Source organism: Anomaloglossus baeobatrachus, chromosome 3, assembly GCF_048569485.1.
Source record: "Anomaloglossus baeobatrachus isolate aAnoBae1 chromosome 3, aAnoBae1.hap1, whole genome shotgun sequence".
Classification (NCBI taxonomy): domain Eukaryota; kingdom Metazoa; phylum Chordata; class Amphibia; order Anura; family Aromobatidae; genus Anomaloglossus; species Anomaloglossus baeobatrachus.
Window position 1 is genome coordinate 10,233,982 of NC_134355.1, and position 278,010 is coordinate 10,511,991.

Genomic DNA, 278,010 nt, shown 5'->3' on the forward strand with positions numbered 1-278,010 from the left:
TCAGAAATATTACGAGAAACGTGAGGAATCATATAATGAGGGCAATGTATCAGTCACTAATGCCACAGACCAGGAGAGGGGATGGGGTGGGGAGATAGTCAGTGACAAACAGGGATTAACCGGGAGGATTTAGAAACCAAAGCAAGTGAAGAACTAGGAGTAATAGTGCAAAAAACCAAAACAAAAACTCCTAAAATCAATTTTTATTTTATCATAATGTTAAAAATGCTCCAAACCAGAGCGCAGTAACTCTTATATAATCAAGTACACTGGTCAAGTGTGGTGGAAGAAAGGGCAAAAAGAGGTATAAGCCAAGGTGATAGGGGTAGTTCTAATTTACTCAACACTCAAGGTAGAGTTATAGATAACATAACTTCAATAATATAGTTTTGTAAATTGAATGCCCTGTTATTCTAAGGGGTGTAGAGAGAGGGATATTCTAGCCCTCCCTTTTATCTACCTACCAGCGGAGGTGCACCATAAGTTATTGGGTACCCCCCGCTCCTCGTCGGCTTTCACTATTCTGTCCCTTTAACCCGCAAGTCGCAGGAACAACCACCACCAAGAATAAAAGTGCAAATAGTCAGAAGGTCATTATCAATATGGTTACCTGGATTGGCAACCCTGATACTGCTTATCCTTTATGAATAAAGGAGAAAAAGTGATGCTTATTGATGTATTAGCAACACACTTGGAAAATCCATACTAAATATTTACTATTAGCAACACACTTGGAAAATCCATACAACTTATTAACTAGGGCTTGGTCACCATAGACATGATAGCCAACCTACAGCTGTACATATAAATGTTCCTGTACAGCTATACAAGTGCAAATTGGTAATAATATACCGATGATATAAGTGATAATGTCGCGGGCGGGGAGGAGGGTGTCAGCACACCGCGCTCACCCCTTCTGCTCGGGTCCGGCAGCTGCTCAGTGGTGGCTCGAGCGGTGGGCCGGATCCCGGGGTTTCTCGAGCGACACTCCTCGCCCGTGAGTGAAAGGGGGGTTTTGTGGTTGGATATGGGGATTGTTATAGTTCGTGACGCCACCCACGGTTGTGGTGATTTCACCACCGCTGCTCAATATGGGGATCCCGCGGATGGTGATGCGGAGCAGCCAGGTGTTGTGTCGCCCCTCCGTGGGTAGGGGTTGGTGATCCCGGGGCCCAGTGGGGTACAGGGGCGCAGGGGCAGCGCTGTGCCTTGCGGCACTGAGGTACTCACTCAGCCAGTAAACACGACACAGTTCTCGGTAAACAAACGGCTGGTTGGACGGGTCCCTCGGACGGTTCACGGTGCTGCGGTTCCCTGCAGTTAGCGGTGACGGTCTCTTCCCTGCACCTTTGAAATGTCTGTTTGGTAGCGGTGGATTCCCACCGGTTACCCGCTCCCCGACTGCAATCTGTGCCGGAGGAGCTCCACACTTTGCCCGCAGGCGCCGGCCCTGGGAAACTGGTGCCTTGGCGGTGGCGGTGTTTCCCCGTTGTGGTTGGACCTTTGCCGTCAATCAGGACTTGCTTGTTGGGGGATCTACGTCCCCTTCACTAACGGATTTAGCAATTTACAGCGACTCCAAGCCTTGCTGGGATCCGAAAGCCCCTGCTCTGGTGCTGACTGCCCTTTGTATACTGCTCCAGACCCCCGGATACACACAGCCTCCGTGGCCCTTCCAGCAACCTCCAGACAGTCCCACTGCAGATCTTCACCACTGTCTGCTGACCTTGCTGACTCCGTCTGGGCACACAGCCACAGACTAACTTCAGGCTTTCTTTCTTTACTGCTTTCTTCCTTCACTTTCACTTAGCTGTTTACTCTAATCCTGTCTAGACTACTCCTTCACTCTTGCCCTGCCTGGGCTCCACTCCTTCCACTTCCTCCTCCTGGACTCATCTGCCTGGTTTCTTCCTGCCTCCAGAGCTGTGAGCTCCTCGATGGGCGGAGCCAACCGCCTGGCCCACCCCCTGGTGTGCATCATCAGACTCCTGGAGGAAGGCAACAAGGATTTGTGGGTTAGCTGGTGTACCTACAGGGAATGTGGGGTGCGTGTGTGTTGTTATCTGTGTCCCCTGGCTTGCCCAGGGCGACACATTCCCCCTTAGCAAAACGCAGACCGTCCTCGGGCTGCCCGTCCAACACCGGTTTTATTTTCCTTTTGTTTTTCTGTAAAGGTAAAACGGTATAACATTATAAACGGTAAATTATGTACATTTTTAATTCAACATCATCCCAAGACGGGAGGCACATTTACTTAAACGTTGCAACGGTATACGGTCACGGTTTCCGCTCTCTCCCACCCAAGCAACCTGGCCCTGATGCTGCCCCTAAAACCCAGGCAGCACCCCTTGACCCACAGTCCAGCACAAGTCACCCGAGCGGGATCTGTCCTTGCCCTCCAGAGGGTGGCCACCGGTTCCTTTGGTGGCTGGGCCCTGGCCTGCTCTGCTCAGGGCCCTCCCTCCAACCTGCCTCTCCGGAGGCGGCATTGCGGAAACGGTAACGGTACCCAACATATTTACAAGCCACTTAACGTTTGTGGTGCCCTGCAAGTTCACGGGCTTGTCCATGGATAGTTCCCATGCAAAACTTAAACGGTCCCCACGGGGACAACGGTGCCGGCTCCAGCCGGTTCAATCACTAAGCAAATCTGGTTACTGTTCGGTAATTATCATTTTCTTATCATTTTCAACTTTTAAACAAACAACAAACACTCTTTCAGTGGTGGTCCCAACGGGGACGGTGCAACGGGCATCCGCTGCCCTACTCCGGTCCTTTTGCTGCTTCATCCGAGGGAGGGGATGCAGAGCTCACCTTGCTCTCCGGGCTGCCCTTCAGCTTTACATCCAGGGCAAACCACCCCCTCTCTCCGCAGTGCCGGGTGTAACGCACCATGTCCCCCGGTATAAGATTGCGGCCAGGATGCTCCTCGGGCAGATGGGCATTCGCGTCCCGCCGGGCCACAAACACCTCGGCCTCCAGGCCCGGTTCGTATATGAATCCGTAGCCCCGGCGGACATCAAACCGCCTCACCTGCCCCTCGTAGAACGGGCCCCGGACACGGAAGATCGCTTGCCGCAGGTTTTCCTTTTCCCGAATGGCTCGGGCCACCAGCTCGGCTTTTCTTCTCTCCCTCTCCGCGATCTCCAGGCCCAGCTTTGTCGGCTCCCTGTCCCAGTATGGCGCTGCTGCCAGCTCCGGCGCACGGGTTGAGCCCCGCGGGACATCCAGCACGTTACCCACTGTCAGGAAGGTGGGTAGCGTATCCCGCGGTGTCATGGCCTTGGGCGCTGCCTTGCAGCAACAACCCGGCGCCACCTCAGCCGAGGTGTGGGGGATGGGCACAGGGGCTTTCCGCAGTTGGGCCTTCGGCTCGGAGCGAGTCGTCGGCTCCGGCTCGGAAAACTGCTCGGGGACTGTCTCTGGCACAATCTTCGGGGCCTTCCAAGGTAATGCCTCCGGTTTGTTACGGGCTCCGGCTACAGGTCGGTCCGCTGGGGCGGACGGGCTGGGTATCGCTACCGGTTGCGGTGGTAGCGGGCCTAGTGGCGGGGTCACGGCCTCCGAGACGGGTGGCGAGGGAGGCAACGGGGGGAGAGGGCTTGGACCGGGCCCCACAGCCGCGATGACCGGCGCTGCAAGGGCATCGGGACGTGGGTCACTCACCCTCCCTTTCTCCGCCTCCCCCTCGCGTCTCCGCACGGTGGCTACAACGTCCGCCATGTCGGCCTCCCACTCCTCCATGAGGAGCTGCACCTTCACCTGCAGCCGTTGATAGAGCTGCGCGGTCCGGATCTCCACCCACGCCGCGGTTCCAGGCGCGGGGGGTACGGTGTCGCGGGACGGCATCCACATGGTGTCTTCACTGTTTGCTTCCAGGAACGGTATTCTTGCAAGGTCCTGGCGTCCCTGCTTTTATAGCCGCAGCTACATGCGTTCAGCCGCCATCGCGTCCCCCTTAGCTCTTTCCGGCCCCTCCTCTCTCGGGGCGGAGTTTTGGCCTTCGCGCCTCTACTGCTCGAGAAGACGCTCGAGCGGGAACTTTTCGCGCCAAAGATGGCGGCTTCTGAAATTTTTCTGCCGGATACCTCCGGCGGTAACAAGGCGCACCTCTACCTGACGGCAGAGCGGTAGGATCCTGTTCGTGACGCCAAGTTGTCGCGGGCGGGGAGGAGGGTGTCAGCACACCGCGCTCACCCCTTCTGCTCGGGTCCGGCAGCTGCTCAGTGGTGGCTCGAGCGGTGGGCCGGATCCCGGGGTTTCTCGAGCGACACTCCTCGCCCGTGAGTGAAAGGGGGGTTTTGTGGTTGGATATGGGGATTGTTATAGTTCGTGACGCCACCCACGGTTGTGGTGATTTCACCACCGCTGCTCAATATGGGGATCCCGCGGATGGTGATGCGGAGCAGCCAGGTGTTGTGTCGCCCCTCCGTGGGTAGGGGTTGGTGATCCCGGGGCCCAGTGGGGTGCAGGGGCGCAGGGGCAGCGCTGTGCCTTGCGGCACTGAGGTACTCACTCAGCCAGTAAACACGACACAGTTCTCGGTAAACAAACGGCTGGTTGGACGGGTCCCTCGGACGGTTCACGGTGCTGCGGTTCCCTGCAGTTAGCGGTGACGGTCTCTTCCCTGCACCTTTGAAATGTCTGTTTGGTAGCGGTGGATTCCCACCGGTTACCCGCTCCCCGACTGCAATCTGTGCCAGAGGAGCTCTACACTTTGCCCGCAGGCGCCGGCCCTGGGAAACTGGTGCCTTGGCGGTGGCGGTGTTTCCCCGTTGTGGTTGGACCTTTGCCGTCAATCAGGACTTGCTTGTTGGGGGATCTACGTCCCCTTCACTAACGGATTTAGCAATTTACAGCGACTCCAAGCCTTGCTGGGATCCGAAAGCCCCTGCTCTGGTGCTGACTGCCCTTTGTATACTGCTCCAGACCCCCGGATACACACAGCCTCCGTGGCCCTTCCAGCAACCTCCAGACAGTCCCACTGCAGATCTTCACCGCTGTCTGCTGACCTTGCTGACTCCGTCTGGGCACACAGCCACAGACTAACTTCAGGCTTTCTTTCTTTACTGCTTCCTTCCTTCACTTTCACTTAGCTGTTTACTCTAACCCTGTCTAGACTACTCCTTCACTCTTGCCCTGCCTGGGCTCCACTCCTTCCACTTCCTCCTCCTGGACTCATCTGCCTGGTTTCTTCCTGCCTCCAGAGCTGTGAGCTCCTCGATGGGCGGAGCCAACCGCCTGGCCCACCCCCTGGTGTGCATCATCAGACTCCTGGAGGAAGGCAACAAGGATTTTTGGGTTAGCTGGTGTACCTACAGGGAATGTGGGGTGCGTGTGTGTTGTTATCTGTGTCCCCTGGCTTGCCCAGGGCGACACAATAACAAGATAATAGCATGTAATCCCAACAGGGAACTTATCTGTTAGAATCACTGATAAATCCCAATCCCGACGCGTTTCCCCCCTATTTATATCTTTAGGGGTTCATCACGGGAAGAAAGAAGGATTTCATCATATCCACATCATCAGTATCATAAACTTTCTTTCTAAAGAGAAAAAGAGATATCGGTTTCCCAAGTAAGGACATTATATAACGTCCAGAAAATTCGCATACATTCTCTACAGTATACACTGTACAAAACCGGTTTGTCTAATGTCATACCTAAGTTAATTTAGCTTTCCTCATGGTATCAGGCCGACATCAGTAGCCTTTAGTAGTGGGCAAAAACGTCAGGCATGCATTACCCGCTAGTGCTCCAGGTATAATGACCCCAAGAAAGGAGCACCGGGCAGAGAGGCAGCGTACCCTTCCTCGCTGGCATCTTTTAATGTCTAAAAGCCGGTTACATGCTTTAACCCCACTTCCTGTATCGTGGCGTAGCGCCGGAAGTGTAAGACATGTGGTGAGACCGCCTCCATACCTGCGTGACCAATAGGAAGTGCGGCTGAAGTGGTCATGTGACAACAGAGACGTCACAGACATCACTCCCACGCCCCCACACGAACAAACGGGGATGGTGTCCAAAGTAGTGAGGTGTTAGACCCAGACGTCACTTCCGCACCTGCGCCGCAGAATGTTAGTGACGTGATCACCGCATCTGCGCGGTAGAATCCCACTCACCGCTCCATGTTGTCAAATGGAAACAGCGACGCACCTATGCGCCTGCGCGGTGAAGCGTCAGCGTCATGGTTGACAATATTGTGGCGACGTCACCAGGCAGCTGCGCAGAAGGAGTATATGGAGAGATCTCGGATTCCCAGCCCATTGCACTTAAATGTAACAGATAAGGACATTATCTCGTCCCAGAGTGTATGCCATCTTACGGACAGCTATTACTCCTCCCCAAAGGTGGCCAGAAAAACCATATCTGCCAAAACCCATTAATTAGGAGATGAAGGAAGCTTATAGACGTATGAGTAATAAGTACTAGCAAAGGTCGGGATCCATGTATATCAGCCCAGGGTCCCGAAAATAGGGAAAGTGTTTAGTGTAGAGAATGCATATTGACTATATCAAAGCACAAAGGGGTATCATCATCAGAGCAAATACTCCAATAATGCAATAAAGAAAATCTAGCTAAAAAAAATGAATTAATACCCCTCAGGAATAGCAGGGGCTAAAAGGCAACAAACGAACAACAAAGAGAACACAAAACCAAAAAACGGAACTAAGGGGTAGATAAGGAAGAGAAAGGAGGGAGCTGATAGGTGATGTATTGTGGGTAACTATCTTAAATGAAGCTAATATAGCTCAAAACCTCATTGAGGCCCTTGGGGTTAACTGTATCAAGGAGGAAAGTCCAACGGGCTTCCCTCTGAAGTATTCTGTTGTCCCAATTTCCCTTCCTGGTTGGCATCGGAACAACTTCAATCCCTTGAAATCGTATGCTCTTAGGGTCTCCCTGGTGACAGTTATTCACGTGTCTAGCTATAGGTGTGTCGCGTTTGTGGGCAATATCGCCCAAATGCTCCCCAATGCGAACACGCAATTGGCGTCTTGTCTTACCTATATAGCTTAATGGACACGTGCATGTACATCTGTACACTAACCCTTCCGTACCACAGTTGATAAAATCCCTGATGTAAAAGACTCTTCCTGATTCTAGATTGGTAAATGTTTTGCTTTGATCTATATATGCGCAAAATTTACAAGACCCACATCTAAATGTACCACACGGTTTCCTCTCAAGCCATGTGCCAGGTGGTTTTTCTGGTACAAAATGGCTATGTACCAGGTAATCTTTAATCGTCTTACCCCTCCTGTATGTAACGCTGGGATAGGGAGTGATAAAGTCACTCAAATCTGGGTCGGATCTTAAGATTCCCCAGTGCTTCCTCAGGATGTGCATGATCTTTGCTGCACAGTTGTTCCTAAGGCTCCCAGATTTTTGCTGGAAATCAGATAGGGACTCAGGAGGAATTGCTCGTCCCTATCTGATTTCCAGCAAAAATCTGGGAGCCTTAGCAACAACTTCAGGGAGAGAGGCTACCCGGAATATGTGATCAAATCAGCATTTGAGTCTGCTCATGATCAAAGAAGGACTACTCTACTAGCTAGTAAACCCAAGCGTGAGCAGGAACAAATTACCAGACTCATTGGGTCATATGATGAGCAGAATGAAAAGATCATGCACATCCTGAGGAAGCACTGGGGAATCTTAAGATCCGACCCAGATTTGAGTGACTTTATCACTCCCTATCCCAGCGTTACATACAGGAGGGGTAAGACGATTAAAGATTACCTGGTACATAGCCATTTTGTACCAGAAAAACCACCTGGCACATGGCTTGAGAGGAAACCGTGTGGTACATTTAGATGTGGGTCTTGTAAATTTTGCGCATATATAGATCAAAGCAAAACATTTACCAATCTAGAATCAGGAAGAGTCTTTTACATCAGGGATTTTATCAACTGTGGTACGGAAGGGTTAGTGTACAGATGTACATGCACGTGTCCATTAAGCTATATAGGTAAGACAAGATGCCAATTGCGTGTTCGCATTGGGGAGCATTTGGGCGATATTGCCCACAAACGCGACACACCTATAGCTAGACACGTGAATAACTGTCACCAGGGAGACCCTAAGAGCATACGATTTCAAGGGATTGAAGTTGTTCCGATGCCAACCAGGAAGGGGAATTGGGACAACAGAATACTTCAGAGGGAAGCCAGTTGGACTTTCCTCCTTGATACAGTTAACCCCAAGGGCCTCAATGAGGTTTTGAGCTATATTAGCTTCATTTAAGATAGTTACCCACAATACATCACCTATCAGCTCCCTCCTTTCTCTTCCTTATCTACCCCTTAGTTCCGTTTTTTGGTTTTGTGTTCTCTTTGTTGTTCGTTTGTTGCCTTTTAGCCCCTGCTATTCCTGAGGGGTATTAATTCATTTTTTTTAGCTAGATTTTCTTTATTGCATTATTGGAGTATTTGCTCTGATGATGATACCCCTTTGTGCTTTGATATAGTCAATATGCATTCTCTACACTAAACACTTTCCCTATTTTCGGGACCCTGGGCTGATATACATGGATCCCGACCTTTGCTAGTACTTATTACTCATACGTCTATAAGCTTCCTTCATCTCCTAATTAATGGGTTTTGGCAGATATGGTTTTTCTGGCCACCTTTGGGGAGGAGTAATAGCTGTCCGTAAGATGGCATACACTCTGGGACGAGATAATGTCCTTATCTGTTACATTTAAGTGCAATGGGCTGGGAATCCGAGATCTCTCCATATACTCCTTCTGCGCAGCTGCCTGGTGACGTCGCCACAATATTGTCAACCATGACGCTGACGCTTCACCGCGCAGGCGCATAGGTGCGTCGCTGTTTCCATTTGACAACATGGAGCGGTGAGTGGGATTCTACCGCGCAGATGCGGTGATCACGTCACTAACATTCTGCGGCGCAGGTGCGGAAGTGACGTCTGGGTCTAACACCTCACTACTTTGGACACCATCCCCGTTTGTTCGTGTGGGGGCGTGGGAGTGATGTCTGTGACGTCTCTGTTGTCACATGACCCCTTCAGCCGCACTTCCTATTGGTCACGCAGGTATGGAGGCGGTCTCACCACATGTCTTACACTTCCGGCGCTACGCCACGATACAGGAAGTGGGGTTAAAGCATGTAACCGGCTTTTAGACATTAAAAGATGCCAGCGAGGAAGGGTACGCTGCCTCTCTGCCCGGTGCTCCTTTCTTGGGGTCATTATACCTGGAGCACTAGCGGGTAATGCATGCCTGACGTTTTTGCCCACTACTAAAGGCTACTGATGTCGGCCTGATACCATGAGGAAAGCTAAATTAACTTAGGTATGACATTAGACAAACCGGTTTTGTACAGTGTATACTGTAGAGAATGTATGCGAATTTTCTGGACGTTATATAATGTCCTTACTTGGGAAACCGATATCTCTTTTTCTCTTTAGAAAGAAAGTTTATGATACTGATGATGTGGATATGATGAAATCCTTCTTTCTTCCCGTGATGAACCCCTAAAGATATAAATAGGGGGGAAACGCGTCGGGATTGGGATTTATCAGTGATTCTAAAGCTGGTGTCACACATAACGACGACGACAACGACGTCGCTGCTACGTCACCATTTTCTGTGACGTTGCAGCGACGTCCCGTCGCTGTCGCTGTGTGTGACATCCAGCAACGAGCTGGCCCCTGCTGTGAGGTCGCCGGTCGTTGCTGAATGTCCAGCTTCATTTTTTGGTCGTCACTCTCCCGCTGTGACACACACATCGCTGTGTGTGACAGCGAGAGAGCGACGAAATGAAGCGATCAGGAGCCGGCACTGGCAGCTGCGGTAAGCTGTAACCAGCGTAAACATCGGGTAACCAAGGGAAGACCTTTCCCTGGTTACCCGATGTTTACGCTGGTTACCAGCCTCCGCTCTTGCTGCCAGCGCCGGCTCCTGCACTGTGACATGTGGCTGCAGTACGCATCGGGTAATTAACCCGATGCATACTGTAGCAAGGAGAGCAAGGAGCCAGCGCTAAGCGCGGCTCCCTGCTCTCTGAACTGTGACATGTAGATGCAGCACACATCGGGTTAATTAACCCGATGTGTGCTGCAGGAGAGCAAGGAGCCAGCGCTAAGCGCGGCTCCCTGCTCTCTGCACATGTAGCACAGCGACCTTATGATCGCTGCTTCTGCTGTGTTTGACAGCTAAGCAGCGATCATAACAGCGACTTACAAGGTCGCTGTTACGTCACCGAAAATGGTGACGTAACAGCGACGTCGTTGTCGCTGTCGTTTAGTGTGACACCAGCTTAACAGATAAGTTCCCTGTTGGGATTACATGCTATTATCTTGTTATCACTTATATCATCGGTATATTATTACCAATTTGCACTTGTATAGCTGTACAGGAACATTTATATGTACAGCTGTAGGTTGGCTATCATGTCTATGGTGACCAAGCCCTAGTTAATAAGTTGTATGGATTTTCCAAGTGTGTTGCTAATAGTAAATATTTAGTATGGATTTTCCAAGTGTGTTGCTAATACATCAATAAGCATCACTTTTTCTCCTTTATTCATAAAGGATAAGCAGTATCAGGGTTGCCAATCCAGGTAACCATATTGATAATGACCTTCTGACTATTTGCACCTTTAGGCTATGTGCGCACTAGAAATGTGAAGTTTCTCAAGAAAATTTCTTGAGAAACTTCTGCCAGTGAAAGATTTCCGGACCTGCGGAAAAAATCCGCACCAAATCCGCATGCGTTTTTGCCGCGGATTTGCCGCGGATTTGCCGCGGATTTACCGCGGATTTACCGCAGGTTTGTCCCTGCAATAAATAATAAAGATAATCGATAGACAGATAATGGATAGAGGGAAAGATGGATAGATGAATAGATAGATAGATGAATAGATAGATAGATAGAGGGATGAATAGATAGATAAATAGAGGGATAGATAGAAAGAGGAATAGATAGATAGATAGAGGGATAGATAGATAGATGAATAGATAGATAGAGGGATAGATAGAGGGATAGATAGATAGATAGATAGATAGATAGATAGATAGATAGATAGATAGATAGATAGATAGATAGATGAGAAAAACCTATATAATGTTCCACCTCCCTGCATTTTCTAAGCTGGCACCCTTTAGTGACTTTCATGTGGCACTTAGGCTGCTTTCACACCTCCGGTTTTTGCTATGCGGCACAATCCGGCACTTTGCATGAAAATCGCAACCGGTTTTTTTTGCTGCCGGTTGCGATTTTCCTGCATAGACTTTAATTAGTGCCGCATTGTGCCGCATGGCCTTGCGTTCCGTCCGGTTTTTGCCGCATGCGGCAGATGTAGCCGATGTGGCGGCCGGATGGAACGTTGCCTGGCACGTTTTTTCGTGCGGCAAAAAAAACCGCATCGCGCCGCATTCGGCCGATGCGGCGCATTTTTCAATGCATGCCTATGGCGGCCGGATGCGGCGCGATGCGGCAATAACCACATCCGGCCGCCGCATGCGGTTTTTGCCACTGCGCATGCTCAGTAGCATGCCGCAAGCGGCAAAAACCGGACTGGCCGCACAGGAAAAACTTATGCAAAGGATGCGGTGTTTTCACCGCATCCGTTGCATAGCTTGCACAGCCGGATTGAGCCGCAGAGCTCAAGCCGGATGTGTGAAAGTAGCCTAAAGGGTGCTTAGCCTTGTATTTAGCCATAAAATAAATAAATAATTAAAAAAAAATGACGTGAGGTCCCCCCATTTTTTGTAGCCAGCTAGGGTAAAGCAGACGGCTGCAGCCTGCAGACCACCGCTGGCAGCTTCACCTTGGCTGATAATCCAAAACAGTGGGCACCCCACGCTGTTATTTTAAATTATATAAATAATTTAAAACAAAAAACGTGCGGTCCCCCCTATATTGGATCACCAGCCAAGGTAAAGCGGACAGCTGGGGTCTGATATTCTCAGACTAGGGAGGTCCACTGTTATTGGACACTCCCCAGCCTAAAAATAGCAGGCCGCAGCCGCCCCAGAAGTGGCGCATCCATTAGACGTGCCAATCCTGGCGCTTTGCCCCAGCTCATCCCGCGCCCTGGTGCGTTGGCAAACGGGGTAATATATGGGGTTGATGCCAGATGTGTAATGTCACCTGGCACCAAGCCCTGGGGTTAGTGAGGTCAGGCGTCTATCAGATACCCGACATCACCAACCCAGTCAGTAATAATTAAAAAATAGACAACAAAAAAAGTTTTATTTGAAACAACACTCCCCAAAACATTCCCTCTTTAACCAATTTATTGAAAAGAGCACAATCAATTCCACGTCCGGCGTAATCCAATAAGGGGGGGGGGGCACGGCGATCCATACCATAGTCACTGTCCCAGTCAATGAAAAACAGAATGTTCCCCATTGGCTGGGAGAGCAATGAAGTGACCTGAGCTAACATCAATAGGTCAGCTCAGGTCACTGCAGGGGATGACGAGCGCTGCCATCAGGAGCATAGATGAGATCATTACCTTCTGTGATCATCTCCTGTACTGCTGACGTCAGCGCTGTCACTGACTTATCGCGAGAGCCCGTGACGTCACCGCTAGTGACAGTCTCGGGCCGCTCGCGAGACAGGCATAGACAGCGGTGACGTCAGGAGGCAGGAGATCGTCACAGCAGGTAATGATCTCACCTCCTGACAGCAGCGATCGTCATCCCCGCGGCTCCCAGCACTGCAGGATGTCAGTGTCTGCCTGCGCTGCCGCGTGACAGGCTGCTGACACTGCGGGCAGACACTGACACCCTGCAGTGCAGGCAGCCGCGAGGCCGGAGCAGGACACACACTGCACGGGCACCTGGAGGTCGCACGGAAGTGCTTCTGTGCGGCGTCCAGGGAGTGTGACGTGTGTTTCCTCTGCTCCTCTTCCTGGCATAATGACATCGCTTCCTGCAAAACCGCAGGCAGCGATGGGCATTACCGCAGGTAAATCGCGGCTATTCCGGTGGTATACCGCACATCATTGCTACCTGCGGAATACCCCCGGAATACCGCAGGTACCTGCGGAAATTAATGGACATGCACATTTTCTCAAGAAAGTTTCTCGAGAAAATTTTCTCAAGAAATTTTCTTGAGAAAAATCCGCACAGTGCGCACAACTATTTTTTTTTCTCATTGAATTTCATGGGAAATGTCTGCACAAAGATTGCAGACATTTCTCAAGAAATTTCCGGGGCAAATCCGCGGGTAAATCCGCGGGAAAAACGGTCTAGTGCGCACATAGCCTTATTCTTGGTGGTGGTTGTTCCTGCGACTTGCGGGTTAAAGGGACAGAATAGTGAAAGCCGACGAGGAGCGGGGGGTACCCAATAACTTATGGTGCACCTCCGCTGGTAGGTAGATAAAAGGGAGGGCTAGAATATCCCTCTCTCTACACCCCTTAGAATAACAGGGCATTCAATTTACAAAACTATATTATTGAAGTTATGTTATCTATAACTCTACCTTGAGTGTTGAGTAAATTAGAACTACCCCTATCACCTTGGCTTATACCTCTTTTTTCCCTTTCTTCCACCACACTTGACCAGTGTACTTGATTATATAAGAGTTACTGCGCTCTGGTTTGGAGCATTTTTAACATTATGATAAAATAAAAATTGATTTTAGGAGTTTTTGTTTTGGTTTTTTGTATTAACCGGGAGGAGGCAGCAATCAGGGGGAGGCAGCGATCAGAGGAAGAAGCAGCACTCAATCAGGAGGAGGCAGCGATCAATCAGGAGGAGGTAGTGATCAGAGGAAGCAGTGATCAGAGAAAGCAGTGATCAATCAGGAGGAGGCAGTAATCAGGGGAGGCAGCGATCAGAAGGAGGCAGCGATCAGAGGAAGCAGTGATCAATCAGGAGGAAGCAGCGATCAGGTGGAGGCATTGATTAGGGGGAAGCAGCGATCAATCAGGAGGAGGCAGTGATCAGGGAATGGCAATTATTGGGGGAGGCAGCGATCATGGGGAAGCAATGATCAGGGTGAGGCAGCAAGCATGTGTGATGCCCTGGCAAAACCAGGTAGTCACATAGTATAGGCCCCCGCATAACACCTTCTCACATAGGGTTACATACAGCCGACCAGAAACCCTAGCCACCCCCCTTAGGGTGGGACAGACACACCAGTCGGCCGGACCAGGCGGATGAGAAATGCCCACCGAGGGGTCTGGAGAACCTGAGGCGGGAAAAGAGTCAGTTAAGAGTTGAGAGTCTAAAGTTGAAGCTCAAGTGGAGAGGAGTGGAACAGTTGAGAGGAGTGAAAGTTCAAGTAAAAGCCAGAAAAGAAAGGCGTCGGGTTTGGAGCCTCGTCGTGCTGGCTAGGTGGCAGACGGTGGTCCGTATCTAGCAGGAGACGGGAAGACGGCTGCTGGAGATCCGAGGTGGACCGGAACAGGGTTGGAGCCCGCCAGTACCGACACCGGAGAACTGACCCGGAAACCGTGCACAGAGGGGGTACTTGGACCCTGAAGCCAGGACCAGCACCAACAGCCTAGCTAATTAACCAATTGAGGGCAGCATTATACAGTCATGGCCAAAAGTTTTGAGAATGACACCAAAATTATATTTTCACATGATCTGTTCCCTCTGGTTGTTAATTGTGTTTGTCTGATGTTTACATCACATACAGAAATATAATTGCAATCATATTATGAGACCAGAAGGTTCTATTGACAGTTAGAATGAGTTAATGCAGCTAGTGAATATTTGCAGTGTTGCCCCTTCTTCTTCAGGACCTCTGCAATTCTCCCTGGCAGCTCTCAATCATCTTCTGGAGCAAATCCTGACTGATCGCGGTCCATTCTTGCATAAACAATGCTTGCATTTTGCCAGAATTTGTTGGTTTTTGTTTGTCCACCCGTCTCTTGAATATTTGCCCACAAGTTCTCAATGGGATTAAGATCTGGGGAGTTTCCAGGCCATGGACCCAAAATCTCTATGTTTTGTTCCATGAGCCATTTAGTGATCCCCTTTGCTTTTTATGGCAAGGTGCTCCATCATGCTGGAAAAGGCATTGATGGGCGCCAAACTGCTCTTGGACGGTTGGGAGAAGTTGCTCTTGGAGGACATTCTGGTACATTCTTTATTCATGGCTGTGTTTTTAGGCAAGACTGTGAGTGGTGCGATTCCCTTGGCTGAGAAGCAACCCCACACATGAATGGTTTCCGGATGCTTAACAGTTGGCAGAGACAAGACTGGTGCTAGCGCTCACCTCTTCTTCTCCTAATAAACTGTTTTCCAGATGTCCCAAACAATCGAAAAGGGGATTCATCTGAGAAATGACTTTCCCCCAGTCCTCAGCAGTCCACTCCCTGTACCTTTTGCAGAATATCAGTCAGTCCCTGATGTTTTTTCTGGAGAGAAGTGGCTTCTTTGCTGCCCTCCTTGAAACCAGGCCTTGCTCCAGCAGTCTCCGCCTCACAGTGCGTGCAGAAGCACTCACATCAGCCGCTGCCATTGCTGCGCTAGCTCGCCACTGCTGGTAGTCCCATCCCGCAGCTGAAACAGTTTTAAGATACGGTCCTGGCGTTTGCTGGTCCTTCTTGGGCGCCCTGGAGCCTTTTGGCAACAATGGAAGCTCTCTCCTTGAAGTTCTTGATGATGCGATAGATTGTTGACTGAGGTGCAATCTTTGTAGCTGCGATACTTTTCCCTGTTAGGCCATTGTTGTGCAGAGCAATGATGGCTGCACGTGTTTCTTTAGAGATAACCATGGTTAACTGAAGAGAAACAATGATACCAAGCACCAGCCTCCTTTTACAGTGTCCAGTGGTGTCATTCTTTCTTAATCATGACTGATTGATAGTGTTGAGCGGACCCGGATCCGCAAAATCCGGATCCGCACGGTTTGAGAGCCCGATCCGAGTCCGACCAGTTCACTCTCTCCCTCCCTCCCTCTCCCTCCCTCTCTCTCGTCCCGGCTCCCCATTGATTTACATGGACGCGGATATCAGATCCGGACTTCTGCGGCAACCCGATCCGGATCCACCGGACCCGGATTATAACCGATCCGCTCAACTCTACTGATTGATCGCCAGCCCTGTCCTCATCAACACCCACACCTGTGTTAATGGAACAATCACTAAAACAATGTTATCTGCTCCTTTTAAGGCAGGAATGCAATGATGTTGAAATGTGTTTTGGGGGTTAAAGTTCATTTTCTTAGCCAATATTGACTTTGCAAGTAATTGCTGTTAAGCTGATCACTCTTTATGACATTCTGGAGTATATGCAAATTGCCATTAGAAAAACTTAGCAGTAGACTTTGTAAAAATTAATATTTGTAGCATTCTCAAAACTTTTGGCCATGACTGTAGGTCCTGTCCCAACCAAAGTCCCAAAAGCAGACAACCACCCACCGAGAGGGATAAGGTCACCACCAGGGACCATAGATCCCACGGGTCAGCGTCAGCAGGCAAGGCTCCCAACAAAAAGGACCGGGAGCAGGGACTCCCGTGTTTCACACCGGGAAGTCCAACACACAAAACACAGAGTGCAGAGGAAAGTGATACGGATCATCAGCCCGGGTGTGGGACCAGATGCACCCGACTGTGGCAGCCGGCCACCATCACCTTGGTGAGTAATCTAGCATCCCCCGGTCCGACTGGGCGCGCCGGCCCCTGCAGTCACCATCCCCGGCATAGAGACACTGGGCCCCGGGGCATCCATCCCTACCCACTGGGGCATCAGCGGGGGAACGAGGAGAAGTGAGCCGCCCCTCTACTGACACTGGGCTCCCCTGACTCACAGGCCGGCCCCCTGACGGTCGCATTGTCGGCCACTACACAGCGACAGTACACATAGGGGTCCGGCAGCCGCTCTGCAGAGCCGGCTGCCGGGCCCCTATGTGTAGTGCCGCTGTGTAGTGGCCGACAATGCGACCGTCAGGGGGCCGGCCTGTGAGTCAGGGGAGCTCAGTGTCAGTAGAGGGGCCCCTGACCTGGAGAGGCCACCAGCCGTGTCTGAGCTGCAGGAGAGCTCCTGACCTGCACAGCAGACGGAATCTCCATCCTGCAGGACCTGCGATGATGTCACGCCCATGTGACTGTGTGTGAGGAGACACAGGAGGCCGGCAGAAAGCAAGATACTGAAGCCTGAAGGAGATAATAGACACATGATGACTGGTAATAAGAAAAGAGGGGACATGAGGGGAAAGGCCGGGGCTGCAGGGTGAGTGGCATGTGAGGGCTGCAGACTGTGACAGAGGGATGTGAAGGGGTGCAGATTGTTTGAGAGGGGTAAGTTGGGGTACAGGCAGGGTGAGATATGTGGGCAGGGTGTGTGAGATATGGGGGTGTAGTGTGTGTGATCTGGGGGGTGCAGGCTGTATGGGGAGCAGGGTGTGTGAGATATGGGGGTGTAGTGTGTGTGTGTGACGGGGTGTACATCAGAGCAAAGGATGGACGAGGCCGAGGGACGATCCAACAGGTTTATTCACAAGAACACTGGAACAGCACACGATAAGTCCACGTAAAACAGATTCGGGGGCCCTTCCCGACAATCCTCGGACCGGATAACAAAGCAATCGTCCTTACAGTAGTCCAAAGAGTTCCACACAATCCCACGGGCCGCCACACAGGCCTAGCTCCGTCCGTGTCCACAGCCACACAGGCTGGAGCTCCTGCTCTCTTCAAGTTTCAGCTCACTCTGACTGAATCTCCCAGGTAAGCAGAGTTTACACTAGTTGGACTCTAGGCCCACCTCCCCCTACTCCCAGGGATGGAAGTGCCTCAAGAGGATACAACCTTGCATTTTAGGGGGTGATTACCTACAACAATAGAAATGTACACAGAAGTAGTTCAAATAAGACAATGAACCCAGCTTGAAATAGGAATCTGTACAGCAAGATACACCTCCCCCATAGCCCACCATCACAACCTGTCCCCCCTTTTTAATAAGTGAGTATGCCACGAGGTCTACACAGACCTCTGGCCATCTCACTTACGTCCATGTTGCTCAGCTGTGAATAGTCTATGGTTCTTCTGGCTGGGACAGTCCATCAGCATTCTGGTGTTGGCTTCCACACTTGTATTGGATGGAAAAGGTGTAGGTAATCCCCTGTAGAGCGATAGGGTTGGAAGGACAAGGTTCCTTTTGTGTATTCCCTCACTCAAACTCTGCTTTCTGCACCCACAAATCGGCATTGTATATCTCCCACATCATTGCCTAGGAGAATGTCTGCAGGAAGACCACCCATCACCCCAACCACACATCGCCTGACCCCAAAACCAAAGTTCAGATCCACAGTGGCTGTGGGAATAGTCCTCCATTGTCCACCAGCCAGTTCAATAACAATCCCAGGTCCTCTATGGATTGCCTCAGGCCGAACCACTCGGGGATCAGCCAGTGTGAGGAAAGCACCCGAGTCACAAAATCCAACAAGTCTCTGTCCATCCAGCACAACCTCCTGCAAGTGCTTACCTCGATGAGCAGAAGTCGTCATAACTGCGGGTCGCACCCCGTAAACTCCTGGTGGTGCAACATGGGGGGCTGAGTCACTAGGCCAGTCCTCACATAACGGTGCCACATCTTCCTCCATGGCACTGGGCTGTAAATAATTAACAATCCGATTGGGTGCAGGATCAGTCCTCATTTGAACAGCTGGGCAGGAGACTTGCCGATGCCCTGGCTGTCCACATTGATAGCATCTGAGCTGGGTCTCCCTCCATCCAAGGCGTCCTCTTGGGTAAGGGGTAGGGGAACTTGGAGGCCGGCTCCCACCTGAAGGTGCTGTAGGGGTTTGAGGATGATTCCTCCATGGCCTGGCTGGGCATGAGGCCTGCAAATGCCCGGGATGCCTACAAACATAACACCTGCGCTCTGTTACTTCCTCTCCCCGGCGTATTCCAGAAAGTGCAGTAGAAGCAACTGGAGGCACATTAACACGGGTATCAACATGTGGTGGCTTAGAGGAACGGGGAACAATGGGGACAGAATAACTGGGGGCATCCGGTGTTGTGGAGCTGTTAGGCGTCTCTCCATCCTCCAACAGAACCCTCCACTGAGGCTTGATGGTGAGCACCTCATCAGCGAGAGCAGCAGCTTGTTCCACAGTTGACGGCTTTCTCTCACGCACCCATTCTCTGATTTCCGCTGGGCACCTGGCATAGAACTGCTCTTTTAGGATGACCTGCAGGAAGGTCCCCCAAGATAAGGCCTCCTCTGCCTCCAGCCAGCGATTACATATTTGTTTGAGTCTATGAGCATATATCTTAAAAGACACTTCCCCATCACAGGCTAAAGCACGGAACTGAGTCCTGTAAGTGTCTGGGGTCACAGCATAATGTTCTAGAATAGTCTGTTTAATATCCGCATACTCACAGTTCCACCGAGGGTCCATAGCTCTATAGGCTTCAGCAGCTCCCCCCTCTAGGAGCCCAACCAGATGCCGGAAACGCTCCCTGTCCGGGACTTCCATTAATCGACACTGATGCTCAAAGTCCTGGAAGAAGCCCTCAATGTCGCCTGCAGCCTCATTAAACGGCTTAAAGTCTTTGCGGGACACCCTGGGAAGTTCCCTCATGGTGGGTGCTGGGGTTACAGTCTGTCTGGAGCCTCTAGCTGCTTCCACAGCGAGCTGCTTATCCAGCAATGCCATCTCCTCCATCCTGCGCTCCTTCTCTTTAGCTCCACGCATGGCCTCCCTCTTATCTTCTATGGTGGCCTCATCTCCAAGCAGTGCCATTTCCTCCTCATACCACACAATCCATTGACTTTTTTGGGTATTTACCTCAAGCTCCCGTCTTTTCTCCCCTTGCTGTGGAAATCCTTCCTCGGTGCCATCTTGCAGGCAAGCGTTTTCCAATGCCTCAATTAGTTGCTCCTTAGAGAGTCCTTTGTAACCGACTCCTAATTCACGGGCCATTGTTTGTAGGCTCACCACAGTCCAGTTCTTGTACTCTGAGGTTCTGATTCCAGATGTTAATGGGCCGTTGTCCTCCATTCTTTCTGCTCTGATCCCAGCGCTGCCAACCAGTTTGTGACGGGGTGTACATCAGAGCAAAGGATGGACGAGGCCGAGGGACGATCCAACAGGTTTATTCACAAGAACACTGGAACAGCACACGATAAGTCCACGTAAAACAGATTCGGGGGCCCTTCCCGACAATCCTCGGACCGGATAACAAAGCAATCGTCCTTACAGTAGTCCAAAGAGTTCCACACAATCCCACGGGCCGCCACACAGGCCTAGCTCCGTCCGTGTCCACAGCCACCCAGGCTGGGGCTCCTGCTCTCTTCAAGGTTCAGCTCACTCTGACTGAATCTCCCAGGTAAGCAGAGTTTACACTAGTTGGACTCTAGGCCCACCTCCCCCTACTCCCAGGGATGGAAGTGCCTCAAGAGGATACAACCTTGCATTTTAGGGGGTGATTACCTACAACAATAGAAATGTACACAGAAGTAGTTCAAATAAGACAATGAACCCAGCTTGAAATAGGAATCTGTACAGCAAGATACACCTCCCCCATAGCCCACCATCACAGTGTGATATGGGGGTGCAGGCTGTATGGGGAGCAGGGTGTGTGAGATATGGGGGTGTAGTGTGTGTGATATGGGGGTGCAGGCTGTATGGGGAGCAGGGTGTGTGAGATATGGGGGTGTAGTGTGTGTGATCTGGGGGGTGCAGGCTGTATGGGGAGCAGGGTGTGTGAGATATGGGGGTGTAGTGTGTGTGATATGGGGGTGCAGGCTGTATGGGGAGCAGGGTGTGTGAGATATGGGGGTGTAGTGTGTGTGATATGGGGGTGCAGGCTGTATGAGGAGCAGGGTGTATGAGATATGGGGGTGTAGTGTGTGATATGGGGGTGCAGGCTTATGGGGAGCAGGGTGTGTGACATATGGGGGTGTAGTGTGTGTGATATGGGGGTGCAGGCTGTATGGGGAGCAGGGTGTGTGAGATATGGGGGCAGGGGAGTAACTACCGCTGTCGCAGGGGTCGGAAGGAGAAGAGAGGTACTTGTTTTTTTATTTTGCTTGCTGCATGACACATGGAGGCCTGGGGGTGCAGGCTGCATGATACATGGAGGTCTATGGGACTACATAATAAACATGAAGGACACCTTATACATGGACTAGGGGTGCATTATACATGGAGGAGTATGGGGCTGCATAATACAATATGATGATTTATGGCGCTACATTATAATACATATAGGACTATGCGGGCTACGTTTTAATATATGGATGAATATGGAGGCTACTTTATACATGGACTATGGGTGTGCGTTATAAAACTGGAGGCCTATGTGGTGCAGTATAATATATGGAGGATTATGTGGTGTAGTATAATATATGGAGGACTATGTGGTGCAGTATAATATATGGAGGACTATGGGGTGCAGTATAATATATGGAGGACTATGGGGTGCAGTATAATATATGGAGGACTATGGGGTGCAGTATAATATATGGAGGACTATGGGGTGCAGTATAATATATGGAGGACTATGGGGTGCAGTATAATATATGGAGGACTATGGGGTGCAGTATAATATATGGAGGACTATGGGGTGCAGTATAATATATGGAGGACTATGGGGTGCAGTATAATATATGGAGGACTATGGGGGTCAGTATAATATATGGAGGACTATGGGGTGCAGTATAATATATGGAGGACTATGGGGTGCAGTATAATATATGGAGGACTATGGGGTGCAGTATAATATATGGAGGACTATGGGGTGCAGTATAATATATGGAGGACTATGGGGTGCAGTATAATATATGGAAGACTATGGGATGCAGTATAATATATGGAGGACTATGGGGTGCAGTATAATATATGGAGGACTATGGGGTGCAGTATAATATATGGAGGACTATGGGGTGCAGTATAATATATGGAGGACTATGGGGTGCAGTATAATATATGGAGGACTATGGGGGTCAGTATAATATATGGAGGACTATGGGGTGCAGTATAATATATGGAGGACTATGGGGTGCAGTATAATATATGGAGGACTATGGGGTGCACTTTAATATATGGAGGACTATGGGGTGCATTATAATATATGGAGGATTATGGGGTGTAGTATAATATATGGAGGACTATGGGATGCAGTATAATATATGGAGGACTATGGGGTGCAGTATAATATATGGAGGACTATGGGGTGCACTTTAATATATGGAGGACTATGTGGTGCAGTATAATATATGGAGGACTATGGGGTGAATTATAATACATGGAGAACTTTGGGGAAATGCATTGTAATACATGGAGAACTATGGGGGTGCATTCTAATATATCAAGGGTTATGTGGGACCCTTTATATTATACGGAAGGCAATGTGGGGGCCATTATAGTATTTGGAGATCTATATACAAGGGGGGACAAAGATACAACTATGGGATGGAAATGTTTTGTCCTGAGGGAAAAAGGCTCTTTCCCTCAGCACCCAGCTTTCCCATGCTCTGCTGTACATCTCTCAGCACCCAGCTTTCCCATGCTCTGCTGTACATCTCTCAGCACCCAGCTTTCCCATGCTCTGCTGTACATCTCTCAGCACCCAGCTTTCCCATGCTCTGCTGTACATCTCTCAGCACCCAGCTTTCCCATGCTCTGCTGTACATCTTCTCTCAGCACCCAGCTTCCCCATGCTCTGATATGGGAAAGCTGGGTGCTGAGGGAAAGATGTATAGCAGAGCATGGGGAAGCTGGGTGCTGAGGACAAGATGGATATCAGAACATGGGAAAGCAGGGTACTGCTAGAGGGATTTCAGATCATGGGAAACCTGGGTGCTGAGGGTAAGAGCCAAGTGTCAGCGTCATTATCCTGTACCCCAAGTGTCAGTGTCATTACTCCGTACCCTAAGTGTCGGTGTACGTGGAGGGGGGGCCCCGGTCCAAATTTTGCACCAGGGCCCATCAAACTCTAGTTACGTCACTGAGTATTAATCACTGTATTCTACATGAGGGTGCCTATTGCTATCTGGCTCTGCACTGTGCTATATACAGGCTGTGCTATATACAAGCTGTATGCTACATGAGGGTGCCTAATGCTATCTGGCTCTGCACTGTGCTGTCTGGGTCTGCACTGTACTATATAGGTCTGTGTACTACATGAGGATACCTAATGCTATCTGGCTCTGCACTGTGCTATATAGGTGCTGTGTACTATATGAGGGTGCCTAATGCTATCTGGCTCTGCACTGTGCTGTCTGACTCTGCAATGTACTATATAGGGGCTCTGCACTAGATGAGGGTGCTTAATGCTATCTGGCTCTGCACTGTGGTATTTAGGGGCTGTATACTACATGAGGGTGCCCAATGCTATATGTGTCTGCATTGTGCTATATGTGGGCTGTATACTACATGAGGGTGCCTATTGCTATCTGGGTCTGCATTGTGCTATATGGGGGCTGCTTAATGTTATATGGGGGCTGCATAGTGCATATGGGGGCTACATAATACTATATGGAGGACAATGGGGGCTTCATAACACAATATGGGGGCTGCAAACTACTATACCCCCAGAGTTGTATGTCCCCTCCACCCAGGTGCTGTATACCCCCTCAGAGCTGTATGTTCCCTCCACCCAGGTGCTGTATACCCCCTCAGAGCTGTATGACCCCCCCCACCCCAGAGCTGTATACCCCCAGAGCTGCATGTCACCCCCCACCTCACAGCTGTTTGTCCCCCCACCTCAGTCACTGCCCTCCTCTAGAGCTGTATGCCCCCCATTGCTGTATACTCCTTTCCTCAGTAATATATATTCCCCCAGTAATGTGTATGTCCCCAGCCTCTCTTGTGATGTATATACAGCAGTGTTAGTGTGCTCTATGTGCGCCCATGTCTGTTAGACAAGCCGGGAGGTGAGTGAGGCTGTTGCCGGCTTCCCAATATTAGAAATATATATACAGGATAAATATATAAAAATAATGTGTGTGTGTGTGTGTGTGTGTGTGTGCGCATGTATGATGTGTATCTATGCATGTCAGTGTATATGACTGTGTCTAGATTTATGTCTATTTATGTGTTTTTGTGAATTTCTCTTTTACATAAGTATGCGTACATATGCCTGTATGTATCTGTGCATGTCTATGTGTGGATGGGGCCCACTGAGACTCTTTCGCCCAGGGCCCACAAAAACCTGGAGCCGGCCCTGGAGACAGCCATCAGGGGGAGGTCACGAGCAGGGGGAGGCAGCGATCAGGGGAGGCAAATATCCGGGGGAGACAGCCAACAGGGGTAGACAACGAGCAGGGGGAGACAGCAATCAGTGGGAGGCAGCAATCAGCGGGAGGCAGCAATCAGCGGGAGGCAGCAATCAGCGGGAGGCAGCAATCAGGGGGAGGCAGCAATCAGGGGGAGGCAGTAATCAATCAGGGGGAGGCAGCAATCAGGGGGAGGCAGTAATCAGGGGGAGGCAGCAATCAGGGGGAGGCAAATATAGACAGCCATCAGAGGGAGACACCCATCAGAGGAGGCAGTGAGTAGGAAGAGGCAGCGATTGGGGGAGACAGCCATCAGGGGAGGGAGCAATGAGGGAGACGCAGCAATGAGGGAGAGACAGCGATGAGGTTGAGGTAGTGATCAGGAGGAGACAGCAATTGGAGAAAAAAAAAGAAATCCGGCTCTTTAATATTTGAGGTGTTATTTATTTTTCCATATTGGTGCATTATACAACATGCAGTGAAACATGAGTAGCGCAATCTCCACGCGTTTCAGTGGCAGTAGGAATTTTAGTCTTGCTATCTATCCAGGGAGAGACAGCCATCAAAGGGAGACAGCTATCAGGGGCAGGCAGCGATCGGGGGAGGCAGCGATCAGGGGAAGGCAGCGATCAGGGGAGACAGCTATCAGGGGCAGGCAGTGATCAAAGGGAGACAGCTATCAGGGGCAGGCAGCGATCGGGGGAGGCAGCGATCAGGGGACGGCAGCAATCAAAGAGAGACAGTTATTAGGAGCAGGCAGTGATCAAAGGGAGACAGTTATCAGGGGAAGGCAGCAATTAAAGGGAGACAGCTATCAGGGTCAGGCAGCGATCAGGGGGAGGCAACAATCGGGGGAGGCAGCTATCAGAAGGAAGCAATGATCAGGGAGAAGCAGTGATCAGGGGGAGACAGCGATCGGGGGAGGCAGCGATCAGGAGAGGCAGCGATCAGGGGTAGGCAGCAATCGGGGGAAGCAGCGATCAGGGGTAGGCAGCAATCGGGGGAAGCAGCGATCAGGTGCCACTGAAGTGCTTGAATTTCACCTCATGCACTATAGTAATTATTCCACTGATTTACATCATTCAAGTCAATAATTTTGTTAATGATTCTTAATTTTTTTCCATTTGACAAACAATTTTACTTACCATATAGAGGAGCCTCTACGGAGGCAAAGTATCCCCCATCTTTAGTGAATTTGGTGATGTTTTTCTCTACTTTATCTCCAGACCCTTTGCTCCACGCGTGCTGTGGTATGGCAGGTACATTGACGACATCCTCTTCAGACTTTGTACAATATTTAAACAATAATTCATATAATTTGTCAATTACTTCAAATTATCATATGACACATTTAGCTTCTAGATTTGCAATTTAAAGGAACATCAGCACAATAAGCTCTTTTAATAATACCAATAGTATAGAACACAAGAACAAGTGTTTTATTTCCTGTAACCCGGAGAATGTTGAATATCTTATTGAATGCAGAAGTTGTGAAAAATTGTGTGTAAAATGCACCACACGGAGATTAAAAGTCCGTATTTCTGGACACTTAACGGCTATTACTAGTATAACTGTCCCAATAAATCCATATCACATGCAGCTAGGCATTATTACCTGTCATCAAATAAGTTTTTCTTCATTGTGGGTATATGGTATAGAAAGGGTTAAAAACATCTAATCGTGGAAGTGATCACAAGAGACGCTTTCTGGATCTATCACCCGGGAACCTGCAGTGCGCGGGGTCTCTATATGTGTAAGGAGGTCATGTGCCATTATTGTTCTTTTTATATATCTGTAGTTATATACATTATGTATCTGTGTTCCACTATTTTGCTAAATAATGAATATTCTTAATGATTCTTTCTTACCTCTGTCTTGTATGTAAAATGTCAGGTTGTTGAATCCGATGATTTCCTGATCACATCCGTTACAATCAATTGGGGCCTTAACTTGGACTCGCGTCTGTAGCGCCCCTGAGACCATCGGGGTGCTACAGGGTTCTGCATTCCCACCAGGATGCACGGCCTACCCCCTTACGTACCCAGAACACCAGTGCCGGTAACACCAAAAACCCAGGTAATCCCAGTTTCCCCCAACAATCCCTAGCTAGAGTGGGACCAATGGATGGCCGCCTAGAGGTGGAGCCATACCAGTCCTCTAGTTGACCAGGTGGGAGGGGCGGACAGTGGAGAGTAGTCAGTGAAAGTATGACACAGTGAAAGTGAAAGGTGACTGAGCAACGTCCTGACTTGGGTTGACGGTGACCTGGTACTCAGGAGAAGTGGTTGCCGGTGGAGTACGGTGGAGTACTCCCGGAACTACGCACCGACGGGGTACAGGACCCTAGGACAGGAAAGAGCTTCAAGCCGACCTGATAACACTTGCACAGCGAGGGGACCATCAAGGACCTCGCTGACCCTAAAGAATCCGAAGACTCAGTAGCAAAGGGAGAATCGGGGACAGGACCAGAGACTCCAACCCCACAGGGTTCACACTACTGTCACTACCGAAGTGGACAAACAACAGAACGGTGACCCCCAGTGTTCTATACCACGGGGACCCACTTACCAGAGACAGGTGCAGGGGAAGAAGGTACCAGAGAACCAAACTGGCACTGGGACAAAGGGGACCTGGAGGCAAAACCGGCCTTGGGCAACCAGCTAACATCTCAGCAGTGAGTAAACCGGTTGCACTGAATACCTGTCTGGACTCCTTCTTCCGATGCCCACTGCACCATACACTCGCTGGGGTAATACCCTACTTGCGGAGGGACTACCATTCTAGCTGCAAATACCACCAGCCCCAGTAGAGACATTCTGCAGTGGCGGCCCCTACACTTAGCCGCAACACCGCAAGTGGCGTCATGTATAAACTTTATCAAATAATCCCCTGTAAATATCCCTATTACAAAAAGGGCCCAGGGCACGGAACCGGGTAACGGCCACCACCGTGACATCCCCAATAGAGACTCTGCCGGGAACAGAGTACCCCATATCCCTGGGTGCAACACCAGTACACCAGGAGACGTGGAGGGGGCCGTAGGAGGACAACAACTCAGCAGCAGGACTGCTACCTCCACCTCTGTGCAAGGAGGAACAGGAGGAGCACTGCCGGAGCCCTGCAAAGTGACCTCCAGCAGCCACAAATGTGCATGTGTCTGCACAAACGGTTAGAAACCGACTCCATGAGGATGGCATGAGGGGCCGATGTCCACAGATGGGGGTTGTGCTCTCTGCCCAACACCGCTTGGCATTTGCCACAAAACACCAGGATTGGCAAATTCGCCACTAGCCCCTGTGCTCTTCACAAATGAGAGCAGGTTCACCCTCAGCAATGTGACAGACGTGACAGAGTCTGGAGACGCCATGGAGAACGTTCTGCTGCCAGCAATATCCTTCACCATGACCGGTTTGGCAGTGGGTCAGTAATGGTGTGGGGTGGCATTTCTTTGGGGGGCCGCATAGCCCTCCATGTGCTCGCCAGAGGTAGCCTGACTGCCATTAGGTACCGAGATGAGATCCTCATACCCCTTGTGAGACCATATGCTGGTGCGGTTGGCCCTGGGTTCCTCCTAATGCAGGACAATGCCAGACCTCATGTGGTTGTAGTGTGTCAGCAGTTCCTGCAAGATGAAGGCATTGAAGATATGGACTGGATCCCCGGTCCCCAGACCCGAATCCAATCCAGCACATCTGGGACATCGTGACGTTGGTGGATTCTCTAGTCCAGGTCTGGGAGGAGATATCTCAGGAGACCATCCGCAACCTCATCAGGAGCATGCCCAGGCATTGTAGGGAGGTCATACAGGCACGTGGAGGCCACACACAATACTGAACCTCATTTTGACTTGTTTCCACTTTCATTTTCATTGATGATTTTTGTGTGATTTTGTTCATTAAACCTGTGCATCTTGCGCAGGCCCTGGCAGCCGTCACGCAGGACAAGGGACGGAGCAGCCACCACTGAGTTTCAGGGAGAGTGAGTGTGCCAGACCGTACAGGGACAACGATGTTGGAATTACACTGTGATTAAAGAGCAGCAGTCAGGTCATAAAGATGCTGTGATGAGAGGGCAGCAGACAGGTCAGGTAGAGACCGTGATCAGTGGCCATCAGTCAGGTCAGGGAGAAACTGATCAGTGGGCAGCAGTCAGGTCAGGGAGAGGCTGTGATCAGTGGGCAGCAGTCAGGTCAGGGAGAGGCCGTGATCAGCGGGCAGCAGTCGGGAACTGAGAGGCTGTGATAAGAGGGCAGCAGTCAAGTCAGGGAGAGGCTATGATCAGAGAGCAGCAGTCAGGTCAGAAGGAGGCTGTAATTAGAGGGCATTAGTCAGGTCAGGGAGAGGCTATGAACAGAGAGCAGCAGTCAGGTCAGAAAGAGGCTGCAATCAGGAAGCATTAGTCAGGTCAGGGAGTGGCTTTGATCAGAGAGCAGCAGTCAGGTCAGAAAGAAGCCATGATCAGAGGTCAGCAGTCAGGTCAGGGAGAGGCCGTGATCAGAGGTCAGCAGTCAGGTCAGGGAGAGGCCGTGATCAGAGGGCAGCAGTCAGGTCAGGGAGAGGCCGTGATCAGAGGGCAGCAGTCAGGTCGAGGCAGTGCTAAAGGTAGTTGATGGTCAGAGAGAGGCACAGGTTTGCACTGGGATTGAAGTTGCTTATCCTCCATTATCAGCCCTTGTACTTTCCATGTACAGCAGAGATGAGGTGTTGCTGCTCACCAGTGAATTATTCACAGATCCCACCTGCCGGGTATGAATTATACATGGCCGCACTGTTCTTTCATGGTTCTCCTCATGTTTGTGAAGTTTTCTGATAAATGTTACATTGTCGGTAATTACAGAGCGGCAACTCCCTGATGATGAGAGTTCTGTTATCAGGAGAGGAATGGAAGCCGCGTGACACAAAGATACAAAGCGGCAACTTTCTATCAATTCTTCTGTGCAAAATGTTTTGTTTCCTTGTGATAAAGAATCACGTGACCCCGTCCACCCCACAAGGAGCCCTGGAAGTGCCCGGAACCCAAAAACGAAAGGTCTCCATATATGTTACATGGAAATCAGCCGAATCGGCCGACGATCTGATGAGTATGAGGCCTCCAGACTGATGATGACGAAGATGTCAGTGTATGCATGCATTTCCAGGAGGAAGGAAAGAGGAACAGATAAACACAGAAGGAACGATGCTGCCGAATCCTTCATATTGTATTCGGTGACTGCAGACATTTACCATTATTATGTATCCAGGGAGATTGTATACTCCAGTCACCTCCAAAGCTGCTGCAGTGAAAATTCACCGACGGTCAGGGACGAGATAGGTGCTATCGTCGTGTGAGCTAACAATCAGATGTGTGAATGCAGCTCTGGATGTGACTGGAGTAACACTGTAGCGGTGAAATGTTCTGTGAAGATGAGATAATGTGGGAGCCCACGTCCCCCCAGGAGCAGCACGGGACGCACACCACGTCACCGGATCCTGAAGATAATGAATCCACCGACTATTCAATCATAATAGATTCATTCCATAAAAATCCAAGACGCCGCTAACATCAGCAAGGACAAGATAATAGATATCATCAGAGCCAGGGAGGAAAGGAGAGGTTACCCCGGCCAGTACCGGAAGTGGCAACATGCATCCGCTGCATAAAACCTTATTCTGAGTTACACACTTTATTATACTCCAGAGCTGCACTCACTATTCTGCTGCTGCAGTCACTGTGCACATACATTACTGATCCTGAGTTACCTCCTGTATTATACTCCAGAGCTGCACTCACTATTCTGCTGGTGCAGTCACTGTGTATATACATTACTGATCCTGAGTTACCTCCTGTATTATACTCCAGAGCTGCACTCACTATTCTGCTGGTGCAGTGATGGTCTACATACACTACATATGGCAGAATACGTGCTGTACGCCCTGCGGTTTGCAGACTGTCCCCGTTCTCTCCTGTGACTCGTCTCCTCGGTCCGGGGTCGTCCTCTGTGATTACTCATTATATGAATACGGTATGTCGGTGGTCTCCCCTCGTGGCCGCCGTGATGGAGGAATAATGGCCTCGCAGCTGCAGCGTCTCCCCGATATCCGCTGATAATGGGACGTTTCTCTGCATCTGATCTGTGTAATTCTCGTTGTGCTCCAGATTTCTCCGAGCGGCAGAAGATCCCGGGAACCGATTTCCATTCTATATTCTGTAGTCAGGACTCAGCGCCGGTCACAATTCTGCTCCCCGCGGTAACTCCATCTGCCGTACACGTCTCCTCCAGAAATGAATGTTGTGCGCTGCAGACCCCGACATGCGATTATATCCTGAGCTATAGACCCGGCCCAGAGAGCGGCCGAAACACGAATAATGCTCAATGTGGAAGAAAGTCCGTCATCCAGAGCATATACTGAGCCACACTTACATCATGTCTTATCCTCCAGAGCTGCGGTCACTATTATGCTGTTACATCATGTCTTATCCTTCAGAGCTGCGGTCACTATTATGCTGTTATATCGTGTCTCATCCTCCAGTCACCCCCAGAGCTACACTCACTATTCTGCTGTTACATCATGTCTTATCCTCCAGAGCTGCGGTCACTATTCTGCTGTTATATCGTGTCTCATCCTCCAGTCACCCCCAGAGCTACACTCACTATTCTGCTGTTACATCATGTCTTATCCTCCAGTCACCTCCAGAGCTGCAGTCACTATTCTGCTGCTTTCCTGTTAGCTTTCACCCTTTCTTCTGCCCCCCCCCCCCCATTTCTCCTTTCTTCCTCCCCGCCCTCCTGTCCTCCGTTCTCCCTGCAGTGTTAGATAGCCTGTTTCCTATAATTAGCGTCTGCCCCGGTGTATTAAGGGGTTAATCATGTGCGGCCCCATGAGCAGTGCCAGGCAGGCGGCCCTCTCCGGGCGGGCAAGGTGCACCTGGCGCTGCTTTCTCATCAGTTGGAGGTTCTGGTCTTGGATTTAATTAGTTTTGCCAAGTGGAAATTCAGTTATAAAACCTGGAAACCGTCCACAGCGCAGCGACCCAACTAATCTACAGGGAAACGTAAGTGAGAGGAGCGAGGACGGGGGACACAGACACGAAAAAGGGCAACGCGGATGACAAATGAATGTGCTGGGAGAGGAGTATGCACACATTGGATTGGGACCGGTATATGATGAGCACAGTGCTCGGACCGTGACCGGTATACAGTGTGCACAGAGTCTGGACTGTGACCGTATACAGTGTGCACAGAGTCTGGACCGTGACCAGTATACAGTGTGCACAGAGTCTGGACCGTGACCGGTATACAGTGTGCACAGAGCCCAGACCGTGACCAGTATACAGTGTGCACAGAGTCTGGACTGTGACCGGTATACAATGTGCACAGAGTCTGGACCGTGACCAGTATACAGTGTGCACAGAGTCTGGACTGTGACCGTATACAGTGTGCACAGTACCCGGGCTATGACCGGTATACAGTGTGCACAGAGCTTACAGTGTGACCGGTATACAGTGTGCACAGAGTCTGGACTGTGACCGTATACAGTGTGCACAGTACCCGGGCTATGACCGGTGTAAAGTGAACATAGAACCGGGACTGGTAAAGAACACACGTAGAGACTGTACTGTGACGAATATACAGTCCTCACAGTGCTCGGACTGTGACCAGTATACGGCGCAGATTCCAGAAAGGTGAATATATTGTAAGGGGGTGACCGGTAGAAGGTATTCATACTCTGTACTCTAAAACATTTGGAAGATCACAGCGCCCTCTGCTGGTAAACCAGAACAGATCGGAACCAGATCATAAGGAGTGTGTTTCCTCAAAGGAAGGAGTAGCAGGGAGCACCGGGTCAGCTGAGCAATAGGTGGGGAAAGGACGTACACACCACAGAGGGGTCCGTGTCGTCTGCAGCGGCATCTGGAAGTGAGGGGAGACCACAGAAGAGCACAGTCATTTGAGGAACCTGAATACCGAATTCCACCAGCAGAGGAACCCGAAAACCGAATGCCATCATCCAAGGAACCTGTATTCCGAATTCCATCACCAGAGGAACAGGAAGAACGAACACCAAATTCCGTTATCAGTGTCATTAGTCCTTAGGCCCATAATAAAAAAATAGTAAAAAAAAAATACATGAATCCTGAAAAACCCTTTTAACAGAATGCAGAGGTTAATGTAAGAGGCGCAGCGTCAGTCTCCTGCCATGAAGCAGTGGCCGTCCCTATTAACTGCTAAAAAACAAGCAAACCCAAATACCTGGCCTAAACACAGCTGGACGTCAGCATTATTGGAGTGATTTACTCAGTCTCAAACTCAGCTAGGAATATGGGCCACTTATAGAAAAAAAATAATAATTTGGGGGGGGCCGCATTCTTTGCAGTTCAAAGTGACATTTGTAGTAACACCAATTGTTTTCTATACACCTTTGGATCATTTTTTTCTTGTCTCCATCTTGTAGTAATGTGCCCATTCTGTAGTAATGTGTCCATCTTGTTCCCCATCCTGCAGTAATCTGCCCCATCCTTGTCCCCATCCTGTAGTAATGTGCCCATCTTGTTCTCCATCCTGTAGTAATGTGCCCATCTTGTTCTCCATCCTGTAGTAATGTGCCCATCCTTGTCCCCATCCTGTACTAATGTGCCCATCTTGTTCCCCATCCTGGTCTGCATCCTGTAGTAATGTGCCCATCCTTGTCCCCATCCTGTACTAATGTGCCCATCCTTGTCCCCATCCTGTACTAATGTGCCCATCCTTGTCCCCATCCTGTACTAATGTGCCCATCCTTGTCCCCATGCTGTAGTAATGTGCCCATCTTGTTCCCCATCCTGTAGTAATGTGCCCATCTTGTTCCCCATCCTGCAGTAATGTGCCCATCCTTGTCCCCATCCTGTACTAATGTGCCCATCCTTGTCCCCTCTTTTCTGCTTCTTTTCACTTGGCCCCCTTGATGATCATGGCCGGTGCAGGACCTGCCGCAGTCAGCCCTTTTTCTTTCAGTTGAATGAATTGCCAGCACCGCGCAGAGAAACTCCCTGCACAGCTTTTCCAATGGTAGCCACCATCCAAACTAAGGCCGGCAGCTGACATCATGCACTGACTGCTGGCCTCTGATTGGCCGACGGCTGCTGTTGTTCTATCTGTGCATAGAGCTTCTCTGCAAGGTGCCGGCAATTCATTCAACTGAAAAAAAAGTGCTGACTGTGGCGGCCCCCGGCACTGGCTGCGATCATCAAGGGGGCCACATGCCTGCGGGCTGCAAGAAGCAGCCTGAGGGGGCCGCGTGTTTGAGACTCCTGCTGTAGAGCATTATCTTTCAATACTGTTTTCTGTATTTTTCCAAATATAATCACTGGTTTGATGTTGCAATTTTAATGTAGAAAACCCCTTATTCTAGATCCGTCCATGTCTTTTGTTACAGACACGTATATGCCCTGTATGTAAACTATAGGCTGGTTCAGAGGGTCAAGGATATGCCCTGTATGTAAACTATAGGCTGGTTCAGAGGGTCAAGGATATGCCCTGTATGTAAACTATAGGCTGGTTCAGAGGGTCTTGTTTTAGTTCTGTTATAAACCGGTGGTTGATATATTTCTCTTCTGATTGTGCCACATTGGGCCGAAAAAGGTTGTCTGAGACATTTATTGGATTTGCCACTGACTCTAACTTGCAGAATCCGAACTATTTGTGCTTTACCATCAGAATTCCACTGTTTTCACTATCTCTGTAGTAAGCTGACTTCTGCTCCAATATCTCTGTAGTAAGCTCAGTTCTGTTCCTGTATCTCTGTAGTAAGCTGAGTTCTGCTCCCCTATCTATGTAGTAAGCTCAGTTCTGTTCCTGTATCTATGTAGTAAGCTGAGTTCTGCTCCCTTATCTACGTAGTAAGCTCAGTTCTGTTCCTGTATCTATGTAGTAAGCTGAGTTCTGCTCCCTTATCTATGTAGTAAGCTCAGTTCTGTTCCTGTATCTATGTAGTAAGCTGAGTTCTGCTCCCTTATCTATGTAGTAAGCTCAGTTCTGTTCCTGTATCTATGTAGTAAGCTGAGTTCTGCTCCCTTATCTATGTAGTATGCTCAGTTCTGTTCCTGTATCTATGCAGTAAGCTCAGTTCTGTTCCTGTATCTATGTAGTAAGCTCAGTTCTGTTCCTGTATCTATGCAGTAAGCTCAGTTCTGTTCCTGTATCTATGTAGTAAGCTCAGTTCTGTTCCTGTATCTATGTAGTAAGCTCAGTTTTGTTACTGTATCTCTGTACTAAGCTGAGTTCTGCTCCCCTATCTATGTAGTAAGCTCAGCTCTGTTCCTGTGTCTATGTAGTAATCTGAGTTCTGCTCCCCTATGTAGTAAGCTCAGTTCTGTTACTGTATCTATGTAGTAAGCTCAGTTCTGTTCCTGTATCTATGTTGTAAGCTGAGTTCTGCTCCCCTATCTATGTAGTAAGCTCAGTTCTGTTTCTGTATCTATGTAGTAGGCACATTTCTGTTCCTGTATCTATGTAGTAGGCTCAATTCTGCTCCCCTATCTATGTAGTAAGCTCAGTTCTGTTCCTATATCTATGTAGTAAGTTTAGTTCTGTTCTCATAATTATGTAGTAAGCTCAGTTCTGTTCCTGTATCTTTGTAGTGAGCTTAGTTCTGGTCCTGTATTTATGTAATAAGCTTGTTTTTGTTCTATGTAACTATGTATAAAGCTCAGTTCTGTTCCTCTATCTATATAGTAAGACTGTACCTGTTACTATACTTTGTAATTAGCTTGGTTCTGTTCCCTTTTCTATGTAGTACACTTGGTTCTATTTCTTTATATATGTATTAAAGGGAACCAATCACCAGGATTTTCCTATATAAGCTAAAAGCAGTGCTATACTGGCTCTATCAGGCTGAGTCTATACATACCTGTAGTTGTCAGCTCAGATGTTTAGGTTTTGAAATCCAAAAAAGTAAAGTTTATAAAATGAGCTGCTTGTTGAGTGACAGCAGCTGAGGATCAGATAATATCTGGGGGGGTGTTCATAGTTATCCCCTCCCCCTGTTAGAATTAGCATAACTAGTATACAAACAATTCACTTTGTCTCTTGCAGGACCTGTGTGAGGTCATACCCATGTGATCAGAAGGGGCGGGACCTCAGCCAACAAAGCTGGATACCAGGTCACATGGGTATGACCTCACACAGGTCCTGCAAGAGACAAAGTGAATCGTTTGTATAATACTAATGCTAATTCTAACAGGGGGAGGGGCTAACTATGAATATATTATATTCCAGTGCAACTGTCACTCAACAAGCAGCTCATTTTATAAACTTTACTTTCTTGTGCTTCAAAACCTAAACATCCGAGCTGCCCACTACAGGTATGTAAAGAATCAGCCTGATAGCGCCAGTATAGCACTGTATGTATAGAATCACCCTGATAGTGCCAGTATAGCACTGTATGTATAGAATCAGCCTGATAGCGCCAGTATAGCACTGTATGTATAGAATCAGCCTGATAGTGCCAGTATAGCACTGTATGTATAGAATCAGCCTGATAGTGCCAGTATAGTACTGTATGTATAGAATCAGCCTGATAGTGCCAGTATAGCACTATATGTATAGAATCAGCCTGATAGCGCCAGTATAGCACTGTATGTATAGAATCAGCCTGATAGTGCCAGTATAGCACTGTATGTATAGAATCAGCCTGATAGTGCCAGTATAGCACTATATGTATAGAATCAGCCTGATAGCGCCAGTATAGCACTGTATGTATAGAATCAGCCTGATAGTGCCAGTATAGCACTATATGTATAGAATCAGCCTGATAGTGCCAGTATAGCACTGTATGTATAGAATCAGCCTGATAGTGCCAGTATAGCACTGCATGTATAGAATCAGCCTTATAGTGCCAGTATAGCACTGTATGTATAGAATCAGCCTGATAGTGCCAGTATAGCACTGTATGTATAGAATCAGCCTGATAGCGCCAGTACAGCACTGTATGTATAGAATCAGCCTGATAGCGCCAGTATAGTACTGTATGTATAGAATCAGCCTGATAGTGCCAGTATAGCACTGTATGTATAGAATCAGCCTGATAGTGCCAGTATATCACTGAATATATAAAATCAGCCTGATAGTGCCAGTGTAGCACTGTATGTATAGAATCAGCCTGATAGCGCCAGTATAGCACTGTATGTATAGAATCAGCCTGATAGTGCCAGTATAGCACTGTATGTATAGAATCAGCATGATAGCACCAGTATAGCACTGTATGTATAGAATCAGCCTGATAGCGCCAGTATAGCACTGTATGTATAGAATCAGCCTGATAGCACTAGTATAGCACTGTATGTATAGAATCAGCCTGATAGTGCCAGTGTAGCACTGTATGTATAGAATCAGCCTGATAGTGCCAGTATAGCACTGTATGTATAGAATCTGCCTGATAGTGCCAGTATAGCACTGTATGTATAGGATCAGCCTGATAGCGCCAGTACAGCACTGTATGTATAGAATCAGCCTGATAGCGCCAGTATAGTAATGTATGTATAGAATCAGCCTGATAGTGCCAGTATAGCACTGTATGTATAGAATCAGCCTGATAGTGCCAGTATAGCACTGCATGTATAGAATCAGCCTGATAGCACTAGTATAGCACTGTATGTATAGAATTAGCCTGATAGTGCCAGTATAGCACTGTATGTATAGAATCAGCCTGATAGTGCCAGTATATCACTGAATATATAAAATCAGCCTGATAGTGCCAGTGTAGCACTGTATGTATAGAATCAGCCTGATAGCGCCAGTATAGCACTGTATGTATAGAATCAGCCTGATAGTGCCAGTATAGCACTGTATGTATAGAATCAGCATGATAGCACCAGTATAGCACTGTATGTATAGAATCAGCCTGATAGCGCCAGTATAGCACTGTATGTATAGAATCAGCCTGATAGCACTAGTATAGCACTGTATGTATAGAATCAGCCTGATAGTGCCAGTGTAGCACTGTATGTATAGAATCAGCCTGATAGTGCCAGTATAGCACTGTATGTATAGAATCTGCCTGATAGCACTAGTATAGCACTGTATGTATAGAATTAGCCTGATAGTGCCAGTATAGCACTGTATGTATAGAATCAGCCTGATAGTGCCAGTATATCACTGAATATATAAAATCAGCCTGATAGTGCCAGTATAGCACTGTATGTATAGAATCAGCCTGATAGTGCCAGTATAGCACTGTATGTATAGAATCAGCCTGATAGTGCCAGTATAGCACTGTATGTATAGAATCAGCCTGATAGCGCCAGTATAGCACTGCATGTATAGAATCAGCCTGATTGTGCCAGTATAGCACTGTATGTATAGAATCAGCCTGATAGCGCCAGTATAGCACTGTATGTATAGAATCAGCATGATAGTGCCAGTATAGCACTGTATGTATAGACTCAGCCTGATAGCGCCAGTATAAGCACTGTATGTATAGAATCAGCCTGATAGTGCCAGTATAGCACTATATGTATAGAATCAGCCTGATAGTGCCAGTACAGCACTGTATGTATAGAATCAGCCTGATAGTGCCAGTATAGCACTGTATGTATAGAATCAGCCTGATAGTGCCAGTATAGCACTGTATGTATAGACTCAGCCTGATAGCGCCAGTATAGCACTGTATGTATAGAATCAGCCTGATAGTGCCAGTATAGCGCTGTATGTATAGAATCAGCCTGATAGTGCCAGTATAGCACTGTATGAAGAGAATCAGACTGATAGTGCCAGTATAGCACTGTATATATAGAATCAGCCTGATAGTGCCAGTATAGCACTGTATGTATAGACTCAGCCTGATAGTGCCAGTATAGCACTGTATATATAGAATCAGCCTGATAGCGCCAGTATAGCACTGTATGGATAGAATCAGCCTGATACTGCCAGTATAGCACTGTATGGATAGTATCAGCCTGATAGCGCCAGTATAGCACTGTATGTATAGAATCAGCCTGATACTGCCAGTATAGCACTGTATGTATAGACTCAGCCTGATAGTGCCAGTATAAGCACTGTATGTATAGACTCAGCCTGATAGTGCCAGTATAGCACTGTATGTATAGACTCAGCCTGATACCGCCAGTATAGCACTGTATGTATAGAATCAGCCTGATAGCGCCAGTATAGCACTGTATGTATAGAATCAGCCTGATAGCGCCAGTATAGCTCTGTATGTAAAGAATCAGCCTGATAGTGCCAGTATAGCACTGTATGTATAGACTCAGCCTGATAGCGCCAGTATAGCACTGTATGTATAGAATCAGCCTGATAGCGCCAGTATAGCACTGTATGTATAGAATCAGCCTGATAGTGCCAGTATAGCTCTGTATGTATAGAATCAGCCTGATAGTGCCAGTATAGCACTGTATGTATAGACTCAGCCTGATAGCGCCAGTATAGCACTGTATATGGCTTCATGGTGTACTATCCTCCATCCTGGATCCCTTCATGGTATAATGTCCCCCATCCTGGCCCCTTAATGGTATAATGTCCCCCATCCTGGGCCCCTTCATGGTGTACTATCCTCCATCCTGGGCCCCTTCATGGTCTACTATCTTCCATCCTGGATCCCTTCATTGTATAATGTCCCCCATCCTGGGCCCCTTAATGGTATAATGTCCCCCATCCTGGGCCCCTTCATGGTGTACTATCCTCCATCCTGGGCCCCTTCATAGTATAATGTCCCTCATCCTGGAGCCCTTCATGGTATAATGTCCCCCATCTTGGGTTCCTTCATGGTATAATGTCCCCCATCCTGGGCCCCTTCATGGTGTACTATCCTCCATCCTGGGCCCCTTCATGGTATAATGTCCCCCCATCCTGGGCCCCTTCATGGTGTACTATCTTCCATCCTGGGCCCCTTCATGGTCTACTATCCTCCATCCTGGGCCCCTTCATGGTCTACTATCCCCCATCCTGGGCCCCTTCATGGTATAATATCCCCCATCCTGGGCCCCTTCATGGTATAATGTCCCCCATCCTGGGCCCCTTCATGGTGTACTATCTTCCATCCTGGGCCCCTTCATGGTCTACTATCCTCCATCCTGGGCCCCTTCATGGTATAATATCCCCCATCCTGGACCCCTTCATGGTATAATATCCCCCATCCTGGGCCCCTTCATGGTATAATGTCCTCCATCCTGGGCCCCTTCATGGTATAATGTCCCCCATCCTGGGCCCCTTCATGGTGTACTATCCTCCATCCTGGGACCCTTCATGGTATAATGTCCCCCATCCTGAGCCCCTTCATGGTGTACTATCCTCCATCCTGGGCCCCTTCATGGTGTACTATCCTCCATCCTGGGCCCCTTCATGGTGTCATATCCTCCATCCTGGGCCCGTTCATGGTATAATGTCCCCCATCCTGGGCCCCTTCATGGTGTACTATCTTCCATCCTGGGCCCCTTCATGGTCTACTATCCTCCATCCTGGGCCCCTTCATGGTATAATATCCCCCATCCTGGGCCCCTTCATGGTATAATATCCCCCATCCTGGGCCCCTTCATGGTATAATGTCCTCCATCCTGGGCCCCTTCATGGTATAATGTCCCCCATCCTGGGCCCCTTCATGGTGTACTATCCTCCATCCTGGGACCCTTCATGGCCTAATGTCCCCCATCCTGGGCCCCTTCATGGTGTACTATCCTCCATCCTGGGCCCCTTCATGGTGTACTATCCTCCATCCTGGGCCCCTTCATGGTGTCATATCCTCCATCCTGGGCCCGTTCATGGTATAATGTCCCCCATCCTGGGCCCCTTCATGGTGTACTATCTTCCATCCTGGGCCCCTTCATGGTCTACTATCCTCCATCCTGGGCCCCTTCATGGTATAATATCCCCCATCCTGGGCCCCTTCATGGTATAATATCCCCCATCCTGGGCCCCTTCATGGTATAATGTCCTCCATCCTGGGCCCCTTCATGGTATAATGTCCCCCATCCTGGGCCCCTTCATGGTGTACTATCCTCCATCCTGGGACCCTTCATGGTATAATGTCCCCCATCCTGAGCCCCTTCATGGTGTACTATCCTCCATCCTGGGCCCCTTCATGGTGTACTATCCTCCATCCTGGGCCCCTTCATGGTGTCATATCCCCCATTCTGGTCCCCTTCATGGTATAAGGTCCTCCATCCTGGGCCCCTTCATGGTATAATGTCCCCCATCCTGGGCCCCTTCATGGTGTACTATCCTCCATCCTGGGACCCTTCATGGTATAATGTCCCCCATCCTGAGCCCCTTCATGGTGTACTATCCTCCATCCTGGGCCCCTTCATGGTGTACTATCCTCCATCCTGGGCCCCTTCATGGTGTCATATCCCCCATTCTGGTCCCCTTCATGGTATAAGGTCCTCCATCCTGGGCCCCTTCATGGTATAATGTCCCCCATCCTGGGCCCCTTCATGGTGTACTATCCTCCATCCTGGGACCCTTCATGGTATAATGTCCCCCATCCTGAGCCCCTTCATGGTGTACTATCCTCCATCCTGGGCCCCTTCATGGTGTACTATCCTCCATCCTGGGCCCCTTCATGGTGTCATATCCCCCATTCTGGTCCCCTTCATGGTATAAGGTCCCCCATCCTGGTCCCCTTCATGGTATAATTTCCAGGTGCATGCATCCTCAGACGCACATGCAGCTGAAATAGGTGCCAGTGCCGGCCGGCCCCCTCCGCCTCTGGGCCCCGGTATAGATGCACCGGCTGCCCCTGCAATATGTCCGTCCCTGCAGAGTCCAGTGGGTTTTATATACTGGAGGAGGTTAACGTCTCTGTGATTGAAGCTGCTTTGGAGCTGGCTGTGGCCCCGTCCTGTTGGGCCCCTGCACAGGTTGCTGGCTGTGATCCCGCCGTGTCCTGCTGCAGTTGCGGCACTTTGGCAGGGTCCACCGCTCTGGCTGGAGCAGGACTGCAGAGTCTGGCAGATTTCAGGGGGTCAGCCGGAGAGGGCACCGCCAGCACTCATATATTATGGACGGAAAACCCTCTGAAATCACATCACCCTCTGGAAGTAATAAAGCGCCCGAACCCGACAATATTAAACCTCTGATTAATAGTTTTCTCCTTTTCTTGAGATTTGCCAAAAATGCATTAAAAATGCAAAGAAAAAAGTCTAATAGAGACATGTCCTTCACTTCTTGGGATTCATTACCCCCTGGTGGACGATGCTGGTCACTGCAGGCATGTGTGGAGCAGCTCAGCTCTGGGGATGAGGGTCTGGGGGGTCCACAATGCAGACATCACTGTATACTGCACTATATAACATTGTATTCTGGAAATGAGGGTCTGGGGGTCCACAATGCAGACATCACTGTATACTGCACTATATAACACTGTATTCTGGAAATGAGGGTCTGGGGGGTCCACAATGCAGACATCACTGTATACTGCACTATATAACACTGTATTCTGGAAATGAGGGTCTGGGGGTCCACAATGCAGACATCACTGTATACTGCACTATATAACACTGTATTCTGGAAATGAGGGTCTGGGGGGTCCACAATGCAGACATCACTGTATACTGCACTATATAACAGTGTATTCTGGAAATGAGGGTCTGGGGGGTCCACAATGCAGACATCACTGTATACTGCACTATATAACACTGTATTCTGGAAATGAGGGTCTGGGGGTCCACAATGCAGACATCACTGTATACTGCACTATATAACACTGTATTCTGGAAATGAGGGTCTGGGGGTCCACAATGCAGACATCACTGTATACTGCACTATATAACAGTGTATTCTGGAAATGAGGGTCTGGGGGGTCCACAATGCAGACATCACTGTATACTGCACTATATAACACTGTATTCTGGAAATGAGGGTCTGGGGGTCCACAATGCAGACATCACTGTATACTGCACTATATAACACTGTATTCTGGAAATGAGGGTCTGGGGGGTCCACAATGCAGACATCACTGTATACTGCACTATATAACAGTGTATTCTGGAAATGAGGGTCTGGGGGGTCCACAATGCAGACATCACTGTATACTGCACTATATAACAGTGTATTCTGGAAATGAGGGTCTGGGGGTCCACAATGCAGACATCACTGTATACTGCACTATATACACTGTATTCTGGAAATGAGGGTCTGGGGGGTCCACAATGCAGACATCACTGTATACTGCACTATATAACAGTGTATTCTGGAAATGAGGGTCTGGGGGGTCCACAATGCAGACATCACTGTATACTGCACTATATAACACTGTATTCTGGAAATGAGGGTCTGGGGGTCCACAATGCAGACATCACTGTATACTGCACTATATACACTGTATTCTGGAAATGAGGGTCTGGGGGGTCCACAATGCAGACATCACTGTATACTGCACTATATAACACTGTATTCTGGGGCAGGAGGGTCTGGGGGTCCACAATGCAGACATTACTGTATACTGCACTATATAACACTGTATTCTGGGGCAGGAGGGTCTGGGGGGTCCACAATGCAGACATCACTGTATACTGCACTATATAACAGTGTATTCTGGAAATGAGGGTCTGGGGGTCCACAATGCAGACATCACTGTATACTGCACTATATAACACTGTATTCTGGGACAGGAGGGTCTGGGGGTCCACAATGCAGACATCACTGTATACTGCACTATATAACACTGTATTCTGGAAATGAGGGTCTGGGGGGTCCACAATGCAGACATCACTGTATACTGCACTATATAACAGTGTATTCTGGAAATGAGGGTCTGGGGGTCCACAATGCAGACATCACTGTATACTGCACTATATAACACTGTATTCTGGGACAGGAGGGTCTGGGGGTCCACAATGCAGACATCACTGTATACTGCACTATATAACACTGTATTCTGGGGCAGGAGGGTTTGTTACAACGTTTAAATATTGACATTCTAAACTAACCAGTCAATGGTGGACTCCCTGCGCTGATACATTGTAACACGTCAGCTGTGTCAGTTATCAGCTTTTAGCCTCTATATAAAAACAACAATGTTCCATTTACTGACAGCAAGCAGAGATCCTTCCCTGTGGGGGGGGACGGGGGGACCTGGGATTACAGGGAGCAGGTATTTTCCGGGTTCTGAGGTTCCATCATCGTCCTAATAAAAATACTGATCGTTCACAGGTTACAATAGATGATGGATTCCCTGGAATGTTTCCAGCTAAATTCACTATTGACAGAAGCGTTGCTGCAGAGCTGAAATCACACACCCCAGAGGGCCTTCTACAGTAAAGATCTAACAACAAGCTGCAGACTGCTAAGCCATGCTGAAACTTGTAGTCCTTACAGTTTGCAGATGTAGAGTAAGTCACAGCAGGAAAAGACACAATAAACTCTACGCATTGCTGCCCACAGAGGACCCCAAATCCGGCCCCAAGAACAACATCTCCTAGAGGCAGTAACAAAAACATCCCTGTAATACCCATGATGTCCTACAAAGGTGTGAGGGCGCTATCTGCCCGACTGCAGGATCTATCTTGTGTTCCCCTAAATAGGACGCGTCCGTTATACATGATGCTGCAGGAGGGACAGCAGCCAAAGCCGCCTGTGGAGGCTCAGGGGTTAACAACAAAATTCCTGCTAGCTCAGAACAGTCAAATAACTAATGACTTCATGTCTAGAAGTCTGTGACACTGAAAAGTCAAACAATAAAAAAATGTAATTGTATTTCAAATTTCTGATTCTATTTTTGTATCAGATCAAATTAATCTTCTGATTCTACAATATAATTACATAGGAACATAAGCAACGTAGGCCGCAAAAAAAGGAAAGTATGTGATAAATCCTACCGCTAGCCACCACTAGAGGGAGCTCCCTGTATACAGAGATACATGATAAGATACTGTCTGCAGCCACCACTAGGGGGAGCTCCCTGTATACAGAGATACATGATAATATCCTGTCTGCAGCCACCACTAGGGGGAGCTCCCTGTATACAGAGATACATGATAAGATACTGTCTGCAGCCACCACTAGGGGGAGCTCCCTGTATACAGAGATACATGATAATATCCTGTCTGCAGTCACCACTAGGGGGAGCTCCCTGTATACAGAGATACATGATAAGATCCTGTCTGCAGTCACCACTAGGGGGAGCTCCCTGTATACAGAGATGCATGATAAGATCCTGTCTGCAGCCACCACTAGGAGGAGCTCCCTGTATACAGAGATACATGATAAGATCCTGTCTGCAGTCACCACTGGGGGGAGCCCTGTATACAGAGATACATGATAAGATCCTGTCTGCAGTCACCACTAGGGGGAGCTCCCTGTATACAGAGATACATAAGATTCTGTCTGCAGCCACCACTAGGGGGAGCTCCCTGTATACAGAGATACATGATAAGATTCTGTCTGCAGTCACCACTAGGGGGACCTCCCTGTATACAGAGATACATGATAAGATACTGTCTGCAGCCACCACTAGGGGGAGCTCCCTGTATACAGAGATACATGATAATATCCTGTCTGCAGTCACCACTAGGGGGAGCTCCCTGTATACAGAGATACATGATAAGACCCTGTCTGCAGTCACCACTAGGGGGAGCTCCCTGTATACAGAGATACATGATAAGATACTGTCTGCAGCCACCACTAGGGGGAGCTCCCTGTATACAGAGATACATAAGATCCTGTCTGCAGCCACCACTAGGGGGAGCTCCCTGTATACAGAGATACATGATAAGATCCTGTCTGCAGTCACCACTAGGGGGAGCTCCCTGTATACAGAGATACATGATAAGGTCCTGTCTGCAGCCACCACTAGAGGGAGCTCCCTGTATACAGAGATAAATGATAAGATCCTGTCTGCAGTCACCACTAGGGGGAGCTCCCTGTATACAGAGATACATGATAAGACCCTGTCTGCAGTCACCACTAGGGGGAGCTCCCTGTATACAGAGATACATGATAAGATCCTGTCTGCAGCCACCACTAGAGGGAGCTCCCTGTATACAGAGATACATGATAAGATCCTGTCTGCAGTCACCACTAGGGGGAGCTCCCTGTATACAGAGATACATGATAAGATCCTGTCTGCAGTCACCACTAGGGGGAGCTCCCTGTATACAGAGATACATGGTAAGATTCTGTGTGCAGCCACCACTAGGGGGAGCTCCCTGTATACAGAGATACATGATAAGATCCTGTCTGCAGCCACCACTAGGGGGAGCTCCCTGTATACAGAGATACATGATAAGACCCTGTCTGCAGCCTCCACTAGGGGGAGCTCCCTGTATACAGAGATACATGATAAGATCCTGTCTGCAGCCACCACTAGGGGGAGCTCCCTGTATACAGAGATACATAAGATCCTGTCTGCAGCCACCACTAGAGGGAGCTCCCTGTATACAGAGATACATGATAAGATCCTGTCTGCAGTCACCACTAGGGGGAGCTCCCTGTATACAGAGATACATGATAAGACCCTGTCTGCAGCCACCACTAGGGGGAGCTCCCTGTATACAGAGATACATGATAAGACCCTGTCTGCAGCCACCACTAGGGGGAGCTCCCTGTATACAGAGATACATGATAAGATCCTGTCTGCAGCCACCACTAGGGGGAGCTCCCTGTATACAGAGATACATGATAAGATCCGGTCTGCAGCCACCACTAGGGGGAGCTCCCTGTATACAGAGATACATGATAAGATCCTGTCTGCAGCCACCACTAGGGGGAGCTCCCTGTATATAGAGATACATGATAACATCCTGACTGCAGCCACCACTAGGGGGAGCTCCCTGTATACAGAGATACATGATCAGATCCTGTCTGCAGCCACCACTAGGGGGAGCTCCCTGTATACAGAGATACATGATAAGACCCTGTCTGCAGCCTCCACTAGGGGGAGCTCCATGTATACAGAGATACATGATAAGGTCCTGTCTGCAGCCACCACTAGGGGGAGCTCCCTGTATACAGAGATACATGATAAGATCCTGTCTGCAGTCACCACTAGGGGGAGCTCCCTGTATATAGAGATACATGATAAGATCCTGACTGCAGCCACCACTAGGGGGAGCTCCCTGTATACAGAGATACATGGAAAGATCCTGTCTGCAGCCACCACTAGGGGGAGCTCCATGTATGCAGAGATACATGATAACATCCTGACTGCAGCCACCACTAGGGGGAGCTCCCTGTATACAGAGATACATGATAAGATCCTGTCTGTAGTCACCACTAGGGGGAGCTCCCTGTATACAGAGATACATGGAAAGATCCTGTCTGCAGCCACCACTAGGGGGAGCTCCCTGTATACAGAGATACATGATAAGATCCTGTCTGCAGTCACCACTAGGGGGAGCTCCCTGTATATAGAGATACATGATAACATCCTTACTGCAGCCACCACTAGGGGGAGCTCCCTGTATACAGAGATACATGATCAGATCCTGTCTGCAGCCACCACTAGGGGGAGTTCCATGTATGCAGAGATACATGATAACATCCTGACTGCAGCCACCACTAGGGGGAGCTCCCTGTATACAGAGATACATGATAAGATCCTGTCTGCAGCCACCACTAGGGGGAGCTCCCTGTATACAGACATACATGATAAGACCCTGTCTGCAGCCTCCACTAGGGGGAGCTCCATGTATACAGAGATACATGATAAGGTCCTGTCTGCAGCCACCACTAGGGGGAGCTCCCTGTATACAGAGATACATGATAAGATCCTGTCTGCAGTCACCACTAGGGGGAGCTCCCTGTATATAGAGATACATGATAACATCCTGACTGCAGCCACCACTAGGGGGAGCTCCCTGTATACAGAGATACATGATAAGGTCCTGTCTGCAGCCACCACTAGGGGGAGCTCCATGTATGCTGAGATACATGATAACACCCTGACTGCAGCCACCACTAGAGGGAGCTCCCTGTATACAGAGATACATGATAAGATCCTGTCTGTAGCCACCACTAGGGGGAGCTCCCTGTATACAGAGATACATGATAAGATCCTGTCTGCAGCCACCACTAGGGGGAGCTCCCTGTATACAGAGATACATGATAAGGTCCTGTCTGCAGCCACCACTAGGGGGAGCTCCCTGTATACAGAGATACATGATAAGATCCTGTCTGCAGCCACCACTAGGGGGAGCTCCCTGTATACAGAGACACATGATAAGATTCTGTATGCAGTCACCACTAGGGGGAGCTCCATGTATGCAGAGATACATGATAAGACCCTGTCTGCAGCCTCCACTAGGGGGAGCTCCCTGTATACAGAGATACATGATAAGATCCTGTCTGCAGCCACCACTAGGGGGAGCTCCCTGTATACAGAGATACATGATAAGATCCTGTCTGCAGCCACCACTAGGGGGAGCTCCCTGTATACAGAGATACATGATAAGATCCTGTCTGCAGCCACCACTAGGGGGAGCTCCCTGTATACAGAGATACATGATAAGATTCTGTCTGCAGCCACCACTAGGGGGAGCTCCCTGTATACAGAGATACTATCACGCTCCCGATACCTCGGCAGCGCTCCTTACCTACTAAGCCGGTTTCACCGTCCTTGCACCGCTCCGTTCCCACTGATCCGGTCTCACCGTCCCTGCACCACTTTGTACCCACTGATCCAGCCTCGCCAGCGCACCACCGCTCCTTGCTCACTAGTCCAGTCCATGCATCCACCGGTCACGCCTGCCGCTCCCGCTCATGCTCCCCTGAGTCCTGTTCCAGGTCTCAGGAGTCTGACTCTGACTAATGTTCTGTATAGGACCGGGCCGCGCCCGCTCACCTGGTCTTATAGCCCCAGCGCTGCTGCAGCAGGAAATGACCTGGGCCGGTGCTGAGTATATAGGACTGGCCTCTCCATGTGGGCGGGGCCTGATCATCGCTTGTGTTTCTTTGCTTTGTCTTGTGATCTAGGTGCTCAGGTCCTTTTGTTCCTGTTTCCTGTATTAGTGCCTTAAAGTCCGCTGTGACCCTAGTGACCTGGTCCTGTCTTTGCTTCCTGATACCTGCACCCGTTCCTGTACTGTCCTATGGGACTCCATGACCCTGGTGACCTGGTTCTTCCCGTTCCTGCCACACTAGTGCTCCAGCTACCGTGTACCCTGCCCTCCAGGTGGGGTGCTCGGTCCAGTGGATCCACCTCCTGGGCCTACCAGTCCTCCCTGGCCCTCACAGTATGATCAGGCCATGGATTCTGCTGAAGCACAGAAATCAGAGCTGTCTGAGCTGCGCCAGGAGCCGGCGCAACAGCGCGAACCCCTGAACCAGATGCTGAAGTTCCTGGCGTCCGTAGACCACCGGTTATATGCGCTGCAGACCGCCGCCTCGTCTCAGTCCACGCAACAACCGGTCTCCAGGTCCGAACCAGTTGTCTCCACGGCCTCGCAACTTTGCCTTGCTGCTCCACCTCGCTACGCAGGGGATCCCAAGTCCTGCCGAGGCTTCCTGAACCAGTGCTCCCTGCACTTCCAGTTGCTCCCACACTTGTTCGCCTCAGACCAGGCCAAGGTGGCGTTCCTGATGTCACACCTGGAAGGTGAAGCCCCGGCCTGGATTAACCCCCCCTGTGGGAGAACGAGGACCCGATGACCACCGATATCCAGGCGTTCCTACGAGCCTTCCGGGGCACCTTCGACGAACCCGGACGAACTACCGCAGTGACCTCTACGCTCCTCCGGCTACGCCAAGGGACCCAAACAGTCGGCCAGTATGCCATACAGTTCCGTACGCTCGCTTCGGAGCTGGGCTGGAACAATGAGGCCTTGACGGCGGCCTTTTGGGAGGGTCTCTCTGGTCGTATTAAAGACTAACTCGCCGGCCGTGACGTTCCACGCACCTTGGACGCATTGATTTCCCTGCCCACCCGGATTGACCTCCGTTTTCTGGAGCGTGCCCAAAAGGTAGTCCGGGAGAAGCGACCACCTCGACACGTCTTGCCCCCGCAGAAACCTACCGCACCCTCGTCCCTGCCTTTCTGCTAATCGTCACCAGAACCCATGCAAGTGGACCGTCTGACCCAAGCCACGCAACGCCGTTCAGAACGGCTCGCCCGGGGCCTGTGCTTCTATTGTGGAGACGGGTCACATATGCTTCGAACATGCCCTGATAAACCTGGTAGACCCCAGGTCCAAGGGATGGTGGGAACCGCCACCCTTGCCACCGAAATCCCTTCAGTCCCAGTTAAACAGACGGTTCAGGTGAAGACAGAGGGGACCCTGTTTTCGGCAGAGGCCCACATAGATTCCGGGGCAGCAGGCAACTTTATCCACCAGGCCACAGTAGACAAATACCAGGTCCCTGTCACTCCGCTGAAGAAGCCTCTCTGGTTCGCCTCCGTAGACGGCAAACCGCTCTACGAGCCTGTCCGGTATACCACCGAGCCCGTGAACCTCCAGGTTGGCACTTCGCATACAGAGACCATCACCTTCTATGTGATCCCGAGGATGGCTCCTCTTGGGCCTGCCCTGGCTTAAACTCCATGACCCTGCTATTAGTTGGCGCTCTGGCGCGATTACCCGCTGGAGTCCCTTGTGCCATGAAACCTGCTTGCAGCCTGTTCCTCAGCCCCTGTCACCTGAACGATTGGAACCACCGACCCCAGAAGAAGAGACGACGCTACATCGTCCCCAGCCTCTGAGACCTTGATTCGACCGCCTTCTGGAGATGAGACTTTGATTCCAACGCCTTCTGGAGTTGGAACTTTGATTCCACCGGCTGCCCAGGATGAGACATTGTCCTGTACCCGGTCCGAGACGCCCGATCCGGTCGTCCATGATTCCAGTCCTGCTTCTGACTGTCCTTCCCTTTCCGTTGCTTCCGTTGCCACTGCTGGAAAATCTTCGGTTAAGCGTGTTGTGGTCCAAAAGGGTGCATGGGGTCAACAGTCCCTCCTTCCCTTTTGCGCTGAGTTACGGTCCGTGGGCTCAGTCCAGGGTGCCCCAGAGGTCCTTTGCTCGGAGGGGGAGGGCTTGAAGGGGGGAGTACTGTCACGCTCCCGATGCCTTTGCAGCGCTCCTTACCTACTGAGCCAGTTTCACCATCCAGGCACCGCTCCGTACCCACTGATCCAGTCGCACCTACATTGCACCGCTCCGTGCTCACTGACCCAGTCTCACCATCGCACCACCGCTCCTTGCTCACTAGTCCAGTCCATGCATCCACCGGTCACGCCTGCCACTCCCGCTCTTGCTCCCCTGAGTCCTGTTCCAGGTCTCAGGAGTCTGACTCTGACTGATGCCTCTGTATAGGACCGGGCCACGCCCACTCACCTGGTCTTATAGCCCCAGCACTGCTGCAACAGGAAATTACCTGGGCCGGTGCTGGGTATATAGGACCGGCCTTTCCATGTGGACGGGGCCTGATCATCGCTTGTGTTTCTTTGCTTTGTCTTGTGAGCGAGGTGCTCAGGTCTTTTTGTTCCTGTTTCCTGTATTACTGCCATAAAGTCCGCTGAGACCCTAGTGACCTGGTCCTGTCTTTGCTTCCTGATACCTGCACCTGGTCCTGTACTGTCCTATGGGACTCCATGACCCTGGTGACCTGGTTCTTCCCATTCCTGCCACGCTAGTGCTCCCGCAACCGTGTACCCTGCCATCCAGGTGAGGTGCTCAGTCCAGTGGATCCACCTCCTGGGCCTACCAGTGCTCCCCGGCCCTCACAGATACATCATAAGATCCTGTCTGCAGCCACCACTAGGGGGAGCTCCCTGTATACAGAGATACATGATAAGATCCTGTCTGCAGCCACCACTAGGGGGAGCTCCCTGTATACAGAGATACATGATAAGATCCTGTCTGCAGCCACCACTAGGGGGAGCTCCCTGTATACAGAGATACATGATAAGATCCTGTCTGCAGTCACCACTAGGGGTAGCTCCCTGTATACAGAGATACATAAGATCCTGTCTGCAGGCACCACTAGGGGAGCTCCCTGTATACAGAGATACATAAGATCCTGTCTGCAGGCACCACTAGGGGAGCTCCCTGTATACAGAGATACATAAGATCCTGTCTGCAGTCACCACTAGGGGGAGCTCCCTGTATACAGAGATACATGGTAAGATCCTGTCTGCAGTCACCACTAGGGGGAGCTCCCTGTATACAGAGATACATGGTAAGATCCTGTCTGCAGCCACCAATAGGGGGAGCTCCCTGTATACAGAGATACATAAGACCCTGTCTGCAGCCACCACTAGGGGGAGCTCCCTGTATACAGAGATACATAATAAGATCCTGTCTGCAGTCACCACTAGGGGTAGCTCCCTGTATACAGAGATACATGATAAGATCCTGTCTGCAGTCACCACTAGGGGGAGCTCCCTGTATACAGAGATACATAATAAGATCCTGTCTGCAGCCACCACTAGGGGGAGCTCCCTGTATACAGAGATACATAATAAGATCCTGTCTGCAGCCACCACTAGGGGGAGCTCCCTGTATACAGAGATACATGATAACATCCTGTCTGCAGTCACCACTAGGGGGAGCTCCCTGTATACAGAGATACATGATAAGATCTTGTCTGCAGCCACCACTAGGGGGAGTTCCCTGTATACAGAGATACATGGTAAGATCCTGTCTGCAGCCACCACTAGAGGGAGCTGCCTGTATACAGAGATACATGATAAGATCCTATCTGCAGCCACCACTAGGGGGAGCTCCCTGTATACAGAGATACATGATAAGATTCTGTCTGCAGCCACCACTAGGGGGAGCTCCCTGTATACAGAGATACATGATAAGATTCTGTCTGCAGCCACCACTAGGGGGAGCTCCCTGTATACAGAGATACATGATAAGATTCTGTCTGCAGCCACCACTAGGGGGAGCTCCCTGTATACAGAGATACATGATAAGATCCTGTCTGCAGTCACCACTAGGGGGAGCTCCCTGTATCCAGAGAAACATGATAAGATCCTGTCTGCAGCCACCACTAGGAGGAGCTCCCTGTATACAGAGATACATAATAAGATCCTGTCTGCAGCCACCACTAGAGGGAGCTCCCTGTATTCAGAGATACATAATATCCTATCTGCAGTCACCACTAGGGGGAGCTCCCTGCATACAGAGATACATGATAAGACCCTGTCTGCAGCCACAACTAGGAGGAGCTCCCTGTATACAGAGATACTTAAGATCCTGAGGCAGTCACCACTAGGGGGAGCTCCCTGTATACAGAGATACATGATAAGATTCTGTCTGCAGTCACCACTAGGGGGAGCTCCCTGTATACAGAGATACATGATAAGATCCTGAGGCAGCCACCACTAGTGGGAGCTCCCTGTATACAGAGATACATGATAAGATTCTGTCTGCAGTCACCACTAGGGGGAGCTCCCTGTATACAGAGATACATGATAAGATCCTGAGGCAGCCACCACTAGGGGGAGCTCCCTGTATACAGAGATACATGATAAGACCCTGTCTGCAGCCACCACTAGGGGGAGCTCCCTGTATACAGAGATACATGATAACATCCTGTCTGCAGCCACCACTAGGGGGAGCTCCCTGTATACAGAGATACATGATAAGATCCTGTCTGCAGCCTCCACTAGGAGGAGCTCCCTGTATACAGAGATACATAAGATCCTGAGGCAGTCAACACTAGGGGGAGCTCCCTGTATACAGAGATACATGATAAGATCCTGTCTGCAGCCACCAGTAGGGGGAGCTAACTGTATACAGACATACATAAGATCCTGTCTGCAGGCACCACTAGGGGAGCTCCCTGTATACAGAGATACATGATAAGATCCTGTCTGCAGTCACCACTAGGGGGAGCTCCCTGTATACAGAGATACATGGTAAGATCCTGTCTGCAGCCACCAATAGGGGGAGCTCCCTGTATACAGAGATACATGATAAGACCCTGTCTGCAGCCACCACTAGGGGGAGCTCCCTGTATACAGAGATACATGATAAGATCCTGTCTGCAGTCACCACTAGGGGGAGCTCCCTGTATACAGAGATACATGACAAAATTCTGTCTGCAGCCACCACTAGGGGTAGCTCCCTGTATACAGAGATACATGATAAGATCCTGTCTGCAGCCAACACTAAAGGGAGCTCCCTGTATACAGACATACATGATAAGATCCTGTCTGCAGTCACCACTAGGGGGAGCTCCCTGTATACAGAGATACATGATAAGATCCTGTCTGCAGTCACCACTAGGGGGAGATCCATGTATACAGAGATACATGATAAGATCCTGTCTGCAGTCACCACTAGGGGGAGCTCCCTGTATACAGAAATACATGATAAGATTCTGTATGCAGTCACCACTAGGGGGAGCTCCCTGTGTACAGAGATACATGATAAGATCCTGAGGCAGCCACCACTAGGGGGAGCTCCCTTTATACAGAGATACATGATAAGACCCTGTCTGCAGCCACCACTAGGGGGAGCTCCCTGTATACAGAGATACATTTTAAGATCCTGTCTGCAGCCACCACTAGGGGGAGCTCCCTGTATACAGAGATACATGATAAGACCCTGTCTGCAGCCACAACTAGGAGGAGCTCCCTGTATACAGAGATACATAAGATCCTGAGGCAGTCACCACTAGGGGGAGCTCACTGTATACAGAGATACATGATAAGATTCTGTCTGCAGTCACCACTAGGGGGAGCTCCCTGTATACAGAGATACAAGATAAGATCCTGAGGCAGCCACCACTAGGGGGAGCTCCCTGTATACAGAGATACATGATAAGATTCTGTCTGCAGTCACCACTAGGGGGAGCTCCCTGTATACAGAGATACATGATAAGATTCTGTCTGCAGTCACCACTAGGGGGAGCTCCCTGTATACAGAGATACATGATAAGATCCTGAGGCAGCCACCACTAGGGGGAGATCCCTGTCTACAGAGATACATGATAAGACCCTGTCTGCAGCCACCACTAGGGGGAGCTCCCTGTATACAGAGATACATGATAAGATCCTGCCTGCAGCCACCACTAGGGGGAGCTCCCTGTATACAGAGATACATGATAAGATCCTGTCTGCAGCCTCCACTAGGAGGAGCTCCCTGTATACAGAGATACATAAGATCCTGAGGCAGTCAACACTAGGGGGAGCTCCCTGTATACAGAGATACATAAGATCCTGTCTGCAGGCACCACTAGGGGAGCTCCCTGTATACAGAGATACATGATAAGATCCTGTCTGCAGCCAACACTAAAGGGAGCTCCCTGTATACAGACATACATGATAAGATCCTGTCTGCAGTCACCACTAGGGGGAGCTCCCTGTATACAGAGATACATGATAAGATCCTGTCTGCAGTCACCACTAGGGGGAGCTCCATGTATACAGAGATACATGATAAGATCCTGTCTGCAGTCACCACTAGGGGGAGCTCCCTGTATACAGAAATACATGATAAGATTCTGTCTGCAGTCACCACTAGGGGGAGCTCCCTGTATACAGCGATACATGATAAGATCCTGAGGCAGCCACCACTAGGGGGAGCTCCCTGTATACAGAGATACATGATAAGACCCTGTCTGCAGCCACCACTAGGGGGAGCTCCCTGTATACAGAGATACATTTTAAGATCCTGTCTGCAGCCACCACTAGGGGGAGCTCCCTGTATACAGAGATACATGATAAGACCCTGTCTGCAGCCACAACTAGGAGGAGCTCCCTGTATAGAGAGATACATAAGATCCTGAGGCAGTCACCACTAGGGGGAGCTCACTGTATACAGAGATACATGATAAGATTCTGTCTGCAGTCACCACTAGGGGGAGCTCCCTGTATACAGAGATACATGGTAAGATCCTGTCTGCAGCCACCACTAGGGGGAGCTCACTGTATACAGAGATACATGATAAGAGCCTGTCTGCAGTCACCACTAGGGGGAGCTCCCTGTATACAGAGATACATGGAAAGATCCTGTCTGCAGCTACCACTAGGGGGAGCTCCCTGTATACAGAGATACATGATAAGATCCTATCTGCAGTCACCACTAAGGGGAGCTCCCTGTATACAGTGTGAGACTGTGACCGGGGTTATCTATGACGGCCGGTATGTCTCGCCCCGGTTGTGCTCACTCCATGATAGAAAGTAAATCCACTCCAGGGTTAATGCTGTTTCCCTACAGGCTGAAGGAAGGGTTAAATGGAAACAGGAACGAGGGCAGGTGTGCCGGGTGTGAGGGAGTGAACAGAACTCCCTGAGTTCTCTGCTGGAGAGGCACATGTATATTGTTGTGGACTTTTGTTTGGACATTAAACCGTGTGCTGTGAACCTTAATGCCTGGATCCCGTGTCTTCTGCTGCGCAGCCGACCACGCTACCTCACATATGGTGGAGAAAAAACAAAAAGCCAGCACCAAATGTGCACTTCAGCACTAAACATTCCAAACTGTACTTATTATAAAAATTTTGAGATTTTTGGCAAAAAATTGCAATTTCTTGAGCTGCTTCGCCACGTCACGGCAAATCTCATTTGAGGCAGTCCTACACTAAAATATTTTTATAAAATGTGCCATACGGCCTCACATATGAATAGTAGAACTGCTCTTAGCAGCACTCACCTGGTCTATTTCAATCCCGTACCCATGACTGAGTCATGGCTGTGGGCGGGACAGGTCCAAGCAAATGCTGCATGAAGTAAATAGCCTGTGGACAAAGCCTGATGACTTAATGTGAACAGTCACCAACCGCCAAAATCTAGACAGATGGAATACATCCCAAATTGGGGTGCATAGCAAGGTGGAGGTCAACCACCGACCAATTCAATGAAGAAAAAACAAAAAGTCAGCACCAAATGTGCACTTCAGCACTAAACATTCCAAACTGTACTTATTATAAAAATTTTGAGATTTTTGGCAAAAAATTGCAATTTCTTGAGCTGCCTCGCCACGTCACGGCAAATCTCATTTGAGGCAGTCCTACACTAAAATATTTTTATAAAATGTGCCATACGGCCTCACATATGAATAGTAGAACTGCTCTCAGCAGCACTCACCTGGTCTATTTCAATCCCGTACCCATGACTGAGTCATGGCTGTGGGCGGGACAGGTCCAAGCAAATGCTGCATGAAGTAAATAGCCTGTGGACAAAGCCTGAATTGGTCGGTGGTTGACCTCCACCTTGCTATGCACCCCAATTTGGGATGTATTCCATCTGTCTGGATTTTGGCGGTTGGTGACTGTTCACATTGAGTCATCAGGCTTTGTCCACAGGCTATTTACTTCATGCAGCATTTGCTTGGGCCTGTCCCGCCCACAGCCATGACTCAGTCATGGGTACGGGATTGAAATAGACCAGGTGAGTGCTGCTGAGAGCAGTTCTACTATTCATATGTGAGGCCGTATGGCACATTTTATAAAAATATTTTAGTGTAGGACTGCTTCAAATGAGATTTGCCGTGACGTGGCGAAGCAGCTCAAGAAATTGCAATTTTTTGCCAAAAATCTCAAAAAAATTTTTTTATAATAAGTACAGTTTGGAATGTTTAGTGCTGTAGTGCACATTTGGTGCTGGCTTTTTGTTTTTTCTTCATTGAATTGGTCGGTGGTTGACCTCCACCTTGCTATGCACCCCAATTTGGGATGTATTCCATCTGTCTGGATTTTGGCGGTTGGTGACTGTTCACATTAAGTCATCAGGCTTTGTCCACAGGCTATTTACTTCATGCAGCATTTGCTTGGGCCTGTCCCGCCCACAGCCATGACTCAGTCATGGGTACGGGATTGAAATAGACCAGGTGAGTGCTGCTGAGAGCAGTTCTACTATTCATATGTGAGGCCGTATGGCACATTTTATAAAAATATTTTAGTGTAGGACTGCCTCAAATGAGATTTGCCGTGACGTGGCGAGGCAGCTCAAGAAATTGCAATTTTTTGCCAAAAATCTCAAAATTTTTTTTTTATAATAAGTACAGTTTGGAATGTTTAGTGCTGTAGTGCACATTTGGTGCTGGCTTTTTGTTTTTTCTTCATTGAATTGGTCGGTGGTTGACCTCCACCTTGCTATGCACCCCAATTTGGGATGTATTCCATCTGTCTGGATTTTGGCGGTTGGTGACTGTTCACATTAAGTCATCAGGCTTTGTCCACAGGCTATTTACTTCATGCAGCATTTGCTTGGGCCTGTCCCGCCCACAGCCATGACTCAGTCATGGGTACGGGATTGAAATAGACCAGGTGAGTGCTGCTAAGAGCAGTTCTACTATTCATATGTGAGGCCGTATGGCACATTTTATAAAAATATTTTAGTGTAGGACTGCTTCAAATGAGATTTGCCGTGACGTGGCGAAGCAGCTCAAGAAATTGCAATTTTTTGCCAAAAATCTCAAAAAAATTTTTTTATAATAAGTACAGTTTGGAATTTTTAGTGCTGTAGTGCACATTTGGTGCTGGCTTTTTGTTTTTTCTTCATTGAATTGGTCGGTGGTTGACCTCCACCTTGCTATGCACCCCAATTTGGGATGTATTCCATCTGTCTGGATTTTGGCGGTTGGTGACTGTTCACATTAAGTCATCAGGCTTTGTCCACAGGCTATTTACTTCATGCAGCATTTGCTTGGGCCTGTCCCGCCCACAGCCATGACTCAGTCATGGGTACGGGATTTAAATAGACCAGGTGAGTGCTGCTAAGAGCAGTTCTACTATTCATATGTGAGGCCGTATGGCACATTTTATAAAAATATTTTAGTGTAGGACTGCTTCAAATGAGATTTGCCGTGACGTGGCGAAGCAGCTCAAGAAATTGCAATTTTTTGCCAAAAATCTCAAAAAATTTTTTTTATAATAAGTACAGTTTGGAATGTTTAGTGCTGTAGTGCACATTTGGTGCTGGCTTTTTGTTTTTTCTTCATTGAATTGGTCGGTGGTTGACCTCCACCTTGCTTTGCACCCCAATTTGGGATGTATTCCATCTGTCTGGATTTTGGCGGTTGGTGACTGTTCACATTAAGTCATCAGGCTTTGTCCACAGGCTATTTACTTCATGCAGCATTTGCTTGGGCCTGTCCCGCCCACAGCCATGACTCAGTCATGGGTACGGGATTGAAATAGACCAGGTGAGTGCTGCTAAGAGCAGTTCTACTATTCATATGTGAGGCCGTATGGCACATTTTATAAAAATATTTTAGTGTAGGACTGCCTCAAATGAGATTTGCCGTGACGTGGCGAAGCAGCTCAAGAAATTGCAATTTTTTGCCAAAAATCTCAAAAAATTTTTTTTATAATAAGTACAGTTTGGAATGTTTAGTGCTGTAGTGCACATTTGGTGCTGGCTTTTTGTTTTTTCTTCATTGAATTGGTCGGTGGTTGACCTCCACCTTGCTATGCACCCCAATTTGGGATGTATTCCATCTGTCTGGATTTTGGCGGTTGGTGACTGTTCACATTAAGTCATCAGGCTTTGTCCACAGGCTATTTACTTCATGCAGCATTTGCTTGGGCCTGTCCCGCCCACAGCCATGACTCAGTCATGGGTACGGGATTGAAATAGCCCAGGTGAGTGCTGCTAAGAGCAGTTCTACTATTCATATGTGAGGCCGTATGGCACATTTTATAAAAATATTTTAGTGTAGGACTGCTTCAAATGAGATTTGCCGTGACGTGGCGAAGCAGCTCAAGAAATTGCAATTTTTTGCCAAAAATCTCAAAAAATTTTTTTTATAATAAGTACAGTTTGGAATGTTTAGTGCTGTAGTGCACATTTGGTGCTGGCTTTTTGTTTTTTCTTCATTGAATTGGTCGGTGGTTGACCTCCACCTTGCTATGCACCCCAATTTGGGATGTATTCCATCTGTCTGGATTTTGGCGGTTGGTGACTGTTCACATTAAGTCATCAGGCTTTGTCCACAGGCTATTTACTTCATGCAGCATTTGCTTGGGCCTGTCCTGCCCACAGCCATGACTCAGTCATGGGTACGGGATTGAAATAGACCAGGTGAGTGCTGCTAAGAGCAGTTCTACTATTCATATGTGAGGCCGTATGGCACATTTTATAAAAATATTTTAGTGTAGGACTGCTTCAAATGAGATTTGCCGTGACGTGGCGAAGCAGCTCAAGAAATTGCAATTTTTTGCCAAAAATCTCAAAAATTTTTTTTTATAATAAGTACAGTTTGGAATGTTTAGTGCTGTAGTGCACATTTGGTGCTGGCTTTTTGTTTTTTCTTCATTGAATTGGTCGGTGGTTGACCTCCACCTTGCTATGCACCCCAATTTGGGATGTATTCCATCTGTCTGGATTTTGGCGGTTGGTGACTGTTCACATTAAGTCATCAGGCTTTGTCCACAGGCTATTTACTTCATGCAGCATTTGCTTGGGCCTGTCCCGCCCACAGCCATGACTCAGTCATGGGTACGGGATTGAAATAGACCAGGTGAGTGCTGCTAAGAGCAGTTCTACTATTCATATGTGAGGCCGTATGGCACATTTTATAAAAATATTTTAGTGTAGGACTGCTTCAAATGAGATTTGCCGTGACGTGGCGAAGCAGCTCAAGAAATTGCAATTTTTTGCCAAAAATCTCAAAAAATTTTTTTTATAATAAGTACAGTTTGGAATGTTTAGTGCTGTAGTGCACATTTGGTGCTGGCTTTTTGTTTTTTCTTCATTGAATTGGTCGGTGGTTGACCTCCACCTTGCTATGCACCCCAATTTGGGATGTATTCCATCTGTCTGGATTTTGGCGGTTGGTGACTGTTCACATTAAGTCATCAGGCTTTGTCCACAGGCTATTTACTTCATGCAGCATTTGCTTGGGCCTGTCCCGCCCACAGCCATGACTCAGTCATGGGTACGGGATTGAAATAGACCAGGTGAGTGCTGCTAATAGCAGTTCTACTATTCATATGTGAGGCCGTATGGCACATTTTATAAAAATATTTTAGTGTAGGACTGCTTCAAATGAGATTTGCCGTGACGTGGCGAAGCAGCTCAAGAAATTGCAATTTTTTGCCAAAAATCTCAAAAATTTTTTTTTATAATAAGTACAGTTTGGAATGTTTAGTGCTGTAGTGCACATTTGGTGCTGGCTTTTTGTTTTTTCTCACATATGGTGGAGAATCGGCGGGCATAACAGCCGGTGAGGTGTAGCATCCATCCCTGGTGACCCAGTAGCACATGTCCTGGATTCGAGCGGCTATACTACAGCCCAAACCCGGTGACGCCATGGAGGACATACTAAAGCAGCTGGCTCAGGCTAATGCACAGCAACAACAGGCTAATGCACAGCAACAACAGGCTAATGCACAGCAACAACAGGCTAATGCACAGCAACAACAGGCTAATGCACAGCTACAAGAGGCTAATGCACAGCAGCAACAGACCAATGCACACCTGCTCCGGGCGTTGGAACGTCAGCAGCAATCCTTGCAATTGCAGGAAAAAAGGCACCAAGAACAGCTGGTTCAGGCCAATACACGTCAGCAGCAATCCTTGCAATTGCAGGAAAAAAGGCACCAAGAACAGATGGTTCTCTTGGCCAAGTCGATCCGTGCCGGACCGGCAGCAACAACCCCGGGACCGGGTGACGACGGCAGCGTCCGGAAAGCTGTGAGACAAGCGTTGCAAAAGATGACCCCGGGGGATGATGTGGAAGCGTTCCTGGCGGTGTTTGAGCGGGTGGCCGAGCGGGAAAAGCTGCCGACCCCCCAGTGGGCTGAGGTATTGTCGCCCTATCTGACGGGGGAACCCCAAAAAGCGTACCTGGACCTCTGTACCGAGGACGCCATTGACTTTGTGACCCTGAAAGCCGAAATACTGGCTCGGTTGGGGGTGAATACCTATGTACGGGCTCAGCGGGTAAATCAGTGGTTCTATGAGGAAGCCAAACCCGTACACTCCCAGGCCTATGACTTGTTGCATCTTGTAAAAAAGTGGTTGCAGCCTGACACTCTGAGCCCGGCGCAAATGGTGGAAAGGGTAGTAGTGGATCGTTTTGTGCGCACTTTACCCGTCACCGTTCAACGGTGGGTAGGACAGGGTGACCCGAGTACCCTGGACCAATTAGTGTCCCTGGTAGAGCGGCATGTGGCTACGCAGGACTTGATACGGGACACTGAGACTTTGCGTACCGCCCGTCGGTCCGGCCCCTCCAAGCCTAGGGCCAAGGACCCACCGCTGACAACGGTGCAGGAGTCCCCTACCGTCCCGTCTGAGGCCGTGCCCGCCGTCCCTGAGGTCCGGAAGGTTCTGTACCCTAAACGACAACCCGTCAAGGGGGTTTCCGTCCCCATTAGATGTTGGCGGTGCCAGCGGGTGGGACATATGGAAGCCCAGTGTCCACTCACCACGGAGCCCATGGATTGTGGGGTTACCCGGCGGGGTTCAATGTATGCTCAGGCGGTGTGTACCGCTGACCTGGTCTCCCCAGAGACGGAGCCCCACTTGTGCCAAATACAGGTGAATGGATGTCCGGTTACAGGATTGTTGGATTCCGGAAGCTTAGTGACCCTTGTGCGATCCACCTTGAGGGCTAAAGTAAAGGCCACAGGACGTACCGTAGGGGTGGTTTGCATACATGGGGACCGCCGAGACTATCCCACGGGGATTGTCACCATCACAGCACCTTGCGGTCAGGTGCAACATGAGGTGGGACTTCTTAACACTCTTCCTTATGACGTGATCCTAGGAAGGGATCTGCCCTATTTTTGGACTTTATGGAGGGGACCTCCTAAGTCCCCTCAGATATTGGTCAGTCCGGGACCTGAGCCCTACAATCCTGAATCCAGGACGCCTGCCGTAGGGGTCACCATGATAGGGACAGAGTGTGAACCCGATAGGTCACCCCTAGAGGTATTGGCAGGAGAGGCTGAGATGGTCGAGCCCATCCCGGAGTTGGAGGCGTCCTCGGATACGTTTGGGACAGCCCAACTCCAGGACCCTACGTTAATACATGCCCGGAGTCGGGTGACAGTAGTTGACGGGGTGGCACAGTTGCCCGGTGCCCAGGTAAGGTACCCCCATTTCGCTCTTAAGCAAGATTTACTCTACCGGGTAGATGAAATACGGGGCGTGGGGGAAGAACAGTTGGTGGTGCCCCAGCCGTATCGCCGGCGGGTCCTCGACTTGGCTCATAAACACCTGATGAGTGGCCACCTAGGGGTCAAGAAAACGCAGGAGCAAATATTGCAAAGGTTCTATTGGCCCGGGGTCTTTGGGGAGGTAAAACGGTTCTGCGAAACCTGCCCGGAGTGTCAGCTTACCGCACCCCTGACCCATTTTCGCAGTCCGTTGGTACCGTTACCCATTATAAAAGTCCCTTTTGAACGGATAGGGATGGATCTGGTGGGGCCCCTCGTAAAGTCCGCTCGAGGGCACCAACACATCCTAGTGATCGTTGACTATGCCACCCGGTATCCCGAGGCGATACCTCTCAGACATACTGCAGCAAAGCTTATAGCTCGGGAGTTGTTTGCTGTGTTCTGCCGGGTGGGGTTGCCCAAGGAGATCCTTACGGATCAGGGGACCCCATTCATGTCTAAAGTGACCAAAGAGCTATGCCGGCTACTCCAGATCAAGCAGTTGCGTACGTCTGTGTATCATCCTCAAACGGACGGTTTAGTCGAGCGTTTCAATAAAACCCTGAAAACCATGCTCAAAAGGGTAATTTCAAAAGACGGGAAAGACTGGGATATGATGCTTCCCTATTTGATGTTTGCCATACGAGAGGTGCCACAGGCATCCACGGGGTTTTCGCCTTTTGAGTTGTTATACGGGCGACATCCCCGGGGATTGTTGGACCTGGCAAAGGAAACATGGGAGCAAGAGCCCACCCCCCATAAAAGTGTGATTGAACACATTTTGGGTATGCAGAACTGCATAAGCGCGGTCATGCCAATTGTGAAGGAGCATTTACAGGAGGCTCAGGCCGCGCAAAGCGGCCGCTACAATAGACAAGCCACCGTGCGGACCTTTAAACCCGGGGATCGGGTGTTGGTATTAATCCCCACGGCGGAGAGTAAATTCCTGGCTCAGTGGCAAGGCCCCTACGAGATAAAGGAAAGAGTCGGGGTGGTTAACTATAAAGTATTGCAGCCCGGTAGGCGGAAACCTGAACAAATATACCATGTCAACCTATTAAAACCCTGGCAGGAACGGGAAAGCCTGATGGCTGTTTATTCCCCATCTCCCTCCTCTTCGGGTCGTTCACATCCGGCTCCAGCAACCTCCGGAGAGGACGAACCGGAAGTAAGGATTGGAGAAGCCCTCACCAAGACTCAGAGGCGAGAGGCCAGACGGTTGGTTCAGCAGAACCCCGATGTCTTCTCCGAGCTACCCGGTAGGACCAGTCTGATACGACATGATATTGTCACCGAGCCTCACCTGAAGGTACGCCTGAAGTCATACCGGGTACCGGAGGCTCGACGACAAGCCATATCGGAGGAAGTAAAGACAATGTTACGCCTGGGGGTCATCGAAAAATCCCAGAGTGAATGGGCTAGTCCGATTGTCCTAATACCAAAACCCGATGGCTCCTTAAGGTTCTGCAATGACTTTAGGAGATTGAACGAAATATCCAAGTTCGATCTCTACCCCATGCCCCGGGTGGATGAGCTGATTGATAGGCTGGGACAGGCGCGATATTTTACCACGCTCGACCTGACCAAGGGGTACTGGCAGGTGCCACTGACGGAGTCCGCCAAGGAGAAAACCGCTTTTGTTACGCCAGAGGGTCTCTTCCACTATGTTGTCTTGCCTTTTGGGTTACATGGCGCTCCGGCCACGTTCCAGAGGTTGATGGACTTAGTGCTGGAACCCCACCAGGCGTATGCATCAGCGTACCTGGATGACATCATTATTTACAGCTCCGATTGGCAGACCCACTTGGAACAGGTACAAGCGGTGGTGGACGCGCTTCGAACAGCCGGATTGACAGCCAATCCCAAGAAATGTGCGTTGGGACTCACGGAAGCCCGCTACTTGGGCTACGTGATAGGCCAAGGAGTGATTAAGCCCCAAATTAACAAGGTTGAGGCGATCCAGAAGTGGCCTAGACCCCTGACCACGAAGCAGGTTAGGGCCTTCCTGGGTATCGTGGGGTACTACAGGAGGTTTGTAAAGGATTTTGCGGGACTATCAGCCCCATTGACGGACCTTCTCAAAGGCAAGAAGTCCGTCATGGTGCGCTGGACTCCGCAGGCCGAGGACTCCTTCCGGGCCCTGAAGGGGGTCCTGTGCGGACAGCCCGTTCTTGTACACCCTGATTTCCGGAAGGAGTTCATAGTGCAGACTGACGCCTCGGAGGTCGGCCTGGGGGCAGTGCTGTCTCAGGTGGTTCAGGGGGAGGCGATTAAGTGGGCCTTGGAGTCCCTACGCTATTACCTGCTGGGACGTCAGTTTCGCTTGGTGACGGATCACTCTCCACTGGTCTGGATGAGGTCCGCCAAGGAACGGAATGCCCGGGTTACCCGGTGGTTCCTTTCTCTGCAGAACTTCCGGTTTACGGTTGAACACCGGGCCGGTAGGTTGCAGGGCAACGCCGATGCCTTGTCCCGCGGCCCGTGTTTGATGGCGGGAGTTCAACCCCACACGCTTGAACTGAGGGGGGGGGTATGTGAGACTGTGACCGGGGTTGTCTATGACGGCCGGTATGTCTCGCCCCGGTTGTGCTCACTCCATGATAGAAAGTAAATCCACTCCAGGGTTAATGCTGTTTCCCTACAGGCTGAAGGAAGGGTTAAATGGAAACAGGAACGAGGGCAGGTGTGCCGGGTGTGAGGGAGTGAACAGAACTCCCTGAGCTCTCTGCCGGAGAGGCACATGTGTACTGTGTGGACTTTTGTTTGGACATTAAACCGTGTGCTGTGAACCTTAATGCCTGGATCCCGTGTCTTCTGCTGCGCAGCCGACCACGCTACCTCACAACAGAGATACATGATAAGATTCTGTCTGCAGCCACCAATAGGGGGAGCTCCCTGTATACAGAGGTACATGATAAGATTCTGTCTGCAGTCACCACTAGGGGGAGCTCCCTGTATACAGAGATACATGATAAGATCCTGTCTGCAGTCACCACTAGGGGGAGCTCCCTGTATACAGAGATACATGATAAGATCCTGTCTGCAGCCAGCACTAGAGGGAGCTCCCTGTATACAGAGATACATAAGATCCTGTCTGCAGCCACCACTAGGGGGAGCTCCCTGTATACAGAGATACATGATAAGATCCTGTCTGCAGTCAGCACTAGAGGGAGCTCCCTGTATACAGAGATACATGATAAGATCCTGTCTGTAGCCACCACTAGGGGGATCTCCCTGTATATAGAGATACATGATAAGATCCTGTCTGCAGCCACCACTAGGGGGAGCTCCCTGTATACAGGGATACATGATAAGATCCTGTCTGCAGCCACCACTAGGGGGAGCTCCCTGTATACAGAGATACATGATAAGATCATGTCTGCAGTCAGCACTAGAGGGAGCTCCCTGTATACAGAGATACATGATAAGATCCTGTCTGCAGTCAGCACTAGGGGGAGCTCCCTGTATACAGAGATACATGATAAGATCCTGTCTGCAGCCACCACTAGGGGGAGCTCCCTGTATACAGAGATACATGATAAGATCCTGTCTGCAGCCACCACTAGAAGGAGCTGCCTGTATACAGAGATACATGATAAGATCCTGTCTGCAGCCACCACTAGAGGGAGCTCCCTGTATACAGAGATACATGATAAGATTCTGTCTGCAGCCACCACTAGGGGAAGCTCCCTGTATACAGAGATGCATGATAAGATCCTGTCTGCAGCCACCACTAGGGGGAGCTCCCTGTATACAGAGATACATGATAAGATCCTGTCTGCAGCCAACACTAGGGGGAGCTCCCTGTATACAGAGATACATGATAAGATCCTGTCTGCAGCTACCACTAGGGGGAGCTCCCTGTATACAGAGATACATGATAAGATCCTGTCTGCAGTCACCACTAGGGGAAGCTGCCTGTATACAGAGATACATGATAAGATTCTGTCTGCAGCCACCACTAGGGGGAGCTCCCTGTATACAGAGATACATGATAAGATCCTGTCTGCAGCCACCACTGGGGGGAGCTCCCTGTATACAGAGATACATGATAAGATCTTGTATGCAGTCACCACTAGGGGAAGCACCCTGTATACAGAGATACATGATAATATCCTGTCTGCAGACACCACTAGGGGGAGCTCCCTGTATACAGAGATACATGATAAGATTCTGTCTGCAGCCACCACTAGGGGGAGCTCCCTGTATACAGAGATACATGATAAGATCCTGTCTGCAGCTACCACTAGGGGGAGCTCCCTGTATACAGAGATACATGATAAGATCCTATCTGCAGTCACCACTAAGGGGAACTCCCTGTATACAGAGATACATGATAAGATCCTGTCTGCAGCCACCACTAGAAGGAGCTGCCTGTATACAGAGATACATGATAAGATCCTGTCTGCAGCCACCACTAGGGGGAGCTCCCTGTATACAGAGATACATGATAAGATCCTGTCTGCAGCCACCACTAGGGGGAGCTCCCTGTATACAGAGATACATGATAAGATCCTGTCTGCAGTCACCACTAGGGGGAGCTCCCTGTATACAGAGATACATAAGATCCTGTCTGCAGCCACCACTAGGGGGAGCTCCCTGTATACAGAGATACATGATAAGATCCTGTCTGCAGCCACCACTAGAGGGAGCTCCCTGTATACAGAGATACATGATAAGATCCTGTCTGCAGCCACCACTAGGGGGAGCTCCCTGTATACAGAGATACATGATAAGATCCTGTCTGCAGCCACCACTAGAGGGAGCTCCCTGTATACAGAGATACATGATAAGATCCTGTCTGCAGCCACCACTAGGGGGAGCTCCCTGTATACAGAGATACATGATAAGATCCTGTCTGCAGCCACCACTAGGGGGAGCTCCCTGTATACAGAGATACATGATAAGATCCTGTGTGCAGCCACCACTAGGGGGAGCTCCCTGTATACAGAGATACATGATAGGATCCTGTCTGCAGCCACCACTAGGGGGAGCTCCCTGTATACAGAGATACATGATAAGATCCTGTCTGCAGCCACCACTAGGGGGAGCTCCCTGTATACAGAGATACATGATAAGATCCTATCTGCAGTCACCACTAGGGGGAGCTCCCTGTATACAGAGATACATGATAAGATCCTGTCTACAGCCACCACTTGGGGGAGCTCCCGGTATACAGAGATACATGATAAGATCCTATCTGCAGTCACCACTAGGGGGAGCTCCCTGTATACAGAGATACATGATAAGATCCTGTCTGCAGCCACCACTAGGGGGAGCTCCCTGTATACAGAGATACATGGTAAGATTCTGTCTGCGGCCACCAGCAGTAGTTATATTCTTGAACATAGGGGCAGTATTATAGTAGTTATATTCTTGTATATAGGGGCAGTATTATAGTAGTTATATTCTTGTACCTAGGGGCAGTATTATAGTAGTTATATTTTTGTATATAGGGGCAGTATTATAGTAGTTATATTCTTGTACATAAGGGCAGTATTATAGTAGTTATATTCTTGTATATAGGGGCAGTATTATAGTAGTTATATTCTTGTACATAGGGGGCAGTATTATAGTAGTTATATTTTTGTATATAGGGGCAGTATTATAGTAGTTATATTCTTGTACATAGGGGCAGTATTATAGTAGTTATATTCTTGTACATAGAGGCAGTATTATAGTAGTTATATTCTTGTATATAGGAGCAGTATTATAATAGTTATATTCTTGTACATAGGGGCAGTATTATAGTAGTTATATTCTTGTATATAGGGGGCAGTATTATAGTAGTTATATTCTTGTACATAGGAGCAGTATTATAGTAGTTATATTCTTGTACATAGAGGCAGTATTATAGTAGTTATATTCTTGTATATAGGAGCAGTATTATAATAGGCATATTCTTGTACATAGGGGCAGTATTATAGTAGTTATATTTTTGTATATAGGGGCAGTATTATAGTAGTTATATTCTTGTATATAGGGGCAGTATTATAGTAGTTATATTCTTGTACATAGAGGCAGTATTATAGTAGTTATATTCTTGTATATAGGAGCAGTATTATAATAGGTATATTCTTGTACATAGGGGCAGTATTATAGTAGTTATATTCTTGTATATAGGAGGAGTATTATAATAGTTATATTCTTGTATATAGGGGCAGTATTATAGTAGTTATATTCTTGTACCTAGGGGCAGTATTATAGTAGTTATATTCTTGTATATAGGGGCAGTATTATAGTAGTTATATTCCTGTACATAGGGGAAGTATTATAGTAGTTATATTCTTGTATATAGGAGCAGTATTATAGTAGTTATATTCTTGTACCTAGGGGCAGTATTTTAGTAGTTATATTCTTGTATATAGGGGCAGTATTATAGTGGTTATATTCTTGTACATAGGGGCAGTATTATAGTAGTTATATTCTTGTACATAGGGGGCAGTATTATAGTAGTTATATTCTTGTATATAGGAGCAGTATTATAATAGTTATATTCTTTTATATAGGGGGCAGTATTATAGTACTTATATTCTTGTACCTAGGGGCAGTATTATAGTAGTTATACTTTTGTACATAGGGGCAGTATTATAGTAGATATATTCTTGTACATAGGGGGCAGTATTATAGTAGTTATATTCTTGTATATAGGAGCAGTATTATAATAGTTATATTCTTGTACATAGGGGCAGTATTATAGTAGTTATATTCTTGTACATGGGGGCAGTATTATAGTAGTTATATTCTTGTACATAGGAGCAGTATTATAGTAGTTATATTCTTGTACATAGGGGCAGTATTATAGTAGTTATATTCTTGTACATAGGGGCAGTATTATAGTAGTTATATTCTTGTACATAGGGGCAGTATTATAGTAGTTATATTCTTGTACATAGGAGCAGTATTATAGTAGTTATATTCTTGTACATAGGGACAGTTTTATAGTAGTTATATTCTTGTACATGGGGGCAGTATTATAGTAGTTATTTTCTTGTACATAGGGGCAGTATTATAGTAGTTATATTCTTGTACATAGGGGGCAGTATTATAGTAGTTATATTCTTGTACATAGGAGCAGTATTATAATAGTTATATTCTTGTACATAGGGGCAGTATTATAGTAGTTATATTCTTGTAAATAGGGAGCAGTATTATAGTAGTTATATTCTTGTATATAGGAGCAGTATTATAGTAGTTATATTCTTGTACATAGGGGGCAGTATTATAGTAGTTATATTCTTGGACATAGGGGCAGTATTATAGTAGTTATAGTCTTGTACATAGGGAGCAGTATTAAAGTAGTTATATTCTTGTACATAGGAGCAGTATTATAATAGTTATATTCTTGTACATAGGGGCAGTATTATAGTAGTTATATTCTTGTATATAGCAGGCAGTATTATAGTAGTTATATTCTTGTATATATGGGGCAGAATTATAGTAGTTATATTCTTGTACCTAGGGGCAGTATTATAGTAGTTATATTCTTATATTTAGGAGCAGTATTATAGTAGTTATATTCTTGTATATAGGGGCAGTATTATAATAGTTATATTCTTGTACATAGGGGCAGTATTATAGTAGTTATATTCTTGTATATATGAGACAGTATTATAGTAGTTATATTCTTGTATATAAGATACAGTATTATAGTAGTTATATTCTTGTATATAGGGGACAGTATTATAGTAGTTATATTCTTGTACATAGGGGCAGTATTATAGTAGTTATATTCTTGCACATAGGAGCAGTATTATAGTAGTTATATTCTTGTACATAGGAGCAGTATTATAGTAGTTATATTCTTGCACATAGGAGCAGTATTATCGTAGTTATATTCTTGTACATAGGGGCAGTATTATAGTAGTTATAATCTTGTACATAGGAGCAGTATTATAGTAGTTATATTCTTGTACATAGGGGCAGTATTATAGTAGTTATATTCTTGTACATGGGGGCAGTATTATAGTAGTTATATTCTTGTACATAGGGGCAGTATTATAGTAGTTATATTCTTGTACATAGGAGCAATATTATAGTAGTTATATTCTTGTACATAGGGGCAGTATTATAGTAGTTATATTCTTGTACATAGGGGCAGTATTATAGTAGTTATATTCTTGTATATATGGGGCAGTATTATAGTAGTTATATTCTTGTACATAGGGGCAGTATTATAGTAGTTATATTCTTATATTTAGGAGCAGTATTATAGTAGTTATATTCTTGTATATAGGGGCAGTATTATAATAGTTATTTTCGTGTATATAAGAGACAGTATTATAGTAGTTATATTCTTGTACATAGGGGGCAGTATTATAGTAGTTATATTCTTGTACATAGGGGGCAGTATTATAGTAGTTATATTCTTGTATATAAGATACCGTATTATAGTAGTTATATTCTTGTACATAGGGGGCAGTATTATAGTAGTTATATTCTTGTACATAGGGGGCAGTATTATAGTAGTTATATTCTTGTATATAAGATACAGTATTATAGTAGTTATATTCTTGTATATAGGGGGCAGTATTATAGTAGTTATATTCTTGTACATAGGGGCAGTATTATAGTAGTTATATTCTTGTATATAGGGGCAGTATTATAGTAGTTATATTCTTGCACATAGGAGCAGTATTATAGTAGTTATATTCTTGTCCATAGGAGCAGTATTATAGTAGTTATATTCTTGTACATATAGGCAGTATTATAGTAGTTATATTCTTGCACATAGGAGCAGTATTATAGTAGTTATATTCTTGTACATAGGGGCAGTATTATAGTAGTTATATTCTTTTACATAGGAGCAGTATTATAGTAGTTATATTCTTGTACATAGGGGCAGTATTATAGAAGTTATATTCTTGTACATGGGGGCAGTATTATAGTAGTTATATTCTTGTACATAGGAGCAGTATTATAGTAGTTATATTCTTGTACATAGGGGCAGTATTATAGTAGTTATATTCTTGTACATAGGGGCAGTATTATAGTAGTTATATTCTTGTACATAGGGGCAGTATTATAGTAGTTATATTCTTGTACATAGGAGCAGTATTATAGTAGTTATATTCTTGTACATAGGGACAGTTTTATAGTAGTTATATTCTTGTACATGGGGGCAGTATTATAGTAGTTATTTTCTTGTACATAGGGGCAGTATTATAGTAGTTATATTCTTGTACATAGGGGGCAGTATTATAGTAGTTATATTCTTGTACATAGGAGCAGTATTATAGTAGTTATATTCTTGTACATAGGGGCAGTATTATAGTAGTTATATTCTTGTACATAGGGGCAGTATTATAGTAGTTATATTCTTGTACATAGGGGCAGTATTATAGTAGTTATATTCTTGTACATAGGGGCAGTATTATAGTAGTTATATTCTTGTATATAGGTACTAGAGGTGGGGAGACAAAAAGGCGCAATAGGGTCTTATGCGGTATACCAGGGGTAATAAGAAGGAAATGGGTACACTCACCTGATGGGGTTGTGCCAGTCACAACTCCTTGAAGCGCATGTGAGTGTCCGCGTGGTTCAAGCAGCGGCCCCTTGGATAAAAATATACATTTTACGTGGTAAAAATATACATACAGGGAGAAAACGGGTATATGCCGCGCTTAAAAACCACTGAGGCAGAACTGATATAAAAATTTCTTTTTTATTATTTTTTTTTTTATATTTTTTTATTAATTTTTTTTTATTACAGCATTCCATTTTGGAATGCTGTAATAAAAAAGAAATTTTTATATCAGTTCTGCCTCAGTGTTTTTTAAGCGCGGCATATACCCGTTTTCTCCCTGTATGTATATTTTTATCTTGTATATAGGGGCAGTATTATAGTAGTTACATTTTTATACATAGGGGCAGTATTATAGTAGTTATATTTTTTGTATATAGGGGCAGTATTATAGTAGTTATATTCCTGTATACAGGGGGCAGTATTATAGTAGTTATATTTTTATACATTGGGGCAGTATTATAGTAGTTATATTTTTTGTATATAGGGGCAGTATTATAGTAGTTATATTCCTGTATACAGGGGGCAGTATTATAGTAGTTATATTTTTATACATTGGGGCAGTATTATAGTAGTTATATTCCTGTATACAGGGGGCAGTATTATAGTAGTTATGTTTTTATACATAGGGGCAGTATTATAGTAGTTATATTCTTGTATATAGGGGCAGTATTATAGTAGTTATATTCTTGTACCTAGGGGCAGTATTATAGTAGTTATATTTTTGTATATAGGGGCAGTATTATAGTAGTTATATTCTTGTATATAGGGGCAGTATTATAGTAGTTATATTCTTGTATATAGGGGCAGTATTATAGTAGTTATATTCTTGTATATAGGGGCAGTATTATAGTGGTTATATTCTTGTACATAGGGGCAGTATTATAGTAGTTATATTCTTGTACATAGGGGGCAGTATTATAGTAGTTATATTCTTGTATATAGGAGCAGTATTATAATAGTTATATTCTTTTATATAGGGGGCAGTATTATAGTACTTATATTCTTGTACCTAGGGGCAGTATTATAGTAGTTATACTTTTGTACATAGGGGCAGTATTATAGTAGATATATTCTTGTACATAGGGGGCAGTATTATAGTAGTTATATTCTTGTATATAGGAGCAGTATTATAATAGTTATATTCTTGTACATAGGGGCAGTATTATAGTAGTTATATTCTTGTACATGGGGGCAGTATTATAGTAGTTATATTCTTGTACATAGGAGCAGTATTATAGTAGTTATATTCTTGTACATAGGGGCAGTATTATAGTAGTTATATTCTTGTACATAGGGGCAGTATTATAGTAGTTATATTCTTGTACATAGGGGCAGTATTATAGTAGTTATATTCTTGTACATAGGAGCAGTATTATAGTAGTTATATTCTTGTACATAGGGACAGTTTTATAGTAGTTATATTCTTGTACATGGGGGCAGTATTATAGTAGTTATTTTCTTGTACATAGGGGCAGTATTATAGTAGTTATATTCTTGTACATAGGGGGCAGTATTATAGTAGTTATATTCTTGTACATAGGAGCAGTATTATAATAGTTATATTCTTGTACATAGGGGCAGTATTATAGTAGTTATATTCTTGTAAATAGGGAGCAGTATTATAGTAGTTATATTCTTGTATATAGGAGCAGTATTATAGTAGTTATATTCTTGTACATAGGGGGCAGTATTATAGTAGTTATATTCTTGGACATAGGGGCAGTATTATAGTAGTTATAGTCTTGTACATAGGGAGCAGTATTATAGTAGTTATATTCTTGTACATAGGAGCAGTATTATAATAGTTATATTCTTGTACATAGGGGCAGTATTATAGTAGTTATATTCTTGTATATAGCAGGCAGTATTATAGTAGTTATATTCTTGTATATATGGGGCAGAATTATAGTAGTTATATTCTTGTACCTAGGGGCAGTATTATAGTAGTTATATTCTTATATTTAGGAGCAGTATTATAGTAGTTATATTCTTGTATATAGGGGCAGTATTATAATAGTTATATTCTTGTACATAGGGGCAGTATTATAGTAGTTATATTCTTGTATATATGAGACAGTATTATAGTAGTTATATTCTTGTATATAAGATACAGTATTATAGTAGTTATATTCTTGTATATAGGGGACAGTATTATAGTAGTTATATTCTTGTACATAGGGGCAGTATTATAGTAGTTATATTCTTGCACATAGGAGCAGTATTATAGTAGTTATATTCTTGTACATAGGAGCAGTATTATAGTAGTTATATTCTTGCACATAGGAGCAGTATTATCGTAGTTATATTCTTGTACATAGGGGCAGTATTATAGTAGTTATAATCTTGTACATAGGAGCAGTATTATAGTAGTTATATTCTTGTACATAGGGGCAGTATTATAGTAGTTATATTCTTGTACATGGGGGCAGTATTATAGTAGTTATATTCTTGTACATAGGGGCAGTATTATAGTAGTTATATTCTTGTACATAGGAGCAATATTATAGTAGTTATATTCTTGTACATAGGGGCAGTATTATAGTAGTTATATTCTTGTACATAGGGGCAGTATTATAGTAGTTATATTCTTGTATATATGGGGCAGTATTATAGTAGTTATATTCTTGTACATAGGGGCAGTATTATAGTAGTTATATTCTTATATTTAGGAGCAGTATTATAGTAGTTATATTCTTGTATATAGGGGCAGTATTATAATAGTTATTTTCGTGTATATAAGAGACAGTATTATAGTAGTTATATTCTTGTACATAGGGGGCAGTATTATAGTAGTTATATTCTTGTACATAGGGGGCAGTATTATAGTAGTTATATTCTTGTATATAAGATACCGTATTATAGTAGTTATATTCTTGTACATAGGGGGCAGTATTATAGTAGTTATATTCTTGTACATAGGGGGCAGTATTATAGTAGTTATATTCTTGTATATAAGATACAGTATTATAGTAGTTATATTCTTGTATATAGGGGGCAGTATTATAGTAGTTATATTCTTGTACATAGGGGCAGTATTATAGTAGTTATATTCTTGTATATAGGGGCAGTATTATAGTAGTTATATTCTTGCACATAGGAGCAGTATTATAGTAGTTATATTCTTGTCCATAGGAGCAGTATTATAGTAGTTATATTCTTGTACATATAGGCAGTATTATAGTAGTTATATTCTTGCACATAGGAGCAGTATTATAGTAGTTATATTCTTGTACATAGGGGCAGTATTATAGTAGTTATATTCTTTTACATAGGAGCAGTATTATAGTAGTTATATTCTTGTACATAGGGGCAGTATTATAGAAGTTATATTCTTGTACATGGGGGCAGTATTATAGTAGTTATATTCTTGTACATAGGAGCAGTATTATAGTAGTTATATTCTTGTACATAGGGGCAGTATTATAGTAGTTATATTCTTGTACATAGGGGCAGTATTATAGTAGTTATATTCTTGTACATAGGGGCAGTATTATAGTAGTTATATTCTTGTACATAGGAGCAGTATTATAGTAGTTATATTCTTGTACATAGGGACAGTTTTATAGTAGTTATATTCTTGTACATGGGGGCAGTATTATAGTAGTTATTTTCTTGTACATAGGGGCAGTATTATAGTAGTTATATTCTTGTACATAGGGGGCAGTATTATAGTAGTTATATTCTTGTACATAGGAACAGTATTATAGTAGTTATATTCTTGTACATAGGGGCAGTATTATAGTAGTTATATTCTTGTACATAGGGGCAGTATTATAGTAGTTATATTCTTGTACATAGGGGCAGTATTATAGTAGTTATATTCTTGTACATAGGGGCAGTATTATAGTAGTTATATTCTTGTATATAGGTACTAGAGGTGGGGAGACAAAAAGGCGCAATAGGGTCTTATGCGGTATACCAGGGGTAATAAGAAGGAAATGGGTACACTCACCTGATGGGGTTGTGCCAGTCACAACTCCTTGAAGCGCATGTGAGTGTCCGCGTGGTTCAAGCAGCGGCCCCTTGGATAAAAATATACATTTTACGTGGTAAAAATATACATACAGGGAGAAAACGGGTATATGCCGCGCTTAAAAACCACTGAGGCAGAACTGATATAAAAATTTCTTTTTTATTATTTTTTTTTTTATATTTTTTTATTAATTTTTTTTTATTACAGCATTCCATTTTGGAATGCTGTAATAAAAAAGAAATTTTTATATCAGTTCTGCCTCAGTGTTTTTTAAGCGCGGCATATACCCGTTTTCTCCCTGTATGTATATTTTTATCTTGTATATAGGGGCAGTATTATAGTAGTTACATTTTTATACATAGGGGCAGTATTATAGTAGTTATATTTTTTGTATATAGGGGCAGTATTATAGTAGTTATATTCCTGTATACAGGGGGCAGTATTATAGTAGTTATATTTTTATACATTGGGGCAGTATTATAGTAGTTATATTTTTTGTATATAGGGGCAGTATTATAGTAGTTATATTCCTGTATACAGGGGGCAGTATTATAGTAGTTATATTTTTATACATTGGGGCAGTATTATAGTAGTTATATTCCTGTATACAGGGGGCAGTATTATAGTAGTTATGTTTTTATACATAGGGGCAGTATTATAGTAGTTATATTCTTGTACATAGGGGCAGTATTATATTAGTTATATTCTTGTACATAGGGGCAGTATTATATTAGTTATATTCTTGTACATAGGGGCAGTATTATAGTAGTTATATTCTTGTACATAGGGGCAGTATTATATTAGTTATATTCTTGTACATAGGGGCAGTATTATAGTGGTTATATTCTTGTACATAGGGGCAGTATTATATTAGTTATATTCTTGTATATAGGGGCAGTATTATAGTGGTTATATTCTTGTACATAGGGGCAGTATTATAGTAGTTATATTCTTGTACATAGGGGGCAGTATTATAGTAGTTATATTCTTGTATATAGGAGCAGTATTATAATAGTTATATTCTTTTATATAGGGGCAGTATTATAGTACTTATATTCTTGTACCTAGGGGCAGTTTTATAGTAGTTATACTTTTGTACATAGGGGCAGTATTATAGTAGATATATTCTTGTACATAGGGGGCAGTATTATAGTAGTTATATTCTTGTATATAGGAGCAGTATTATAATAGTTATATTCTTGTACATAGGGGCAGTATTATAGTAGTTATATTCTTGTACATAGGGAGCAGTATTATAGTAGTTATATTCTTGTACATAGGGAGCAATATTATAGTAGTTATATTCTTGTACATAGGGAGCAGTATTATAGTAGTTATATTCTTGTATATAGGAGCAGTATTATAATAGTTATATTCTTGTACATAGGGGCAGTATTATAGTAGTTATATTCTTGTACATAGGGAGCAGTATTATAGTAGTTATATTCTTGTATATAGGAGCAGTATTATAGTAGTTATATTCTTGTACATAGGGGGCAGTATTATAGTAGTTATATTCTTGGACATAGGGGCAGTATTATAGTAGTTATAGTCTTGTACATAGGGAGCAGTATTATAGTAGTTATATTCTTGTACATAGGAGCAGTATTATAATAGTTATATTCTTGTACATAGGGGCAGTATTATAGTAGTTATATTCTTGTATATAGCAGGCAGTATTATAGTAGTTATATTCTTGTATATATGGGGCAGAATTATAGTAGTTATATTCTTGTACCTAGGGGCAGTATTATAGTAGTTATATTCTTATATTTAGGAGCAGTATTATAGTAGTTATATTCTTGTATATAGGGGCAGTATTATAATAGTTATATTCTTGTACATAGGGGCAGTATTATAGTAGTTATATTCTTGTATATATGAGACAGTATTATAGTAGTTATATTCTTGTATATAAGATACAGTATTATAGTAGTTATATTCTTGTATATAGGGGACAGTATTATAGTAGTTATATTCTTGTACATAGGGGCAGTATTATAGTAGTTATATTCTTGCACATAGGAGCAGTATTATAGTAGTTATATTCTTGTACATAGGAGCAGTATTATAGTAGTTATATTCTTGCACATAGGAGCAGTATTATCGTAGTTATATTCTTGTACATAGGGGCAGTATTATAGTAGTTATAATCTTGTACATAGGAGCAGTATTATAGTAGTTATATTCTTGTACATAGGGGCAGTATTATAGTAGTTATATTCTTGTACATGGGGGCAGTATTATAGTAGTTATATTCTTGTACATAGGGGCAGTATTATAGTAGTTATATTCTTGTACATAGGAGCAATATTATAGTAGTTATATTCTTGTACATAGGGGCAGTATTATAGTAGTTATATTCTTGTACATAGGGGCAGTATTATAGTAGTTATATTCTTGTATATATGGGGCAGTATTATAGTAGTTATATTCTTGTACATAGGGGCAGTATTATAGTAGTTATATTCTTATATTTAGGAGCAGTATTATCGTAGTTATATTCTTGTATATAGGGGCAGTATTATAATAGTTATTTTCGTGTATATAAGAGACAGTATTATAGTAGTTATATTCTTGTACATAGGGGGCAGTATTATAGTAGTTATATTCTTGTACATAGGGGGCAGTATTATAGTAGTTATATTCTTGTATATAAGATACAGTATTATAGTAGTTATATTCTTGTACATAGGGGGCAGTATTATAGTAGTTATATTCTTGTACATAGGGGGCAGTATTATAGTAGTTATATTCTTGTATATAAGATACAGTATTCTAGTAGTTATATTCTTGTATATAGGGGGCAGTATTATAGTAGTTATATTCTTGTACATAGGGGCAGTATTATAGTAGTTATATTCTTGTATATAGGGGCAGTATTATAGTAGTTATATTCTTGCACATAGGAGCAGTATTATAGTAGTTATATTCTTGTCCATAGGAGCAGTATTATAGTAGTTATATTCTTGTACATATAGGCAGTATTATAGTAGTTATATTCTTGCACATAGGAGCAGTATTATAGTAGTTATATTCTTGTACATAGGGGCAGTATTATAGTAGTTATATTCTTGTACATAGGAGCAGTATTATAGTAGTTATATTCTTGTACATAGGGGCAGTATTATAGAAGTTATATTCTTGTACATGGGGGGCAGTATTATAGTAGTTATATTCTTGTTCATAGGAGCAGTATTATAGTAGTTATATTCTTGTACATAGGGGCAGTATTATAGTAGTTATATTCTTGTACATAGGGGCAGTATTATAGTAGTTATATTCTTGTACATAGGGGCAGTATTATAGTAGTTATATTCTTGTACATAGGAGCAGTATTATAGTAGTTATATTCTTGTACATAGGGACAGTTTTATAGTAGTTATATTCTTGTACATGGGGGCAGTATTATAGTAGTTATTTTCTTGTACATAGGGGCAGTATTATAGTAGTTATATTCTTGTACATAGGGGGCAGTATTATAGTAGTTATATTCTTGTACATAGGAGCAGTATTATAGTAGTTATATTCTTGTACATAGGGGCAGTATTATAGTAGTTATATTCTTGTACATAGGGGCAGTATTATAGTAGTTATATTCTTGTACATAGGGGCAGTATTATAGTAGTTATATTCTTGTACATAGGGGCAGTATTATAGTAGTTATATTCTTGTATATAGGTACTAGAGGTGGGGAGACAAAAAGGCGCAATAGGGTCTTATGCGGTATACCAGGGGTAATAAGAAGGAAATGGGTACACTCACCTGATGGGGTTGTGCCAGTCACAACTCCTTGAAGCGCATGTGAGTGTCCGCGTGGTTCAAGCAGCGGCCCCTTGGATAAAAATATACATTTTACGTGGTAAAAATATACATACAGGGAGAAAACGGGTATATGCCGCGCTTAAAAACCACTGAGGCAGAACTGATATAAAAATTTCTTTTTTATTATTTTTTTTTTTATATTTTTTTATTAATTTTTTTTTATTACAGCATTCCATTTTGGAATGCTGTAATAAAAAAGAAATTTTTATATCAGTTCTGCCTCAGTGTTTTTTAAGCGCGGCATATACCCGTTTTCTCCCTGTATGTATATTTTTATCTTGTATATAGGGGCAGTATTATAGTAGTTATATTCCTGTATACAGGGGGCAGTATTATAGTAGTTACATTTTTATACATAGGGGCAGTATTATAGTAGTTATATTCCTGTATACAGGGGGCAGTATTATAGTAGTTATATTTTTATACATTGGGGCAGTATTATAGTAGTTATATTCCTGTATACAGGGGGCAGTATTATAGTAGTTATGTTTTTATACATAGGGGCAGTATTATAGTAGTTATATTCTTGTACATAGGGGCAGTATTATATTAGTTATATTCTTGTACATAGGGGCAGTATTATATTAGTTATATTCTTGTACATAGGGGCAGTATTATAGTAGTTATATTCCTGTACATAGGGGGCAGTATTATAGTAGTTATATTCCTGTATACAGGGGGCAGTATTATAATAGTTATATTTTTATACATAAGGGCAGTATTATAGTAGTTATATTCCTGTATACAGGGGGCAGTATTATAGTAGTTATGTTTTTATACATAGGGGCAGTATTATAGTAGTTATATTCCTGTACATAGGGGGCAGTATTATAGTAGTTATATTCCTGTATACAGGGGGCAGTATTATAGTAGTTATATTCCTGTACATAGGGGGCAGTATTATAGTAGTTATATTCCTGTATACAGGGGGCAGTATTATAGTAGTTATATTCTTGTACATAGGAGCAGTATTATAGTAGTTATATTTTTATACATAGGGGTAGTATTATATTAGTTATATTCTTGTACATAGGGGCAGTATTATAGTAGTTATATTCCTGTATACAGGGGGCAGTATTATAGTAGTTACATTTTTATACATAGGGGCAGTATTATAGTAGTTATATTCCTGTATACAGGGGGCAGTATTATAGTAGTTATGTTTTTATACATAGGGGCAGTATTATTCTCGTTCATTGGGAAGTGTTTAGCAGCATTCTCTTCTCTATGTGATGTTGGTCACATTCATTACACTATAAAGTGATTTGTGTGACTGATCGTGCTGCCCCCGGGGGGACGTGCCGTTACATGTACACTATGTTCACATTTTCCTGCATTTCACTATCGTTTATTTTCTTTACACTTTATGTTTTCTCAAGAAGGGAAAATAATTCTCGTCAGGAAATATTGGGATGTGAAGTGCAGAAGCGACAGAACGGCTGAATGCGCAATTATTATTGTTTATTAAAGCACTCGTCTCTGGGCGGATTTCACATCACAATAAGAGTAAATAAGTGTAAAGATGGATCCATGATAAGAAGCAGCTCAGAGCCACAGAAGGAGCCATTAAGGCTTGGCCCGGACCCGCACTCACCCGGACCGCACTCACCCGGACCGCAGGATACCGCTCGCCTCCTCTCACTGATTCGGGTAGACGGTCTTGTGGCGCCCTGGACAAGCCAGGTCGTCACAGGAACTACACCAACACACCCCACACCCCGGCTAGGCACACCAAAGCCAAACACAAACCCTTGTTGCCTTCCTCCAGGGGCTGATGTCCACACCAGGGGGTGGGCCAGGCGGTTGGTCCCGCCCACCGAGGAGTTCACAGTCCTGGAGGCGGGAAAAGGAGTCAGGTTAGTTGGAGGAGTGAAGTGAAGTGGTAGCAGAGGAGAGGAGACTGACCGTGTCCGGGTGTGTGGCGGTACAGCAAGGTTGGCAGACAGTGGTGACCGTCTGCAGGAGAGGCCGATTAGAGTGAGCCGTAAGGACCGTGGACGGGCGGTGGCCCGGCGGTACCGGATCGGTACGCAAAGAGAAGCCAGCACCATCCGGCAGGGCTTACGGACCCCGACCAGGCTTGGAGTTGCCGTAAAGTTGGTCAAATCCATTAGCGAAGGGAACCTCCTGGGTTTCCCAGCAGTCAAGACCCGATTGAAGGCGACAGCTCAAACCGTAGAGGGAAACACAGTCACCACCAAGGCTACAGTTCCCAGGGCCAGAGCCTGCGGGCAAAAGGGGCTCCTTCAGCACCCATCCAAGCTGGGGAGCGGGTTACCGGTGGGAACCCATTGGAACCGTACACACTACACAGGTGCAGGGAAAGGCAGTCACCATCAACCTGCCGGGAGGAGAAACATCGCAGCCGTCTGTGGGACCCGTCCATCCAGCCGTTTGTTTTACCGGAGACTTTGCATTCATCATTGGCTGAGTGAGTACCACCGTGCCGTGCGGCACTGCGCTGCCCCCGCGACCCTGCACCTCACCAGGCCCCATAACCCGCCTCCTGTTCCTCCCTCACCGGGCCCCGGGACAACCAACCACGGAGGGGAGAACTAACAACAAAGTTGCTCCCTGTCACCGCTCGTCGGATCCCCGTCCAGAGCAGCGGTGGTGTCACCAATCTCACCACAACCGTGGGTGGCGTCACGGACAATATCCCTAAACCCAAACCACCCCCTTTCACTCACGGGCGAGGAACGCCACTTGAGTCCCCGGGATCCGGCCCACCGCTCGAGCCACCACCGAGCAGCAGCAGCAGTAGCCGGACCCGAGCAGTGGGTGAGCGCAGCATCCCCTCCTCCGCCCGCGACAACTTGGCGTCACGAACAGGATCTTACCGCTCTGCCGTCTGGTAGAGGTGCGCCTTGTGACCGCCGGAGGTGTCCAGCCGAAAATTTTGAGAGGCCGCCATTTTGGGCACGAAAAATCCCCGCTCGAGCGTCTCCTCGAGCAGTGGAGGCGCGAAAGCCGAAACCCCGCCTCTGTAGAGGAGGAGCCGGAAAAAGACTAAGGGGGACGGATGGCGTCTGGCCGCATGTAGCTCGTGGCTATAAAAGCAGGGACGCCAGGACCCTGCGGCCATCTTTTTGTTGGTTCCTGGAAGAGGCCGCCGCAGCGATGTATCAGCCGTCCCGCAGCACCGTAGCCCCCACACCTGGAACCGCGGCGTGGGTGGAGGTCCAGACCGCCCAGCTCCAACAGCGGCTGCAGATTTGGATGCAACTCCTCTTGGAGGAGTGGGAGGCCGACATGGCGGAGGTGGTGGCGGCCATACGGAGACGCGAGGTGGAGGGAGTCTTGGAGGAGAGGGTAAGTGACCCACGCCCTTGTACCCCTAGTGGGTCGGTCATCGCGGCCGAGGGGCCCGGTCTACACCCGCTCGCCCTGCTACCTTCCCCGCTACCCGTGTTGGCTGCTGCTGCCCCGCCACGAGGCCCGCTACCCCCCCACGGGTAGCGATACCCCGCCCATCCGCCCAGGCGGACCGATCTGCAGCCGAGGCTCGTGACCGTGCAGCACCGCTTCCTTGGAAGACGCCGAAGGTCGAACCCGTTGCTGAGGCTGTACCGGAGGCACCGCTGATCGTGCCTGACCCCGCATCGGCCCCGGTAGCCCGTCTCATGCAGGAGGAGGCGGAGGTCCATCGGGAGAGGACCCCTGTGTCCATTCCCCACACCTCGGCTGAGGTTGCGCCGGGTTGCCGCTGCAAGACAGCACCCCAGGCCAAGTCACCGCGGGACCTTCCACCCAGATTGCCAGTGGTGGGCAGTGTCTAGAAGGTCTCGCGGGGCCCGACCCGTGCGCAGGGGCTCGCAGCGGTCCCGTATTGGGACAGGGAACCAACACCGCTGGGCCTGGAGATTGCCGAGAGGGAGAGAAGGAAGGCAGAGCTGGTGGCCCGCACGATTCGGGAGAAAGAAAGCCTCCGCCAAGCGACCTTCCGTGTCCGGGGCCCGCTCTATGAAAGGCAAGTGAGGAGGTTTGACGTCCGTCGGGGTTATGGTTTTATCTATCAGCTGGGCCTGGAGGCCGAAGTTTTTGTGGCCCGACGGGACGTCAATGCCCATTTGCCAGAGGATCACCCGGGCCGCAACCTGATGGCGGGAGACTTGGTGCAGTACACCAGGCACTGCGGGGAGAGAGGGTGGTTCGCGTTGGATGCGAAGCTGAGGGGCAGTCAAGAAGCCCGAGTATCTACCGAGCCCCCTCCCCTAGCCGACACCGAGGAGTCAGAGTGATGGCAGCGGAGCCCCGTTGCAAGTTGTCCCCGTTGGGACCACCAGCACCGCTAAGAGTTTTTGAATGATAAGTGAAAATGATCAACCGAAGAAGTTCACCTGATTAACTAACCTGATTGAACCGGTCGTTGCTGGCAACTGTTGTCCCCGTGGGGACTGTATGCAAACCAATGCGTAGAAACTGCTACGGACAAGCCCGAGAACTGGCAGGGCAACGACGAACTAGTGGTATGTAAATAAAAATGTGTTTTAAGGCTTTAACCGTTACTGCCTCCGGAGAGGCTGATTTGGAGGATGGGCCTGGAGGAAAGTGATGGCCCAGGCCCACCACTACCGTAACCGGTGGCGAACTTCCGGGGGTTCAGGGGTTCCCCATGGACGTGGGTCCCCTGAAAGGGACGGAACCCGCTCGGGCAACTTGGAGCTGGACTGGGGTCAAGGGGTGCTGCCCATTTGCTTAGGGGCAGCATCAGGGCCAGGTTGCTTCAGTGGGTGAAGAGCGGAAGCCATACCATTAATAAAAACAACCGTTAGTAACGTTTAAGAATGTGCCTCCCGATGTGGGAAGATTGAAAAAAAATGCTTATGTTTTTACATGTTTTACCGTTTTATCTTTTACAGTTAAAATAAAACCGGTGATGGACGGGCAGCCCGCGGACGGTCTGCATTTTACTAAGGGGGAATGTGGCGCCCTGGACAAGCCAGGTCGTCACAGGAACTACACCAACACACCCCACACCCCGGTTAGGCACACTGAAGCCAAACACAAAACCCTTTTTGCCTTCCTCCAGGGGCTGATGTCCACACCAGGGGGTGGGCCAGGCGGTTGGTCCCGCCCACCGAGGAGTTCACAGTTCTTGAGGCGGGAAAAGGAGTCAGGTTAGTTGGAGGAGTAAAGTGAAGTGGTAGAGGAGCAGTCTGACAGCGTCCGGGTGTGTGGCCCGGACGGTACAGCAAGGTTGGCAGACGGTGGTGACCGTCTGCAGGAGAGGCCGATTAAAGTGAGCCGTAAGGACCGTGGACGGGCGGTGGCCCGGCGGTACCAGACCGGTGAACAAAGAGAAGCCAGCACCATCCGGCAGGGCTTACGGACCCCGACCAGGCTTGGAGTTGCCGTAAAGTTGGTCAAATCCGTTAGCGAAAGGAACCTCCGGGGTTTCCCAGCAGTCAAGACCCGATTGAAGGCGACAGCTCAAACCGTAGAGGGAAACACAGTCACCACCAAGGCTACAGTTCCCAGGGCCAGAGCCTGCGGGCAAAAGGGGCTCCTTCAGCACATATCCAAGCTGGGGAGTGGGTTACCGGTGGGAACCCATTGGAACCGTACACACTACACAGGTGCAGGGAAAGGCAGTCACCATCAACCTGCCGGGAGGAGAAGCGCCGCAGCCCTCTGTGGGACCCGTCCATCCAGCCGTTTGTTTTACCGGAGACTTTGCATTCATCATTGGCTGAGTGAGTACCACCGTGTCGTGCGGCATAGCGCTGCCCCCGCGACCCTGCACTTCATCAGGCCCCGTAGCCCACCTGCCATCCATCCCTACCCCTCACCGGGCCCCAGGACAACCAACCCCCCTACCCACGGAGGGGAGAACCAACATCCAAGCTGCTCCCTGTCACCGCTCCCGGGATCCCCGTCCAGAGCAGCGGTGGTGTCACAACCTCACCACAACCGTGGGTGGCGTCACGGACAATATCCCTAAACCCAAACCACCCCCTTTCACTCACGAGCGAGGAACGCCGCTCGAGTCCCCGGGATCCGGCCCACCGCTCGAGCCACCACCGAGCAGCAGTAGCTGGACCCCAGCAGTGGGTGAGCGCAGCGTCCCCTCCTCCGCCCGCGACAGTCTCATGTCCTTCCATTACTTCTGTGGACTTCAATGATCTCTATGCTCCTCTTTTATGCTCCTCCACTGCTCTTTCCTCTTTTTCCTGCTCATTGCTCCTCTCTTCTCCACTGCTCTCTTCTCCTCTCTACTCATCTGCTCTTTTCTGCTCTATGATCCTCCACTGCTCTCTGCTCTTCTTTTCTGCTCACATTCTCTCTTCTCTGCTTCTCCACTGCTCTCTGCTCCTCTTTCCTGCTCTCTGCTCCTCTTTTCTGCTCTCTGCTCCTCCACTGCTCTCTGCTCTTCTGTTCTTCTCACTGATCCTCTCTTCTCTGCTCCTCTTTTCTGCTCTCTGCTGGTCCACTGATCTCTGCTCCTCTTTCCTGATCTCTGCTCCTCTTTTTTCTGCTCCTCCACTGCTCTCTGCCCCTCTTTCCTACTCTCTGCTCCTCTCTTCTCTGCTCCTGTCTTCTCTGCTCCTCCACTGCTCTCTGCTCGTCTTTTCTTTTCTCTGCACCTCTTTCGTGATCTCTGCTCCTCTTTCATACTCTCTGCTCCTTTCTTCTCTGCTCCTCCACTGCTCTCTGCTATTCTTTCCTACTCTCTGCTCCTTTCTTCTCTGCTCCTCCACTGCTCTCTGCTCCTCTTTCCTGATCTCAGCCCCTTTCCTACTCTCTGCTCTTCTCTTCTCTGCTGTTCTTCTCACTGATCCTCTCTTCTCTGCTCCTCCACTGCTCTCTGCTGTTCTTTTCTGCTCTCTGCACCTCTTTCCTGATCTCTGCTCCTCTTTCCTACTCTCTGCATCTCTCTTCTCTGCCCCTCCACTGCTCTCTGCTCTTCTTTTCTTCTCACTGATCCTCTCTTCTCTGCTCCTCCACTGCTCTCTGCTGTTCTTTTCTGCTCTCTGCACCTATTTCCTGATCTCTGCTCCTCTTTCCTACTCTCTGCATCTCTCTTTTCTGCCCCTCCACTGCTCTCTGCTCTTCTTTTCTTCTCACTGATCCTCTCTTCTCTGCTCCTCCACTGCTCTCTGCTCCTCTTTCCTGATCTCAGCCCCTTTCCTACTCTCTGCTCTTCTCTTCTCTGCTGTTCTTCTCACTGATCCTCTCTTCTCTGCTCCTCCACTGCTCTCTGCTGTTCTTTTCTGCTCTCTGCACCTCTTTCCTGATCTCTGCTCCTCTTTCCTACTCTCTGCATCTCTCTTCTCTGCCCCTCCACTGCTCTCTGCTCTTCTTTTCTTCTCACTGATCCTCTCTTCTCTGCTCCTCCACTGCTCTCTGCTGTTCTTTTCTGCTCTCTGCACCTATTTCCTGATCTCTGCTCCTCTTTCCTACTCTCTGCATCTCTCTTCTCTGTCCCTCCACTGCTCTCTGCTCTTCTTTTCTTCTCACTGATCCTCTCTTCTCTGCTCCTCTACTGCTCTCTGCACCTCTTTCCTGATCTCTGCTCCTCTTTCCTACTCTTTGCTTCTCTAGTCTCTGCTCCTCCACTGCTCTCTGATCCTTTTTCCTGATCTCTGCCCCTCTTTCCTACTCTTTGCTCCTCTCTTCTCTGCTCTTCTTTTCTTCTCACTGATCCTCTCATCTCTGCTCTTCTTTTCTTCTCACTGATCCTCTCTTCTCTGCTCGTCTCTTCTCTGCTCCTCCACTGCTCTCTGCTCCTCTTTTCTGCTCTCTGCCCCTTTCCTCTCTGCTCCTCTCTTCTCTGTTCTTCTTTTCTTCTCACTGATCCTCTCTTCTCTGCTCTTCTTTTCTTCTCACTGATCCTCTCTTCTCTGCTCCTCTCTTCTCTGCTCCTCCACTGCTCTCTGCTCCTCTTTTCTGCTCTCTGCACCTTTCCTCTCTGCTCCTCTCTTCTCTGCTCCTCCACTGCTCTCTGCTCCTCTCTTCTGCTTCTCCACTGCTCTCTGCTCCTCTCTTCTCTGCTCCTCTTTTCTCTGCTCCTCCACTGCTCTCTGCTCCTCTTTTCTGCTCTCTGCACCTTTCCTCTCTGCTTATGACTCGCCCACCCCAGGGCTATGGGACACCCGGTGTCGGGCCGGACTAGTCCAGTGGTAATCAGTGGTGGCTGGGCCCGGCTCCGTGGCCCTGGTGGGTGTCAGTAGAATATGTGGCTTGATGAATAAAGTTTGTGTTCGTGACGCCACCTGTGGTCTGCAGCTATTAAGCCGCTGCTTCTGTGTGAGGCCTCCGGGGTGATGTTATAGCAGCAATGGTGGTACTGCTCCCCACAGGTGGAGCAGAGCCCCGGGGACACTGTTAGTGCTCGTGGAAGTCTATGGGGTTGTGTGGCTAACACGGTGCAGGGCCGACAGGCAATGAAAGAACCAGGCACAAACAACAGTCTCTTTACCTTTTCCTCTTTTACTTTGGGAACAGTCCAGTCCTGGGAGACCGTTACAGGTGGTGATGGGGATCCGGTCGGCCTGGAAGTACTTGGGGTGATCTTTCTGGCCAGCTGAGTATGAGGCCTACTCCTGTGCTTTTCTTTGTTATGATAGGACCCTGCTTCTCTGAATCCAGCAATGGCCCTCTTTGCTGCTGGGACGATGGTACGTCCCTTTCCCTCTGTAGCAGGCTGCGCAGGCCCTCTCTGGTGCTTCTCTGCTGGAGTCCACACCGGGCCCTGATGCTGCAGCTGTACCTTCGGGATGTTTATGGGCCAGGTGCTTGCAGCTCTTCTGCCCTTCGGATTCGGCTACCAGGGAGTATTTTAAGCCCTGGTGGCCACAGACTCCGATGTCAGAGTCTCTTCGCTGCTTCCCTGGGCCAAGCTACTCTAGCTCTAGGCCCCAGATCCACAGGACAGCACACTCTGTGTCTGCTCACTATCACTTCTCTCTACAGACTGACTGCTACTTCCTCCCTCAGGTCAGACTTGAGGAAGGCTCCCTGGAATTCCAGGTTCAGAGCTCCCCCTGCTGGCCGGAGGGAGAACTGCGTTGGATGTTAAACTTGCTGGCCAATGGACCTCCCCATTACCTCCAGGCTCAGCATTAACCCTTTGGGAGGGCAATGCTGTTGTGGCGACCAGGTCCTGGGGCGCCACACTCCCCCTTAGTTAAATTCAGTACTCCCGGACTGTAGAAAACAAAACAAGACATACATGTTACAACCTTAAACGACTATAAGAGTCCAGTGTGGCTCCCTGCCGGGTGTCCATTACACTGCTCCATGGGGGACCCGCCGCGATAAAACCCCCAACGTAGGCTCTGGGCGTGCGTCAGAGCATTGATGACCCCACTCTATGCACGCCGGACGGGTTTTTCTTCAGGGGTGCTGAGCACACTGGTGCTAACTATGTACAGCTAGGTGTTGGCCACCCATAGTCCAGTGGCCCAATTGTCTATTTTCTCAATCAAAAAAGAAAAACATTTTATACACAACATTACAGACATTTCACATAACTATTTACATTCTAATAAGTACTCTTTCTTTTTACTCTCTATACCTTGGAGGGGGCTGTCCCCGAGTGCTGCGTTGGGACCTGCGTAGCTCTGGTGTCTGCCCCTGACTACTTGATGTGTCTTCTACCTCAGCACTACACGTAGGCCTAACCCTGATAGGTAAGCGTGATGATTGCCTATGTGGTCTAAGAGTCGCCAAGGGTATGACAGGTTCACCACTGACAGGGGGTTGATTCTCCTGTTCCACTGCTGGCGTGTCACCTCGTGTTGGAGCGGACGGTTCTTTAGGTGGATCTGGAACCTCTTCTGTTTCTGGCTCGACCAACTGCGGGAACATCAACACTGGTACCACTATGGCATTGTTTATTCGGGTCCAAGTTTTGGGGAATTTTCCAAGGATTGTTTGGATCATCTCTTCCTCTTTTTCTGGACTTTGGGGACTTTCTTGTACTTCTACTTCTTTTTGGATTCTGCACCGTTCGGGGCATGCTTTCAAGCGGTCTCGAGAAACTGCTTGATAGGTCTTGCCTTCATCTTTGCTTATGAGGCATACCTTACTATTGTCAAAGTTGGAGGGGATAATGGTGTAGGGTTCATTCTCCCACTGATCATCTAATTTATGCGCCCTCCGCTTTTTCTTGAGGACCTGTTCTCCAGGTGCTAAGGGAGTTGCTGGAGCTGTTTGATTGTAATGCTGCTCTTGTCTCGTTCTTGCTTGAGACAGGCTCCTTTCTACGCATTCCTGGACCTTACGGTACCGCTGTTGTCGCTCTGTATCCCAATCTTCTATCTCCTGAACCGCTTCAGGTGACACAGTCCCCATCTCAAAGTCTACAGGTAACTTGCCAGGTCTTGCTCGCATCAGGTAAGCAGGGCTGCAGTTGGTCGAATTTACTGGGATATGGTTGTACAGGTCTACCAGATCTGGTAACTTCTCTGGCCATTGGTTTCTTTCTTCCAGAGGTAGAGTCTTGAGCATATCAATAACCACATGGTTCATCTTCTCGCACAATCCATTGGTTTGGGGGTGGTACGGTGTGGTTCTGATTTTCTTACAACCGTACATGTTACAGAACTCTTGGAACACTTCTGCCTCGAATGCAGGACCTTGATCAGTCAATACCCTTTCAGGGTAACCGTGAGGTCGACAAAAGTAGGCCTGAAACGCTCTCGCTGCTGTTCTTGCTGTCTGGTCCTTCACGGGCACTACTACCAGGAAACGAGAGTAATGGTCCACAATGGTGAGGGCGTACACATAGCCTGACCGGCTTGGTGTTAACTTCACGTGGTCCAGGGCCACCAACTCCAGGGGCTGCTTCATGACAATTGGCTGTAGGGGAGACCTCTGGCTGGCATCATCCTTCCGCCTCAGGTTACACGGACCACAGTCTCGGCACCACTTCTCGACTGTCTTTCTCATGTGCACCCAGTAGAACCGATCACGGAGTAGGGTCTCCAACTTCTTCCACCCGAAGTGTCCCGCTTTATCATGGTAAGCTGCTAGGAACATTGGAGCATCCCTCTGTGGGACCACTATCTGCCAGACGAGTTCATTCGTTCGCCAGTTGACATATCTCTTGCAGAGCTTGCCTTGGTAGGTGAACAGTCGTCCCCTCTCCTTCCACAGCTGCTGGGCTTCTTCTGGAGCATCTGGGCCAAGATGGGTCTCAGCTTTTGCTAGCTTTTCTTTGACCAATCGCACGGCCGGGTCACCGTTCTGTGTCTCTTCCCAATTATGGTGGAGTAATGGGTTGACCGAGACCTCGTGCTGGCTCGAGCGCTTCACTCCTACAGCATGCTCACACTGGGAAACACCTTGGTGATGGAAAGCCGGTAACTCTATCTCTTCGAGTTCATCCAGGTCTTCTCCAGACTCGGGTAAGTGAGGCATTCTGGACAGCGCATCAGCATTGTTATTCTTCTTGCCAGCCCGGTACTTGATGGTAAAGTCAAAGTTAGACAGCCGGGCCATCCATCGCTGTTCCAACGCACCTAACTTGGCTGTTGCCAGATGTGTCAACGGATTGTTGTCCGTGAAGATGGTGAACTTGGCCGATGCCAGATAGTGCTTGAAGCGTTCAGTCACTGCCCAAAAAATAGCGAGGAACTCCAGCTTGAAGGAACTGTAGTTTTCTGGGTTCCTTTCTGTGGGACGAAGCTTCCTACTGGTGTACGCTATCACCTTCTCTCTGCCTCCCTGCACCTGGGACAGAACTGCTCCCAGTCCCACGTTGCTGGCATCTGTATACAGTACAAACGGCTGGCTGTAGTCAGGGTAGGCCAGAATTTCTTCTCCCGTGAGAGCCCCTTTCAGCCGGACAAAGATGTTTCTATTGGCTGCTCCATTCAAATGGAGGGCTCTGCTTCTTAGCCTGCTTTGGCTGGCCCACCAGGAGATCTTGAAGGGGCGCTGCTATCTTTGTGAAACCATCAATGAACCTTCGGTAGTAGCCCACCAGCCCAAGGAACTGCCTCACCTCCTTTACCGTGGTGGGTCTTGGCCAGTCCTTGATTACGGTGACTTTCTCCGGATCAGGTGCCACACCTTCTGCGCTGACCACATGACCCAGGTACTGTACCTTTGGCTTCAAGAGGTGACATTTGGACGGCTTTATCTTCAGGCCATATTTCGACAAGGACTCAAACACTTCTGCTAAGTGCCTCAGGTGGTCTTCATAAGTCTTGGAGTAGACTATGACGTCATCCAGGTACAACAGCACGGTTTCAAAGTTGTGGTGGCCCAAGCAGCACTCCATCAACCTTTGGAATGTCCCTGGGGCGTTGCAGAGCCCGAATGGCATACAGTTGAACTCGCAGAGGCCCATTGGTGTCGTGAATGCAGTCTTCTCCTTGTCCGCCTCTGCCACGGGAACCTGCCAGTACCCACTGGTGAGATCCAAGGTGGAGAAATAGTTAGCTGACTTTAAGGCTGTTAGCGACTCCTCTATTCTGGGTAGTGGATAGGCATCTTTATGTGTAATGCGGTTAATTTGCCTGTAATCTACGCACATTCTCATTGTACCATCTTTTTTCTTTACGAGCACTAGTGGAGCTGCCCAGGGGCTACAACTATCTCTGATAACCCCAGCCTCCTTCATTTCCCGTAACATTTCTTTGGCACGCTGATACTGTGCGGGGGGCACAGGGCGGTATCTCTCTTTAATGGGATGATGATCACCCGTGGGGATTTGATGTTTAACCCCTTTCACCTGCCCAAAATCTAGGGGGTGTTTGCTGAAGACCCGCTCTTACTCCTGTACCACCCGGTAAACCCCATGCTTTTGGTGTGAGGGGGTGGAGTCGGTGCCCACATGTAATTTTTGGCACCAGTCTTCCAGCTGCCCCTTGGAGCCATTGTCTTCCGCCTGGTCGGACGGGATCAAGGGTTCCACTGCTTTAATGGTATTGTTGCTGACAGTGTACAGTTTTGCTACAGTGGCATACCGGGGCAATTTGGCTTCCTCCTCCCCACAATTCAGGACACGGACGGGCACTCTCCCCTTGCGGACGTCTGCTACCCCTCTGGCTATCAGGACTCCAGGCCTACTGTCTGAATACACCGGTTCTACCAAGGCATGGTAATCCTGACCCTTGAGGCCTATTGCTGCCCGACACCATATCAACATTTCACTTCTTGGGGGTATTACAATGGGGAGGGGGTCACTTACCCTCACACTGCCAATTTCTCCTCCGGCCAGCTCTACCTGCTGCCTCCTCATCAGGGCTCTGATCTCCCTCTGTAGGGCACGCTGCTGCCCGGAGCTGGCACCTTCAGACGCCTGCTGCAACAAAATTATTACTTCGGCAATACAATTTTCCATCACATTTGTACCAATGGTTAGCAGTGGGTCAGATTCTTTGCGATCAATATCTACAATTACCCTGACATGGCAATTCTACCCGCCCCACTTTAATGGTTACTTCTTTGTACCCAATTTGAGGTAAGGGCTGACCATTACTGGCCACAATTGTTAAATCATCATCTGGGCCATGGTCAATGTCTGAATCAGCCCAATATCTTTTGTACAGTTTGTAGGGGATGGTTGTTACATGGGACCCCGTATCCAGGAGGGCATTCAAAGGGATCCCATCCAGCACAATGGGAAGGACCGGTCGTCCTCCCACATACTTGCTGCGGCTGGGGGTCGAGCCGGGCTTCCTTACACCTGGGGGTTGGCTCCTGGCCCCAGGCTCGGCCCATTTAACCCCTTCACGACCATGGACGGAAAGATCCGTCCTTGTGCCCTGGGCCTTAACGACCAAGGACGGATCTTTCCGTCATGGCGGAATCGCGGCACCGGAGCCTCCGGTGACTGCAATATGTTAACAAAAACCGCAGATTCGGGGAGGAGGGGACCTGTTCCTGACCTTAGGAGGGGTGGTGCCTCCTCGCCGGACCTACGGAGGCTGTGATTGGCTGACGAACGCCGCTCAACCAATCACAGCCACTGTAATGTTCCAGCCATTTAAAATGACTGAAACATTGAAATCCAGCCCTGGCCAGTGCAGCTGTAGCACTGGCCATTGGCTGGAGCTGGGTGACCTCACTGGATCACCCTCCCCCAGCTCCAATGCTCTGATTGGAGAGATCGGCCTTGTGACCGATTTCTCCAATCACAGTGGACCTGTTGCCGGTGACCGCCCCCGTCATCGTCCCTGCAGCACGCCAGCACACACAGTGAGTGTAGTGTACACAGTGCAATGGCAGGGCGACAAGCTCCGGTCCCATGCTGTTATGAGACCGGAGCATGGGACCCGGAAGTTGCCGCGCTGCCATTGCACTGTACGAAAAGCGTCCCGATCCGCCGCCGCTGCCGCTGCCCTCCGCTATCTGCCACCTGTCTCCCCAATCTCCTGCCCGCACCCTCACCCCCACACCTCCCGATCCGCTGCCGCCCTCCATCTGCCACAGTGCCACCGCTCCCCCCAATCTGCTGCCCGGCCCCTCACCTCCGTGCAGCAGTTCGGAGGGAGCGGTGGCACTGTGGCAGATGGAGGAGGACTGGGATCGTGCACCCTGTCCTCCTCCATCTGTCATAGTGCCACCGCTCCCTCCGATCTGCTGCCCGGCCCCTCCCCCTCGTGATCGGTGCTCGCCCCCTCCCCTCCGTGATGTGCTGCTCGCCCCCTCCCCTCCCCTCCGTGATGTGCTGCTCGCCCCCTCCCCTCCGTGATGTGCTGCTCGCCCCCTCCCCTCCCCTCCGTGATGTGCTGCTCGCCCCCTCCCCTCCCCTCCGTGATGTGCTGCTCACCCCCTCCCCTCCCCTCCGTGATGTGCTGCTCACCCCCTCCCCTCCCCTCCGTGATGTGCTGCTCGCCCCCTCCCCTCCGTGATGTGCTGCTCGCCCCCTCCCCTCCGTGATGTGCTGCTCGCCTTCTCCCCTCCGTGATGTGCTGCTCGCCTTCTCCCCTCCGTGATGTGCTGCTCGCCCCCTCCCCTCCGTGATGTGCTGCTCGCCCCCTCCCCTCCGTGATGTGCTGCACGCTCCCCCCACCTCTCACCCCCGTGGTCAGCTACCCGCCCCCTCCCCTGTCACCGCCGTGATGTGCGCTCCCTCCCCTGTCACCGCCGTGATGTGCGCTCCCTCCCCTGTCACCGCCGTGATGTGCGCTCCCTCCCCTGTCACCGCCGTGATGTGTGCTCCCTCCCCTGTCACCGCCGTGATGTGCGCTCCCTCCCCTGTCACCGCCGTGATGTGCGCTCCCTCCCCTGTCACCGCCGTGATCTGCGCTCCCTCCCCTGTCACCGCCGTGATCTGTGCTCCCTCCCCTGTCACCCCCGTGATCTGCTGTCCACTCTCCCTCCACCTCTCACCCCCGTGATCTGTGCTCTGCTCACCTGTCTCCCCCGTGATCTGCGCTCTCTCACCTCTCACCCCCGTGATCTGTGCTCCCTCACCTGTCACCCCGTGATCTGTGGTCCCTCACCTGTCACCCCCGTGATCTGCTGTCCGCTCTCCCTCACCTCTCACCCCCGTGATCTGTGCTCTGCTCACCTGTCTCCTCTGTGATCTGTGCTCTGCTCACCTGTCTCCTCCGTGATCTGCGCTGCGCTCCCTCCCCCACTTCTCACCCTCCCCGATCTGCTGCCTCCTTCATCTCCTGTGATCCAGCTGCCTAGATCCATCCTGTAGGGTAACTATCCCCAATCTCACCTCCCACTCCCCTTCCCACCCTTCCCCCCCACCCGCCCCCTCCCCCCATCCTCTGCCGCTCCTGCATCCACTGCGCCCTCTCCCATCCGCCCCCACCCTATCCCAGCCGCCGTCTCACAATCACAGATGCTCCCTTTATATGCCGCTGCCCCCCCCATCTGCTGCCGCCCCATCTGCCGCCCCCCCATCTTCCGCTGTTTTTTTTTTTCTATGCCATGGGGGTCTAGTTTCCAAAATGGGGTCACATGTGGGGGAGTTCCACTGTTTCGGCACCTCAGGGGGTCTCCAAACAGCATGGAATACGCTAATTATCCCAGACAATTTTGCGTTTGAAACGTCAAATGACACTCCTTGCCTTCCGAGCCCTGCTGTGCGCCCAAACATTTGAGTTCCACCACATATGAGGTATCTGCGTACTCAGGAGAAATTGCACAATACATTTTATGGTGCAATTTTTCCTGATACCCTTGTGAAAAAAAAAGCTACCTGGTTGAAGTAACAATTTTGTGGTAAAAAAAAATTTTTTTATTTTCACAGCTCAACTCTATTAACTTTTGTGAAGCCCCCAGAGGCTCAAAGTGCTCAATAAACATCTAGATAAATTCCATGAGGGGTCTAGTTTCCAAAATGGGGTCACATGTGGGGGAGCTCCACTGTTTCGGCACCTCAGGGGCTCTCCAAACGCAACATGGTGAGGCTAACGATTCCAGCTAATTTTCTGTTCAAAAAAGTCAAATGGCGCTCCTTCCCTTCCGAGTCCTGCCGTGCGCCCAAACAGTGGTTTTTCGCCACATATGAGGTATCTGCGTGTTCAGTAGAAATTGCCCAACAAATTTTGGGGGTTCATTTAATCCTGCTACCCTTGTTCATATGCAATATTTGAGGCTCAATTAACATTTTTGTTGCAAAAAGTAAAATGTTCATTTTTTCCTTCCACATTGCTTTAGTTACTGTGAAGCACCTGAAGGGTTAATAACCTTCTTGAATGTGGTTTTGAGTAGCCTGAGGGGTGCCGTTTTTGGAATGGTGTCACTTTTGGGTGTTCTGTGTCATGTAGACCTTTCAAAATTGCTTCAAATGTGATGTGGTCCCTAAAAAAAGTGGCTTTGTAAATTTTGTTGTAAAAATGAGAAATTGCTCATAAACTTTGAACCCCTATAACTTCCTTAAATTTTTATTTTTTTTTCCCAAAATTGTTCTGATGTAAAATAGACATGTGGGAAATGTTATTTATTAATTATTTTGTGTCATATGTCTCGTTGGTTTTAGAGCATAAAAATTCAAAGTTTGAAAATTACAAAATTTTCAAAATTTTCGCGAAATTTCCGTTTTTTTCACAAAGAAATGCAAAAAATATCGGCCTAAATTTACCACTAACATGAAGCCCAATATGTCACGAAAAAACAGTCTCAGAATCACCGGGATCCGCTGAAGCGTTCCAGAGTTATAACCTTATAAAGGGACACTGGTCAGAATTGCAAAAAATGGCCTGGTTTTTAGGGTCAAAATAGGCTTGGGGCTGAAGGGGTTAAAGGACAGCGTCGTGCAATGTGGCCCGCCTGGCTGCAGCGGCGGCAGATCGGTTGTCCCGTTGAATCGTACCGGTCTGTGTCTTTGCCTCGGGTCGGCGGAATCCTCCTCTGTCGCATCCATGGGACGTCATCTGGGCTGGAGGCCAACTCGATTCTTGCAGGCGATGGGGTCACTTGTAGAGACTGCACGGTCTTGGCAAGGGCAGCTACAGTCTTGGTCAGCTCCTGGACCTGCTGTCTGAGCTCTGCAGCGGGATCCTTATCCAGGGACTGCGCCTCAGCCCCTGCAGTGGCTCGTGTTGCAGGCACCACCCCGGGGTACGTGATAGCAAGAGGCCGGAGGGATACTGGGTCATTCGGTGTAGATTCTCTCAGTACCTGGATGGCCTGGTCCTTAAACTTTGCAAAGTCCAGAGCAGGGTTCTGCAGGACCATGATACGCAGCTGGGTCCTGTGGGCATCTGACAGGAGCCCCTCTATGAACTGCTCAGTTAGGAGTTTGTCTTCTTCACGTACACTCTCTGGGTCCACCTGTTTAATTGCTCTCAGGGCCTCCTGCAAGTTTAAGGCATAGTCCCTTATGCTGTCTGTGGCCCGTTGCTTGCACCCAAAGAATCTCATCTTTATCTCTGCTGCGGTGCGGGTGTCAAAAGTACTCTTTAGCTTGGCCAGTATCTGGGTTACTGTCCCTTTATCTGTATCAGGCCAGGACTTCGCTTCACGCTGGGCCGCGCCGGCTAGCTGTCCCATTACTATGCCCACCTTCTGGCTCTCAGTCAGCGGATACACCCGGAACAAGCTGTGCAGGCTTTCTCTGAAGTCACTCAAGGTATGGGACTCCCCGGAGTACTGCGGCAGCCATTCTGCTCCCGGTATGTACGGCATTGTGATCGGCATTACCGGCGCTACAGCGGGGGCTGGGGCGACGGCGACTGGGATTGCTTCGGCTGGTGCCGCGGCGTCTCGGGCTATGGCAGCCACCTGCCCTCCCTCCGAGTCGGACATCTTCCTCCCCCTTAGTGAACCTTACCAGGCTCCGTTCACTTTTCAAATTCCCTTCTGGGTCGCGCGGGGTTAACAGCGCTCTGCTCTGATGACGCGCTCCCTTCGCGCTCTTTGTCAGGCACGCCCCCTTCTTCCTGCGCTTGGCGAGGCTAATGGCGGCCGCAGTTTGCAAACAGTAACACAGTCTTTTAAGCACAGTTTCTGCAGGCGCACAGTACCCGGTGGGACCGGGCACGAAATCCTGTTCGTGACGCCAAAGTTGACTCGCCCACCCCAGGGCTATGGGACACCCGGTGCCGGGCCGGATTAGTCCAGTGGTGGTCAGTGGTGGCTGGGCCCGGCTCCGTGGCCCTGGTGGGTGTCAGTAGAATATGTGGCTTGATGAATAAAGTTTGTGTTCGAGACGCCACCTGTGGTCTGCGGCTATTAAGCCGCCGCTGCTGTGTGAAGCCTCCGGGGTGATGATATGGCAGCAATGGTGGTACTGCTCCCCACAGGTGGAGCGGAGCCCCGGGAACAATGTTAGTGCTCGTGAAAGTCTATGGTGTTGTGTGGCTAACACGGTGCAGGGCCGACAGGCGATGAAAGAACCAGGCACAAACAACAGTCTCTTTACCTTTTCCTCTTTTACTTTGGGAACAGTCCAGTCCTGGGAGACCGTTACAGGTGGTGATGGGGATCCGGTCGGCCTGGAAGTACTTGGGGTGATCTTTCTGGCCAACTGAGTATGAGGCCTACTCCTGTGCTTTTCTTTGTTATGATAGGACCCTGCTTCTCTGAATCCAGCAATGGCCCTCTTTGCTGCTGGGACCGGTGGTACGTCCCTTTCCCTCTGTGGTAGGCTGCACAGGCCCTCTCTGGTGCTTCTCTGCTGGACTCCACACCGGGCCCTGATGCTGCAGCTGTGCCTTCGGGATGTTTATGGGCCAGGTGCTTGCAGCTCTCCTGCCCTTCGGATTCGGCTACCAGGGAGTATTTTAAGCCCTGGTGGCCACAGACTCCGATGTCCGAGTCTCTTCGCTGCCTCTCAGCTACTCCTGCTTCCCTGGGCCAAGCTACTCTAGCTCTAGGCCCCAGATCCACAGGACAGCACACTCTGCGTCTGCTCACTATCACTTCTCTCTACAGACTGACTGCTACTTCCTCCCTCAGTATAATATCTTGTTTTACCTATACTCAATGTATTTCAGTGTACTGTTGATTGTATTATAGCAATTGATATACTTATGCACTTTAGTCGTGTTGTCTCTGTGGGCCATGTCATGCATATTTTCCAGCTTGGTTTGAACTGACACACCTCCCTGATCAGCTCTGTATATGTTTTTAAACACATCTCTGTACTTTGTGTTGCACTTTCTTATGTCCCTGCAAAACTTTTTATAAAATTGTATCTGAATAAATTTCCATAGATTTCTATAAAGAAAACATTATTTGGTATTTAATCTGAGTAGGATCCTATGGTTGGTGATTATGGAGCTTCTTTGTAGGCTGTTCTGATATTCATGGTGAACCTCCATGTTGTATACTATATGATTATTATGGACCTAGTTATTCAATTTGCTTTTTTGTATGTCTTTTTTGGGAATACAGGTCTGATTATGGATTACCGAGGACGGGACGCAAATTGGGCGGCACAGGTCACTGATGTGTTCGGCAGTGGCGGTAATCACACCAATCCCTCACCTCCAATGCAGTACCGTGAGCTTCAAGTAAAATTAAAAAATCTATTGTTCAAACGCACTAAAACTTGGTGGAACAAGGCTTCGTTAGAACAGTACCTTGGGAGAGATATTGTCCCAAGAGGACTACGCATTCAAACATTTCCAGCATTTGTTGTCGAAGACGACATATTTAAGGGCAGATGGGAAGAAGCTTGTAAATTGTGCTCCCGCACAATGCTCGAGCTACTTATCGGTTTTGATAAAAAAAGATTGGCTGAGCTTGAGATTGAGATTGAGAAAGTCAATGTTGAATTAAAACAAAAAATCTCAGAGACAAACCTAGCGGAGTTCGATAAGGAACTTGCGAAGGAATTTGAGCAGTGGGAGACTGACATTAAGCAGAAAAAGGCACAAAAATTTAAACGCGATATTGATGATTATCAAAATGGGAACGTATTTAAATGGCATCAGCATAGAAATTTTAGATCAGGTTCTATCGTGCATTCTAAATCTCAGTCTAACACGGACTCTGCTTCCTCCGGTGAGGGCTCATCATACTCTCGGGGACCCCCTAGTGGTCGTAATCGGAATAACTTTCTTGGCAATAGGATGGAAACTCGTAATTACACCAGAAGGAAGCAACGCCAAGATAGGAATAAATCTTCTGACCAGGCTGATGCCTTGCAGGTAATAAATCTTACTGACAAAGTATTGACTGAGGACCAACTCTCTGTTCTTGAATTAGGTCTTTCATTTTCACCTGTTGCGGATTTTGATGTTTTTACTGCTATAAAGGATTTACATCTGTTTAGCCGTAAACTTATGTTTAAAAAATATTTCTTGAAAAAAGATTTGGGATCTTACCCGGATCTATCAGTTGAGGATATGGAAGCAGTGAGAGCATTGGAATCATTATTGGCTGAACAGGAGGATGCGACCAGTTCCTCCTTCCCTGCAACCATTAAAAAGAGATCCACTACATTTCCACCTTTGTCGGCCTGCCCGGTGATTGAGCTATTTACAAAATTGGTGACCCAAGAATTTAGGCGCTTACCACGTAAGCGCACACATGACAATCTAAGCCACAAACAACGGATGGCATTAAAAGAGCTCAAAAATATGGATGATGTTGTAATTAAGCAGGCCGACAAAGGGGGAAACGTGGTTCTCTGGTCCAAGGAGCAGTATGAAAAGGAGGCATTCCGCCAACTGAATGATGCCTCCTGCTATACGAAACTTGATGGGAATCCATTAAGGAAGTATCAGGGTGAGCTGTATGATCTGCTATCTCTTGCCCTTGAGAGGGGCATTATACCCAAATCTGTTTTTGAAGGCCTCCTAATTGAACACCCGGTCATTTCAACAATATACTTTTTGCCGAAAGTGCACAAGAATATTGATTGCCCACCTGGCAGGCCAATTGTGTCCGGCAATAATAGCCTATGTGAACCTGCTTGCAGGTTCCTGGACTATTATTTACAACCCCTTGTTATTACCCTCCCGTCTTATATTCGGGATTCCACGGAGTTCCTGAATCGCCTGGAGGGCATCACATTCGAGTCTGACATCATCATGGTCACTGCTGACGTTGAGTCACTTTATACCTCTATAGCCCATGAGGATGGCATCGCTGCGGTTGACTTCTTTTTACGGTCTACTGAGCTGGATGCGCAGCTGATTGATCTCCTCCTGCTTTTACTTAGGTTTATTTTATCCCATAATTTCTTTTTATTTAAGGACCGTTTCTATCTCCAGGAGAGAGGAGTTGCGATGGGGGCGTCTTGTGCGCCCTCATACGCAAACCTCTTTCTTGGACTATGGGAACGGTCCATATCTTTTCCAGCATCTGAGATGGGCGCAGTTCACATGTGGCTGCGTTTCATCGACGATATATTTTTTTGATTTGGCAGGGGGAGATCAATCAGCTGGATATCTTTATGCAGTGTCTCAATGATAATATGAATAACATCAGATTGACTTATGTCTCCAGTAGTGAACGGATCGAATATTTGGATGTACGAATATTGAAGGGGACGGACGGAACATTGTGCACGGATATTTTTCGTAAAACCACGGCTGTAAATTCACTTTTGAGCGCCAGGTCTTCACATCCGAAAAAGGTGATTGATTCCATTCCTACTGGGCAATTTCTGCGTGCCCGACGGGTGTGTTCTGATAATGTTTTATTTGAGCAACAATCTGAGGATTTAAAAAGAAGATTTAGGGCACGGCATTATAGAGAAAAATCTATACAGGAGGGTTATACCAGAGCGAGGGATACCCCACGTGATGTTCTACTTAAAACCCATCCTAAAAAGAATGATGACATCGTTCGCTTCATCACCCCCTATCATGGGCAATGGAGGGAGATGTTCTCCATTGTCAAGAAATACTGGTCAGTGCTTCTCACTGACAATGACCTGTCCCTTATACTTACCTCTGGACCTGCAGTGACGCCAAAAAGATCTAAAACACTAAAAGATCAAGTTGTGAAAAGCCTCTACATCCCAGCAGCTAGAAACATCTTTGGGGCAAATAGGGGTCCTAGATGGGGGTCACGCTCTTGTGGGGACTGTGGGGCTTGCCCACAGATGGATCGAACAAGTGAATTTTGGGATTCTTCTAGAGAGAACACCTATAGAATTGTACACTCCATAAATTGTCGATCCACCGGGATTATCTATTGGGCAATATGTCCCTGCGGCCTCATTTATGTGGGCCTGACCACCAGAGAGTTCCGGACACGCGTCTTGGAACATATTCGCGATATTAAGAGTGCGGCTAAGGCCACTAAACCGGAGGAAATTCAGCTTTTAAAGAATATCCCTAAACATTTTAGGGAGTGTCATGATTGTAACTGGCGGTTACTCAGATTCAGAGGCATTGACAAAGTTTATCTTGGTGCAAGAGGGGGTGACCTTAGGAATGCCATATTTAAGAAAGAGGCTAAATGGATTATAACTCTTGATACAGTAAAACCGCGGGGGCTGAATGATATGATCAGCTATAAGCCCTTCCTGTTTTGAACATGTTGCTCACGTTCTGCAAATGTGTAGTGGAGGGATTGGTTTGTGTTTGTGCGCCAATTGCCGTTTTATGTTCTGACATTCTTTTCTCTTTTTTATTCTTTTTTATTTTATATTTTATTCCCCCTTTTTTTCATCAATTCATACCCTTTAGAGATGGCTGCTTGTACCTGTGTATACTGGGGCTGCTATAACAAGAGGATACATCTGGATTGCTTGCATCATCAAGATCCGGAATGATTGCATCTTAGAAGATTTATGGATATTATTACATGGATATCGCCTAACCTTTCATATGCTTATTCTTGCAATTACTTCCTGTGCTCTACTCTCATTTGCCCTCTTGTTTGCCCTCATGCAATATGGCGGTTATGGACCCCATCCTGTGCGCGCACGGGGCTCTGATCACTCCTCCTCTCTGTGCCTGGTGATCTGATGGTTGTCGGGTTGTGCGCATGCGCACACCCGCTTCCTGAACGCCGGACACAGTGGAGGATGGGCATCGGATCTCCGGGGCGCGCCACGATAGGATGGTAAGATATGTTCACCCCAGATATAAGCAGCCCTGGATGTCACCCCTGCACCTCCCGATGAAGCGATAAGCGAAACGCGTTGAGGTGCAGGGGGGTGTGCCAGGCTGAATACAGCAGCGTCCCTGGTGGGTCATAGTACCTTGATATACTTTGGAACTCTGCTGGTTTTTTCTGCTGTAAGGACGGGTTTCTTTGCATTTGCACACATTGAACAATGGCACATAACTCACAGGATAGTCCTGTCATCCTAATCAATTGAGTTTTGTTCCATGCCCATTGGACAGCATGCATGGTGCTTCTTACACCCTGCATGGCTCTCCATGCATACATATGATATGACATGTCATTTGAGTTTTATAAAATGTACTTCAGTGTACTTATGATTGTATTTCATGGTATTGATGTATTAATGCATGGGAGCTATGTATGGTGACTCCCACAATCTTGCATGGGTCTCTGAATACACAGTGCACATTTTTGATATAATATCTTGTTTTACCTATACTCAATGTATTTCAGTGTACTGTTGATTGTATTATAGCAATTGATATACTTATGCACTTTAGTCGTGCTGTCTCTGTGGGCCATGTCATGCATATTTTCCAGCTTGGTCTGAACTGACACACCTCCCTGATCAGCTCTGTATATGTTTTTAAACACATCTCTGTACTTTGTGTTGCACTTTCTTATGTCCCTGCAAAACTTTTTATAAAATTGTATCTGAATAAATTTCCATAGATTTCTATAAAGAAAACATTATTTGGTATTTAATCTGAGTAGGATCCTATGGTTGGTGATTATGGAGCTTCTTTGTAGGCTGTTCTGATATTCATGGTGAACCTCCATGTTGTATACTATATGATTATTATGGACCTAGTTATTCAATTTGCTTTTTTGTACTTCCTCCCTCAGGTCAGACTTGAGGAAGGCTCCCTGGAATTCCAGGTTCAGAGCTCCCCCTGCTGGCCGGAGGGAGAACTGCGTTGGATGTTAAACTTGCTGGCCAATGGACCTCCCCATTACCTCCAGGCTCAGCATTAACCCTTTGGGAGGGCAATACTGTTGTGGCGACCAGGTCCTGGGGCGCCACACTTATCCACTGTTTTCTGCTCCTCTCCTGCTTTCTGCTCCTCTCCTCTCCTCTGCTCCTCTCTCCTCTGCTCCTCCACTGCTCTCTGCTCCTCTTTTCTGCTCTCTGCACCTTTCCTCTCTGCTTATCCACTGTTTTCTGCTCCTCTCCTCACTGACCCTCTCCTCTCCTCTTTGCTCTGCTCTGTTGTTACTTGTGGCTTTTGTTTTACTAAATTGAACACAGAATTTTTAATTTGTGATGAAGTGTGTGAGAACACGAGGGGAGGACAAATATTGCAGAACATAATTGTGCTATTATCTGTGACTTCAGACTCTGCAGCTGGAGGCTTTTAGGCACATGGCGACGACGCAGCCTGAAAATAAAATAAAAGGCAAATCAATTAGAAATCACTCAAAAGAAGAGTAAATTCTATGTGTCATTCTGAGCGATGAGTGGATGGTGGGGGGTGTGTGGGGCGGGGTGTGGGGGGGGGTCCCGACTCCCGCTTCTCCATATTCTACATTACTCTGCTGATAGGTTAGAATTCAAATTCCATTTCTTGTATATGAAGCATCTGTATGACCGGAGGGGGGCAAATAGATGAATAGACGGAGATGAGCGATAATAACTGTTCTCCCGATATAATAACTCTGCACTATGAGATAAGAACTGTGCGCCATCAGATAATAACTCCACACTGAAGGATAATAGCCGCGCTGTGAGATAATATCTCTGCACAGAGTGATAACAGTGCGCTATGATATAATATCTCAGTGTACAGTTATCTCATAGCGCAGTTATAATGACTCTGTGCTGTAAGATAACTGTGTGCCGAGAGATGTGGATAACGGTGCACCTGATATAATAACTCTGTGCTGTGAGACGATAACTCTGTGCTGTGAAATAATAACTCTGTGCTGTGAGATGATAACTCTGTGCCATGAGATAACTGTGCTGTGAGATAACTCTGTGCTGGCAGATGATAACTTTGTGCTGTGATATGATAATTCTGTGCTGTGAGATAACTCTGTGCCATGAGATAATAACTATGCAGTGAAAGATAATAGCCTATGAGAAAATATCTGTACATGGAGATGATAACTCTGTGCAGGGAGATAACTATGTGACGTGAGATAATAACTCTGTGCCATGAGATGATAACTCTGTGCTGTGAGATAACTCTGTACAGTGAGATAACTCTGTACAGTGAGATAACTCGGTACAGTGAGATAACTCTGTGCTGTGAGATAACTCGGTACAGTGAGATAACTCGGTACAGTGAGATAACTCGGTACAGTGAGATAACTCTGTGCCATGAGATAATAACTCTGCAGTGAAAGATAATAGCCTATGAGAAAATATCTGTACACGGAGATGATAAGTCTCCGCTATGTAGCAATTAGTTTTCATAAAATGACGTAGTCCAGAAATACAAAGTTAGTAATATCGGTCTGGACATGAAATTAAAGGGTCTGATGTGTCGGATGTTGGTGATATTGATGCAGTGGACAGGGGTGTAACAATCGCGGTCGCAGGGATCACGACTGGGCCCAGGGGTGCAGGGGGCCCGCCGACTCCAGCACCTGTTTCTGCTGCATGTGCGTCCATGGGCACACATCCAGCTGAAATACATCGCAGCACAGAGACCTGTCAGGTCCCTGCACTAAGATGTGCCGGCCGCCAATTAAGGCTATGATATATTCACTGCTCCCCACATACCGGTAATTCAGGGCATGGGGAGCAGTGAATATTCCGACACAACTGACAGCGCAAGAGGAGGACATCGGGGGAGCGGCGGGAAGGTGAGTATAATCGTTTAGGGTTTTGTTACTGTGTGCTGGGGATCATAGTTATCAGGATGGTGCAATATACCAGGGTTGTGCTATATACAAGGATGCGGCCAGGATGGGGGACGTATATCAGGATGGGGTTATATACCAGGATGGAAACATGATGGGGACATATATATATATATATATCTCAAGATGGAGACATGATGAAGCTATATACCAGGATGGGCACATGATTGGGACAAATATCAGGATGGGGCTATATACCAGGATGTGGCCAGGATGGGGACATATATACTAGGATGGACCTATATACCAGGATAGGGACATGATGTGGCCATATCTACCAGGTTGGAGACATAATGAAGCTATACACCAGGATGGAGACATGATTGGGGCATATATCAGGATGGGGCTATGTATCAGGATGGGGACATGTTGGGACATACTGTATACCAGGATGGGGACATATACTAGGATGGAGCTATATACCAGGATGGAGACATGATGAGGCCATATATACCAGGATGGGTGCATGATGAAGCTATATATACCAGGATGGGGATATGATGGGGCCATATATACCAGAATAGGGCCATATATACCATGATGGGGCCATATATACCAGGATGAGTCCATATATACCAGAAAGGAGCCATATATACAGTTAGGTCCAGAAATCTTTGGCCAGTGGCACAATTTTGGCGAGTTGGGCTCTGCATGCCACCACATTGGATTTGAAATGAAACCTCTACAACAGAATTCAAGTGCAGATTGTAACGTTTAATTTGAAGGTTTGAACAAAAATATCTGATAGAAATTGTAGGAATTGTCACATTTCTTTACAAACACTCCACATTTTAGGAGGTCAAAAGTAATTGGACAAATAAACCAAACTCAAACAAAATATTTTTATTTTCAATATTTTGTTGCGAATCCTTTGGAGGCAATCACTGCCTTAAGTCTGGAACCCATGGACATCACCAAACGCTGGGTTTCCTCCTTCTTAATGCTTTGCCAGGCCTTTACAGCCGCAGCTTTCAGGTCTTGCTTGTTTGTGGGTCTTTCCGTCTTAAGTCTGGATTTGAGCAAGTGAAATGCATGCTCAATTGGGTTAAGATCTGGGGATTGACTTGGCCATTGCAGAATGTTCCACTTTTTTGCACTCATGAACTCCTGGGTAGCTTTGGCTGTATGCTTGGGGTCATTGTCCATCTGTACTATGAAGCGCCGTCCGATCAACTTTGCGGCATTTGGCTGAATCTGGGCTGAAAGTATATCCCGGTACACTTCAGAATTCATCCGGCTACTCTTGTCTGCTGTTATGTCATCAATAAACACAAGTGACCCAGTGCCATTGAAAGCCATGCATGCCCATGCCATCACGTTGCCTCCACCATGTTTTACAGAGGATGTGGTGTGCCTTGGATCATGTGCCGTTCCCTTTCTTCTCCAAACTTTTTTCTTCCCATCATTCTGGTACAGGTTGATCTTGGTCTCATCTGTCCATAGAATACTTTTCCAGAACTGAGCTGGCTTCATGAGGTGTTTTTCAGCAAATGTAACTCTGGCCTGTCTATTTTTGGAATTGATGAATGGTTTGCATCTAGATGTGAACCCTTTGTATTTACTTTCATGGAGTCTTCTCTTTACTGGTGACTTAGAGACAGATACACCTACTTCACTGAGAGTGTTCTGGACTTCAGTTGATGTTGTGAACGGGTTCTTCTTCACCAAAGAAAGTATGCGGCGATCATCCACCACTGTTGTCATCCGTGGACGCCCAGGCCTTTTTTAGTTCCCAAGCTCACCAGTCAATTCCTTTTTTCTCAGAATGTACCCGACTGTTGATTTTGCTACTCCAAGCATGTCTGCTATCTCTCTGATGGATTTTTTCTTTTTTTTTCAGCCTCAGGATGTTCTGCTTCACCTCAATTGAGAGTTCCTTAGACCGCATGTTGTCTGGTCACAGCAACAGCTTCCAAATGCAAAACCACACACCTGTAATCAACCCCAGACCTTTTAACTACTTCATTGATTACAGGTTAACGAGGGAGACGCCTTCAGAGTTAATTGTAGCCCTTAGAGTCCCTTGTCCAATTACTTTTGGTCCCTTGAAAAAGAGGAGGCTATGCATTACAGAGCTATGATTCCTAAACCCTTTCTCCGATTTGGATGTGAAAACTCTCATATTGCAGCTGGGAGTGTGCACTTTCAGCCCATATTATATATAGAATTGTATTTCTGAACATGTTTTTGTAAACAGCTAAAATAACAAAACTTGTGTCACTGTCCAAATATTTCTGGACCTAACTGTACCAGGATTGGGACATGATGGGGCCATATATACCAGGATGGGGACATGATGGGGCCATATATACCAGGATGGGGACATGATGGGGACATACATACAAGGATGGGCCATGATGGGGACATATATACCAGTATATAGTCATGATTGGCTCATACACCAGGATGGGAGATATATTTACCAGGAAGTGGTCCAGGATGGTGAAAGACTAGTACAGGACAGGGGGGTCATTACTACACAATTAAGGGGATGGGGGGGCAACTTGTATGTCCTTAAAGGATTTTGAATGCTACTGTATTTGGTAATTGGATACAAGAGACCCTCAGCTGTGACGTGTTAGGTCAGCATGGCTTTCCAGCGCCTTGTCCCCTGCAACCTCACGGCCGTGCTCTGCTACGTTTCTATCCTGCTGTGTTGTTCTGCACACTCAGCTCTGCACACTCAGCTCCGCACACTCAGCTCCGCACACTCAGCTCTGCACACTCAGCTCCGCACACTCAGCTCCGCACAGTCAGCTCCGCACAGTCAGCTCCGCACACTCAGCTCCGCACAGTCAGCTCCGCACACTCAGCTCCGCACACTCAGCTCCTCACACTCAGCTCTGCACACTCAGCTCCGCACACTCAGCTCTGCACACTCAGCTCCGCACACTCAGCTCCGCACACTCAGCTCTGCACACTCAGCTCCTCACACTCAGCTCTGCACACTCAGCTCCGCACAGTCAGCTCTGCACACTCAGCTCTGCACACTCAGCTCTGCACACTCAGCTCTGCACACTCCGCTCTGCACACTCAGCTCTGCACACTCAGCTCTGCGCAGCTGGCAAACATCCGGCCGCGCTCTGCATCTGCGCCATTTGTCTGTGCGGCGCTGACAGCTGGGGATGATACACAGACAAGGTGTCTGCACTCAGAAAACGAGGAAAGTGCGGAATGAGCCGGCGCGTAAACTGGCGTAAATTATCCTAACGCGCTCACCGACGGGTTTTTTTATTGTTTACCATTAAATTTAAGATCAAATGCGCCATTAAATTTAATAGAGTCGAGCGAGTAAAATCCGCACGGAATTATCAACGCAATTTAGTTTTGTGATCCTCATAATGACAAAATCTCAAAAAGTATGGACAAATGTTTAACCGTTCACATGCTGGAGGGATCTAAGATGTGAGCAGCAAAGTGTATGAGATCCGCAAACCCAGAGGTTGTCAGCCCCGCCCCTTTCAGAGGTTGTCAGCCCCACCCCTTTACTGACAACAAGACTGTATACATGTTTGGGAGGTTGTCAGCCCCGCCCCTGGTGATGACATCACTGATATGACCCGTGATCAGAGACCATACCTCTTATATACTGCCCCGCCCCTGGTGATGACATCACTGATATAATTACATGTGATCAGACATGAGGCCACACCCCTTATATACAGCACTTGCTCCTCCTCTAACACTGCTGACAACCGGTCTGTATACAGGTGTGAGAGGTTGTCAGTGCCATAACGTGGGGGCAGCAGGTGGGGGGTTTCTCCTGGCAGCAAATTCTAAATCTGCAAATAGATTTCACTCGCTGCATGGAGGAGACTTGAGGAATCTCATCCACTTTGCTGCCATCAGGAAACCCTTCAAGTTTTGTGACAAATCTGCAACGTGTGCACACAGCCTAAGTTTATAGTAAACTAAGTTTTTCCATACATTTTCTAACCCTAACAAGGACCAGAACCAAGACCAAAACAAGGACCAGAGCCAGGACCAAGACCAAGACCAGGGTCAGGACCAGGGCCAGGACCAAGACCAAGGCCAGGACCAGAGCCAGGACCAAGACCAAGACCAGGGTCAGGACCAGAGCCAGGACCAAGACCAAGATCAGAGTCAGGACCAGAGCCAGGACCAAGACCAGGGTCAGGACCAGAGCCAGGACCAAGACCAAGACCAGGGCCAGGACCAGAACCAGGACCAAGAACAGGACCAAGACCAGGACAAGTGCAAGGACCAGGGCCAGGACTAGAGCCAGGACCAGGGCTAAGGTTAGGGCTGGAGGAAAATAAATCCTTAAAAGTAACAAGTAACAATTGTTTACATTTTATCTTTGATTCTAGAAAAAAGCAGAAAATAACTAGATGCCAAAGAGCAAACTCCACTGCCCGTACTACACTGTCCATCCGGATTAATACAATGGAGGTGCTGGATTGAAGGGTCCAGTTCTGGACTGGATGCAGGTGATGGTCCCTGGGTTATGGGGCGCACATTTCCCGCCCTGCTCTGGTCGCTGACAGTTCTGGACCGGGTGCAAGTGATGATCCCCGGGTTATGGGGCGCACATTTCCCGTCCTGCTCTGGTCACTGACAGTTCTGGACCGGGTGGAGGTGATGGTGCCCGGGTTATGGGATGCACATTTCCCGCCTTGCTCTGGTTGCTGACAGCTCTGGACCGGGTACAGGTGATGCTCCCCGGGTTATGGGGCGCACATTTCCCGTCCTGCTCTGGTTGCTGACAGCTCTGGACTGGGTGCAGGTGATGCTCCCCGGGTTATGGGGCGCACATTTCCCGTCCTGCTCTGGTTGCTGACAGCTCTGGACTGGGTGCAGGTGATTGTCCCCGGGTTATGGGGTGCACATTTCCTGTCCTGCTCCGGTTGCTGACAGCTCTGGACCGGGTGGGAGTGATGGTCCCCGGGTTATGGGGCACACATTTCCCGCCCTGCTCTGGTCGCTGACAGGTCTGGACCGGGTGGGAGTGATGGTCCCCAGGTTATGGGGCACACATTTCCCGTTCTGCTCTGGTTGCTGACAACTCTGGACCGGGTGCAGGTGATGGTGCCCGGGTTATGGGGCGCACATTTCTGTAACATTGATGTACACTGAAGCAACATTTTTCTTCTCGTTCGGTTTTCTCTGCGGTTCCGCGACCCCCCGTTTTTGCTCCTCTTTCCCCATAATCCTCTCTGTTCCCGGAGGCTGCGGAGCTCGAGTCCTTGCATCTAAATGAAGCGAATGTTTCCTTATTTCTTCATTACGAGTCGCCGTACGGCTGCGCGGGGTCCCCGGTCTCCGATGAATAATTTCCTTGTTTCCGGTGGTTAATATTCGCGGCTGTCACTGACCCTTCTTGTCAGGAAATCATACACGAGCCGCAAACACTTTCAACTCCGAAGAAAAGCCGTCATGGGAATATCCGGAGCCGGCTGACGGCTGCCGCGCTCGAGTCGCCCCGGGGCAGGCGCTGCGCCATTCTGTGTAATTACTTAACATAAGGTAATCATTTTTCCAGTAGGACCCATGGGTGCACAGAAATTGTCCGCAACCGCCAAGCACAGCGAGGGCCGGGGACGTCAGAGGAGAAATGTGTCCTATCTGCTCCCGGGAAAGCTGGGTGACAACCTGCACACTATAGTTGTATGTAAATGTTTGGGCACCCCTGGTCTAAATTATTGGGAACAGTTAAGCAAGATGAAGATGAAATGATGCCTCTCTCTCCCTATATAGTAAAGTATTGGCACCCCTGCAATTCTGCAGATAATACTCAGTTTCTTCCTGGAAATGATTGCAATCACAAATTCTTTGGTAGTATTATCTTCATTTAATTTGTCTTCAATGAAAAAAAATAAAAATAAATTGTCATGAAGCCAAATTGGATATAATTCCACACCAAACACAAAAAAGGCGGTGGACAAAAGTATTGGCGCTGTGTGAATAATCCTGTGCTGCTTCTGTAATTTGTGTAATAACAGCGCCTGTAACTTACCTGTGGCACCTAACAGGTGTTGGCAATAATAAATCACACTTGCAGCCGGTGACATGGATTAAAGTTGCCTCCGCCTCTGTCCTGTGTCCTTGTGTGCACCACATTGAGCATGGAGAAAAGAAAGAAGACCAAAGAACTGTCTGAGGACGTGAGAATCCAAATTGTGAGGAAGCATGAGCAATCTCAAGGCTACAAGTCCATCTCCAAAGACCTGAAGTTCCAGTGTCTATGGTGCGCAGTGTCATCAAGAAGTGTAAAGCCCATGGCACTGTGGTAACCTCCCTAGATGTGGACGGAAAAGAAAAACTGACGAGAGATTTCAACGCAAGATTGTGCGGATGGTGGATAAAGAACCTCGACTAACATCCAAACAAGTTCAAGCTGCCCTGCAGTCCGAGGGTACAACAGTGTCACCCCGTACTATCCGTTGGCGTCTGAATGAAAAGGGACTGTATGGTAGGATGCCCAGGAAGACCCCACTTCTTACCCCGAGACATAAATAAGCCAGGCTGGAGTTTGCCAAAACCTACCTGAAAAAGCCTAAAACGTTTTGGAAGAATGTTCTCTGGTCGGATGAGACAAAAGTAGAGCTTTTTGAGAAAAGCCATCAACATAGAGTTTACAGGAAAAAAAAAGAGGCATTCAAAGAAAAGAACACGGTCCCTACAGTCAAACATGGCGGAGGTTCCCTGATGTTTTGGGGTTGCTTTGCTGCCTCTGGCACAGGACTGTTTGACCGTGTGCATGGCATTATGAAGTCTGAACACTACCAACAAATTGTGCAGCATAATGTAGGGCCCAGTGTGAGAAAGCTGGGTCTCCCTCAGAGATCATGGGTCTTCCAGCAGGACAATGACCCAAAACACACTTCAAAAAGCACTAGAAAATGGTTTGAGAGAAAGCACTGGAGACTACTAAAGTGGCCAGCAATGAGTCCAGACCTGAACCCCAAAGAAGACCTGTGGAGAGATCTCACAATGGCAGTTTGGAGAAGGCCCCTTCAAATCTCAGGGACCTGGAGCAGTTTACAAAGAAGAATGGTCTAAAATTCCAGCAGAGCATTGTAAGAAACTCATTGATGGAACCGGAAGCGGTTGTGCACAGTTATTTTGGCTAAAGGTTGTGCAACCAAGTATTAGGCTAAGGGTGCCAATACTTTTGTCTGGCCCATTTTTGGAGTTTTGTGTGAAATGATCAATGATTTGATTTTTGTTTCATTCTCTTTTGTGTTTTTTCATTGCAAAATAAATGAAGATAATAATTCCAAAGAATTTGTGACTGCAATCATTTTCAGGAAGAAACAGTATTCTCTGACAGAATTGCAGGGGTGTCAATACTTTTGGCCAGCACTGTTATATATATATAATTATATATTGTTCATTCTTTACATTTTAAAATTTACAAAAAGGGAGATTGGACAGATGCAAACGTCTGTGCACTGTGAGGGTTAGTACCTAGTAGAACCCCCTTTGGTAAGTGTCACAGTTTGTAAACACTTTTTGTGGCAGCCAAGAATCTTAATTCGTTTGAGGGATTTGCCTCCATTCTTCCTTGGAGACATCTTCCAGTTCTGTGAGATTCCTGGCTCGTTTTGCATGCTTTTCTCTTCCTTGAAGATATCTCCAGTTCAGGAAGATTCCTGGCTCATCTTGTGGGCACTGTTCTTCCTTGGAGATGGCTTCCAGTTCTGTGAGATTCCTGGCTCGTCTTGCATGCACTGCTCTTCCTTGGAGACATCTTCGAGTTCTGTGAGATTCCTGGCTCGTATTGCATGCATTTCTCTTCCAGTTCTGTGAGATTCCTGGCTCGTCTTGCATGCTCTGCTCTTCCTTGGAGACGTCTTCCAGTTCTGTGGGATTCCTGGTTGTCTTGCATGCACTGCTCTTCCTTGGAGACATCTTCCAGTTCTGTGAGATTCCTGGCTTGTCTTGGATGCACTGCTCTTCCTTGGAGTCATCTTCCTGTTCTGTGAGATTCCTGGCTCGTCTTCCAGTTCTGTGAGATTCCTGGCTTGTCTTCCAGTTCTGTGAGATTCCTGGCTCGTCTTCCATGCTCTTCTCTTCCTTGGAGACGTCTTCCAGTTCTGTTATATTTCTGGCTCGTCTTGCATGCTCTGCTCTTCCTTGGAGACATCTTCCAGTTCTGTGAGATTCCTGGCTTGTCTTGCATGCACTGCTCTTCCTTGGAGTCATCTTCCTGTTCTGTGAGATTCCTGGCTCGTCTTCCAGCTCTGTGAGATTCCTGGTTGTCTTGCATGCTCTGCTCTTCCTTGGAGACATCTTCCAGTTCGGTGGGATTCCTGCCTCTTCTTGCATGCACTGCTCTTCCTTGGAAACATCTTCCAGTTCGGTGAGATTCCTGGCTCGTCTTGCATGCACTGCTCTTCCTTGCAGATGTCTTCCAGTTCTGTGAGATTCCTGGTTGTCTTGCATGCTCTGCTTTTACTTGGAGACATCTTCCAGTTCTGTGAGATTCCTGGTTGTCTTGCATGCTCTGCTTTTACTTGGAGACATCTTCCAGTTCGGTGGGATTCCTGCCTCTTCTTGCATGCTCTGCTCTTCCTTGGAGACATCTTCCACTTCTGTGAGATTCCTGCCTCGTCTTGCATGCACTGCTCTTCCTTGGAGACATCTTCCAGTTCTGTGCGATTCCTGGTTGTCTTGCATGCTCTGCTCTTCCTTGGAGACATCTTCCAGTTCGGTGGGATTCCTGCCTCTTCTTGCACACACTGCTCTTCCTTGGAGACATCTTTAGACCCCTAGGCACTCATGAACATCTCCCTGGCAGGCAATCACAGTGAGCCCCTCCGTTCTGTGCAATGATCTGAGGAGTGTACATGATGGATGACGAGAGGAAGTAGCTAACTTCTCCTCTCGATCCATACACATCCCAATAGGAGAATGATGACGCATGTAGCGGTTTTATTACCGGTCTTCTCCTCCCGCACAGTGGAGCCAGTTTTCCTTCACTCCACAGCGCAGGTTTTATGTGATCGCTCCCCGGGGGCAGATCCGGCAGAACGCAGCGTCCTCCTCACCGCTGTAAATCTACATAATTAATCAGCCGTCATCAGAGCACAAAACCGTCCTGGAAGAAAAGCTGCACCCAGCAGAGCGACCAAGTGTAGACAGGAGGAGACGCCTGACACCGGGCCCTGGACAGCGCCACGTGGGCACCCAGCTTTTCCAGACCCTGAATGACATCCTGTAATCCATAGCGCTGCAGTCATGGGGCAGGTTGCGGTGACAACCGCGGTGCGATCTGCCATGGTGGCCATATTGGTTGTCACCCAGCTTTCCCAGAACCAGACAGCCGTACGGATTTGTACCCCGTTTCTTTCTCGTCCTGGCGCTCGCTTCCTCCCAATTTTCCGCGTCAGGTTTTACCATATGATGACGTCTCCGTTTAATGAGACGTTTGAAGTTTCCATCTTTGCCGTTTCTCAATTTCTATTAAGGAGTCTTTGATGTTCTGAGCGTCCGACTCCTCCAAAAATGGATTCCGCGTGTCGCACAACAGCGCGGATTATAAAGTGCCGCTTATAATCTCCGGTGCCGACACACCGAACCGCAAAAACATCTCCTGCAAAAATGCTCCTCTTTAAAATGAAAAATTCGTTAATAACAAAAGAATTTATTTTTTTAACGAAAGATAATTAAAAAAACAGCGCGAGGCTGCACGTACCGGGTGTGAACCGCGCTCACAGCCCAAAACGCGTGAGACAGGAAGATAGAATATAATGAAGTTTCCTAAATACATGTTAATGCTGTGTTTTTAAAGAAGTTTTCATTTTAAAGAAGAACATTTTTGGAGGATCTGGATACAAAGTCCAATCATCCAGCAGCACCGACACTGCTGACAACAAGACTGTGCGTGACAGAGGTAACACTGGCTGTACGCACACACTGTCTGTACACACATGCTGCACACATTTTCTGTATACACACTGTTTCTGTACACACACAGTCTGTATACACACACTGCACACAGTCTCTGTACACACACACACACACACTGTACACAGACACTGTACACACACACTGCACACACATATTGCACACATTTTCTGTATAGACACTACACACTAAGTACACACACTGCACACACTTTCTGTATACACACACTGCACACACTTTCTGTACACACATTGTCTCTATACACACACTGTACACACATATTGCACATATTTTCTGTATACACACTACACACTGTACGTACACACAATGCACACACTGTCTGCGCACAGACACACTGTACACACACTGCGCGCGCACACACACACTGTACACACATTGTCTCTATACACACACTGTACACATTTTCTATACACACACTGTACACACATATTGCACACATTTTCTGTATACGTACACACACTGTCTGCGCGCACACTGTACACACACACTGCACACCTTTTCTGTATACGTACACACACACACACTGTACGTACACACGGTCTGCGCGCACACTGTACACACACACACACACACACACTGCGCGCGCACACTGTACACATATTGCACACATTTTCTGTACACACATATTGCACACATTTTCTGTACACACATATTGCACACATTTTCTGTATACGTACACACACACACTGCACACACGGTCTGCGCGCACACTGTCTGTATACTTCCCGCTGACAGTTGTGGCGTGGTAATACATATTAATCTCGTTCTCTCAGTCGCTCGCTGTATAAATAGATTTGTATAAATGTGGAATCGGAAAATATGGAAATTGCATTTAGTTTATGAATAAATATTTATCTCGGCGACGTGAAGTGACACGCCGATTACACTTCATTATGCAGATAGGACAGGAGCGATTGTCACACGGTGAGATGTCACAGCGTCAGGCGGCGGCTCCTCAGGTTCCGTCGCTCCGGTGTTACTTGGTGTCCAATCCACAGTGTCACGACCGCAGAGATGTCAGGAGTTCAGGGCCGATGTGATCTCAACACGTAAGAGTCGAGATCGAACTGATGAGATCGGGACACGCGAGACCCGGGATTGGACGGATGTGATCGGGAGACGCCAGAGCTGGGACTGCATGAGTGTAATCGGGACACGCGAGACCCAGGACAAGACGAGTGTGATCGAGACACGTGAGAGTCGGGATAGGACGGGTGGGATCGAGACACGTGAGAGTCGGGATAGGACGGGTGGGATCGGGACACGTGAGAGTCGGGATAGGACGGGTGGGATCGGGACACGTGAGATTCGGGATAGGACGGGTGGGATCGAGACACGTGAGAGTCGGGATAGGACGGGTGGGATCGGGACACGTGAGAGTCGGGATAGGACGGGTGGGATCGGGACACGTGAGAGTCGGGATAGGACGGGTGGGATCGGGACACGTGAGAGTCGGGATAGGACGGGTGGGATCGGGACACACGAGAGTCGGGATAGGACGGGTGGGATCGGGACACACGAGAGTCGGGATAGGACGGGTGGGATCGGGACACACGAGAGTCGGGATAGGACGGGTGGGATCGGGACACACGAGAGTCGGGATAGGACGGGTGGGATCGGGACACACGAGAGTCGGGATAGGACGGGTGGGATCGGGACACACGAGAGTCGGGATAGGACGGGTGGGATCGGGACACACGAGAGTCGGGATAGGACGGGTGGGATCGGGACACACGAGAGTCGGGATAGGACGGGTGGGATCGGGACACACGAGAGTCGGGATAGGACGGGTGGGATCGGGACACACGAGAGTCGGGATAGGACGGGTGGGATCGGGACACACGAGAGTCGGGATAGGACGGGTGGGATCGGGACACACGAGAGTCGGGATAGGACGGGTGGGATCGGGACACACGAGAGTCGGGATAGGACGGGTGGGATCGGGACACACGAGAGTCGGGATAGGACGGGTGGGATCGGGACACACGAGAGTCGGGATAGGACGGGTGGGATCGGGACACACGAGAGTCGGGATAGGACGGGTGGGATCGGGACACACGAGAGTCGGGATAGGACGGGTGGGATCGGGACACACGAGAGTCGGGATAGGACGGGTGGGATCGGGACACACGAGAGTCGGGATAGGACGGGTGGGATCGGGACACACGAGAGTCGGGATAGGACGGGTGGGATCGGGACACACGAGAGTCGGGATAGGACGGGTGGGATCGGGACACACGAGAGTCGGGATAGGACGGGTGGGATCGGGACACACGAGAGTCGGGATAGGACGGGTGGGATCGGGACACGTGAGAGTCGGGATAGGACGGGTGGGATCGGGACACACGAGAGTCGGGATTGGACGGGTGTGATCGGGACACACGAGAGTCGGGATTGGACGGGTGTGATCGGGACACACGAGAGCCGGGATTGGACGGGTGTGATCGGGACACACAAGAGCCGGGATTGGACGGGTGTGATCGGGACACACGAGAGCCGGGATTGGACGGGTGTGATCGGGACACACGAGAGCCGGGATTGGACGGGTGTGATCGGGACACACGAGAGCCGGGATTGGACGGGTGTGATCGGGACACATGAGAGCCGGGATTGGACGGGTGCAATCGGGACACTTGAAAGCCGGGACTGGGAAGGTGTGATCGGGAGACACGAGACCCAGGACCGGTGTGCTCGGGACATGCGAGATATGGGACCAGACAGGTGTGATCGGGACACGCGAGAGCCAGCATTGGACAGGTGTGATCGGGATGCGAGAGAGCCAGAACCAGACGTATATGATCGAGACACGCGAGAGCCAGGATTGGACAGGTGTGATCGGAACACGCGAGAGCCAGGATTGGACAGGTGTGATCGGGATGCTAGAGAGCCAGGATTGGACAGGTGTGATCAGGATGCGAGAGAGCCAGGATTGGACAGGTGTGATCAGGATGCGAGAGAGCTAGAACCAGACGAGTGTGATCGGGACGTGCGAGAGCCAGGATTGGACAGGTGTGATCGGGATGCGCGAGAGCCAGGATTGGACAGGTGTGATCGGGACGCGCGAGAGCCAGAACCAGGCGAGTGTGATCGGGACGTGTGAGAGCCAGGATTGGACAGGTGTGATCGGAACGCGCGAGAGCCAGGATTGGACAGGTGTGATCGGAACGCGCGAGAGCCAGGATTGGACAGGTGTGATATGGACACGCGAGAGCCAGAACCAGGCGAGTGTGATCGGGGCACGCGAGACCCGGGACCGGACGGGTGGGATCGGGACACAAGAGCAGGGATTGGATGGGTGGGATTGGGACACAGGAGAGCCAGGACCAGAAGCGGCTCCAAAACAAAATTCAGGGGTCAGTATATCAATTATAGTCTTCCTCTGTAAATTCCACTCAAAAACTGATGTAGAATACTGAGGTGTGAATGAGGCCTAATGTATAGATATCACAGGGCGGAGCCTCATCACACATTGTATCATCTCCACTAACGTCAGACACCGGATGATGGATGAATCACAGACGATGGAGACGACCCAGGACACATGGGACGAGGGATGACAGCGGTACCAATCCCATAAGATGCCATATACTGCCTGTTACAAGACACGGGATGATGCAGGACACATGCGTGATGATGCAGGACACATGCGTAATGATGCAGGACACATGCGTGATTATGTAGAAATCCCATAAGATGCCGTATAACGCCTTGTAGAAGGCTCAGCATGCTGCGGGGAGGACACCGCTCACTCCTGGCTTATAATTGATGTCGGGGCTGAGGAGCTGGGACCGGGGTCGGCTCGTTGTCAGAACAATTGATTGCAGCAGGGAGGTGAATGACTGTTCTCACCCATCATCCCTGGTGGAGCAATCACTCAGGGTACAAGAGGTGGTGCAGCCTCAGCTGTCAGTCACATCCGGCAGCCCCTGTGCAGCCGTCCGCAGCGTGATGAAGGGCAGAGTCTCTCCTTATAGGTGGTGTCTGGGGCCGGAGCAGGATCAGACCTGGCTGATGGAGGTGTGAAATGGCCCCAGAAAGAGGATGTGGGTGGGGGGCACTTGCACTTCTTTGTCCCTTGAGTGTCCTCCGCTCCCAACGATTGTTTAGTTGGCACATTTTTGGAATGACGGTCATTTGGCTGTGAGCAGGAAACACGGAAAGCGGCAATATGGGACAGAGGGGTCTCCCTAATCTCCCCGAGGCCACTACACACGTTTGCCTACAGTACATCGGGCTGTGGAAAAGGCTGGGAACCCTTAACTTTTAAAGAGGTCACAGACATGATCGACTCTTTAGGGATCTCCACTGTGGATAATCTGCAGCTACTCACCACCATTGGAGATGCTCAGCCAGAGGTTCCTGGTTCATGAACAGAACTATAAGCACATAAAACAGGCGCAAAAAAAGGAGAGAAGACGAGTGAAGAGAACGAAGAGAGAAGAGCAGAGAAGAACGAGGAAGACATGCAACGACAACGACAGAAGCAGAGGACCAAAGAAGGAGAAAAAAAAAGTAAGAGAGTAGATCAGGGGAGGACGAGGAGGGAGGGGAGGACGAGGAGAAAGGGGAGGACGAGGAGAAAGGGGAGGACGAAGAGGGAGGGGAGGACGAAGAGGGAGGGGAGGACGAAGAGGGAGGGGAGGACGAAGAGGGAGGGGAGGACGAAGAGGGAGGGGAGGACGAAGAGGGAGGGGAGGACGAAGAGGGAGGGGAGGACGAAGAGGACGAAGAGGACGAAGAGGACGAAGAGGACGAAGAGGACGAAGAAGAGGACGAAGGGGAGGACGAAGAAGAGGACGAAGGGGAGGACGAAGAAGAGGACGAAGGGGAGGACGAAGAAGAGGACGAAGAAGAGGACGAAGAAGAGGACGAAGAAGAGGACGAAGAAGAGGACGAAGAAGAGGACGAAGAAGAGGACGAAGAAGAGGACGAAGAAGAGGACGAAGAAGAGGACGAAGAAGAGGACGAAGAAGAGGACGAAGAAGAGGACGAAGAAGAGGACGAAGAAGAGGACGAAGAAGAGGACGAAGAAGAGGACGAAGAAGAGGACGAAGAAGAGGACGAAGAAGAGGACGAAGAAGAGGACGAAGAAGAGGACGAAGAAGAGGACGAAGAAGAGGACGAAGAAGAGGACGAAGAAGAGGACGAAGAAGAGGACGAAGAAGAGGACGAAGAAGAGGACGAAGAAGAGGACGAAGAAGAGGACGAGGAAGAGGACGAGGAAGAGGAAGGGAGGAAGAGGAAGGGAGGAAGAAGAGGAAGGGAGGAAGAAGAGGAAGGGAGGAAGGAGAGGAAGAAGAGAGGAAGAAGAGGACGGGAGGAAGAAGAGGACGAGGAGGAAGGGAGGAAGAAGAGGACGAAGAGGAAGGGGAGGACGAAGAGGAAGGGGAGGACGAAGAGGAAGGGGAGGACGAAGAGGAAGGGGAGGACGAAGAGGAAGGGGAGGACGAAGAGGAAGGGGAGGACGAAGAGGAAGGGGAGGACGAAGAGGAAGGGGAGGACGAAGAGGAAGGGGAGGACGAAGAGGAAGGGGAGGACGAAGAGGAAGGGGAGGACGAAGAGGAAGGGGAGGACGAAGAGGAAGGGGAGGACGAAGAGGAAGGGGAGGACGAAGAGGAAGGGGAGGACGAAGAGGAAGGGGAGGACGAAGAGGAAGGGGAGGACGAAGAGGAAGGGGAGGACGAAGAGGAAGGGGAGGACGAAGAGGAAGGGGAGGACGAAGAGGAAGGGGAGGACGAAGAGGAAGGGGAGGACGAAGAGGAAGGGGAGGACGAAGAGGACGAGAGGAAGAAGAGGAAGGGAGGACGAAGAGGAAGGGGAGGACGAAGAGGAAGGGGAGGACGAAGAGGAAGGGGAGGACGAAGAGGAAGGGGAGGACGAAGAGGAAGGGGAGGACGAAGAGGAAGGGGAGGACGAAGAGGAAGGGGAGGACGAAGAGGAAGGGGAGGACGAAGAGGAAGGGGAGGACGAAGAGGACGGGAGGAAGAAGAGGAAGGGAGGAAGAAGAGGGAGGGAGGAAGAAGAGGAAGGGAGGAAGAAGAGGAAGGGAGGAAGAAGAGGAAGGGAGGAAGAAGAGGAAGGGAGGAAGAAGAGGGAGGGAGGAAGAAGAGGAAGGGAGGAAGAAGAGGAAGGGAGGAAGAAGAGGAAGGGAGGAATAAGAGGGGAAGAAGAGGACGAGGAGGAAGGGAGGAAGAAGAGGACGAGGAGGAAGGGAGGAAGAAGAGGACGAGGAGGACGAAGAGGAAGAAGAGGACGAAGAGGAAGGGAGGAAGAAGAGGAAGAAGAGGACGAAGAGGAAGGGGAGGACGAAGAAGAGGACGAAGAAGAGGACGAAGAAGAGGACGAAGAAGAGGAAGAAGAAGAGGAAGAAGAGGAAGAAGAGGAAGAAGAGGAAGGGAGGAAGAAGAGGACGGGAGGAAGAAGAGGACGAGGAGGAAGGGAGGAAGAAGAGGACGAAGAGGAAGGGAGGAAGAAGAGGACGAAGAGGAAGGGAGGAAGAAGAGGACGAAGAGGAAGGGGAGGACGAAGAGGAAGGGGAGGACGAAGAGGAAGGGGAGGACGAAGAGGAAGGGGAGGACGAAGAGGAAGGGGGAGGACGAAGAGGAAGGGGAGGACGAAGAGGAAGGGGAGGACGAAGAGGAAGGGGAGGACGAAGAGGAAGGGGAGGACGAAGAGGACGGGAGGAAGAAGAGGAAGGGAGGAAGAAGAGGAAGGGAGGAAGAAGAGGAAGGGAGGAAGAAGAGGGAGGGAGGAAGAAGAGGAAGGGAGGAAGAAGAGGGGAAGAAGAGGACGAGGAGGAAGGGAGGAAGAAGAGGACGAAGAGGAAGGGGAGGACGAAGAGGAAGGGGAGGACGAAGAGGAAGGGGAGGACGAAGAGGAAGGGGAGGACGAAGAGGAAGGGGAGGACGAAGAGGAAGGGGAGGACGAAGAGGAAGGGGAGGACGAAGAGGAAGGGGAGGACGAAGAGGAAGGGGAGGACGAAGAGGAAGGGGAGGACGAAGAGGAAGGGGAGGACGAAGAGGAAGGGGAGGACGAAGAGGAAGGGGAGGACGAAGAGGAAGGGGAGGACGAAGAGGAAGGGGAGGACGAAGAGGAAGGGGAGGACGAAGAGGAAGGGGAGGACGAAGAGGAAGGGGAGGACGAAGAGGAAGGGGAGGACGAAGAGGAAGGGGAGGACGAAGAGGAAGGGGAGGACGAAGAGGAAGGGGAGGACGAAGAGGACGGGGAGGACGAAGAGGACGGGGAGGACGAAGAGGACGGGGAGGACGAAGAGGACGGGGAGGACGAAGAGGACGGGGAGGACGAAGAGGACGGGGAGGACGAAGAGGACGGGGAGGACGAAGAGGACGGGAGGAAGAAGAGGAAGGGAGGAAGAAGAGGAAGGGAGGAAGAGGAGGAAGGGAGGAAGAAGAGGGGAAGAAGAGGAAGGGAGGAAGAAGAGGGGAAGAAGAGGAAGGGAGGAAGAAGAGGGGAAGAAGAGGAAGGGAGGAAGAGGAGGAAGGGAGGAAGAGGAGGAAGGGAGGAAGAAGAGGGGAAGAAGAGGAAGGGAGGAAGAAGAGGGGAAGAAGAGGAAGGGAGGAAGAAGAGGTGGGGGGAGACCTGTAAGTAGGAAAGCAGAAACGGAGGACCAAAAAAGAGGGAAAAAAAAGCAGATCAGGGTTGAAAGGGGGGAACAAGAGGTGAAAGGGGGGAACAAGAGGTAAAAGAGGGGAAAAGAGGTGAAAGGAGGGAACAAGAGGAGGAAGGGGAAGAAGAGGAGGAAGAGGGAAGAAGAGGAGGCAGAGGGAAGAATAGGGAAGAAAAGGAGGAAGAGGGAAGAAGAGGAAGAAGAGGGAAGAAGAGGAGGAAGAGGGAAGAAGAGGAGGAAGAGGAGGAAGAGGGAAGAAGAGGAGGAAGAGGGAAGAAAAGGAGGAAGAGGGAAAAAGAGGAGGAAGAGTGGGTGGGGAACACATGCAAGGACGAAAGCAGAAATGGAAGACCAAAAAGAGAAAAGGAGAAATGAGGCAAAGTGGATAAAAAAAAAAAAAAAAAAAAGAAGAACAGACCAAAGTAGGAAGGGGGGAGGGGTGAAGAGGAGGAAGAGGGAAGAAGAGTAGGAAGAGTGAAGGAGAGAAGGAAGAGGAAAGAAGAGGAGGAAGTGACACTAAAGCTGAAAAACCATTAATATCTCAAGTGAGGAAGAGGGAAGAAAAGGAAAGACATGAGGCTGAAGGAAGAAGGGTGAGGATGTAACAGACTCCGCATTTCCCGTGTATGCACCTTCCGCCATTGCAGGTCGTCTCCTGTTGCGGCGTCTATGGACTGCCCTCGGGCGGCCGGCTCAGGGGCTGAATTCTGCCGGATGGTTTCGGGGAAGCCCCCACCACACTGATGAGCGGTCCCCGGCCCCCCGTGCACAAGGACCAGGAGAGGCGACGTATAAAGTCTTCTTTATGTAACACCAGATGCACAATATAACTTACATCATTTACAACCGCAATATAACACAAAGAAAAACATCTGCTATACAAAGCTAACAATATGCAAAGATAACCCGACACGGGCCCCTAACAGACGCCCGGGGCCCTGTGCATGAACCACAATATAAACATTTGCTTTTGTGCCTTCCCACAATCAGCTGCTCTGGTGCACTCTGAACATCGCTCATCCTGAGCCTCCTGGTTCATGGACAGATTGCCAGGCTCGTTCTGTCCTTTCCCACATGGATTTGCTCTGTACCGTTCTCCTTTTTTTGGGAAGGAACCGTCAGTTTGTTCATCGTTCGGGTGCAGCGCACCTCTATTATTCCAGGCCTACCCTGTTTTGCTGAAGATTTGCTCATCCTGAGCCTCCTGGTTCATAAACAACATGTCACTGCTGGTTGTCGGGGGAAGGTGTCAGGATATTTCTGCTTATACCTTGCCGCCGCTCAGGAGTCTGGGAAAGTGGGATGATCGGCTATGCATTGGCCACGTGTGTTAGTGGTTTTCAGCTGTAGTGTCTCGGTGCGCGCCGGGCCGGCTCTGCTGTGCAGCAATGTAAGGTTTAGTGCAATAATCAGTCGTCTTTCTCCCGTCTGTCGACCTGCCATCTGTTCCGGTGCAGCCTTTGTATCCAGGACGGCGGTGGCGCACACCACTGCAGAGCCCCCGATCGCAGTGTCCGGCAGCGCACACCACTGCAGAGTCCCCGATCGCAGTGTCCGGCAGCGCACACCACTGCAGAGCCCCCGATCGCAGTGTCCGGCAGCGCACACCACTGCAGAGCCCCCGATCGCAGTGTCCGGCAGCGCACACCACTGCAGAGCCCCCGATCGCAGTGTCCGGCAGCGCACACCACTGCAGAGCGCCGGTCGCGGACGTGTGTCCCCCCATTTGTGCGCAGGTTTATCTCTTTCCGCCGGCTGCATTAGGCGCTCGCGGCGGTTATTTTTATCGCTGTCCTCGCGGTGGGAGGTTTGTGTTCGGAGGCCTCGGCGTGTGACAGGCTGGTAAACCAATCTGTCCGATAACTGGCGAGGGGCGAGAGGAGCCGCTCCGGAGTCTGACACCCAGGAAAAAAATAAATAAAAAATCAATAAGGAGGAAAACCCGACTTCAAGAGGCCAGGAGCTAATACAGCTCTCAATTAGCGGCGGTCCGCGGTGGCGGCAGCGCTGCAATCTGGTCAATTACGGGGCTGACGTCCCTACGGACACAGTGTGATGGGGGGACGGGCGCTAATAAGGGTCTTGATGAAGATTGAACAGCAATTTTCTCTCCCGGGAGCCGTACGGATTCATCGGAGGTCGGCGGTGTCCTGGGGAATACAGATTGAGGCTTCCGACAAGGCTACAAACAAGATGCCGCCATATGTCCGGCTGCCGGGGGCTCAGGGCGCCTGGCTGCGGCCGCTCAGGTCGGCCCCTGTGTGGAGCGAGCTGGCGCCGGGCGCCCGCAGCGTTATCGATACCGTCTGCTCGCTGGATGATGAGTCCTCCTCGCTGCTCTCCTCCTTGTGGCTGATGGTCGGCGCCGGACACTCAAAGTGAACGCAGTGGAAAACCTGGAATCAGAAATAAAGGGGTTAAATGGGCGAGTCTGATCCTGGGAAAGCTGGGTGTCAACAAACAGGGGCTATAACAAAGACCCCAGAAGTGGTCACCCCAATCCACCGCCGCAGTGTAAGTGACAGCCGCTCTCACCGCACCGCTACGCCAGAGCGCCGGCATTTACCACCATCCACAGAGTGAATGAGGGAATACAACACTCCTAAAACCCCGGACTACCCCTTTAAGAGGAAAGGGTTAAAGGACTTTATCCCACCTATTAGCGCTGCTGCGTTCTGCTATAAGGAACGGACGATCCGATCCATACACAGCTGCGGATCAGAGCCGGATCACAGCCGGATCACAGCCGGATCAGAGCCGGATCACAGCCATATCAGAGCCGGATCAGAGCCGGATCAGAGCCGGATCAGAGCCGGATCAGAGCCGGATCAGAGCCGGATCAGAGCCGGATCAGAGCCGGATCAGAGCCGGATCAGAGCCGGATCAGAGCCGGATCAGAGCCGGATCAGAGCCGGATCAGAGCCGGATCAGAGCCGGATCAGAGCCGGATCAGCGCCGGATCAGCGCCGGATCAGCGCCGGATCAGCGCCGGATCAGCGCCGGATCAGCGCCGGATCAGCGCCGGATCAGCGCCGGATCAGCGCCGGATCAGCGCCGGATCAGCGCCGGATCAGCGCCGGATCAGCGCCGGATCAGCGCCGGATCAGCGCCGGATCAGCGCCGGATCAGCGCCGGATCAGCGCCGGATCAGCGCCGGATCAGCGCCGGATCAGCGCCGGATCAGCGCCGGATCAGCGCCGGATCAGCGCCGGATCAGCGCCGGATCAGCGCCGGATCAGCGCCGGATCAGCGCCGGATCAGCGCCGGATCAGCGCCGGATCAGCGCCGGATCAGCGCCGGATCAGCGCCGGATCAGCGCCGGATCAGCGCCGGATCAGCGCCGGATCAGCGCCGGATCAGCGCCGGATCAGCGCCGGATCAGCGCCGGATCAGCGCCGGATCAGCGCCGGATCAGCGCCGGATCAGCGCCGGATCAGCGCCGGATCAGCGCCGGATCAGCGCCGGATCAGCGCCGGATCAGCGCCGGATCAGCGCCGGATCAGCGCCGGATCAGAGCCGGATCAGAGCCGGATCAGAGCCGGATCAGAGCCGGATCAGAGCCGGATCAGAGCCGGATCAGAGCCGGATCAGAGCCGGATCAGAGCCGGATCAGAGCCGGATCAGAGCCGGATCAGAGCCGGATCAGAGCCGGATCAGAGCCGGATCAGAGCCGGATCAGAGCCGGATCAGAGCCGGATCAGAGCCGGATCAGAGCCGGATCAGAGCCGGATCAGAGCCGGATCAGAGCCGGATCAGAGCCGGATCAGAGCCGGATCAGAGCCGGATCAGAGCCGGATCAGAGCCGGATCAGAGCCGGATCAGAGCCGGATCAGAGCCGGATCAGAGCCGGATCAGAGCCGGATCAGAGCCGGATCAGAGCCGGATCAGAGCCGGATCAGAGCCGGATCAGAGCCGGATCAGAGCCGGATCAGAGCCGGATCAGAGCCGGATCAGAGCCGGATCAGAGCCGGATCAGAGCCGGATCAGAGCCGGATCAGAGCCGGATCAGAGCCGGATCAGAGCCGGATCAGAGCCGGATCAGAGCCGGATCAGAGCCGGATCAGAGCCGGATCAGAGCCGGATCAGAGCCGGATCAGAGCCGGATCAGAGCCGGATCAGAGCCGGATCAGAGCCGGATCAGAGCCGGATCAGAGCCGGATCAGAGCCGGATCAAAGCCGGATCAGAGCCGGATCAGAGCCGGATCAGCGCCATATCAGAGCCGGATCAGAGCCGGATCAGAGCCGGATCAGAGCCGGATCAGCGCCGGATCAGCGCCGGATCAGGGGTAATAAATGGTCTGAAAATGTGTTTTTCCTGCGGCTTTAATAAAAGTAGAAAGATCAGGAAAATCATCAAACCCACAAATGATCAGTGCTTGATATATTCACGTTACCGTTCCTTTAAATGCACCATCGTCGTGCGGAGCAGTGACCGGTAATTACTCCGCGCGGCACATCTGGATATTATCATACAGATTGTGGTCATTATGGCGGCCAATCTGCGAGCACTTGGGAGAATAATCACACGGATGGCGGTGTAAATGAGCGGCCATATCTCCAATATTAGGGCGCCGTGTGCTGTGACCGCCGCCAACGTGACGGTATTATCAGTGCTGCATCTCAGGAACGTGAGAAACCCCGCAATCAGTAGTGACAGCGAGGCGGGGGTCCGTACACAGCATGCACCCTGCACACCGCCGGACAAGAGCCGCCGTACACCGCCGGAAAAGAGCCGCCGCACACCGCCGGACAAGAGCCACCGCACAAGAGCCGCCGCACACCCTGCACACCGCCGGACAAGAGCCGCCGCACACCCTGCACACCGCCGGACAAGAGCCGCCACACACCCTGCACACCGCCGGACAAGAGCCGCCGCACACCCTGCACACACCGCCGGACAAGAGCCGCCACACACCCTGCACACCGCCAGACAAGAGCCGCCGCACACCCTGCACACCGCCGGACAAGAGCCGCCACACACCCTGCACACCGCCAGACAAGAGCCGCCGCACACCCTGCACACCGCCGGACAAGAGCCGCCGCACACCCTGCACACCGCCGGACAAGAGCCGCCGCACACCCTGCACACACCGCCGGACAAGAGCCGCCACACACCCTGCACACCGCCAGACAAGAGCCGCCGCACACCCTGCACACACCGCCGGACAAGAGCCGCCGCACACCCTGCACACCGCCAGACAAGAGCCGCCGCACACCCTGCACACCGCCGGACAAGAGCCGCCACACACCCTGCACACCGCCAGACAAGAGCCGCCGCACACCCTGCACACCGCCGGACAAGAGCCGCCGCACACCCTGCACACCGCCGGACAAGAGCCGCCGCACACCCTGCACACACCGCCGGACAAGAGCCGCCGCAAACCGCCGGACAAGAGCTGCCGCACACCCTGCGCATCACATGACAAAAGCCACCGCACACCGCCGGACAAGAGCCGCCACACAAGAGCCGCCGCACACCCTGCACACCACCGGACAAGAGCCGCCGCACACCCTGCACACACCGCCGGACAAGAGCCGCCGCACACCCTGCACACCGCCAGACAAGAGCCGCCGCACACCCTGCACACCGCCGGACAAGAGCCGCCACACACCCTGCACACCGCCAGACAAGAGCCGCCGCACACCCTGCACACCGCCGGACAAGAGCCGCCGCACACCCTGCACACACCGCCAGACAAGAGCCGCCGCACACCCTGCACACACCGCCGGACAAGAGCCGCCACACACCCTGCACACACCGCCGGACAAGAGCCGCTGCACACCCTGCACACCGCCAGACAAGAGCAGCCGCACACCCTGCACACCGCCGGACAAGAGCCGCCACACACCCTGCACACCGCCAGACAAGAGCCGCCGCACACCCTGCACACCGCCGGACAAGAGCCGCCGCACACCCTGCACACCGCCAGACAAGAGCCGCCACACACCCTGCACACACCGCCAGACAAGAGCCGCCGCACACCCTGCACACACCGCCGGACAAGAGCCGCCACACACCCTGCACACCGCCAGACAAGAGCCGCCACACACCCTGCACACCGCCGGACAAGAGCCGCCGCACACCCTGCACACACCGCCGGACAAGAGCCGCCGCAAACCGCCGGACAAAAGCCACTGCACACCACCGGACAAGAGCGGCCACACAGTGTGCACACCACCAGAGGACTGTGGCTCCCGTGTTACTCCACTCACATCTAGAGCTGCAGGACAATCCTAGCGCCCCTGTGGGTGAAGCGGCTGAGCTCCGCTGTGAGGCATTTTGGGGGTTGTAGTGTTTACACCCGCCATGAACAACTTCCCTAATGCAATAGAGCAGAAAGTGCTGGAATATAGGAGCTCTGATACCGCAGTGCAGGACGCATGCATGCAGCTCTGGATGTGACTGCAGCACCACACAAGATATAAGTGCAGCTCTGGATGTGACTGCATACACTAGCCATTATTCTCCTCAGCGTTTACGTCGGGGTCTGAGGGTCTCACCTCGTTTGCAGTGTTGTGGGTCCCTACGATCCTGATGAAACATGTCGGCTGGCGATCAAATGTTACGTTCTGCCAAGACCTGGAAGACAAAGCGGCAGTATTATAGCAGTTATATTCTTGTATATAGGAGCAGTATTATATCAGTTATATTCTTGTACATAGGGGCAGTATTATAGTAGTTATATTCTTGTATATAGAGGGCAGTATTATAGTAGTTATATTCTTGTACATAGGGGCAGTATTATAGTAGTTATATTCTTGTATATAGGAGCAGTATTATAGCAGTTATATTCTTGTATATAGGAGCAGTATTATATCAGTTATATTCTTGTACATAGGAGCAGTATTATAGTAGTTATATTCTTGTACATAGAGGGCAGTATTATAGTAGTTATATTCTTGTACATAGGGGCAGTATTATAGTAGTTATATTCTTGTCCATAGGGGCAGTATTCTAGTAGTTATATTCTTGTACATAGGGGCAGTATTATAGTAGTTATATTCTTGTACATAGGGGCAGTATTATAGTAGTTATATTCTTGTACATAGGGGACAGTATTATAGTAGTTATATTCTTGTATATAGGGGCAGTATTATAGTAGTTATATTCTTGTACGTAGGGGCAGTATTATAGTAGTTATATTCTTGTACGTAGGGGCAGTATTATAGTAGTTATATTCTTGTACATAGGGGCAGTATTATAGTAGTTATATTCTTGTACATAGGGGGCAGTATTATAGTAGTTATATTCTTGTACGTAGGGGCAGTATTATAGTAGTTATATTCTTGTACATAGGGGCAGTATTATAGTAGTTATATTCTTGTACATAGGGGCAGTATTATAGTAGTTATATTCTTGTACATAGGGGACAGTATTATAGTAGTTATATTCTTGTATATAGGGGCAGTATTATAGTAGTTATATTCTTGTACATAGGGGCAGTATTATAGTAGTTATATTCTTGTACATAGGGGCAGTATTATAGTAGTTATATTCTTGTATATAGGGGCAGTATTATAGTAGTTATATTCTTGTACATAGGGGACAGTGTTATAGTAGTTATATTCTTGTATATAGGGGCAGTATTATAGTAGTTATATTCTTGTACATAGGGGCAGTATTATAGTAGTTATATTCTTGCCCATAGGAGCAGTATTCTAGTAGTTATATTCTTGTATATAGGAGCAGTATTATAGTAGTTATATTCTTGTACATAGGGGCAGTATTATAGTAGTTATATTCTTGTATATAGGAGCAGTATTATAGTAGTTATATTCTTGTACATAGGGGACAGTATTATAGCAGTTATATTCTTGTACATAGGGGACAGTGTTATAGTAGTTATATTCTTGTATATAGGGGCAGTATTATAGTAGTTATATTCTTGTACATAGGGGCAGTATTATATCAGTTATATTCTTGTACATAGGGGGCAGTATTATAGTAGTTATATTCTTGTACATAGGGGCAGTGTTATAGTAGTTATATTCTTGTACATAGGGGCAGTATTATAGTAGTTATATTCTTGTACATAGGGGCAGTATTATAGTAGTTATATTCTTGTATATAGGGAGCAGTATTATAGTAGTTATATTCTTGTACATAGGGGCAGTATTATAGTAGTTATATTCTTGTATATAGGGGCAGTATTATACGGTAGTAGTTATATTCTTGTACATAGGGGCAGTATTATAGTAGTTATATTCTTGTATATAGGGAGCAGTATTATAGTCGTTATATTCTTGTACATAGGGAGCAGTATTATAGTAGTTATATTCTTGTACATAGGGGCAGTATTATAGTAGTTATATTCTTGTACTTAGGGGCAGTATTATAGTAGTTATATTCTTGTACATAGGGGCAGTATTATAGTAGTTATATTCTTGTACATAGGGGCAGTATTATAGTAGTCATTTTGCACATAGGGGCAGTATTATAGTAGTGATATTCTTGTACATAGGGGCATTATTATAGTAGTTATATTCTTGTACATAGGGGCATTATTATAGTAGTTATATTCTTGCACATAGTGGCAGTATTATAGTAGTGATATTCTTGTACATAGGGGCATTATTATAGTAGTTATATTCTTGTACATAGGGGCATTATTATAGTAGTTATATTCTTGTACATAGGGGCAGTATTATAGTACTTATATTCTTGCACATAGTGGCAGTATTATAGTAGTCATTTTGCACATAGGGGCAGTATGTATAATGATCACGTAGTAGTGAGATGTTACTGTAGGTCTGGATACGCCGGTTCTATAATTTACGGTGTAATTGAGAATCAGCAGAAGAAGACGCTTATAATTCGCGATTTCCCTGTAAGATGCCGGTTTAGTCTCAGGTAAACCAATTCCCTGGAGGAAAAATATTCCATTAAATGTGATAATTCTTGAGTGAGAGAACAGAGACCGACTGCCAAGTGCCGGCTGGTAACCGCGACCAAAGAAAGTGCGTCCTCATTACGGCACAATACCTGGGAGCGGAGCGGATGCGGAGACTGTCAGGAAATCTGCGCAGCACTCGAGGATATTTGTGTTAGGAGAGAGAACAATAGTAATGGAGATTGACTATAAGACGCCGGCGGCGGCGGGTGAGAGGGGGCGCGCTGTGCAATAGACGCTCGCTGCTCCTCTATACCAGCCACAAAAAAGATTCACAGACAATGAGCCGCGAGCAGACACCAATATGCAAACAATCCGCCATCCAATGTACAGCGGAGAACACAGGCGCAATATCCCGAGCGCCATTGTACTGTCACCCGCGACACATCCACAGCTCCGAGCTGACACTCACAAAGACGAAAGAACACAAAACACTGTCACCAAAGAGACGCCACGCACAAAGGGCCCGCTCCCCCGACAATGGAGGACACACCGAGCCGCACAAAACCGCTATACCACTGCATTATCTACCAGCTTATTACTAACAGCACTGAGCACAGGAGCGACCCGGAGAGGAGCAGAGCGGGAGAAATAGCGGATATATAGTGTACATAGGGGCAGTATTATAGCATTATATCCTGTATATAGGGGCAGTATTATAGCAGTAATATTCTTGTACATAGGGGCAGTATTATAGGATTATGTCCTGTATAAAGGGGCAGTATTATAGTAGTTATATTCTTGTACATAGAAGGCAGTATTATAGTAGTTATATTCTTGTACATAGGGGGCAGTATTATAGCAGTTATATTCTTGTATAAAGGGGCAGTATTATAGTAGTTATATTCTTGTACATAGGAGCAGTATTATAATAGTTATATTCTTGTATATAGGGGCAGTATTATAGTAGTTATATTCTTGTACATAGGGGCAGTATTATAGGATTATATCCTGTATAAAGGGGCAGTATTATAGTAGTTATATTCTTGTACATAGGGGGCAGTATTATAGCAGTTATATTCTTGTATATAGGGGCAGTATTATAGTAGTTATATTCTTGTACATAGGGGCAGTATTATAGCAGTTATATTCTTGTACATAGGGGGCAGTATTATAGGATTATATCCTGTATAAAGGGGCAGTATTATAGTAGTTATATTCTTGTATATAGGGGCAGTATTATAGTAGTTTTATTCTTGTACATAGGGGGCAGTATTATAGGATTATATCCTGTATAAAGGGGCAGTATTATAGTAGTTATATTCTTGTACATAGGGGGCAGTATTATAGTAGTTATATTCTTGTACATAGGGAGCAGTATTATAGTAGTTATATTCTTGTACATAGGGGCAGTATTATAGCAGTTATATTCTTGTACATAGGGGGCAGTATTATAGCAGTTATATTCTTGTATATAGGGGCAGTATTATAGTAGTTATATTCTTGTACATAGGAGCAGTATTATAGTAGTTATATTCTTGTACATAGGAGCAGTATTATAGTAGTTATATTCTTGTACATAGGACAGTATTATAGTAGTTATATTCTTGTACATAGGGGCAGTATTATAGTAGTTATATTCTTGTACATAGGGGCAGTATTATAGTAGTTATATTCTTGTAAATAGGGGCAGTATTATAGTAGTTATATTCTTGTACATAGGGGCAGTATTCTAGTAGTTATATTCTTGTAAATAGGGGAAGTATTATAGTAGTTATATTCTTTTAAATAGGGGAAGTATTATAGTAGTTATATTCTTGTACATAGGAGGCAGTATTATAGTAGTTATATTCTTGTACTTAGGAAGCAGTATTATAGTAGTTATATTCTTGTACATAAGGGTAGTATTGTAGTAGTTATATTCTTGTACATAGGGGCAGTATTATAGTAGTTATATTCTTGTATATAGGGGCAGTATTATAGTAGTTATATTCTTGTACATAGGGGCAGTATTATAGTAGTTATATTCTTGTATATAGGAGCAGTATTATAGTAGTTATATTCTTGTACATAGGGGGCAGTATTATAGTAGATTTTGTCTGTATGCACATGTATATGACAGGTGAGCTCCTGTTAGTGGGAATCCGCCATATTCTCTTTATCTGCAGTGGAACAATGCATTTCATTATTCCTGTTCTATTCTTGTACATAGGGGCAGTATTATAGTAGTTATATTCCTGTACATAGGGGCAGTATTATAGTAGTTATATTCTTGTACATAGGAGCAGTATTATAGTAGTTATATTCTTGTACATAGGAGCAGTATTATAGTAGTTATATACTTGTACATAGGGGCAGTATTATAGTAGTTATATTCTTGTACATAGGGGCAGTATTATAGTAGTTATATTCTTGTACATAGGGGCAGTATTATAGTAGTTATATACTTGTACATAGAGGCAGTATTATAGTAGTTATATTCTTGTACATAGGGGCAGTATTATAGTAGTTATATTCTTGTACATAAGGGCAGTATTATAGTAGTTATATTCTTGTACATAGAGGCAGTATTATAGTAGTTATATTCTTGTACATAGAGGCAGTATTATAGTAGTGATATTCTTGTACATAGAGGCAGTATTATAGTAGTTATATTCTTGTACATAGAGGCAGTATTATAGTAGTTATATTCTTGTACATAGGGGCAGTGTTATAGTGGTTATATTCTTGTATATAGGGGCAGTATTATAGTAGTTATATTCTTGTACATAGGGGGCAGTATTATAGTAGTTATATTCTTGTATATAGGGGCAGTATTATAGCAGTTATATTCTTGTACATAGGGGCAGTATTATAGTAGTTATATTCTTGTACATAGGGGGCAGTATTATAGTAGATTTTGTCTGTATACACATGTATAGGACAGGTGAACTCCTGTTAGTGGGAATCCGCCATATTCTCTTTATCTGCAGTGGAACAATGCATTTCATTATTCCCTGTGATTAGTTTTCTTTGTGCGTTGCGTCGTCTCCTGTCGTCGTCTGTGGCTCGGTATGTGGATTGTTGGTTGCGGTGATGTCGGTGACCTTTTGTCTGTAGCGCTTTATATGTTGTCAGTAATCAGCGCTGCCATATGGCACAAGGATCGGCTCAGTCTCCCGTCCGTCCTCGGTCAGATGTGGCCGCCTTCCTTCCCTGGATCTGCTATATACACTTTCTCCATGCTTGCGGTCAGTGAATCGTCTTCATATCCGGAGGCTGATCACCGCTGCTTCTCTCCGCACTTCTCAGAGCTGCTGCTTTGTTACAGTTGAATGTCGTCTCTGTGATCCTATATGTGGTAATGTGTCTCGGTATGTGGCGGATATGAAATGCTGCGGTATTTCCAGCACCATTTTTTGGTGGTGGAGCTGTGTACCTCCAGCGCTCGTCTCGCACACTCGCTCTGGCACCATTTTTCGGCGGTGGAGCAGCATACCTCCAACGCGCGTCTCGCACACTCGCTCTGGTACCATTTTTTTGGTGGTGGAGCTGTGTACCTGTAGCGCTCGTCTCACACACTCGCTCTGGCACCATTTGTTTGGTGGTGGAGCTGCGTACCTCCAGCACTTGTCTCGCACACTCGCTCTGGCACCATTCTTAGGCAGTGGAGCTGCGTATCTCCAGCGCGGGTCTCGCACACTCGCTCGGGCACCATTTTTCGGCGGTGGAGCAGCATACCTCCAACGCGCGTCTCGCACACTCGCTCTGGCACCATTTTTTTGGTGGTGGAGCTGTGTACCTGTAGCGCTCGTCTCGCACACTCGCTCTGGCACCATTTTTTTGGTGGTGGAGCTGCGTACCTCCAGCACTTGTCTCGCACACTCGCTCTGGCACCATTCTTAGGCAGTGGAGCTGCGTATCTCCAGCGCGGGTCTCGCACACTCGCTCGGGCACCATTTTTTGGTGGTGGAGCTGCGTACCTCTAGCGCTCGTCTCACACACTCGCTCGGGCACCATTTTTCGGCTGTGGAGCTGGGTACCTCCGGCGCTTGTCTCGCACACTCGCTCGGGTACCATTTTTCGGCTGTGGAGCTGGGTACCTCCGGCGCTCGTCTCGCACACTCGCTCGGGCACCATTTTTCGGCTGTGGAGCTGGGTACCTCCAGCGCTCATCTCGCACACTCGCTCGGGCACCATTTTTCGGCGTTCGGGCTGCATACCTGTTATTTGCTACGAGGGAAAGGTTATCCATGGAGCGGTCGGGTGTAATTACCGGACGCCTCACGCTATTTGCAGCTCAGACACTTGGTTTTTATAAGAGACATTAGTGCGATACGGGGGCACCGGCGCCAAAGAGAAAAATACACATCAGTGTTTGCCCTTTAAGAAGAAGAAAAGGAAAAGACGTCTTTACTGTCATCACAGGTGAAGGCGAAGAATAAATCTCCGCTCGGCATTTATAGGGATGACAGTGACATTGGCGCGGCCGCTAATTGGCCTCTATTAAGGCATTGGAGAGTCGGTAATGAACGTGGTGACGGCTTCTGCGGCTGACGCAGGACAGGACGGGCTGTCCGGGAGAGACGTGTTCACACTGGAGCCGGTTACAGCTCAGGAAGACAGCGAGAGGAATAACACGTCTCTGCGTCCACCCGCGGCCTGACGAGCGGCTCTACCCTGTCATGGCGGCGTCATCACATCCGGTGTAACCTTTACCTGCCGCAGCAGGAATCAGACTCTGTCTGATAAGAGCCGAGCGGAGCCGGGCACCCGGGAGAGGAACATGACACCTGAGATCGCCGGAGGGGCGAAAACGCCAAATGTGGCCCCCGACAGCGCCATGGCCAACAGCAAAGCAACCGTGCCAAGATTATCATCAACCTACATGGAGGCGATGAGGGGATATTACTGTACTGCCGGGGGCGGTCACCAAAACCCCGATCCTGCCGACGGGACGCATCCCAGACACGGAGCCCCGCCTATCAGCTGCGTGTACCCCTTTAATTGTTAGCGGTAACTAAAAGCACAGCACTGACACCTGCAGTCTACTGGGGGAACTGCACCCACAAAACAACAATAATAATTATAATAATATTTAAGAAATAACAAACGTAACAGGAATAATACTGAAAAAATATCAACAATCATAATCAATGAAATAATAATAAAGATAATAAGAATAATAAATAATAGTAATAATAATAACAACAATAACAATAGACCTACACGACTTTGTTGTCGCCATACAAAGAAAACTGAAAAATAAAACTGAAGAGTAAATCGGCACCTCAGGGTAACGGTCCGGGGACGCACCTCAGGGTAACGATCCGGGGACGCGCCTCAGGGTAACGGTCCGGGGACGCGCCTCAGGGTAACGATCCGGGGACGCGCCTCAGGGTAACGATCCGGGGACGCGCCTCAGGGTAACGATCCGGGGACGCGCCTCAGGGTAACGGTCCGGGGACGCGCCTCAGGGTAATGATCCGGGGACGCGCCTCAGGGTAAAGATCCGGGGACGCGCCTCAGGGTAACGATCCGGGGACGCGCCTCAGGGTAACGATCCGGGGACGTGCCTCAGGGTAACGGTCCGGGGACGCGCCTCAGGGTAACGATCCGGGGACGCGCCTCAGGGTAACGATCCGGGGACGTGCCTCAGGGTAACGGTCCGGGGACGCGCCTCAGGGTAACGGTCCGGGGACGCGCCTCAGGGTAACGATCCGGGGACGCGCCTCAGGGTAACGGTCCGGGGACGCGCCTCAGGGTAACGGTCCGGGGACGCGCCTCAGGGTAACGGTCCGGGGACGCGCCTCAGGGTAACGATCCGGGGACGCGCCTCAGGGTAACGATCCGGGGACGCGCCTCAGGGTAACGATCCGGGGACGCGCCTCAGGGTAACGATCCGGGGACGCGCCTCAGGGTAACGATCCGGGGACGCGCCTCAGGGTAACGATCCGGGGACGCGCCTCAGGGTAACGATCCGGGGACGCGCCTCAGGGTAACGATCCGGGGACGCGCCTCAGGGTAACGATCCGGGGACGCGCCTCAGGGTAACGATCCGGGGACGCGCCTCAGGGTAACGATCCGGGGACGCGCCTCAGGGTAACGATCCGGGGACGCGCCTCAGGGTAACGATCCGGGGACGCGCCTCAGGGTAACGATCCGGGGACGCGCCTCAAGGTAAGGATCCGGGGACGCGCCTCAGGGTAACGGTCCGGGGACGCGCCTCAGGGTAACGATCCGGGGACGCGCCTCAGGGTAACGATCCGGGGACGCGACTCAGGGTAACGATCCGGGGACGCGACTCAGGGTAACGATCCGGGGACGTGCCTCAGGGTATTGATCCGGGAAAGTGCCTCAGGGTAATGATCCGTGGACGAGCCTCAGGGTAATGATCCGGGGATGCGCCTCAGGGTAATGATCTGGGGACGTACCTCAGGGTAATGATCTGGGAAAGTGCCTCAGGGTAATGATCCGGGGACGTGACTCAGGGTAACGATCCGGGGACGTGCCTCAGGGTATTGATCCGGGAAAGTGCCTCAGGGTAATGATCCGGAGATGCGCCTCAGGGTAATGATCTGGGGACGTGCCTCAGGGTAATGATCTGGGAAAGTGCCTCAGGGTAATGATCCGGGGACGTGCCTCAGGGTAATGATCTGGGGACGTACCTCAGGGTAATGATCTGGGAAAGTGCCTCAGGGTAATGATCTGGGGACGTGCCTCAGGGTAATGATCCGGGGACGCGCCTCAGGGTAATGATCTGGGGACGTACCTCAGGGTAATGATCTGGGAAAGTGCCTCAGGGTAATGATCCGGGGACGTGCCTCAGGGTAATGATCCGGGGACGTGCCTCAGGGTAATGATCTGGGGACGTGCCTCAGGGTAATGATCTGGGGACGTGCCTCAGGGTAATGATCCGGTGATGCGCCTCAGGGTAATGATCCGGGGACGCGCCTCAGGGTAATGATCCGGGGACGCGCCTCAGGGTAACGATCCGGGGACGCGCCTCAGGGTAATCATCCGGGGATGCGCCTCAGGGTAATCATCCGGGGACGCGCCTCAGGGTAATCATCCGGGGATGCGCCTCAGGGTAATGATCAGGGGACGCGCCTCAGGGTAATGATCTGGGGACGTGCCTCAGGGTAATGATCTTGGGACGTGCTTCAGGGTAATGATCTGGGGACGTACCTCAGGGTAATGATCTGGGGACGTGCCTCAGGGTAATGATCTTGGGACGTGCTTCAGGGTAATGATCTGGGGACGTGCCTCAGGGTAATGATCTGGGGATGCGCCTCAGGGTAATGATCCGGGGATGCGCCTCAGGGTAATGATCCGGGGACGTGCCTCAGGGTAATGATCCGGGGATGCGCCTCAGGGTAATGATCTGGGGACGTGCCTCAGGGTAATGATCCGGGGACGTGCCTCAGGGTAATGATCTGGGGACGTGCCTCAGGGTAATTGATCTGGGGACGTGCCTCAGGGTAATGATCCGGGGACACGCCTCAGGGTAATGATCTGGGAAAGTGCCTCAGGGTAATTGATCTGGGGACGTGCCTCAGGGTAATGATCCGGGGACGTGCCTCAGGGTAATGATCTGGGGACGTACCTCAGGGTAATTGATCTGGGGACGTACCTCAGGGTAATTGATCTGGGGACGTGCCTCAGGGTAATGATCCGGGGACGTACCTCAGGGTAATTGATCTGGGGACGTGCCTCAGGGTAATGATCCGGGGACGTGCCTCAGGGTAATGATCTGGGGACGTGCCTCAGGGTAATGATCTGGGGACGTGCCTCAGGGTAACGATCCGAGGACGTGCCTCAGGGTAACGATCTGGTAAAGTGCCTCAGGGTAATTGATCTGGGGACGTGCCTCAGGGTAACGATCTGGTAAAGTGCCTCAGGGTAATTGATCTGGGGACGTGCCTCAGGGTAATGATCTGGGAAAGTGCCTCAGGGTAATTGATCTGGGGACGTACCTCAGGGTAATGATCCGGGGACGTGCCTCAGGGTAATGATCTGGGGACGTGCCTCAGGGTAATGATCCGGGAAAGTGCCTCAGGGTAATGATCTGGGGACGTACCTCAGGGTAATGATCTGGGGACGTGCCTCAGGGTAATGATCCGGGGACGCGCCTCAGGGTAATGATCTGGGGACGTGCCTCAGGGTAATGATCCGGGGACGCGCCTCAGGGTAATGATCCGGGGACGCGCCTCAGGGTAATGATCTGGGGACGCGCCTCAGGGTAATGATCCGGATGGCACTTACCTGCAGGGCACCTTGGTGCGATCGGCCACCATCGTCCATTGCTGCTGGTTTTTGGACACCTCGATGTAGTAGCTGTAACTTCGGTCATCACAATCCCACAGTAATAACCTAAGAAATAAAGATGGCGCCGATTAGTCAGTCGCTGAAGTGGACGCAGGTTTTTCTGCAGATTCATGTGCACCACCGACAACTGGAAACCAGTGATGCCGCTGACAACCACCGACAACTGGAAACCAGTGATGCAGCTGACAACCACCGACAACTGGAAACCAGTGATGCCGCTGACAACCACCGACAACTGGAAACCAGTGATGCAGCTGACAACCATCGACAACTGGAAACCAGTGATGCAGCTGACAACCACCGACAACTGGAAACCAGTGATGCAGCTGACAACCACCGACATCTGGAAACCAGTGATGCAGCTGACAACCACCGACAACTGGAAACCAGTGATGCAGCTGACAACCACCGACAACTGGAAACCAGTGATGCAGCTGACAACCACCGACAACTGGAAACCAGTGATGCAGCTGACAACCACCGACATCTGGAAACCAGTGATGCATCTGACAACCACCGACATCTGGAAACCAGTGATGCAGCTGACAACCACCGACAACTGGAAACCAGTGATGCAGCTGACAACCACCGACAACTGGAAACCAGTGATGCAGATGACAACCACCGACATCTGGAAACCAGTGATGCAGCTGACAACCACCGACATCTGGAAACCAGTGATGCAGCTGACAACCACCGACATCTGGAAACCAGTGATGCAGCTGACAACCACCGACAACTGGAAACCAGTGATGCAGATGACAACCACCGACAACTGGAAACCAGTGATGCAGATGACAACCACCGACAACTGGAAACCAGTGATGCAGCTGACAACCACCGACATCTGGAAACCAGTGATGCAGCTGACAACCACCGACATCTGGAAACCAGTGATGCAGCTGACAACCACCGACATCTGGAAACCAGTGATGCAGCTGACAACCACCGACATCTGGAAACCAGTGATGCAGCTGACAACCACCGACATCTGGAAACCAGTGATGCAGCTGACAACCACCGACAACTGGAAACCAGTGATGCAGCTGACAACCACCGACATCTGGAAACCAGTGATGCAGCTGACAACCACCTGTAGCAGCGGCACCCGTCACATCCGGCACGGCCCACTATCAGCAGCACTTCCTAAAGTAACATCCGACAACCCCTGCAAATAACCCCAAACCATAGCTACTTCTGTAACATTGTCACCCGGCCGGGTCACTCCATTATTATCCGGCTCGATGCTGTATGTGCTCCGGCAGACAGATCCCGTCTGTGCACATATGTAGGATCAGTGACCCCCGCAGAGCTGGTGATGATCCCTCTCCTCTGATATCTCCTGGCTGCTGTACTCCTGTCCCCGTCGGTCCCGTTTGTGCACACATGTAGGGTCGGTGACCCCCGCGGAGCTAGTGATGATCCCTCTCCTCTGATATCTCCCGCCTGCTGTACTCCTGTCCCCGTCAGTCCCGTCTGTGCACGTATGTAGGGTCGGTGACCCCCGCGGAGCTGGTGATGATCCCTCTCCTCTGATATCTCCTGCCTGCTGTACTCCTGTCCCCATCGGTCCCGTCTGTGCACGTATGTAGGGTCGGTGACCCCCGCGGAGCTGGTGATGATCCCTCTCCTCTGATATCTCCTGCCTGCTGTACTCCTGTCCCCGTCGGTCCCGTCTGTGCACGTATGTAGGGTCGGTGACCCCCGTGGATCTGGTGATGATCCCTCTCCTCTGATATCTCCTGCCTGCTGTACTCCTGTCCCCATCGGTCCCGTTTGTGCACACATGTAGGGTCGGTGACCCCCGTGGAGCTGGTGATGATCCCTCTCCTCTGATATCTCCTGGCTGCTGTACTCCTGTCCCCGTCGGTCCCGTTTGTGCACACATGTAGGGTCGGTGACCCCCGCGGAGCTGGTGATGACCCCCCTCCTCTGATATCTCCCGCCTGCTGTACTCCTGTCCCCGTCGGTCCCATCATTCTCATCTATCCGCGGTTTCCTGACTCTTTCCATAGTCTGTGCCGGTACCAAGGCGTAAAGACGAGGACGGGATAATATGTAAATGACGCTGCAGCTAATGATTCTCGCTGATGAGATTCCTTTGATCACTGGATCGACCGTACGGCGCCAGACTCGGGTCTTTAAAGAGAAAGCTGGGGGAAGAGCAGCAGCAGATGCACAATGCGCCGGTCGCAGCTTCCCGCCGTCTGATTAGAAGGACACCGCTCGTCGCACGCACTGACGAGATCGCTGCCAAGTAGCATTAAAGCCGCTTTGTGAGCGTTCAGTCCGCGCTCTGATCTCACATTAAAGGCAGCAGCTTGTCACCACAGCACGGGGCCGCAGCAGCAGCGCAGCCGCCATATGTGTCTGCACTATTAATGTGTGACCTCCCGGGGCCACCGGAAGCAATGTAACAACACATGAAGGAAGATTTACAGCCACAAAGTGCCGCAATCCACCGCTGTGTAAATAAACCGCGCCCGAGTTACCGCTGGTGATAGTGGAAACGGTGAGTGACGGGGAAAGTGTCACTGAGGGGTTATCACCACAGAAGGTCCACGATGTGAGGAAATAGCGCAAACATGTGCAAATACCAGAATCACAGCGTACAGAGAAAAGTGGGCGGCATAAATGGCGGTGGCAGGATGAATGGGGGTAGGCGAGGCGGAGGTAGGCGGGATGGTTATGAGTGGGATGACGGTGGGCAGGATAGTGGTGGGCAGGATGGAGACTGGTGAAATGGTGGTGGGCAGGATAGTGGTGGGTGGGATCGTGGTAGACAAACGGTAGTGGCCAGGATAGTGGCGGGTGGGATGGATGGTGGGTGGGATCGTGGTAGACAGGATGGTAGTGGGCGGGATCGTGGTGGGCAGGATCCTTGTGGGTGGGATCCCAGGATCCTAGTGGGCAGGACAGTAGTGAGCAGGTATGGTCTTTATGTGTCATTATAGAGCAGCACTGAGGGGAGCACCTGAGAAATCAGCTCTGGGAGCAAGATAAAACACTAAAGCTGAAGCCACAGAATGGAGGACAGTATGCAGCAGTGCTGAGCAGCGACTGTGAATATGTGGCGAGATAAAACACCTACTAGAAAGCAGCAAAGTGGAGGCTAGAACATAGCAGGACTGAGCAGTGTAGCTGTGAATCCAGCACTAAGGTGAGAGACTACTGGAAAGTTACAGCATGGTGGACAGTAAACAGCAGGATTGAGCAGTGTAGCTGTGAATCCAGCACTAAGGTGAGAGACTACTGGAAAGTTACAGCATGGTGGACAGTAAACAGCAGGATTGAGCAGTGTAGCTGTGAATCCAGCACTAAGGTGAGAGACTACTGGAAAGTTACAGCATGGTGGACATTAAACAGCAGGACTGAGCAGTGTAGCTGTGAATCCAGCTCCGAACGCGATAAACACTGAATAGAGAGATGCAGCATGCTCTGCCTCGTTGCACGTCTCACCCCGATCCTGCCTGCTACTCTCACTTCTTACTCCGGAGACTTCAATAGGCAGCTAGAATTTACTCTCTGTCATCTGAGCGAAGAAGAGGTGGCTCATAAGTGGAGAAAGAAGCAGATTTCTCTGATAAGACAGATTACAAAGATTCTTATATTCACTTTTACTTTTGAGTGTAAAGTTTGCAGGAATCCCATCGAGATCACATTGAGATGCAATAGACAGGTATAGGCTGTTGCATGCAGCAGGGTCCTCCTGAATTGACACCGTTCAATGCTTTTAATTCTTTATTTACAGACATTTTTATATAAAAATCATTTATACAATAGGATTTCAATAAAAATGCTCAATTTGTGCTCTACAGCCTCATTGTCCCATAGTATAAAGGACAGCTCAGAAGACTGCTCAGGAGCAGAGCGGTAAGAGTCCCGGAGCAGAGAGGTAAGAGTCCCGGAGCAGAGAGGTAAGAGTCCCGGAGCAGAGAGGTAAGAGTCCCGGAGCAGAGAGGTAAGAGTCCCGGAGCAGAGAGGTAAGAGTCCCGGAGCAGAGAGGTAAGAGTCACGGAGCGGAGAGGTAAGAGTCACGGAGCGGAGAGGTAAGAGTCACGGAGCGGAGAGGTAAGAGTCACGGAGCGGAGAGGTAAGAGTCACGGAGCGGAGAGGTAAGAGTCACGGAGCAGAGAGGTAAGAGTCACGGAGCAGAGAGGTAAGAGTCACGGAGCAGAGAGGTAAGAGTCACGGAGCAGAGAGGTAAGAGTCACGGAGCAGAGAGGTAAGAGTCACGAAGCAGAGAGGTAAGAGTCACGGAGCGGAGAGGTAAGAGTCACGGAGCAGAGAGGTAAGAGTCACGGAGCAGAGAGGTAAGAGTCACGGAGCAGAGAGGTAAGAGTCACGGAGCAGAGAGGTAAGAGTCACGGAGCGGAGAGGTAAGAGTCACGGAGCGGAGAGGTAAGAGTCACGGAGCGGAGAGGTAAGAGTCACGGAGCAGAGAGGTAAGAGTCACGGAGCAGAGAGGTAAGAGTCACGGAGCAGAGAGGTAAGAGTCACGGAGCAGAGAGGTAAGAGTCACGGAGCAGAGAGGTAAGAGTCACGGAGCAGAGAGGTAAGAGTCACGGAGCAGAGAGGTAAGAGTGACGGAGCAGAGAGGTAAGAGTCACGGAGCAGAGAGGTAAGAGTCACGGAGCGGAGATGAAAGAGTCACGGAGCGGAGAGGTAAAAGTCACGGAGCGGAGAGGTAAGAGTCACGGAGCGGAGAGGTAAGAGTCACGGAGCGGAGAGGTAAGAGTCACGGAGCAGAGAGGTAAGAGTCACGGAGCGGAGAGGTAAGAGTCACAGAGCAGAGAGGTAAGAGTCACGGAGCAGAGAGGTAAGAGTCACGGAGCAGAGAGGTAAGAGTCACGGAGCAGAGAGGTAAGAGTCACGGAGCAGAGAGGTAAGAGTCACGGAGCAGAGAGGTAAGAGTCACGGAGAAGAGAGGTAAGAGTCACGGAGCAGAGAGGTAAGAGTCACGGAGCAGAGAGGTAAGAGTTACGGAGCAGAGAGGTAAGAGTCACGGAGAAGAGAGGTAAGAGTCACGGAGCAGAGAGGTAAGAGTCACGGAGCAGAGAGTGACATGGCGTCAGATCATGGGTCAGCGATGAATAGAGGAGGTAGAGCGGAGGTCAGACGAGCGCCCCGAGTTCAGAACCGCGGTCTTGTCTGCGGCCGAGCCCGTCACCGTTCTCTCCAGTGAACAGATGCAGAGGACATCCCTCCATTGTGCAAAATTGCCTCCCTCCATTCCCATCCTTCATTCCTGTGATGGCACAATGGACGCCGGGGCCGACCGGCTGCATCAATAAACCCCGGCTACAAGTGTAGAGTGCACAATGTTTCCGAGCTAGGGGCGTTTGCAATATTGAAAACGATTTTTTCTCCCCGAGCACCGGAGCGCAGCACTCGCCACCGATCAGCACTCGTCCGGTGCAGGATGGCGTACTGTCCATAGAGTTTAGTGTAAAACTTTGTGTGATCGTAGGAGGCGAGATGTGAAGGTCTGCGGGGAGCGACATGTTTAACCGCCGAGTGAATTTATTCTGCGTAAGCTTCGTCCCGGCCAAGATTCTGCCAGTTATCTCCATGAATATTCAGAAAGTCACATTAGACAGAAGGGCCAAGTGCTGCGGTGCGATCTCTAATCCTTCACAATATATTCCGCACAAGCCAAAGTCTGGAGGGAATTGATGAGGATGGACGAAACGTCACTCATAAATAAACCGGCAGATATATATATACAGTGTGTGCGGGGCCCAGTGCCTCCATATAACAGTGATATAGGAAGCGGTCACAGAACCACCCACGGCACTGAAGGTACTGAGCAAAAGTGTCCCAGTAATTACTGCCAATCAGTAATAAGAAGGATTCTCACAGCTCCACCAATAAGACGAAAGCTCCGCCCTTTGGAATACGAGATGTTGTCATTTTTACACCCACATTACTTTAGGTACTGGGTATGGATGCAGAATAGTCAAAGGCTCAACCGTATAACCAATAATGAGTAACAAGAGGCTGTCACCGCCCCACCTATATTACTAAAGTTACTTAGTAGAAGTTAAAGTGTAATGTAAGCCTTAACCTTGTAATTACATTTATTACTGCGTAATATGACAGGCTCTCACTGCCCAATAATGTACTAGTGTCAATAAGTAATGGTAAGTTATGACACCCACCCATGTTACTAAAGTTACTAGTATCAATAAGTAATGGTAAGTTGTCACATCCACCCATGTTACTAAAGTTACTAGTATCAATAAGTAATGGTAACTTGTCACACCCATCCATGTTACTGTTACTAGTGTCAATAAGTAATAAGTTATGACACCCACCCATGTTACTAAAGTTACTCGTGTCAATAAATAATGGTAAGTTGTTACACCCACCCACGTTACTTAAGTTACTAGTTTAAATAAGTAATAGTAAGCTCTAACACTGACCCATGTTACTAAAATTACTACTGTCAATAAGTAATGGTAAGTTATGACACCCACCCATGTTACTAAAGTTACTCGTGTCAATAAATAATGGTAAGTTGTTACACCCACCCACGTTACTTAAGTTACTAGTTTAAATAAGTAATAGTAAGCTCTAACACTGACCCATGTTACTAAAATTACTACTGTCAATAAGTAATGGTAAGTTATGACACCCACCCATGTTACTAAAGTTACTAGTGTCAATAAAGTAATGGTAAGCTGTCACACCCACCCATGTTACTAAAGTAACTACTTTCAATAAGTAATGGTAAGTTATGACACCCACCCATGTTATTAAAGTTACTAATGTCAATAAGTAATGGTAAATTGTCACACCCACCCATGTTACTAAAGTTACTAGTGCCAATAAGTAATGGTACGTTATGACACCCACTCATGTTACTAAAGTTACTAGTGTCAATAAGTAATGGTAAGCTTTCACACCCACCCATGTTACTAAAGTTACTTAGCAGAGGAATAAGACCTGTTTTCTTTCCATCCATGTAATTAATATTAGCAAAGTCTTAAATTTAATACTAAGTAATATGCCCCAACAATGTACTAGTGTCAATAAGTAATGGTAAGTTGTCACACCCACCCATGTTCCTAAAGTTACTTAGTAGAGATGGAAGAGCTGTCAAAAGTCCATCCTATGTAATTAGAATGATTAGTAGTGATTTGACATGTAATTAAGTCACACATTACTAACGATGATGAATAGAGACAAAGAGCCGACAACCCCAAGTTATGAGTTTTGCTTTGAAGTTATTAATTCCAATATATCTAAAGAGCAATAAATATTGATAAGAGGTTGTCACAGTCCCAGATATATTTCTAATGTTACTCAGCAAAGATGCAAGACTTGCCATCCATGTTATTAGGATCCTACTACCTGCAATGTGACAGATTATTACAATCCCATCTACAATAAATTCAAAAGTCACTGATCAGAGATGAGATGAGACCGTTGTTATGTAATTAGTCAATAGTGAACAGGATGAGAGGTTGTCAAAGTCCACCTCAGGATACTAAAGTAACTAAGCAGAAATGAGATGAGACCGTTCACTGTTGACTAATTACATAAGAACGGTCTCATCTCATTTCTGCTTAGTTACTTTAGTATTCTGAGGTGGACCTTGACGACCTCTCATCCTGTTCACTAATTACATAAGAAAGGCTCATCTCATCTGTACTCAGTAACTTTAGTATCCTGAGGTGGACTTTGACAACCTCTCATCCTGTTCACTGTTCACTAATTACATAAGAACAGGATGAGAGGTTGTCAAAGTCCACCTCAGGATACTAAAGTTACTGAGTACAGATGAGATGAGCCTTTCTTATGTAATGTCACAACTCCATCTATAATAAAGTAAAAAAAATCTGAAAATGTGCCCCGTCTGACAATCTGGCATTATTCAGCACGGATCTATTACTGATAGCGAAAAGCGTATAAGATAAATTACTGTATAAAAATAAAATACAACAGAAAATAACACAAACAATAGCAAAGTGAGATAAATCATAGTTGTTTTCTCTTGTTGTCGGCCGCGGTCTCCAGAGACATCACTTCATACAATCCTCTCATTTACACGTCTCCGGGGCGGGGGGGGGTCTGTACAATTATGTAACAAGCCGGGAGGTGCTGAAGCAGAACCTTTCCATATGCATCAGGATGTAGCAGAGCCGAGCGCCCCCGCACACCCTCATGTTTACACCGTGACACCACACCGGCTCTGGCCGCGCTAATGAGACCACCAATTAATGTCAATTACAGCGACAGCGGCCACTGAGCACAGGAGCCTATAGGGGGAGCGAGGATGAGGAGGAAGAGAGGAAGAGAAGGACGAGGAAAAAGAGCAAGAGAGGAAGAGAAGGACGAGGAAAAAGAGCAAGAGAGGAAGAGGACGACGACGAGGAGGAGGACGACGAGGAGGAGGATGAGGAGGAGGACGAGGAGGAGGACGAGGAGGAGGACGAGGACGAGGAGGAGGACGAGGACGAGGAGGAGGAGGAGGACGAGGACGACGAGGAGGAGGACGAGGAAGAGGACGAGGAGGAGGACGACGAGGAGGACGACGAGGAGGAGGACGACGAGGACGAGGAGGAGGAAGAGGGGGAGGAGGAAGAGGAGGAGGAGGAGGAGGAGGAGGAAGAGGAGGAGGAGGAAGAGGAGGAGGAGGAAGAGGAGGAGGAGGAAGAGGAGGAGGAGGAGGAAGAGGAAGAGGAGGAGGATGAGGACGAGGAGGAGGAAGAGGACGAGGGCAAGGAAGAGGAGCAGGAGGAGGAAGAGGAGAAAGAGGACGAGGAGAAGGAGGAAGAGGAGGAGGAGGAAGAGGAGGAGGAGGAAGAGGAGGAGGAGGAAGAGGAGGAGGAGGAGGAGGAAGAGGAGGAGGAAGAGGAGGAGGAGGAGGAAGAGGAGGAGGAGGAAGAGGAGGAGGAGGAGGAGGAGGAGGAGGAGGAGGAAGAGGAGGAGGAGGAGGAGGAAGAGGAGGAGGAAGAGGAGGAGGAGGAGGAGGAAGAGGAGGAGGAAGAGGAGGAGGAGGAGGAAGAGGAGGAGGAGGAGGAGGAAGAGGAGGAGGAGGAAGAGGAGGAGGAGGAGGAAGAGGAGGAGGAGGAAGAGGAGGAGGAGGAAGAGGAGGAGGAGGAAGAGGAGGAGGAGGAAGAGGAGGAGGAGGAAGAGGAGGAGGAGGAAGAGGAGGAGGAAGAGGAGGAAGAGGAGGAGGAGGAAGAGGAGGAGGAGGAAGAGGAGGAGGAGGAGGAGGAGGAGGAAGAGGAGGAGGAGGAGGAAGAGGAGGAGGAGGAGGAGGAGGAGGAGGAGGAGGAAGAGGAGGAGGAGGAAGAGGAAGAGGAGGACGATGAGGATGACGACGATGAGGATGACGACGAGGAGGACGAGGAGCAAGAAGAACAGGAAGAAGAACAGGAAGAAGAAGAGGACGAGGAGGAGGAGGAAGAGGAGGAGGAAGAGGAGGAGGACGAGGAGGAGGACGAGGAGGAGGACGAGGAGGAGGACGAGGAGGAGGACGAGGAGGAGGACGAGGAGGAGGACGAGGAAGACGAGGAGGAGGAGGAAGAAGAAGAGGATGAGGAGGAGGAGGAGGAAGAGGAGGAGGACGAGGAGGAGGACGAGGAAGAGGACGAGGAAGAGGAGGAGGAGGAGGAAGAAGAAGAGGATGAGGAGGAAGAGGAGGAGGAATAGGAGGACGAGGAGGAAGAAGAAGAGTAAGAAGAAGAGGACGAGGAGGAGGAAGAGGACGAGGAGGACAAGGAGAGAGCGGAGGACGACAAGGAAGGGGAGGAAAAGGAGGGGGAGGAAAAGGAGGAAGAGGAGGGGGAAGAGGAGGGGAAAGAGGAGGGGAAAGAGGAGGGGGAAAGAGGAGGGGGGAAGAGGAGGGGGGAAGAGGAGGGGGGAAGAGGAGGGGGGAAGAGGAGGGGGGAAGAGGAGGGGGGAAGAGGAGGGGGGAAGAGGAGGGGGGAAGAGGAGGGGGGAAGAGGAGGGGGGAAGAGGAGGGGGGAAGAGGAGGGGGGAAGAGGAGGGGGGGGAAGAGGAGGGGGGGAAGAGGAGGGGGGGAAGAGGGGGGGGAAGAGGAGGGGGGAAGAGGAGGGGGGGAAGAGGAGGGGGGAAGAGGAGGGGGGAAGAGGAGGGGGGAAGAGGAGGGGGGAAGAGGAGGGGGGAAGAGGAGGGGGGAAGAGGAGGGGGGAAGAGGAGGGGGGAAGAGGAGGGGGGAAGAGGAGGGTGGAAGAGGAGGGTGGAAGAGGAGGGTGGAAGAGGAGGATGGAAGAGGAGGGGGGAAGAGGAGGGGGGAAGAGGAGGGGGGAGAGGAGGGGGGAGAAAGGAGAGGAAGGGGAGGACGAGGAGGACGGGGAGGACAGGGAGGAAGAGCAAGAGAGGAAGCAACAAGGCAAAACACCGGGGGGAGAAGAGTCAGTGACTGAATGTTGTGCTGATCCCAGGATACAACATGCAGTCCTATGTAACACCACAGTGATATCTCTGAGTACAGATAATGTAGTAGATGTCACCTGCAGTCCTATGTAACACCACAGATAACACAGTGATATCTCTGAGTACAGATAATGTAGTAATGTCACCTGCAGTCCTATGTAACACCACAGATAACACAGTGATATCTGAGTACAGATAATGGAGTAGATGTCACCTGCAGTCCTATGTAACACCACAGATAACACAGTGGTATCTCTGAGTACAGATAATGTAGTAGATGTCACCTGCAGTCCTATGTAACACCACAGATAACACAGTGATATCTGAGTACAGATAATGTAGTAGATGTCACCTGCAGTCCTATGTAACACCACAGATAACAGCGATATCTGAGTACAGATAATGTAGTAGATGTCACCTGCAGTCCTATGTAACACCACAGATGACAGTGATAATTCTCGGATTACATATAATGTAGTGGATGTCACCTGCAGTCCTATGTAACGCCTGACTACAGAGGTTAGTGACCCCCTCGGCAGCTCTGGATGCCTGGCTGTGCCGGGTCCGGGTTTCGTTCTCCGCCATTATCTGCTGGAGCGTTCCACAACACTGAGCTATAAAGTACGAGTGATATAAATCCCGCTATTTCCATTCATTATAGTGGCACGTTTTATCCCCGGGATTGGCGGAGTCGGAGCAGCGTTTTATGCGGCCACTTATCCCGGGGAGCAGCGTTCTGTAAGTGCTTGCTGTCCGCCGGCCGCGGATAATGGACACGTCCTGCACTAAATCTCCGGTAAAAGGAGATTTCAGGAGCGTCGGACCTTCTGCGGCAGATGTGCGCGGCCCAGAGTCACGTGACCGGCGGCCGCCATCATTACAGGCCGGCGATTATAGAGGTTATTACATTATTATTACGGTATACCCGGGACGGGCGGTTACCTAATATCTGGTAATTATAACACACCGGCCGGTGATTATACAGTGGCCGCACATTCCACCATTACCGCACAATTAACCCCTTCCTGACACAGATCATTTGCATTTTTGCGCTTTTCTATGTTCCTCTCCTATTTCCAGTCGTTTCTGGCGCACTTGCGGCGATTGTGATTTCGATTTTTTTTCCCTGTAACTCATTCACCTCAATGGTTAATTTTTTATCTTACAGGTTTCATTTTTATTTTGTTTTTAGTTTATTATTATTGGGGAACAAAGAGTGAATTTTTTATTTTTCATATTTTTAAAACGTTTTTTCTTCTTTTTAATAACATTTTTCAGTCCTGATGAAGCCGCGATTGTCTGATCCTTTGTCCTCGTGGGGGGCGATGGGCACAAGGATTGTTATTGGGACCAAAAACATATCGCCACCAGCAGTGACTGACAGCAGCATTTAACAGGTTAATCAGCAGTGGCTGGCGCTCACTGTGGTCGCGGCTGTGTACACAGCTCCACGCACCCGCAACGGACATGATGGACATAAACACCAGACGTCAGGAGGAGGTTATCCCACCGCCAGCGCCGGATATCACACCGCACAGCAGAATTCACATACACCGTGTGCAGAATTATTAGGCAACTTGTATTTTAGAGGATTTTTTTTATTATTGATCAACAACTATGTTCTCAATCAGCCCAAAAGACTCAAATATCAGCGCTTAATATTTTTGGCAGTTGGAGGGGTTAATATTTTGGCAGTTGGAGGGGTTAATATTTTGGCAGTTGGAGGGGTTAATATTTTGGCAATTGGAGGGGTTTTAGATTTGGCTTCTTAGGAGGATCTGTTTGTGCAGGTGACTATTACTGTGCAGAATTATTAGGCAACTTAATAAAAACCAAATCTATTCCCATCTCACTTGTTTATTGTCACCAGGAAACCAATATAACTGCACAACATTTAGAAATAAACATTCCTGACTGCAAAAACAATACCCAAAAAATGAGTGCCCAATATAGCCCCTTTCTCTCTGATGACCCTCAGCAGCCTCCATCCATAGATTCTGTCATTGCTTGATCTGTTTACGCTCAACATTGCATGCAGCAGCCACCGCAGCCTCCAGACACCGCAGCCTCCAGACACCGCAGCCTCCAGACACCGCAGCCTCCAGACACCGCAGCCTCCAGACACCGCAGCCTCCAGACACCGCAGCCTCCAGACACCGCAGCCTCCAGACACCGCAGCCTCCAGACACCGCAGCCTCCAGACACCGCAGCCTCCAGACACTGCTCCCAGAGGTGGACTGTTTCCCTCCCTGTAGATCTCACATTTTATGAGGAACCACAGGTTCTCTATGGGGTTCAGATCAGGGGAACAAGGGGGCCATGTCATTATTTTTCATCTTTTAGACCTCTACTTGGCCAGCCATGCTGTGGAGTGGTTGGATGCATGTGATGGAGCATTGTCCTGCATGAGAATCATGTTTTTCTTGAACGATAGTGACTTCTTCCTGTACCACTGCTCGAAGAAGTTATCTTCCAGAAACTGGCAGTAGGTCTGGGAGTTGGGCTTCCTCCATCGTCAACCCGAAAAGGTCCCACAAGTTGATCTTTGCTGATCCCAGCCCATACCAGTGCCCACCTCCACCTTGCTGGCGTCTGAGTCGGAGCTCTCTGCCCTTTACTGATCCAGCCTCTGGCCCATCCATCTGCCCATCAAGAGTCACTCTCATTTCATCAGTCCATAAAACCTGTGAAAATTCAGTCTTCAGATATTTCTTGGCCCAGTCTTGAGGTTTTATCTTATGTTTCCTGTTCAGAGGTGGTGGTTTTTTCAGCCTTCCTTACCTTGGCCTGTCCCTGAGTATGGCACACCTTGTGCTTTTTGATACTCCAGTAACGTTGCAGCTCTGAAATATGGCCAAACTGGTGCAAATGGCATCTTGGCAGCTTCACGCTTGATTTTCTTCAATTCATGGGCAGTTATTTTGCGCCTTTTTTGCCCAGCACGCTTCTTGCGACCCTGTTGGCTATTTGCCATGAAACGCTTGATTATTCGGTGATCACGCTGCAAAAGTTTGGCAATTTCAAGACGCTGCATCCCTCTGCAAGACATCTCACAATTGTGGACTTTTCAGAGCCTGTCACATCTGTCTTCTGACCCATTTTGCCAAAGTAAAGGAAGTTGCCTAATAATTGCGCACCCCTTATATAGGGTGTTGATGTCATTACACCGCACCCCTCCTCATTACAGAGAGGCACATCACCGGATTTACCGCATTGGTAGTTGGCTCTCAGCCTATACAGCTTGGAGTAGGACGACTTGTATAAAAGTATCATGTGATCAATATACTCATCTGCCTAATAATTCTGCACACAGTGTACGTTCCATAGTTGCTATGGTGGCTGGTGAGATGTTCTGCAGCTGTGACTATAGCAGCAGACTTCAGTGAGATGCTCTGCAGTTCTGTAGTTATAGAAGCAGACAGTGGTGAGATGTTCTGCAGCCCTGTGACTATAGCAGCAGTGAGATGCTCTGCAGCCCTGTGACTATAGCAGCAGTGAGATGCTCTGCAGCTCTGTGACTATAGCAGCAGTGAGATGCTCTGCAGTCCATTAGCTATAGCAGCAGTGAAATGCTCTGCAGTCCTGTGACTATACCAACAGAGCCAGTGAGATGCGCTGCAGCCCTGTGACTATAGCAGCAGACGGCAGTGAGATGCTCTGCAGTCCATTAGCTATAGCAGCAGTGAAATGCTTTGCAGCCCTGTGACTATCGCAGCAGATATGGGTGTGATGTTCTGCAGACATTACCTGATAGAGCCGATCATGTAGGGCTGTGCCAGCTGCACGACGATGGCTCCGCTCCCCAGCTGGTGGCAGGTGTACCCCGAGTCCCAGTCGTAATTCTTGGTGTCTCCGTTCAGCAGAGCGTTGCGGCTGCGGCTCACGCCCTCGATGACGCTGGCACATTCTGCGATGGTGGCGACGTTCTCTGCGGGAACTGGAAGACACAGAAGCAGTAATGCATTATACAGGGCCGGTCCGCAGCGCCCCCCTGTGGTCAGTGATACACCTGCAGGCTACATTGTAACAGTTTATGCTCATCTCCATGACGACCACTGTCCACATCTGTAACATTCCGTCCATAGGTCAGACAGGGCTGTGAGGCCAGTGACCGCTCAACTCCGCCCACAGCACCAGGAAGTAATGCATCATGGGACATCTCCTACAGGTGTCGGGGGATGGGGGGGGGAGGTCATCAATCTAATATATAAAGCTGAATGTGTGTATGTGTGTAAGGGTGTGTGCGTGCGTGCGTGCGTATGTATGTGTATGTCTGGGATTGGCATTCGCACCGTCGCAGCTACAGCCACAAAATTTTGCACACTCACACTTTTAACCCCGCGCTTTACAGTTATTCACCAAAAAACCTGCCTCCATGAAAGCGAATGGAGCTGGGAGCCACAGTGCAGCCAGAACTTCAGAAGAATACGCAGCCACGCCCTTATATGGAATGTTGGCGTGTCACAATGCAGCCAAGGAAAGAGACAGACACAGAAAGGGTAAGAAACAGACAGACATAGACAGGGTAAGAAACAGACAGACATAGACAGGGTAAGAGACAGACAAAAAGAGACAGACAAAGAGACAGACTGAAAGGGAAAGAGAGAGACAGGTTAAGAGGATAGACACAGACAGGTAAAGAGGCAGACAAAGAGACAGACACACAGACACAGGGGAAACAGACTGACAGGGAAAGAGAGGGAAAGAGACAGAGAAAGAGAGGGAAAGAGACAGACAGGGAAAGTGACAGAGATAGACAGACAAGGGAAAGAGATAGATAGACAGGCAGGGAAAGAGATTGAGACAGATGGAGAAAGAAACAGAGACAGTCAGAGACAGACAGGGAAAGAGACAGAGAAAGATAGAGAGAGAGACAGAGAGATATATACAGAGGGGAGACAGACAGAGAATGGGAGAGAAACAGAGAGACAGTGACTATCCCGGGCGTTAATACATTCTATTTATACATTCTATCCCGGGAATGTTAATACATTCTATTTTGTTACAGCAGTTATTAACCCGGGCGAAGCCGCGTAGTACAGCTAGTGTGTATATATAAAGCTGAATGTGTGTATGTGTGTGTGTATGTCCGTATGTATGTATGTGTGTGTGTATGTATGTATGTATGTATGTGTGTGTGTATGTCCGGGATTGCCAACCGCACCGTCGCAGCTACAGCCACAAAATTTCGCACATTCACACTTCTGGACCCCGAGAGCGTCATAGGCTATGTTTGAGGGGAAATTGTAACCCCGCGCTTTAACAGTTAATCACCAAAAAACCTGCCTCCATTAAGCGAATGGAGCTGGGAGTCACAGTGCAGCCAGAACTTCAGAAGAATGTGCAGCCACGCCCTTATATGGAATGTTGGCGTGTCACAATGCAGCCAGGGAAAGAGACAGACACAGACAGGGATAAGAGACAGACAGACATAGACAGGGGTAAGAGACAGACAAAAAAGAGACAGACAAAGAGACAGACTGAAAGGAAAGAGAGGAGACAGGTTAAGAGATAGACACAGACAGGTAAAGAGGCAGACAAAGAGACAGACACACAGACACAGGGAAACAGACTGACAGGGAAAGAGAGGGAAAGAGACAGAGAAAGAGAGGGAAAGAGACAGACAGGGGAATGTGACAGAGATAGACAGACAAGGAAAGAGATAGATAGACAGGCAGGGAAGAGATTGAGACAGATGGAGAGAAGAACAGAGACAGTCAGAGACAGACAGGGAAAGAGACAGAGAAAGATAGAGAGAGAGACAGAGAGATATATACAGAGGGGAGACAGACAGAGAATGGGGAGAGAAACAGAGAGACAGTGACTATCCCGGGCGTTAATACATTCTATTTATACATTCTATCCCGGGAATGTTAATACATTCTATTTTGTTAACAGCAGTTATTAGACCCGGGCGAAGCCGCGTAGTACAGCTAGTGTGTATATATAAAGCTGAATGTGTGTATGTGTGTGTGTATGTCCGTATGTATGTATGTGTGTGTGTATGTATGTATGTATGTGTGTGTGTATGTCCGGGATTGCCAACCGCACCGTCGCAGCTACAGCCACAAAATTTTGCACATTCACACTTCTGGACCCCGAGAGGCGTCATAGGCTATGTTTTGAGGGGAAATTTTAACCCCGCGCTTTACAGTTAATCACCAAAAAACCTGCCTCCATTAAAGCGAATGGAGCTGGGAGCCACAGTGCAGCCAGAACTTCAGAAGAATGCGCAGCCACGCCCTTATATGGAATGTTGGCGTGTCACAATGCAGCCAGGGGAAAGAGACAGACACAGACAGGGTAAGAGACAGACACAAAGAGACAGACTGACAGGGAAAGAGACAGAGGGAAAGAGACAGACAGGGAAAGAGAGAGGGAAAGAGACAGACAGGGAAAGAGACAGACAGGGAAAGAGACAGACAGGAAAGAGACAGACAGGGAAAGAGACAGACAGGGAAAGAGACAGACAGGGAAAGAGACAGACAGGGAAAGAGACAGACAGGGAAAGAGACAGACAGGGAAAGAGACAGACAGGGAAAGAGACAGACAGGGAAAGAGACAGACAGGGAAAGAGACAGACAGGGAAAGAGACAGACAGGGAAAGAGACAGACAGGGAAAGAGACAGACAGGGAAAGAGACAGAGATAGATAGACAGACAGGGGAAAGAGATGAGACAGACGGAGACAGAGACAGTCAGAGACAGACAGGGAAAGAAACAGCCAGACAAAGATAAAGAGAGAGACAGATAGATATATACAAAGGGGGAGACAGACAGAGAATGGGAGAGAAATAGAGAGACAGTTACTATCCCGGGCAGCGGCGGGTGCTGGACCCTGAGAGCGTCATAGGCTATGAGACAGACACAGACAAAGAGACAGAGACAGACACAGGGAAACAGACAGACAGGGAAAGGGAGGGAAGGAGACAGGGTAAGAGACAGACAAAGAGACAGACACAGGGAAAGTGACAGAGGGAAAAAGGGGAAAGAGAGACAGGGAAAGAGAGGGAAAGAGACAGACAGGGAAAGAGAGGGAACGAGACAGGTCTCTTTTCCCGTCTGTCTCTCTGTCTGTCACTACCCGTCTCTTTCTGTCTTTCCCTGTCTGGCTCTTTCCTGTTCTGTTTGTCTAATATATATATATATCACATATTGCTCAAATGAAAATGGCCCCAGCTGCTAGTGATCTATATAGGGGGAGGGGCATTATTGGATGATTCTGGAGGAATAACTGCCTCTGCAGATCACACGACAGCCTACAACAGAATCAAAGTGCTCCATTCGAACCACCACACTTTACACTGCAGCTGTGTTCCTATTGTCTGATCAGAGGTGGAGATTGATGCTGTCTGTCCCCCTTGCTTTACACCACAGCTCTGCTCCATTTCAGCAGACTGATGAGCAGTGACCTCCAGCTTTGTGCTTTCCACGGAGGCTGCCCCTCGTCTGTGCTCCAATGTCACCCCCCCCAAATATCCGTATAACACAGGCCATAGGAGTATATGGGAGACCCCCGTTATGTCTTACCTATCAGCCCCCGCTCAAGAATGAAGGTCTTGTGGGTGAACATGCACTCGAAGGCCACCAGATGGAAGACTTTATTGACGGTGTTGTGGGTGCCCACGATCCGGACGTATCTGAAAGACATGGGGGGGACAACATCAGAGGGGGTCCGACAACGGGTGCCAGAATTAACCCCTTACACCCCATTGTGACCTCCCCATCTGCTGAGATGCAGCGAGACTGAAAGGGTTAAATGACAGTAAACCTCGCAACTCTGAACGGAGATCATTAAAATCAGGCAAATTGATGAATTCAGCAGCTGCAGAGCAGAACTCTCCCAGCAGCCCCTGCTTGTTCAGTGTCTGCTCTGGTGATCTCACACTTCGGTCTATGTGAGAAACACTAAGTGCCCCCTGTATTACCGGAGCTGAGCGCAGCAGCAGTCCGCGGTACACAATGAGTGAGGGGTCACCTTGGCGCCCTGCGATGGAGGCCGCGCATCACTCTGCTGTCCCGGCTCTGCTCCACCTGCGCACGTCTCCTCTAATAAACCCCAGACCAAGCTTTAAATTAATCCGGGACACAGAGACAAGACGAAAGAGAGCAACTGACCGGACTGCGCCTCAATATGTGACACCGCAGAGGAAGGTGACCCCCGAGGACGGAGCTCGCGAACCGAAGTGCAGATGGAAAAGTGACAGGAGGAGGCACCGCTCCCCACAGCCTCTCTCCTCTCCTCTCCCTCCATCCTCCACCTCTCTCCTCTCCCTCCATCCTCCACCTCTCTCCTTCCTCTCCCTCCATCCCTCCACCTCTCTCCTGCCTCTCCCTCCTTCCTCCACCTCTCTCCTGTCCTTCTCCCTCCATCCTCCATCTCTCTCCTGTCCCTCTCCCTCCATCCTCCACCTCTCTCCTCTCCTCTCCCTCCATCCTCCACCTCTCTCCTGTCCTCTCCCTCCATCCTCCACCTCTCTCCTCTCCTCTCCCTCCATCCTCACCTCTCTCCTCTCCTCTCACTCCATCCTCCACCTCTCCTCTCACTCCATCCTCCACCTCTCCTCTCACTCCATTCCTCCACCTCTCTCCTCTCACTCCATCCTCCACCTCTCTCTCCTCTCCCTCCATCCTCCACCTCTCTCCTTCCTCTCCCTCCATCCTCCACCTCTCCTCTCCCTCCATCCTCCACCTCTCCTCTCACTCCATCCTCCACCTCTCTCCTCTCCCTCCATCCTCCACCTCTCTCCTTCCTCTCCCTCCATCCTCCACCTCTCCTCTCACTCCATCCTCCACCTCTCTCCTCTCCCTCCATCCTCCACCTCTCTCCTGTCCTCTCCCTCCATCCTCCACCTCTCTCCTGTCCTCTCCCTCCATCCTCCACCTCTCTCCTGTCCTCTCCCTCCATCCTCCATCTCTCTCCTGTCCTCTCCCTCCATCCTCCACCTCTCTCCTCTCCTCTCCCTCCATCCTCCACCTCTCCTCTCACTCCATCCTCCACCTCTCTCCTGTCCTCTCCCTCCATCCTCCACCTCTCCTCTCCCTCCTCCACCTCTCCTCTCCTCTCCTCTCCCTCCTCCACCTCTCCTCTCCTCTCCCTCCTCCACCTCTCTCCTCTCCCTCCATCCTCCACCTCTCCCTCCTCCACCTCTCCCCTCTCCCTCCATCCTCCACCTCTCCCCTCTCCCTCCTCCACCTCTCCCTTCTCCTCTCCATCCTCCACCTCTCCCCTCTCCTCTCCATCCTCCACCTCTCCCTCCATCCTCCACCTCCCCCTCCATCCTCACCTCCCCCTCCATCCTCCCCCTCCCCCTCCATCCTCCACCTCCCCCTCCATCCTCCACCTCCCCCTCCATCCTCCACCTCCCCCTCCATCCTCCACCTCCCCCTCCATCCTCCACCTCCCCCTCCATCCTCCACCTCCCCCTCCATCCTCCACCTCCCCCTCCATCCTCCACCTCTCCCTCCATCCTCCACCTCTCCCTCCATCCTCCACCTCTCCCTCCATCCTCCACCTCTCCCTCCATCCTCCACCTCTCCCTCCATCCTCCACCTCTCCCTCCATCCTCCACCTCTCCCTCCATCCTCCACCTCTCCCTCCATCCTCCACCTCTCCCTCCATCCTCCACTTCTCCCCTCTCCTCTCCCTCCATCCTCCACCTCTCCTCTCCCTCCATCCTCCACCTCTCCCCTCTCCTCTCCCTCCATCCTCCACCTCTCTCCCTCCATCCTCCACCTCTCTCCCTCCATCCTCCACCTCTCTCCCTCCATCCTCCACCTCTCTCCTCTCCCTCCATCCTCCACCTCTCTCCTCTCCCTCCATCCTCCACCTCTCTCTCCTCGCCCTCCATTCTACTGTTAATCACCCCCCCCCTGCTCTCTCCTCCAAACCACCACCCTGCCCTTTTCTATCTGTGAGGAGGTGGGGGGGATACGGACCCCGGCACCTCGTTTGCATTATGTCTTCATTCCAACAGGTCGTTGTTTTCTATCAGGTGGTGGGGGGGGGGTGTACGGACCCCAGCACCTCGTGTATACTAGGTTTTCTTTCCCGCGGGTTGTCGTTTTCTATCAGACGATGGGGGAGGGGGGGTGTACGGACCCCAGCACCTAGTCTTCTTTCCCGTGGGTCGTTGTTTTCTATCATGGGAGGGAGGGGGAGGGGGGTGCACGGACCCCAGCACCTCGTCTGCACCACGTCTTCTTTCCCGTGGGTCGTTGTTTTCCATCATGGGAGAGAGGGGGGGGGGGTGTACGGACCCCAGTACCTCGTCTGCACCACGTCTTCTTTCCCGTGGGCCGTTGCTTTCTATCAGGTGGGGGGGAGGAGGGGGGGGTGCGGACCCCAGCACCTCGTCTGCACCACGTCTTCTTTCCCGTGGGTCGTTGTTTTCTATCATGGGAGGGAGGGGGGTGTACGGACCCCAGCACCTCGTCTGCACCACGTCTTCTTTCCCGTGGGCCGTTGCTTTCTATCAGGTGGGGGGGAGGAGGGGGGTGTGCGGACCCCAGCACCTCGTCTGCACCACGTCTTCTTTCCCGTGGGTCGTTGTTTTCTATCATGGGAGGGAGGGGGGTGTACGGACCCCAGCACCTCGTCTGCACCACGTCTTCTTTCCCGTGGGTCGTTGTTTTCTATCATGGGAGGGAGGGGGGGGGGTGTACGGACCCCAGCACCTCGTCTGCACCACGTCTTCTTTCCCGCGGGTCGTTGTTTTCTATCATGGGAGGGAGGGGGGGGGGTGTACGGACCCCAGCACCTCGTCTGCACCACGTCTTCTTTCCCGTGGGTCGTTGTTTTCTATCATGGGAGGGGGGGGGGTGTACGGACCCCAGCACCTCGTCTGCACCACGTCTTCTTTCCCGTGGGTCGTTGTTTTCTATCATGGGAGGGAGGGGGAGGGGGGTGTACAGACCCCAGCACCTCGTCTGCACCACGTCTTCTTTCCCGTGGGTCGTTGCTTTCTATCATGGGAGGGAGGGGGGTGTACGGACCCCAGCACCTCGTCTGCACCACGTCTTCTTTCCCGTGGGTCGTTGTTCTCTATCATGGGAGGGAGGGGGAGGGGGGTGTACAGACCCCAGCACCTCGTCTGCACCACGTCTTCTTTCCCGTGGGTCGTTGTTCTCTATCATGGGAGGGAGGGGGAGGGGGGTGTACAGACCCCAGCACCTCGTCTGCACCACGTCTTCTTTCCCGTGGGTCGTTGTTCTCTATCATGGGAGGGAGGGGGAGGGGGGTGTACAGACCCCAGCACCTCGTCTGCACCACGTCTTCTTTCCCGTGGGTCGTTGCTTTCTATCATGGGAGGGAGGGGGGTGTACGGACCCCAGCACCTCGTCTGCACCACGTCTTCTTTCCCGTGGGTCGTTGTTTTCTATCATGGGAGGGGGGGGGGGTGTACGGACCCCAGCACCTCGTCTGCACCACGTCTTCTTTCCCGTGGGTCGTTGTTTTCTATCATGGGAGGGAGGGGGAGGGGGGTGTACAGACCCCAGCACCTCGTCTGCACCACGTCTTCTTTCCCGTGGGTGGTTGTGTAGCATTTCCGTGGCGTTATCGTGGGTCTTTCGCAGGATTATATTGGGCGCAGAACATGTCGCCCCCAGAAGACGCCTGATGTCAATGTTATAAATTAAAAATCCCCATAAAAAGTGGCTGAAACTCAAGATGTGGAAAAAACAAAAAACCTCAGCACAGACACTAGGATCTGTGCGAGCCCCGTCCGGACCTCGCCTCCCTGGTGCCGGTGATTTACAGAGTCCGCCGTCGGCCGCCCGCTGGCAGCGGTTCCTGAGGCCGTGGATATATCTCATCCGGTGCGGACCTTCACCTGCGCTATACATCACTGCGCCGGAAACCTTGAACGAGCGACCGGACGGCAGCGAGAGGAAAAACCAGCAAGAAAAACGGATCCATCATGACTGACCGGGGCGAGAAGAGCCGCGCCAGACACGACACCGGCCCGAGGATCAAATGTGACCCCAGGAAGCCTCAGATCAGGAATCTGTCCAGCATAGCCTTCATTATATCTGCTCCTGGGAAAGCTGGGTGATACCCCACGTCACCTCTGCACCCAGCTTTCCCAGAAGACGAGGACAGCTCAAGGACTTGTGGCTTGTGAGGATTTCTCAGGACTTGTCGGAGCAGCTCCAGACGGCGCCGGTGACAGAGAATTACAGGTGAAAATGAGCAGTAATACGGCGGAGCGTCTGTCTGCGCTGCCATTATAATAAATGAATATTCCGCCGCTCCCCGAAAAATAATATTCACAGATTTCACCGAGGAAAACGACAGAACACCGGGGAAGTGTCCTAATGGCTGCGCCGGAGCGACAGCGCCCCCAAGTGGCGTCAGCGGGCAGGACGGGTGTCGCCATCAATAATGCAGCGCAGGGAATGCAGCCGCGGCCTGTGTTTTAGCACTTCACCAGGCTGCGGTGTCACATTTATTATTGAGCAGTGCAGAATGTTCCCGTAAAATCCCCCTCCCCCCATATACAGACCCCGGGCCAGGGCCCCCCTGTATACAGACCCCGGGCCAGCGCCCCCCCTGTATACAGACCCCGGGCCAGCGCCCCCCCTGTATACAGACCCCGGGCCAGCGTCCCCCGTATACAGACCCCGGGCCGGCGCCCCCTGTATACAGACCCTGGGCCAGCGCCCCCTGTATACAGACCCCGGGCCAGCGCCCCGCCCCATATACAGACCCTGGGCAGGAGCCCCCCGTATACAGACCCCGGGCAGGAGCCCCCCGTATACAGACCCCGGGCAGGAGCCCCCCGTATACAGACCATGAGCAGGAGCCCCCCGTATACAGACCCCGGGGCAGCACCCCCTGTGCAGAGACCCCGGGCCAGTATACCCTGTATACAGACCCTGGGTCAACCCCCTGTATAAAGACCTTGAGCCAACGCCCCCTGTATACAAACGCCAGGCCAGCACCCCATAAATATAGATCCCAGACACCCCTAAACACTCACTCATGTAGACCCCAGACCAGAATCCCTATATACAGACCACAGACCAGAATCCCTATATACAGACCCCAAAATGTAGATACAAAATATAGACTACAGACCAGACTCCCCAAATAACGGCTCCAAACCATCCCCTCTAAATACAGAGTCTATTATAAGTCCACAAAGCAGAGACCACGCTGCAGTTTCATTTAGTTTGTCACAGTGGTGGTAAAAAGAGGTCTGCTGTGACTCCTGGGGTAAGAGGAGGTCTGCTGTGACTCCTGGGGTAAGAGGAGGTCTGCTGTGACTCCTGGGGTAAGAGGAGGTCTGCTGTGACTACTGGGGTAAGAGGAGGGCTGCCGTAACTGCTGGGGTAAGAGGGGGTCTGCCGTGACTACTGGGGTAAGAGGAGGTCTGCTGTGACTCCTGGGGTAAGTGGGGGTCTGCTGTGACTCCTGGGGTAAGAGGAGGGCTGCTGTGACTACTGGGGTAAGAGGGGGTCTGCCGTGACTACTGGGGTAAGAGGAGGTCTGCTGTGACTCCTGGGGTAAGAGGGGGTCTGCTGTGCCTCCTGGGGTAAGAGGGGGTCTGCTGTGACTCCTGGGGAAGATCATGAAGACTGATTATTTGGGCATGAACCCTGTGATTCAGTGTCTGGTTCTGGATTTAGCGGTGATTGGGTCATATAAAAATGTAAGAAACGTCCGATCAGAGTTTGAAAGCTGAAATCCTGGAGCCGTTCCCGGTTCCTGATGTCTCCAGTGATTATGGCCGTGCTGCCCCCTCCTCCATTACCGTAGCCGCGGTGTCTCGGCACACAGCGCTGCTCCTTAGTGCTACTACAATCTGCGGATAATGCCCCCCTCCTCCATTAGAGTGACTGCGGCGGGGGTCCCTCCCCCGGCCCCCGCAGAATAATCACTGTAATCACAAGGACACGGTCCCGGGAAACTAATCAGTTGTGGGATAAATAAGGTGTGACGGTGAGACGGTCTGCGGCGGCTTCATCTCCGGCGCGGTGTGCGTCCGAGCCCATTACACTTCATCCCGCGCGTCGCATCCTTCCAAGTGATAGAGAAACTACAGGACACGAGATGACAGAACCGCCGGCCATCCGCTGCACAAAGGATTCACGCCGGATAATGACAGCTTCAAGGGCCGGCGCCGACCAATGGCGAGCGCTGCCACGTGCTGCCACGTAATGGCAACGGATGTGTCCTTCACTGAAGACGCGACCAGCTGCGAATCCCCAAACTCTGCGCCCGGCGGGGGGCGCACACCTCAAAGGCAAAGGAATCCGCTCAGTATTCCTGACACTGACAGCTCCAAGCACAGCACAAGCTGCAGCGCACACCACCTGTAGTATATAGTGCGCCGCCTATAGTACATAGTGCGCCGCCTGTAGTATATAGTGCGCCGCCTGTAGTACATAGTGCGCCGCCTGTAGTACATAGTGCGCCGCCTGTAGTACATAGTGCGCCACCTGTAGTATATAGTGTGACGCCTGTAGCATATTGCCTTAGTGCGCCGCCTGTAGTATATTGCCTTAGTGCGCCGACTGTAGTATATAGTGCGCCACCTGTAGTATATAGTGTGACGCCTGTAGCATATTGCCTTAGTGCGCCGCCTGTAGTATATTGCCTTAGTGCGCCGACTGTAGTATATAGTGCGCCACCTGTAGTATATAGTGTGACGCCTGTAGCATATTGCCTTAGTGCGCCGCCTGTAGTATATTGCCTTAGTGCGCCGACTGTAGTATATAGTGCGCCACCTGTAGTATATAGTGTGACGCCTGTAGCATATTGCCTTAGTGCGCCGCCTGTAGTATATTGCCTTAGTGCGCCGACTGTAGTATATAGTGCGCCACCTGTAGTATATAGTGTGACGCCTGTAGCATATTGCCTTAGTGCGCCGCCTGTAGTATATTGCCTTAGTGCGCCGACTGTAGTATATAGTGCGCCACCTGTAGTATATAGTGTGACGCCTGTAGCATATTGCCTTAGTGCGCCGCCTGTAGTATATTGCCTTAGTGCGCCGACTGTAGTATATAGTGCGCCGCCTGTAGTATATTACCTTAGTGCGCCGCCTGTAGTGCGCCGAATATACTGCACCGCCTATAGTGCACCCAATATACTGCACCGCATGTAGTGCACTGAATATACTGCAACGCCTATACTGCACCGAATATACTGCACCACCTATAGTGCAGCCAATATACTGCACCGCATGTAGTGCACTGAATATACTGCAACGCCTATACTGCACCGAATATACTGCACCGAATATACTGCACCGCCTATAGTGCACCCAATATACTGCACCGCCTATAGTGCACCCAATATACTGCACCGCCTATAGTGCACCCAATATACTGCATCGCCTATAGTGCGCTGCCTGTAGTGCACGAAATATACTGCACCACCTGTAGTGCACCGAATGTACTGCACTGCCTGTAGTGCGCTGAATATACTGCACCGCTTATAGTGCGCCGAATATAGTGCGCCGAATATACTGCACCGTCTATAGTGCGCCTATAGTGCGCTGCCTGTAGTGCACCAAATATACTGCACCGCCTGTAGTGCACCGAATGTACTGCACCACCTGTAGTATATAGTGCATCAAATATAGTGTGACAAATATAGGGTGCCACTTGTAGTGCATCACCTGTAGTATGTTGCCTATAGTGCGCCGCCTATAGTGCACCAAATGTAGTGCGCCGCCTGAAATGCACCGAATATAGTGTGTCGCATGTAGTGCATCGCCTATAGTATATTGCCTATAGTGCACCACCTATAGTGCACCAAATGTAGTGCACTGCCTGTACAGTACACCGAATGTAGCATGCTGCCTGCAGTGCAAAGGCTGTAGGGCACAATTTTTAGTTTATTGACTGTAGTGCACCATTTTTTGCGCAATGATTGTAGTGCACCACCAGTACATTACTGATCCTGTACTGATCCTGAGATACCTCCTGCCTTATACTCCAGAGCTGCCCTCACTATTCTGCTGGTGCAGTCACTGTGCACATACATTACTGATCCTGAGATACCTCCTGCCTTATACTCCAGAGCTGCACTCACTATTCTGCTGGTGCAGTCACTGTGTACATACATTACATTACTGATCCTGTTACCTCCTGTATTATACTCCAGAGCTGCACTCACTATTCTGCTGGTGCAGTCACGGTGTACATACATTACTGATCCTGAGTTACCTCCTGTATTATACTCCAGAGCTGCACTCACTATTCTGCTGGTGCAGTCACTGTGTACATACATTACATTACTGATCCTGAGTTACCTCCTGTACTATACTCCAGAGCTGCACTCACTATTCTGCTGGTGCAGCCACTGTGTACATACATTACATTACTGATCCTGAGTTACCTCCTGTATTATACTCCAGAGCTGCACTCACTATTCTGCTGGTGCAGCCACTGTGTACATACATTACATTACTGATCCTGAGTTACCTCCTGTATTATACTCCAGAGCTGCACTCACTGTTCTGCTGGTGTACATACACTACACTCCCGGTGGCTGCCATGTTCGTTGTCCCCCGGCGTTCCTTGCGGTGTACACTGTGTATATCTCAGCCCTTCAGACTCGGCCTCCTCTTTTCTGGAGATTTCTCAGGAGCGATGCTACTTAATTCTGCCCTGCACGGAGGATTGAGGCTGCAGCTGTTGTGGGGAGAGCGATGCTCCTTCACTACAGAATCTGAGCAAAATACTATTCTCTGAAAACAGCAGTAAAAACCCGTATTTCAGGGGTGCGGGGCTGAGGTTTCGGAGAGGTGATCGTGCGCCGGCGCCAGCCAATCTCCCGGAGTTTATGGCGCTCAGTAAATGTTATTTGAGCAGCAGATATTCCGGAACCGTCCAGAGATCCATCCATGGCGGATCTGCCGGTGATGGAGGGGCCGCCTCGCTGATCTGCCGGTGATGGAGGGGCCACCTCGCTGATCTGCCGGTGATGGAGGGGCCACCTCGCTGATCTGCCGGTGATGGAGGGGCCGCCTCGCTGATCTGCCGGTGATGGAGGGGCCGCCTCGCTGATCTGCCGGTGATGGAGGGGCCACCTCGCTGATCTGCCGGTGATGGAGGGGCCACCTCGCTGATCTGCCGGTGATGGAGGGGCCGCCTCGCTGATCTGCCGGTGATGGAGGGGCCACCTCACTGATCTGCCGGTGATGGAGGGGCCGCCTCACTGATCTGCCAGTGATGGAGGGGCCGCCTCGCTGATCTGCCGGTGATGGAGGGGCCACAGCCGCCTCACTGATCTGCCGGTGATGGAGGGGCCGCCTCGCTGATCTGCCGGTGATGGAGGGGCCGCCTCGCTGATCTGCCGGTGATGGAGGGGCCGCCTCGCTGATCTGCCGGTGATGGAGGGGCCACCTCACTGATCTGCCGGTGATGGAGGGGCCACCTCACTGATCTGCCGGTGATGGAGGGGCCGCCTCACTGATCTGCCGGTGATGGAGGGGCCGCCTCACTGATCTGCCGGTGATGGAGGGGCCGCCTCACTGATCTGCCGGTGATGGAGGGGCCGCCTCGCTGATCTGCCGGTGATGGAGGGGCCACCTCGCTGATCTGCCGGTGATGGAGGGGCCGCCTCACTGATCTGCCGGTGATGGAGGGGCCGCCTCGCTGATCTGCCGGTGATGGAGGGGCCACCTCACTGATCTGCCGGTGATGGAGGGGCCGCCTCGCTGATCTGCCAGTGATGGAGGGGCCGCCTCGCTGATCTGACGGTGATGGAGGGGCCGCCTCGCTGATCTGCCGGTGATGGAGGGGCCACAGCCGCCTCACTGATCTGCCGGTGATGGAGGGGCCGCCTCACTGATCTGCCGGTGATGGAGGGGCCGCCTCACTGATCTGCCGGTGATGGAGGGGCCGCCTCACTGATCTGCCGGTGATGGAGGGGCCGCCTCGCTGATCTGCCGGTGATGGAGGGGCCACCTCGCTGATCTGCCGGTGATGGAGGGGCCGCCTCACTGATCTGCCGGTGATGGAGGGGCCGCCTCGCTGATCTGCCGGTGATGGAGGGGCCACCTCACTGATCTGCCGGTGATGGAGGGGCCGCCTCGCTGATCTGCCGGTGATGGAGGGGCCGCCTCGCTGATCTGCCGGTGATGGAGGGGCCGCCTCACTGATCTGCCGGTGATGGAGGGGCCGCCTCGCTGATCTGCCGGTGATGGAGGGGCCACCTCACTGATCTGCCGGTGATGGAGGGGCCGCCTCGCTGATCTGCCGGTGATGGAGGGGCCGCCTTGCTGATCTGCCGGTGATGGAGGGGCCACCTCACTGATCTGCCGGTGATGGAGGGGCCGCGGCCGCCTTACTGATCTGCCGGTGATGGAGGGGCCGCCTCGCTGATCTGCCGGTGATGGAGGGGCCATAGTCGCCTTACTGATCTGCCGGTGATGGCGGAGGGCTGCCTCGCTGATCTGCCGGTGATGGAGGGGCCACAGCCGCCTCACTGATCTGCCAGTGATGGCGGAGGGCCGCCTCGCTGATCTGCCGGTGATGGAGGAGGGCCGACTCGCTGATCTGCCGGTGATGGAGGGGCCATAGTCGCCTTACTGATCTGCTGGTGATGGAGGGGCCGCCTCGCTGATCTGCCGGTGATGGAGGGGCCGCCTCGCTGATCTGCCGGTGATAGAGGGGCCGTGGCTGCCTCACTGATCTGCCGGTGATTGAGGGGCCGCCTCAATAATCTGTCGGTGATGGCGGAGGGCCGCCTCGCTGATCTGTCGGTGATGGCGGAGGGCCGCCTCGCTGATCTGCCGGTGATGGAGGGGCCACAGCCGCCTCACTGATCTGCCGGTGATGGCGGAGGGCTGCCTCGCTGATCTGCCGGTGATGGAGGGGCCGTGGCCGCCTCACTGATCTGCCGGTGATGGAGGGGCCGTGGCCGCCTCACTGATCTGCCGGTGATAAAGGGGCCGCCTCACTGATCTGCCGGTGATAAAGGGGCCGCGGCCGCCTCGCTGATCTGCCGGTGATGGAGGGGCCATAGTCGCCTTACTGATCTGCCAGTGACGGAGGGGCCTCTTCACTGATCTGCCGGTGATGGAGGGCCGCCTCGCTGATCTGCCGGTGATGGAGGGGCCGCGGTTGTCTCGCTGATCTGCCGGTGATGGATATCAGTGCAGCGAGGACCTCAGATAAGGATGAAATAGAGACCGGCGTCTGCTGCTTTATGTCCATCACCTGTGAACAAGGAGCCGCCGCAGCCATAGATTATCATAACGGACGCGCCGCTGAGGAAGCCTGACACCACAATAGATGAGGGGAAATAGGAGAGGACCCGGAAGATGAAGAGACGCCTCCACTGCTGCGCTCTCCACCATTGTCAGGGCACACAGGCTGCAGCTGCTGCGCTCTCCACCATTGTCAGGTCACACAGGCTGCAGCTGCTGCGCTCTCCACCATTGTCAGGTCACACAGGCTGCAGGTGCTGCGCTCTCCACCACTGTCAGGGCACACAGGCTGCAGCTGCTGCGCTCTCCGCCACTGTCAGGGCAAACAGGCTGCAGCGCTCTCCACCATTGTCAGGTCACACAGGCTGCAGCTGCTGCGCTCTCCACCATTGTCAGGTCACACAGGCTGCAGCTGCTGCGCTCTCCACCATTGTCAGGTCACACAGGCTGCAGCTGCTGCGCTCTCCACCATTGTCAGGGCACACAGGCTGCAGCTGCTGCGCTCTCCACCATTGTCAGGGCACACAGGCTGCAGCTGCTGCGCTCTCCACTATTGTCAGGTCACACAGGCTGCAGCTGCTGCGCTCTCCACCATTGTCAGGGCACACAGGCTGCAGCTGCTGCGCTCTCCACCATTGTCAGGGCACACAGGCTGCAGCTGCTGCGCTCTCCGCCACTGTCAGGTCACACAGGCTGCAGCTGCTGCGCTCTCCGCCACTGTCAGGTCACACAGGCTGTAGACACCTTAAAGGGGAACTCCAGAAAATCACACCCTGTCCTGTGTGAGCGCCACCCCGCACAGCAAGAAGCCTTCCTACAGCGTCACAGATCGTGGCAGCCTGACAACCATCATCCCACATCAGCAATGAGGTGTCAGACTCCCCCCCCCCAGCTGTGTGACCACACTCCTCCTCACATCACACCCACGCTTTATTTGCGCCAATCAGTGCAAAGAGCGTCCACAGTCCGTGCAGAGCGTCCACAGTCCGTGCAGAGCGTCTACAGTCCGTGCAGAGCGTCCACAGTCCATGCAGAGCGTCCACGTTGCTTACAGACTGTACAGAGCATCCACAGTCCGTGCAGAGCGTCCACAGTCCATGCAGAGCGTCCACAGTCCATGCAGAGCGTCCACGTTGCCTCCAGACTGTACAGAGCGTCCACAGTCTGTGCAGAGTGTCCGCATTGCCTCCAGTTGGTGCAGAGAGCGTCCACGTCGTCCCCAGTCGGAGCAGAGAGCATCCACGTCGTCACCAGTCGGAGCAGAGAGCGTCCACGTCGTCCCCAGTCGGTGCAGAGAGCGTCCACGTCGTCCCCAGTCGGTGCAGAGAGCGTCCACGTCGTCCCCAGTCGGAGCAGAGAGCGTCCACGTCGTCCCCAGTCGGAGCAGAGAGCGTCCACGTCGTCCCCAGTCGGAGCAGAGAGCGTCCACGTCGTCCCCAGTCGGAGCAGAGAGCGTCCACGTCGTCCCCAGTCGGAGCAGAGAGCGTCCACGTCGTCCCCAGTCGGAGCAGAGAGCGTCCACGTCGTCCCCAGTCGGTGCAGAGAGCGTCCACGTCGTCCCCAGTCGGAGCAGAGAGCGTCCACGTCGTCCCCAGTCGGAGCAGAGAGCGTCCACGTCGTCCCCAGTCGGAGCAGAGAGCGTCCACGTCGTCCCCAGTCGGAGCAGAGAGCGTCCACGTCGTCTCCAGTCGGAGCAGAGAGCGTCCACGTCGTCTCCAGTCGGAGCAGAGAGCGTCCACGTCGTCTCCAGTCGGAGCAGAGAGCGTCCACGTCGTCTCCAGTCGGAGCAGAGAGCGTCCACGTCGTCCCCAGTCGGAGCAGAGAGCGTCCACGTCGTCCCCAGTCGGAGCAGAGAGCGTCCACGTCGTCCCCAGTCGGAGCAGAGAGCGTCCACGTCGTCCCCAGTCGGAGCAGAGAGCGTCCACGTCGTCCCCAGTCGGAGCAGAGAGCGTCCACGTCGTCCCCAGTCGGAGCAGAGAGCGTCCACGTCGTCTCCAGTCGGAGCAGAGAGCGTCCACGTCGTCTCCAGTCGGAGCAGAGAGCGTCCACGTCGTCCCCAGTCGGAGCAGAGAGCGTCCACGTCGTCCCCAGTCGGGTGCAGAGAGCGTCCACGTCGTCTCCAGTCGGAGCAGAGAGCGTCCACGTCGTCTCCAGTCGGAGCAGAGAGCGTCCACGTCGTCTCCAGTCGGAGCAGAGAGCGTCCACGTCGTCTCCAGTCGGAGCAGAGAGCGTCCACGTCGTCTCCACGTTCACACCGTTATTTACTTCTGTGCGTCCGATATTAAAGTCATTTTTAAGACCCGGTGGCAATTATAAACTTCGGGTTTGTTTATTCGCTGACTTGGCGCGGCGTTTTCTTCGCAGACATTTCCCAATACAAACTGTTCTGTCTCCTACAGGAATAATTGGGACTTAATTGCTGCGGCAAACGGCTTTGATGGAGAGCGCAGCGCGCAGATCAGTCTCACTCTGTTCTCCGGCTCAGGATCACCGGAGGGACGGAAAAGCAGGTCTGAAATCTAGAGAAGCGATTACACCAGGAGGAAAATGTGGTTATTCTCATCGACAATCCCCGACCGGCGAGCGGGGGAGGGGCGCAGAGCAGACATATCATGCTCGGCTCAAAGAGAGAGGGTACGATACATGCAACACCGGAGGGTGAGGGTCATCTAAGCCTGCCGCAGGGTGGGGAAGAGGTTAACACCTGCTGTCCTGGTGGGCCAGGGTATCGAAAGGGTAATGTATGGACCCCTGGTGATCTAGGGTATCGAATAGGTAATGTCTGCACCCCTGGTGGTCTAGGGTATCGAATAGGTAATGTCTGCACCCCTGGTGGTCTAGGGTATCGAATAGGTAATGTCTGCACCCCTGGTGGTCTAGGGTATCGAATAGGTAATGTCTGCACCCCTGGTGGTCTAGGGTATCGAATAGGTAATGTCTGCACCCCTGGTCGTCTAGGGTATCGAAAGGGTAATGTCTGCACCCCTGGTGGGCTGGGGTATCGAAAGGGTGGGTAATGTCTGCACCCCTGGTGGGCTGGGGTATCGAATAGGTAATGTCTGCACCCCTGGTGGTCTAGGGTATCGAATAGGTAATGTCTGCACCCCTGGTGGTCTAGGGTATTGAATAGGTAATGTCTGCGCACCTGGTGGTCTAGGGTATCGAATAGGTAATGTCTGCGCACCTGGTGGTCTAGGGTATCAAATGGGTAATGTCTGCACCCCTGGTGGTCTAAGGTATCAAATAGGTAATGTCTGCACCCCTGGTGGTCTAGGCTACCGAGAGGGTAATGTCTGCACCCCTGGTGGGCCGGGGTATCGAATAGGTAATGTCTGCACCCCTGGTGGTCTAGGGTATTGAATAGGTAATGTCTGCGCACCTGGTGGTCTAGGGTATCGAATAGGTAATGTCTGCGCACCTGGTGGTCTAGGGTATCAAATGGGTAATGTCTGCGCACCTGGTGGTCTAAGGTATCAAATAGGTAATGTCTGCACCCCTGGTGGTCTAGGCTACCGAGAGGGTAATGTCTGCACCCCTGGTGGGCCGGGGTATCGAATAGGTAATGTCTGCACCCCTGGTGGTCTAGGGTATTGAATAGGTAATGTCTGCGCACCTGGTGGTCTAGGGTATCGAATAGGTAATGTCTGCGCACCTGGTGGTCTAGGGTATCAAATGGGTAATGTCTGCACCCCTGGTGGTCTAAGGTATCAAATAGGTAATGTCTGCACCCCTGGTGGTCTAGGCTACCGAGAGGGTAATGTGAGTTAGTAAATGCCTGTATTCCTGGTGGGCTAGGTTATTGAGTGAGTTAATGCCTGTATTCCTGGTGGGCTAGGTTATTGAGTGAGTTAATGCCTCTATTCCTGGTGGGCTAGGTTATTGAGTGAGTTAATGCCTCTATTCCTGGTGGGCTAGGTTATTGAGTGAGTTAATGCCTGTAGTCCTGGTGGTCTGATATCTCTTCTTGCCTTCTGCATGGTTGTTCCCATGATCGCGCTCTTTTTATAACCCTAGCTTGATGCAGAATGTGAACTGTGCCCTTCAGCAGAGGCGGTCACATAGCGGCCGCTCTAACCACTGATTCTACATTTGCCACAATCTCTCTCCTGCCGGATAGAAGATACATGCGGGGAGAATTATCCGTGCTGACCACTTTACCGCGTATGCCCACCCTTTGCATTCAGTACGACACGTGCGTATGCTCAACTGTCCAACGGGATTTCCAAAAACAGCAAAACAGCCAAGTGCACAACTGCTTGGATATCAGGTCCGGCCCTTCTGGGCAAATCCTACAAATTTGCATCACATTTGCATAACTAAGCAGGGGAGGATACAGGACAGGAGGAAGCCCCGCCCAGGAGTAACTATTCACTATTAGAGCATGGGGAGGTTATCATCACCGGAGAGCGGAGTCGTCCTTCACATGCAACGAACGCCCAGTCCGAAATACAGAATCTGAGTAGCGGGAGATGGTGCGGCTGACTGACGGTGACAGGAGTAATGTCCCCCTCCCCCTCCATCCAGCCGTGTCTGGAAGCTTTATCTTCATATCCAGATAGAGGTGATAAAGCGCCGCTCCTCCTCTGCGCCGCCCGCTGCTTTTAAGAGTCCTCTGAGCTCCACGGACGGAGAGTTTAATCGAAAACTGCAAAGCTAACGAAAACAAGCGTGCCATATTTCTCTGCTGAGACGGCGGCAAATCTGTCCCCTGTGCGCGGCGGCGGATTACTGATCCAGACGGCGCAGAGGAAAAATACACCAAAAAATACGCCGCTCCACTATTTATAGTGAGAGACAACTTTACCCCCGCCTGGATTCACCCCAATAATGGGTTAATATTGTCAGACGCCGGGTGAAGATTTATTATAAAGAGCTGACACAAACAATAAAAATAAAATGATCTTAAAAATTCCATTCTAAATCACACCCGCGTCATTACGGGTCAGAGGACGCGGCTGCGGATTACGTACGACGCAACGTTACAAAGTTACTGTGCTTCACACATCGGTGTGATTACAACACAGAGGGGGGCGCTGTTGCATTGCTGTTTATGGGAAGTAGTTCTCCAATCAGTGGTGAAAAGTGGTACTGCAGGTGAGAGATGTATCTAAATGTAAACAGGGCTCTAACCCCCCAATAATGTCCATCCCCTCATTAATACCGCTCAGATGAGTTGCACTGTGTATTTAGAATGTATAGATTTTTACAGGAAAGGGCATAATCCCTTAGGCTAAGTTCACATTTCCGTTGATTTGTATCAGTCACATGCGTCGCTTGACGCATGTGACTGATGCGCTGTTCAACGCTGTACAACGGATGACAAAGAACAGAATTCTTTGTCGGATTCCGTTGTGTGCGGGGGGCGGAGTTCGGGGGCAGAGCCGAGCGGGGGGCGGGGCCAGGCGCTGAGGATGTCAGTAGAAGTGCTGCGGTCTGCATGGCTGGGGACAGGTGAGTGTATCTGTGAGTGAGTGTGTGTATGTGCATGTATGTATGTATGTATGTGTGTGTGTGCACATGCAAAGTGCGGGAGGGGGCGGAGCCGAGCGGGGGCGGGGCCAGGCGCTGAGGATGTCAGTAGAAGTGCTGCGGTCTGCATGGCTGGGGACAGGTGAGTGTATGTGTGAGTGAGTGTGTGTATGTGCATGTATGTATGTATGTATGTGTGTGTGTGCACATGCAAAGTGCGGGAGGGGGCGGAGCCGAGCAGGGGGCGGGGCCAGACGAGGGTGTCACTGCTTGTCTGCATGGCTGGGGACAGGTGTGTGTGTGTGTGTGTGTACATACATGTGCGGAGTGCGGGAGGGGGCGGGGCCGAGCGGGGAAGTGTCGGCCTCCCTGCACACGTAACCAGCCTAAATATCGGGTAACAGCAAAGCACCCGAGGTTTACCTTGGTTACCCGATATTTACCTTGGTTACGGGCCTACACCGCTTAGCGCTGGCTCCTTGCACCGTAACCAGGGTAAATATCGGGTAACCAACCAAAGCTGGTGACGTGTGCAGGGAGCCAGAGAGCATGCGCAGCGAAATCCGACGGATCTCGCTGCTCAAAAAACGTTACATGCTGCGTTCCTCCCGCCCGGCGGTCAGTCGTTCCACGACTGATCAGTCGGGCGGAGGGTGCAACGCAGCATCATCAGTCACAATCCGCTGCTCATACAAGTCTATGGGAGCAGCGGAATCCGCTAAACGGATTCCGCTGTTTACAAGAGCAGCGGATTGTGACTGATAGATTTTAGCGGAAATGTGAACTTAGCCTTAACTATAAATATTATATATATATATATATATATATATATATATATATATATATATATATATATATAATTGCCTTATTCTGTCTGTCTGTCTGTCATGCTTCAAAATTGTGTCCTTCCGGTGACATTGTGTCCTTACGGTGACACAAAGCTGATTGGCCGCTGGGCTCGCCATGGCGGCCCCGCCCCCCCACACCGATTGGCCTCTCGCCCCGGCACCCTGCAGGCATTGGCAATTCGGCCACGCCACGCCCCGCCCCCCTCACGCAATGCACGCTAGCTCTGGCCCTGCCCCCTCCCTCCCCCCGCGCATTCCCCGAACTGACACGGCTGTCACGGAGGTGAGTACTGTACTCCCCCCCACCCCCCGCTCGCACGGGAGTGGTGTGGATACGTTGGTAACCATGCTCGCATGGTTACAAGCGCATTAAGGTCCTGCTGCGGCGGAAGATCCACACGCACACACATAACAGCACACACACAAACATACACACACATCAGATCACACTCACTCTCACACACACCTCACACACACCTCACATCGCATCCACACACTCACAGCATCCGGCGATATCGCTTGCTTCTCGGCCTCGATACTGTGCTGTTGTGACCTTCCAGGACCTGACGGAGGATCACATGGCCAGAGGCATGTGGTATCTCCGGATGTTGTGAGTGTGAGCGCGTATGTGCGATATCGTCAGTGTCTGTGTGTGTGAGTGGATGCGATCGGGTGTGTGTGAGTGGATGCGATCGGGTGTGTGTGAGTGGATGCGATCGGGTGTGTGTGAGTGGATGCGATCGGGTGTGTGTGAGTGGATGCGATCGGGTGTGTGTGAGTGGATGCGATCCGGTGTGTGTGAGTGGATGCGATCCGGTGTGTGTGAGTGGATGCGATCGGGTGTGTGTGAGTGGATGCGATCGGGTGTGTGTGAGTGGATGCGATCGGGTGTGTGTGAGTGTCGGCAGAGGAGCACGGCGTGCTGGAGGAGGCTGGGAGCAGAGAGGCTGATCATGGGGAAGGCTGGGAGGGGGAGGCTGATGCTGGGGGAGACTGGGAGGGGAAGGCTGATGCTGAAGGAGGCTAGGAGGTGGAGGCTGGGAGGAAGGAGGCTGGGAGGAGAGAGGCTGATCCTGGGGAAGGCTGGGAAGGGGAGGCTGATGCTGAGGGAGGCTGGAAGGAGAGAGGCTGATGCTGGGGGAGGCTGGAAGGAGAGAGGCTGAGGCTGGGAGGAGAGAGGCTGATGCTGGGGAAGGCTGATGCTGAGGGAGGCTGGGAGGGGAAAGCTGATGCTGGGGAAGGCTGGGAGGACGGAGGCTGGGATGAGAGAGGCTGATCCTGGGGAAGGCTGGGAGAGGGAGCAGAGAGGAGAGGCTGATGCTGGGAGGAGAGAGGCTGATGCTGGGATGAGAGAGGCTGATGCTGGGAGGAGAGAGGCTGATGCTGGGAGGAGAGAGGCTGATGCTGGGGGAGGCTGGGAGGGGGAGGCTGATGCTGGGGGAGGCTGGGACGAGGGAGGCTGATGCTGGTGGAGGCTGATGCTTGGGGAGGCTGATGCTGGGGGAGGCTGGAAGGAGAGAGGCTGATGCTGGTGGAGGCTGATGCTTGGGGAGGCTGATGCTGGGGGAGACTGGGAGGGGAAGGCTGATGCTGAGGGAGGCTGGGAGGTGGAGGCTGGGAGGAAGGAGGCTGGGAGGAGAGAGGCTGATCCTGGGGAAGGCTGGGAACGGGAGGCTGATGCTGAGGGAGGCTGGAAGGAGAGAGGCTGATGCTGGGGGAGGCTGGAAGGAGAGAGGCTGATGCTGGTGGAGGCTGATGCTTGGGGAGGCTGATGCTGGGGGAGACTGGGAGCGGAAGGCTGATGCTGAGGGAGGCTGGGAGGAAGGAGGCTGGGAGGAGAGAGGCTGATCCTGGGGAAGGCTGGGAAGGGGAGGCTGATGCTGAGGGAGGCTGGAAGGAGAGAGGCTGATGCTGGGGGAGGCTGGAAGGAGAGAGGCTGAGGCTGGGAGGAGAGAGGCTGATGCTGGGGAAGGCTGATGCTGAGGGAGGCTGGGAGGGGAAAGCTGATGCTGGGGAAGGCTGGGAGGACGGAGGCTGGGAGGAGAGAGGCTGATCCTGGGGAAGGCTGGGAGAGGGAGGCTGATGCTGGAGGAGGCTGGAAGGAGAGAGGCTGATGCTGGCGGAGGCTGATGCTGGGGGAGGCTGGAAGGAGAGAGGCTGATGCTGGTGGAGGCTGATGCTTGGGGAGGCTGGGAGAGGGAGGCTGATGCTGAGGGAGGCTGAGAGGAGGGAGGCTGGGAGAGGTAGGCTGAGAGAAGAGAGGCTGATGCTGGGGGAGGCTGGGAGAGGGAGGCTGATGCTGGGGGAGGGTGGGAGGAGGGAGGCTGGGAGGAGAGAGGCTGATGCTGGGGAAGGCTGGGAGGAGAGAGGCTGATGCTGGGGACAGAGAGGAGAGGCTGATGCTGGGAGGAGAGAGGCTGATGCTAGGATGAGAGAGGCTGATGCTGGGAGGAGAGAGGCTGATGCTGGGAGGAGAGAGGCTGATGCTGGGAGGAGAGAGGCTGATGCTGGGGGCAGAGAAGCTGATGCTGGGGGCAGAGAGGCTGATGCTGGTGCAGCATGGGGGATGGAGCACGATGGGGGGGTGCGCAGCATCGGGGATGGAGCATGATGGGGGGGTGCGCAGCATCGGGGATGGAGCACGATGGGGAGTTCGCAGCATGGGGGATGGAGCACGTTTGGGAGTGCGCAGCATGGCGGGTGGAGCACGTTTGGGAGTGCGCAGCATGGGAGATGGAGCACGATGGGGGGTGCGCAGCATAGGGGATGGAGCACGATGGGGAGTGCGCTGCATGGGGGATGGAGCACGATGGGGAGTGCGGAGTATGGCGGATGGAGCACGTTTGGGAGTGCGCAGCATGGCGGATGGAGCACGTTTGGGAGTGCGCAGCATGGCGGATGGAGCACGTTTGGGAGTGCGCAGCATGGGAGATGGAGCACGATGGGGGGTGCGCAGCATGGGGGATGGAGCACGATGGGGAGTGCGCAGCATAGGGGATGGAGCACGATGGGGAGTGCGCAGCATGGCGGATGGAGCACGATGGGGAGTGCGCAGCATGGGGGATGGAGCACGTTTGGGAGTGCGCAGCATGGGGGATGGAGCACGATGGGGGGTGCGCAGCATAGGGGATGGAGCACGATGGGGAGTGCGCTGCATGGGGGATGGAGCACGATGGGGAGTGCGCTGCATGGGGGATGGAGCACGTTTGGGAGTGCGCACCTCTCCCCAACACACACACACACACACACACGCGTGCGCACTGCACAACACACCACACACCACACACACACACACTGGGAACCACAAACAACTGCCCTACACAGACACCCACACACACAGACAACGCTGCACACACACAACACCCAACACACAAACACCGCGGCACACACAAATATACGCACATACCGCACAACACACACATTGCACAAAACATACCTCCCCCCAAAACACACCACACACACACAAACCGCGCAACACACACACAACGCTACAGACACACAGCGCTCCACAAACAACGCAACACACGCAACACACATACAACACCGCTCTCACCCCCCCCACCCCCACACACCCAGACAACACCCAGAACATGTACAGCTCCTACACAAACACTTAGTAACTACACACAACAACATCTATATATATATATATATATAACAAAAATCATACATGAACTACACAATACGTAAATTCTAGAATACCCGATGCGTAGAATCGGGCCACCTTCTAGTATATATATATATATATATATATATATATATATATATATATATATATATATATAATATAGTCCCTTTAACTATATGAAAAAAAATCTCCACTAATAGAGTTAAAGCTTTTTACATAAAAAGTAAAAATTATTTTATATAAAAATGAAATTATTGCATTTGTAAGGTCCAATGGGACTGAATCAGATAGGAGCTACACTACAGTCGGTCGGGGGGCGCTATGGGACCCATGCGGGTGGTAAATTACTGCCCCAAGTGGTGAAAGTTGGTACTGCAAGTAAGTAAATATAAAATGCAATAAGACTGGGACCCTAATTATGTCAGAGCCCCCATTAGACGATCGCTTGTTCAATACTTGTACTTATTGAATACAAATTATATATATATATATATATATATATATATATATATATATATATATATATATATATATATATATATATATATATATATAGTACTGTATGTTATATTATATGCTCACCTTACCTTCCGTTCCACCGCCGGCCTCCTGGGACTTGTAGTTCGCCGCGAGGATGTCGCGATGTACCCGGGAACTACAAGAACCATGAGACCGGCGGTGGAACGGAAGGTAAGGTGAGCATAGTATAGTATGTGCGTGCGTGTGTGTTTGTGTATGTTTGTGCATACATGTGTGTGTTTGTGTGGACTGCAAGTGCGGGTCAGAGTGTGGTGGATGGACGAAACCGGAAGTGTGCGCGGTGAGAATTTCGCTCGTACAGCAAAGCTTTCTCGTAAAGCGGGTTACAAATTTACAGAAAGCTTTGCTTGTTAAGCGAAATTCTCGTTAAGAGGGTTACTCGTTATGCGAGGTACCACTGTAAATACTTTCATTTATATCATGTGCAGGATTTTGTCTTTTTGGGTGACCTATCTTCCATGAATATTAAAAATGAGCGTATAAAAATCATTACAAATGAATAGATTTATATCTCTAATAAAAATCTTAGAAATCCAAAAGTAAATTTTTTTTTTTACCAATTTAAAATTAAGGGGGCGCTGTTGCATTGGTTTCTATGGAACATCTCATCAATCAGTGGTGAAAAGCGGTACTGCAAGTTATACATTTCTGTAAAATTGAAATTCTCATGAATAAGACTATTGAATACAATAATAAAACAAAGTCTGAAACATCACAAAATTTAATCTAGAAACTTTCCAAAAAGTCGTCACACAAAATATAAACTATAAGGGGGCGCTGTTGCATTGGTTTCTATGGAAAATCGCCTCAATCAGTGGTGAAAAGCGGTACTGCAAGTTATAAATTTCTATCAAATTGAAATTCTCATGAATAAGACTCTTGACTGCACCAGTAAAATAAAGTCTGGAACATCACAGAACTTAATCTAGAAACTTTCCAAAAAATTTAAATTAAGGGGGCGCTGTTGCATTGGTTAAAAATCATTACAAATGAGTAGATTTATATCTCTAATAAAAATCATAGAAATCCAAAATGGATTTTTTTTTACCAATTTAAAATTAAGAGGGTGCTGTTGCATTGGTTTCTATGGGAAATCTCAGTGGTGAAAAGCGGTACTGCAAGTCAGAAAAAAGTTATAAATTCCTACAAAACTGAAATTCACAGGAATAGAAGACTCGTGATTAAACCAGAAAAAAAAGTCAGAAACATCACAGAATTTAATCTAGAAACTTTCCAAAAAGTCGTCACGCTCTCTTAAAATATCACATAGTTTAGCGATTAGAGATTCGCATCCCGCATGAAAGGGAAGATGAAGTCTTAATAAGTTCAGTTCCAGGAGGCGGCGAGCGGCGGAAACCTTCTGCGCCTTATCTCTGCTGCAGATCCCGGTTATTTCCTCGCCGGCCCGCGCCGTTCCGTGCTCCGCGCTGATATGTCCATCACTCAGCGCTCTGACTCCGCAATTAATTATTGAAAACATGGCAGCAAATGATTCTATTAGAAGCTGCAGAAAGAACCGCCATAGTTCAAGAGCGGCTATAATGGACTTGTCTATCTACCCGGGGAGAAGCCGTATTAATTAGTCTGCAATCAGAGCTATGGAGTAATTGTGCGTAGTCCAGAACGTTCCAAGCTCCACGTCCGCATTATAGGGTGGGAAAATGTAAAAGGAATTAAAAAAAAAAAAAAATAGAGAGAAATTATATATATATATATATATATATATATATATATATATATATATATATATATATATATATATATATATAATATATATATAATATATATATATATATTTACACATTTTATTTGAATTTGTTTTATTTTAACTGATGGCGGCTGTTACTTTTTGAGCATTTTTTTCTGCTAAATTGCATTTGTAGCTGTTCTGTATCACAGCTGTGGGGCTTGTTACAGTGTATTATGTGGAGTCCGGTTGTGGCAATGTTTGCATTCACTGACAGCAGAGATTAGGAGACTGCTGGGAAAGTTCCAGTAAAGCTGATCCGGAGACACCGGACCTCGCTGCAGGTTACGGCTGTGGATGGGGCGGCTCACAGGCAGCCATGATGGCGTCAGAGCCGAGTCTCATCACTTTTTATTGATTCTTCCACCCCCCGGGACTACTTTTGCACATCATTTTCTATGTAATATTCCAGTCCACACTTCTGGCGTCACGGCAGGCTGAGCGAGGCGACTACGCGATGAGAGCTGCCTCTCCCTGTCCTTTCCCTCGAAGGGATGGATTGCAGCGGTAATCTATATCCAATTCTCAAAAATCACCGAGGGTGTAAATGCAAGAAATTGTGAATGAAGAGTCCAGGGACAAAACAGAGACAGAGAGATTCTCATATATAGATTCTCATATATATTTCACTGCGAAACCCAAATGTGAAATCGGGTGGCGCAGACAGGTCCCTCCCCCCCCCAAAAAAAAATCAGAGGCTGCAGCTAAGAGACCTGTCACCAGCAGCAAAACTGCAGGAATGGTCAGCCTTACTGGTATAGTCCTATATCTAGAAGTCCTCACTATTCCATAGAACAGGTGACAACCAGCTGATTGCTTGTGGTCCTACCAGTCAGGCGACCACAGACCAGCACATTTTCAAGTAACCTAAGGAGCGGTGATCACTCTTAAGCATGGGCATAACCCATACAATTATGTGGAAACCGTTGAATTGAACATTTTCTTGACTGTTCATTTGCTAAAACCAAAAATATGCAAAAAATCATGACTTCATAAATGTCCTACCATTTTGCTGCTATATAGACTAACTGCTGTACATAGCGGGCTGTGCCGTTGTGAAATCTGTATCTTATATACATAGCTGGCTGTGCTTCTGGTAGAATCTGTGTAACTTATGTACATAGCTGGCTGTGCCGATGTAGAATCTGTCTAACTTCAGTACAAAGCCGGCTATGTTGCTGTAAAATCTATGTAACTTATGTATGTAGCCGGCTGTGCTGCTGTAGAATCTCTAGCTTAGTACATAACAAGCTGTACTGCTGTAGAATCTGTGTAACTTCGGTATATAGCCAGTTGTGCTACTGTAGAATCTGTGTAATTTCTGTACATAGCAGGCTGTGCTACTGTAGAATCTGTGTAATTTCTGTACATAGCAGGCTGTACTGCTGTAAAGTTTGCTATTTTTGTACAGAGTAGACTCTGCTGCTTTAGGAGTCAGTAACTTCTGCAGATAGCTGGCTGTGCCACTATAGAATCACATGTGCTGCACATATTTGTATGCTGCCGCAGAGTTTGTACAACTACTGTGCATAGCTGGCTGTGCTGCTGTAGAGTCTATGCAACTACTGTACATAGCTGTCTGTGTTGCTGTAGTTTCTGGCTATATTCCTTATATAGCTGGTTGTGCTGCTGCAGTTTCTGGCTATATTCCTTATATAGCTGGTTGTGTTGCTGTAGTTTCTGGCTATATTCCTTATATAGCTGGTTGTGTTGCTGTAGTTTCTGGCTATATTCCTTATATAGCTGGTTGTGCTGCTGCAGTTTCTGGCTATATTCCTTATATAGCTGTCTGTGTTGCTGTAGTTTCTGGCTATATTCCTTATATAGCTGGTTGTGCTGCTGCAGTTTCTGGCTATATTCCTTATATAGCTGGTTGTGTTGCTGTAGTTTCTGGCTATATTCCTTATATAGCTGGTTGTGTTGCTGTAGTTTCTGGCTATATTCCTTATATAGCTGGTTGTGTTGCTGTAGTTTCTGGCTATATTCCTTATATAGCTGGTTGTGTTGCTGTAGTTTCTGGCTATATTCCTTATATAGCTGGTTGTGCTGCTGCAGTTTCTGGCTATATTCCTTATATAGCTGGTTGTGTTGCTGTAGTTTCTGGCTATATTCCTTATATAGCTGGTTGTGCTGCTGTAGTTTCTGGCTATATTCCTTATATAGCTGGTTGTGCTGCTGCAGTTTCTGGCTATATTCCTTATATAGCTGGTTGTGCTGCTGCAGTTTCTGGCTATATTCCTTATATAGCTGGTTGTGTTGCTGCAGTTTCTGGCTATATTCCTTATATAGCTGGTTGTGCTGCTGCAGTTTCTGGCTATATTCCTTATATAGCTGGTTGTGCTGCTGTAGTTTCTGGCTATATTCCTTATATAGCTGGTTGTGCTGCTGCAGTTTCTGGCTATATTCCTTATATAGCTGGTTGTGCTGCTGCAGTTTCTGGCTATATTCCTTATATAGCTGGTTGTGTTGCTGCAGTTTCTGGCTATATTCCTTATATAGCTGGTTGTGCTGCTGCAGTTTCTGGCTATATTCCTTATATAGCTGGTTGTGCTGCTGCAGTTTCTGGCTATATTCCTTATATAGCTGGTTGTGCTGCTGCAGTTTCTGGCTATATTCCTTATATAGCTGGTTGTGTTGCTGCAGTTTCTGGCTATATTCCTTATATAGCTGGTTGTGCTGCTGCAGTTTCTGGCTATATTCCTTATATAGCTGGTTGTGTTGCTGTAGTTTCTGGCTATATTCCTTATATAGCTGGTTGTGTTGCTGTAGTTTCTGGCTATATTCCTTATATAGCTGTCTGTGTTGCTGTAGTTTCTGGCTATATTCCTTATATAGCTGGTTGTGTTGTTGTAGTTTCTGGCTATATTCCTTATATAGCTGGTTGTGTTGCTGTAGTTTCTGGCTATATTCCTTATATAGCTGGTTGTGCTGCTGCAGTTTCTGGCTATATTCCTTATATAGCTGGTTGTGTTGCTGTAGTTTCTGGCTATATTCCTTATATAGCTGGTTGTGTTGCTGTAGTTTCTGGCTATATTCCTTATATAGCTGGTTGTGTTGCTGTAGTTTCTGGCTATATTCCTTATATAGCTGGTTGTGCTGCTGCAGTTTCTGGCTATATTCCTTATATAGCTGGTTGTGCTGCTGCAGTTTCTGGCTATATTCCTTATATAGCTGGTTGTGTTGCTGTAGTTTCTGGCTATATTCCTTATATAGCTGTCTGTGTTGCTGTAGTTTCTGGCTATATTCCTTATATAGCTGGTTGTGCTGCTGCAGTTTCTGGCTATATTCCTTATATAGCTGGTTGTGCTGCTGCAGTTTCTGGCTAAATTCCTTATATAGCTGGTTGTGTTGCTGTAGTTTCTGGCTATATTCCTTATATAGCTGGTTGTGTTGCTGTAGTTTCTGGCTATATTCCTTATATAGCTGTCTGTGTTGCTGTAGTTTCTGGCTATATTCCTTATATAGCTGGTTGTGTTGCTGTAGTTTCTGGCTATATTCCTTATATAGCTGGTTGTGCTGCTGTAGTTTCTGGCTATATTCCTTATATAGCTGGTTGTGCTGCTGCAGTTTCTGGCTATATTCCTTATATAGCTGGTTGTGTTGCTGTAGTTTCTGGCTATATTCCTTATATAGCTGTCTGTGTTGCTGTAGTTTCTGGCTATATTCCTTATATAGCTGGTTGTGTTGCTGTAGTTTCTGGCTATATTCCTTATATAGCTGGTTGTGTTGCTGTAGTTTCTGGCTATATTCCTTATATAGCTGGTTGTGCTGCTGCAGTTTCTGGCTATATTCCTTATATAGCTGTCTGTGTTGCTGTAGTTTCTGGCTATATTCCTTATATAGCTGGTTGTGCTGCTGCAGTTTCTGGCTATATTCCTTATATAGCTGGTTGTGCTGCTGCAGTTTCTGGCTATATTCCTTATATAGCTGGTTGTGCTGCTGCAGTTTCTGGCTATATTCCTTATATAGCTGGTTGTGCTGCTGCAGTTTCTGGCTATATTCCTTATATAGCTGGTTGTGCTGCTGCAGTTTCTGGCTATATTCCTTATATAGCTGGTTGTGCTGCTGCAGTTTCTGGCTATATTCTGTACTAGTTGCTTGCGCTGCCGTAGAGTCTGTGTAACTTTTGTACATAGCTGGATGTACTCCTGAAACGTCTGTCTATAACCTGTACATAGCTAGCTCTGAAGTGGGATATCACGCAGCTGTAGCTGTGACCGCTCTCTCTGCTCTCAGTGATAGAGACAGCAAGTTGGAGAGTGGGAAAAGCAGATTACCGACTGCTACACACCTTGTAGCTCTCCAGATGGACTAACACAGGGATGCACAGACTTGCAGACAATCTTATGGACTCCGTTACCTCCAAAGGAGCAGGGGGGCTCGAGTCCATGAGCTGGGACCCCAAAGACTGAGTCACTATGATCCAGGCAACCCATTCAGATGCCCTATGGGGTGATTGAGGTAGCAGACGGGCCCCTTAAGTTAGGAGCTCGGCTTCCCCCTATTAGTTGTGACAATAAGTAATGTCTTCTCCCAGTTATGACGAAGAACTCTGGGACCAATCGCCCCTTTAAATATTGAGTTCCCCTATAAGTGAGGCACAAGTATCTGAAGACCGCACAGAGGCGGAGGCACAGGAGGAGGAGGCACAGGAGGAGGAGGCACAGGAGGAGGAGGCACAGAGGCGGAGGCACAGGGGAGGCGGCACAGGGGAGGCGGCACAGGGGAGGCAGCACAGGAGGAGGAGGAGGCACAGGAGGAGGCACAGAGGAGGAGGCACAGAGGAGGAGGCACAGAGGAGGAGGCACAGGAGGAGGGGGCACAGAGGAGGGGGCACAGAGGAGGAGGAGGCACAGGAGGAGGAGGCACAGGTGGAGGAGGCACAGGTGGAGGAGGCACAGGTGGAGGAGGCACAGGAGGAGGGGGCACAGAGGAGGGGGTACAGGAGGAGGAGGCACAGGAGGAGGCGGCACAGGAGGAGGCACAGGAGGAGGAGGCACAGGAGTAGGGGGCACAGGAGGAGGGGGCACAGGAGGAGGGGGCACAGGAGGAGGGGGCACAGGAGGAGGAGGCACAGGAGGAGGAGGCACAGGAGGAGGAGGCACAGGAGGAGGAGGCACAGGAGGAGGAGGCACAGGAGGAGGGGGCACAGGAGGAGGGGGCACAGGAGGAGGGGGCACAGAGGAGGAGGCACAGGTGGAGGAGGCACAGGAGGAGGAGGCACAGGAGGAGGAGGCACAGGAGAAGGAGGCACAGGAGAAGGAGGCACAGGAGAAGGCGGCACAGAGGAGGGGTCGGGTTTGATGCAATTTTCCAAAATGTTAATAAATTTCTGGAAAAAAATAAATTAAATAAATCCGCCATCCATCACTGAAGCGCACACAGAATCAGGCCACCGGGAGTGTAGGGGTTAACGCCGCTCCGGTAATAGCCGGGCCCCACAACACAATGCCCCCCACCTGTGCCAACATGGCCGCTAATGAGGAGTCTCCGTGCTGCGCTTCTCCCCACGGGCTCCGGGGCTGCACAGCTTCCCGCTAATTAATGAAGGAAACTTGCAAAGCTGGAAACTTTCAAGGTGGAGGAGGCACTAAATGTGTCCCCGGCTATGCTGCAGCCATGTTTGGGAGGCCATTAATAAAGCCGCCGCGGCCGGCACCTGACTCATCTAATTGCTTTCAGCTGGCGCAGCATTTTCCTGGGGACGGAGGGCAGTATCTCTGGCCGAGGTGACAGCGGTGGGGACAGCAGATGAGACTCCGGCGTGTGTGTGTGTGTGTGTGTGTGTGAGAGACCGTCAGACGTGACCCCGGCGTGTGTGTGTGTGTGAGAGAGACTGTCAGACGTGACTCCGGCGTGCTCGACTGTCTGATGTGACTCCGGCGTGCTCGACTGTCTGATGTGACTCAGGCGTGCTCGACTGTCTGATGTGACTCCAGCGTGCTCGACTGTCTGATGTGACTCCGGCGTGCTTGACTGTCTGATGTGACCCCGGCGTGTGTGAGAGACTGTCAGACGTGACTCCGGCGTGCTCCACTGTCTGATGTGACCCCGGCGTGTGTGTGTGAGAGACCGTCAGACGTTACTCCGGCGTGCTCCACTGTCTGATGTGACCCCGGCGTGCTCCACTGTCTGATGTGACCCCGGCGTGTGTGTGCGTGTGTGTGTGTGTGTGTGTGTGTGTGTGAGACCGTCAGACGTTACTCCGGCGTGCTCCACTGTCAGACATGACTCCGGCGTGCTCCACTGTCTGATGTGACCCCGGCGTGTGTGTGTGTGTGTGTGTGAGAGACTGTCAGACGTGACTCCGGCGTGCTCGACCGTCAGACGTGACCCCGGCGCGCTCGACCGTCTGATGTGACCCCGGCGTGTGTGTGTGTGTGAGAGACTGTCAGACGTGACTCCGGCGTGCTCGACCGTCTGATGTGACTCCGGCGTGCGCCACCGTCAGACGTTACCCCGGCGTGTGTGTGACCGTCAGACGTGACTCCGGCGGAGAGAACAGCGAGGACGACGTGGCCCCTCTGGCCCCTCACAAGGGATACCCACAAGTCAGTTGCATGTGGCTTGAGTACGAGATGAGTGAAGACATCTTGGATGTGAGTGGAACATAGAACCAGTGAGTGCAGCTCTGGAGGCATTACAGGCCCTGAGACACCCCTAGAACATTACAGATGTCGCTCTAACTGCTGAAAACGCAGAGCGGTTAATCCTTACCCGAGGGCCTCGCTCCGGCCACAGCGCGGATGTATTTTTGTTTCCATGTTATCGCCGAGTCCAGGCCCTATCATGATCCCACCACCCGGACCAGCGCCGGATCATGATCCTACCACCCGGACCAGCGCCGGATCATGATCCTACCACCCGGACCAGCGCCGGATCATGATCCTACCACCCGGACCAGTGCCGGATCGTGATCCTACCACCCGGACCAGCGCCAGATCGTGATCCTAGCACCCGGACCAGCACCGGATCGTGATCCTAGCACCCGGACCAGCACCGGATCGTGATCCTAACACCCGGACCAGCACCGGATCGTCATCCTACCACCCGGACCTGCGCCGGATCGTGATCCTAGCACCCGGACCAGCACCGGATCGTGATCCTAGCACCCGGACCAGCACCGGATCGTGATCCTAACACCCGGACCAGCACCGGATCGTCATCCTACCACCCGGACCAGCACCGGATCGTGATCCTAGCACCCGGACCAGTGCCGGATCGTGATCCTAGCACCCGGACCAGTGCCGGATCGTGATCCTAGCACCCGGACCAGCACCGGATCGTCATCCTACCACCCGGACCAGTGCCGGATCGTGATCCTAGCACCCGGACCAGCACCGGATCGTGATGCTAACACCCGGACCAGCACCGGATCGTCATCCTACCACCCGGACCAGTGCCGGATCGTGATCCTAGCACCCGGACCAGTGCCGGATCGTGATCCTAGCACCCGGACCAGTGCCAGATCGTGATCCTACCACCCGGACCAGCGCCAGATCGTGATCCTAGCACCCGGACCAGCACCGGATCTTGATCCTAGCACCCGGATCAGCACCGGATCGTGATCCTAGCACCCGGACCAGCACCGGATCGTGATGCTAAAACCCGGACCAGCACCGGATCGTCATCCTACCACCCGGACCAGTGCCGGATCGTGATCCTAGCACCCGGACCAGTGCCAGATCGTGATCCTACCACCCGGACCAGCGCCAGATCGTGATCCTAGCACCCGGACCAGCGCCAGATCGTGATCCTAGCACCCGGACCAGCGCCAGATCGTGATCCTAGCACCCGGACCAGCGCCAGATCGTGATCCTACCACCCGGACCAGCGCCAAATCGTGATTCTACCACCCGGACCAGCGCCGGATCGTGATCCTAGCACCCGGACCAGCACCGGATCGTGATCCTACCACCCGGACCAGCGCCCCATGGACTCCACTACCCAGATCCGCAGTATAATAAAGTGTCTCTGCAATTTGCTGTGTGACAACCTCTGAGTCAGTAATGTGCTCCGCTGAGTTGTCGGGTCCCTTCCCCCGCTCCTGTTGGCAGCTCATACACTACATACTGACACCATTATATTGGTGGACGCCGGCCCCCGCCGCGGTCTGAGCGGTATTATTCCTGCGGATTACTGCGGCGCAGCGCCAGAGACGTCTCCTCTGGATTTTTTTTCCTTGAGGAGTCTAATGATTCTCAAAACGACTGACACCGCAGAGTAATTGGTGTAATAAAGCCGCGTCTGTGTGCAGCCAAGTGGCGGCATCATTGCCTTCCGCTATCTCCGCGCCCGGCGCCGTCCTGCAGGTTGAGGTAGATTAGCTCCAGTGCGGAGGAAGACACTGATTTGCCGTCATCTTCACACAATTGAAGAGTCAACGAGAGCCGGCGTCCGGGCGTCCCCGCAGTCGGGTGAGTTTAGTGGTTAGCGGGGTTTGGTGCAGATGTTTGTGCTGCGCGGTGATGATGTGAAGCCGGTTATTGCAGCCGTCAGGTCAGGTTTTGTTAGTGCACTGTGCGGTGATACATCACTGACACCACCGCCGCGCCGACTCCACTCTGCTCAACCGTGAAGATCCACCGCCTGAAAAATGGCTGAAGATTTACAGTGTGAAATCTGCGGGTAATGCTGCAGCAGAACACAGATGATGGCGGATCGTGCACTAAATGACGGCACAGCAATGATGAGAAGAAAAGCAGAGCTGTTACCCCCCCACGCAGGAGACGCACGCGCGGGACACCGGGCGGCAGGAGACGCACGCGCGGGACACCGGGCGGCAGGAGACGCACGCGCGGGACACCGGGCGGCAGGAGACGCACGCGCGGGACACCGGGCGGCAGGAGACGCACGCGCGGGACACCGGGCGGCAGGAGACGCACGCGCGGGACACCGGGCGGCAGGAGACGCACGCGCGGGACACCGGGCGGCAGGAGACGCACGCGCGGGACACCGGGCGGCAGGAGACGCACGCGCGGGACACCGGGCGGCAGGAGACGCACGCGCGGGACACCGGGCGGCAGGAGACGCACGCGCGGGACACCGGGCGGCAGGAGACGCACGCGCGGGACACCGGGCGGCAGGAGACGCACGCGCGGGACACCGGGCGGCAGGAGACGCACGCGCGGGACACCGGGCGGCAGGAGACGCACGCGCGGGACACCGGGCGGCAGGAGACGCACGCGCGGGACACCGGGCGGCAGGAGACGCACGCGCGGGACACCGGGCGGCAGGAGACGCACGCGCGGGACACCGGGCGGCAGGAGACGCACGCGCGGGACACCGGGCGGCAGGAGACGCACGCGCGCACCTCGCACTTTGTGCACATCTCACACTTCTTTCTCGGTAAGAACCTTTCTAGAACACAGTTTTTCGGCTTCAGAGCGGTTTTTCAATTACCCCGTATATCAGTGACGCTGTCACATTGTCACGTTGGCTTTTTATTCAATTTTGTGCGGTTTTGTATGACGGGAAACTTGATGAATTCATAGTTGCAGGAGGCACAAGCTGGAAGCAGACGCCGGAAAGATGGAATTACAGCTGTTATGTGGTGATGAGCCCGGCAAGACCAGATCCGGCAACACTCATCATTCCCCGAGAATTACACCAGGCACGCAGACCGGCAACACACTGCAACAGGGCAGTCCAAGATCACCAGCAGGGGGCGCTGCACACATGAAAACTGCGCATACAACACAGACATATGACAACAGGGATAAAGCCACAAACTGTGCTGCCCCAAGACAAACCGGGCCCGATGTGTAATATATCCGGATAATGGCCAGCAACGATGAGCGGGCACTACCATGCTCGGGTGCTCAGTACTGGTAACTAGTGATGAGCGGGCACTATCATGCTCGGGTGCTTAGTACTGGTAACTAGTGATAAGCGGGCACTATCATGCTCGGGTGCTTAGTACTGGTAACTAGTGATGAGCGGGCACTATCATGCTCGGGTGCTCAGTACTGGTAACTAGTGATGAGCGGGCACTACCATGCTCGGGTGCTCTGTACTGGTAACTAGTGATGAGCGAGCACTACCATGCTCAGGTGCTCTGTACTCGTAACTAGTGATGAGCGGGCACTACCATGCTCAGGTGCTCAGTACTGGTAACTAGTGATGAGCGGGCACTACCATGCTCGGGTGCTCAGTACTGGTAACTAGTGATGAGCGGGCACTACCATGCTCGGGTGCTCAGTACTGGTAACTAGTGATGAGCGAGCACTACCATGCTCGGGTGCTCAGTACTGGTAACTAGTGTTGAGCGGGCACTACCATGCTCGGGTGCTCAGTACTGGTAACTAGTGATGAGCGGCACTACCATGCTCAGGTGCTCAGTACTGGTAACTAGTGATGAGCGGGCACTAGCATGCTCGGGTGCTCAGTACTGGTAACTAGTGATGAGCGGGCACTACCATGCTCAGGTGCTCAGTACTGGTAACTAGTGATGAGTGGGCACTACCATGCTCAGGTGCTCAGTACTGGTAACTAGTGATGAGCGGGCACTACCATGCTCGGGTGCTCAGTACTGGTAACTAGTGATGAGCGAGCACTACCATGCTCAGGTGCTCAGTACTGGTAACTAGTGATGAGCGGGCACTACCATGCTCGGGTGCTCAGTACTGGTAACTAGTGATGAGCGGGCACTACCATGCTCGGGTGCTCAGTACTGGTAACTAGTGATAAGCAAGCAGTCAGGATATCATGTATCTCTGTATACAGGGAGCTCCCCCTAGTGGTGGCTGCAGACAGGATCTTATCATGTATCTCTGTATACAGGGAGCTCCCCCTAGTGGTGGCTGCAGACAGGATCTTATCATGTATCTCTGTATACAGGGAGCTCCCCCTAGTGGTGGCTGCAGACAGGATCTTATCATGTATCTCTGTATACAGGGAGCTCCCTCTAGTGGTGGCTGCAGACAGGATCTTATCATGTATCTCTGTATACAGGGAGCTCCCCCTAGTGGTGGCTGCAGACAGGATCTTATGATGTATCTCTGTATACAGGGAGCTCCCCCTAGTGGTGGCTGCAGACAGGATCTTATCATGTATCTCTGTATACAGGGAACTCCCCCTAGTGGTGACTGCAGACAGGATCTGATCATGTATCTCTGTATACAGGGAGCTCCCTCTAGTGGTGGCTGCAGACAGGATCTTATCATGTATCTCTGTATACAGGGAGCTCCCCCTAGTGGTGACTGCAGACAGGATCTGATCATGTATCTCTGTATACAGGGAGCTCCCCCTAGTGGTGGCTGCAGACAGGATCTGATCATGTATCTCTGTATACAGGGAGCTCCCCCTAGTGGTGGCTGCAGACAGGATCTTATCATGTATCTCTGTATACAGGGAGCTCCCCCTAGTGGTGGCTGCAGACAGGATCTGATCATGTATCTCTGTATACAGGGAGCTCCCTCTAGTGGTGGCTGCAGACAGGATCTTATCATGTATCTCTGTATACAGGGAGCTCCCCCTAGTGGTGACTGCAGACAGGATCTTATCATGTATCTCTGTATACAGGGAGCTCCCCCTAGTGGTGGCTGCAGACAGGATCTGATCATATATCTCTGTATACAGGGAGCTCCTCCTAGTGGTGGCTGCAGACAGGATCTTATGTATCTCTGTATACAGGGAGCTTCCCCTAGTGGTGGCTGCAGACAGGATCTTATCATGTATCTCTGTATACAGGGAGCTCCCCCTAGTGGTGGCTGCAGACAGGATCTTATCATGTATCTCTGTATACAGGGAGCTCCCCCTAGTGGTGGCTGCAGACAGGATCTTATCATGTATCTCTGTATACAGGGAGCTCCCCCTAGTGGTGGCTGCAGACAGGATCTTATGTATCTCTGTATACAGGGAGCTCCCTCTAGTGGTAGCTGCAGACAGGATCTTATCATGTATCTCTGTATACAGGGAGCTCCCCCTAGTGGTGGCTGCAGACAGGATCTTATCATGTATCTCTGTATACAGGGAGCTCCCCCTAGTGGTGGCTGCAGACAGGATCTTATGTATCTCTGTATACAGGGAGCTCCCCCTAGTGGTGGCTGCAGACAGGATCTTATCATGTATCTCTGTATACAGGGAGCTCCCCCTAGTGGTGGCTGCAGACAGGATCTTATCATGTATCTCTGTATACAGGGAGCTCCCCCTAGTGGTGGCTGCAGACAGGATCTTATCATGTATCTCTGTATACAGGGAGCTCCCCCTAGTGGTGGCTGCAGACAGGATCTTATCATGTATCTCTGTATACAGGGAGCTCCCCCTAGTGGTGGCTGCAGACAGGATCTTATCATGTATCTCTGTATACAGGGAGCTCCCCCTAGTGGTGGCTGCAGACAGGATCTTATCATGTATCTCTGTATACAGGGAGCTCCCCCTAGTGGTGGCTGCAGACAGGATCTTATCATGTATCTCTGTATACAGGGAGCTCCCCCTAGTGGTGGCTGCAGACAGGATCTTATCATGTATCTTTGTATACAGGGAGCTCCCCCTAGTGGTGGCTGCAGACAGGATCTTATCATGTATCTCTGTATACAGGGAGCTCCCCCTAGTGGTGGCTGCAGACAGGATCTTATGTATCTCTGTATACAGGGAGCTCCTCCTAGTGGTGGCTGCAGACAGGATCTTATCATGTATCTCTGTATACAGGGAGCTCCCCCTAGTGGTGACTGCAGACAGGATCTTATCATGTAGCTCTGTATACAGGGAGCTCCCCCTAGTGGTGGCTGCAGACAGGATCTTATCATGTATCTCTGTATACAGGGAGCTCCCCCTAGTAGTGGCTGCAGACAGGATCTTATCATGTATCTCTGTATACAGGGAGCTCCCCCTAGTGGTGACTGCAGACAGGATCTGATCATGTATCTCTGTATACAGGGAGCTCCCCCTAGTGGTGGCTGCAGACAGGATCTTATCATGTATCTCTGTATACAGGGAGCTCCCCCTAGTGGTGGCTGCAGAGAGGATCTTATCATGTATCTCTGTATACAGGGAGGTCCCTCTAGTGGTGGCTGCAGACAGGATCTTATCATGAATCTCTGTATACAGGGATCTCCCCCTAGTGGTGACTGCAGACAGGATCTTATCATGTATCTCTGTATACAGGGAGCTCCCTCTAGTGGTGGCTGCAGAGAGGATCTTATCATGTATCTCTGTATACAGGGAGCTCCCCCTAGTGGTGGCTGCAGACAGGATCTTATCATGTATCTCTGTATACAGGGATCTCCCCCTAGTGGTGACTGCAGACAGGATCTTATCATGTGTCTCTGTATACAGGGAGCTCCCCCTAGTGGTGGCTGCAGACAGGATCTTATCATGTATCTCTGTATACAGGGAGCTCCCCCTAGTGGAGGCTGCAGACAGGATCTTATCATGTATCTCTGTGTACAGGGAGCTCCCCCTAGTGGAGGCTGCAGACAGGATCTTATCATGTATCTCTGTATACAGGGAGCTCCCCCTAGTGGAGGCTGCAGACAGGATCTTATCATGTATCTCTGTATACAGGGAGCTCCCCCTAGTGGTGACTGCAGACAGGATCTTATCATGTATCTCTGTATACAGGGAGCTCCCCCTAGTGGAGGCTGCAGACAGGATCTTATCATGTATCTCTGTGTACAGGGAGCTCCCCCTAGTGGTGGCTGCACAGTTTTGTAGTACATGAGTTGCCTGGCAAAAGCCATTTGTGTAGATCACCAAGTTACTATAAAAATATGATGAGTGTCCTGGTAGAAATTTACCCTTCAAGAAAAAAAAAAAAAAAAAAAAGATCTAAAGAGAGGCTCAGACATCGTCCAGCCGGAATCCCAGCTCTTATTGCCTGGGTGCGATGGAACTAAACTAGTCTGTGCTTCATGAAAAGAGCCAGCTTTGTGTAAGTACGCGCGGCATGACAAGTCTGCGCAGCATGGGGAGGCAGCTCCTAGTATAACCTATAGAGCTTCCAAGTCATGCAGGTTATTACCCACACGAAGTAATGGATAAAAACACTGTGGATGAGTCTTATAAGAAGTCCCCAGAGATCATGGCTCATGGCACGTTCAGTAACCCCCCCCTATATGTACGCAGTAGTGGTCAGTAACCCCCTCCCCTATATGTACGCAGTAGTGGTCAGTAACCCCCCCCCTATATGTACGCAGTAGTGGTCAGTAACCCCCTCCCCTATATGTACGCAGTAGCGGTCAGTAACCCCCCTCCCCTATATGTATACAGTAGCGGTCAGTAACCCCCCTCCCCTATATGTAGGCAGTAGCGGTCAGTAACCCCCCTCCCCTATATGTAGGCAGTAGCGGTAAATAACCCCCTCCCCTATATGTATGCAGTAGCGGTAAATAACCCCCTCCCCTATATGTATGTAGCAGCGGTCAGTAACCCCCCTCCCCTATATGTATGCAGTAGCGGTCAGTAACCCTCCAATATATGTATGCAGTAGCCCCCCCTCCCCTATATGTATGTAGCAGCGGTCAGTAACCCCCTCCCCTATATGTATGCAGTAGCGGTCAGTAACCCCCCCCCTCCCCTATATGTATGCAGTAGCTGTCAGTAACCGCCCTCCCCTATATGTATACAGTAGCTGTCAGTAACCGCCCCCTCCCCTATATGTATGTAGCAGCGGTCAGTAACCCACCTCCCCTATATGTATGCAGTAGCGGTCAGTAACCCTCCAATATATGTATGCAGTAGCCCCCCCTCCCCTATATGTATGTAGCAGCGGTCAGTAACCCCCTCCCCTATATGTATGCAGTAGCGGTCAGTAACCCCCCCCCTCCCCTATATGTATGCAGTAGCTGTCAGTAACCGCCCTCCCCTATATGTATACAGTAGCTGTCAGTAACCCCCTCCTCCCCTATATGTATACAGTAGCGGTCAGTAACCCCCTCCCCTATATGTATTTAGCAGCGGTCAGTAACCCCCTCCCCTATATGTATACAGCAGCGGTCAGTAACCCCCCCTCCCCTATATGTATGCAGTAGCTATCAGTAACCCCCCCCTCCCCTATATGTATACAGTAGCTGTCAGTAACCCCCCCTCCCCTATATGTATGTAGCAGCGGTCAGTAACCCCCCCTCCCCTATATGTATGCAGTAGCTATCAGTAACCCCCCCCCCCCTCCCCTATATGTATACAGCAGCGGTCAGTAACCCCCTCCCCTATATGTATACAGTAGCGGTCAGTAACCCCCCCTCCCCTATATGTATGCAGTAGCTATCAGTAACCCCCCCCTCCCCTATATGTATACAGTAGCTGTCAGTAACCCCCCCCTCCCCTATATGTATACAGTAGCGGTCAGTAACCCCCTCCCCTATATGTATGTAGCAGCGGTCAGTAACCCCCCCTCCCCTATTACACTGCTGTGTAATGTAACAGTGGGTGATAATGCGGCTCCTGCCCCGTCCGCTGTATACACGGCGCACTATTCCTCCAGCGTCGGGGGAACGGTGGGGGAGGGGACCACGGATTCTGTGTCAATGTCATTATTTATTGAAAATTGATGCTGAATAAAGAAACAAGCGGCGAGAATGTAAGGAGCGGCGCGGTGTCTAATCCCGGGCACCGCGGGGGGCCGCGCACAAGCAATCCGAGCTTCACGCCTCAATAATGGGGCAGGAAACAAGCTGTATGGGGGAGGGGGAGCGGGAGAGCATGGATGGCGCCGGGCACATGTGCGACAGGCGGATAATCAGGAGAACCATCAGTCCCCGATAATTGACAAATCAGCAAAACACTCGTTAGGTGAAATGATCTGTAAATGTCAGCGACACCTGTGTAACCAGTATGTGCTGCCGAGAACCAGGATACTACAGCGTGACCTATCCATCGTTCTCTGTACACAGAAGTGTGGGGACGAAGGGACAAAGGAGCAAGGACGGAGGGGCGAGGAGGGAGCAAGGACGGAGTGGCGAGGAGGGAGAAAGGAGCAAGGACGGAGGGGCGAGGAAGGAGAAAGGAGCAAGGACGGAGGGGCGAGGAGGGAGAAAGGAGCAAGGACGGAGGGGCGAGGAGGGAGAAAGGAGCAAGGACGGAGGGGCGAGGAGGGAGAAAGGAGCAAGGATGGAGGGGCGAGGAGGGAGCAAGGACGGAGGGGCGAGGAAGGAGAAAGGAGCAAGGACGGAGGGGCGAGGAAGGAGTAAGGAGCAAGGACGGAGGGGCGAGGAGGGAGAAAGGAGCAAGGACGGAGGGGCGAGGAGGGAGAAAGGAGCAAGGACGGAGGGGCGAGGAGGGAGAAAGGAGCAAGGACGGAGGGGCGAGGAGGGAGAAAGGAGCAAGGACGGAGGGGCGAGGAGGGAGAAAGGAGCAAGGACGGAGGTGCGAGGAGGGAGAAAGGAGCAAGGACGGAGGTGCGAGGAGGGAGAAAGGAGCAAGGACAGAGGTGCGAGGAGGAAGAAAGGAGCAAGGACGGAGGGGCGAGGAGGGAGAAAGGAGCAAGGACGGAGGGGCGAGGAGGGAGAAAGGAGCAAGGACGGAGGGGCGAGGAGGGAGAAAGGAGCAAGGACGGAAAGGCGAGGAGGGAGAAAGGAGCAAGGACGGAGGGGCGAGGAGGGAGAAAGGAGCAAGGACGAAGGGGCGAGGAGGGAGAAAGGAGCAAGGACGGAGGGGCGAGGAGGGAGAAATGAGCAAGGACGGAGGTGCGAGGAGGAAGAAAGAAGCAAGGACGGAGGGGCGAGGAGGGAGAAAGGAGCAAGGACGGAGGGGCGAGGAGGGAGAAAGGAGCAAGGACGGAAAGGCGAGGAGGGAGAAAGGAGCAAGGACGGAGGGGCGAGGAGGGAGAAAGGAGCAAGGACGGAGGGGCGAGGAGGGAGAAAGGAACAAGGACGGAGGGGCGAGGAGGGAGAAAGGAGCAAGGACGGAGGGGCGAGGAGGGAGAAAGGAGCAAGGACGGAGGGGCGAGGAGGGAGAAATGAGCAAGGACGGAGGGGCGAGGAGGGAGAAAGGAGCAAGGACGGAGGGGCGAGGCGGGAGAAAGGAGCAGGGACGGAGGGGCGAGGAGGGAAAAAGGAGCAGGGACGGAGGGGCGAGGAGGGAAAAAGAAGCAGGGACGGAGGGGCGAGGAGGGAAAAAGAAGCAAAGACGGAGGGGAGAGGAGGAAAAAAGGAGCAAAGACGGAGGGGCGAGGAGGGAAAAAGGAGCAAGGACGGAGGGGCGAGGAGGGAAAAAGGAGCAAGGACTGAGGGGTGAGGAGGGAAAAAGGAGCAAGGATGGAGGGGCGAAGCGGGAAAAAGGAGCAAGGACGAAGGGGCGAGGAGGGAGAAAGGAGCAAGGACGGAGGGACGAGGCAGAAAAAAGGAGCAGGGATGGAGGGGCGAGGAGGGAGAAAGGAGCAAGGACGGAGGGACGAGGTGGGAAAAAGGAGCAAAGACGGAGGGCCGAGGAGGGAAAAAAGAGCAAAGATGGAGGGCCGAGGAGGGAAAAAGGAGCAAAGATGGAGGGCCGAGGAGGGAAAAAGGAGCAAAAAAGGAGCAAAGACAGAGGGGTGAGGAGGGAGAAAGGTCCGGGGGGGGAAAAGGACAAAGGAGTCCGGGGGGGAAAAGGACAAAGGAGTCCGGGGGGAAAAAGGACAAAGGAGTCCGGGGGGGAAAAGGACAAAGGAGTCCGGGGGGGAAAAGGACAAAGGAGTCCGGGGGGGAAAAGGACAAAGGAGTCCGGGGGGGAAAAGGACAAAGGAGTCCGGGGGGGAAAAGGACAAAGGAGTCCGGGGGGGAAAAGGACAAAGGAGTCCGGGGGGGAAAAGGACAAAGGAGTCCGGGGGGGAAAAGGACAAAGGAGTCCGGGGGGGAAAAGGACAAAGGAGTCCGGGGGGGAAAAGGACAAAGGAGTCCGGGGGGGAAAAGGACAAAGGAGTCCGGGGGGGAAAAGGACAAAGGAGTCCGGGGGGAAAAGGACAAAGGAGTCCGGGGGGGAAAAGGACAAAGGAGTCCAGGGGGGGGAAAGGACAAAGGAGTCCGGGGGGAAAAGGACAAAGGAGTCCGGGGGGGAAAGGACAAAGGAGTCCAGGGGGGGGGAAGGACAAAGGAGTCCAGAGATGGGGAAGTAGAAGAAAGCGCAGAGGAGTGTGGCGGGGGGAGAGCTGGGATGGTGGAGTCTAGAGAAGGTCGGAGTACGGCAGTGGCTTATCCACCGTACATGTAGCAGCATCTAGACTACATTTATATGGGGGGGTCAGAAGAATATACAGTTAGCAGATATATGGTATAGGGGCCATACACAGACACTGCTGACCGCGGTCTCTCCTGACTGAAGCCTCGGAGCTGCTGCTCGTTCACAATTCCCCAATTACAGTCTGCATCATAAGTTCCAAACTATTAAATGCCAGATTATCGGATCTCACTTTTCCCGTTTTTGTTGCAGCTCCTCCAGTCACTGATCAGCGCGGATTGTACATGGCGGCACGCGGGAGCCACGCACTCACTCGTGATCACACACTGCCATCTGGTGGTCAGTGCCTGCAAACACCACAGAAGACACTTTAAAGCTACATATTCCAAAATTCAAAATCTCTCAAGAAAAATCCTAAAATATTACACATTACTGGTCTTGTCTTCGGCATGGGGGCCACAGGCAGGCGGGGGCCACTGGCAGGCGGGGGCCACAGGCAGGCGGGGGCCACGGGGCAGGCGGTGCTATACTTTCCTATCCACTGTCTCTTATCAATCACAGCATTAGGCTACATGCGCACGCTGCTTTTTTGCTGCTTTTTTGCTGCTTTTTTGCTGCTTTTTTGGCTGCAGTTTTGTCAGCAGAACTTTCTGACATTTGACTTCCCAGCAAAGTCTATGAGAAGTCAGATTTGCGCACATTGCAGTTTGTCAGCGGTTTTTTTGTCAAAGGTTTGTGACAAAAAAAATGCAGCATGTTCATTCTTCCTGCGTTTTTGTCAACATTTGTCACCCATTGAAATCAATGAGGGCATCAAAAACGCAGGAAAAACGCATGCTAATCAAAAGTGGTGCATTTTACCTGCCTTTTACCTGCGTTTTTGGTACCAAAAACGCAGGTGATTTTTCAGGAAGTGAGGTCAGGCAAGTGGTCCCGTCCCGTCCCGTCCTCCACGTGTTCCCCGAAGTACCGCTGTCCCCAGCATGCACGCACAGGGGAGATGATGTGGAGGACAGGGACTATCAGTGGTGGCGAGAGGGGGATGGACATTGGCAGCTGAAAACATTGATTTTTCCCTCTCGCTGCCGCCGCCGCTGATAGTCCCATCCTCCACGTGTTCCCCGAAGTACCGCTGTCCCCAGCGTGCACGCACAGGGGAGATGATGTGGAGGACAGGGACTATCAGCGGCGGCGACAACGAGAGGGAAAAATCAATGTTTTCAGCTGCCAATGTCCATCCCCCTCTCGCTGCCGCCGCCGCCGATAGTCCCGTCCTCCACGTGTTTCCCGAAGTACCGCTGTCCCCAGCGTGCACGCACAGGGGAGATGATGGACCCCTCTCGCTGCCACCGCCACCGCTGATAGTCCCGTCCTCCACGCTCCTGTCAGCTCCACGCAGTAGCGCGATCAGCTGAGCTGTCACTGGATTCAGTGGTGGCCGCGGGTAACCTCCGTGACAGCTCAGCTGATCGCTCGGCTGTCTTCAGTTGCCGCGTGGAGGTGACAGGAGCGGTGGTGTATTCTGCTGCTCCTGTCACCTCCATGCAGCAGAGCTGGACGCGACGCTGGACCATCCTGGATTACGCCGGACATGGAGGGCTTTGTCGGGGTTAATAAATTGGTGATGAGGGAATGTGTTTGTGTTTTTTATTTCTAATAAAGGATTTTTTCGGGTGTGTGTGTTTATTTACTGTAATTTACAGATCAATCATGGAAGGAATCTCGGGGAGACGCCTGACATGATTAATCTAGGACTTATTGGCAGCTATGGGCTGCCAATAACTCCTTATTACCCCGATTTGCCAACGCACCAGGGCAAATCGGGAAGAGCCGGGTACAGTCCCAGAACTGTCGCATCTAATGTATGCGGCAATTCTGGGCGGCTGCTGACTGATATTGTTAGGGTGGGGGGCTCCCCATAACGTGGGGCTCCCCATCCTGAGAATACCAGCCTTCAGCCGTATGGCTTTATCTGGCTGGCATTAAAATTGGGGGGGGACCGCACGCCGTTTTTTTTATTTATTTCTAATTTTTTTTTTTTTTCAATTCAACAAGCTTTATGGGCTTGTTTGAACTGAAAAATACATGAAACAATTGTTGACAAAACTGCAGCCAAAAACGCACCAAAAACGCACCAAAAAAGCACCTACATTTTTTGTGACATTTCCAGGCTCTCTCTGACAAGGTGAAGTTTTGGCTGCAGTTTGTGAACACGAAAAAGAAGCAGCGTGCGCATGTAGCCTTAGGCGTAACCAGTGGGTCCCCAAATCTTGTGCAGCGGTTTCAGCTGCTCTATAGATAACTTGGGTACAGTGCCGGCTGCAGACAGTCTCCTAAAGAAAAGTAAGCAAACTGCCGGCCTGGGAGCCAACAGGAAGGCAGCACATATGGAGCAAGCGCTGAAGGCAGCAGATATAGAGCAAGCGCTGAAGGCAGCAGATATAGAGCAAGCGCTGAAGGCAGCAGATATAGAGCAAGCGCTGAAGGCAGCAGATATGGAGCAAGCGCTGAAGGCAGCACATATGGAGCAAGCGCTGAAGGCAGCAGATATAGAGCAAGCGCTGAAGGCAGCAGATATGGAGCAAGCGCTGAAGGCAGCAGATATGGAGCAAGCGCTGAAGGCAGCAGATATGGAGCAAGCGCTGAAGGCAGCAGATATGGAGCAAGCGCTGAAGGCAGCAGATATGGAGCAAGCGCTGAAGGCAGCACATATGGAGCAAGCGCTGAAGGCAGCAGATATGGAGCAAGCGCTGAAGGCAGCAGATATGGAGCAAGCGCTGAAGGCAGCACATATGGAGCAAGCGCTGAAGGCAGCAGATATGGAGCAAGCGCTGAAGGCAGCAGATATGGAGCAAGCGCTGAAGGCAGCAGATATGGAGCAAGCGCTGAAGGCAGCAGATATGGAGCAAGCGCTGAAGGCAGCAGATATGGAGCAAGCGCTGAAGGCAGCAGATATGGAGCAAGCGCTGAAGGCAGCACATATGGAGCAAGCGCTGAAGGCAGCACATATGGAGCAAGAGCTGAAAGCAGCACATATGGAGCAAGAGCTGAAGGCAGCACATATGGAGCAAGAGCTGAAGGCAGCAGATATGGAGCAAGCGCTGAAGGCAGCAGCAGATATGGAGCAAGCGCTGAAGGCAGCAGCAGATATGGAGCAAGCGCTGAAGGCAGCAGATATGGAGCAAGCGTTGAAGGCAGCACATATGGAGCAAGCGCTGAAGGCAGCACATATGGAGCAAGCGCTGAAGGCAGCACATATGGAGCAAGCGCTGAAGGTAGCACATATGGAGCAAGCGCTGAAGGCAGCACATATGGAGCAAGCGCTGACGGCAGCAGCAGACCGAGGTTCTGTCCATCAGACCCAGGTTCTGTCCATCAGACCCGGCCTACTGACCACATTAGCTGCAGCTCTGGATGTGACTGGAGAACACATTTCCCATAATCCTTGTCTGCGGGACAGGAGATGGGCGGCGGGTGCGGGGAGCAGGATAATGAAATCCTTCAGCCGCGCTGCTCGCACATATCTCACTATGGTTAATTAAAAATGATATCTACCGCGCGGCCGCTAATTAAAGAGCAGTCTCTCATGGACGCCCCTGATAAAGGGGAGCGAGGACGGCGCCGACACACGATCATATACAGGGAGAGGGGCGACAGGGCAGAACCGGGGGATACAAACACCTATACACAGATAGGGGGGGACACTCACCGCGGAAGAGGGGGGGAGACAACAAACACCTATACACCGATAGTGGGGACAACCACCGCGGATGGGGGGGGGGGTTAAGACCACAAACACAGCCGGCAGGGGGGGGGGGGTGCGACAAACACAGCCGGAGGGGGGGTGCGACAAACACAGCCGGAGGGGGGGTGCGACAAACACAGCCGGAGGGGGGGGGGTGCAAAAAACACAGCCGGAGGGGGGGGGTGCAAAAAACACAGCCGGAGGGGGGGGTGCAACAAACACAGCCGGAGGGGGGGGGTGCAACAAACACAGCCGGAGGGGGGGGGTGCAACAAACACAGCCGGAGGGGGGGGGTGCAACAAACACAGCCGGAGGGGGTGCAACAAAATCAAAAAAGGGGGGATACAACAAACACAACCGGAAATGGGAGGGGGTACAAACAAACACAACTGGAGGGGGGGGGGGGACTACAAAAACCACTGAAGAAAGAACAAGAAACACAACCGGTGAAAAACCCAAAAGACGAGGAGGGCAACAAACATCACGGGGGGGAGGAGCTGCTGAGCTCAGAGAGGTGCGGAGTGTCCTCCTGACGAGCGCTGGGAGCCGCCGCCGTGAATCGTCTTATTTTGCTTTTTAAGCTCTTTTTATTTAGTTTGAAATGTCTCCAAGTCAAGCAAATCAGGCGGCATCCTCCCGTCCTCCGCTGCACGCCGCCGCCAATCAGCTGATCAACTGACAAGGGAATTTATTACACAAAGTGACGGCGACAAATTTATGATCCCCGCCAAATACCGCCAAATACCGCCATCCAGGGAGGAAAGCAACGGGACACGACGAAGACCGAGAATTTACAATATTCCACAGATTAAACTCCAAATATATTAAATATCCGTGTTTACTGTCTAATCACATCCAAAGCTGCATGTAGAATTATTATCCTCCAGTCACCTCCAGAGCTGCAGTCACTATTCTGCTGTTACATCTTGTATTTTCCTCCAGTCACCTCCAGAGCTGCAGTCACTATTCTGCTGTTACATCAGGTCTTTTCCCTGAGGATTTATAATAACATTAGCCCCTGCCATCTCCGCTCCTCGCATTAATACGAGGGCCTGTATTATAATATCCTGGTTCGGTATACACAGACGCTGTGGTGCAAACATCTCAAAAATCCATCATGATACGGACCGCGGGGACACTCCCCGGGCCGCAAATTCCCCCCCCCCACCCATCCCTCCCCGGGCCGCAAATTCCCCCCCCCACCCGTCCCTCCCCGGGCCGCAAATTCCCCCCCCCGCCCGTCCCTCCCCGGGCCACAGATTCCCCCCACGGGCCGCAGGTTCCCCCCGCCCGTCCCTCCCTGGGCTGCAAATTTCCCCCCGCCCGTCCCTCTCCGGGCCCCAGATTTCCCCCCGCCCGTCCCTCTCCGGGCCCCAGATTTCCCCCCGCCCGTCCCTCTCCGGGCCCCAGATTTCCCCCGCCCGTCCCTCTCCGGGCCCCAGATTTCCCCCGCCCGTCCCTCTCCGGGCCCCAGATTTCCCCCGCCCGTCCCTCTCCGGGCCCCAGATTTCCCCCGCCCGTCCCTCTCCGGGCCCCAGATTTCCCCCGCCCGTCCCTCTCCGGGCCCCAGGTTCCCCCCGCCCGTCCCTCCCCGGGCCCCAGGTTCCCCCCGCCCGTCCCTCTCCGGGCCCCAGATTTCCCCCCGCCCGTCCCTCTCCGGGCCCCAGATTTCCCCCGCCCGTCCCTCTCCGGGCCCCAGATTTCCCCCGCCCGTCCCTCTCCGGGCCCCAGATTTCCCCCGCCCGTCCCTCTCCGGGCCCCAGATTTCCCCCGCCCGTCCCTCTCCGGGCCCCAGATTTCCCCCGCCCGTCCCTCTCCGGGCCCCAGATTTCCCCCGCCCGTCCCTCTCCGGGCCCCAGATTTCCCCCCGCCCGTCCCTCTGGGCCGTAGATTCCCCCGATTCCTCTCGGAGACGTCTTTTACCACTTGTGTAGACGGGAGACAAGGATCTCTGAACATTTCCATGTGACTTCTGGAACTTGTAGTCCTTCAATGTGGTAAAGCAGGAATGCGGCATGGACTGCCCTGCGATCCTGTAACCGCTAATCACTCCGGGATAATAATACTCTCATGCACAAGTGGAGAAAAGCGGCTTAGCTGTGAGACGGCTGATAACAGCGAGGTCAGAGGATTAGATGTAAATCCAGCCGGGGAGAGGAGGGGGCGGCACAACATGAGAATCAATCACCAAACCATGGGGGTCCGCACCTGCAGCCCCCAGAGATCCCCATAAATTGTGCCCCGGAGAAGGGGGATGTGGTCAGGACTGAAATCCCTGCAATCTTCACACGGGTGTACTGTGCCTTTAAGATGTGCAACAAACTGTTACATTGTAGCAGGCGGCGAGATTTAAAGGAACAGGATAAAAAAAAAAAATATATATATATATATCATTCTGTTATGCTCCAGTCACATCCAAAGCTGCTGGATTACTGTCAAGGGATGTAATAGCTGTCCATCAGACACTAGTCGCCTCCAGAGCTGCACTCACACTGGTTTCCACTTTTAGGCTGCAGGTACTGGCAGCTCCTTCCGTTTTCTGCAGAACATTGCACCGCAGGGGGAGACATGTACACGCTGCCACATTGTGGTACCAGAAAGGAATGCAGCTTTAGATGTGACTAGTGTCTGCAGCACCAATGCGCGGACGACGCCGGAGAGCTGCGGGGGACGACGCCGGAGTGCTGCGGGGGGGACGCCGGGGTGTGACAGAAGGAACTGAAGAGTGAGACACGGAAGCTTCTTTCCCGTCACACCTGCCGCCATGGCTGGAGGATAATCCCGCGGCCGTGCATTATCTGCTGACAGCGGCTTATAACGGTGACGTAAGGGGAGCGGCGGCGGTATTACACGGCGTTTAATGTGACAGCACAAACCACCTGAATTCAGCAGAAAAATCTGACGGCTTCTTGGCCGGCCCCTAATAAGGTCCGCAGAGCCCCCGATATCCTGGACGAAATAACGAAAAATCCGCCAAACCCCTCACAGAAAAGAACAATTACCTGAACTGACCCGAGGTAAGAAACGCCGGACCCCCCGCCCCTCCCCCGCCGCAGGCAGAGGAAAGAAAAAGATATGGCCGGCGGAATTAATCCCAGGATCTCAGAACCGCCGGTGGATCATCTCGAGTTCAGCTCCGCAAGTCCCAACGCAGCCGTGAACAGAGCAATAACAAAGAAAGCGGAGAGATAGCGAAGGAGGAGGAGGACACCAAGCGGACCCCCGGCTCCTGCACCAAAACCTGCATGACGAAGACGGCTCCACAATGTGTAACAATCAACAAAATCCACCAGCAGAATAGTGACCGCAGCTCCGGAGAAAAATACAGGAGGAGTAATGTAAACTATGTACCCACAGTGACTGCACCAGCAGAATAGTGAGTGCAGCTCTGGAGTATAATACAGGAGGTAACTCAGGACCAGTAATGTATGTGCACAGTGACTGCACCAGCAGAATAGTGAGTGCAGCTCTGGAGTAGAATACAGGAGGTAGCTCAGGATCAGTAATGTAATGTATGTATACAGTGACTGCACCAGCAGAATAGTGAGTGCAGCTCTGGAGTATAATACAGGAGATAACTCAGGATTAGTAATGTAATGTATGTACACAGTGACTGCCAGCAGAATAGTGAGTGCAGCTCTGGAGTATAATACAGGAGGTAACTCAGGATCAGTAATGTAATGTAATGTATGTACACAGTGACTGCACCAGCAGAATAGTGAGTGCAGCTCTGGAGTATAATACAGGCGGTAACTCAGGATCAGTAATGTAATGTATGTACACAGTGACTGCCCCAGCAGAATAGTGAGTGCAGCTCTGGAGTATAATACAGGAGGTATCTCAGGATCAGTAATGTAATGTATGTACACAGTGACTGCACCAGCAGAATAGTGAGTGCAGCTCTGGAGTAGAATACAGGAGGTAACTCAGGATCAGTAATGTAATGTATGTACACAGTGACTGCACCAGCAGAATAGTGAGTGCAGCTCTGGAGTATATTAAAGCTATATATGGCTACACCCATCATGACCTCCTCCTGTAAACACAGCTACGCTCCTCATATAATACTGCTGTAAGAGTTTATTATGAGTTTAAGGGAACCTGTCACCAAGTTTTCCCTGTATGAACTACATCTTCTATCTTTAAGTGCTCATGTGCAGCGCTCCTCCATCCTGCTCCTAAGCGCCCATATATCTCAAAAACCTGTCCCATTCTCTTCCACAGCATTTGGTGATCAGAGGCGGTGCGGTCAGACGGGAGCCTCTGGTCTGTGCACAGCGGCGGTGCGATCAGACGGGAGCCTCTGGTCTGTGCACAGCGGCGGTGCGATCAGACGGGAGCCTCTGGTCTGTGCACGGTGGCGGTGTGGTCAGACGGGAGCCTCTGGTCTGTGCACGGTGGCGGTGTGGTCAGACAGGAGCCTCTGGTCTGTGCACGGTGGCGGTGTGGTCAGACGGGAGCCTCTGGTCTGTGCACAGCGGCGGTGCGGTCAGACGGGAGCCTCTGGTTTGTGCACAGCGGCGGTGCGGTCAGACGGGAGCCTCTGGTCTGTGCACGGCGGCGGTGCGGTCAGACGGGAGCCTCTGGTCTGTGCACGGTGGCGGTGTGGTCAGATGGGAGCCTCTGGTCTGTGCACAGCGGCGGTGCGGTCAGACGGGAGCCTCTGGTCTGTGCACGGTGGCGGTGCGGTCAGACGGGAGCCTTGGTCTGTGCACGGCGGCGGTGCGGTCAGACGGGAGCCTCTGGTCTGTGCACGGTGGCAGTGCGGTCAGACGGGAGCCTCTGGTTTGTGCACAGCGGCGGTGCGGTCAGACGGGAGCCTCTGGTCTGTGCACAGCGGCGGTGCGGTCAGACAGGAGCCTCTGGTCTGTGCACAGCGGCGGTGCGGTCAGACGGGAGCCTCTGGTCTGTGCACGGTGGCGGTGTGGTCAGATGGGAGCCTCTGGTCTGTGCACAGCGGCGGTGTGGTCAGACGGGAGCCGCTGCTCTGTGCATGGAGCCACCGGTCTCCACCTTCACCGTCCTCCTTGACTTGGATGACGTCCTCTGCAGGATGGTTACAGGAGGGGTTTTCTGGATATGTGGGGGAGCTGGCGGCTTATTAACAGGTTGGGGGCTGCACACGAGGTAGGAGATGCAGTTTACACAGGGACAGCCTGGTGACAGCTGCCACAGATAAGGTACAGTGTCCCGGCTGACAGCGCGGGGTCCGCTCCTCTGGGGTCTGCTCCTCTCTATTCTACTCCTTTATCTATAAAACCAGAAAAGCAAATATCAGTGACAGCAGCGAGCGGCCGAGGACCGCACAAGACTGCCCCCCAGTGGCCGCTCTGCAGCCTGCAGCTGCCATCACAGGCTACAGACCAATTACTGGAGACCGTTCACACAACAAGACGCTTCTAAGGCTATGTGTCCACGGTAGAATGTACCTGCGGATTTTTCTGCATGAAAATCCGCGACTTTCGCGGCAAATCCGCACCTTATTTTTGCCGCGGATTTACCGCGGATTACCGCAAGTTTGCCGCGGATTTTGATGCAAATTTTTTTTTTTTTTCCCCCATTCTATACCCAAAATCCGCACCAAAATCCGCAACAATAATTGACATGCTGCAGATTTTTCCGGATCAAAATCCGCGGCAAATCCGCCGCGGAAAAATCCGCAGCATGGACACAGCATTTCCAAAATGCCATTGAAATGGCTTGGAAGTGCCGCTGCTGCAGATTTTCGGAAAATCCGCGGTAAATCCGCGGCAAAATCCACGCAAAATCCGCAGCGTGGGCACATAGCCTAAGGCTGTGCCCACGGGACTCTGTATCTGCGGATTTTTCTGCATCAAAATCCGCAGCTTTCCCCCGGAATCCGCACCTTTTCATAGGTGCGGATTTGACGCGGATTTTGCGATTTTTTTTTTAATTCAATTAAATAGGCAAAATCAGCACGAAAATCCGCAACAATAATTGACATGCTGCAGATTTTTCCGCACGAAAATCCGCACGATTTCTGCTGCGGAAAAATCCCCAGCATGGGCACCGCATTTCCCAAATGCCATAGAAGTGGCTGGGGTGTAGCTGTGCTGCAGATTTCTGGAAAATCCGCGCATTTTCCGCAGCGTGGGCACATAGCCTTATAATGAAGGAAATCACAGGAAACAAGCAAACGGCAGAGCAGACCCTCCAGCGAGAACAGGAGAAACCCGAGGACTGGGCAGGGGAAAGAACTAGAAATAATCCCAACATAATCCAGAGGACAGAGCTAGAAATAATCCCAACATAATCCAGAGGAAAAAGCTAGAAATAATCCCAACATCATCCAGAGGAGAGAGCTAGAAATAATCCCAACATAATCCAGAGGAAAGAAATAGAAACAATCCCAACATAATCCAGAGGACAGAGCTAAAAATAACCCCAACATAATCCAGAGGACAGAGCTAGAAATAATCCCAACATAATCCAGAGGAAAGAGCTAGAAATAATCCCAACATAATCCAGAGGAGAGAGCTAGAAATAATCCCAACATAATCCAGAGGAAAGAAATAGAAACAATCCCAACATAATCCAGAAAAGAGAGCTAGAAATAATCCAAACATAAACCAGAGGAAAGAGCTAGAAATAATCCCAACATAATGCAGAGGACAGAGCAAGAAATAATTCCAAAATAATCCAGAGGAGAGAGCTAGAAATAATCCCAACATAATCCAGAGGAGAGAGCTAAAAATAATCCCAACATAATCCAGAGGAGAGAGCTAGAAATAATCCCAACATAATCCAGAGGAAAGAAATAGAAACAATCCCAACATAATCCAGAAAAGAGAGCTAGAAATAATCCAAACATAAACCAGAGGAAAGAGCTAGAAATAATCCCAACATAATGCAGAGGACAGAGCAAAAAATAATTCCAAAATAATCCAGAGGAGAGAGCTAGAAATAATCCCAACATAATCCAGAGGAGAGAGCTAAAAATAATCCCAACATAATTCAGACCAACTAGAAATAATCCCAACATAAACCAGAGCAAAGAGTGAGAAATAAATAATCCCAAAATAATCCAGTGAAAAGAGCTAGAAATAATCCCGACATAAACAAGAGCATAGGAAAGTCTGGAAAACAAACCCCGTAAGGCAGGTAAGCCTCTATCTCCATAGTGGAGGGCTGGGATTTCCGCAGGTAAATCCGCAGGAATAATTGACATGCAGTTATGCGCGGGACATCCGCAGAATATTCTGCAGCCGCACATACTGCAGCATGGACACCGCACTCCCCATGTCCCATAGGGTACCATGGGGAGTGTCTGTACTTGCTGAAACCTGCAGATTTATCTAGAAAATCCAGATAAATCCGCAGGTTTTCCGCAGCAAAATCCGCAGGAGCAAGCTCCCGTGGGCACAGGGCCTAATACAGGATAAGTAATTATGTACTCAGTGATGGCCACGATTCAGTAAGACTGGCATTGTACTTGTCACACTAGGTACGGGGAAGTACCAAGTGAACGGCGAAACGGAAGGGAAACCCTTTGTCTAAGGAAAGGGACAGATGGTGACCCCTGACCAAACCTACTGCCAGTCCCTGGGGTCCCTCACCACACTAAATAGGTTCCGCACCTATGCACTGAGCCGGATACCTGATCCTAAGATGACCCTAGTGCTGGACCCTAAATAGGGAACGGGAGGGATGAGCTCTTCATCAACCCCACTAAACACTATAGAAGACACAAGGAGGACACACGGGGGAAAAGCATGAACTACTTATCTACAGATGACTCAGGTAGAAGGTCAGCAACAATACCACAGAGGAGAACAAGCCACCAGCTTGCAACCAGAGCTAGAATGAGCTGAATAATATCACCAGCACCAGTCCAGAGAAGATGGGAGAATTTAATCACAAGGGAAATACTGATAATCAGCAGCTGTTCGGGTGGAGGGTTCTGCTGGATCTTAAAGGAGAAGAGATGAAAATCCAGCAGTAAAGCTACCGAATATAATAAATACTGACAGCAGGAACAATAGAAAGTGAGGGAGCATCTGTGCAGCCAAACGCTGTGACCTTCTACTGCCAGAAACCACATAACTGTATATCACCAATGACACACCCATGGACAGCACCCCCCTTCTCCGGACACTCAGGACCAGGCCTATCTGGATGGGCAGCATGAAATGAATGAGCCGATCTTGTGGCAGTCACATCCGATGCTGGGACCCCCATCCTCTCCTCTGGTCTATAGCCCCTCCAGTGCACCAAGTATTCAAGGGAACAATGTACAAAATGAGAGTCAACAATTTTAGTTACTTGAAACTCCAAATTACCATCAACCGTGATTGCAGCCGGTGGCGGGGGCATTGCTCCAGGGGTTCCACACACTTTTCGAGCAGAAACCTGTGCAATATGCTACTGGGTTAATGATGGAGGTTATCTTATAGGGACCAATAAACCTAGGCACAAAACGCTTTCCAAAATTTGGAGACAATCTGTATTCCCCGATCTGAGACCACATGGGAAGGATCCCCGGGAAGCCTCACGATCTCATTGATGAACACTGAGTCGTGGCATTCGGAGGTTTCGGTAACGTGATGAAATGCGTCATCTTATTGAAAATATCCACCACCACTAACACCACAGAAGACAAAGGCAGGGCAGTAACGAAGTCCCTGGATAGAGGCCTCCATGGTCTATTCGGGATAGCCAATGGCAGGAGAGGTCCTGATGGACGAGCATACGTAACCTTGGAAAGTGCCCAAATATTGCAAGCAGGCACATAGTTAACCGCATTCCGATGCAACCTCGGCTACTAAAATGAGGTCCAGGGTTGCGTTACTGCCTGGATGACCCGCAAGTACAGAGTTGTGATGTTCACCCATTCATTTATGGGGTGGCACAAACATCCTCCCTGAGGGGCAGGAGGCCGGGGCGTCCCCCTAAGCCTCCAACACCTCCCCCTCCAGGTCTGGGCACAAGGCCGAGACGACCACCCTCTTCTGCAAAATTGGCACCGGGTTCACATGATCACTACCACCAGGGAAGCTCCGGGATAATGTATTTGCTTTGATGATCTTAATCTCTGGACAGGGACAGTAAAATTAAATCTGGTAAAAAATAAAGACCATCCTGCCTGGGATTGAGACGATTGGCAGAGTCCAAATTCAACAGCTTTTTATGGTCTGTGATTACCGTAATGGGATGAACTGCCGCCTCCAGCCAATAGCGCCATTCCTCGAAAGCCAACTTAATTTCCAAGAGTTCTCTGTTACCAACATCATAGTCTCTCTCGGCTAAGGACAATTTTTAAGAAAAGAATAATTTAACAGAAGACGAACCCTGTGACAACACAGCCCCCACCCCCACCTCAGATGCATCAAACTCCACGATAAAAGGCTGTGAAACATCAGGCTGAGTGTGTACAGGTGCTGAGAAAAAAACATTCTTTTAAAGAGGAAAAAGCCCAGAATGCGACCATTTAGAGAAATCCGACCCTTAGTCATGTCAGTGAGAGGCTTTACAATTACTGGATAATTTTGAATACATTTCCAGTAAAAAAATTGGTAAATCCTAGAAAGTCCAATAACGCTTTCAGGTTTTCTGGATGATCCCAATCAGTACAGCACAGACCTTCTCTGGATCCATCCGAAAACCTGAAGACGACAATAGTACCCCAAAAATTGCACCAACACACTTCTCCAGTTTGGCGTAAAGTTTGTTATCCCTTAAAATCTGTAATACCTGTTTACTATGTATCTGATGAGTCTCCAGATCAGGGGAGCAGATCAAGATATTGTCCAAATAACCCACCACAAACCTGCCGCCAAACGCTGACAAATATTCACAAAATGCTGGAAACCGGCGCGGCCATTAGTGAGGTCAAACAGCATGACCTGACCTTCACAATGCCCCTCAGGTGTATGGAAAGCCGTTTTCCATTCACCCCCCTCTAAGATTCTAACCAGATTGTAGCCCCCCATAAGTCCAACTTGGAGAATAATATTAATAATAATAACAATAATAATAATATTTACTCACTTATATAGCGCTATTAATTCCGCAGCGCTTTACATACATTGGCAACACTGTCCCCATTGGGGCTCACAATCTAAATTAACCACTTAGCTCCCACAATCTGGTTGAATAAATCTGGAATCAGAGGGATGGGTTCTTTGACTGTAATCTGATTCAATTTCCGAAAATACAACCAAGGGCGGAGACCCCGCCCCCCCCCCCCCCCCCCCCCCGTCTTTCTTCCTAACGAAGAAGAACCCTGCCACCATGGTAATATGTAATATGTCCCTTCTCCAGACCCTCAGTAATGTAATCTTTCATGGCTTGTCTCTGGCCCGGAAAGTTTATGCAGTCTGGACTTGGGAAGTTTTGTTCCCGGAAGCAGATTAATGGGACAGTCGTATACACGATGGGGAGACAAATCCTGACACCCCCCCTCCAAAAATACATCCTCAAACCCAGACAAAAATACAGGTAAGGTCTCCATAGAGATCGCACAGAGAGAGGAGTGTTCAGACCATTATCAAGACAGTAATTTCCCCACTCCATAATTTCCCAGGATTGCCAATCCACTACTGGATTATGCTTCACCAACCAAGGTAGACCCAGTACAGTGGGAGTGGGAAGACCCTCCAGGACATAGGAAATTACTCCATAATGCAGGGTCCTACCCTCAGTCTTATACTGTGTACCATCTGTGTCAGGCATCCCTGAGCAAGCGGAGCGGAGTCAATGGCGTAGATGGAGATGGGGGTTAGCCACGCACGGCACATAAGCCCATGAGATCTTACAGAGCATCCACCATGCTGACTCCTGCTCCACTGTCCATGAACACAAACCCTCTCAGTCCTGCTCTCTAGCACCACCTCTGCTGTCAGGACAAAGCAAGAATTACATGTGGAAAACAAACATACACTCTGATTGTCCATCCTCACACCACCAAGGTTCCAGATGTTCCTTTTTGCCTAAGAATTGAGGGGCAGATTCCAATAAAATGACCCTCTTTCCAAAAAAAAACAACACACCACCTCCTTTTGCAGATTTTAGTGAGAACTTGCAAAGTAATGGCTCCCCCTAGTTGTATAGGCTCCTCCAAACCCATGAGTGATGGTTCATCCGCCAGATCAACCCCCCACCCCCCCCGATAATGGGTCTCCAGGGGGAATGGTGTAACCAGTCTATCTCGGAGGCGTCTGTCCACACACACAGCCAAGGACATGGCGGCCACAAAGACTCAGGGGTTTCGTAAATCATCAAGGCATCTTTCAATTTCTTTGAAAGGCCCTGACAGAATTGTCTTCTGAGCGCCGGGTCCTTCCATTTAGTGTCAGTTCCCGTCTACGAAATTCTGAGCAATAAGTCTCCGCTGACTGATACCTGCTGGAGGCGACGCAGCCTGGAGTCAGCCAAGGAGACTCGGTCAGGATCATCAGAGATGAGACCCAAAGTCCCAAAAAATCCACCGACCGGAGGCTACGGAGCCATGTGGCACCGAGAAAGCCGAGGAATGTGGATCCCCCTACAACAGTGAGATCACAATCCCCATAATCCCCACCGCGGCTCCTCATCTACAGAGGAGTAAGGCCGAAGCTTAAAGTACAGTTTACAAGTCTCCTAAAAGAGAAAAAAATGTCACTACCCCAGCAAACCGGTCTGAGGGAGCAATGATGTGCTCCGGCGGAACCTGCAGAATCCAGAATATGGGGATATTTAAGCACATGGAGAATACTGATGATCAGCAGCTGGATGGAAGGAGAGCTCCGCTGGGTCCTAAAGGGGAAGAGATGAATCCAGCAGGAAAGCTACCTATACCAATGAATACTGACAGCAGGAACAATGGAAAGTCATGGAGCATCTGCGCAGCCAAACACTGTGACCTTCTATGGCCAGAAACCACATGTACTGACACACCCGTGACACACCCGTGACAGTACTCCCCAGTTTTAATGAAGTGACGTGGCGAACACAGAAGAGCCATTAATGAATCTGGTGCATCTTACACGGGTTATGTTCCTCACCAGAAATATTATTCCATTTTGGCTGTTATCCAGGACTGCTCTGAGAATGACAATAGATGCCACATTTCTGCACCTTCACGTGGCCCAAATATTGCGACTTTTCACAGTGTTTTACACCAGAAATAAACCCTTTCTGTATCGGCCCCGTCTGTGTCTGAGAACAGATTATAGGCAGCGTTGCTCTGTGTATCATACATTATTTCATGCACAGGCCCCAGAGCCGCGCACCCGAGCCGCACGGACCTGCGCACTCGAGCCGCACGGACCTGCGCACCCGAGCCGCACGTACCTGCACACCCGAGCCGCACGGACCTGCGCACCCGAGCCGCACGGACCTGCGCACCCGAGCCGCACGGACCCGCGCACCCGAGCCGCACGGACCCGCGCACCCGAGCTGCACGTACCCGCGCACCCGAGCCGCACGTATCTGCGCACCCGAGCCGCACGTATCTGCGCACCCGAGCCGCACGTACCCGCGCACCCGAGCTGCACGTACCCGCGCACCCGAGCCGCACATACCCGCACACCCGAGCCGCACATACCTGCACACCCGAGCCGGGAAATATAGCTTCTGCCAGGACCGACAGTAGAACTGCGAGTGGTCGATGACTCGGATCCAGTCCAGCTCATCCATGGAGACCTCAATGTAGTAGGAATACGACCTGCGAACAATACACGGGAATCACGGCTCTGACATCCAAATACGTGGCTATTTCCCTCGCCCCCTATACATCCCGGGGAGCACTTTCTGTTACTGTCCTCCTCGTGTCAGTCTTTACTGATGGACTAGCATTGCATTTATGGACGGGGGACAAAAAGTTCTATTGTTACCTGCAATCATCCACATCAGCGAGGAGCCATAGCAAGGATATGCTCAGGGATTGCAGAGTGAGCCGACGAGACAGAGGGGGTCCGCCAAAAGGGGCAGAGGGGGGGGGGGGGGGCGCCCGAAAGGGGCGGGACAGAGGGGGGGGCGCCAAAAGGGGCAGAGGGGGGGCGCCAAAAGGGGCAGAAGGGGGGGGGCCACCGAAAGGGGCAGAAGGGGGGGGGCCGCTGAAAGGGGCAGAAGGGGGGGGGCCGCCGAAAGGGGCAGAAGGGGGGGGGGGCCGAAAGGGGCAGAGGGGGGCCCTTGTAATGTACGTACCGGCTGTCGCGATCCCAGAGGAGCAGGCGGATGTGGTTGATGATGGACGGCTGCCCCAGCTTCACTTCCAGGCCGGAGCGACAATCATCCTCGATCGGGTGCCGAGAAAAGCCGTGATCCAAGTCGTAGTTCTGAGTGTCGCCGTCCAGCAGAGCCGACTTCAGCTCCCCCTTCACCACCTGCGCTCCGTACTTCATGGTGGCAATGTTCTCCTCCGGGACTGGGGGAGGGGAGAGGACAAAATGCATAATAAAAGGTGCAGAACGTTATAAAACACCACGTCAGGGGGCTGGGGGTAAACGTACCATCCTAAAGGGGGGCTCCCTGGAATCGCGCGAACCTCGTCACATCTAGAGCTGCGCTCACACCTTGGGTGCTGCCCTACAGCTCTCATCACACATGGCAGAACATTTTGGTTATATAGCTGAACTATAAATGCAGCTCTGGAGGTGACAATTCTAGCTGCAGCATTAGGCTATGTGTCCACGGTAGAATGTCCCTGCGGATTTTTCTGCCTGAAAATCCGCGACTTTCGCGGCAAATCCGCACCCGCGGATTTGCGCCGCGAATTTACCGCGGATTTGCCGCGGATTTTGATGCGGATTTCATTTTTTTTTTTTTCCCCCATTCAAAAACAAAAATCCAGACCAAATCTGCACCAAATAATTGACATGCTGTAGATTTTTCCGGATCAAAATCCGCGGCAAATCCGCAGCGGAAAAATCCGCAGCATGGACACAGCATTTCCAAAATGCCATTGAAATGGCTTGGAAGTGCCGCTGCTGCAGATTTTCGGGAAATCCGCGGCAAAATCCGCGCAAAATCCGCGGTAAATCCGCAGCGTGGGCACATAGCCTAATGTGTGACTGGAGTATTACCTGTGTGAATGCAGCTCTGAGGCTGTGGATACAATATGTGGATACTTATGATCGCAGCTGTGAATGTGACACTGGATATGATTGGAGCGTGAGATAAAAGATGCAGCTCTGGATGTGACTGGAGGATAGAAATTCTGTCTTGACACTGACACTGTATTGTGGCTGCAGCTCTGGATGTGAGCACAGTATAACACAGGCACATGGGTTATGTGGCGCTGCACACGGGGAAGTAACGTCTTGCGGCAGCGGCCTCGTACTTAGCATCCCTCGGTAGTTCAGGTCCATGTCGCGGCTCTCGGATCGCACTTTTATGGCGTCCAGGATGGAGTCGGGGGTGAGCAGCGCAGACGGACGGACCACGTTCAGCAGCTCCGTCAGGCTCATGAGCGGGAGGCGCACGGCGGCCATGATCTCCGTGTGATTCTCCTTCGTGTTGTGTCTGCACCAGCGCATCAGAGACTGGAACACGTCCTTCTCCGGGGCCGCGAACGAGTCTCTCCGCACAATATCCAGGAGCGCGGCCTGTGAAGAGAGCGGGCAGAGCGATTACAGGGGTACACAAGGGGCTCACATCATACCGCACCTGTGTACAGAGCGAATACAGGGGCACACAAGGGGCTCACATTATACCGCACCTGTGTACAGAGCGATTACAGGGGCACACAAGGAGCTCACATCATACGATTACAGGGGCACACAAGGGGCTCACATCATACCGCACCTGTGTACAAAGCGATTACAGGGGCACACAAGGGGCTCACATCATACCGAACCTGTGGGCAGAGCGATTACAGGCAACACACAAGGGGCTCACATCATACCGCACCTGTGTACAAAGCGATTACAGGGGCACACAAGGGGCTCACATCTTACCGAACCTGTGTACAAAGCGATTACAGGGGCACACAAGGGGCTCACGTCATACCGCACCTGTGTAGAGAGCGATTACTGGGGCACACAAGGGGCTCACATCATACCGAACCTGTGTACAAAGCGATTACAGGGGCACACAAGGGGCTCACATCATACCGAACCTGTGTACAAAGCGATTACAGGGGCACACAAGGGGCTCACGTCATACCGCACCTCTGTACAGAGCGATTACAGGGGCACACAAGGGGCTCACATCATACCGAACCTGTGTACAAAGCGATTACAGGGGCACACAAGGGGCTCACATCATACCGAACCTGTGTACAAAGCGATTACAGGGGCACACAAGGGGCTCACGTCATACCGCACCTCTGTACAGAGCGATTACAGGGGCACACAAGGGGCTCACATCATACCGAACCTGTGGGCAGAGCGATTACAGGCAACACACAAGGGGCTCACATCATACCGCACCTGAGTACAAAGCGATTACAGGGGCACACATCATACCGCACCTGTGTACAAAGCAATTACAGGGGAACACAAGGGGCTCACGTCATACCGCACCTGTGTACAGAGCGATTACAGGGGCACAAAAGGGGCTCACATCATACCGCACCTGTGTACAGAGCGATTACAGGGGACAAACAAGGGGCTCACATCATACCGCACCTGTGTAGAGAGCGATTACTGGGGCACACAAGGGGCTCACATCATACTGCACCTGTGTACAAAGCGATTACAGGGGCACACAAGGGGCTCACATCATACCGCACCTGTGTACAGAGCGATTACAGGGGCACACAAGGGGCTCACGTCATACCGAACCTGTGTACAGAGCGATTACAGGGGCACACAAGGGGCTCACATCATACCGCACCTGTGTACAGAGCGATTACAGGGGCACACAAGGGGCTCAGGTCATACCGCACCTGTGTACAGAGCGATTACAGGGGCACACAAGGGGCTCACATCATACCGAACCTGTGTACAGAGCAATTACAGGGGCACACAAGGGGCTCACATCATACCGCACCTGTGTACAGAGCGATTACAGGGGCACACAAGGGGCTCACATCATACCGCACCTGTGTACAGAACGATTACAGTGGCACACAAGGGGCTCACGTCATACCGCACCTGTGTACAGAGCGAATACAGGGGACACACAAGGGGCTCACATCATACCGCACCTGTGGGCAGAGCGATTACAGGCAACACACAAGGGGCTCACATGATACCGCACCTGTGTACAGAGCGATTACAGGGGCACACAAGGGGCTCACATCATAACGCACCTGTGTATAGAGCGATTACAGGGGCACACAAGGGGCTCACGTCATACCGCACCTGTGTACAGAGCGATTACAGGGGACACACAAGGGGCTCACATCATACCGCACCTGTGGGCAGAGCGATTACAGGCAACGCACAAGGGGCTCACATCATACCGCACCTGTGTACAGAGCGATTACAGGGGACAAACAAGGGGCTCACATCATACCGCACCTGTGTACAGAGCGATTACAGGGGCACACAAGGGAAGCATCAACAGTCAGTAGGAAACTGCATTTAATCTAGAACCCCCGCAGTGATATATGACTCATTAATTAGAACCCTGCAGTGATGTACAACATATGCTCCAGAACCCCCCAGTGATATGTCAAACTAAAATCCTGTTACATTTTCCCCCCGTGTAATCTGGAACCCCGCACGTGATGCCCAGTGTATAGTCTGGAACCTGCGGGGATGTACGACATACAGTGATGGGTGTTACCAGGGGTCAGCACCTTGGACAGGGTCAGGAAGCCGTCACTGGCGAGGACGTCCTGCGCGTTCCGGTCCATGAACGTACAGCAGGTGGAGCAGAGCTTGGACAGCGAGTACAGGCTGGCCACGTCGTAGATCATGCACACGTTCTGGATCTTCAGGATGGTGCACAGGTACTCGGACGTGGAGTCCTCCAGCTCGGGGAAGCCATACTTGTGCGCGAGGCTGAGGAAGTCCAGCAGCACCTCCTCCCGCTCATCCCGCAGGCTGGCCCGGCCCGTGTACATGTACTTCATCAGCATGGAGAACGCCTCGGGGCTGGTGTCCTGCAGCGTGATCTCTGCCTCCGGGCGAGACTCTCTCATCCCTCCGTATAGCAGCGCCCTGTGTAGTGTGATATACCGCGATATATGTGAGTATATATATCACACAGACAGCCGCCCCATATATATATACTGTATATGCACACACATATACAGTCATGGCTTAATGTGTTGGCACCCTTGAAATTGTTCCAGAAAATTAAGTATTTCTCCTTGTTAATTATTGCAATCACACATTGTTATACACAGGTTTATTTCCTTTGTGTAAAAAATTGAAAAAACACAAAAAAAGAGGGAAAAAAATGGCAAATTGGACAAAATTTCACTCAAAACACCCAAAAAAGGCAGGACAAAGTTGTTGGCACCTTTCCACAATTGTGGATGTACAACTTTGTAATGAGCATGTGATGCTCGTTCAAAATCATCTGTGGCAAGTAACAGGTGTGGGCAATAAGAAATCACACCCAAAACCAGATAAAAAGGTGAGAAGTTGATTCAGTATTTGCATTGTGTGTCTGTGTGTGTCGCACTAAGCATGGAGAACAGAAAGAGAAGAGAACGGTCTGAGGACTGGAGAACCAAAATTGGCAAAAAATATCAACAATGTTAAGTGTTGTGAATACGTTTTCCAGTTTGGGGCTCCCTCTTGTGGTGAGTGCTGGCGGTGCAGTTGACTTGTAGAATGAGAGCCACACACCTGTGGAGGAATGGCAATCTGGGTCAGATTGGGACTATATAACTGAGTAGTTTTCTCTTGTTACTTGCCAGTGCTCAATTGATTTCCTGTGTGTTAAGGACTTCCGGAATCCAGCCCTGCTCTCTACCAGAACTCCTCTCAGATAAGTGGTCTTTGTACCTCTGCTTATTGTTTCCACTTTATTATTGTTTTGTCTGCTTTGTTACTAATGCTTGATTCCTATTTTGCCTGTGTGGAGTTCTTGGTGGAATGGGATCATTCCCTGCTGGGAGTGTCTGTATACTTAGCTCCATGAGTCTGCAAGGTATGTTTTGTCATGCTTGCCATTAATTCAGTCCCTCATCTGTATTAGTGTTTTTGGATCCCAGTAACATTAGAGTGCTGATACAGTGGGGGAGAGGTTGTGACCTCCGGATTTTTCCATATCAGAAGTGCTGGTGTATATTAGGGTTTTTACGGCTGCAGATAGTGCTCCTTCCTATCCTTTCCTATAAAGATAGTTTGGGCCTCATCTTTGCTGAATCTGTTTTCTAGCTTTCTATTGTGTTTTCCAATATCACCGTAGTTTTTACATGTGAGGGGTTATCTATAGCTTTGGGGAGTGCTCCGAGGCAGATTAGCTTTTCTTATATCTCTGTTAGAATATTCATTTCTTCGGCTGTGTCGAGACGACCAGGTCATCGTAGGCTCGTCCCACGGCTACTTCTAGTTGTGTCAGGATTAGGTCTGCAGTCAGTTAAGGTTCCAGCCACTCAGTTACTAGTTGGGATTCCGCATTTTTTGATCCTCCTCGGTCCCTGAATCATAACACTTAAGGTTACAAGTCCATCTCCAGAGATCTTGATGTATTTTTGTCCACAGTGCGCAACATAAGCCATAAGTTTACAACCCCTGGCACTGTAGCTAATCTCCCTGGACGGCAGAAAAAAACTGATTGTAACTGGTTGTAACAGGATAGTCCGGACGGTGGATAAGCCCCAATCAAGTGTCAAAGAAATTCAAACCATCCTGCAGCTCAGGGGCATCAGTGTCAGCAAGAACTATCCGTCCACATCTGAATGACATGAAAAACTATGGAGGAGACCCCGGAGGACCCCACTGCTGACACAGACAGGAAAAAATCCCAAAATGTACATGAGTAACCAAAATCCTTCTGGATTCTCGTCTTGTAGACAGATGAGACCAGGATAGATCTTTTAGGTAAAGTGCATCATTCCACTGTTTACTGAAAATGGAATGAGGCTACAAAATAAAAAACAGCACCTACAGTCACACATGGTGGAGGTCAGAGATGTTTTGCTGCCTCTGGCACTGGGTGTGGTGACTGTGAGCAAGACATCATGAAATCTGAAGATTACCAGAGGATTGTGGGTGGCAATGTTAAGACCAGTATCAGAAACCTGGAGATGCGTCCTAGGTCAGGGGTCTCCTGCAAGACAATGACCCCAAATATTAAAAAAAAAAAAAACAAAAAAAAACAAAACAGAAATTAATGGAAAAAGTGTGCTGGAGAGATCTGAAGAGGCCGCAATGAGTCCGGATCTAAACCCCATTGACACCTGTGGAGAGATCTGAAAATTGGGAGAGGAGAGAAGAGAAGAGAAAAAGAAGAAGAGGGGAGGAGAGGAGAGAGAGAAGACGCCTTCGGATATGAGAGACCTGGAGACGTTTATACAGAAGAGTCTGAGATTCCCGGTGAGAGGAGGCAGAAGCTGTGGACGGGGAGAGGAGGCGACTGATGGAAGGGATTTATTCCAGAGGGTAAAGGGCGAGGAACCCAATATTAGGCTATGTTCACACACTGCATCTTTTCTTAACTACAAATATGCAGTTTGTGACGCGTTTTTACCATATTTTTCGAGTGCGTTTAAGTCAAATTTATTGACTGGAAGGAGACAAACGCAAAAAGAATTGACGAGCTGCATCTTCAAAACCGCAGCCAAAACCAGAGGCACCGTGCGGACAGCAAAATAAAAAAAATGTCTGACTTTGCTGAGGGAAGGAAATGTATGCATACAGATGCATCATTGTGACCTCAAAAATGCAGTACAAGGTGCAGTGTGTGAACGTAGCCTGAAGACGAGGGTGAGAACAATTGTGTCCATTTTGAAGTTTTGTGTAAATTTTGTCATTTGCCTTTTTTCTCTTTTTTGTGTTGTTCCAAAATACACAAAAAAAAACAAACGTGCATTTGAGATGATTTTTGGGAACGATGTGCAGAGGTTGCACAGCGGCGGCCGGTGCATGGAGGGCTCCTCTCTCTGCGGAGATTCATACCTGAAGTACTGGCAGCGGGCGGCGAGGATCACCCTGTGCGCAGGAAACCTCATCTTCTCCACTACGAAGGTGACGTCGCTGTACTCCTCGCCGTTGATCAGGGCGCCCACGTGCTCCGACAGGATGTGCACATGATCGATCTCTCCGATGGCCGAGTACGGGCGCAGGGGGTGACTGTTACTCATCCTGGAGCAAATCTGCAGCCCTGGAAAGAAGAACGGACGGGCAATGAAAAGAAGACGGGGAGCACAAGGACAAAGCCGGCGCCGGGGGAGGCGGGACACGAGGGCAAAGCCAGCACCGCGGGAGGCGGGACACGAGGGCAAAGCCGGCACCGCGGGAGGCGGGACACTAGGTCAAAGCTGGGGGAGGTGGGGCACGAGGGCAAAGCCAGCGCCGGGGGAGGTGGGGCACGAGGGCAAAGCCGGGGCATGAGGACAGAGATGGCGCCAGGGAAGGTGGGGCACAAGGGCAAAGACGGCGTTGGGGCACAAGAGCAAAGCCAGGGCACGAGGGCAAAGCCGGCATCAAGGAGGTGGGTCACAAGGGAAGAGCCGGCGCCAGGAGAAGGGGATACTAGGGCAAAGGCGGCGCCAGCGGAAGGGGTGGGGTTGGTAGAACAAACAGGTGGAGGCGGGTTGGTAGGGGGGGGTGGTTAAGCGCACAGGTGGGCGTGGAGGGGGTTGGTAGAGCGCACAGGTGGGGGTGGAGGGGGTTGGTAGAGCGGACAGGTGGGGGTGGAGGGGGGTGGTAGAGCGCACAGGTGGGGGTGGTAGAGCGCACAGGTGGGGGTGGAGGGGGGGTGGTAGAGCGCACAGGTGGGGGTGGAGGGGGGGTGGCAGAGCGCACAGGTGGGGGTGGAGGGGGGGTGGTAGAGCGCACAGGTGGGGGTGGAGGGGGGGTTGGTAGAGCGCACAGGTGGGGGTGGAGGGGGGGTTGGTAGAGCGCACAGGTGGGGGTGGAGGGGGGGTTGGTAGAGCGCACAGGTGGGGGTGGAGGGGGGGTTGGTAGAGCGCACAGGTGAGGTGGAGGGGGGGTTGGTAGAGCGCACAGGTGGGGGTGGAGGGGGGGTTGGTAGAGCGCACAGGTGGGGGTGGAGGGGGGGGTTGGTAGAGCGCACAGGTGGGGGTGTAGGGGGGGTTGGTAGAGCGCACAGTTGGGGGTGGAGGGGGGTTGGTAGAGCGCACAGGTGGGGTTGGTAGAGCGCACAGTTGGGGGTGGAGGGGGGGTTGGTAGAGCGCACAGGTGGGGGTGGAGGGCACAGGTGAGGTGGAGGGGGGTTGGTAGAGCGCACAGGTGGGGGTGGAGGGCACAGGTGAGGTGGAGGGGGGGTTGGTAGAGCGCACAGGTGGGGGTGGAGGGGAGGGGGTTGGTAGAGCGCACAGGTGAGGGGGGGGTTGATAAAGCACACAGGGGGGTATACAATACATGAGCACCCATAGGGCGCCGTGTGGTACACATGCCGGACACCAGGGGGCAGCACGTCTCGCACCCGGCGCTCTGGGCCGCACATGTGGGGATGTAACACTCGGTGTCCGGGGTCGCACATGACACAAACACCACAGAGGAGCCACTCACCGGCCGCACTGACAGCTCCTTCCTGCGCCGCAGAGGGCTCCGCCCACCAAACGTATACCTGCGCCATGACGTCAGTACGCTGCTGCGCGGGCGGCCATGTTTACTACTGGCGTCTCCTGCCCTCACTGAATAGCTTGCCGGGCGCAGCCAGTAGAGGGCGGTAGACTGCTGCGAATGCGCAGTGTAGCTCTATATTTACTACAGGTCGCACCATCTGTGTTCTCGCGTTTTTGTAGCTGCGTTTTTATAGTACAAGCAACAGAAATCTCGCATCCGCGCTGCTTCTTGTCTCCCCTGTGGAGCGTTTTCCCCTCTGTAGAAAGTCAATATCTCTTGCGGCTTCACTGAGTTTTCAGTGCGGAATTCCCCATAGACTTGGAGTAGATGTGGAAAATCCACAGATTAATAAAAAAAGTGCATCTAAACTAAACATCAGGTATCAATAAAGTTGATTGAAGAACAGGGAGGTGGTGAAAGCAAAGAGATCAATGGCCAATACATATTATATATATATATCAGCGCACGGAAATATAAAGATAGAGCGGATAGAAACACATTACAGAGAGGTCCTGCAGCTGTAATGTCCCCCGTATATGTTTTACACTCCCCCCCATTATTACTTTTCATGGTAAACTAAATGGTGTTTTTATCCTTCTTTAACTAATATATAAATAAACAACATAAAATAAAATAGTGTGAGGTCCCCCTCCCCTATTTTTTGTAACCAGGGCAGATAAAGCAGGCAGCTGGGGGCCGGTATTATCAGGCTGGGGAAGCCCATGATTATTGTGCCCTTTCCAGACTAAAAATTGCAGCCTGTAGTTGCCCAGGGGGTGGCACATCCATTAGATGCTCCAATGTTAGCGCTTTTCCCAATTGCCCTGATGCGGTGGCAATCAGGGTAATTTTTAGGGTTGATATCAGCTGTGAATTGACAGCTGGCATCAATCCCGGAGATTAGTAATGTAGAGGCGTCTGTCAGACACCCCCATTACTAACCCAGCATTATATAGAAGGAAGAATAGCAGTAAGTTCTGCGCTGACGTCAGGTCGATGAGACAGTGCATTATAATAAAAGGGTGGTTTTATTGGATCAAGTCAACGGGCTTCAATGTCTCTGACTTCATCACAATATAAGCTACATGTAGGTTACATAGTGACAGCAGTTTAAATAACAAACGTCTTCAAAAAGGCGCCAGGAAAACACGAAGACACGTGTGAGCTCAGACCACGAGGTTTTATCAAACGCAATAAAATTCAAGCAAAAATTAAAAAAAAAATACTTTTTTACGTATATATAAAAACAAATCAAATAGTGACATATGGCTGCAGAAAAGACCTGTGCGTAAAGATAGACGGGGACACAAAATAAATACAAAAATATAAGTGTAAATGTAATGGAGGGTTTAGAGGAAAAAATGAAAAAAAAATATTTTTTAGGGATTCAAACTTACAAAGGAAGTGTGAAGAGGTTCCGCAGCAATGCTCCGCCAGGCACAGACGGGCAACCTGCCGCACCGGGCATTTATCTGGTGGGCTGCGGTGTGGCATTGCATGGTGGGCCGCCATCTTTTATTCTTCAGGACCGTCATCACCCGCCCTGGTTACGCTGCAGCGGCATTCCCTGTAATCTGCAGCGGAAAGCGGCTCCAGTGCTCCCCCACCCCCTGCAGACGCCTCCCTGGTGCCCCCATCTGCACTCACTGGGAGAGTTACTGACTGTTTTCAGCCCCGACACAAAAGTAAATGTAATTGTTGCATTCCCTACTCTGGGCCAGGACTGGCTGATGGACGACTTCTGGGGCTCAGGATAATTAGATTTTGCCCCTACTGAAAAAAAAAGCCCATCCTTCTGCCAGAGCAGCACCAGGAGCTTATTTTGGCAAGAGGTTGTGATTGTGGCGACACTGAGTGGTCATGTGACCAGAAGAATGAGATATATACAGTCATGGCCAAAAGTTTTGAGAATGCTACAAAATATTGATTTTTACAAAGTCTACTGCTTAAGTTTTTCTAATGGCAATTTGCATATACTCCAGAATGTCATAAAGAGTGATCAGCTTAACAGCAATTACTTGCAAAGTCAATATTGGCTAAGAAAATGAACTTCAACCCCCAAAACACATTTCAACATCATTGCATTCCTGCCTTAAAAGGAGCAGCTAACATTGTTTTAGTGATTGTTCCAGTAACACAGGTGTGGGTGTTGATGAGGACAGGGCTGGCGATCAATCAGTCATGATTAAGTAAGAATGACACCACTGGACACTTTAAAAGGAGGCTGGTGCTTGGTATCATTGTTTCTCTTCAGTTAACCATGGTTATCTCTAAAGAAACACGTGCAGCCATCATTGCTCTGCACAAAAATGGCCTAACAGGGAAGAGTATCGCAGCTACAAAGATTGCACCTCAGTCACCAATCTATCACATCATCAAGAACTTCAAGGAGAGAGCTTCCATTGTTGCCAAAAAGGCTCCAGGGCGCCCAAGAAGGACCAGCAAACGCCAGGACCGTATCTTAAACCTGTTTCAGCTGCGGGATGGGACTAGCAGCAGTGGCGAGCTAGCGCAGCAATGGCAGCAGGCTGGTGTGAGGGCTTCTGCACGCACTGTGAGGCGGAGACTGCTTGAGCAAGGCCTGGTTTCAAGGAGGGCAGCAAAGAAGCCACTTCTCTCCAGAAAAAACATCAGGGACCGACTGATATTCTGCAGAAGGTGCAGGGAGTGGACTGCTGAGGACTGGGGGAAAGTCATTTTCTCAGATGAATCCCCTTTTCGATTGTTTGGGACATCTGGAATACAGCTTATTAGGAGAAGAGGAGGTGACGCTAGCACCAGTCTTGTCTCTGCCAACTGTTAAGCATCCGGAAACCATTCATGCGTGGGGTTGCTTCTCAGCCAAGGGAATCGCACCACTCACAGTCTTGCCTAAAAACACAGCCATGAATAAAGAATGGCACCAGCATGTCCTCCAAGAGCAACTTCTCCCAACTGTCCAAGAGCAGTTTGGCGCCCAACAATGCCTTTTCCAGCATGATGGAGCACCTTGCCATAAAGCAAAGGGGATCACTAAATGGCTCATGGAACAAAACATAGAGATTTTGGGTCCATGGCCTGGAAACTCCCCAGATCTTAATCCCATTGAGAACTTGTGGGCAATCATCAAGAGACGGGTGGACAAACAAAAACCAACAAATTCTGGCAAAATGCAAGCATTGCTTATGCAAGAATGGACGGCGATCAGTCAGGATATGTCCAGAAGATGATTGAGAGCATGCCCGGGAGAATTGCAGAGGTCCTGAAGAAGAAGGGGCAACACTGCAAATATTGACTTGCTGCAGTAACTCATTCTAATGTCAATAGAACCTTCTGGTCTCATAATACGATTGCAATTATATTTCTGTATGTGATGTAAACATCAAACACAATTAAAAACCAGAGGGAACAGATCATGTGAAAATAGCATTGTGCTGTCATTCTCAAAACTTTTGGCCATGACTGTATATATCCAGTGTGTCCACCCATATCCTGTCCACCGCCATTAACTTGAGAACGGTGGCAGCTATAGGCATAGAAGTGGTGTCTAGGTATAGTAAACTAGCCATGCGCTACGCAATGAAACCACCTATAGCGCCTCCTGGTGGAAAACAACGGAGTTAGCATTTTTATCTCGAAAACAGAACGAGATAGAGAAGAAAAGTGAATTAAAAAATTGTAGGGCATCATCAATTCAATACAAATCAACACCTACGCTACAGAAATTGAGGGTAAAGGCGCTGGACCGGCCGAGCGTCTCCAGACCTAAACCCTATGGAGCATATGTGAAACCTCCTCACACGGAAGGTGGAGGAGCGCAAGGTCTGTAACATCCAACAGCTCCGAGATGTCATCATGGAGGATGAAGAGGATCCAGCGGCTCCTGTGAAGCTCTAGTCACCTCCAGACCCAGGAGAAGTAAGGCCGTGCTGGAAAATAATGGCGGTCACACAAAATATTCAAACCATGGGGCACAATGTGGCCATTATTACTTAGGGGTGTACTCACTTTTGTTGCCAGCGGTGTACAGATTAATGATTGTGTGTTGTGTTAACTAGAGGACACCAAATTTACACTGTTTTACAAGCTGCACACTGACACTGCACATTGCATCAAAGTCCGTCAGTGTTCTCCCATGAAAAGATGTAATTAAATATTTACAAAAATGTGAGGGGTGTACTCACTTTGTGATATACTTTATATGTATGCCCCCAGAGGTAACTGTTTTTCAGCTCTTCCACTTCGTGCATTGGCTTTACCAGTCTTGGAGTACCACCAGTAATTTATAATGAGGCCCTCCTCTACTATAATTTATAATGAGGCTCTCCTCTACTCTACTCTACTCTACTTTATAATGAGGCTCTCCTCTACTATAATTTATAATGAGGCCCTCCTCTACTATAATTTATAATGAGGCCCTCCTCTACTATAATTTATTATGAGGCCCTCCTCTACTATAATTTATAATGAGGCCTTCCTCTACTATAATTTATAATGCGGCCCTCCTCTACTTGTCTTCCAGGGAGTATTGTGTTCCCTCCATCTAATTTCTGGCAGCCCTTGCACTTAGTGCAAAAGGTTTATTACTGCAGGGATCGCTGCTGAAAAAGGGATAATTTACCATTATAGGCATATTGTCACACGTTGTTTGGCTCCTAACTTGCTGAGTGTCATGGCGGTATCAGACATTGTTCAGACCACAGACTCTGACACTCAACACTATGGTTTTTCTGGTGTTTCTGAGTTGCACAAGCGGGCTCGGGCATCGACCAGCTGTTTGCTCACTAGTCATTGGGGTTGCAGGAGTTAATTTCTGCTAGCCTACTGGTTACTTTTTGGATCACATGGTGCAGGAGACCTATCACAGTTACTCCCCACCTTTTTAAGATGGAGGAACTTGTTTTCTCATGCTGACTATAGCTCTTTGCTTATCCGGTCCATGTACTGTTGTGTTCCAATAACTGGTGATTTACTGCATGTTGGATGGTGTGTTGTGGAATTCCTCCTGTCGTCTGGTTATTTACTCTTAGTTGTTTTTCTTTATTTTTCATACTTTTAAAAAACTTTATTTTTACTTTTTCTTTATTTTACTAGTCCTCCTAGGGGACTACATCACTGCAGTGTCCGAACGCTTGTTCATTTCTGTTGATCAGAGTTGCACAGCTCTGACCAGCAGAAATGCAGCGTTCCCCTGAGAGCCTACTGAAGGACGAACAGTGCCAAAAGGTTGTTGGATGGCAGATAATACCCAGTCTTGGAGTCACACTTTTAAAAAAAAGATTGCATTAGAATTGAATCACAGACCCCCACTACATCTCTTTCAGGGTGTACTGCAATGCCTCCTTGTAATTTTAGCTAGGCCTCTCACTGAGTACATAGGCTTTTCCAGTTTGGAAGTCAGAATGTTTTTAAAATTTTACCAAAATCTGAGTCTCTTCTCTGTCTCTGTGTCTATTGCCAGCTGTATTACAGTGCCTCCTACTTTTCAGCAGTCCTTGCACTTAGTGCATTGGATTTACCAGTCTAGGGCTTCCACCTCTTAAAAATAGTCAAAAACTGTCTGAGGCCCTCCCCTACGTGTCTTCCAGGGGGTATTGCAGTTCCTCCTTCTAAATTTTGCCAGCCCTTGTAGTTAGTGAGACTGCTACTGTCATAAAGACTATGCACTAACATTTTTAACAGAATGTGCATGAGGCCTCTTCTATGTCTAATACAGGGTGCATCAGAGTCCCTCCTCTATGTGTAATACAGGGTGTATCGCAGTCCCTCCTCTGTATATACAGGGTGTATCGGAGTCCTTCTTCCCTCTACTTTTTGGCACTTATTGCATTGTCCGCAAGGGCTTGTGAGGCTCAGAGTCTGTCCTTCATACATTACACAGGAGGTGTCTGACCCTGTCACACCACACGGCTGGATAAGGTAGGAAAATGTTACAATTACATTTACTGGTGAATTTTTTCGCCATTGAAAGCAATGAGAAAGTGTAAAAACGCTGTGTGAACGTGGCACAAGGAGTGGAGGAGGCGTTTTGTATTTCTATATAAGGGGGAAAAAACCTCTACTCATTATACGAGGGGCGATTCAAAAGTAATTGGTTATTTTATTGCACACAGAAAATAAAATGTTTTCTTCTCTCTTAGGTACCCACTAGTCCAGGAAAAAAAAAAATCACTTAAATAGGCCACGATTCCCGGGAGCTACATTCATTGAATATGAACTGCCGAGGAGTGAACATCAAAATGGGAAAAAACTAGCTCAGAGCTGTCATCAAATACCTCTGCTTGAAACAAATGACTACCAAAGACATACACAGCGACTTGGTGGAAACATTGGGGGACTCTTCTCCTCCATATTCCACAGTTGCACGCTGGGCCAAGGAATTTAAGCTGGGAAGAACATCTACAGAAGTTGAACATCGTGAAGGACGCCCATCCACGTCCCTCAATGAAGAAAACGTGAAAAAAGTTGAAGTTGTATTGGCAGATGGAAGAGTGACTATCAGGCATGTAGCTGAGGTCACAGGGATCTCATATGGCAGTATTCAAAGAATCCTAGCAAAAGAATTGCATATGAGAAAGGTCTCCGCGTGTTGGGTGCCAAAAATGTTAACCGACGCGCAAAAGAAGAAACGAGTTGACATTTCAATAGCAAATCTCGAAAAGTTCCAAGCAGACAAGGAGAATATTTTGTCACGTTTTTTTTGACCATGGACGAGACCAGGATCCACCACTTTGATCCCGAAACTAAACAACAAATCGATGACATGGAAACGAACCGGCGCCGAAGAAATTCAAAGTGTCAAGCTCAGCAGGGAAGGTTATGGCGTCCGTTTTTTGGGACGCTGAAGGAATTAATATGGTGGGCTATTTGGAGAAGGGAGCCGCTATTACGGGCTCCTACTACGCAGAACAAATAAGAAGATTGCGGGAGGCTATCAAGGAGAAAAGGCGCGGCAAACTGCGGGCTGGAGTGCTGTTTCACCAAGATAACGCGCCGGCTCACAAAGCTGCTTTGAACTGGTGGCACACCCCCCCTATTCGCCAGATCTAGTCCCCAGTGACTTCTTTCTCTTTCCTCGCCTCAAGGAACACCTCCGGGGCAAGAAACTTGACAATAGCGACGTGATAACCGCTGTTGGGGATTGTTTTTGAGGGTCAAGATCAAGAGAGTTTTTTTCGAAGGGAAGTCTAAGTTTAGAAAAGAGATGGACTAAATGTATAGACTTGTTGTTAGGAGACTATGTAGAAAAATATATATATTTTTTTAACATATTCATTGTGTTTATTATTGATCATTACTTTTGGGTCGCCCCTCGTACAGTACAGTTTCCTAACATTTGTCCTGTATAAAATTCATTTTATCTTCGGTTTTGTATGTTTTTTGTTTTTTTTTGTCACTCTGTAAAAGTAGCGTAATCTTCTGACCCCCTTGTTCCCAGCAGTGACCCGGGAGTCAGATCGTGCAGGCGTCTTCCCTGGGCTGTTCTCGCTCCATTTCAGCAATTTTCATGTTGCACCAGACCTTTTTTGAGGGTCTGTAGAAAAAAAAATGCTCAAGTTTCCCAATGACTTCCATTAAACTCGTTACTGGAGACGAGCACCCGATCTATTACTCCCTGTTATCAGCCATTAGTGTGGAGGATACTATAACAGCTTTATATCAGGGCTGGAAGATTTCCCCAGTATTATAAAAGATTTAGTAATGAGATGTATAATTGGTGGGGGAGGGGTGACCTGGACCGGGGGCTTTTTTTTTACGAGTACGTGCACGTAATCTGGACACGCTGCGGCCTGGACATAGCAGCTCCGGACCTGTGCGGCCGCGAGTCTCCTCCGCAGGAGAACGCAGCTGCCTTTGCCCACGATCCGGGCTCAGGAAGTTGCAGTTTCTCTCTTCTATTGTCCCTGCACTCGCGTCTCCGCAGCAAAGAATTACCGTGCTTGCGGATTGGACTGGCCGCACTGTAGGTCAGTTAACGCTGCGGCCAGTACATGCACAGTGTGCAACGGGATGTATAAAATTCCATCCACTGTGCTTGTGCTGTACAATGCAGCTGAAAACATGCTACGTCCAAATCGCAGTGAACCCTGATCACCGGCGCGCAGCCTATGCCCGGACCGGTTCAGTTTTCCATTTATTCTTCATTTCAGGACATTTGTATGAATAAAGACCACGACTCTCAGCAGAATCATCTCACCAAGAATTTCCAGTTTATTAGAGATCTGGGAGCTTTGATCCTTGGAGCGCGGTGACCGCGTTTCTGCATCGGCGCGCTCCGGCTAAGGCACTAAATCTGGGTTAACACTGATGACGGCGATTCTGGAGGGGGGAGGGGGAGTCACATGACCGACACTTCAGCGGACGGCGCAGTGAGGGATGTAGTGCGACGTTCTGCAGGGTAAACACCGCCCGCTGATCACAACTGCTGCAGCAAAACATGGAAAGTTCCCACATAAAAATGAAGCGTCAGGCGGCGGCAGCGCTCACACGATGGACACCATGTTGTTAGGGCTGAGAATCTCGATCCAGTAACCGTCAGGATCCTGCACAAACGCCAAACCCTTCATCTTACCTGGAAAATAAAGAACATCTAGTGAGCAACACTCTGCTCCAGTCACAGCCGGAGCTGCAGTGTGATGTAATGTGCAACCTCCGGAGCTGCAATCATAACACTCCTGCTCTCAGACTGCACAGTTATATCACGTGTCATGTGACCACTCCTGCTACAACTGGAGCCCGAGCCTGACGAGCGCAGCTCTGACAGTGACTGGAGCCCGATCCTAACGATCGCAGCTCTGGCAGTGACTGGACCCAGATCCTGACGAGCGCAGCTCTGGCAGTGACTGGACCCAGATCCTGACGAGCGCAGCTCTGACAGTGACTGGAGCCCGAGCCTGACGAGCGCAGCTCTGGCAGTGACTGGACCCCGATCCTGACGAGCGCAGCTCTGACAGTGACTAGAGACTGTGCCCCTTATTTATGAGTCTTATTTACCATCGTCGGGTTTCTTTACGAAGGTGACTCCGAGCTCCTCAAACCTTTTACAAGCCGCGTAGACGTCTGGGACCGCGATGCCGATGTGACCTGGAGAAAGGAGCGGACAGGATCAGTGCAGACGTAAAAAAAAGGCAGGCACCCAGCAGTATTGTGCCAGGATGGCTGATAACAGAGGACAATAGACATGCAGGCACAGGGGTCCCGTCCGGCTCACAGACAACTTACCGAATCCTCGGGGGTCGGAGTTCCCGTTGTGATATGGCTTCTCGTCGTTCTCGGTTCCCCAGTTACTGCAGGAAATAAGTAAGATTGGAGGATGGAGGGGCTCCGTGGAAGACCCCCTCATCACCGAGCAGACCCAGATAATGGGGTTATACATGGGCACTAATGGACCCAAGCTGCAGTGTAAAGCATGGGGAGTGGCAGCACCACTGACCTTGTGATCAGGGAACAGGCTGATCTCAGCCAACCTCATACTCCAAACAATGCAGCTGAGCTGGAGTCACTGATCATAGCTGCAGTGTAAAGCATGGGGAACAGCAAAGCTTAAAAATCAGGCAGCCTGGAGGAGCACAAGCCTTACTGTGTGAGCTCCAGCGTGGCCTTGCGGGAGAACGTCCAGGCCGTCAGCTCCTTGATGTCCTCGGGGATGTCCTTCTTGTCCTCGTAGCCCATGAAATATAAGGAGAACTTCATAGAGGGGAAGTCGAGCTTCTGGAGGAGCCTGAGGAGAGACGAGAAGTCATGATCCAGACCTCACCCCATAGTAACCCCATGAAGACGCTCCGCGTGTGACTAGTCAGCTGGTAACAACCCCCGAGACACCGCCCCAGAGCCTCCGCATGACGCGGCCGTGAGGAGTTTACACTGGCGCTAGTACAGAAAGTAAAACCGTCAGTAATAAACAATGCATCAGCCAGCGGGAAATAGAGGAGCGGGGAGGGAGGTTATAACAGGGGGTGGGTGGGGCGACAGTCACTTACGTCATGCCGAGGCACTGCGTGTAGAACGGCAGCGATTTCTGGGGGTCTTTAATTCGGAGCATCGTCTGCTGCAACATGAAATCCTGAAAGGAAAAGGACAATTAACAAAACTAGAAAATGACGGAAACGTACATCCCCCGCTATGTAGAGCGGCACGGCCCAGCCGCCCGGTACAGCACAGACACCGAACCAGTAAAAAAGAGGGAAACGTACATCCCCGCTATGCAGAGCGGCACGGCCCGGCCGCCCGGTACAGCACAGACACCGAACCAGCAAGAGACTGAAACGTACATCCCCCACAATGCAGAGCAGCACGGCCCAGCCACCCGGTACAGCACAGACACCGAACCAGCAAGAGACTGAAACGTACATCCCCCGCTATGTAGAGCGGCACGGCCCAGCCGCTGGGTACAGCACAGACACCGAACCAGCAAGAGACTGAAACGTACATCCCCCACTATGTAGAGCGGCACGGCCCAGCCGCCGGGTACAGCACAGACACCGAACCAGCAAAAGAGGGAAACTTACTGATATGGTTCGGGGTTGCCCTGAGCCTTGAACCAATCCTGTCCTGTCTTTGTCTCCTACGTTGGAGTCGACAGACTCCGCAGCACAACCTGTCCATTGCTCTACGCGTCTGGCTGAAAGGCGTCAGGTATCTAGGGTCTTACACCATCCTAAGCCTAAGTCCCCATTTAGCGCTACCGCACATGCGTGGGTTCCCGCTGCCTTTCCAGGCTTGGTAGCAGAAATCCCGCACTATTAATGTGCATGACGTCAGCGGTGAGGTGGTGGCTGCTGTATGGCCGCAACCGGCGCCATTGTCACATGGCATTTGGCTTGGGGTAGGGCTTAGGCCGGAAAAGACCCTAGGCCACTGCCATCTGCATGCGAGCATCATTCTTGTTAGTCTGTGGCTCAGTCAGTAGGCAGCCATTGTGCCACGTGTTATCCAGTCTACATTGCCTATGGCGTACGTACGTGTGTGTCTTCCCGGTCAGATCGTGCCCCCTACGCAGGTAACCGGTCCTCGTCCCCTGTGCAGCTAACAGGGATGAGTACGTACTAGTGTGCCCAGTAACACCAAGTGTCAGGGCTTAGGTGCAGAGGTCCCGCTGCGTCTGTCGAGTGGGAACCAGTGGTTCACCGGCGAAGTGCCAGCATTAGGCGGGTGCCACTATTGGACCGCCTAGGCAGTCTTAGCATAGGGCTGCTGGTACACCTTCGGTTTCCAGGTACAGGGAGGCTACCTGTGCTGTAACAGGCCTCATCCCGTGTACAGTGGTGTGAAGCAAACACTGACTCCTCATTTATATATCTGTGGTTGTTGCGTCCGTCCATCTGTCCCCTCGCGGCTTAGACATCTGCCCAGAGGATTTCGGGTGACATTTGGCTACTATTAGTTTCACCCCAATCGTCTCCAACCGTAACACATACATCCCCCGCTATGCAGAGCAGCACGGCCCAGCCGCCCAGTACAGCAGACACCGAACCAGCAAAAAAGAGGGAAACGTACATCCCCCACTATGCAGAGCAGCACGGCCCAGCCGCCCAGTACAGCAGACACCGAACCAGCAAAAAAGAGGGAAACGTACATCCCCCACTATGCAGAGCAGCACGGCCCAGCCGCCCGGTACAGCAGACACCGAACCAGCAAAAAAGAGGGAAACGTACATCCCCGCTATGCAGAGCAGCACGCCCCAGCCGCCCGGTACAGCAGACACCGAACCAGCAAAAAAAGAGGGAAACTTACATCCCCGCTATGCAGAGCAGCACGGTCCAGCCACCCGGTACAGCAGACACCGAACCAGCAAAAAAGAGGGAAACTTACATCCCCGCTATGCAGAGCAGCACGGCCCAGTCGCCCGGTACAGCAGACACCGAACCAGCAAAAAAAGAGGGAAACGTACATCCCCCACTATGCAGAGCAGCACGGCCCAGCCGCCCGGTACAGCAGACACCGAACCAGCAAAAAAGAGGGAAACGTACATACCCCGCTATGCAGAGCAGCACGGCCCAGCCGCCCGGTACAGCAGACACCGAACCAGCAAAAAAGAGGGAAACGTACATACCCCGCTATGCAGAGCAGCACGGCCCAGCCGCCCGGTACAGCAGACACCGAACTAGCAAAAAAGAGGGAAACGTACATACCCCGCTATGCAGAGCAGCACGGCCCAGCCGCCCGGTACAGCAGACACCAAACCAGCAAAAGAGGGAAACGTACATCCCCAGCTATGCAGAGCAGCACGGCCCAGCCGCCCGGTACAGCAGACACCGAACCAGCAAAAGAGGGAAACATACATCCCCCGCTATGCAGAGCAGCATGGCCCCGCCGCCCGGTACAGGTCAAACACCAAACCAGCAAGAGACGGAACGTATACCCCCCCGCTATGCAATGTGGTGCTGGCTGAGAGAGGGCGACCCCTGGCAGATGTAGAGAGGGCAGTCTCAGGCAAGCTGTGCTGGCGAGAAGGGGCAGCCCTGGGAGGGGAGGGGGGGCAGCCCCAGATTATGAATATGGCAGCACAGTGATGTTCTTTGAGAATGAAGGTCAAACGTGAGGTGACGGCCGCACCTGAATCTCCATGAAATCTTTACAAGCCTCATAAACCAGAGGCCAAGGCAGCGATCCCGCGTCACCAGGTTCAGGACGACCGCGCACCAGCCCGGAGCAACCGCAGCTGGACCGGATGCAGGACCACAGCAGGATCGTCTGCTCTCCAGGGTCCTGAGCGGCGGTCTCCAAATGTGTAGGTGGGAGGAAGCAATGGGAGCGAGGGGGGACAGCCCCCTCCTATCTCAGGGGGAAGTGTGGAGGGGGGGTGGCAGCCTCATACAGGCACAAGGGTGGGCAGTCCCCTCACATCAGTATGAGGGGGGGGCAGCAAATTTAGGTGCAAAGAGGGGGTTCCTACTCCCTCATAGCAGAATGAAGAGGTGGCAACCTCAGATACAGGCACAAGGGAGCACAGTCGCCTCATTGGGGGGGGGGGGGGCACAAGGTGACAGTCAAATACGTGTGCAAGTGGGGACAATCCCCTCATATCAGTATCAGGGGGGGAAGGCAGCAATCTCAGATACAGGTGCAGAAGGGGGGACAGTCTCCTAGTGTCAGTATGGGGGGGGACTGGCAGCAGATACAGGCGCAAGGGGGACGTCCCCTCATATCTGCGGGGGGAGAAGAGGGGGCAACCTCAGATACAGGCGCAAGGGGTGCAGTATCCGCATGTTTCAGTGGGGGGGACCTCAGATAAAGGCGCAAGGGGAGGGGGGGGGGAGAAGACGGTCACCTCATCAGTATGGGGGGATGGGAAGGGGCAGCAGATACGAGCACAAGGGGGGGGGGGGGGGGGGGCAGTCACCTCATATCAGTGGGGAAGGGGGGGGGGGGGGCTGTCATATACCGCGAGGCTCCGCTGACAGCCCCGGATTGGTGCCGGTATCGCACACCTCGCTCCCGGTACCTTGGTGGCCGGCTCCGGGTCCCTGCAGGCCGCGGCAGCCGCCTCATCGCTCAGGCCGCGCAGCTCCTGCACCTCCGCCGTCATGTCCGCGAGTGACACCGACCACGGCCCACCGACGTCATCAACTCATGTCCCACCCACAAAGCCCACCTGTAACCAATCAACGATAACTGGGCAGAGCTACTGTCACCTGGCCTCCACACGTCGCCTAATTGGGTAAAGAGCTCCGCCCAATCCCGTGCCCCTCACTCTGATTGGTTCATGATCTGTCAAAATTTGTTACGTCATTTGACAAGGCGGAGCAACAGTAAGTCGGGTGGGTGGAGCGAGTCACAGCAAAAGAGGCAAAGATCACAGCGACATCTAGCGTCAGCGCGACGATCACATTGCTGGACGGAGGTCGGGGCAGGTAATGTAACCTGCCGGTCACCCATGATGTACAGCGTGAGGCCACACGACAGGAGCGCCCCCTGGTGGCCACTATGCGCAGCTCCTTCCTCTGATTCTGCGCCATCATTATCTCAGTTGTGATTATTTTAATATTCAGCAGTAAAAAGAAAGAAACGGAGAAAGTCCAGCACAGATAGTGACAAGAAAGCAGAGAGCTGGTGCAATAGACTGGAATCCTGCATTCTGCTCTTCTTCCACTAGATGGCAGCAGGCAGTGCAGATATGACGGTTTTCCTGCCAGGGACCAGCAGGGGGCGCAGGTTACCATGATTACACGACTGGTGTCAGCAGTTATATCGAGGTTTTGCTTTAATTCTGGGTATTTTACACTAATGAGGATGTATGATGTAGACCAGGGGTGGGCAATTAATTTTCCCATGGGGCCGTATGAGAAATTGGGATGGTTTTAGAGGGCCAGACTAATGTAATTAGCTCAGTTCTACCCAATACTGTATGTCGTATACTGTATATACTATCCCTTCATAAACAAACAGTAAGTTAAACAATAATAAGATTCAATGAAAATGTGGGGGGCATACACATTACTGGGATCAGTGGGGGCATAGACATTACTGGGGTCAGTGGGGGGGCATACACATTACTGGGATCGGTGGGGGGCATATACATTACTGGGGTCAGTGGGGGGCATATACATTACTGGGGTCAGTGGGTGGAATACACATTACTGAGGTCAGTAAGTGGCAGACATTACTGGGGTCAGTGGGGGACATACACATTACTGGGGTCAGTAAGTGGCATAGACATTACTGGGGTCAGTAGGGGGCATACACATTACTGGGGCCTGTGAAGCATACATACTGGCCCTGGTGACCAGTGGAGCTTTCAAACTAGCCATGGTGGCCAATGGAGCATACATACTGGCCCAGGTTTCCAGTGGAGCATACATACTGAGAGTGGTGGCCAGAGGAGCATACATACTGACAGTGGTGGCCAATGGGGCATACATACTGACAGTGGTGACCAGTGGAGCATATATAGTGACAGTGGTGGCCTGTGGGGCATACATACTGACAGTGGTGGCCTGTGGGGCATACATACTGACAGTGGTGGCCTGTGGGACATACATACTGACAGTGGTGGCCTGTGGGACATACATACTGACAGTGGTGGCCTGTGGGACATACATACTGACAGTGGTGGCCTGTGGGACATACATACTGACAGTGGTGGCCTGTGGGGCATACATACTGACAGTGGTGGCCTGTGGGGCATACATACTGACAGTGGTGGCCTGTGGGACATACATACTGACAGTGGTGGCCTGTGGGACATACATACTGACAGTGGTGGCCTGTGGGACATACATACTGACAGTGGTGGCTAGTGGGGCATGCATACTGACAGTGGTGGCTAGTGGGGCATGCATACTCACAGTGGTGGCTAGTGGGGCATACATACTGACAGTGGTGGCCTGTGGGACATACATACTGACAGTGGTGGCCTGTGGGGCATACATACTGACAGTGGTGGCCTGTGGGACATACATACTGACAGTGGTGGCCTGTGGGACATGCATACTGACAGTGGTGGCTAGTGGGGCATGCATACTGACAGTGGTGGCTAGTGGGGCATGCATACTCACAGTGGTGGCTAGTGGGGCATGCATACTCACAGTGGTGGCTAGTGGGGCATGCATACTCACAGTGGTGGCTAGTGGGGCATGCATACTCACAGTGGTGGCTAGTGTGGCATGCATACTCACAGTGTTGGCTAGTGTGGCATGCATACTCACAGTGGTGGCTAGTGTGGCATGCATACTCACAGTGTTGGCTAGTGTGGCATGCATACTCACAGTGGTGGCTAGTGGGGCATGCATACTCACAGTGGTGGCTAGTGTGGCATGCATACTCACAGTGTTGGCTAGTGTGGCATGCATACTCACAGTGGTGGCTAGTGTGGCATGCATACTCACAGTGGTGGCTAGTGGGCCATGCATGCTTACGGTGGTGGCCAGTGGGCCATGCATGCTTACGGTGGTGGCCAGTGGGGCATTCATGCTTGCCCTGGGAGTGCTGAGGGCACAGGCAGGCAGCACTGCAGCAGCAGTGCTGCTACTGCTGCACTTACCTTAGTTTGTAGAACAGACGTTTTTGAAGTGGCCGCAGTGTGTAGATGAGCCGCTCACATGTGAGGATCCTGGGTAGAAGGGGCAGGCAAAGGGGGTGTGGCCAGCATTGACAGAGCAGGAGGCGGGGACAAGGGAGGCATCCGAGGAGTGTGTGTGTCCAGCATTGAGGGGGCGTGGACGACATCAAAAGGGGGTGTGGCTAACAGCATAGATGCCGTAAAAGGCATCCAGAGAGTGTGATCAGCATCCAGAGGGGGCGTGACCGGCAGAGTGGGGGCGTGGCAGCTGCTTATCACTGCACTGCGGGATGCATAGCTCCCGGCAGTGAGAGCGAGGCTGAGGCATAGATCAGGCCATGCCTCCAACTCTCAGCAAGACGGGCGGGCCGGTCACAGACAGTAGGCGGGCCGCATCCAGCCCACGGGCCGCCCCTTGCCCAGGTCTGATGTAGACAGTCAGGTGCTGTGAAATATCTCGTGCCATGTACCCCTGTAGTATCCTCTCGGGCATCGGGGACCCCATGTAACATCCTCTCGGGCACCGGGTGCCCCATGTAACATCCTCTCGGGCACCGGGGGCCCCATGTAACATCCTCTCGGGCACCGGGGGCCCCATGTAACATCCTCTCGGGCACCGGGGGCCCCATGTAACATCCTGTCGGGCACCGGGGGCCCCATGTGACATCCTCTCGGGCACCGGGGGCCCCATGTAACATCCTCTCGGGCACCGGGGGCCCCATGTAACATCCTCTCGGGCACCGGGGGCCCCATGTAACATTCTCTCGGGCTGCACTTTCTTGCCCCTGAGTTTGATATGAGGACAATTGATCTTATAAACATTTGAATTTGTTGTTCGTTGGAACAGGATAAATAATGAAGGCCCGGCCGTCTGCACCCGTCACATTTATTGTTCTCCGTATTCATTATATCCGCGATGAATATTCACATGATTATAATTATGAGACAAGATTTATACAGAAGATCGGATTGTGGATAAAGCTACAGAGGACAGCGGAGCGAATCTCCTGGAATTTGTTTCAGGAAGCTTCAATTTGGTCCGTTCCAACAGTTGCCATTTATTATGCCCTGAAGTTATAATAAAATATAATACCCGTCCTAGGCCCACTGCTCACCTGTCCTAGGCCCCGCTGCCCACCTGTCCTAGGCCCCGCTGCTTACCTGTCCTAGGCCCCGCTGCCCACCTGTCCTAGGCCCACTGCCCACCTGTTCTAGGTCCCGCTGCCCACCTGTCCTAGGCCCCGCTGCCCACCTGTCCTAGGCCCCGCTGCCCACCTGTCCTAGGCCCCGCTGCCCACCTGTCCTAGGCCCCGCTGCCCACCTGTCCTAGGCCCCGCTGCCCACCTGTCCTAGGCCCACTGCTCACCTGTCCTAAGCCCTGCTGCCCACCTGTCCTAGGCCCGCTGCCCACCTGTTCTAGGCCCCGCTGCCCACCTGTCCTAGGCCCCGCTGCCCACCTGTCCTAGGCCCCGCTGCCCACCTGTCCTAGGCCCCGCTGCTCACCTGTTCTGGGACCCGCTGCTCCCCTGTTCTATGATTGCTGCTCACTCGTCCTTGGCCTGTAGCTCACCTGTCCTGGGCCCCGCAGCTCACTTGTCCTGGGCCCCGCAGCTCACTTGTCCTGGGCCCCGCTGCTCACCTGTCCTGGGCCCCAATGCTCACCTGTCCTGGGCCCCGATGCTCACCTGTCCTGGGCCCCGATGCTCACCTGTCCTGGGCCCCGCTGCTCACCTGTCCTGGATCCCGCTGCTCACCTGTCCTGGATCCCGCTGCTCACCTCTCCTGTCCTAGGTCCCCTGCTCGCCTGTCCTGGGCTTCGCTGCTCACCTGTTCTATGATTGCTGCTCGCCTGTAGCTCGCCTGTCCTTGGCCTGTAGCTCACCTGTCCTGGGCCCCGCTGCTCACCTGTCCTGGGCCCCGCTGCTCACCTGTCCTGGGCCCCGCTGCTCACATTTCCTGGGCCCCGCTGCTCACATTTCCTGGGCCCCGCTGCTCACATTTCCTGGGTCCCGCTGCTCACATTTCCTGGGTCCCGCTGCTCACATTTCCTGGGCCCCACTGCTCACATTTCCTGGGCCCCGCTGCTCACATTTCCTGGGCCCCGCTGCTCACATTTCCTGGGCCCCGCTGCTCAAATATCCTGGGCCCCGCTGCTCAAATATCCTGGGCCCCGCTGCTCACCTGTCCTGAGCCAGTTGCTCACCTGTCCTGGACCCCACTGCTCACCTGTCCTGAGCCAGTTGCTCACCTGTCCTGGACCCCACTGCTCACCTGTCCTGAGCCAGTTGCTCACCTGTCCTGGACCCCACTGCTCACCTGTCCTGAGCCAGTTGCTCACCTGTCCTGGACCCCACTGCTCACCTGTCCTGAGCCAGTTGCTCACCTGTCCTTGACCCCACTGCTCACCTATCCTGTGCCTGCAGCTCACCTGTCCTGGTACCGCTGTTCACCTTTCCTAGGCCCACAGATCACCTGTTCTAGGATCGCTGTTCAGTCGTCCTAGGCCTGCTGCTCACATGTCCTGAGCCAGCTGCTCACATATCCTGGACACCTGTCAGGGGCTTTGCTGCTCACCTGTTCTAGGATCGCTGTTCAGTCATCCTAGGCCTGCTGCTCACCTGTGCTAGGCCCACTGCTCACCTTTTCTGGGCTGTCTTCTCACCAATTTTCTGCCTTATCTTTTGCGTGGGCCTAATCTGCTTCTGAAGTCGGGGAGCTGCGGTGACAACACAGGTGAGAATTATCTATTATTATGGCTTTAACCCCTTCCTGTGAAATGACAGATGGCTGACTGAATTTGTCAAAATAAAATCCCAAAAAAGTCAGATTCTGGGTAATACAATTTTGTGGGAGAAATTTGTGGCTAATTTGATTTTTAACTTACGTATTGATTCAATCATCTTTACTATTGGGTCTGAAGGTCCCGACACACGTTACACAAAGTCGTCTGGATCCCGGAATATCGGTGGGATGTTCTCTGTCCACAGAACAGGATAATGCTGACCCCAGCTATACGGGGGCCGCTGGTGTAATTATAACGTGTCTTCGGAGATATATGCACTGACGGACACAGGCAGAAGAGTGCACTGTGCAAGAACGGTGTATGGAAGATTTTCATTCCAATAACTCATCATAATGCAAAAGAAGGATTTTTGTGTACTCACCGTAAAATCTCTTTCTCTGAGTCTTCATTGGGGGACACAGGACCATGGGTGTATGCTGCTGTGACTAGGAGGCTGACACTAAGTGAACATAAAAAGAGTTAGCTCCTCCCTAGCAGTGTACACCCCGAGCCGGAGGCGGAACTATGCCAGTTTAGTGCAAAAGCAGTAGTAGGAGAGACCTGAACAACCATAACTAAACAATGTAATACAAGAGAAAAATGTGTGGTGAAAAACACAGTGCCTTATGGGCACGTATATACAGTGCCTACAAGTAGTATTCAACCCCCTGCAGATTTAGCAGGTTTGATAAGATGCAAATAAGTTACAGCCTGCAAACTTCAAACAAGAGCAGGATTTTTTAACAGATGCATAAATCTTACAAACCAACAAGTTATGTTGCTCAGTTAAATTTTAATAAATTTTCAACATAAAAGTGTGGGTCAATTATTACTCAACCCCTAGGTTTAATATTTTGTGGAATAACCCTTGTTTGCAATTACAGCTAGTAATCGTCTGTTATAAGACCTGATCAGGCCGGCACAGGTCTCTGGAGTTATCTTGGCCCACTCCTCCATGCAGATCTTCTCCAAGTTATCTAGGTTCTTTGGGTGTCTCATGTGGACTTTAATCTTGAGCTCCTTCCACAAGCTTTCAATTGGGTTAAGGTCAGGAGACTGACTAGGCCACTGCAACACCTTGATTTTTCCCTCTTGAACCAGGCCTTGGTTTTCTTGGCTGTGTGCTTTGGGTCGTTGTCTTGTTGGAAGATGAAATGACGACCCATCTTAAGATCCTTGATGGTGGAGCGGAGGTTCTCCAGGTAGGCCGTGCTATCCATCTTCCCATGGATGCGGACCAGATGGCCAGGCCCCTTGGCTGGGAAACAGCCCCACAGCATGATGCTGCCACCACCATGCTTGACTGTAGGGATGGTATTCTTGGGGTCGTATGCAGTGCCATCCAGTCTCCAAACGTCACGTGTCTGGTTGGCACCAAAGATCTCGATCTTGGTCTCATCAGACCAGAGAACCTTGAACCAGTCTGTCTCAGAGTCCTCCAAGTGATCATGAGCAAACTGTAGACGAGCCTTGACATGACGCTTTGAAAGTAAAGGTACTTTGTGGGCTCGTCTGGAACGGAGACCATTGCGGTGGAGTACGTTACTTATGGTATTGACTGAAACCAATGTCCCCACTGCCATGAGATCTTCCCGGAGCTCCTTCCTTGTTGTCCTTGGGTTAGCCTTGACTCTTCGGACAAGCCTAACCTCGGCACGGGAGGAAGCTTTCAAAGGCTGTCCAGGCCGTGGAAGACTAACAGTAGTTGCATAAGCCTTCCACTTCCGGATGATGCTCCCAACAGTGGAGACAGGTAGGCCCAACTCCTTGGAAAGGGTTTTGTACCCCTTGCCAGCATTGTGACCCTCCACGATCTTGTCTCTGATGGCCTTGGAATGCTCCTTTGTCTTTCCCATGTTGACCATGTATGAGTGCTGTTCACAAGTTTGGGGAGGGTCTTAATTAGTCAGAAAAGGCTGGAAAAAGAGATAATTAATCCAAACATGTGAAGCTCATTGTTCTTTGTGCCTGAAATACTTCTTAATACTTTAGGGGAACCAAACAGAATTCTGGTGGTTTGAGGGGTTGAATAATAAATGACCCTCTGAATAAACTTTTCACAATTTAAAAAAAAATAAAAAAAAGAAATAACATTCTTTTTTGCTGCATTTCACACTTCCAGGCTGATCTACAGTCCAAATGTCACAATGCCAAGTTATTCCGAATGTGTAACCTGCTAAATCTGCAGGGGGTTGAATACTACTTGTAGGCACTGTATATAATAGCCGGATGGAAACAAAGGTGACCCGCAAACAACATCGGGAAGCATCTGGTAAATGAAGACCTCACAATCCAAACAGGGTGGGTGCTGTGTCCCCCAATGAAGACTCAGAGAAAGAGATTTTACGTTGAGTACACAAATATCCTTCTTTCTCTATCGCTTTCATTGGGGGACACAGGACCATGGGTGGGTACATAAGCCGTCCTACAGATCCAAAACAAACACACAAATTCTGTAGGAAAGCTCTGTACAAATGTTTACTACCTTTTTAGAGGTGTACGACGGCCGTCTGCAACACCTTTCTCCCAAGGCAGGCATCTGCTGATGCCTGGGTGTGGACCTTGTAAAACCTGGTGAAGGTATGAAGACTGGACCACGTTGCGGCTTTGCAGACTTGCTCGGCTGAAGCCTGGTGCCTGATTGCCCAAGACGCCCCAACTGCACGGGTGGAATGGGCTCTTACTCCCCTCGTAGGGGACTTGTCCCTGATTCGGTAGGACTCTGAAATGGCTGACCTGATCCATCTGGCAATGGTAGCCTTGGACGCCGGCATGCCCTTCTTGGAACCAGAAGGCAGGACGAACAGGCTGTCTGCTTTGCGGAAAGGCGCAGTTCTCGAGACGTAAGTCCTGAGCGCTCGTACTAAGTCCAGAGTGTAGTGACCTTTCCAAGGAGCGAGTGGGTGCCGGACAAAAAGATGGAAGCACGATCTCCTCATTCAGGTGAAAAGGAGACACCACCTTCGGCAGGAACTCCGGAGACGGGCGCAGGACAACCTTGTCCTGGTGAAAAACAAGAAGCGGTGAACGGCACGAAAGAGCTGCCAGTTCAGACGTTCTCCTGATTGAAGTGACCGCCACCAAAAAGACCACTTTCCAGGATAAGTGTGAGAATGAAGATTCTTTGAGTGGTTCAAATGGAGCCAGTTGGAGGGATCCTAAAACCAGATTAAGATCCCATGGTTCTAGCGGAGCCCGATAGGGCGGATTCAGATGAGCGACTCCTTGGATGAACGTCTTGACCTGCGGACGTGATGCTAGATTTCTTTGGAAAAGAACAGACAAAGCCGAAACCTGCCCCTTGATGGTTGCCAGCGAGAGACCCGCTTGCAACCCTGCCTGAAGGAACGCTAGAAGCGTCGGCAGTGACAGCACTAGCGGGGAGAGATTGCCGTTGACTTCGCACCACTGAAAAAAGGCCTTCCAGGTGTGGTAGTAGATCTTTGAAGATGAAGGCTTTTGAGCCCTAATCATAGTCTGAATCACTCCTGGAGCAAATCCTGACTGGGCTAACAGCCAGGATTCAAGAGCCATGCCGTCAAATTGAGAACCCCTGAATTTTGATGGAAGAGCGGACCCTGAGATAGCAGGTCCGACCGATCCGGAAGCCGCCATGGGGTGTCTGCGACGAGCTGTGCGAGTTCTGCGAACCATGCTCGCCTGGGCCATTCTGGGGAGATGAGAATCACCGGAATGCCCTCTGCCTTGATTTTCTTGAGGACTCTTGGGATCAGTGGCAGCGGCGGAAAGATGAACGGTAGTCTGAACTGATTCCACGGAAGAATGAGGGCGTCGACTCCTAGCGCCTGCTGGTCGTGGTAGCGGGATATGAACTGTGGAACTTGATTGTTGAACCGCGAGGCCATCAGGTCCACATCCGGAGTCCCCCACCTGTGGCAAATCTGCTCGAAAACCTCTCTGTTGAGAGACCATTCACCCGACGCCAGACCCTGTCTGCTGAGGTAGTCGGCCGCCCAGTTTTCCACGCCGGGGATATGTACCGTGGAGATCCTGGCGTGGTGAGACTCTGTCCACTGTATGATCCTCTTCGCCTCTCTCATTGCCATGACGCTCCTCGTGCCGCCCTGATGATTGATGTATGCCACCGCCGTGGCATTGTCCGATTGTATCCTGATTGGAGACCCCTGGAGAAGGCGCTGAAAGGCTTGCAGGGCTCGTAGGACTGCTCTGATCTCCAAAACATTGATCGGGAGCCGGCTTTCCTGGTAGGACCACTGACCGTGAGCCGTGTGTTTATGGAAAACCGCTCCCCAGTTCAGAAGGCTGGCATCGGTGGTGACTGTCTTCCAGTGCACCAGTAAGAACGACGTTCCTTTGACGAGATTCTGGCTGTTGGTCCACCAGCGCAGCGAGTGGCGGACTTCCGGGGACAAATGTATCTTGCAATCCAAGGTGAATAGAGACTTGTCCCAATTGTGCAGCAGAGATAGCTTAAGGGGGCGAAGGTGGAAGCGGGCAAACGGAACCGCCTGTATTGCCGCCACCATTCAGCCGAAGGCCCTCATACCAAATCGTATGGACACCGCTCTGGAGTGGTGGAGGGTCTGGACGTCCTTGCGGAGGGAGACAATCTTTTCCTGTGGAAGGAACACGCGTCCTTGGATGGTATCGAACTCCATGCCTAGGAAGGTAATCCGGCAAGCCGGGGTCAACGAGGACTTCTTCCGATTGATGAGCCAACCGAGACGGGATAGAGTGTCGATGGTGACCTGGACACCTAGACGACAGTCGTTGAAAGAGGACCCTTTGATCAGTAAGTCGTCCAGGTATGGAATTACCAAAACGCCTCTGGAGTGTAGGATCGACATGGCAGCAGCCATGACTTTCGTGAACACTCGAGGCGCAGGCGCAAGACCAAACGGTAGGGCAGTGAACTGATAATGATCGTGTGCTACGGCAAAGCGTAGGAATTTTTGGTGCTGGTGTGCAATCGGGATATGCAGATATGCGTCCTGTATGTCCAGAGAGGCGAGGAATTCGCCAACCTCCATGGAGGCAATCACCAATCGGAGGGACTCCATGCGAAATCTTCGGGTTCTGACGTACCTGTTGAGGATCTTGAGGTTGAGAACAGGGCGCACAGTGCCATCCTTCTTGGGGACAATGAAGAGGTTGGAGTAGACTCCCCTGAACCGTTCCGAATCTGGAACCGGAATCACGACCCCTGAGCGGTGCAGAGATTCGATGGCGTGAAAAAAAGGGGCGTGCTCGCGCGTCCGACTCGGGAGGATGGGAAAGGAAAAAGCGACTTGGAGGAAGTGACGTAAATTCTATCTTGTAACCCGAGACTAGGATTTCTCTGACCCAAGCGTCTGTGATCAAGGGGAGCCAGACGTGTTGGAAAAGAGAAAGGCGCCCCCCACCTGGTCTGCGCTAACGCGCGAAGACCACGAGTCATTTGGAGGAGTATCGCTGAGATCTAGATGCTGGTTTGGCAGGCTGGCGTGGTCTGGAACGCCAGGAGGTATTTGTTTTGAAAGACGGGTTCTTCCTGCTTCTCTGCGGGGATCGGCTGGCGGCGCGGGATACGCCTTTGTCTCAGTTGGGGAAGTGAGGTGCTCTTTCCTCCCGTAGCCTCGGCGATAATCTGATCGAGCCTGTCCCCAAACAGTCGGCCTCCTGCAAACGGGAGGGCGGTAAGGGATTTCTTTGAAGTCGCGTCTGCATTCCAGGCTCTGAGCCAGACCGCCCGGCGGATTGCCACCGTGTTGCTGGCCGCTTGTGCTGCGCAATTGGCTGTAGACAGAGATGCGTTAATGATGTACTCACCCGCCAGGGCAATCTGTGCCGCCATGTTGACGAGCTCGGGATCGCCAGACTGCGAGCGAAGCCCTCTGCGGAGGGTGTCGGCCCAGGTCACCATGGCCTTAGCTACCCAGACGGCGGCGAAGGCTGGAGACAGGGCCGCGCCTGCCGCCTCAAAAGCCGAACAGGCGAATCTCTCGATGTTCCGGTCCGTGGCATCACGGAGCGATGTTCCCTGCGGCAGAGATAGAACTGTATGCGAGGCCAGGCGGGAGACCGGAGGGTCGACCACCGGTGAGCCCGCCCATTCCTTCCTGAGATCCTCGGGGAAGGGATAGTGTAAATCAATCGACTTACTGTTGTTGAACGTCCTGTCCGGTTGCTGTCTGTGCTTGCGTAAGATCTCAGCGAACTCCGGATGATCGCAGAAATACCTGTCGTTTGAAAGATACCTGTGAGCTCTGGGTGGTTGCAGAGTCCGGCTGTAGCTTCAGCGTCGTATTCATTGCGTCGACCAGGCTGTCCACCATACGCCTGACATCGGCTGCCTGATCCGAGTCCAGAAGGGAGGCTGCATCCGACTCTTCCCCTGAATCATCAGACGGTCTCGGAGACGAGTGGCACTCGGGCCTTGGAGGGGAGAGGGACCTCTGGGAGGAATTGGAAGACGAGACCGTGCGGGTCCGCTTCCGCGCTCCAGTAGTCGGGTCTGGGTCAGACCGACTGTCGTCCTGCGACGGCTGGACCTGCGGGGCCTGGCTGAGCGTAGGGAGCGACTGCAAAGCCTGCGCGATGGTCAGAGACGCCCTTGACAGGGAATCCACCGACTGGGAGAGCGAAGTCAGCCACTCCGGGGGAGGGAGCGCATTGGGGCTCGGTGCGTCCTGTACTGCTGCAGTAGCGAGTGGGATGGGGGTGCCGGCGGCATCTGGGGCAATCTGCGTGGGCTGTGGGTCAGGGACGCAAGCTGCGCAGAGGGGGGTAGCCTGTTTGGATAGGGAAGACTTAGGCGGGCTTTGCACGTTGCGACATCGCAAGCCGATGCTGCGATGTCGCACGCGATTGTCCCCGCCCCCGTCGCAGGTACGATATCGTGTGATAGCTGGCGTAGCGAAAATTATCGCTACGCCAGCTTCACACGCACTCACCTGCCCTGTGACCGTCGCTCTGGTCGGCGACCCGCCTCCTTCCTAAGGGGGCGGGTCGTGCGGCGTCATAGCGACGTCACACGGCAGGCGGCCAATAGCGGCGGAGGGGCGGAGATGAGCAGGATGTAAACATCCCGCCCACCTCCTTCCTTCCGCATATCCTACGGAAGCCGCGGTGACGCCGGTAGGAGATGTTCCTTGCTCCTGCGACTTCACACACAACGATGTGTGCTGCCGCAGGAGCGAAGAACAACATCAGACCGTCGCGTCAGCGTAATTATGGATTACGCCGACGCTGCACCAATGATACGATTACGACGATTTTGCGCTCGTTAATCGTATCATCTAGCCTTTACACACTACAATGTCGCATGCGATGCCGGATGTGCGTCACTTTCAATTTGACCCCACCGACATCGCACCTGCGATGTCGTAGTGTGCAAAGCCGCCCTTAGAGTTAGGCATGGCTGCTCAGGAGGCTCCTAACTAGAGACACTAGGGAGGAGACGGGAGATAGGAAGGAAAAAAGTGAGGAGAAAAAAGTGTAAGAAAAGTTGCTGGTCCTAATCAGGAACAGCACTCACCCAGGCCTGTGTCCTCCCCGGGTCAGCAGGAGGCTCAGAGTAGCTGGGGGCAGCCACCAGAAAATATATGCTGCTGCTCAGTGGCCTGCCTGTGCTGAGGTGGGCCGTTTGCAAGAAAACGCGGGCTTTTGCCTCTTTTTTTTTTTTTTCTTTTTTACTGAGGGGGCGTGCTAGGGGTGAGCTCTGGCTGTCGCTGGGCAGAAAAAGCGGGGGGCGGACCAGGAAAGACGCGCGCGCGCAAACGGGGGGCGGAGCGCTCCGGCCCAAGGTAGGCCCGAAGCCGGGGACTAAATTAGTGAGCGGCGGCCGCCGGGAGCGCAGCGCTGCGCGCGGAGCAGATCTTACCTGCGTCCCTGCGCGGCGTCCAGATCCACGGGTCCCATCCTGGCTGCTGCGGCCCCCGGTGAGTGCAGGCTGCTGCTGGCAAGTGCCAGGGGAGGGCTGCTGGGGGGCTGTGGGGGAGACTGCAGAGCACTCCTGTGCTGCAGTGTCAGATCCTCTGCCTGGGCCCAGTGAATCAGGGAAGAACGCTGGGGGAGGCCTGGTGGTGTGAGCGCTCCTGCGCTTGCGATCCTGATATCCAGTGAAGAGCTTCCTCGCCGTCTCCACCCGAAACACCCCTTGGGACGGTACCATAGGGGTCGACGGGGAGTGAGCCCATAAACAATAAACATGTGGGACCCCAAGCAGCCCCTGGAGTGGTACCGTGGGGCAGGAGGGGGATAGGGGCTAGCGTCTTGAGCCTCAAGGAACCCTGGGGACGATAACCCGTAGGGAAAGAGCAGTCGAGGGTACTCTCTGATGCAGGGTCTTTAACCCTGCAGAAGAGATAAAAAACGTAAAAAAGATGAGAAGGCTGAGCGGCGCCGTATAGGATGAAAAAAATCGGAAAAAAGGAATAGCCTAGGCTGAGGTTGGCCCACAGAGATATGGGCCCACATCAGCCTCCTACGACACTAAGCAAAAAACTGGCATAGATCCGCCTCCGGCTCAGGGTGTACACTGCCAGGGAGGAGCTAACTCTTTTTATGTTCACTTAGTGTCAGCCTCCTAGTCACAGCAGCATACACCCATGGTCCTGTGTCCCCCAATGAAAGCGAAAGAGAAATTCCACCTGCTTTGTAGGTAGAAATGGGCCCTCTGCCCTCTCGGGCCCCTGTGTGGCCGCACCGATGATATGTCCTCCTCTGGTTTTATCAGCTGTTACACAGAAGTGACTCATATGTAACACCCCTTTAATTTGCCGCTGGGGCAGGGTGTTCGGTAGTTCTCACCTTGATATGACGCAGTGCCTCCACCCGAATCTTGCTAGGAGCTCTAGTGGAATGCAGAAGGGTCTTTGTCTTCTGCTAGGGGTCGACTCGGGAAACCCCTACCCACGCTCCGTACACACTCACAATAACTGAGGTTAGAAATCTTACCAGGTTTATTTGCAGGAGGATGACAATGGTAATTGCAGGGAAAAAGGAAATAACAGTGAAACGACAGGTATTGTTATGCAGTATTCTACAAAATGCAGGAGGGGCTCTTTGTAATAGACCTGAAGGTTAGGGGTAATGCTTCCTCTTTAACCTACACCACACACTCTGCTGACTACTTACAACCTACCAACTAACAGCTGCAGCCTCACAATTGACACAGTCCCAAATTGGGGCCCCAGTTGCCGCGGATGTCGGCGCGCTTGCAGTACGTTGGTGCGCTTGCAGTACGCTGGTGCTCTTAAAGTAACGAAGGCAGTATTTCCCCAGGGCTGGTCCTATACAAACTCCCAGTTATTGCAGTCAAAAGTCCTCTCTAGCAAGGCCTTGTAATTTGCTCCAGCACACTTCTCAAACTGTAGAACTACAAGTCCCAGCAATGTCCTACTCACTTCTGTCTGCAGCAGGTCTGTTCTCTCAGACTATTCCACACTGGGGCGTCTGGATTCAATGTCTGGGAGGGAGTTGGTACAGCAGGCAAAATCCTTCTTCGGTGTGGTAAACCTGGAGGACAGCAGCTCCTACTAATGGTGCCTCCTGTCACTTTCTTAGACAGTCTCTCCTCACGGTAGAGGCTAGATCGGAGTTGATTTTTTGAGGGGGAGGAGTGATTTCATGAAATCATGATGTCACCGGAAGGGGCGGGGCCTCCTCAGTGCCGTGCAGATCTGTGGGCGGGAAGCGGCAGGGTTGCGTGTAGATCAGAGTTGATTTTTTGTGGTCCTCAAAAAATCAACTCTGATCTAGCTGCTTCAATAGTGAGCCGGCTATATCGGAGTTGATTTTTTGAGGCCTCATTTTTTCCACTCTGATCTAGCCGGCTCACTACTGAAGTGTCTAGATCAGAGTGGGTTTTTTGTGGTCCTCATTTTTTCCACTGTGATCTAGGCGGCTCACTGCTGAAGTGACTAGATCAGAGTTGATTTCTTGAGGCCTCGCTGCAGTCACATGTTTTTGGTCACCTCATTTTATCCACTCCGTTCTAGCTGCTTCACTAGTGAGGAGGCTAGATCAGAGTTGATTTTTTGATGATCTCTGTGATCTTTTCTCCATACAGCACAGTTCAGTTTCTACAGCGGGGTCTGGAATCAGATTTATAATTGGAATGATTTCATGTTTTTATTTATTAGATGCTCACACTGTTATATTTATTATTTTTTTCCAAAGGGCAAATTTTTATTTTCATTATTATTATAACTTACATTTTATTACTATTTTTTACAATATAAATAATTACACACAGCGCTGATTGTTCAGTTTTGCTGGAATTTTAATTTTACCGTATTTCCACAAGTCGTGGCCGCATAACTGACAATGAAAGAGTGGGCGGAGCCTCACAAGGAAAAACGGAACCGCGCAGCTGACAGTCTTCATAACTTACCATATTGGATCAGAGTGGATTTTTTGAGGATCTCTCTGTAGCCTTCATTATGTACATTTGGTACTGAGGTGACTGAAATTCAGTTTTTTGAAGAGTGGGAGGAGCCTCACGGCGAAAAACGTAACAGAGCGCAGCCGAGAAAGTGCTTATAATTTCACACATTGTGTCGTAGTGGATTTTTTGAGGACCTCATTTTAGCCACTACATTATGTACATTTGGTACTGAGGTGACTGCAGTGGATTTTTTCGAAGAGTGGGAGGAGCCTCACGGCGAAAAACGTAACAGAGCGCAGACGAGAAAGTGCTTATAATATCCACATTGTGTCGTAGTGGATTTTTTGAGGACCTCATTTTAGCCACTCCGTTCTAGCTGCTTCAGTAGTGAGCCGTCTATATCAGAGTGGATTTTTTGAGGACCTCATTTTAGCCACTACATTATGTACATTTGGTACTGAGGTGACTGCAATGGATTTTTTCGAAGAGTGGGAGGAGCCTCAAAGCAAAAAGCGTAACAGAGCGCAGCTGAAAGTCCTCATAATATCCACATTGTGTTGTAGTGGATTTTTTGAGGACCTCAAAAAAGCCACTCCATTCTAGCTGCTTCAGTAGTGAGCCGTCTATATCAGAGTGGATTTTTTGAGGACCTCATTTTAGCCACTACATTATGTACATTTGGTACTGAGGTGACTGCAGTGGATTTTTTCGAAGAGTGGGAGGAGCCTCACGGCGAAAAACGTAACAGAGCGCAGCCGAGAAAGTGCTTATAATATCCACATTGTGTCGTAGTGGATTTTTTGAGGACCTCATTTTAGCCACTCCGTTCTAGCTGCTTCAGTAGTGAGCCGTCTATATCAGAGTGGATTTTTTGAGGACCTCATTTTAGCCACTACATTATGTACCTTTGGTACTGAGGTGACTGCAGTGGATTTTTTCGAAGAGTGGGAGGAGCCTCAAAGCAAAAAGCGTAACAGAGCGCAGCTGAAAGTCCTCATAATATCCACATTGTGTCGTAGTGGATTTTTTGAGGACCTCAAAAAAGCCACTCCGTTCTAGCTGCTTCAGTAGTGAGCCGTCTATATCAGAGTGGATTTTTTGAGGACCTCATTTTAGCCACTACATTATGTACATTTGGTACTGAGGTGACTGCAGTGGATTTTTTCGAAGAGTGGGAGGAGCCTCAAAGCAAAAAGCGTAACAGAGCGCAGCTGAAAGTCCTCATAATATCCACATTGTGTCGTAGTGGATTTTTTGAGGACCTCAAAAAAGCCACTCCGTTCTAGCTGCTTCAGTAGTGAGCCGTCTATATCAGAGTGGATTTTTTGAGGACCTCATTTTAGCCACTCTGTTCTAGGTGATTCAGCAGTGAGCCGTCTAGATCAGAGTGGATATTTTGAGCACCTCATTTTTGCCACTCCATTCTAGATGATTCACTAGTGAGCTGTGTAGATTGGGCCCATGACTCACTGTGGCCCCGTGGACCTCCTGCCGACGATCGTAATTTCATTTATATCGGCATCACCATCACAGATGCCAATACAATTGAAAGGAACAATGCGAGGAGGAGCAGAACACTCTATTTCTAATCATTCTACTACTATGTGTCTGTGAGACACTGATGTTTCAGCATGGAGGACTGCGGTTACTAGAGATGAGCGAGCCTCTGAAGGCTCCGTTCGAGGCGCCGTTCGACAAACCGTTTGACGAACCTCTCGAATCCCATTGAAAACAATGGGAGGCAAACACATAAAAACACATAGAAAACACCTTCAAAGGTGTCCAAAAGGTGACAAACAACTCACAACATACCACAAACACATGGGAAAGTGACAAGGACATATACTCATGCGAAAACGAAACAGCTGGACGAGGAAAAAGAGGAGGAGACACAGATATAGGCATGGCACGCCCTTCTAAAATCATGTAAAACACAGCAAGGGGACTCTAAGCAGAGTCTCCCTTTTTTCCAAAAATTGGGCCACACACACCCCTTCAGTGGCATCACTTGTGCCCCAGTTGTAAACTTGACCTGTTGATTTGCATCAAGCACATTCAAAAATACGCCAGCCTTAACTGTCTTCAGGATGACACCAGGGTAGGTAGCAAAGTCCTTGCTGAACCATGACTTGTTCATCTTGGATCATTTTTAAAAACACAGCAAGGGGACTCCAAGCGGAGTTTCCCTATTTTCCAAAAATGGGGCCACACAGACACCACATCAGTGGCATCACTTGTGCCCCAGTTGTAAACTTCACATGTTGACTTGCATCAAGCACAATCCAAATCCACAAGCCTTTACTCTCCCCAGGATGACACCGGGGTAGCAAAGTCCTTGCTGATCTATGACTTGTTCATCTTGATGAACGTTAGTCTGTCCACATTGTCACTGGACAGACGCGTGCGCTTATCTGTCAGCACACACCCAGCAGCACTGAAGACACGTTCAGAGACAACGCTGGCCGCGGGACACGACAAGATTTCCAAGGCGTAAGTGGAGAGCTCTGGCCATTTTTCAAGATTTGAAGCCCAAAATGAGCAAGGCTCCATTTGCAAAGTCATGGCATCGATGTTCATTTGGAGATACTCCTGTATCATCCTCTCCAGCCGTTGACTATGTGTCAGACTTCTTGTCTCTGATGGCCTTGCAAAGGAGGGTCTAAAAAATTATGAAACGATTCAATAAAACTGCTGTTACCACCAGATACGGTGCTGCTGGTACGGTTTGACTGTTGATGACGACTCGACAGTCCCATGTTTGTCAAGTTACAACTGGGAGATTCACTCCCTGCACCTGCACGGTTGTTTGGTGGAAAAGCCGAGCTAAGATCGAGTAACAGCTTCTGCTGATACTCCTGCATACGTGCGTCCCTTTCTATGGCTGGAATTATTTTACAAAACTTGGACTTGTACCGGGGATCTAAGAGTGTGGCAAGCCAGTAGTCATCATTATTTCTAATTCGGACAATCCGAGGGTCATGTTGAAGGTAGTGCAGCAAGAAGGCACTCATGTGTCTTGCCCATTCCTGCGGACCAAGTCCTTGCTGTGTTGGTGGCGGCGAGGTGATAACCATGCTGCCATCCTCTGACATATCCTCCCAACCTCGAACAACCGAAATTTGACCAAGGTCTCCCTCATCAGCTGAGTCATCCATGCCCATCGACAGTTCGTCCTCCATTTCTTCATGGGCTCCTGCCCCTTCCTAAACAGTTTGGCTGCTACCATGCGCCCTTGTTAGTCCCTCTCCCCCACTGTCCCATGCCTGCCGCCTTGGTGATGATGAACGTCTGGTCCTTGTAGATCTTGTTAGCCCTTCTGTTGTCATGCTAATAATAGCATTGTCAGTGCTAAACATATTCGTCGCCATGTCGAAGCTGTGCAGAAGGGTGCATAGCTCCTTGATCTGAGACCACTCCATCAGCGTGATCTGCCCCACCTCTGCATCTCGTTGGCCCAGGCTATACGTCATGACGTATTGCACCAGGGCTCGGCGGTGCTGCCACAGTCGCTGTAACATGTGGAGAGTCGAATTCCAGCGTGTCGGCACATCGCATTTCAGGCGATGAACCGGCAGGCCGAAAGACCTCTGCAGCGATGCAAGTCGGTCAGCTGCGGCAGTTGAACGGCGGAAGTGAGCAGAGAGTGACCGTGCCCTGTGCAGAAGCCCATCTAGGTCGGGATAAAGGGTGAAAAATTGCTGGACAACAAGGTTCAAAACGTGAGCCATACAAGGCACGTGTGTCACCTTGCCCCGGCGAGGGGCCGCACCCAGGTTTGCAGCATTGTCGCACACGGCCTTACCTGGCTGCAGGTTGAGTGGAGACAACCGTTTACGAAACTCCGAGTGCAGAGCTGACCACAACTCCTCAGCTGTGTGACTCTTATTTCCCAGACATTTCAACGTAAAGACCGCCTGATGCCGTTGAGCTCTGCTGCCAGCATAGTAAGGAGGTGTGTGGGATTCCTTGTGCACAGTTACAACGCGGGTGGCCTGACCAAACAGGCTTTGGGCGGAGGTGGAGGACCCAGATGAGGTTGAGGAGGCAGAAGCAGTGGAGGAACTTCGACATACAGAGGATTGACGCACAAGTCGTGGGGATGGCAAGACTTGTTCAGCAGACCCCTCACCATCTCTCACCATAGTTACCCAGTGCCCAGTCAGCGACATGTAACGCCCCTGTCCATGCTTACTGGTCCAAGTATCGGTGGGGAAATGCACCCTGTCACACACAGAGTTTCTCAAGGAAGCGGCGATGTTGTGTGCGACATGCTGGTGTAGCGCAGGCATACCTTTCTTGGAGAAGTAGTGGCGACTGGGCATCTGGCACTGGGGCACTGCGACTGATATAAGGTCTTGAAAATCTTCTGTGTCCACCAGGCGGAAAGGCAGCATTTCGGTAGCCAAGAGCTTACAGAGGCTGAAAGTCAACCTCTTAGCTTTGTCATGGCTCGGAGGAAATGGCCTTTTATTTGTCCACATCTGAGGGACCGAGATCTGGCTGCTGTGTGGAGACGGTGGTGAGTAGGGTGTCCCTGGAAAACTGCAGGTCTGTGAGGAAAGTGCAGGCGGAGACATGATGTTGCCTTCATCCAAAGTTGGTGCTCTCGATGTCTGAGAGAGCTCTACACCAGCACTTGTTTCCCCTTCCAAACCAACTGACAACCTGCCAAGCAAACTGGCTGTTGCGGTTAAAGAGGTGGAAGGTCTGCGTGGAAAAACATGTGTGACAGCTGTCCCCACAGTCATAGAAGATGAAGGGCGCGCGGAGGAATTTGAAGGGGCAGGCGGTGGTTGGCCCGCTCCGCTAGGCTGCATTGCAGCACGGTGAGCTTCCCACTGGGACTTATGCTTGTTATTCATGTGACGATTCATGGAAGAAGTTGTCAAACTGGTGAGGCTTTGGCCTTTACTTATAGATTGGTGACAAATTTTACAGATCACATGATTTGGGAGATCCTTTGCAAGGTCAAAAAAGGACCCGGCTAGGCAAGGCTTAGAGGCCATGCGACCTGCAGAGCCACCCCGACTTGTGCTCAGAGGCAGAGTTGTGGCTGAGGATGCAGTTGTTGACGTGCTTCCAGTTCTCCGACTCTGTAAAGGAAGGCGCAAGGTAACTTCGTCACCAGTTGCATCCTCCTCCACCGACTCTGGTGTCCTCCTCGAGTGCCTGACTGTGGGTTGACAGTAAGTGGGATCTAGAACTTCATTATCAAGTTAAGTTGTCATCCCAATCTGGTATCTGCGTCTCATCGTCATCAGTATGTTCCTCATTGTCTCTACCAACAGGTGTTACAGTTTGGGAATGAGGGTCTACATTATGCTCAGAAACTTGGTCATCAAGGCCTGAATCAGACTCAGAAAGCTTCTGGGCATCACTGCAGACCATTTCCTGGTCTGTACTCACTGTAGCTTGGCAACAGACCTCTGATTCCCAGGCTATAGTGTGACTGAACAGCTCTGCAGACTCAGCCATCTCTGTTACACCATGCTCTTCAGGGCGGGTGGAGACTTGAGAGCTGGGAGAAAGCAAGTGCGATTGGGATGACAACTCAGAGGACTGTTGTTTTTTGGATGTTGAAGTTGAGGTGGAGGAGAGGCCACTTGTTGGAGCACTTGAGATCCATTCAAGCTTGTTCTTTTTTTGTGCATCATCTACCTTTTGTTACAGTTGTTCGGTTCCGTAAAAAAGGAAGCACATCGGATTGTCCACGGAAAGTAGTAGACATCTTACTTTTGCTGGAAGATGGCATTTCTTCAGCAGATGTTAATGTAGCTTTCCCACCTACCCCACAGACACAAACTTTTTTTCCTTTTCCAACACGCCTGTTCCCCTTTCCACCAGCATCTGTCCTTTTGCCACTCATTTTGTTAGCGAAAAGATTGGACACTTAAAATGTGGTAGCAAAAATGGAGAGGTGCTGTAGATTGCAGAGGTGGTCTAGCTTTATTGACAGCTGAAGAACCAACACTGACTATCCCAGACAATTTTAATATGCCCCTAACAGTGGCAGCACAGTTTGCAATTAGAATTGTGTGGGAAAAATGGGCAGTTGGGTAGAATGCCCGGGTGCTGTGGGTAGCAGGACAGCAAAGGGACACTAACGTAGTATTCCAGACACTTTTAGGATGGCACAAAAAGTGTCAGCTCTTTGGTCAAATAAAATAGCATGGCAAAAATGGGCAGGTCGGTATAATGCACGGGTGCTGTGGGTAGCAGGACAGTAAAGGAACACTAAGGCGGGCTTTGCACGTTGCGACATCGCAAGCCGATGCTGCGATGTCGCACGCGATAGTCCCCGGCCCCGTCGCAGGTACGATATCGTGTGATAGCTGGCGTAGCGAAAATTATCGCTACGCCAGCTTCACACGCACTCACCAGCCCTGCGACCGTCGCTCTGGCCGGCGACCCGCCTCCTTCCTAAGGGGGCGGGTCGTGCGGCGTCATAGCAACGTCACACGGCAGGCGGCCAATAGCGGCGGAGGGGCAGAGATGAGCAGGATGTAAACATCCTGCCCACCTCCTTCCTTCCACATATCCTACGGAAGCCGCGGTGACGCTGGTAGGAGATGTTCCTCGCTCCTGCGACTTCACACACAGCGATGTGTGCTGCCACATGAACGAGGAACAACATCGGACCGTCGCGTCAGCGTAATTATGGATTACGCCGACGCTGCACCGATGATACGATTACGACGATTTTGCGCTGGTTAATCGTATCATCTAGGCTTTACACACTACGATGTCGCATGCGATGCCGGATGTGCGTCACTTTCAATTTGACCCCACCGACATCGCACCTGCGATGTCGTAGTGTGCAAAGCCGCCCTAAGGTACTATCTCAGACACTTTTAGGATGTCACAAAAAGTGTCAGCTCTTAGGGCAAATAAAATAGCATGGCAATTATGGGCAGGTGGGTATAATGCACGAGTGCTGTAGGTAGCAAGACAGCAAAGGAACACTAAGGTAGTATTCCAGACACTTTTAGGATGGCACAAAAAGTGTCAGCTCTTTGGGCAAATAAAATAGCGTGGCAAAAATGTGCATGTGGGTAGAATGCACGGGTGCTCTGGTGAGCAGGACAGCAAAGGAAGCCTCACTTTCTATCCCTGCTAATGAAAAAATGCAGCAAGGAATTGCCTGAGCTGAATTAGCCAGACGCTGTTATCTAAAGCCCTACACCGCATTTGCACGGACATGCTTAGCAGCTATGGCTATGAATGCCTGTAAATCAGCCCTGAAAAGGGCTGAAATAACCAGCAGTCCCTAATCCCTAAAGCGCTGTGTAGATTGCACTGTATCTCTATAGCGCACACAGCAGCAGCAGCAGCAGCGTGAGCGGTGACTGTCACCCACACGCAGAAGACAGATAATAGCGGCGAAGGAGAAAATGGCCGTATCTTATAGGTTAAGGACATGTGACATGCACAGCCTATGACACATGCCCTTGCTTGTCTGGCAAAAATCCACTTAGCTGTGTGTGTGTCTGTGATTTGCTGACAGCCTGGAACGCCCCACTGCACGCGCGGTTAGGGGAAAAAAAATTAAAAAATGGTGATCGGCATTCTCTCAGCACTTTGCAGCAGCACAGATCTAAACCCCGTCCCCCCCCCGCACACTATACGCTGAAATTTGATAATAGTGTGAATCACAGAGTGACTCACACTATTACAGTGAAAAGCCAGCTAGTAACTAGCTAGGCTTTTTGGTGATCGAACCGTTCTCGAACGTAACTCGAACTGTCGAGCTTTTAGCAAAAATCACTCGAACATGAAATTGGCGAACCTCGAACATCGCTCATCTCTAGCAGTGACGTCACTACTGCGCACTGATGTGCTAAAATGTCAGAGTGGCATAACAGTGGACACACGCTGAGGAGACTGGGGCAGTGGCTGAATGAGTAGAAGTGAGTATATTTGTGTATTTAATCAGGAATTCCAGAGGACTATGGGGAAGCATATATGGGGGTTGCAAAATAGTATATGGGGCTGCATATTGTTAGGACCAGGATGACGGGTAGGCCCAGGAGGTGGATCCACTGGACTGAGCACCCCACCGAGGGCAAGGTGCCCGGTAGCCGAAGCACTACGGGTAGCAGGACAGTCCGTTCAGAGGAGTGGGTGTAGAAGTCCCTGGGATCACGGAGTCTCTGAAGGTAGTCCGGGTGACGGAGCGCAGGTTCGGAGGCCGAGATGATGTCAGGCAGGGTCCGGAACCAGCGGAACGGGGAGATCGGTCACCACACAGATCCAGGAATCGGAGACGGTAGGAACTGAGAAGATGACGGACAGTCCGTTCGGGGTTCTGGAACCGTCAGGACCGGTTGGCGGGACAGGAGCGGCTCTACAAGAGAGATAGATGAGTACGAGACAATGGCACAGGGAGACCTGACTCCTAGCTTAGCAAACACGAAGAACAGGCCCCGCCCACTTGGAAAGGAACCCCCTATATACCCTGTACCTGCATCTTTAATATCCTGTTGGAGGACGCTGGCCCTTTAAGAAAAGGTCAATGACCGCGCGCGCCCTAATGCGCATGCGCGAGGCCCGGGTGCCAGAAGCCAGAGCAGGATGCGGTGTACAGGAGGCAGGAGTGCCGGGCCGGCTCAGGACAGCAGACGGGCGCCGGGACCGGGGACCGGGTTGCCTGCAGTACGCAGGTGAGTGAGCATGGAGGCTGAGGAGCGGGGGACCGGGGAGCGTGGCACGGGAGCAGGGAAGCGGGGTCCGGGAGCGGGGGAGCGTGGCAGAGGAGCCGGGGAGCGTGGCAGAGGAGCCGGGGAGCGTGGCAGGGGAGCCGGGGAGCGTGGCACGGGCACCGGGGAGCATGGCACGGGCACCGGGGAGCGTGATACATATAACTATATGTTGGCGCACAATATTATATTGGGGCACACAATATGGTGGTGCACTATATGGGGGCTGCTTATTAGTATATGGCGGAATATAAGGGGTGCATACTACTATATGGAGGAATATAAGGCGTGTACTAAACTATATGAAGGAATATAAGGGGAGCATAATACTATATGGAGGAATATAAGGGGTGCATAATACTATATACAGGAATATAAGGGGTGCATAATACTATATGAATGATGCCTTTTACATGGAATATAGGGGTGCATTATACATGGAGGACTATGGAGCTGCATAATCCAATATGAAGGACTATGGGGTGCATTTTAATACATATAGGACTTAGGGGGTTGCATTATATGGAGGACTAATTGGGTTACCTTATACATGGACTTTAGGGGTGCATTATACAGTGCCTACAAGTAGTATTCAACCCCCTGCAGATTTAGCAGGTTTGATAAGATGCAAATAAGTTAGAGCCTGCAAACTTCAAACAAGAGCAGGATTTATTAACAGATGCATAAATCTTATAAACCAACAAGTTATGTTGCTCAGTTAAATTTTAATAAATTTTCAACATAAAAGTGTGGGTCAATTATTACTCAACCCCTAGGTTTAATATTTTGTGGAATAACCCTTGTTTGCAATTACAGCTAATAATCGTCTTTTATAAGACCTGATCAGGCCGGCACAGGTCTCTGGAGTTATCTTGGCCCACTCCTCCATGCAGATCTTCTCCAAGTTATCTAGGTTCTTTGGGTGTCTCATGTGGACTTTAATCTTGAGCTCCTTCCACAAGATTTCAATTGGGTTAAGGTCAGGAGACTGACTAGGCCACTGCAACACCTTAATTTTTCCCTCTTGAACCAGGCCTTGGTTTTCTTGGCTGTGTGCTTTGGGTCGTTGTCTTGTTGGAAGATGAAATGACGACCCATCTTAAGATCCTTGATGGAGGAGCGGAGGTTCTTGGACAAAATCTCCAGGTAGGCCGTGCTATCCATCTTCCCATGGATGCGGACCAGATGGCCAGGCCCCTTGGCTGAGAAACAGCCCCACTGCATGATGCTGCCACCACAATGCTTGACTGTAGGGATGGTATTCTTGGGGTCGTATGCAGTGCCATCCAGTCTCCAAACGTCACGTGTGTGGTTGGCACCAAAGATCTCGATCTTGGTCTCAACAGACCAGAGAACCTTGAACCAGTCTGTCTCAGAGTCCTCCAAGTGATCATGAGCAAACTGTAGACGAGCCTTGACATGACGCTTTGAAAGTAAAGGTACCTTACGGGCTCGTCTGGAATGGAGACCATTGCGGTGGAGTACGTTACTTATGGTATTGACTGAAACCAATGTCCCCACTGCCATGAGATCTTACCTGAGCTCCTTCCTTGTTGTCCTTGGGTTAGCCTTGACTCTTCGGACAAGCCTGGCCTCGGCACGGGTGGAAACTTTCAAAGGCTGTCCAGGCTGTGGAAGGCTAACAGTAGTTCCATAAGCCTTCCACTTCCGGATGATGCTCCCAACAGTGGAGACAGGTAGGCCCAACTCCTTGGAAAGGGTTTTGTACCCCTTGCCAGCCTTGTGACCCTCCACAATCTTGTCTCTGATGGCCTTGGAATGCTCCTTTGTCTTTCCCATGTTGACCAAGTATGAGTGCTGTTCACAAGTTTGGGGAGGGTCTTAATTAGTCAGAAAAGGCTGGAAAAAGAGATAATTAATCCAAACATGTGACGCTCATTGTTCTTTGTGCCTGAAATACTTCTTAATACTTTAGGGGAACCAAACAGAATTCTGGTGGTTTGAGGGGTTGAATAATAAATGACCATCTGAATAAACTTTTCACAATTTAAAAAAAAAATAAAAAAAGAAATAACATTCTTTTTTGCTGCAGTGCATTTCACACTTCCAGGCTGATCTACAGTCCAAATGTCACAATGCCAAGTTAATGCCGAATGTGTAAACCTGCTAAATCTGCAGGGGGTTGAATACTACTTGTAGGCACTGTATATGGAGGTTATAGGGCTGCATAATACAATATGAAGGACACCTTATACATGGAATGCGAGGGTGCATTATACATGGAGAACTATGGGGCTGCATAATACAATATGAAGGACTATGGGGATGCGTTATAATACATATAGGATTATGGGGGCTGCATTAAATGAGGACTAATGGCGTTACCTTATACATGGACAATAGGGCTGCATTAGAATACATTAAGGACTATGGGGTGAATAATACAATACACTGTGTGCAGAATTATTAGGCAAATTAGTATTGTGATCACATGATACTTTTTCTACATGTTGTCCTACTCCAAGCTGTATAGTGAAAGCCAACTGCCAATTAAGTAAATCAGGTGATGTGCATCTCTGTAATGAGGAGGGGTGCGGTGTAATGACACAACACCCTATATAACGTGTGCTTAATTATTAGGCAGCTTCCTTTCCTTTGACAAAATGGGTCAGAAGAGAGATTTGACGGGCTCTGAAAAGTCTAAAATTGTGAGATGTCTTGCAGAGGGATGCAGCAGTCTTGAAATTGCCAAACCTTTGAAGCGTGATCACCGAACAATCAAGCGTTTCATGTCAAATAGCCAACAGGGTCGCAAGAAGCGTTCCGGGACAAAAAGGCACAAAATAACTGCCCATGAATTGAGGAAAATCAAGCGTGAAGCTGCCAAGATGCCATTTGCCACCAGTTTGGCCATATTTCACAGCTGCAACGTTACTGGAGTATCAAAAAGCACAAGGTGTGCCATACTCAGGGACATGGCCAAGGTAAGGAAGGCTGAAAAACAACACCTCTGAACAAGAAACATAAGATAAAACGTCAAGGCTGGGCCAAGAAATATCTTAGGACTGATTTTTCAAAGGTTTTATGGACTGATGAAATGAGAGGGACTCTTGATGGGCAGATGGATGGGCCAGAGGCTGGATCAGTAAAGGGCAGAGAGCTCCACTCCGACTCAGACGCCAGCAAGGTGGAGGTGGGCACTGGTATGGGCTGGGATCATCAAAGATCAACTTGTGTGACCTTTTCGGGTTGAGAATGGAGTGAAGCTCAACTCCCAGATCTACTGCCAGTTTCTGGAAGACAACTTCTTCAAGCAGTGGTACAGGAAGAAATCAGTATCGTTCAAGAAAAACATGATTTTCATGCAGGACAATGCTCCATCACATGCATCCAACTACTCCACAGCGTGGCTGGCCAGTAAAGGTCTAAAAGATGAAAAAATAATGACATGGCCTCCTTGTTCACCTGATCTGAACCCCATAGAGACTCTGTGGTCCCTCATAAAATGTGAGATCTACAGGGAGAGAAAACAGTCCACCTCTGGGAGCAGTGTCGTGAGGCTGTGGTGGCTGGAGGCTGTGGTGGCTGGAGGCTGTGGTGTCTAGAGGCTGTGGCGGCTGCTGCACGCAATGTTGAGTGTAAACAGATCAAGCAATGACAGAATCTATGGATAGTCGGCTGTTAAGTGTCATCATAAAGAAAGGGGGCTATATTGGTCACTAAATTTTTGTGGTTTTTTTTTTGCAGTCAGAAATGTTTATTTCTAAATTTTGTGCAGTTATATTGGTTTACCTGGTGAAAATAAACAAATGAGATGGAAATAGATTTGGTTTTTAGTAAGTTGCCTGATAATTCTACACAGTAATAGTTACCCACACAGACAGATATCCTCCTAAGGCTATGTGTCCACGAAAGAATGTAGCTGCGGATTTTTCTGCATCAAAATCCGCAGCTTTCCCGCAAAATCCGCACCTTTTCAAAGGTGCGGATTTGCCGCGGATTTACCACGGAATTGCCGCGGATTTGATGCGGATTTTGGTTTCCATTATTTTTTTTTTCCCCCCCAATTTTAAAGCCAAAATCCGGATGAAAATCCGCAACAATAATTGACATGTTGCAGATTTTTCCGGATCAAAATCCGCACAAAATCCGCTGCGGAAAAATCCGCAGCATGGACACAGCATTTCCAAAATGCCATAGAAATGGCTGGGAAGTGCCGGTGCTGCAGATTTTCGGGAAATCCGCGGCTTTTCCGCGAGAAATCCGCGGCAAAATCCGTGCATTTTCCGCAGCGTGGACACATAGCCTAAGATAGCCAAATCTAAAAACCCCCACTCCAACTGCCAAAAATATTAAGCTTTGATATTTATGAGTCTTTTGGGTGATTGAGAACATAGTTGTTGATCAATAATAGAAAAAAATCCTCTGAAATACAACTTGCCTAATAATTCTGCACACAGTGTATGAAGGACTATGGTGACTGCATTATAATACATATAGGACTATGGGGGTGCATTATAATATATGGAAAACTATGGGGTGCAGTATAATATACGCAGGACTGTGGGGTGCAGTATAATATATGTAGTACTATGGGGTGCAGTATAATATATGGAGGACTATGGGGTGAATTTTACATAGATGGCTATGGGGTGCAGTATATGCAGGACAATGGGGTTCAGTATAATATACAGAGGACTGCATTATAATACATGAATGACTATGGGGAGTGCATTATACAGTAATACATGGAGTACTATGTGAGCTGTATTAATAATATTAATAATAATAATCTTTATTTCTATAGCGCCAACATATTCCTCAGCGCTTTACAATTCAGGAGGATCATATACAAACAAGTAACAGTAATAACAGTAATAGAAAATACAATATTTAGAGGGGAAAAAAAAGACAACCCTGCTCGTGAGAGCTTACACTCTACAATGAGATGGGGGGGGGGGGGCAAGGTACAAGTGCTTATTTACAATGACAATCCAGCAATTTCAAGGAAATGGGGGATAGATAATGGCTTCCTGGACCAGTGGGCCTGAATCTTGAGATGCATTTGGGTGGCATGGAGTTTGACGTGGGGTTATGTTGTGAGAAGTTGTAGAGGCACTGTGTGAATTGGATTAGATTAGGGAGTGTGATAGGCCGCCCTAAAAAGATGCGTTTTTAGGGAGCGTCTGAAGCAGAGTAAGTTATGATTCATCCTAACTTCTTGGGGTAGAGCGTTACAGAGGATTGGTGCAGCTCGGAAGAAGTCTTGGATCCGGGAGTGGGAGGTTCGGATTAGTGTTGATGTTAGTCGAAAGTCGTTTTCAGAGCGTAGAGAACGGGTGGGGTGAGACAGAGAGGAGGGTGGAGATGTAGGGGGGTGCTGCACTGTGGAGAGCTTTGTGGTGATAGACAGAGAGGAGGGTGGAGATGTAGGGGGTGCTGTACTGTGGAGAGCTTTGTGGGTGAGAAAAAGCAGTTTGAATTGGATCCTGTGATATATGGGCAGCCAGTGCAATGACGGGCACAGAGCAGAGGCATCCGAGTAGCGATTAGCCAGATAGATGACCCTAGCTGCTGCATTAAGGATGGACTGTAGAGGAGAGAGTCTAGTTAGGGGGAGACCAATTAATAGAGAGTTACAGTAGTCAAGGCGAGAGTGGATCAGGGCCACGGTGAGTGTTTTTGTCATTTCCATTGTGAGAAAGGGGCGGATTCTAGAGATGTTCTTGAGGTGCAAGCGGCAGGAGCGGGCAATTTTGGAAAGGTTAAGTTTGAGATAGAGAGCAGACATGACATTGCAAACTGCAGTCAGGCAGTCACTTCTGTTCTGTAGTACAGCGGGGGTGAGCTCAGGGGATGAGGTGTATAGCTGTGTGTCATCAGCATAAAGATGGTACTGAAAACCAAATCTGCTAATGGTCATTCCAATTGGGGCAGTGTAGAGGGAGAACAGAAGAGGGCCGAGGACTGAACCTTGAGGGACCCCAACAGTGAGAGGAAGAGGAGAAGATGTGGAGCCAGCAAATGATACATTGAATGAACGGCGAGAAAGATAGTTAGAGAACCACGAGAGCACAGTGTCCTTTAGGCCGATAGAATGGAGCATAGAGAGAAGGAGATGGTGGTCAACAGTGTCGAAGGCGGCAGAGAGGTCAAGAAGGATAAGCAGAGAGTAGTCACCATTACGTTTTGCAGTCAATAGGTCATTGGTCACTTTGACAAGGGCAGTTTCTGTTGAGTGTAAAGGGCGGAAGCCAGACTGTAAAGGATCTAGAGGAGAGTGGGAGGAGAGGTAGCATGTGAGGCAAGAGTAGACCAGGCGCTCCAAGAGTTTGAAGATAAAGGGGAGATTGGAGACTGGTCTGTAGTTGCTTGTGCAGGACGGATCAAGGGAAGGTTTTTTTTAATAATGGAGTAATAATAGAGTGTTTGAGGGAGGAGGGGAAGATACCCGAAGAGAGAGAGAGATTGAAGATTTTAGTTAGGTGAATGGTGACAACCAGAGAGAGGGACTGGAGTAGGTGTGAGGGAAAGGGATCAGTAGAGCAAGTGGTAGGATGAGAAGAAGAGAGGAGCCTGGAGACCTCCTCCTCTGTGACTGGGTCAAATGTGGAAAGTGAGCTGGATGGGATGTGGCGAGGGATGGGATTCACAACGCTTGGTAGCTGGGAGCTGATCTCCTGGCGGATGTTTTCTATTTTATCTGTGAAATATGAGGCCAGGTCATCAGCATGAAGGTCTGTGATGGGGGTATGTACTTTGGGACTGAGGAGGGAGTGAAAGGTGTCAAAGAGCTTTTTTGGATTGTTGGATAGTGAGGAAATAAGGGTGGTGAAGTAGGTCTGTTTGGCGAGGTGAAGGGAAGAGTTGTAGGTCCTTAAGATGAACTTGTAGTGGATGAAGTTTTCTGGTGTGCGGGTTTTCCTCCATATGCGTTTGGCACTCCTAGAGCATCACTGGAGAAATCGAGTTTGGGAAGTGAGCCAAGGCTGTTTTACTCTGTGTTTGGAGGTTCTGAGGGTGAGGGGTGCTACTTGGTCTAGGGTATTTCTGAGTGTGTCATTGTAATGGTTTACAGCCAGATCAGGACAGGAAAGTGAGGAGATAGGGGACAGTGATGAGTGTAAAGAGTCTGTAAGGGTCTGAAAGTCAATGGCCTGTAGGTTTCTGAATGTGTGATAGGTGGGAGTGTACTGGGGTGGACGAGGGTGAGCTTGAAGGAGAGGATGTTGTGGTCACAGAGGCGAAGAGGTGAGTTATCAAAGTCAGAGATTGAGCAGAGGCGGATAAAGACCAGGTCAAGAGTGTTACCATCTTCATGTGTCTCAGAAGATGAGAGCTGTGAGAGGCCAAGGGAGGTGGTAAGAGATAGAAGCTGGGATGCAGATGGGGAGGAGGGGCTGTTCATGGGGATGTTAAAGTCTCCTAGGATGAGGGTTGGTAATTCTGAGGACATGAAGTGCGGCAGCCAGGCTGAAAAGTGGTCAAGGAACTGGGTGGGTGGGCCTGGGGGACGGTATATGACAGCTACTATTATAATATATGGAGGATTATGGGGGCTGCAATATTATACATGGAGGCCTATGAGGTCTGCATTATAATACATGGTGAGCTGTGGGGTGCATTATAATACATGCAGGACTATGGGGGCTGCATTATAATATATGAAGGCCTATGAGGGCTACCTTATCCATGGACTATGGGGGTGCATTATAAAACATGGAGGACTATGGGGGTGCATTATAATATATGGAGGACTATGGGGTGCAGTATAATATATGGAGGACTATGGAGTGAATTATAATACATGGAGGACTATGGGAGTTGTAGTATAATAATTGGAGGGCTATAAGAGCTACCTTATACATGGAGGACTATGGGAAATGCATAATACAAGGACTATGGGGCGCATTCTAGTAAAATGAAGGGTTACGTGGGACCCAATATGCTATATGGAAGGCTATGTGGGGGCCATTATAGTATTTGGAGAACTATATATACGAGGGGGGACAAAGACATAAGCTTGGGATGGGAAAGTTTTGTGCTGATGGAAAGAGGCTCTTACCCGCAGCACCCAGCTTTCCGATACTCTGATATGGGAAAGCTGGGTGCTGAGGGAAAGATGTATAGCAGAGCCTAGGGAAGCTGGGTGCTGAGGACAAGATGGATATCAGAACATAGGAAAGCTGGATGATGATAGAAAGAGGGATTTCAGATCATGGGAAACCTGAGTGCTGAGGGAAAGAGCAAAGTGTTAACTTCATTATCCCATACCCTGAGTGTCAGCGTCAATATCCCATGCCCCGAGTGTCGGTGTCATTATCCTGTACCCAGTGTATCTGTGTTGGGGGGGGGCAGGTCCTAATTTTGCACTGGGGCCCATCAAATTCTAGTTATAACACTGCCCAGCGCAGAGATGACTAGATCACAGTTGTTGCACTAAGGTTCATGATTTCTGATCTCACAGCACTGTCTGTAAGGAACGTCCCCTGTACAGTAACTCCATTCTATCTCACTAGAGGTGACTAGAGCGGAGTTGCTGCAGTGAGGTTCATGATTTCTGAGCTCACAGCACTGTCTGTAAGGAACGTCCCCTGTACAGTAACTCCATTCTATCTCACTAGAGGCGACTAGAGCGGAGTTGCTGCAGTGAGGTTCATGATTTCTGAGCTCACAGCACTGTCTGTAAGGAACGTCCCCTGTACAGTAACTCCATTCTATCTCACTAGAGGCGACTAGAGCGGAGTTGCTGCAGTGAGGTTCATGATTTCTGAGCTCACAGCACTGTCTGTAAGGAACGTCCCCTGTACAGTAACTCCATTCTATCTCACTAGAGGCGACTAGAGCGAAGTTGCTGCAGTGAGGTTCATGATTTCTGAGCTCACAGCACTGTCTGTAAGGAACGTCCCCTGTACAGTAACTCCATTCTATCTCACTAGAGGTGACTAGAGCGGAGTTGCTGCACTGAGGTTCATGATTTCTGATCTCACAGCACTGTCTGTAAGGAACGTCCCCTGTACAGTAACTCCATTCTATCTCACTAGAGGTGACTAGAGCGGAGTTGCTGGAGTGAGGTTCATGATTTCTGAGCTCACAGCACTGTCTGTAAGGAACGTCCCCTGTACAGTAACTCCATTCTATCTCACTAGAGGTGACTAGAGCGGAGTTGCTGCAGTGAGGTTCATGATTTCTGAGCTCACAGCACTGTCTATAAGGACGGCCTCAGCCAGTCCATGCATTGTGTTCAGAGATTGTACTGACGTTCATAGATGTTTGACTAAGCCCTTATACAGATTACATGAAAGCTCACATAAACACAGGGCTAAAATCGCCCGGATCAGACAACAATCTGATGTGTATGGGGCCTATCTGACTTACCTCGAGAATGGATGTAAAGGGAGGGAAGGAACCTGCGTGTTTGAATTCCACTTGTTGATGCTTTTGATCTCTTGAAAGATAATCCACCCCCAGAGGAGGCGACATCAGCTCTCAGAGAGAGAACACAAGAACATTTGGCCGAGCACTCCTGTATGTGATAGTCAAGAGAGAGCTGTCGGACAAATAATTGTAGGGATTGTTTACACGCCTTAAAGGGATTGTTTAGTGAAAACAAGTTATCACGTATCCATGGGCAAGGTGATCACCTGCTGATCAGTGTCCGATCACTGGAACCCGCACCGATTGGGAAAACAGGGAATTTTTATCCATATGTTTCAGGTATGTGTGACATCCATTTTTAACACGGATGCCACACGTACTCATGTTATTCTATAGTGTTCCTCACACATGCATGTTTTTACATGGACCGTGTTGCCCCACATTTCCCTGCATGCAGACATTTTTTTTTTTCTTTCTCAGGCAGCACAGGTTTCACACTGATGTGATCCGTGTGACAAGAACCGGAGAAAACACGTGTCTCTGAAATAAAATGAATTTTTATACTTACTTGTCTCCAGCCCTGCTGTCACTTGCTTCCAATCCCCGCTCATTATACTCAATGAATATGCACTCAACGGAGGACCTGGAAGCAGCAGCACCATAGACATCAGTGCCAGGGACAGCATCGCTGGGGACAGGTGAGTATCCAAGGAACTCTGATATCCTGACGACACCTACGCTACCGCGGGTGTAGCGACAGTGACTTCACGGGTTCTTCAAAGTTCATTGGGAACTCCGATGAACCCATGACGTTACTGCCGCGACACCCACAGTAGCGCGGGTGTCATCAGGATGTCATCTGAGTTCATTGTGAACTCTGATTAACCTGTGACATCACTGCCGCGTCCGCACACATACTGCTGACCTGAATAACCTGAGCTCACCTTATGAGATGAAGGTCATCAAACAGAAGCATCCACAGCTGTGTGTGTGTGTGTGTGTGTGTGTGTGTGTGTGTGTGTGTGTGTGTGTGTGTGTGTTCACAACCAATGAGGAATGTTCGGTTCTCCATTGAGTGTGACAGCAGTATAGGATTGAGGTGACCGCCCCCAATTGGCTTTCGGCAGACCAGGATTAGGGCTTTGATAGAGAAATAAATTGGAAAAGAGGGTGTCTTTTGTCTTTATTTATTGAATGATTTTCTCTGTCTTTCCAGGTTTGCTTTTGGGGAATGTCGTGGGACCTCACCATAGATTACGATAGAACTGTTTTTTATTTATAAAAATCAAATAAATTGATGAATGAGGTCTGAGTCGAAGGTTTTTTGTTCAAATAAAGTTTGTTATTCTCCTTTCATCTACTGTATTAGTAGTAGGGGTGTATGCTGGAGCTGGCATCAACCCCACAAATATTACCTAATTGATGTGCCACTTCTCGGGCGTCTGTGGGCTGCTATTGTTAGGCTGGAAAGGGCCAAATAACCATGGCCCTTTCCACCCTAAGAATATCATCCCCCAGTTGTCTGCTGTACCATGGCTGTTTTTTTAGTAAAAATGGAGGGGACCACACGTAATTTTTTTTAATCTAAAAATGTAAAAAAATAAGCGTGGGATCCCCTCTATTTTTCATAACCAGCCAAGGTACTGCAAAGAGCTGAGGATTTCAGCCTACAGCTGCTGCTGTTCCTGTGCTGGACATGAAAGTTGGGGGGACCCCACTTTTTTTTTTAAATTAAAAAATAAAAATGGTGTAAAAATGCTGGTCAAGCTAACTATCTCTAGAACACTATTCTATAAGCTCTATTTATCTTCCTAGATCTTTAATTTTTCAGGCTTTCCACATTAAACAAACAAAAAAAAACAAAAAAAAAACCAAACCAAAACATTCATTTCAGTATCTTACTTTTTTTTTACTGGTACCACATGGACAACCATACTGGTACGTGTGGCTTGCACCTGTTTAAACACGGACATCTGAAAGGGGCCTTATAGATACCCATCTACTGTATGTACTATTATTTTGAGTTGCTGCAAATTATGATGTTCTCCTCAGCGGCTAAAAATACGTCTCAAAATTTCTAAGGAGTATTGTTACCCCTCTGTAAAATATGTAGTGTCACCTCTGCCAGAGCCTGTCCTATGGAACAGCGGTGGCAACAGCTTCAGACGCTCAGCAAAAAGCAACTTACGTCCCTTTAAATTAAAAAAAAAAAACACGTTTCGCCCCATATGACCGGAATCAGGCGGTGTGAGCCTCATGGAGTTATGTTGCCACCAAAGGAGGGAAACACTGTGAAACAGGACTGGGGCCTAATAAATGGGGGGCGTGAGAGAGGATCAGGGGTCTGCTAAAGACAGAAATAAATTGTCAGCGAGATCTGATCAGTTTACTGTGGGTCTACATGTGAGGACAGATGTTTTGGAAACTACCTACAACACTGTGACCGCAGCCCGACCGGCAGTGACTGCTCACTAATGTCACACCGAGCTTCATCATTATAGAAATGAACATTCAGCCCAAACTTCTAGAACAGTTTTATTAAAATAAGTATATCAATTTAAAAAAAAAAAAAAAAAAAAGAAGAAGGAGAAATATATTTATACAGTTTTATTTTTATAGAGAACATTTATTCCATGCTGTACATGGGAGCGGGTAACACCCAAAATACAGATATAAATTACAGTGAATAAACCAATCCTCACAGACGGGTACAGAGGGGAGCGGACCCTGCCCCCGGGGGCTTACAGTCTACAGGGTAAAGGGGAGGAGACAGAAGGTCGGGGATACAAATATAACACTGACAGACGGGTACAGAGGGGCGCAGACCCTGTTCTCGGGGGGGGGTTACAGTCTACAGGGTAATTAGGGAGGGGGAGACAGTAGGTCGGGGATACAAATATACACTGTAACAATCAACTTTACAAATTAATACGTAGAATAAAGCCATATTGGACATTGGCAACAATGAAAGAAAAAAAATCTTTTGTATCCGAGTCCCGTGCGTTTTAGGTGTAAAAATTGTATTTCTCCACTTACCATAAAAATCCTCTTGTTGAATACATTGGAGGACACAGGAGGTGTGATGTGCATTAGACCACACTGTTCTCTCAGTCTCTAAGGTGGGACGACGGTGGGGGGGGGGGGGGGGGGGGGGGGCAATTACACCCAGATGCCAGTAGTCACAAACTGTGGTAGAAAAACAAAGGGAGAAGATTAATAGCACACCTCCCACAAAGTGCAACACGGCCCCCTGCCCAGCACGAGCCCCCCCACGTGCAGCCTCCCTCCCCTTGCAAGCTCGGCCCCCCCCAGCCTCTTCCCCCCTCCAAGCTCCCCCCCCCCCCCAACGTCCAGCCTCTCTCCCCCTGCATCCTCCCCCCCCCCCAACGTGCAGCCTCTCTCCCCTGCAAGCTCCCCCCCACCCAACGTGCAGCCTCTCTCCCTGCGAGCCCCACCCAACACACACACACACACACGGCCCCCACACACACACACGGCCCCCACACACACACACGGCCCACACACACACACACGGCCCACACACACACACACGGCCCACACACACACACACGGCCCACACACACACACACGGCCCACACACACACACACGGCCCACACACACCCACACACACGGCCCACACACACCCACACACACGGCCCCCACACACCCACACACACGGCCCCACACACCCACACACACACGGCCCCCACACACACACACACACACACACACGGCCCCACACACACACACACACGGCCCCCACACACACACACACGGCCCCACACACACACACACACGGCCCCCACACACACACACGGCCCCCACACACACACACACACGGCCCCCACACACACACACACACGGCCCCCACACACACACACACACGGCCCCCACACACACACACACACGGCCCCCACACACACACACACACGGCCCCCACACACACACACACGGCCCCCACACACACACACACGGCCCCCACACACACACACACGGCCCCACACACACACACGGCCCCCACACACACACACGGCCCCCACACACACACACACGGCCCCCACACACACACACACGGCCCCCACACACACACACACGGCCCCCACACACACACACACACACGGCCCCCACACACACACACACGGCCCCACACACACACACACACGGCCCCCACACACACACACACACGGCCCCCACACACACACACACACGGCCCCCCACACACACACACACACGGCCCCCACACACACACACACACGGCCCCCACACACACACACACGGCCCCCACACACACACACACACGGCCCCCACACACACACACACACACGGCCCCCACACACACACACACACACGGCCCCCACACACACACACGGCCCCCACACACACACACGGCCCCCACACACACACACGGCCCCCACACACACACACGGCCCCCACACACACACACGGCCCCCACACACACACACGGCCCCCACACACACACACGGCCCCCACACACACACACACGGCCCCCACACACACACACGGCCCCCACACACACACACGGCCCCCCACACACACACACGGCCCCCACACACACACACACGGCCCCCCACACACACACACGGCCCCCACACACACACACGGCCCCCACACACACACACGCCCCCACACACACACACGGCCCCCACACACACACACACACACGGCCCACACACACACACACACACACACACACACACACACACAGGCCCCCCTTCGCCCCCTGCCCAGTGCGAGCCCCCACCAAACGTGCAGCGTCACCCCCTGCCCAGTGCCGGCCCCCCATCACAACGTGCAGCGTCACCCCCTGCCCAGTGCCAGCCCCCTCACAACGTGCAGCGTCACCCCCTGCCCAGTGCCAGCCCCACCCCAACGCGCGCGCCCCGCTGCCCAGCGAGCCCCCGCAGCGTCCCTCGCAGGGAGAGAGAGGCTGCACTTCGGGGGGGGCTCGCAGGGAGAGAGAGGCTGCACGTCGGGAGGGGGGGGGGGGCTGCACGTCGGGGGGGGCTCGCAGGGAGAGAGAGGCTGCACGTCGGGAGGGGGGGCTCGCAGGGAGAGAGAGGCTGCACGTCGGGGGGGGCTCGCAGGGAGAGAGAGGCTGCACGTCGGGGGGGGCTCGCAGGGAAAGAGAGGCTGCACGTCGGGGGGGGGCTCGCAGGGAGAGAGAGGCTGCACGTCGGGAGGGG

At 50.3% G+C, this 278,010-nt stretch overlaps 2 protein-coding genes across 2 annotated transcripts; both read right to left on the bottom strand.

Moving 5' to 3' along the window:
• Window positions 1-124,062: 124,062 nt before the first annotated feature.
• Window positions 124,063-225,638, bottom strand: LOC142295878 (BTB/POZ domain-containing protein 9-like). The gene is made up of 11 exons (XM_075338984.1): window positions 225,602-225,638; window positions 224,024-224,228; window positions 220,747-221,110; window positions 218,341-218,605; window positions 217,206-217,425; window positions 216,604-216,723; window positions 158,354-158,463; window positions 154,572-154,761; window positions 140,352-140,459; window positions 129,778-129,856; window positions 124,063-125,672 (listed from the first exon to the last, which is right to left on the bottom strand). Exons 2-11 carry the CDS (start codon window positions 224,206-224,208, stop codon window positions 125,499-125,501), a joined length of 1,815 nt encoding a protein of 604 aa, XP_075195099.1. The 5' UTR covers window positions 224,209-224,228; window positions 225,602-225,638; the 3' UTR covers window positions 124,063-125,498.
• An 8,187-nt stretch (window positions 225,639-233,825) lies between these two features.
• On the bottom strand, window positions 233,826-239,218 carry LOC142294862 (lactoylglutathione lyase-like). The gene is made up of 6 exons (XM_075337916.1): window positions 239,082-239,218; window positions 235,618-235,700; window positions 235,218-235,358; window positions 234,860-234,924; window positions 234,632-234,721; window positions 233,826-234,209 (listed from the first exon to the last, which is right to left on the bottom strand). The coding sequence occupies exons 1-6, from the start codon at window positions 239,163-239,165 to the stop codon at window positions 234,121-234,123; spliced, it is 552 nt and encodes a 183-aa protein (XP_075194031.1). The 5' UTR covers window positions 239,166-239,218; the 3' UTR covers window positions 233,826-234,120.
• Between the last annotated feature and the right edge of the window lie 38,792 nt (window positions 239,219-278,010).

Excerpts from the sequence above, each read along its gene's own strand:
- LOC142294862 (XM_075337916.1), bottom strand. The coding sequence starts at position 239,165 with ATGACGGCGGAGGTGCAGGAGCTGCGCGGCCTGAGCGATGAGGCGGCT. Across the intron at positions 235,359-235,617 it reads ACGCAGTGCCTCGGCATGAC|GCTCCTCCAGAAGCTCGACT; the intron begins GTAAGTGACTGT and ends GTCTCTCCTCAG. Across the intron at positions 234,925-235,217 it reads GCCACGCTGGAGCTCACACA|TAACTGGGGAACCGAGAACG; the intron begins GTAAGGCTTGTG and ends TATTTCCTGCAG.
- LOC142295878 (XM_075338984.1), bottom strand. The coding sequence starts at position 224,208 with ATGAGTAACAGTCACCCCCTGCGCCCGTACTCGGCCATCGGAGAGATC. Across the intron at positions 158,464-216,603 it reads TTCCCGGCTCGGGTGTGCAG|ATACGTCCGGATCGTGGGCA; the intron begins GTATGTGCGGCT and ends CATGTCTTTCAG. Across the intron at positions 129,857-140,351 it reads CGCACCAAGGTGCCCTGCAG|GTCTTGGCAGAACGTAACAT; the intron begins GTAAGTGCCATC and ends TTTGTCTTCCAG.